The sequence below is a fragment of the Alosa pseudoharengus genome, unplaced genomic scaffold (genome assembly GCF_046254945.1).
Source record: "Alosa pseudoharengus isolate Yale_2024_CS ecotype anadromous, Long Island Sound unplaced genomic scaffold, YU_APseudo_1.1 YU_APseudo_1.1_scf_4, whole genome shotgun sequence".
Taxonomy (NCBI): domain Eukaryota; kingdom Metazoa; phylum Chordata; class Actinopteri; order Clupeiformes; family Clupeidae; genus Alosa; species Alosa pseudoharengus.
Window position 1 is genome coordinate 12,947,430 of NW_027468774.1, and position 288,358 is coordinate 13,235,787.

Genomic DNA, 288,358 nt, shown 5'->3' on the forward strand with positions numbered 1-288,358 from the left:
TAGCCCAGGCTACAAGCCTCATAAACCTGACACGTTGGTGTTCAGACTGTCAGGCCATTAGCCTCTTCGCATTACACCTCGACACGCCCTCGCTTCTGAAAACGCCACCAATACCACCCATTTTCAAACAGGATAAGCATAAAGTCGCATATCCCAAAACCATAGTTGCTAACTTAGTTAGCAACTTTGTTGGTTGCAATGCAAAAGCACCCCTGTATGCTATCGAAGTCAGTCACCTATTTCTGTCCTTTTACGTGTATGCCACTTAATAGCCTATTCATTTCTATACAAACCAAGACGGCGGATTCCTAAAGAAATGCAAGCACACACAACATACGTGTATCTAAATGAGCTATGTACAAGGGGGCAGGCGAATTCCCTGAAGTAGAAGCATCCATGGAGCAGTGGTTATCAACTCTGCTAACCCCATAGAACGCCCATTCATTTAGGATTTTTTTGAACTCCCATAACTTCATATAACATATATCCTGTGCCGACATTGTAGCTTTTGTATTATCTACATAAACAATAGAAGGCAAAACAGGCTCAACTACCTTGTATGTAACGTTGAGGTTCCCGTAAGAAGTATAGTTAGCAAGTGCGGTTGTAGGGAAGCTAACGTTTTTACGTAATATGACGCTATTATGCCTGAGTCATTCTGTCGCACAGTAGGGAGATAACCGTATTGTTTGTATAAGAAGCTAAGTCCTGCCAGCACGGAAACTCATGAACAAAGCTATGTAGCCTACAATACCATTGTATGTTAAGGTAAAGCATTACATAGAGGCAAGTAAACCTAATAAAAAACCGGCATTGACGTTAATCATTTTTCGATGGTTCGATTTTTCGAGGTTTTCGATGGATTGACTGTAGGTCGGAAAAGTGGAAAGACGAAGGCTAACTTTTTTGTTTTGTTTTACCTTAATTGTGTTTGATGATCATGTCTGGTAGTTTCAACATTAACACGACTTGATATCACTTGTTAGGATGATATTAATAATAATACATAAATAAATGTTTAAACTTTGATGACTTTGAAGGTGAAGGAAGTGTGAGAAGAATTTCTATGTGAACCATCTATCATACGAGTTACAAGATTCAGTTTGATGGCTAATGTCACGAAGTTAAGTGCGAGTCTGCGCAGTACAATGGCAAGCCAACTGAAAAAACGTTCAATTTGCGTCAGTGCCCTCCATTGAAAACGACGGAGTCTGTTGGTCCATTTCTTTTACTGTCTATGGCTATGTACCATAAATTACATTTTACCGTGAATCAAAGAGCTGTAAACAGTGTTGTAAGGCTGTGTGTAACGTTACAAATCCGCTTGGAGCTCCAGTGGAATTTTGATTTCACGAAGTTGTGCCACGTGAGTGGCCACCCACCAGCACCAAACGCCGAGCGCACAGTAAAGAAAATAGGATTTTGAAGGCAGTAGATGCTCCTGCTAAGAACCAAACCAGACTTTGTTCAAATATACACATCTATGGCTACTGGAAAATGTAGTAAAAAACATCTTTATTTTAAAATTTCTGAACGAAAGTTGCTGAAACTGAAATTGGAGCTTTTACGATAGTTCTTTAAGTAGCCTAGGCTGTTCCACATCGATAGCATAAAACACACTGGCAGGAATAATTTAGTGGGACGCTTGTCTATGTTAATTAACTGATAAGTTCATTTTAATTTTAGCCGACTGTGCTACTTGGCGACCTCTGGACAGAGTTAGCCTACTGACAGGCAAACATCGTTAATACGGACATAACCGCTATCTCTGAACTCGGTGTACTAGCAAATACTGCTGTGCTTTTCTGCTTTAGCCATTCCATTCTATTATGTTTCTCGACTTCACACACAACGGGTTGAGCATGCCTTAACCTTGACACCACCCCTAGCCCCGCTCTAGCACCAAGTGGCCCAACGTTTAGGGTGGGCCAGAAATCAGCGGCCAATATAGCCCCCAAGTGGCACCATTTAGCACTCGAACCTGAAGGTGTGAAAGCAATTAGCCCCGGCAAGGCTTGCATTGTTGGGCCAGTCAACACTCACGCAACCCTGAGCAAATTTTGCTATCTGGGTACGAAATCGCATTTTCCTTATACAGGCGTCAATGAGAGAACAACATTTAACATACTCTTTACTTACATTGTTTTTCTAATTGGATTAAAGTCATACAATTTGATAATGTTTGATCGCTGTTTTGGTATAAAGCATCTTACACATAATGAATGCGCACTCTAGAAAGTAGGGCTGTAACAATATGCGATTCGAAACCGCAACACTCATCCATGAACCTGTGTCGCGGTGTCAAAAGGCAGAGCCGCGACACACCCTTTCTAGTGTTTAACGCAGCTTACACGGCCGCATAAGCAGCACACATATCCCGCTTTACTTACCGGTAGCCTACCCTACGTTGTCCAAAAATAAATAAATAAATCATAATTTCATACCTCTTGTTGCTTTCATTGTAGATTATGCGTGCAACTTTACGAAGCAGAATAGATGTAAACCCCCTCTCCTTGCCCCGCTCTCTCGCTCAATGGACACGCGCTACTCTGCACAATCCAAATAAAACATTCACAATCGTGAAAGCAAGGACGCATAGAAGACGACTAGTTAAATTACTGTTAAATCCGGTTAGCATTATTAGCATGCTGCACATATTTTTTTTAAAACTCTAGCTTTCAAGTTGACTGATCATCTCAATACCAATGTTTCCCAAAAGGGCCTGTCCCAAGGAGAACAAGTATTACCTTGAAATTAAAACACACATGGGGAGTCCAACCAGTAGACTGATAAACTAGCCAACTATGCTACTTTGTTTAATATTTCCAGACAGACAGCTGAATTAAAGAGGTAGAGCTGTAATAGAAATAGTAGGCCTAGGCTATAGGCTAATCTGCATTTGTGTGCTGTCATAAATATCAGAAATTAAATATTCTCTCTTTTTATATCAGAATATAAAATAAAACATTATATTATCGCAAAGTAGGTGGTTCCCTGATTTTCTTTATTTACGTACACATACATAAAGACACACACATGCACACACACACACAAAGACACGTAAACACACACACGACACGCACAAACACATAAACACACATACACACACACATGCGCCCACACCTACATACACAAACACACACACACAAAAACTAACTTACATGCAGGCACACACACTAAATAAACACACAGAGAAGCATACATATACACAAAAACAACCACACACACTCAATTACAAACACACAAAAAAGGAACAAAGTAGGAAATGAACACAATTTGACAAGCGTGACTTATTTTTGTGGAAAAAATGTGGTGGACTGGGCGGCGGTCATATTTTGTACCGCTCTGCGGTACATCTAGTTTATTTAGTGAGTGGGTGTATTTGTTTTCTTGGGACACCTCCTAGGCCTACTGCCTGGTAGCCTACTTGCACACTGCCTGTGTGACACGCACGTCTCTAACCCTAATGGTCTCAGGCCTATTTAGCGATAGCCAACTAGCATAGGCCTAATGTATTAGTTAAAAGGATAATTCCGGTATTTAGCACTTTGAGTCCCTTTTCTGGTTTGTTTTGGATGAACTAGAGTGGTGGACACCGAAATTTTGACGATGGGTCCTGTCTCGACATTTCTGACTCGTTTTAAATCGCCTTTGACTACTTCAGAGTGGCTGCCTACAGGCATGCACAAACATGTCCATAAAACAACCCTTAACGTTCGTTTTCAAAACTATGCAACTCACCGAGTGGTTAGTGGTGTTCGTTGATGTTCCAACAAGTAGCATAGCGAAATACAGTTTCTGACGTGTTTTATTTGGCATTTTGTAAAATCCCATTGATTTCTGTTGGAAGACTCATTGCACGTTGATATTACTGCGCTTGCATTATTAACCTATGGTTAGCCTACTTAATGTTATTTTATTCATACGACGTGAAGTTTAAAATGTTGAGATTCGAGACAAATAAAAGCTACAAGGTAGGTACCGGTAATCAGCTCAGAACAGTGGAGAACTACAGTACTTTGGGGGAAAAACTGAAGAGGGAAGCAAATTAACCGAGAATTCGTTGCGAAATCAAAATTTCACTGGAGCTCCAAGCGTAGGCTTCACGCCACCTTACACCACTCAGCTCTCATAGTCAAGTTCAAGTTATTTATTGTCATGTAGGCCTACTCATAAAATAAATTATAAGTAACAAAATTATTGTGTTCAAGAGCCAGCTCAACTTTAAAGAGTAAATTAAAAGTAGGCTATTCATTAAAAAGGTGAATTCTGTATGAGAGGGGGGGGGGGGGGGGGGCGGTATACCATGGAATGAGTGCTTGTGTGTCCACCATGGTTTGTAAAGAAATTAATATTAAGTGACACATACACGTAAAAGGGCAGTTTTTTTACGAGCTCCTTGGGGAATGATTTGGAAAATTTAAGGAAGCTCGAACTATCAAATAGGATGGCGGCAGACAAATGGCCAGTGAATGAAAATCTGTCTGTGGCGGTAACTATGATTGTCACACTTCATAGGCAATTTGCGCAAAGTTAGAAGCGGCCCTGTGCTTATCCTGGACACCGGTATGCTTTGCACAAAGGCACGGGACATCACGTAGGCCTATCGTTCTCATGTTGGCCACAAACTTGTCTGTAACCCTGTGTGCCTCCACTGCATCAATTGCTCTTTTCTGCAGCTGTGCCTATGCACATCTACACGGGGCATGATCTTGTAGAACAGGTCTAAAAGGAATAAAAACTCGGGATCTAAGAGCATTTGAGAAAACCCTTTAGCCTATCTAACTGAGATTGTATCAAAATCTCCAAATGTTTCAATTATTTTGAAACACTCCATAATAAGCTTTTAAATCTTTTCGGAGATCTTGTGAAAAAAGCGGAGAAACCATAAAGATCCGAGAAGAAGACACGCACTGAGGATGCTGCTGACGCAGCGTTTTCCATCACCAGGTTCAATTGATGTGCATAGCAATTAGGGTACACGTCTTGCACTTTCTTACGCACTCCACCAGATGCTCCTCTCATGACACTATAGCCCCATCAAATGTCTGTGCAATCAGCCTTACTTTATCTGTGTCACTCTCAGGTGAACAAACTATACCAAGCTGCCCCAAAAGCACGGTTGAGATTGAATATGCATTCGTCTGCCCATCAATGGATATAAAACAGAAAAATCATTCTTGCACAGTGTTCGCAGATGTAGGCCTAAACACTACAACTAATTGGCAGTGGGTGGACACGTCTGTAGTCTCCTCTGCTTGCACAGATCAGTAGCCTGACGTAGTCATACTCAATTCTAGTCAGAATATGAGTCTGATACTGCTCCATTGGGACATAATTATAGGGCGTTTCAACCGATACAGGGGGGGAATGCCTCTGCACTCAATTGGATAGACCTAAACAATCAGAGCAACGAAATAGCTTACCGTGAGGTACAGGAAGAAAACACACGAACCATCCTTCTTCTACACAAATGCCTTAACATTGTTATCTGGTCTTTTGTAAAAGTGCCGTCAATAACTAGCCTACAGTACAACACTCATTAGCAAAATCTAAGAGATACGTAGTAGGGTAGGCTATTAGGAAAAAATGGATAGCCTATATCCCCTCCGTTTTTATAATATTTCTGTTGAACACTGATATGCTACAAACATGTTAAACAGCTGGGAAAGGCTGTCGTAAATCCCTCGAACAGGTGGTCAATCAGAGATTTCAAACGAACGAGGGAATATTTCGCAATGCAACAGCGCTGTTTTCCCTTGATGAATGTGAACCACAAGTTTCCCCACATCTCAACTTTGGCCAAAGTTTTCAGAAATAATCGTTTTTAGTGATAAAACCTCATTAAATAATATGCATTTTCCATATGGGGTCTTAAAAGCCATGTATCCTTCTAGCCACAGCGTTTTTGTTTCAAACATAAGCCTAATCTAAGCATGCTCAGATGACGTGATAGACCAGGCGCTGTTGCTCACCTGTCCATCATCATAAAGCCCGATTTGATTGGTCCGCCTGATCTAGGGCGAGCATACTTGCTCCACAATTAATAGACCTCTGAAGTTCGCCTACAAAAAAGATCCAAAACGGCCATCTTTGCCCATATAAGGAGATCCGGTTGTTAATTGAAGCTAACTACCTATGGCAAATTGCATTGCAAGTTAGCTCTGGGGTAGCAAAAATCTAAGTGTGCCGCCTTCACTTACCGGAGATCACAGTATCTACTCGAAGGCAGAGGACAAAAGCGTGTTCAGGAAAACATCTGCATTTCAGACTTTTTCATCCCCACGAGACTTTAACAGGTGCGATTATTCAAAATCCCCATGTTATTTTCCCATAGGAAAAATCGCCAGATACCGGATGTCAAAGATGGCAGCTTTTTTGTAGGCGAACTTCAGAGGTCTATGGAGCAATGCCAGACCAAACTTCCCGGCCTCAAATGTTGTGGGTGGGACTAAGTTCGGAATGGCACCCAGGCTAACAGATCAGATCAGTTCTGATCAAATCAGTTTGATATGATCCTGCATTACATCAAACATGCAATCCAGTAACTCATTTTGAATGGTCTTGGAAGTACATTTGAACAGGATTTCGCACTTACACTGTAGCCCTCATCGAGTTGTGCTGCAATATTAGCTTTCCCTAGCATGGCTAATTTTGCACAACTCAGATGCTAGCCTCATGTTTTTTGCCTTCTCTGAAAAATGTTTCATGTCACACACACCTACACTAGCCTACTCCAAACATCCCCTTGTCCCCCAAAAGATCGGAAAAGCAGGCATGGAAAACAGAACATTTTATTGCGTTCAGGACAACCAGAGCTTCTTATCAGACATAGGCCTACCACAAACGTGAAAATGTCCGATTAAATGACCGACTCTTGTCCTTTGTTTGTTGGTATACAATGTTAATGTTGGGCTGATCAGGTCCTAGGTCTTTGATAGCTAACTTAACTACAAACTCAAGTCTTTCGAATGAGTTCTTTAAAGGAGAATTCCGGTGTGATTTTGACCTAAAGTGTTTTGAAACATGATACCGAGTGTGAACGTATGTCTCATAGCCCATCTCGGCTTGTCCCCTGCACTCCGAAATCTGGCGCTAGTTAGCCGATGCTACCAACAAGGCGGTCAATGGTGGTGCCTCGGCATCGGCATAGCCATGCAAATAAATCACTGTTTTACACCATTTACGAGGCTCAATGTATCTCCACACTTCATTGGTAGACTTCCGAGGGCCCTGACATTTAAAACGAGACATTGAGAACTTTGAAAAAGCACTGGTAGTTTACTTACAAGACCATTTATACAGATAGTATCTTCACGAAGTTTAGCGTTTGCAGCCATCTTGAATTTAGTCACGATAAGTCGAGCAACGAGTAAGAATGAACAGTGTGATAAGGGATCAGATTCCAAAAATAATTCTGTGGAAATGCATAGATTACAGTTTCTTCCAGTAGCCGAGGCACCACCATTGACCGCCTTGTTGGTAGCATCGGCTAACTATTTCGGAGTGCAGGGGACAAGCCGAGATGGGCTATGAGACATATGTTCACACTCGGTATCATGTTTCAAAACACTTTAGGTCAAAATCACACCGCGCTCTAGCTGCAGTTCCATTATCGGTCGACAGATTTACATAGACAAACAGCAGGTGCTGTTCAATTTCTTCAGAGCAGTGACGTCACTGCCCTACCATAAATGAAATGTAATGTTACAGTAGGCCTACAACAACTACGGATATGATCAACGAGATCTTTGTGATCTTTTCGAAATTTCTTTGCAAATCATACAAAAATGTAACACGACTGAGTACTTTGCCACTGATTACAATAATAAACAAACAACATTTTATTTTAAAAAAAAAATATTTTGTGGATCTACTTTTCTAGTAGATGAATCTTTAGTAGGGCTCTGCCCCTCCTGCCCAAGTGAACGAGCCACGTCTGGAACACCACTAACCACTCAGTGAGTTGCACAGTTTTGAAAACGAACGTTAAGGGTTGTTTTAAGGACATGTTTGTGCATACCTGTAGGCAGCCACTCTGAAGCAGTAAAGGCGATTCAAAACAAGTCAGAAAAGTCGAGACAGGATCAGTCGTCAAAATGTCGGTGTCCACCACTCTAGTTCATCCAAAACAAACCAGAAAAGGGACTCAAAGTTCTAAATACCGGAATTATCCTTTAACGTGTGAATGGGGTAACTTCAGTAAGTTCGGCTTGCTGTTTAACTGTTCATGTAACACTGGATGTAGCCACACAGGGAGAGAGAAAAAAACATAAGCTATTTCTAAGTTAGGCTACCTACTTGTGGGCTTAATTTTAGCAGTTTATTTAACAAAAAGTGAATACTGTTTTTAACAGCATAATGTATTTAGCCAGCCTGCTTTCTCATATGTTTTCATAAGACTAAGTGAATAGAATGTCTAACGGAAAAAAAACAAGGATGTGTTCAAAGTATTATGGGATCTGTTACCTCATACGTCGTTTGGACTGCTGACAGTCAAATTGCCTTATCAAAATAAAACAAATGTCAACTTCTCATGGTCAGCCATGTTCTGAATGAAGTTGTTCACCTGGAATGCTTTGAGGTCGGACCTCGTGAGCTCCAAGTGGGATACATCGGACCTCTCAGTTGTCTGGAACATAGACTGTATAATATAGACAGTCTATGGTCTGGAATTAAGATCACTTTTATTTTGACAAATTATGGAACGGGATGGGCTTGGTCTGTTCCTCCAATAATGTCTGGATCAAAGATTGTTAAGGCGGAGCAAGATATTTCATCAGGAGCCACTTCCGGGAACCCGGATCGCACGAGGGGGGGTCATAATCCCCCTTTATGCAGAGCAGAGGGAGCGACTGCTCCATTGAAGTCTATGGGCATAGCTCAGAATTTTACCACATATGCTAAGGTCTTGGTTCTATAGAGTTAGGAATGTGAATTTCGGGCACGTTTTCATGATCCTCAAACATTTCAGGTACATTTTTAACATTTTTGAACATTCCAGTCTGGAGAAAATCAACTTTATATCAGGTGTGCGCCGGTTATTTATGCCGCTGCTCTTGGCCGGTTGCAACGTACGCTCATCAATACGTCATCGACACGCCTCTTTATGCAGACAGGATTCGATCCCCATTTCGTACCCATAGACATGAACTACGACGAAGTATCTTGCTCCGCCTTAACAATCGTTGACTGGATGCAGCCTGCGGGACAGGGCGGGGACATCCACAGTGCGACATCACATGCTACGTCATTACGTATCGACATTGAGCGCCAGTGTCACATTCCTCATTATTTAAAGTTTTCCGGTTTTCCGGAGGTTCCAGAGGAAAATTCTCTTTGTTAATGCCAGCGTTAATGCTTGCAGTAAAATGAAACCGCCATATCTCTTTCTCTCTAACCTCATACGTATTGAGAAAAATATTAGGCTACATCAAAATCGATCTACATGTAAGCCTATACACAGGTTTCCCGGGTTTATAACGCTGTGGATGCTGGTGTACTTGGTCCACAACGTTAAACTTAAAGGAACCGTATGTAAGAAATGTATTTCAATTAATCATAAAATGGCCCTGATATGTCACTAGACATTAAAAAATCATGTTCATTTCAAATACTTATATCACTGATAGCAGTAGTCCTGCCAGGATATTGTCATTTAAAAAGTGAAATTGCAGCCCTCAACTGATGTTGATGTTGTGTTTTGTCATGTAATGTTGTGTTTTGGCCTGATGCGCACCCTCCACCTATTAGTGTGGTACGAATTGTCATGAAATAATGGTCCCGTAGGATTTTTTTGCTAAAATTGATTTTTTTGTTTTATCTGCTTTATTTGGGGTGCTACTGTTGAAAAATGATGGGGTGCAAATTTTCTGACCCCGTTTTGCCCCTCCTCTGGGGGGCGCTTTCTCACCTTGGCTGCACACATATATCTACTAATAATGATCACATTTTCACAATCTTGGTGTCAATTTAGGGGTTATTGAGGATGCTGAGTCCATTTATGACAGTTTCATTGTGATCAAAAGTTGTTATGTCTCATTTTTTGGTAGTGGTCTAGGCTTTTCTAGGGTATTTTATCATATTTTTTGGTCAAATTGATTTTATACACTCTAAGTTATGTGCACTCAAGAAGTTAATACACAGTATAAACTTGAAGAGTAATTTAGATAATAATAATAATAATAATAGTAATAATAATAATAATAATAATAACTTTGTTAGATATAGCGCCTTTACAAAGAGTTAGAGTCTAAAGGCCTCAGTGAGCAGATATGTGTTTAGATACTTTTTTTTTTGTTTTGTTTTTTTTGTTGTTTTTTTGTGTTTTTTAACAATCTGATATTTTCCTTTACAATAGCTAATAAAGCAATCAATCATTTAACATCTTTGAAATAAAACTAATACAAAATGTACTGTAGCTCTACTGCAATGGCAGTGTACATTAACTAAGTACTGAACTAATTGATTAACTAATTGATAAATGAACTAATTATTAATGTAAAGTTGCATAAACATGAACAGGAAATAAAACACTTTAGAAATACTTCTACATAAATCGATCATTCATCAGCATCACCCTCATTTGTAGTATGCTTGGTCGCATTTTCACAGCCACCAGCATAGCATTTGCAAAGAGGAGTACAGGGAATTCCATGTCTGTGACAAGTGCACCTGAGTGTTTTGCACTGGGTTTTGCACACACATTTTGTCAACTCTATCACAGCTCTAGGGGCAGGGAGTGTAAGACATGCCACAGGAACATAAACTCCTTCTTGGAAAGTCCAACCATTTTCTTCAATCTGAGGAAGAACTGGACAGATTGAAATGTAGGATTTATCACGCATGGCAATGTAATTGGCACGAAGGATATGAGGCAACAAGGCAGCTCGTGTCGGAGGTAACATTTCTCCCTCCAAGTTCCTGGTCCGAAATAGCTCCCACCTCAGTTTTGGTAGAGTTGTGTGACCAGTTGACCTATAGACACTGCAGACAAACTGCTCTAGACCTCTGACTTGTTGGGGAAGTTCACCATTGATGAGATTAGATGGCTATGGACCTTCACCAAGCTTCTTAAAGCAACTGATGACAGGATCATCACCATCAAGTTTCATGTAGGCATCAACCCAGGTCTTTTTGCTGACGCCCACAAATTTACCACCCCAGTCAGCACCAGAGAAATTGTGGAGACCGATAAGGCCTTGACATTTTTGATGTCCTATAATCTGCACTCTTTCTACCACATCAATTTCTCTATATTTTGTGCCCTTACCAGTAAGAAACTTGAGATGAGTGTGAGGTCCAAGGTGCTTACCAGCAACAAGATCAAGCAGAAGGATTAGGACATCAGTATCTGGTGACCAAACTCTAACTTCACTCCAGCCAGTCTCAGCTGAACACACCATTGCTTGATGAGCAATAAGTGTATCTGCCTCTTCACGAGAGTGTGTTTCCTCAAAACCAAGGCCCTTAATCTTTGTGTCATACACAACAGTCAACTTGAAAGCACTCCGACTGGAGTAGCGTTGAAGTAAACTCTCAGCCAGCATAGTTGTCAGACTCTTCTTGGTCCTTGAGGCAGATAAAAGTTCCTTTAGAGACATTGTGAGTTTCATCTCCAGATGAATTTCAAACTCCCTTGATGTTGCTGCTCTCTTCTTGCGTGTTTTGTCCTTTAAAGACTGGTCCAAGTAACGGTCAAATATTACATGCCCTTCCTGATACCCGACTATCATTCCATCAATGCGCTTCAAGAAGGCTTCTTGAAGGTCAGCAAAAGTTTGCATGACCGGTGTTTTTTTCATGCTATGAAGGACAGCCATGGCATCAACAATTAGAACTCTGACTGGATCAGCCTGTGCATTGTCAGTTGTTTGAACAGATTCAAGCATTTCACCAGTCACTCTTTCAACGGCATGCATAAGGCTAGCTTTATCAGTTGGGATATACAGGGAGCCATCTATAGTGCACAGGGAACGTGGTACAACTGACATCTCATAATTGCCAATGGTCTCCTCTAGTTTAGGCACAAGCTCAGGTCTGCTTCCTTGTATAATAAGGAATCTGCCCAGAAGTTCACGCTCCTCACGCAATTTCACAACTTTGTCACCAACACGGAATTTGGATTTCTCCATCCAGTTGGTGAAGGTTTTCAGCTTGAGTTTCTTCATTGGATCCCAGACCGACAGTGTTGATTTGGGCAGCAGTCTGTCCTGAATGAAATTTTCAAATTGTTTCTGACCTTTCTCTGGAAAATGCAGAATATCATCCTTCGCATTTTCTGGCACAAGAACTGACGAAACTAGACTTTTCAAAGGAGACTGAAGTATGAATGGATTGCCGGTGCAGTAGAGCTCAATGGCATTACGCATCTTCACAGCATTTGCCCTTGATCTGATGGCAACATCTCCCGTAAGCTGGTAGTGTTCACTTTGCACAGACTTGGAGGATTGAGGGAAGCTATTTAGATATTGCATCACAATATGTGCAAGATGAGGCGTTGTGATGACAAGACGATCAAGGGCAGCTTCATCCTGACTCAGTCCCACTATCCCACCATGACTCTTAAGTTCCTTTATCTTCTGCTCTAGATTCTGGTCTGTGAACAAATGAGTGAAGGGAACCTCTGATTTTGCCACAACAAAGTCTCCTGACCTAAGGGCATCCCATGTAGCAGGATCATCTTGTTCCAGAGCATTCATTTGAGCAAGGTGGACTGGCATGAGGCGAGCATAATTCAGCAGATCATGTGCAAAGAAGTACTTGATAAGGTTCTCTAAGGCAGCGAGATAACCTTCCCAGTCAGCTAAACGACAGGCACTGATGATTTGCAGAAGACTTTCCACTTGTTCCAGGTATTGTACAAGAAATTGAGCAAACTCCACTTTTTTTTCCTGCTTCAAATGGTTGGATATTTTCCAAATAAAAGGACTGAATGCTACTGTACAATTGTAATGCTTCTGGACTGCGCTGATGTAGAGCCTCTTTCAAATCAACGCACTTGGCTTGAATCGATTCAAGTGGATGAGCAGAGGAAATTGCATCAAATCTCATCATCATGATGGCCAGGCTAGTTGTAATGTGATATTCAAGAGCCCGTTTGTATGCTTTCCCACCATAGATTCCACGGAGAGCTGCTGAAGAGTATGAACCACTTTCAATGGAGCATGTGTCAATGCCACTTCCATCAATTGTTTTGCCAAGAGCATGCAGTGCAGCAAACACTATGTGCAGAACACCTGCTCTTAGAATCCAGTTGCTGTTACCCACTGACTGCTGAATCTCAAGAGCACGTTTGTAAAGGTCAAGATCAAGGGTGATGAGGGTTCTCCTTTCAGGACCTACTACGAAAGCAGAGATGCCCTGTGTCAACATCAGAACAGTATAGAGGGTTGCATAATCTGTAGGGGAGGTCTTGAAGAGTGGAGCAATGACCTCTGAGTTTGTTAGGCCATGACTCTCAGATGACTTGGATAACAGCAGAGATTTAGTGGCAGCCCAAGTAGGCATCACTTTTTGTTTTGCTAACTTCTGATGCTTGGGAGTTTGCTCAGTTATGGAAAGAATGGAATCATCTAGATCAGTTTGCTCTTCCATGACTTGCTGCAGCTCCTCATTCTCTGTTTGTGTGTCTTTCTCATTTTCTGTGCTGTTGGTTGTATCTGTAGCTAAGTAATTAGCAAGTGCCCAAGTATGAGTAAAGGCTTTGGAAACATCATTGTCCAGCTGTCTGTGTTTGTAAGTCCTAAATCGAATTGGCTTGGTTCTGATTATTGGTTCCTGTAAGTATTTCACATCAAATCTGAGTGTTGGTGAAGGGAGCTTCTCTGGGATAACAAGGGGTTGGTTTACAGCCTCTCCATCTTCATCTCGTTGGTTCATTACAATCACTGTGCCATGGAAGGTGTTCTGTCCAGTGGGAGTGTCTTCAAGGAGGTCAATGTTATCAACCAGCAAACCAGACATTCACTCCTTTTTTAACAAAATCATGCGCTGCAGAACACCTTGCTCAATTCGCTTTTCCAGTCCAAGGATCCTTTTGTACTCGCTGCCAATATAAACATTTGACAAGTTTCTAACAAGGTTCTTGTCACGCACCCTTGAATGGATGGTAAGGGGTAGACCAATTGAAAGGGGTGTTTGGACAGTCTACTGAAATCTGCCTTCCTTTTTTGGCATGTATTTTACTTGACGATCACTTCGAGTATTTTGAATGAGAAACTGGCATGCAACATCAACAGCTTTGTCCATTTCTACATTGCGCTTCTCAGAAACCTTCTGGATGTGATGGCCAAAGAGAACATGGGAAATGAAGAACTGAAGTAAAGGAGGGTTCTCAAAACTTTCAAAGCTGCCACTGAATGTCCATTTTCTGTGTTCCATCATTTCCTCTCGTAATATGTTGGCCATATTCTTCAACTGGCCCACTGTCTCACTATTGTTCAACTACTGCATGAACTTCCACTGCCTTGCTGACAGTTGCTGAAAGAGCAAGGATCTCAGGTTCATTTTTTCGCAGTGGTTTGGTGAAATGAACATGCGGTAGGTGTTCATTAATTAGCTTTTTCAAATGCTTGCGGTAGTTTCCTGTCTCGTTGATCTCCACCTGATAACGCTTCAAAATGGATATGTATGCACTGTTCACCTCAGCCATATTAATAGTAACATCATCAGTAAGACTGTTTTGAACAGAAATGAGCAGTTCTTCATCACAGACAGAAAACATGAGCTGAACATTATCGTTAGAAACAGGTGTAAAGGTGCGCTGAGCAGTTCTCAGGCATTTTACATGGTAATATTTTTCATGGGCAGAAGCATCTCCTGGGTCCACTAAATCTGACACACAAGTTCTGATATAGTCATCCTGAGTCTTTTTCTTTATCTCAAGTAGATTTTGACCCATCTGGTCTGAACTCACACGGTGGAGAGGTTCTGAAGTGTCATTACAACAAAAGTCACAGGATGAGAACAGACACACTTGTGCTTTCAGGATGGTTCGTGTTCTTTTCATCCGGGCAGAGTCAACAGAACTGGAAGGGCGCCCAGGTCCCTTCACAAAACATGGAGAGTTAGATCGAGCACGCTTTACTCTGAGACGTTCAATCATGGCCTTGTTCATAACCGGTTTGCGACATTTGCTATGATAGCATGCCAATTGAAGCTCTGATTCATTTAATCCATTTAAACGATCATGAAGTTCTTTTATGTCAATTTGTCCAAGAGACATACGTTCTTTGCAGCTGGCAAGAAGCTCCTTAAGCAAATCAACATTGTTCACAAGCTTGTTGTTTGAGGTTTCACCCTCATTACAAATAATGCACACAGAGCTTTTGTCAGACATGGCTTAAGATCATTTTCTCTTCTTGTATCTTCTGTCTGAATCTTTGCAATGTGATTCTCAGAGTTTCTTCGTGTTCCCTTTTAAAGATTTTCTCCTATCCTTTGGATTTGAAGAACAACCTTATTTTGAGAGCTAGAATTTTACATGTGATTTTTTTTTTCCAGTCTCATCTCTCGGTTTAGATTTTCTTTCTCCAAATTTCAAATTGAAATCGAGACTTTCATATAACGCACACTCTTCAGTTTACTGTTTGATAGTGAAACATTTCTGGGGTATTTATGTGTCATACTGCTTGTCACACTGAAGTTGTTTACAAAAAAAGATCATATTTTCTCATTTCATCCAATATTGATTTTCATCGATTTTTATATACCGATTTTTAGCTGGCATCCATTACAAATGGCATCATTTGATAATTTTGTCTTCTTGTATCTTCTGTCTGTATGATTTAGTTTCTCTTTAAGGAAAATCCAAAATGGCCAATTGTTTATAATGAGTGGGGAAATTTTGCAATGATCATCAATATGAGTATGAAGAGTATGACTAGCCATTGGATTTTTTTTGCTAACTGATCATCATGATATACTGTAACCCCTAAACGCAGGTTCGCTAATTATAGCGCCCCCAGTGGCCGAATTACACCAAATTTGTTGTGTACCCTTGGGAGGGGGTCAGTTGTCATGTGACCAAGTTTCGTCAACATACATCAAAGTGTTCCCAAGTTATGAGCTCCCTTACTGTTTGGCGACTTTGCCCCATTGGATTTGCCTTTATTACTGCAAAAAATGAGTCATAACAACTTCTGATCACAATGAAACTGTCATAAATGGACTCAGCATCCTCAATAACCCCTAAATTGACACCAAGATTGTGAAAATGTGATCATTATTAGTAGATGTCGTGTGTGGTCCTGGCCAAGGTGAGAAAGCGCCCCCCAGAGGGGGGGCAAAACGGGGTCAGAAAATTTGCACCCCATCATTTTTCAACAGTAGGACCCCAAATAAAGCGAATAAAACAAAAAAATCAATTTTAGCAAAAAAATCCTACGGAAATACAATTCGTACCCCACTATATCTACTAATCACAAAGTCAGTAGTGTTTTAGCATTCCGGGTTGGCAACCTCGAGTCAGGGGGGAGGGGATACAACGCTCTACAGTAATTTGAAAGTGATTGCAGTACCAGTTTTGGCCACAATCTTACATATGGTTCCTTTAACCTAAATAGTCGGCTGCTGTAAGCAACAATCGGATTTTTTTTTGTAGCCTATACTCTGTTGTCTCAATGATAATAACATCTCATTTCAGACGATTTCAGAGTTTGCCGTTCATTTGCATTATTAATATTGATAATAGGGATATTGAACATTCTCTAACCGTCGTGATTTCAAATTGGTTTTCAGCACAAAAACTCATATTATACTTTTCATGTAGAGCACTGCCCTATGCTGTTCTATGGTGCTTTCTGCCTCTTAGTTGTGCACGCATGTTTTTGTGACGTTGCATAGAAATCCATGGACTTAGGGCTCATATGACGGACGTGTAGGCTACACCATCCTTTGGATTGGATTGTTTAGTATTTATATTATTTTTGTCGACAGGGTTGTTTGAAGAGTATGTACTCCTATGTAGGTGTAAGAAGTCACTCACTGGCAACAGCAGGACAAGAACAGATGGTACATTTATAGGAATACAGTACACTTAAACAGATGTAAACTATGTAAATGAACAAAAACAAAAGTTTCAGAATCAATTCAATTTGAAAAAATGTGTAGATGTCATGAGTTCTGCTGCAAGCTGTTAGTTTTCATTTCTATGTGGTGTTCGAACAAATGCTGTCAATGGCCCAAAGTCATATTTGTCCCGTACATGAACCAGGAATGTTTCAGTCTTGATGGCTGCTGAAGTGAAAGGAGAAGAGGGCCATATTTTCAGTGTCCATTTGGACGAACTGTCTGGCCATCACCTCATCCAGCTCTTCTGCCTCTATTAAGATCCGTGGCAGCCAATATTTGGAACGGTCTTCGTTTCATACATTCGCGAAAAGTAATGACTGGATAGTGCTCTGATAGCGCCAATAATATCAAAAGCGCTCGAGAGAAGTTCCGCACATGCGCAGAAGAAATGTGACTGTAAAAAATGTCCCCGCCCCGTAGGCTGCAGCCAGAGAATGTCTAATGGTTCCACATGAGGGCACTCACGAATAAGTGCAGAATGAATGGAGGTCTATAGAGTTGTACCCCTCAAATCCACTTTTCTCAGGATATAATTTTTTGCCCAGAAATTTGAATGTTGCATGCGAAAGAGGGGGCAGAGAAAATACACACCGCTGAGTATTATATTTTTTGAGTCACTTATTTGTTCTAAAAAGCCTTTCAAATGCGTCAATGACGATATTCATTAGCAGAAAGCTAGTGTGTTGTGGGCAACAATGACCCAACCTGTAAGAAATCAAAAGGACGTAAGTACTGTTCATTCAACTTTTGACCTATAATCCATATTGAGCTTGCAGAAACCACAATCAAATCTTCGATTTTTCAACGACAACCAGGTGAAAGAGACACATTTAGCCGTCTAGCTCCATAGACCCCCATTGTTTTTGCACTTAATCGTGATTCCCCTAGCGGAACTGTAACAGATTGCAGGTACAATGGAGTTAGGGAGTGATCCGGCTCTGCAGCCCTGTTCTTTGGAGAAGAGCTGTTATGGAAAAGAGGTTTCATGTTCCGTGATTGGTTGGCTGACAGACAGCCAATTGCCAAAGCTGTTCATTCATAGTGAGTAAGTGAGGCTGTAACTTATCACCTAACGGTTCTGGTATAAAATCATTGTACAAATATGGAAATTTCGGGGAGTTCGTTGAAGAAGCAAAAGTTGAATAACGTTCCTGAAAATTGGGTAGGTTTCCTAACATTAACGATGCCATGTCGATTATTTTATGTGGAACGTTAACGTTACCGGCCAGACAGACAGCCTGGTTTATTTGTGCTGGGTTGCTATAACATTCGCCTAATGTTATAACTTTAAAGTTAACGTTAACGTAAATCAGCCAATTTAGACCAGTAGGCTAGCTGCTAACCAAAGAGTGTAACGGTAGAGTTGTTGTGATATTAAGTTAGCATGGACGCTTTCCGAGTGACCGTCTTTGAGACCGATTAACTAGACGGCACTTGTTAGCTTGTTAGCCGACTAGTTCTACTTGCCAATGACATCGTTATAACGTTAGCTGACACCGTTAACATCACGCTATCAGAACTATAACGTTATGTTCAGTCAACATATCATTAGCTTTGTTCCTCTGTAGTATAAACGTTACATACATATTCATGTTCCAGGGGATGCAGAGAGCAACGAATGTTACATACCAAGCCCACCATGTAAGCAGAAATAAACGTGGGCAAGTGATAGGAACTCGTCGAGGATTTCGTGGATGCACTGTTTGGCTAACAGGTAAGGTTAATGTTAGAACGTAATAGCAAAGATTGTTAAGGCGGAGCAAGATATTTCTTTGGTAATAGTAATAATCTATAAGGCTCTGGTAATAACCAGCCCATAGAGCCCAAGCGGCAACATTTTTACAGTCTATGATAGAGCCCCATTGTGAACCCGGACATGTTGAGTACATCAAAGTTTTATTGCAGGAATATGGTTATGGTTATGGTTATGGATTTAGCAGACGCCTTTGTCCAAAGCGACATATAAATACAAAACAACATAATAATATTTAAAAATGAACAGGGAACAGATTAAAATCTAGGTCAAATATAGTAAGGAGAATAGTTGTAGTACACAATAATATCAATTCAATCAATAGCCTAATAAAAAAAGCAATGTAAAAAAGGGGAAAGGCAATAATAAAACAATAATGTCAATTCAATCAATAATATAAAAACAATAACATGCTAAGACTACATTAAGGAGAATATCAATAATAAACAATAATGTCAAATTAATTAACAGCCCAATTAAAATAAAACAACATTATATAAACCATAACACATAAGCGCTTAAACAACTAAGTATATGTTGAATAGGAATGTCTTTAGACCCCTCTTAAACGACCCAAAACTACCACAGGAACGGTGAGCACTGGGCAGTTCATTCCACCAACATGGAACCACTGAAGAAAAGAGTCTGGAATTAGACCCAGTTTTTATGACTGGTCGACACAACATACGCTCACCAGAAGACCGCAGTGGGCGGTTGGGGATGTAAGGCTTGATTATTGAATTAAAATAACTAGGAGCAGATCTAGTTAGTGTCCTATAGGCCAAAGTGAGAGATTTAAATTTAATTCTGGCTACTATAGGGAGCCAATGGAGAGTAACTAGGAGAGGAGTTACATGTGTCCTCTTTGGCTGATTGAAGACCAGGCGTGCTCCAGCATTTTGAATCAGCTGTAATGATCTTGTTACACAAGCGGGTAAGCCAGCTAACAGTGAATTACAATAGTCCAGCTTAGAGATGACCATGGTCTGAACAAGAAGTTGTGTGGAATCTTGTGTCAGATAAGGTCTGATCTTCCTAATGTTGTAAAGCATAAACCGGCATGATTTTGCAATAGAAGCTATATGCTCAGAGAAGTTAAGTCGGTCATCAATTACAACGCCCAAGTTTCGTGCCGATCTAGTTGGGGTCAGTGAAGTTGAGTCAAGCTGGATGTTAATCTGTTGGGGAATAGCTGTTTTAGCTGGAAACACCAAAAACTCTGTTTTTGAGAGATTAAGCTGAAGGTGCCGATCTTTCATCCAGGCTGAAATATCCTTAAGGCATGCAGAAATCCGGTGGGAAACACTAGAGTCATCAGGTGGGAAAGACAGGTAAAGTTGAGTGTCGTCTGCATAACAGTGATAGTCAAATCCATGGGAGCGAATGGTATCACCTAAGGAAGTGGTGTAAATAGAGAAAAGCAAGGGTCCTAATACTGATCCCTGAGGCACACCTGTGATGAGGGCATGAGACTTAGATACCTGTCCCTGCCAAGACACGTTGAAAGAACGCCCTTTAAGGTAAGATTCAAACCAGTCAAGAGCTTTTCCAGAAATTCCCAGTTCAGATAGTATAGATAGGAGAATGTCATGGTTAACAGTATCAAAGGCTGCAGATAAATCTAGTAGAATTAATACTGATGACTGAGCAGAGGACTTAGCTACTCTCAATGCTTCAGTCACAGACAGAAGAGCAGTTTCAGTAGAATGACCACTCTTGAAACCAGACTGCATAGGGTCTAGTAGATTATTCTGATGAAGAAAGTCACAAACTTGCTTGAAGACCACTTTCTCCAAAACCTTTGACAAGAAAGGAAGAAGGGAGACAGGTCTGTAGTTCTTCACCTCAGTTGGATTAAGTGTACTTTTCTTTAGCAGAGGTGTAACCCTAGCCTGTTTAAAAGAATAAGGAACTATTCCAGAACTGAGAGAAGCATTAAATACATGTGTGACTGCTGGTAGAACAGCGGGTGAGATAGACTGTAGAAGAGTGGACGGGACAGGATCTAATGGGCATGTTGTTGGACGACATCGCTGAAGCAATTGAGAGACTGCTTCCTCATCAAGAGGAGAGAAAGAGTCAAATGATGGGGTCATACTAACACAAGGCAAAGCCCTCCTTATAGGAGCATCAAACTGAGCACTTATTTTAGCAACTTTTTCAGTGAAAAATGTTGCAAAGTCATTTGCTGACAGTGAAGTAGTTGATGGTGGTGGTGGAGGATTGAGGAGAGATTTGAAAGTAGAAAAAAGTTGTCTACTGTCAGTGGCGCTCTCAATCTTGCTTTGATAGAATGCCTTTTTTGCAAGTGTAACAGTGGATGAAAAGGATGACAGCAAAGACTGGTAGTTACTAAGATCATTTCCATCTTTGGATTTACGCCATTTCCTCTCAGCAGCTCTAAGTTCCTTTCGTACTGAGACTATACTGTTCGTCAGCCATGGATGGCGAGGTTTAGAACGAGTAGGTCTTGAGGAAAGAGGACATGCTGCATTCAGACAAGATGCCAGTGTAGAGCAGAGAGTCTTTGTAGCGTCATTAACCTCAAGTGTCAAGAATGAGCTAGGAGTAGGTAAAGCAGATGTTACTAATGTTGCAAAATGGTCACTTGAGAGGCTTCTGAGATTACGCCGGAACGAAATTATCGGAGGAGGAGCTGCTGGGTTATCCAGGAGACGCACAGAGAATCTGATAAAGTGATGATCCGATACATGTAATGGATTAACCAAAACGTTGTCTGTATTACAGTTACGTACCAGAATTAAATCAAGATCTTTACCAGCCTTGTGAGTAGGAGGACTGTGGACACGTGTGATATTAAATGAGGAGAGTAAGGACAGGAAGTCAATTGCAGACGAGTTATCCAAATGAATATTAAAATCGCCAAGGATTAATAATGGGCATGCATCCATTGGAATAGCAGACAGTAGAATGTCCAACTCGTTCACAAAGTTCCCAAGTTGTCCTGGAGGGCGATAAATAACCACCAAGTATAATTTGTATGGTTCAGTTATCATGATGGCATGATATTCAAACGAGTTGTGGACCTGAGCAGGCAGCAACTGTGTAAACCTCCAATCATCAGAGACGAGAAAGCCTGTCCCGCCTCCTCTACCAGACGAACGACTGGTATGCGAAAAAGCATAACTGGTCGACAACGCTGCAGGCGTGGCAGTATTCTCCGGCCTAATCCACGTCTCTGTAAGCGCAAGCAATTGAAGAGATAACTGTGAGGCCAGAGCAGGAATGAAGTCCGCTTTATTCACTGCAGATTGGCAATTCCACAACCCTACAGAAAAAGTAGGACAAGCCTGCTGAACTGATTGTTGCCTTTCAACACCAGTACGCTTATTAACCTGACCGGATACAGGGATATGTTGAAGGCACATTATTAGAAGGATTGTCAGCTAACAAGACAAGGTGAGACAAGAGTGAAACTTATCTGAGAGGTGCCTTGCTTGTGTCCTTGCTCGGTGGACTCGTCGCAGGTAGACTCGATTCGTCTTCACACGAGTAAGTCTTCACACGAGGACGGCTGCACACGAGCGCTGACGCCTCCGCTGACGCTCCAGCACAATAACCACTTTAAATGCTAGTCCTAATTGATCACGCGGAAAACCACCCCCTCTAAAAACTCACGACACCAAGGCCAGTCTAAGCGCAATTAAACAGACAGCCGTAATGAAAACAATATCAACTACCACTACCCACTACGGCTAATAACTAGTTTACCAACTTGTAACTATGACAACTACATAAACAAATCCCTTAACAACACGAGACTCCCATACAATTAAAACTTACAGCAAGTGCGGACGCAGCTCCAGAAAAAAAACAGTTGAGTTCAGTAAAGCTAACGTTAACAATCTACTTAGTCCAGCTACACTTAAAAACACCACCCCCTCTAAAAACTCACGACACCAAGGCCAGTCTAAGCGCAATTAAACAGACAGCCGTAATGAAAACAATATCAACTACCACTACCCACTACGGCTAATAACTAGTTTACCAACTTGTAACTATGACAACTACATAAACAAATCCCTTAACAACACGAGACTCCCATACAATTAAAACTTACAGCAAGTGCGGACGCAGCTCCAGAAAAAAAACCAGTTGAGTTCAGTAAAGCTAACGTTAACAATCTACTTAGTCCAGCTACACTTAAAAACACCACCCCCTCTAAAAACTCACGACACCAAGGCCAGTCTAAGCGCAATTAAACAGACAGCCGTAATGAAAACAATATCAACTACCACTACCCACTACGGCTAATAACTAGTTTACCAACTTGTAACTATGACAACTACATAAACAAATCCCTTAACAACACGAGACTCCCATACAATTAAAACTTACAGCAAGTGCGGACGCAGCTCCAGAAAAAAAACCAGTTGAGTTCAGTAAAGCTAACGTTAACAATCTACTTAGTCCAGCTACACTTAAAAACACCACCCCCTCTAAAAACTCACGACACCAAGGCCAGTCTAAGCGCAATTAAACAGACAGCCGTAATGAAAACAATATCAACTACCACTATAATATGAAGTAGGCTATGGGCCCCCAGCATACAGAAACTGCCGGATGCTAATTTCCAGATGTTGAGCAATTTTGCATAAACAGCATAATTAGCAGAATCGTCCAGATTGACAATAGTGTAACGTTTGAAGGTTTCAGGACACCAAGCGTTGTTCAATGCAAACTTTAATGCAAGTACGAGGGCAGGGACACAGAACACAATACACAAGGGGCCGGTCAAGTACACACACACACTACACATACAGGGGAGGACACAGCCCCCCACACAAAAAGGATCACACACGAGGGAGAACTAAAAGGGAAACATGTTAAAATAAAGACGCTAACTTTAGACTTATAACTTAGGAGAAATACAGACATAAACCCCCAAATGTTCGCTCCCGTATTCCAGCATGCCCTGCGTGGGAGAACGCTAACAATGTCTTGTGCGCCGACGTTACATAGCTCCCCCAACAAGCCATTGCCGTCCTCGGCAATGACCACGAGGTAGCCACATGCTAACGTCGGCACGCGTCGCCCGCCAACTCACGTGGGGTGCACGCCGCAGGAGCTCACTCAACGGGGAGCCACGCTGCTAGCAATCCAGTGCGGGCGTGCTAGCAGCCACGTGGCCGTCCCCGCTCGTCACCAGCTCCCTCTCAGCAGCCGCCCTCAGGCTGCACTTTCCGCGGCTTGTCACCGCGGCACTCCTCCTCTCCTGGCAGGGCCCTAGGTGGCCTTTCCAACCGTTGATTCACCGACCAGCACAGACAGGCACCGACTCCGCAGCAGACAGGCACTGAGCTCTCCCGCTGCAGCTACCGTCTTCGGCGTCCCTCCTCGTGTTGCCTCCTCGCAGAGCCGTCCTGCTCTGCTCCCGGCCCATTCCACTCCCTCGCGGCCTCAGCGAAGGCACGACCCCCGAGATGGCCATGCTATCGAACTCCACACAACAAACTTCTTTTTTTTTTTTTAAAGGCGCCGGCCAACAGGCCAACTAGAACTGGCGCCTACACAGCACGGTGCCTCTCACACGCACCCAAAAGTCACCACTCACACAGCAAACACACTAGAGGGCCCCCACCCAAAAGTCCGCGCACTGCTCCCGGCTCCAGTAGGGCGCGAACCAGGCGCGGCCACCCAGGCTCCCGCTTCGCCTCGCCGCCTCCAATTCTCCGGCGACGAAAGGGCCCCGTCTCGGGCAGACCAATAGCCGGGCCGGAGGTAAGCCGCCAACTCACGCACGTGCTCCCCCGGCGGGGGCAGCCGCTCCGGGCCTTCCCCGACTGGCATAGTTGGTCGCACGGCTTCTGCACTTTCACCGCCTTCACTGCCGCTGAGTTCCTTCTCGAACTCCACCGTTGCCAGGCCCGACTCGAACTCGTCGTCCTCCTCCAGCAGCTCTAGCGGTCGGCACTCCTCCTCTTCTGTGCAGAGGTCCCCCGGCGATTCCTGCGCTGCGCGAAGCCAAGCTTTAATAATCGCGCCTCGTCTCCGGCGAGCTTAAGTGCGTGGCTTAGGGGCCCTTACAAGGGCTGGAGGGAGCTCGAATAGCCCCTGCCCCGGGGCTATTCGAACTCCCCCAGGTCGCCTGCCCCCAGGATAACTCCTGGGCAGGGGCAGCTCCGCCGCACGCTCCCACATCCGAGGCTTCCATTGCTTTCACTTCTGACACCACTGTAACGTTTGAAGGTTTCAGGACACCAAGCGTTGTTCAATGCAAGCTTTAATGCAAGTACGAGGGCAGGGACACAGACACAGAACACAATACACAAGGGGCAAGTCAAGTACACACACACACTACACATACAGGGGAGGACGCAGCCCCCCACACAAAAAGGATCACACACGAGGGAGAACTAAAAGGGAAACATGTTACAATAAAGACGCTAACTTTAGACTTATAACTTAGGAGAAATACAGACATAAACCCCCAAATGTTCGCTCCCGTATCCCAGCATGCCCTGCGTGGGAGAACGCTAACAATGTCTTGTGCGCCGACGTTACAATAGATTTTGCACTGTGTAACCAATTTCGACAACATTGGAGTGGTTTTAAAGGATGCTGAATTCAATTCAGGCACTTTCAGACTTCAAAAATGGTAATTCTATAACAGATTTGGTTGAATTTAGACACATTGTATCGTAATTTCGGACACAATTTTAGGTTATTTTCATGGTAAACACCAGAGTCCGACTGATATGGGATTTTGAAAGCCGATACCAATATCGATATAAAGCCGATAACCAATATAGTTAGTTTCCTAACTGCTGTACAACACTACGGTATCCCCTCATTGGCAACACTGCCAAATCCCTCTGTCCCATTCCCAGAGACAATACCTACTTACATTGAGACTGTATGTATTCTTCAAATCTTGTTGGAGCATTGATTTGGGAGTTAAAATGAATGATGAATGTAATGTAAATTATTTTAATTAATAAAATTACATTTTTTTCAAGTAATACTAGTTAACCTTTGTTCAAGTAACAGTTTTTTTTGTCAAAAGCTAACAGCAAAAACAACTAAACAAACATCATATGAGAGGCATGTTACAAGGAATTTCTAGAAAGTGTGAGAGAGTTTTACAATTTTATGCTATGCCAAATGTTGGAGCCCATAGAATTCCATTGCACATGTTTCTTTTGAATAATTTGAAATCTCTGAGAATGGGCAATTTTAAAATTATATTACAAGTGTTGGCCTCAGGGAAAATCTTGCCGGATTCTGAAGATAAAAACTATGGTTGGCTGGTGATGGAGAAGATGAGCCCGAACAGAACTCCAGGACTTTTTCCAATGATAAAGGGGCACTTTCTTCTTCTGAAATGAAAGTTGAGTTTGTTGTTGAAAACTGTTTTTTCCTGCATGAGATTTGGCTGGCACTTTTGTCCAAAGCTACTTAAAAATAAAACAATACAATAGTGAAATTAACAATTAACAGTTTTAAAAAGTTGTTAAGACTATATTAAGGAGAATAGCAATAATACACATTTTAAATGCAATCATTAGCCTAATGAAAATAAACATTGTAAATAAAAAATACTATAATATAATATACATTACTCACAAGAAACGCTTAATTTACTAAGTGACTGCTTAAAGGTTGTATCAGCGATAGCAGGGATACGTCACTTCTGTTGATGTTCAAACAAAACAGAGAGCTAGCTCGCTACTCCCTTCCCCTCCCTCACGTGCAATTAAAACTTTCCTAAACGCGCATCTCGTCGGTTATTGGTTGAAACACTTTATGTTGCCTTTGAGTGGTTGCCAACTCTTGTTGGTAGCAATTGTTTTTGTGTACAGATCTCGGAGCCTAGGCTGCCTACAAAGACACATATTTTGATGGCCTGCTTATGGGGCAGGCAGCTAGCAGATTGTTAGGGAAGATTAGATGAATGTGATCATTTATGTTTGGGCCTTTTTTTGGGCCTGAAATAGATGATACAACCTTAACAGATATGCCTTTACATCCCTCCTGAAAGACCCAAAACTATAACAGGAACGGAGAACACTGGGCAACTCATTCCAACAAGGAACCACTGAGGAAACAAGGAAGGCTTTAAAAAGGCAGATGGTTTATTACCTTCAACATCAATGAGCCAGTCTCTCCAGAAGCATATGATTTGATTTTCCAGTTCTCTAGAGTGGGTTCCTGTTGCTGAGAAGTTTACTTGAAAGAGTGATGACAAGTCAGTGGCCTTCAAGGGTACCGCATTCTCCACAAACAATCCATGGAAGAGATCCGGGTGAGCCCTTATCTCGTGGAGGAGTCCGAGGGTGTTGAAGCCCTCCACAAACACAAAGAGCACACAAATCAATGTTAACATTAGTTATTACAAGACTCTCTTAATAATGCTGTAGAATGCTCCATTCACTTGAATGAGCCCTCCCAACGTTCGGATGTCTGACAATTTTGTATAATAGACCGCTGCCAAGGAAATATGTTTTGTGCCTCTGAATTACGTCTTTCATAATACGTCCCTTCAGGACGAAGCAAGACCCATCCGCGTCAGAGTCCTGTTCGCCTGTGGGGACTTCATTTTTCGATAATGACTGGCGGACAATACAGTATCCCTTACTTATTTAATCATGGAGTGTCCTAAAATTTAAGGTGTAGAGAAATGCCAGAACAAATCTGTCTCACAAGTTTAAACTAATACTTACTGTTGCAATGCAGCATGTAATCTGGCCCCAACAAAGAATTCACCAGGGCATCCCTCTGTTTGAGAGTTGTGATGTTCCTACACGCTCCAACAAGAGCCAGGCTGTCCTCTGCCTTCTCAATTGCCGCTTTCGCGTCTTGGACTGTTTTCGCTTCTTTGATATAAAATAGGTATAAACAATTGTTGCACTGACAATCTGGAATAGACTATCAAAAATCCATGATATTCCAGAAATTCCATGACCTCTGGGAACCCTAATTAAAAAAAATAAGAAATAAAAAAACTCACCTTCAACAGTTTCTCCTTAAACGCATCATCACTTATGTTATCAATTGTTGCTTGGGGAGTAGGTTTGTCGCAAAGCTGGCATAATAGTCTCTCTGAGGAAAAAGCTTGGTTGCACACCTCCATGTACTATACACACAGAAGAGGCGACTCGAAGCTCAAACACGCGCGACAGCACTTTACCTCGGGAAAGCCACCTTGCCTCGCTGTGAAACAGTACAGCCTTTTGGTCAGCTACCATCTCTTCTCAAAGTGCGGAGAATAGACGCGCTTTTAAGGGCCGGGTTTTGATGAAATTCACCACTCTCACAACAACGTTCAAAATGTCATGTAGGTCGGGACTAACTAAGCTGCCTTGACACGAGCGCTTCCCTGTGAATAACACAGTGTGTCCATTGCGCATCGGGTGCTACCTGGGCCCAGGCTACAGATAAAAAAATAAATAAAAAAACTCCTGTTTTTCACGTCAGTTCGCGCCCCACCTGGCATGTCTCCGCGACCCACAGTTTGAGAAAAACTGTTGTAGCCTAATTGTGGAGGTTTCTTTATTTGGAATTTAAATCTGCATTTTCTGCATTTTTAAAATTGTGATTGTTTGTGCTAAGGCTGTATTGGTGTTGTGATAGGCTATGTTGTAAGACTGTGAAATAAATAAATATCAGAACAAGAGGCTTTTGCGCAATTGGTGAAGAATACAGAAAGATCAACGATAATGCGCCTTTAGGCTACTGTAGTGGAGTTCGTGAGATGGAAATTGTCAGGAAAGCGTTTAAAATGTCCATTTAAAAGGTACCCTAATCTAATGCACTGTTGTGCATTTTAAATCAGAACTAAGAAGGAATGTGAGGAGGCTGCTATTAACTGTAAAGATTGCATCTACAATCGAAACTATCAATAGCATAATGTCCGGTCTATGGATGTTTGCGTCGTTGTTGACAGTCTTTGAGATTTCAAATGACACATTTTAGTTTTTAATCGGCCAAGCTGAAGAGCTGGTATCTGGTATTGTTTGTGCAACTATACTACATGCAAAAATGCACAGATTGAGTTATGATAAAAAACATTACACCACTAGACTGTGGTAGTAAATGAACTAGATCCTAAAAGAAAGGTGCTAGCTTCCCTGGCTGAATGGTAGGCTATAAGCTATTAGCCTACACAACATAAATTGTGACTATGCTGGCGACCCAAATAAAATCTCCTGCGACCCACCTGTGGGTCGCGACCCAGTCTTTGGGAACCAATGCTCTAGTGCATGGATCTCAAACTCGCGGCCCGCAGAACGATATTTTGTGGCCCCCTGCCTGAAATCGAAGCTTGGTGTTAGTGCGACCCACACGTTTATTCTCACATGCATCCGGCGTTTTATATTTTTTTAACAGGAAAGCCATTCAAAGATGGCAAGTTCAACAAACAGTGCATGTTACAGGCTGCAGGTATAGTCTGCCCGGAAAAAAGGTCAGTTTAGCAACATCAGCATTTCAGCTAACACAGTGGCAGAGTGCATTTCTGACATGTCAAATAACATTTACGATCAACTGCGTGAGAAAGCTAAACATTTCCATTCATACTCGCTCTTGATGAGAGCACAGACCTCACTGACACTGCGCAGCTCGCAATATATGTCCGTGGTGTTGATAACAATTTCGAAGTGATGGAGGAGTTGCTCACAGTGATTCCAATGCATGGCCAGACCACTGGTCAAGAAATATTCCGCCAGCTATGTGATTCCATTGTGAATGCCGGCTTACTATGGAAGCGTTTAGCTGGAATAACAACCAATCAATGACAGGGAGGAAAAATGGACTGGTGGCACTTGTTCAAAGAAAACTGGAAGAGGAGGGTGTGGAAGAGGCCATTGCTCTGCACTGCATTATCCACCAGCAGTCCCTTTGCAGCAAATGCCTGAAGTTTGACAATGTGACCATATCAGATCCAGCTGTTTAAAGCACCGGCAGTTCCGTGCCTTTTTGGAGGAAATAGAGTTAGCATATGAGGATGTAGTATACTTCACCGAGGTACGTTGGCTTAGCATGGGGAAGGTCTTGAAGAGGTTTTTTGAGTTGAGAGCAGAAGTGAAAGCCTTCATGGAGAAGGATGGGATGACTGTTCCTGTACTAAGTGATCCCAAATGGCTAGTGGACTTAGGTTTTCTTGTTGACATCACACCAGAGCTGAATGTACTGAACAAGAAGTTACAAGGCCAAGGCCAGCTTGTCAGTGATGCATATGACAATGTCAGAGCATTCTCCACAAAACTTGTGTTATGGAAAGCCCAGCTTTCCCAGACAAACCTCTGCCATTTCCCAGCATGCAAGGCACTCATGGATTCAGGCACAACATTCAGTGGTGAGAAGTATGTCATTTATACACGATTTAAGACGATTTATACAGACAGTACCTTCAGGAAGTTTACCGTTCGCCACCATCTTGAATTTAGTCACGATAAGTCAAATCGTCTTGTAAATAAACTACCAGTGCTTTTTCAAAGTTCTCAATGTCTTGTTTTAAATGTCAGGGCCCTCGGAAGTCTACCAATGAAGTGTGGAGCTACTTTGAGCCTTGTAAATGGTGTAAAACAGTGATTTATTTGCATGGCTAGACCGATGCCCGAGGCACCCCCATTGAAAACCTGTTGGTAGCATCGGCTAACTAGCGCCAGATTTCGGAGTGCAGGGGACAAGTCGATGAGCTATGAGACAAAAGTTCACACTCGGTATCATGTTTTAACACACTTTAGGTCAATATCACACCGAACTTCTCCTTTAACAAAGTAATAACACCAAACAAACTATACAACAGTATACAAATATTTCAAAATATTTGTGTAATTTGTGCAATTTCAACAAAGACTATTACAAACTATAGAACAAGTGCAAAAGAAAGTGCAAAACAACAAAATGTGCAAATGTGATCAGTCACTACTTATGACAGAGCTGACAACTAGCATCGCTACAAGCCATCCTCCTTGGCTTTAAAAATAACATTTTAAGGGCCCTTTGGTAATTGCACTCTTTTACTATTGGACCATTAATGCTTATTTGCATGCAGGCTGTCAGACTGTTGCCGTGCAGCCTGTTCCGCAAGTCTGTCCTGATCTATACACCGAGAGTGAATGACGTTTAGATTATTTTATAGTTTTGTGTAATATGGATAGAATTTGAGCGTGGATCGCTTTTTAATTTAGAGACCGGAGCGGCCGCTCTGTTCCGCTCCGATACCGCTCACACCACGAGTCTGAGGCATGCCCAAACCCACCAGAATTCATGTCTTCCTAATAAAACCAAGATCGTTAAATTTCAATGATATTGGCCATAGTAGCTTAGCATAGAAGTTCATTGATGGGGATGGAGTTAGATAAATAATTTAGAAAGGGAACTGATAAGTCATACTAGTGTACTATTCTTTCAAAACAACTAGATACTAACAATGTAGAGCAAGAATAACCATGTGGTGACAGTTTCAGTGAGTAAAGATTCATTTTGGAATCTAAGAGGACACATTTCGCGGAAACATGAGTTCTACCAGAAAGACTCAGTAGACAGAATAGAATCAGTTAACAATTTAATTAGTAAAGGAACGGCTTGGATACAAGCATGATAAAGAGTTCTGAATAGGTAACAGTCTTTGGCATAGGCCCCGTCTCGGATCCGTCCAGTGATGAGCGGATCTCGTCTCCTGCCGATGGATGAAGGCAGGGGCGGGGAGCCTACCCCCCACGACGAGACGGGGACCAACTGGTGGCGGTGGCTGAAAGAAGATGATGTGGTAGGCAGACCATGCCCGATTGACATGGACTGCTGGCAGAGGTGGCTGGAGGGGAGGTGGAGGGGACGTCAAAGTCAGCGTACTGAGAAGCAGAAGCAGTGTTAGGTGGTACATATTTAAAGAGCCCACTGAATTCCTATAGGCTAGCGCTGATTGAATGAGTGAATGATCATATTGCAGGGCTTTCCCGAAAGTAGGCAGTAGCATATGGCAGTTTCTGTATACTGGGGACCCATACTTCACATTTCTGCAAGAAAACTTTGGTGTACTCAACATTTCCGGGTTAACCTAGTTGGCTACTAGACTATAAGGTAAGAATGGTTTTATGCTAACTTGTCAGTCTGTGTTTTTAGCATGATGTTCTTTCACATTCTGCCATTTAATGTTTAATGTCTAATTAACGTCCATCCCCAGGCCTTTCTGGCGCAGGAAAGACCACAGTCAGTATGGCTTTAGAAGAGCATCTGGTATGTCATGGCATCCCTTGCTATACACTGGACGGAGATAACATTAGACAAGGTCTGAATAAGAACTTGGGGTTCAGCCCTGAAGACCGAGAGGAGAACATAAGGCGCATAGCAGAAGTTGCGCGATTGTTCGCTGATGCTGGTCTGGTGTGTATCGCCAGCTTCATCTCACCCTACAGCAGAGTAAGTAATTGAGCATTTTGTCTAAATAGCTTAAATATAGGACATTACCGTGTTAGCAAAATTTTCTACAAACCAATGAAAATAAAATCTGTTTTAGAAAGCTAGCAGATCAAATGAAGAGTTTGGTTCCAAAACGCTATATCTCCATTTCTAAAAACGTGAATAAGTCGTGTTATTTACATGTAATTGTGTATTTCTGGTAATATCAATACAATTGCAGTTTTGCTGTTTTGATTGAGTAAATATAAATTAGATAGCAATGACCCAATTACAGTTGCACTGAAATTACCTGTTAAACAAAATGTAAAAAAAAAAAATATTTATGACAATTCATTGAAATGGAGGATATAGCGTTTTGGAACCAAACTCTTCAAATACGGTTATATACTTGATAGTAACAGATACACACATGTAGACATATACACACACAGAGCCCAGATTCAAAACCGAAATCGCGACACTCATATCCACAAACCTGTGTCGCGTTGTGAAAAGGCAGAACCGCAACACACCCTTTCTGAGCAACAGAATGAGTACCGGAATTTTCCTTTTATTTATTCCATTTATTTGCCAAAATACATTAATACAAATATTTCCACGCAGGACTGGTGTATATCTGGTTATTAGCTTTACTGCTTGCAAAGTAAAAGATTCTTGGAACACTACGTGGCTGCTCTGAAGTCATTGGTCGGTATATTGTACCATTCATTATATAGTAAGTCATGGAAAGTCAGGTTTTTTGTCCGGGAAAAGTCGTGAAATTTTCCATTTGACTTAGAGTGGGAACCCTGGTTAAAGTTAAATGTATATGAGATTTGATTTAAGAAAATCATATTTTGAAATGAAAAGTAGCCCACACAGCTGAACTTCCATGTATGATCAAAGGGACAGGGCAATTTTCAGGACCAGGCATTTAAAAAAATAAATAATAATAATAATTAATAGACTCAAGGACAGTCTATATTTATTGAATACATACAGTTATGTGATTATGGGCTCAAATGATTTAGGGGTCTGCAAAAGTAAGGGACAAGCATTTCCACCTTTTTTGTAGAATAACCCATATCAGGCTGAACGTTATGTATGAAAATAATGTAATGTGGGGGACTGATTGGACGACGCTGTTCAACTGATATGGAATGACCCTAATATAAGAAAGAAAAATGAAATAATCACATTATTAGGCTACACATAGTCATGACGGCACAAATTGATAGTTTATAGTGGGAAGTGTGGTAGAAACCCAATTAGATTGCCCTTTTCATGTTATCTTGAGGCCTGTTCCAAATAGTTGTTCTTGCATTACTTTCACAGGACCGGCTAAATGCCAGAAAGATCCATGAGGCAAATGGACTTCCTTTCTTCGAGGTCTTTGTCGATGCTCCACTGAATGTTTGTGAGCAAAGAGACGTAAAGGGCCTCTACAAAAAAGCCAGAGCTGGGGAAATCAAAGGTATCGGAAAAGCACCAACTACTGCCCCTTTCGTTTAGAAAATTCTAAAACAAAGATGTTTTTTTATACTTAACAATAACATTTGATAAATGAACCTTACATTTTTCAGTAGCCATAGGTGTGTAAATTTGAACGAAATCTGGTTTGGTTCTTAACAGGAGCATTTACTGCCTTCAAAATCCGATTTTGTTCACCGTGCTCAGAGTTTGGTGTTGGGCTGGTGGGTGCCCTATTTCCGCCCACTCACACGGCACATCAATGGTTAGACCAAGAATTTTCGTTTTTGAGATTGTGAGTGCCGCAACAAAATGTTCACTTGATCAATAGCCTAAATAATGGCTTATAGTAGCCTAATTACTTCTGCATTGTCAAGGCACAACACCTAAAGTCATCTTGAATTTGTATTGTTTTGAGTCAGCGACTAAGTTAAGTGCATCAAATCCTCGCAGACCCTCTCATTCCTCTGGACATCTACATTGCATTAGATAATCACTCGCAACACTTGTGATTCAGACAAGTCTGTTTAGCCCAAGGCAAATCGGTGCTAACAAGTGACGCATAACGCTAGTTGGCACATAACGCTAACATTATAGGGGATTTTAAAGTACACAAGCCGTATTAGTCACGTCACTTAGCATGAGGGCAGATGTTTAAAGGTACACTATGCAAGATTTTCACTTTAATATAACCTTTACAAAGCCAATTTGATGGTTAACTTGTAATAGGCGAATCGTTAACCTAGCATAGCTATACAGCATAGACATAGTGAATTGTGTGTTGGAAGTGTGATAATAGACCTCTGATGTTTGCCTACAAAAAGGCACAACACCGTTAACACAGTTAAAAGGCTACTGATATGTGTGGATGCAATTCATAATGTTTTCTATGTTGTTGGTTAAAATAAAAGTTTGTACTTGGGACAAGCACTTTTGAGTCTTGGAAAACACTTTACCATTTACATCGGGATTTTGCAAACATTCAGTGTCAGAGTCAATAAAATGAATAAAGCCCTGCACGAGTAGCCTAGTCAAATTTAACAAGCAGCTGTAACTAAGCTTGCTAAGCTCGATAACCAAACAGTATTCTAACGTTAGTTTAGAGATACGGCTTGATTGCATAAGACTAAACTATGTTGTAATAAGACCTTAGTAGAGTCAACTTGAATGCAGTAGTTTTTGACAAAAATTGCGCAGCATGGTCACGATGCTAAGCGGATTCATTAGCAATTTAGCCTGTCGTCCTCTATGCAATGCTTCTATGTGCAAACAACAATCCTTAAACAATTGTTAATGTTTTGTTAAATGCACATGCAGAGGAGGGCCAGCGGGTCCGTTACGAGAGAGAGCAGGGTGGGGCAAGGAAAGGCTGCATGCCAAAATTGCCAATAAAAGGATTTTATCTAATTTAAATAGTACAACATAGAACATTATTGTGTGGCGGGCAGTGTTGATCTTGTGGCGGTGCACCACAGATTAGTCAATGTATGGGAAACACTGATGTTGAATTTGAAAAGAACCGTTGGTATAACATATTTCTACACAAATTACCTTCATTTGATATTAAACATTGCTTTATCTTGTCTAAATTTGGAATGACGGTCATTGACAGCATCTGGCAACTACCTTGGAAAGTATAGTCTGTATATTGCTACTATGATAAGTTAATCATGTAACATTATTCAGCCTTTAAAAAAAACATTTTGGACACCATATTCATTTTATTGAATCTCTATATCACTCATATAGACCTTGAACAGGTATTACATTTCTGCAAACACTAACTTGACCTCTTATCTTCGTTATTACAAACACTAAACGGAACAAATGTTTTGTAGGAACCATACAGTCTATGGTAGGAACTGAAGTTCACATAGGTTCGTTTGCCGCTGAACCACGTCATAGCTCATTACCATAAAGTTGTTTCAACTTTCTGCTTGAAGCTCTGGTCACTCAAAACGCCCAATAATGGATCATGGAACCGTGGGCTGAAAAACAAAGCAAACTTTTCTACAGGAAATACTTGCTAATTTGGCATCATCAAACATAGAGGCATAAAATTATTGGTAGTGGTGTGAGCGTTCATTCAGTGTGTGTGCTCGAAATAAACTGAAACCACTCAAGTTGGACAGATCTCATTAGTTATAGAGAATTAAATATTGAAATATACAGTAAATCGATTATTAATAATAATAATGAATGAAATTCTAATGGGATAAAAGTAACCATTTGATGTTTTACCATAGCTTTCTCACTTTATCCACTTGCCTATATTCTTTCATTTTTAATAACTGCAGGTTTTACTGGGATCGACTCTGAGTATGAGAAGCCTGAAGCTCCAGAGCTGGTGCTGAAGACGGACTCCTGCAGTGTGAATGAATGCATCCAACAACTTTTGGACCTCTTGCAGGAAAAGGTAATATACCTTTTTTTGCTACTGGGCTCCTCCCGCAGTTGCAAGTATGTATTTTACACAACTCGCAACGTAAATACCACTCATTACTAGCACCCTTCCTCCTGCACACGGTGCATATGGATTTGTTAAACTGGCAAAGATCATTTCTGAAGAGCCATGTCGACTGACAAGATAATATCATACTATTTAATATGAATAGCTATTGCACAATTGCCGTTGGAATATACAGGTGATATATAAAAAAGCATAAGTGATTGAAGATGTGGATATATGTTTTGAACCAGTTTTTACCAGTCTGTTAATAGCAAATTTATTTGCAGCCATCTGTTGTGGAACAGTGTGAAAGCCAGTGAAAAAAGCTGGGTGCACAATGCACAGTTGGTGCATTTTTTATAGTGGTGATGGACTCATATGGTTTCACACGTTTCACACAAATGTCCCATATGGTGTCATTCTCTATAGGATATTGTGCCGATTGATGCTTCATACGAAGTGAAAGAGCTTTATGTACCTGAGAATAAACTGGATTTGGTCAAAGCAGATGCAAAGACTTTGCCAACACTGAGCATCGGAAAGGTAATGTTTTTGCACAAAAATAGCTTTCCACCATATTAAGGTGGTTGTAAGTATCCCCCCTCATGCAGACCTCATGCAAACACCAGAAATGGTTCTGATGAAACTAATGTGGAAACAGGAGACACATTTGACATATCAGTCGTTGTCACACTCATGTGTGTTAAGGTATCTATCTAAACATCTCCTTGGTAAAGACTTAATTATACTAATATTGAAATGAACCTTTACAATGCTTTTACTTTAATGTTTTCCTCCTCCAGGTTGACCTGCAATGGGTTCAGGTCCTGGCTGAGGGTTGGGCAACTCCACTCAATGGTTTCATGAGGGAGAGAGAGTATCTGCAGTGTCTTCATTTTGACTGCCTTCTGGATGGTAGAGTGAATAAAATGTGTATCTCTGAAAACGAACAAAACACACACTATATACGCAAAAGGCTCAAACAAAACAGACACTGTATCCGTACATGCCACAACGCACTGCAGTGTATTCAATCGAGAAAATAGCTTATGTGCTACCTGTGAAAATGAAAACATTTTATGTGGCATACTGTACGATGTTGGGAATAATCTGTTCTTTGTTCGGCTACTCCATAATAGTGAAAAATACAAGTTTGGAATAAAACCATTAGCCATGCCGGCTAGATATAAGAACAAGCAGCAATGGCTTAATTTTTTAGACATTCATCATGGCAGATCCAGCGAAAAGATCAGACAGACGGTTGTGAAATATGCACCCCAAAGCTGTAAGGGGGAACTCCATAGAGAAAAATGGCACAACAAAAGTGGTAAATCGGCGAAGAAATGTCTAGAGTCAAGTCAAGTCAGCTGGGTCATTCCACGTCAATTCAACCAGGGCCCACGCACTTAGGTCTCAAAAAATTCTGAAAAAATTACCAGGTGTACCTATTCGCCTTATTCACCCGGCGGCCACTTGCCATTATACCGAAGTCCAGCAGATGGTGGTGGTAATGCGCTCAGTTTGCAAACTGCTAAAAAAAACTCACTGAAGAAGAAGAACAGGCCAGTGAACCCTTCTTCTTTTTCGGTGAGCTTTTTTTTTTCCTCATTCTGGCCGCCGGGTAAATAAGGCGATTGTTACCCAGGAGACAGACTGTAAAATGACTTTTATGTAAGATCAATACTTTCCAAGATATAGCCAGTTTTACAGGGGGAGGGAGGTGTCGATTTTGTTTGGCCTCTTTTTTTTTGTCAAAGTTCACAAGCCCATAGCACAAGAACTAACCATGTAGGAGGCTCAAATTGTGCATGCTGGTACATAAATAGGAATAGTATGTAGCAAAATTGTCATGTTTAGTCCAGATGATCCGGCATGGTCATAGCTGTCTCTCAAAGTTGATCAAAATTTTATTGGAGTTTTTGGCTGGGCTCTGTTTAGGCCTTCAGAAGACATATTTGTACTCAACATAGGCTCTTAATTTATCTTCCTTATTGAGATAAGTAGAAACACTCACAAAACGCAATGAACAGAAAATAAATTCTTTCAGGGTCTGAACAGCAGACCTCACAAGTCTGAAAAATCATTTTGGATCTCATTTTAGACCACCCTAACACTTTGTGGGAATGTACTGTACAAAGATTTTTTAAATATTTTTTTCCTTTATTCTCCATGATCCCTTCTTTTTAAAAATATCAATTTGACTTGTCTGATGCAAATCTTTCTTTTTTATTTTCCACCCTGAACATGGGCAAAATGCATCATTGAAATCAATATGTTTTGTATAGAGTAACCACAGGTGCCACTGAAATCACTGAAATTGAAAATGATATCCCCACCCCTGCTCAGGTACTCTCAGGTGATCATGTCAGAGCAAAACAACACAAAATGCACCATTGAGATCAATATGTTTTGTATAGCATTGATGTAAAGAGTAAATAACCAAAGGCAACCTTTATTTATACCCCCAGTATACATAAGTTATTAGAATTGCTTACTATGGTTGAGTAAGAAAATGTCTCAGGCGAATGTTTCTATTAGTACTTTAGTAGTTTTAATTTAGTGATAAATTGCCTTGCCTATTTGTAATGAGAGTGAGGTTCGCCTCTTGTGTTGTTGTAAGGGAGGTTGTCATGGTTGGAGAGCATGATTGCGTCAAGTAGGGTAGCTCAGGGCACAAGAGTTCTGCACGAGTCTCCAAGCATAAAATCCGACCCGACCCGAAAATATCACCTAAATAACTGTAAATATTAAAATTAGAGGATATAAAGCTCATGGCTAAGAGTTTGTCGATGTAGTCTTATGATTTATTTTTGCAAAATGCTAAGCATGCATGTATTTAAGTTTCTTAAAGCTAAAGTGTGCTTATTGTTCAATGCATGATTTCATAACAGGCCAAATAGGAAATAAATGTTCAATGTTAAATATTGCCTGAATGTCTGTAAATATTAAATCAGATGATGTACAGTATAGTTAGATCAAGTTGGATAGTTGGATTATAGGATGTTGCAGAACTCACACAAGGAGTGTGTCTTAAAGGAGCCACACCACTTTTATGACAAGACACTACATGAATGTTGTTCTGTTGACCTTAAGTTTTGTTGCTGCTGTGCTTGAAGGACAGGCCAGTTATGAGTTCTGCCCAACATTGGTGGTATGTTTAGAGGTAAATTCAGCACATTTTAATTGTATCGCAATAATGGCGATAACCGTGATCATTTTGGTTACTATAATCATGATGTCAAATTTTCATACAGTATCTGTATGGGTTGGAATTAACATTACACCTGCCCATAGAACTGCTGTGTCTGCTAGCATTTGGATCATACGCACAGACAGACACTGCATCAAGATCAATCGTCTTATTAGAATCAGTTGCCAGAGACGGCAATGATAGGCTATGCACCCTCTAAGGTTAAAGTGACTCTGTAACAACTTTACTAATACAATTTATATGTTATATGTTACATTATAGTGTGACATTTGTATCAATAATAGTCAAGTACAGGTGACACCGCGGTGGTGGGAGGGGAGCCCCATCAAGGCTTGGGCCGGCACTGCACCAGCGGAGGTTGCGGCAGAGTTTGATGGTGGTGTGCGGGGTTGTATTGAGAATAATGGGGTCTAAGTAATCGAATGTCGAAAGTGGAGTGCACCGCAGCGCTTATTAGTTTCTGAAGCCAGACTTATCTGTGTTTGACAAGAAGTATGTGCACAATATTATTTCTCTGTGAACTCCTGTAACTAACACTAACATATTTATAATAATGTAATGTCTTTATAGGTGGGGTTATCAACTTGTCTGTGCCCGTGGTCCTGCCTGTCTGTACTGCAGACAAAGACCGTTTAAATGGCGTCACTGCCTTTGCACTGGTCTTTGAAGGCCACCGCGTGGCCATTCTTCGGAACCCTGAATTCTACGAACATCGCAAGGAGGAGCGCTGTGCCCGCCAGTGGGGCACCACTTGCAAAGACCACCCTTACATTAAGGTCAGAGTGAAGAGATACTAACATGTGCACCGGAAGAGAAGATGATAACTGTTGGCCAAAACTAAAGACATGTTGCATCCCACCTGCCTCCGCAATCTTCTATACACTGCAAAAACTGCTTATCTAATAAAATCTAACCAAGAGCTATTAATCTTACATCAAGATCAAAAATCTATTTTTCAGTGTAAAGAGACTTACCTAGCTCTTTCTCCTAAATTCATTTGACTTAATTTAATAAGAGTTTGACTTATTTTAAGGCGTCTCATCATGAAAACAAACAAATTTGTCTTTAAAACATTACATTGAGCATATTTGATTTGATATGATTCTTTAAAATAAGTCAAACTCTTATTAATTAAGTCAAAATAATATTACGAGAGAGCACTAGGTAAGTTTCTTTATATTAAGATTTTTTTGTTATCTTAATAGAAGATTAATAACACTTGGTTAGATTTATTTATTTGCAGTGTACTATATCTTTATGGTGACTTAACCCATTCGTGCTGGATGCTGCATGACGCAACATTGACCAAGGATTAAAGTTCTCCGTCGTAGGACGGATTTCCGTCAATTTGATTTTAGAAATGCCATATTTGAGATCGATGCAGATCTGATGAGAAAAAAATATGGGGGGGGGGGGGGGGTTATCACCTTTTCTTTTCCTTTTTTTAAGGCAACTACAAATATTAGGTCCGATGAATCAGTGACCGCTCAAGAAGATACGATATAAAAAATAAATAGAGATGGGCGGCTGTTGGAAACGGGGGAGAACTACAAACTACGTTTATCTATGGCTGACAGTTTTTGCGCTCAGAAAGTAGGCTACGCATGTTCTTTCATAGCGCAACACGACCTGTCCCTCACCATATCGCAACCTCTTGTCAACCTTATACAATCTGATGCTGAAGACAAAAGCGCCCTCTCCAGATTGTCATTATCAAATGCGCAGACCTCCTGCATGAGCACACACAGTATTGCTGCTCATTGGATATCTGAGTTGTCTGTAAAACTCAAAATTACCACGTTTTCATTAAATGCGGATGAGGCAACAAATGGAAATATGAACAATATCTCGAATGTTCTGAGTCATTACTTTGATGAGGAAATGGGAAGTCTTGCAAACTTGATTTTATAGATTTTACTTGGGGTTGAATTGCATATTAACAAGAAAAGAAAAAAATCTCCCCTTTAAACACTTTTGGCCTGAAGTAATTAAATAAGAGTGTAAGTTAAAGCCCTTCTACAATATTGCTGCAGTAGAAAAAAACGGCAATGGCTTGTCAGCAATGGTCAGGGATAGTACTGAAATATTGTTTTGTTCATCAGGAAAACTCAATCTCAATCAAAAACACTCTCAATTCGCCTTATTCACATGGCGGCCATTGGCTGCTAAAACGAGGCTACAGGGTACACAAACCATAGGATTGTTATGTTCTATGCATTCACCTGTAGGTGGCATTAATTATATAGGAAGTGTACCCTGTAGCCTCGTTTTGGTTTAAACAATGGCCGCCGTGTGAATAAGGTGAATACTCCCTTTACTTTGCTGTTTGCATCTTTTTGTACATTAAAAATCAATAGGTCGCGACCGCAAAAGGGATGCTATCTCTATAGATAGATATGAACAACGTATGACTTATGGCCTTAAAAAAATTCAGTCAAACGATTTTTTTTCACTTTAATCCCTGCATTGACCCTCCCGCTGGATGCTGCGTAGCGCAACATTGACCCTCCCGCTGGATGCTGCGTAGCGCAGCATGCTTTTTATTTCATGTTTCTAGGTGCTACAGAGGCTTAGATATTAAATTTTGGTAGACGTTGACAATTTTTAGTATGTTTTCAGAAAACCCTCAGGAAATAAGGTTATTTAGTCTAGAATGCCATAGGATTCTATAGGCGTTTTTAGCAGGCATTTTAGGAGTAAATGGGTTAAAAACAATGATTTTCTTTCAGATGGTTATGGAGAGTGGAGAATGGTTAGTTGGGGGTGATCTCCAAGTTCTGGATCGCATTTATTGGAACGATGGCTTGGATGCATATCGCCTCACTCCAAATGAGCTGAGACAGAAATTCAAGGAGATGAATGCAGGTATGAGGACTCTTTACAGTAGTGTCAATCATCTTCATAGGCCAGAATTAGGTTTCTGTACTATGTTCTAGTACTAATACATCACTAGTTCTTATTTAGGCCTACTTTCATGCCTTTATATTTTTTCTGTATTCTTATACATAAATGAAGACAAGGATCATTTATGCCAAGTCGTTTATTGCCCAACAAAACTCTAATGCTACTCACACACTGCAAAACATAAAATCTAATCAAGTGTTAATCTTATATTAAGATCAAACAATCTATTTGGGATTATTTTTAGTGAAAAGACTTACCTAGCACTCTCTCGAAAGAGAGAGTGCTAAAAGGAGTCAAACTCTTAAACTCTTAAATTAAGTCAAATGATTTTACAAGAGAGCTAGGTCTAAGTCTCTTTATACTGAAAACAATACCAACTAGATTTTTTGATCTTGATATAAGATTAATAACATTTGGTTTGATTTTATTATATAAGCAGTTTTACAGAGTATTTTACACCCTTCCTGTATCTGTCTGAAGGTAGATAGACAAAAGGTGATATCTTACCAAGAGCTATAATCTTATATTAAGATAAAAAATATCTAGTTGTTGTAGTTTGCACAACAACAGTGGATGTAAAACAACTCGTATTAAGTTGTTTTACATCCACTGGGTAAAACAGACATAGTTATATATCGATAGAGATCCTTTCCATGTTGGCCAACATTTGTGATTACATGTTGAACCTGTCAGTAGCGAAAAAAAGAGGTCTATTTGTCTTAAATCTTAAGATACATTTTCTTAATCCATTGACAGATACATTTACTTGTTTTTGTCTTAGTTTATTAAGAAGATTTTCACTTATTTTAAGTCAAGAAAGCTCAAAGTAAGTATCTATATAACAATACTAACTAGATTTTTTTTTTATCTTCAAATAAGATTATAACACTTGGTAAGATATCACTTTTTGCAGTGTGGGGACAAAAGTCCTCTTCAACCTGTTTGTTGAGCATGACCGTGACATGACCTGCCACTGAACATGCTCCTCAGTTTATTGAGCGTGCTGTGTAGTGGGTGGCAGTCATTGTCCATGATCGCCAGCATCCTGCTCATGGTTACAGTTACAAAGTTACAGTTACGTGAAATGAAATTAAATGAAATAAATTCTAGCATTCTAAGATGTCAAATTCTAGCATTCTAACATCTCTGTTGTATTCTTTTATTTTTCAGATGCTGTTTTTGCCTTTCAACTCCGTAATCCTGTTCACAATGGCCATGCATTGCTAATGCAGGACACCCAGCGGAGGCTAGTAGAACGTGGTTACCGGCAGCCAGTGTTACTGCTGCACCCACTTGGTGGTTGGACTAAAGAGGATGATGTGCCTCTGCTCTGGCGCATGCGCCAACATGCTGCTGTCCTTGAAGATGGTGTCCTAGACCCTTCATCAACAGTTGTTGCCATCTTCCCCTCACCAATGATGTATGCTGGACCAACAGAAGTAAACATTCTTTTTGGATTGAATTGTGATAAAAGCCCCATTTGTCATATCCGTTTGCCTCACAACAGGGTTCTCACGGGTCATTTCTGGCAGGGACTGAAAACAGAATAATTTTATTTTCGGTTCGTTCTGAGCAAAAACAGATTTTTTTCGTTCCTGTTCTAGTGGTCCTAGGTCCAAAATTCTGAACTACCACTTTAAAATATTTCATGTTTTAGCTAAAATAGTCCTAATCAATTATTGTTATTGTTACAACTAGAGGAATGAAGCACTGAAGCGCCAAATGCACTATTCTCCACCATGTTCAAAGAAACTATTTCTTTCATTAGATTTATAGGATCAGAATACCTCCTAGTTTTAACTATCAGTTAAATGCTTGTTTTATCCAATTACAATAGATCACTGTTACAACATACACACAACATTTCATAGCACTCCGCCAAATTTAACTGTTATTATTAGCAAAGTCCCTACCATAGATACTCATTTACACCGGCTCCATATTAGTTACATCTAGGTGCTAATGCAGGGCTATTTCTAAAAACTGTTTCTAATCTAAACTACCTGAGGCTACCTTTGTAGTAAAGTGCAATCATGTCATGCATTGTGTACTGATGTTGCAATTTATTTTGCCCATCGAGACAAATGCTATTGAATATGGTAGCTTAGGCAACCACTAGAGGGGTGCTGCAGAGCACCTGTAAGTGCAGAATGATGAGACAGAAGAAAGTATTTTATCAGTATTTTAACTAGCAACTCCAATCTATCCAGGTACAGTGGCACTGCAGAGCGCGAATGGTGGCAGGTGCAAACTTCTACATCGTTGGTCGTGATCCTGCAGGCATGCCTCACCCATCCACTGGAAAGGACTTGTACGATGCTACACATGGAGCTAAAGTTCTCACAATGGCACCAGGCCTCATCTCTTTGGAGATTGTCCCCTTCAAAGTGGCTGCTTACAACAAGGTGAAGAAAAGCATGGACTTTTATGACTCCCAAAGGTAAGGAGCTATTTTTCGTTTTTAGTTATGTTGCTACACAGTCATAGTCACACATTGCAATCTGGAATCAATAGTTATATAAATTGCTAAAATGCTATACATTTGAGTATCACCAGAGAATGTCTAATAAGGGGAGAACTGCCACTCTCGGAAAACTTCCGGTTTCTGAACTGGTTGCAGTTCCTTCTGTGGTTCCACATGAGGGCGCTCGTCCACGAGTGCAGAATGCATGGAGGTCTATGGAGCTGTACCCCTCAAAATCCACTTTTCTCGGGATATAATTTTTTTTCAAGTAAGTTGAATATTGTATTCGAAAGGGGAGGCAAAGAAAATACACTTGGTGGAGTATTATATATTTTAAAGTCACTTAATTGTTCTAAAAAGCCTTTCAAACGTGTCAATGACGTCACTCATTAGCACAATGCTAGCGTGTTATAGGCAACAACGACCCAAACTGTAAGAAATCAAAAGGACATAAATACTCGTTCATTCAACTTTTGACCTATAACCCATGTTGAAGTTATACAAACTACAATCAAATCTGAGATTTGTCAACGACAATCAGGTGAAAGAGACAAATTTAGCCGTCTAGCTCCATTGACTCCCATTCATTCTGCACTCATGGCGATCGCCCCCAGTGGAAATATGGTGGAACTGCAACCAAAATTCGGTACAATGGGACTTAATACGGAGTGGCAAGGCTCTCCGTAGACGGGCTCTGGTATCACTTTAAATGAAAAAAATGCAAACTGCAAATTGCTGGACAAGCCTATCACACACTTGGCTTATTGAAATTGTAATTTTTGTGCAGTGTTTCTGTTTTGGTTTTCTGCTGAAGGGAACCTGCTCAGCTTGCCTCAACTCACTCTCTTTAATATCATGCCCCCAGAGTGTAGCACTGTAGCTGCCTGGTTGCTCTAGCTGTTGGCTGCAGGTAGCACCCATTTCTTTTTGTTTTTTCGTTTTATTTCATATCGACAGTACTTGGTGACCTCGAGAAATGGAGATCTGTAAAAAAATCGCCAGTTTTCCTCTAAAAAACACTTTCTCACTGATTCGCTTGATTCCATTGTTGTTATTGTTACAAATGTTGTAACTGTGCGTCCCACGTTAATGATGACACAGAAGTTTCCTTCTGCAATGCTATAGCATTCAGCTACATGAAGGAGGCACTTTTGTGTGCTCGAAAAGAAAGAAAACCGAGCAGGTCCTGTTCAGTGGAAAATGGTCATTAGTGAAGTGAAGTACACCCATTTGCTACTGTTTAATCAACTTAATTACTTACTTACTTACTAAAAAAAGTACTTCCATTTGTTTGATTGGGAGTAGCCTTGGGAATAGCTAATGAGAGTGCTGACTAAATGTATCACATGGCGGTACCAAATATAACCGCCGCTCAGTCCTAAACATTCTCGCCGCAGAAATAAATCACACTTGTCAAGTTTCTCTCCATCCCCTACTCATGCAACTCATTCTATGTGTATGTAAGTGAGTGTGTGCATGTGTTTTTGCTTTTGTGTGTGTGTGACCTGCCTTTTTGCGGTATACTTCAGTGGCTACAGCTTCGAGAAATAAGGATACAGCTGTGCATCCATGTCTTCAAAGTATTTTGCTGTTGCAAATACCTCTCACACAGTACCCCATTCAGTGTTTGAAATATTATTTAGGAGTTATGTAACTTTGTATTGGTGTTAAAAATCAAACTCATCCAAGTGAATTCCCACAAGTAAATTAGGGCGTGATATTCATTTATCATAAATATTCTATATCGGTGGTATACACCCATATCTTTTTGACTTTGTAAAAAATAAATAAATAAATAAATAAAGTTTTAACGGTTTCACAGATCTGTACCCACTTAAATCTTAATTAATAAATCTGTCCGATTAATTAATTAAATTGTAATTTAATTATTGAGGGCAGCTGTCATACTGAAGGACCCTTTCACCTCTGCAGAATACATCAGACAGGCTCTGAAATGTTTTAAATCTTAATGTTAGTATCTCTTGTGTCATAACCATGTCAACTTTGACCATTGATATATACAGGCATGAAAACTCCTCACCTTTCGACAAAATTCGCCGGTTGGAATCCAAAATGGGGGACTTACATGGTTCGCGCTGATCCGATGAGAATTTTTTTTTTTTTGGGGGGGGGGGGTATGGGGTTACAACTGAGTTTACAAATCACGCACAGACGCAAACACATCTTGATGTGTTGTCAGATCCCCATTAAAAAACTTGTCTGATCCAGCATCGAATATGTGAATGCAGCCCCTATGCATTTATTAAACAGTGGGAGCTAATTGTTGCTGCAGACGCAATGCGAACAGAACGCTTGCGCCGGAATAGTCTCCCTGTCTGTGTGACTGCAGATAGATGCGTCTGAAATGTCAGCTGGAATGTGAGCCCGGCGAGGAGAGATGCTTATTGCAGGTGGGCTAGTTGAAACTTTTAACTTCTGTTAGAAAAAGACGTTGAGATTAGTGTAGCAACGTAGCATAGGCTCATTTCTTCTAATGTTGTTAAAGTTAGCAATATTGGACAGAAATATAGACATAACGAGTTCATTTGATGAAGAATACGTGCAGTTTGAGCCATCTAGATCAACAAAAGGTGAAGCAAATAGGCATACTTTATCAGTAGCAAAGGCTAATGTGACTAACTAAATAGTTTAATTAAATGCTCCTAAACTGTGCTGTTTTGTGGAGTTCAGAGACAAAAGCAGTGTTTGACATGGTAATGCTGTCTTTAAGAAACATTCAGTGGCCTGATCAGTAGTCTGTGTCTACAGGGTACAGTTTAACATGTAATGTGAACACTGTTCACACAACTTTATTGGTTGGTTAACCACACTAGCACAATGCCACAATCTGTAAGTAGCCTAGGCTGCAGGTTAAAACATAACCAATGGTTCCAGCATTGATAGAGTTTCTGAGTACAAATATCTTGGTATATGACAAACTCACATATAATTACCATATAGCCATTCTAGTAAAAAAACTGGTTTGAAAAATTGGTTTCTTCTACAGAAACAAAGCCAACCTCCCTACAGGAAACAAGTTGTTGAAGCAGTTTTTATGTCAGTTCTAGACTATGGTGATGTGATTTGTAGAAATGCTTGCTCACCCCTGGACTCAGTCTACCACTCTGCCCTGAGGATCATTACTGGTGATGGCTATAGCACTCACTCATTGTGTCCTCTATGGTAAAGTGGGTTGGTCATCTTTGTCTGAAAGGAGACATAATCATTGGTATCTCTTTATTTACAAAGGTATTGTTGGAAAATTACCAGGTTATATTTCAAACATGCTTGTTTGGAATTCTGGTCCCTATCAGACCAGATCAAATGACTGTTTGATGCTCAAGGTTCCTCGTATCCACACTGAGTTGGGAAAGTCGGCCTTTTGTTATGGTGCCCCTACTTCCTGGAATAATCTCCAATGTAACATAAAAATGAACTCTCTACTTTCCTATAATCAATTTAGATCTTTAATCACAAACCTTCCTATGTCAAATTGTACCTGTTTTATGTAAATGTTATTTTATTATTATTATTTTATTATTCATATTTTCTGTATTTTTATTTTCCCTTCCTCCTTTATAATGTTATTTAGGTTACCTTATTATTTGTTATATTTTGTTTTGTTTTCCACAACTATTATACTATAGACCCTTTCAACAATAAAAACAAAAACAATGCTTGAACGTTCTATTTGGTTCCCAATATACTTCCTCTGCATTAAGATAACATATGGAATGTTAAAACGGAAGCCTTGTGGGGCCAACTATGATGCTGATAATGGAACTCTCTTGAAAGGGTCTATAGATATATAAATCCTAGTCTACCCTATTATATAATAATGTTAATGTTAATGTTAGTCTGAAATAGTGTGTGTCTCAAGCAAGTTTATTTACTACCTGGTTTGGTCCAACAAATATTCAGACTTATCATCCTTTTCAGACTTATTCTAATAATCTACTATGAAGTGTCCATTAGGCCTATGAAATCTTCAGAAATGTCTGATAACTTCAGGCACATAGAAAGAAAGAAAACTCATGTAGATTACTGAGGAGGAGAGGAGGACCAGGCTGAAGCATGTTGCCAAACAGTGCAAGCGGGCCCTTTCCCTACTTTGGCCCAAGCCAAAAAGAAGAAATAAAGGGGTTTTTTTTGTAAAAATTAGTCATTTTGTAGTTTGTTTTCTTTATAAATCTCTGGTTTTAGGCAACTTCATAATCCATGGAAGCTATGCACTATTGGCAACAATGTCACTCGCGCTTGTTTTGCTATAAAATGGCCATTTCCCTCTTTGTGCACCCTTCTCACCGTTTTCATGCCTGTATATAAAGAAAATTGGGAGGTTGCATCAACAGATTGTTGTTCTTTTTTGTTGTTCTTTTTTTTCATCATGTGTCTCAAGATTAAATAAATGAATAGCCTAAATAAATAAACAAACACTGCCTTCTCTATACACCCTAAATCAGGGGTGTCAAACAGAAGGCCCGGGGGCCAGATCAGGCCTGCCAGCCGGTTTCATACCGTTCCTACCCAGATGTTTTGGGTAGGAAGAGAAAATTAGAAAAAAAAAGATATTCAATGTGTTATAAGCAATATCTCTATGATATGATGACTTGATTAAACCTAGCACTACAAACTATCCTTAGGAATTAAGAAGTGTAAAAACAAACATGGAAGTAGAGCATTTCAAGAGAGAAAGAGCAGTATATGACAGCAGTGCATTATTTGTACTTGTTTGCCCATAAGTGATATCATCAAATAACACTCTGACACCCATGCAGAAAAATGATACTGATCATGACAATGTTGGCCCCCCACGATGTCTCATTCCAACAAATCCGGCCCACTATCTAATATGAGTTTGACACCCCTGCCCTAAATGAATTAACCACACATTCTCTGCCACACTAAAAGTCACCTTATGTGTTGCAGGCATGAAGACTACGACTTCATCTCGGGAACACGAATGAGAAAAATGGCTCGCGAGGGTCAGAATCCTCCTGATGGCTTCATGGCCCCTAAAGCTTGGAATGTTCTTAAGGAGTACTACAAGTCTCTAGAGAAAGATGTGGATACTGCCTAAGGATAGACAACATCCATCCCATTTCTGAAAACTCATCAACTTATTGGACTACACAGTATACTGTATGTGCTGACAGCTTGTGGTACTTAGGCATATATCTCACATTGTACATACACACTCACCTCTCTTTTGTTCTACACTGGAAATCTTTCTGAAAGATGGTCTACTTAGAAAGACAAAGTAAGGATAGTGCTAGCCAGAAGCATATATTATAACTTAAAATATCATGATTAAGAAATAAGTATCATTATGAATATTTATTGAATTATTTTGAAAGGTCGATCATTGGATCAAATTAACAACAAAACACATTGCATTTATATAGTGCTTTTCAAGACATCCAAAGCACTTCACAGTGAACTTCACTAACCACCACCAATGTATAGCGGAGTAGAGTCAGGGAATGAGCCAATTACACTGGGGGATGATTCGAGGGCCAGATTGAATGCCAGGTTGGAAATTTAGCCAGGACGCCAGGGAAGCCTACTCTTTGCAATACTGTAAGTGCCATGGGATCTTTAATGACCACACTGGACCTTGGTTTGACGTCTCATCCAATGAACGACATCACCTGCCGTACAGTGTCCCCGTCACTGCACTGGGGTATTGGGATCAATTTTTGCCCAGAGTGAAGAGTGTCACCTGCTTTCCACCCATCAACACCACTTCCAGCAGCAACTTTACATTTTTCAGGGAGGTCTTCCATCCAAGTACTAACCAAGCCCACACCTGCTTAGCTTCAGTAATTCAGAAGACAGTCTGTTGGTCCGGCTGCTAGCAAATTAAATGTTATTCAGTTTTTAAATGGTTTGTGTAATTTCAGTGCATCACAAACTTAGAATGGTGAATCTGAGTTAATTTATTCTGAGTTGTGTTCTATGTATTATAGTCAACCATGACATTTATTAGAAAATGCTGTACATTCTTTGCAATCCTCACAATCTCACCCTGTTGTGCATCATGTTATATGTTCAAGTAGATCCTACTGAGGTAATGTCTAGTAGATATGGAAAAGACATTTGTGTACTTAAGTTAAAGGTGCCCTGCCACACAAAACCGTTTTTACTTGTATTTTTTTTACATGTTAGGTCCATATGTGTTTGTGCTATGTCGTGAATGTGACAATAAACAGCTACCTCCTCTGTCAGTCTAGCCACTGAAAAGAAATAAGCAGAGAAATTAGGTCAATTGCAAAAGCTCTTCAGATTGACGTGGAATTGATGAGCTCATTACTATTCATGAGCTCGCCCAGTTGAGACAGTTTTAGTATGCCTATGTAAGGATGGTAGCCTAGAAATCTAGACGCACCCTAGCGGCAGCAAATTACATTTGCTTCCAGGGCTAGTCTAGCAACTCTCCGTTGGCTTGTGAGCTCGAAAAATTAAACTTCTATCAGGCCAATCAAATCGTGTATAGAGTCGTTAGGCGGGCTTAACATAATGATTGATGGCAGAGTTGCAACGGTTTGGCTTGAATTCCCTGCTACTTGAAAACAAAGAAGATGGATGTTGCTGTTGGCCAACAGTGTGACACAAGTTAAGCTTGTTTTAAGTTGGCAAAAGTTTTAACTAGCCAACTAGCTCCACTGGTGGGAAAACGCATGGGACTCAGCGCTGTCCTATTGCGTGCAGAGGGAATTTGAAAGACAACCGATTATCCCGCCCCTCGGACTGAGCACTGCGAATGGTCAGGGATGGGCACAAATACATCAAAATGTATTTCTAAATAAAATACCAAATACCCACCTTAAAAATGTATCAAAATAAGCTACAAAATACAGCAGCCAAAAAATATCAAAATAAAATACTGTATTTTTGTATTTTCAAAATACTACAAAATACTTCTTTCTAAAAGCCTTTTTCTTCTATCCCTTCACTTGTACACTTCCTGGAAAAACATCTGACAGCAAGAGACTCCTTCCATAATCAGTCAACAGATTAGACCTGACCCCTAATGTTAGACATCCCAATATAAACCTCTGCCAGGGTCGGCACCAGCGAGCAACCGGTGGGGGGGGGGGGGGGGGTATGAGCACTGACAAAAAGGGGGCACCTCACCTCATTTTTATTAGTTATTTTTCCAAAATTGCAATAATAAAGAGCATCCTTCTAGCCTTTTGGATAACTGAAACAATATGATCATTGGGGAAAATAGTGCAAGAACATAGCGGTCATAGCAAACTAAAGTACATGGGGTCAGGACCCAATAAGGAAGAGGCTCAATACATTGATGAAAAAATTTTACAGGTCACAAAGTTTGTCCGACTTTTACGAAACTTGACGCAGATCATCGTCAGACCATGCCTCATAAACTCATTGCTTTTTGGAGCCATATTCAAAACCCATCGCCCGTCACGGTCAATCAAGTTTGCCGGCAAAGCCGCCAAACAGGAAGTGAAGTGATATCTCAGCAAGGCTTTCGCATATCAACACCAAACTCAGTACATGGTCTCAGGACCCAATGAGGAGGAGGCTCAAGAAATTTGGTACATTTTGACCACTGTGTGGCGCTATAATCACAGGAAGTATAGTCATATTTCAGCAACGCTTTGACATATAAAAACCAAAGTCAGGACATGGGGTCAGGACCCAATAAGGAGGAGGCTCAATAAATTGAATGACCTTTGATCACTAGGGGGGCGATATAATCACAGGAAGTGGGCTCATATTTCAGCAATGCTTTCATGTATCGAAACCAAACTTAGTATATGGACTTGGGACCTTATCCTGAGAATACAAAATACATTTGGTGACCTTCAACCACTAGGGCGGCGCTAGAGTAACAGAAGATTAGGTCATATCTCAGCAATGCTTTCATGTATCAAAATCTTTGTGACACTTACTGCCTCTGTCTATGTTCTCTGAGCTGTGAAATATTTCAGTGCTATGGTAACTTGACAAGATACCTCAAACAAGGACATTTCCAATTTTGCACATTTTAAATAAGAAATGATTTATGTCATAATTATTGGCTTCTAATTGGCTTAACTGATTGGATGGTATTAATGTGACAACCTTTTTATTTTACTTTATTTATGTATTTACATTGATTCAGTTTCAGGTGTATACAAAATTATTCAACTGTGATGAAACTCACCATAAGTGTGGTTGTGATGGTGTTAAATAACTTAAAAGGTTAAAATGCTACCAAGTATACATTTCTAAATAAGTCATCCATTTGGATTGTTTGTCTTTGAGTTATTGTCACTGATTCATAGTGGGCAATCTATTACACCAACTGGCTGGGAAGTGCAACAATTGTGGAGTCGGTACATCTCCAAACTCAAAAACAGTAGACTAACAGTCAATAAAAGTGGACTGTCAGAGCAGCACAAAATACCACTTAGCACTCATGACTTTTAGTTTACAAGATATCATAGTGAGCAGCACTTTGTGTACAGCGCAGGATGCTTCCCTCTCACAGCAGAGTGCATAAACTCTGCATAAAAGAGTTGAGACGCAGAGAGATGCCACGCAAGCGCATGAATCATCGCGCGTTCATTAGTATCGTGCTGGGGAGAGAGTCAAGGCTGGTCCTCTGGGGCTCCAAGCTGAGGAGAGGCAGCAGCAGAGGCCCCATCACTCAGGCTGGGCAGTGGGCTGGGAGCCAGAGAGGCTGATAGGAGACACCATTGTTCCAAAAAATAAACTGAAGCCATTTGATCCTCAAGTCTGGGTTCTTGGGCAAAATGCATTGTTGAAGTTCTATTCGTGCATAGCGCACAAGTCCCTTGACATTCAGCCATCCTTGTAGCCTGACGAGCCAGACCCACATTAAAATGTAGGGTCTGGGCACTCACCGTTCATACCATATTGCAACACTTGAGTTTGCTATTTTCCTTTCTTTTTTCTGTTTTACAGTTTTTTCTAGACTTTAAATTTGTCTATGTACTGCATGTCATAAAATGCTTTCACGTATCAAAACCAAACTTGGTTCATGGAATCAGGACCACATCCTGAGGACACACAATAATTTTAGCAACCTTTGACCACTAGGGGTGCTATAATCATCAACACTTTCTCGTATCGACACCAAAATTGGTATGTGGACTCATGACTACAACCTGAATTTGGTGATGTTTGAGGTATGCGTAAGTGTGGGGGTCTATTGGGGTGTGTGGGGGAGGAGGTTTATCTGTGCATGTGTGTGGGTGGGTGGGTTAATTGGCTGTGTGTATAATGTAACAACATTGCGTTGCCAGGACAACTCCTGCGCCCTCATTGCTGCTGGCCCCCTCATTGCTGCTTGCAGCTATATTTATTATTATTATTTTCCAAAACCGTGTCTGCAGCCATAACCATAATAGGTAGACACCACATTTTCACCATACTGTAGGTCCCAAATCAGTGCATGATCTCAGAAAACAGAAATTACCCACAGAGTGTATTATATATATATTATATAATACGTTTTTGCTCATATCTCATAATGGAATTTTCCCAAAATATTTTTTTCTTGTTCCTTCAGAGCACCTACATCCAATTCACCCAGCCACGCTTATTTCCATATTGCACATTTTCCCACCATGGGAAAATAGCAAAGAGGGAGGTGTAAAATTTAAGTCATTACTTAGTGTGACTTTGAAAATATTGTTTGTGGTGCAACCCACACAAAATGGTACTCCAATAGAGAGAGTAACTTCCTACAAATATCTAGGTATTTGGTTGGATGAGAAATTGTATTTTGCAGTCCATATTGAGAGCCTTTAAATTTTTTTTAAAAAAAACCTCAGACCCAAGTTAGGTTTTTATTTTAGATTAAAGAAGTGTTTTCCTTATTCAGCAAGGAAAAGGTTGGTGCAGAGCACATTGTTATCAGTGTTGGATTATGGTGACCTAATTTATATGCACTCTTCTTCATCTTCAAAAAAAACTAGATGTTTATACCACTCAGCCTTGCATTTCATTACAGGTGCAGCAGCCAGAACTCACCACTGCATTCTGGATGGAACTGTACAATGGTTCTCCCTCTCCCTCAGAAGGAAATTTCATTTATTGATTTTCATTGCTAAAGATCTAATGGGTAAATTTACCCCTCTACATTTCAAATTTGCTTTCTTACCATAATAGTGTTTACAGGACAAGGTCGTCAGATTAAATACTATTAGTTATTCCATCAACAAGAACAGAACTTGGTAAAATAACTTTCTCATCATATGCACCAAATGTCTGGAATGAACTTCAAAACACCCTAAATCTAGAATCACTTCCACCTTTCAATACTTTTAAAAACCTTTTAAAGTCAACTCTGACAGAACAGTGTAATTGTTTTTAACTAGGTGCCCTTTAAATTGTATGTTTGTATAGCTTAAGTTAAGTTTAATGTCTTGTTTGTGTTCTAGTACGTATAGTGTATGTACTGAGATTTGTGGTGTAGTATGTAACCTTTGTCCTGTCTTATTTTTTATTTTTTAGGTTAAATAATAATAAAAAAAAAATTTAGTAGCTCCTATACTCTGATGTAGTGCCAGTTTACGTTGGAACTAACCTAAGATGAAATGTTAAACTGGTGCAACCGGCTACTGATCCCGTTCAAACGTGGTACACACCACCAACACAACATTCTTTGGATGCACACCGAATTTGGTGAAATTCTGTCCATGGGGGCGCTGACTATCATAACTGAATAATGAATACTGAATATACTGTATGTGCATTGAGCAGAATTTAAACATGGCTGCATGTGACATTTCTTACAGATCAAAATTACAAAATGGCTTAGCCTAAAATAAGTTATTTAGCCTATTGAATAACTTCATGATAGAGAAGACAAACCATTTTGTGGAATGATGCATCATCATATGAAATTTGCAACAATGTGAAAACAATCTGGTAGCCTATAAGTGACATCACGCTCTGTCTGCCACTCATTGTCTGTAGCTGATCAAAATGACATAAGCCTAAAGCTTTGAGTCAAAGGGGAACTATGCAGGTTTTTAGCTTAATTTACCTTAACTGAACAGCTTCAAAGTCATTGGAATGGTTATATGACTTTTTTGGGGGTTGAATTGTGGCTGTCTCGCTTCCCCCTAGCGCCTGTGAGCGGAAAAACCACCCTTCCAACTTTGGCGGGCTGATGGCCTCAGAGACAGAAAGTCTCGCAGCCATATAGCTCACAGCCTCGCGATGTAACAAATTGCTTTACTGCACTAAACACATACACGCCAGGCACCGGCTAGAAAAAGGTAGCAATGGAGTTTCTCAGACATTAGTCATGGCAGAGCCATCGCAAAGAAGCCGAAAGCGAGTAAACCTTTGTCGGAGGAACAGGGAAAGAGGAAAACAGCAGACTGACCGATTGAGGAGTGTCGTAAATCATATACTCTGAAGCTGTAGGGGGAGCTCTGCAGAGAAACCTGCCAGAAAACAGTGAAAAAAAATGGCCAAAACTGCATAGTTTCTCTTTAAGACTATATGTTTAGTCTATTTAATACCTTGACGGTAGAAAAGAGTTTCATAGATGTGACGTAGCGTAGAAGCGACTGTGAGACTGTTCTCAGCGTCACGGGTTGGCTTTTATGTGAGTGGTTGAAGTAGCACGTCAATAGATGACGGACAAATGGCTTATCCAATGCATATGCAATCATTTTTGATAAGGCCCAGCCTTCTGAAACACCTGTCCAATGGATCGATCCCAGATGGATGAGTGGAGCTAGGCGGAACAAAATACATCTGGCGAGAGTCAGATTAGCCCATTATCACTCACTTTGGGACCTTGCAGTCGGAATTGTCGTTTGTTTATTCAAAGTCTAAAGACTGTCCAAAGTCACGGCCGGCGGAAGGCATGGGCAATTGCCCAGGGTGCCAAACTACCAGGGGCTATAGGTTCTATAGGCTACAACATTGAAAACACGTTGATTATCAAAGAATGGCATAGACAGTTTATGCGGGAGCAGCAAGTAATTAATTTTCAGTGATATCGGTTAAACAACAGTCATGAATGAGACGTTCAAAGCCTAGTGCTGCAGAATACAGAAAAGTGCACAGGTTGAGAAACTTTTCTCCCGCATATGATGAGGGTGCAGATCTTCAGCCTGAATCGCCAGGTTGCTAGCAGTGGAACGTAGCACAGACAATGTAATAAGGTAAAATCTGAATCCAACCATGTCACCGAATCAGGGGAGTAATGAGCTCGTTTCCCAGCAATAAGAAGGTCCTATCGCAGGATGATATGAGACAACGACACACGACGTGCAGTATGTTGCGTGGGAGGGCCTAGATGTGTGTTGTGATTTTGGAAGCACTAGGCTCAATGAGAGTGAAGCTATTGAATTTTCCCCCCAATAAAAATATATTATATATAGGGTGAGTCAGTTTTTCCATAATTAGCAGGTGTAGTATGTTGCTTGGGAGGCCCTAGATGTGTGTTGTGATTTTGGAAGCATCAGGCTCAGCTGAAAGCAGAATGCTCACCGGGATGCATTTTATTTATCCACATATGTACACGGTTCTTTCGTATAAAAAACAGGTTGTAGCTTATTGTCTACCTTACTACGGTTAGATAGAGCTGCCTATTGTGTAATAAAAACGCTTTTGCCTGATTTATTAAACCGCAAACTGCAAATCTGCCAATTTCTGTCTAACTTTACCAAAGTGGGAAACATTGGATAAGTCCAATGTTCCATGAACACTAACCTTGTGTCTCTTCTGATTGTGCTGAAACTGAGAATCTGTGTTTCTTAGTGCTATGTTTATGTCTATGTTTAACTTCACGTTTATGTCTGTTCTGTTTACTAGTTCGGGGTAGGAACGGTTTCAAAATTAAATAATCAAATAAAAGCCCCCCAAAACAGATTTTGAAATAAGGCAAAAACATAACAAATGCATAAATAGTAGGCCTAATATAATTAAATTGAATGAAATTGAACCGTGGCATTAAAATCGACCTGACACCCCTAACCAATATCAATATACTACTGGATATATTGGAGACATGTGTTGTGACATACAAAATGTATAAAAGACACTAGAAAATGTAATGATGTCTATTCACATTTTATTAAAGCATGTGTCAGTGTAGTGTAGATTGAAATCTAAATCTGGGCATGTCAATGTCTACACATAACTGTTAGGCACAATAAAACCTTATTTGATTCCACTATTGTTCATTGTCTGCGCTTTGCAAACCCCTTTGCCCGTCACCTCAAAGGCAGAACCCTTGTAGGTAGCAACACATTTGGCATCTGTTTGAAGGTCAGGCTGCACTTGCTCCCACACTTTCTTCTTGGGATTCAGTTCCTTATCTGGATCACCTGACAAGAGATGGGCAATAAAATGATGAACATGATGAACTTACACAATTTCTAAACCTGACAAACATTTTAAATTGTGGATATCTACATGTGTTAGTCACACGTGCCTGGCTCTATCAGACTATTATGTGTAAGCTGCAGGGCCGTAGTCACCATAGACATTGGGGACACGTCCCCCCCCCCCCCAATATTCAAATATGACCAAAATGTCCCCCCCAGTATAGGGACATAGAAAAATAAAGAAAAAAAATAACAATGCTATAGGCTACTATAAGAAACCAACAAACACCACAATCTGAAATGTAATCAAACATAAATAACGCACAAATTAGTAGCCTAGTAATGTTTCCAGAGAGAGTGCATCCCTGAGGGGTTTGTCCTATAATAATAATAATAATAATACGTTTATTTTATATAGCGCCTTTCTCAAACCCAAGGTCGCTTTACATAGTAGGAAGGCAGGGAAACACAATAACAAACACACAAGCAATACAACAGAGACAAAGGCAGGGAAATACAATAACAAACAAACAAACAAAACAATACAACAAAGACAAGTTATCTGTAGGAACTATGTGTTGGGTGTGGAGGAGAAGTGATCATTAAACAGAAAGGTCTTGAGATGTGCTTTGAAGAAAGGAAGAGAAGGACAGGCACGAAGGGGTTGGGGGAGGGAGTTCCAGAGTTTGGGGGCCAAGGCACTGAAGGACCTGCCACCCAGGGTGGAGAGTCTGGAGCGGGGAATAGCCAAGAGGTTTTGGTCAGAGGATCTGAGTGAGCAGGAAGGAGTGTAAGGGGTCAGGAGGTCGCATATGTAGGGGGGAGCAAGGTTGTGGAGGGCTTTGAAGGTGAGTAGTAGTACTTTGTATTTGATCCGCCGAGCGCCGATCTAGCAGAGAGGAAGGGTGCAATGTTACGGAGGTGAAAAAAAGCAATCTTAGTGAGTGATTTGATATGAGGATCAAAGCTAAGGGTGGAGTCAAGCTGAATGCCAAGGTTTTTAACAACAGGGGTGGAGTGGACAGATGAGCCATCAATGTTGAGAGTGAGATGGGGAGATTTGGTGAGGATGCTTTTAGGGCCAATCAGCAGAATTTCGGTTTTGTCTGTGTTGAGCTTGAGAAAATTGTTTTGCATCCATAATTTTAAGTCAGAGAGGCATTCAGTGAGGGAGCGTGGTGGGGGGTCAGAGGGAGTGGTAAGATAGAGTTGGATTCCATCTGCATAGCAGTGGAAGTTGAGACCGTGGCTGCGAATAATCTGGCCAAGAGGGAGGATGTATATGAGAAAGAGGAGGGGCCCAAGTACAGAACCCTGGGGGACACCACGAGTGACAGGGGAACTTGGGGGACTGATGTGGACCAAGTGTTACAAACTGCTTTCTGTTGGTGAGGTATGACTGAAACTAATTGAGGGCTGTGCCAGAAACACCAATAGCAGACAGACGGGAGATTAGAACATTGTGGTTGATGGTATCGAAAGCAGCACTAAGGTCAAGGAGAATGAGAATGTTAAGTGAACCAGAGTCAGCAGACAGGAGGAGGTCGTTAACTATGCGTAGATGGGCAGTCTCTGTACTGTGACATGAGCGGAAGCCAGATTGAAAGGGCTCATACAGGTCGTGGTGGTTAAGAAAGGTGTGTAGTTGTGAGGCCACCACTCTTTCCAGTACCTTGGCCAGGAAGGGGAGGTTGGAGATAGGGCGGTAGTTTATTAGTGATGTAGGGTCGGAGTCAGGTTTTTTGAGAATGGGTGTAGCTGCAGCAGTCTTTAGGGCAGCAGGCACCACACCAGAGTTGAGGCAGGTGTTAACAATCAATGTAATGGGTTCAGACAGGGATGTGGAGCAGGCTTTAAGTAGAGGGGTGGGGGCAGGGTCAAGCTGACACGATGAGGAGTTAGACTTAGTAATGATGTCAGTGATGGTGAGGGAGTCAGTAGCGGTGAAATGAGAGAGCTGAGGGCCCAGAGAAGGAGGAGAAGAGGAAAGAGAGATAGCATTGGGGTTGAAGGAGTGGTAGATTTGGCTAATTTTATCGTCAAAGAAGTGTAAGAAGGCCTGGCACTGCTCAGGGGTCTTAGGACAGGCAGTGACAGGGGGTTTTAGGAGTTTGTCCACAGTCCTGAATAGGGTTTTTGGCCTGGACACAGAAGAGGTTATGAGTGATGAGTAGTAGTTTGAGCGGGCAGCATTAAGTGCATCCCTATATGTCTGAATATGTTCGGTGTAGAGCATGGAGTGAATTGTAAGGCCAGTTTTCTTGTATAGCCGTTCAAGACGGCGGCCAGCGGCCTTTAGTTGCCTCAGCTCAGGGGTGAACCAGGGGCATGTACGGTTTGCTGGAACAAGCCTAGTCCTGACAGGGGCTAAGCTATCAAGCAGGCTGGTCAGGGTGTCATTGTACATAGCAACCAGGTTATCCGCGGACGAGAGCTCGTCCAGGTCAGACAGCGGCGAGGCCTGTATAGAGGCAGCAAGCATGCTGTGGTCAATTGACCTGATGTTACGACCTGTGATAGTTGTTTTCTCTAAAGAGGGAGGAGGAGAGATCATATGAAAACGGCATACAATGAGCTTATGGTCAGAGACACCAGAGATGGAACCATGCTGTGTCAAACTAAAACAGTCCAATACAGAGTTAAACTCTGAGGTGTAGGAACAATTAGTATCCACATGAATGTTAAAATCCCCTAACATAATCATAGCAGAACAAAGGGTTTTGCGTTTTTCGTAAGTGGCGTGCGATATCGTGCGCATATCCAAGCTTTCATTTACTGCACCATACTGCGGTGCGGTAGGCATGTCAACAATATTGCAAAAGCTACCGGTACAATTCTCATAAAACTTGTTGGAAAGGTGTAGCACAGGCTAAGGAATCCCCATTCATTTTTGGAGCCGATCAGACTCAAGGGATCTTTGAAGCATTTTCCATATTGTAGCCTATTTTCTTGCAATGATAGCAAAAGTGAAACTTAGCCCTTTTAGTTTAAATGATGAATTTGTTCATGCCTGTGTCATTAATTTCTTTCACATGTCTTACACCATAAATAATGCATTTATATGCTAGTAGTAATGTCAGAAATTAACCTGTTTATAGGCCTCTTAGAAATGGTTGTTACATTTAGATGCGCACTCAATCGCCCATCCATGCAGGCAAAACGTAGGACTCAAATGTGACTAGTCCGACGGCACACAACTTGGGAAAAACGGTTACAATGCACTGACGGTGATAGCCTACAGTTAATGTGAATCGCGGACAATAACCAAACTCCATTCACCAAAGTTTTGGAAGAACTAGGCTCAATGAGAGTGAAGCTATTGAATTTCCCCCCCAATAAAAATATATTATATATAGGGTGAGTCAGTTTTTTCATAATAAGCAGGTGTAGCATGTTGCTTGGGAGGCCCTGGAGTGTTTCTACATGTTGGCACAAAACGTAATTTCTGTTAGAAACCAGGCTATAATGCATGGGGTAACGTGGGGTGAGTCAGAGAGAAGAGGGGCCTGTCTTAGTAGCCTATTCCTGAATCCTGTCCCTTTCAAACTACATTAAAATTGAGTTTTAGCCGCCAGCATAATAAAATCAAAATACAAATACAAAATCTTGTTAGGCTATAGGTCCAAACCTATAAGCCTTAGTTTTTTAAAAAAAAAAACCTTCAAATGCCTCAAAGAGCCATTGCATTCTGTGTAATATAGAGGTTAACAGATACTCTAGTTTGTAATTTATTTTAAAATATACATTTTGGAGACAAATGGAGTCATACCACAGGTCTATGTCCAGGGATGGATTACTGAATGGGTCTGCTGGGCCCAAGAGCTCAGGAGGCCCTGAACCCCAAGCCTTTGCTCAGGCGGCCCAAGCCTCTGCATGAAGTTGCTTTTTCTCCACCCTTCTCTTCTCTTTCCACAAAACTCATCAGAAGTCATCATCATTTAAAGGATCATTTCTTTTAAAAATCTTACGGGGGAGCATGCCCCCGGACCCCCCTATCTTACCTCGGGGGGGCTTTTTGCATCTGTGCTCAGGGGTTCATAATCCATCAATGCCTATGTCTGTCAAAAGTTTGGAATACCCTAATTGACTGACTTAACTAATGACTTGTTTGTGATTTTTAGTAATATTTTTTTTTCATGGCAGGAAATGCATTGAAATTCTGTTTGGGGGTCCCCCAGACCCCACCACAGATTTGGTCCCCCCCAATGTTGACATCATGACTACGGCCTTGGTTAGCTGATGATGGACAGTGCAAGATGTAAGGTGTGGTTGCTTTCCACCTTTAGAATATTCAAGTCACAGTGTTTCCCCTACTATGTATTCAGCAGTGGCGCAGCGCCGCCACTGGATTTTCAGCGCCACTGCAAAATTTTCACATGATCAGTAATGTCACAACATTTAGGCCTACATTGTAAATAGTCATCTTTGAAATTGTTTTCTGAAAGTCATGACTAAGTTCAGTGCATCAAATCCTGGCTTAGCCTCTCATTATTCAGGACATGTAGGACATAAAGGTTACGTTTCAGGCGATTACAAAACTGAAGACAGGCCTGCAGCAGCCCATATGTTCTGAAGTAGCCTAGACATGGCTAACATTACGGCTACAGCCTAGCAACATCCCATCCATCGGATCGCCAAACTGTGCCCCAGTAAAATCTCAAGTCTAGGTTCAACTAGCCTACATTTCAAGCGGAGTACTCATCACACAGCATTCCAATGGAATTAGCGCCAAGTGGCTGTGATAAATGGTTCGCGAGAATATTAACATTAAACTTAGCCTACATGAAATTTAAAGCTGCAGTTGGCAAGTCTGATAGATTGAGGGGACTAAGCCAAAATTTGAATGTTTGCACTCTCATGCCCCTCCCCCACTACCACCGAGCACCCTCTCATTGAGTTTGTGCTCGTCAGTGCTCATCAGACTGCACTAGACTGTGATTGACAGTCAGATCTCACACAGCCCTGCTCTGATTGGACCAGAAGAACCGGGAGCTGTGGATTTTTGCAAAACAAATAACAGGCTCTAGGTGGAGGTAAAAATGTGGGTTTTTTTTCTAAAACCGGCTGATTTATGTTGTTCTGTCGGAACATAGTGTTGGTTTCAGTGAATATGATCAAAAAAATCTTGCCAACTGCAGCTTTAATCATATTTGCATTCTGCACACAGCTCTATGCACCCATTGCTCTCTGTGAAATATCTGAGAAACTCTTCACTCAACACATGGCAAACCATATATCACAATAAGCAGCAGACCTTCTCGAATATGAGGATGTAAAGCATGTCTCTGTACAATAAGCGGTTCCTGAGTAATCAACTTTTCTGCACATTTCTGCATGGTCTCCAATTAAGGGTCTAAATTATAACATATTCTAAAGTAAACTATCATGTCAGTACATTTTTGTAAATTGCTTAGCCGTAGAGTATCCCACCATCATGGTTCTTATATGGCCAGATTCCAGACACTCCCACTTACACGGATAGGAATATATAATTGTACTGGGATGTTTGACTTTAATGCAATACAAATATTATTTCTTGATAATAATCCTAACATAAGACATGCAAATATACACATCACATCATACTTTCCCAGATATGGGTAGCCCAGACTGTCCTGAAATAGGAAGACATAGCATCTATAGATGGCCATTACATTACAATTATATTTACTATAGCTGAACAACACAGGTGACCACTTCTGCACAATTTCATGGAGTGCTGAAATGCAGCCTACACTATTTTTGACTATTTCTGAACTGTGGAAAAAAAACGCTTCGTGGTTGTGAACTTATTGCAGTTTCATCAGAACTATTCCACCTGTGTGTGTATGGTTAAAATTCTGAATGGCAAAATAGTTTAGGCTACAGCAGAAATATTTTCATCCATAGATAAAAATAAGCAAGTCTAACCTCTGAATTTCTTTTCAAAGCGCACCAGATTGATGCATTTAAACGTTAAAATAATCAACATTTTCTTCCGGGGGCATGCTCCCGGACCCCCCTACTGTGGTTTGATTACACCTTACCACACGTAACAGCACCGCTGCTGAAAAAAATTCTAGGGGAAACACTGGGTCATATTATTTACATGTTATTTTTGGCTGATAATTAAAGCCTGCAACAAAGCCTTTTCTTTTATTTCAGCGGCTTTTCAGAGGCAGGGTAATGGATACCAAGTTCTGTAAAATCATTACCTGAGAACCCTTGGCAAAGAACTTTGTCCCCAGGTATAGCTCCTGCAGGAGGATCCAGTATCTCCACTTTGTCAGGTGAGCTTGCGCACATAACCATGGCCTGGGACAGCACTCCTCTCATCTTGGCAGGTTTCAAGTTGCATAAGAGGACAACCATTCGGTTTTGCATCTAAAACATATTTTGGAAAACATTAATGCAAGAAAAATGCAAGGGCCAAAACAAAGTAGTCATACAAAGTGACATGAATCTGACTGCTACACAGTAGAATATTCCACCTATTCACTGACAACATGTCAAAACTGCTAAATGACTTGCAGTTGCATCACATGACCATGGCCCTTCACAACCTACAAGTACTCACAGTTTTTATTTTATTACACATGTTGGGTACAATCAGTGCTTAATTTTCAGAAGCACTGAGAGGGTGGTGCTCCGGCAGATCCATACATTCTGCATCTAATCATAACCATTGTTATCAAAATTGGTGAATAAAACCCTGACTTGGGGGACAGAGTTTGATTTGCAAGTTAATTCCGAACTATAGAAAACTGTACTTTCAAATATTTAGACAAAAAAGCATAAAACAACTTGCCACTATAACGTATGTATGGCGCTTGAATTCCACAATTTGACCTGTTCATTGATCACAAAATACCTTTTGTTTATCTGAAATTGTTGTGGAGTGTTTACTTTTCACAGCCATTTCAGACATTACTGCACAGATTTGTGAGTAGTAGCCAGCCTCAAGGATATGTCGATGTTGCCTTCAAAAACTACCACTATGGGGGTAGTTCTAAGATATCTTAGAAGGCAGGAAAAGAGAGTTAGATTGGTTTCGAACAGCACTTGTTGCCCCTGTTAGATATCTTAAAAGGCAGCATTTTTTACTGTTTCGAACAGAGCCATTGTGTGCACTGTACTAAGGGAGCACAATTCACAAAATGTCACAATTCAATTTGATATAGATTTTTATGCTCAATCACACCTGTTGTTAATCCTTATTAGGGCCTTACCCCCGATTCCTTCCAAGGACTCTGATGAAGATGTGACTACATTGAAACGTTAGTCAAAGTTAATAATGTTCTGCACCTTTTAGTAAAGAATAAAGAAAATTAAGAAGACATCTGAGCTGCACTGGCGTCTCTCCTTCTCTCTAAAGTATCTGTCCTGGCCTGGTTGCACCGGATTGTCGCTAAACGACAGAAGCGTGGAGAACCCTCCTTTGTCTACTTTTTCTATTTTTCGTATTGGTGTGAATTAATGTGTAGATCCGAAGTTGAAACGGTAGGCCTAGCTGTGACATGCAGTCACCTGACATCACCATCAAATGAGAGGATATTTCAGAACTATTGACGTGGACAGTTAAGAGCGTCTTAAGAGCAGTGCACGCACGTTCACTATGTCGAGCATGTTCGGGAAACAGTTGAAAAAACCAAACGAACGATCGTAAGATGAATCGTAGAAACCCACGTTAGTGCGTGTATCCATCGTTATCGGGAAACGGGGCCCAGGGCTGGTTTTAGCCTAGGCTACTACATTTGGGTGGGCTGGTAGTTTTGGGTGGGCAAAATAGCAAAGCGGTCAAATTGGATCAAAATTGACATAACAAAACACAAAAAAAGCGTGCTTCCTAAGTCGAGTTGCTGCAGCCAGTATTTCTGATTCAAAATAATTATTTCAAATACAAAATAGTATTTTGTCATTTGTATTTTATTTTTTTTGAAGAAAATGGCTTTGTATTTTGTGTCAAAATACTGTAAAGGTGTATATTTTTGTAGTTTAAAAATACTGTCAAATATTTTTGGTAAAACCAATAGCAGAGGTGAACGAAGTAGCCCGCAATTCCTTTACTTAAGTGAAAGTACAGATACACCTTGTCAAATATTACTCCAATACAAGTAAAAGATGAAGGTGCTGCAAGTACACGGATGGTGCACTCATAATGGTAAAAAAGTTTGCCCTCAATGATCGCATGACCATGATGAAAGAACACTAACCGATTTTGTTAGTTATTATATTGGTATAACACATGACTGGACATTTTTATATATTGTAAAAAGGGGGGGGGGGCATTTACGTTCAGTTGTGAAGACCAATACCCTATTTTGAATGACAAAACAGCTTTGGGGTGTGTAACAGCTTAGAATGGCTTACAATGCAGTGCAGCCAGCAACATATTTGGGGACATTGAGCACTATGGCTCCAGGCATCCCAAAGTACTTGGAGGAGAATGCACTGAAGTTCTTGAATTGTCAAGGACCAGTTGGGGCAGTTTCATGTCTCTGTTGCTGAGATAGTTTCGATCGTCAAAAGGTCAGAATTGCCAAGAATCTTGTAGGGGCTGTTTTTAAAGAGTAGAGATTGTCTGTGCTGTGGGGGGTGAGACAAGGTTCTTATGTTTTACATGATATCTCAGCACCCAAAGTTGTTATAAATCCATAGTAGCACATATATTATCATCTAATGTTGTGATAGACCTTCGTATGAACGTGTGTTCTATAGATATAACCTATTGAACTTCCATTTGCTATTTATGGCCTGTAGGCCTCATTGACCTGAGCTCATGCAAGTCAGTAAGGGGAAGATTCTATTGGGGAAAGGTTCCAGTGGGGGCTGGCATAGAAGCAAAGAGGTTTTAATGTTAAATGCCAAACAGCTGAAAACACTTTTAAAGAAGTTTGTAGGCAGAGCGTCAAGACAGCAGGTACTGTAGATGAACTAAGTTGCAGCACAGTTTTTTCAAGGGTTTGGCCATCATAGCAGTAAATTCAGATAAGGAGGCTACATTTTGTCTAGGCCTGTGGTGAACTCTAATATTTTCAATTTTGTGATGAAAAAAAAGAACCAACGTCATTAAACATTTTTGTTGACTTGAAATCTTGAGGTAGCTCTGTTGGGGAATTTGTTAACTTATCAACAATGGCAAAAAGAGCATGGGAGTTATTAATGTGTTAATAATGTTACAATTAATGAAGAATGCCTGGCCCTATACATAGCTCAGAGTTATAAATGTCAAGTCTCTTTTTGAAGATGTCATATAGTTAATCTGAAGCTTAGAGTTTCTCCATTTACGTTCAGCTTTCCTACATTCTCCTACATAGTTTTAGGTTTACTGAAGTCTTTCTAACCTTGGCAGGTGCTATTATACTATATAGAGTCAAGGACCCTGAGAATATTAGAGCTAAATTGAGTAAGATGGTCTTCCTGCACACATGGTGTCATAGCTTCATAGCTAAGGCTTCCATAAAAAGAGTGCTGCTATTCTCATTAATTTATTTGTGGTAATTTGATGGTTTTACTGTAAAATTCACTATGATAGCTCATAGTAACACTGTCAACTTATGGATCTTTTACAGTTCAACCATGAAGTATTTATTAACAGTTCTACCATGACCGCTTTTGATGTGTTCATGATAAGTGATAATGGATGACACTGTGTTCTTTAATCAAAAGTTTGTTTTTCTGTCATGTTGTTAAACTTTAGTCGATACAAGTAGCCTAACATGTGAGTAAGTAAACATAGCCTATTTGATGACCACATCAAACATGACATAGGCTTAAAAATAGAGGTAGCACAGGAATGTGAAGGATATAAAAAGAGGGAATTCATGTTTTATTTCATACAGTCTGGTATTATCCCAGAAATGTGATTTACTTTTGAAGTTGAAAATGTTTAGTTGAACTGTAAACTTCATAGTAAACCTCATAATTATGAAGACCTCAGTCTGACTATAAACAAATTCCAGTCAATCATCATCTTTACTTATTAACTGTAAACTTTAAGGTCCGCATCAGACGTGCGACCATGAAGTTCATAGTAATGGGAGAGTTCATAGTGAAGTTATGATATATTCATGGTCGAACAGTAAAGGCAATGGTAGAACTATAACAAATTTAAGTTGAACTGTAAATTTCATTGTTTTACTGTGAAATTTTACAGTTCATTTTTTCCTGGGGCAGGCTACGATATAAGATCTAAATTTAATTTAATATTGTTGTAATGGTAGGATAACTACATAGTTTACACAATAATTACACTGTGTTATAAATATTGTATATCAATGCATTTATTGACTGTCAATTACCCAAAATCGTGGCTCTGTCTATCATTGAACAGTAGCCTATTTAATGCATTCTAATCCATTGTCAATCACTTCCGGGAACTTTTTGAAGTTTACATGAACCACGTGACCTTAACGAATTTTAAACACCCATTGTCACAACTCTACCTTTATATGGCTCTGGGTGAGGTATACAGTTTATTAATTCAACAATGATATCGGATCGGTATTGGATATCAACCGATACACGAAGCCCAGGCATCGGTATCGAGACTGAAAAAAAGTCGGATCGGCGCATCCCTACTATTGGGTTGATATTTTGTTTTATTTAAAAAGAGAGTTTTTTTGTCATCCCTACTGTCAAAATAATTTCAATGTGTGCTGCATGAAATGTTAATAAAAAAAAAATATATTGATACCTGATCTAGAGGAATATGCTTGACGAGCCCACTGACAACTGTACGGGGAACAGGCTCTCCAACATCCACCTTTTCCACATAAAGTGCATCAGCATCTGGGTGCTTCTCAGCAGTGATGATACGGCCAATCCTCAGATCAAGACGCGACACATCCACTTTTAACTCCTCAGGCACCTGAGATGACATTTTCTTGTCTTGTTTTTCTAATGTGTGAAGTGCAGACACATGAAAATGTATGAGATCCTAAATCTGTCATATTCAAGAGGTCAAGCATTTTTGTAACCGATACTGATGCACTGTTTCAAAACCATTGCTACAATTTACCCTTTTTCTCTGGTTTCTTCTTTTTGCCCTCTGAATCCTTCACAGGTAAGCTTCCGCCAGAACTAGTATGAGCAGGTGGAGCAGATGCAGGGTGGGAGGCTGGAGGTTTGGAGGCATTCAGGGTAGTAGAGTGCCCTGCAGGCATATCTACCTCTCTCCCTGTAAGCATGAGACACACCCACTCAACAGTGATGGGACCCTCAGGTTACCTTTTACACAGGATGTGACATTCATCACAGTACTTGGTAAATGTATAGTATGGAGGACCGCAGGTGTCATTGAAAAAGTAAGAAAATATGTAATTAAAGGTGCTCTAAGCGATGCTGAGTAACGTCACTTCTGTTGACTTTCAAACAAAACAGAGAGCTAGCTCGCTACTTCCTCCCCTTCCCTCCCGTGCTGCTCCTGTGCAATTGAAACTCTCCTAAAGGCGCATCTTGTCTGTGATTTGCTGGAACAGTTTGCTATGTTTTTATGGGCTAGGTTTGCCCAGGTTGTTTTTGTTGCTGTTTTTGGAGCCTGGGCTGTCCACAGAGATCATGTTTTTTACAGTGTATTCAGGACACAGACAGCTAGCGGTTGGTTAGGTGATGTTTGCAGTGACAAAATGTTTTAGGATAAAAAACGCATGACATCGCTTAAAGCACCTTTAATGTGCCATTGTAAACTGTAATGAAAAGAGAAATTATGAAAATAACTTGTTTAATCCATCAATAAATACTTCTGATTTAAAAAGGGATTCACAAAACCAACATAAAACACTCAATAAGAAATTAAATTGCAATGTAAATGAATGATGGAATTTCATAATATTTATAATTAATATAATTTATAATAATATAATTAATAATATAATATTCGGTTTAATAAGAGAAATAAATAATTAGGGATGTGACATGATCTCGTGCCACGAGATCTGGCGATACAAGAACATCCCAATATTTCTCGTCAAGGTAAAGATCTATGTTGTGCGGTCTTGTGTAGAAGTATCCAGCTTTAGCTAGCATGACTGACAAGTCTGACTAAATTAGCATAGAAGAAGCCCCAGGCACTATTACTTTTTTTGTGTAGCAGCATTTTGGATACCTGCTGGAAACAATAATACCAAAGACCTTGACTACTAACAAGAATAGTAATTTGTTATGATGGGGGCAAAACGGAGTCTGCATAAGTGGGAATGTCACCTTATGTCACTAAATAAACTTTCTCTCTTAAAGCTACATTGTGTACTTTTTTTAGTTAATTCTTAGCAAAAACCCATTTGTTCTTTCAAAAATATGTGCTCATTCATGTGTGATTAGTAGGTGGAAATAATTAAAGTATTCTCGTAAGTGTAGAATCTGCTATTCCAAATACATACGCGCGAGTCGCGCGAATGGCTGAATCCATGTTGCGCCTCCATCTTTGAAATACATTCGCCAACGAGGGACATTCCTGGAATTCAGCTCCGCCTTTCACGCTTGTAGGCAACACTCATTGCCTGATTAGTCTACTCGCGACTGCCCGGCAGATTTGAAAGTCTGTTGCAGATGGAGGATTACATATTCTCGAGGACATGAAAAGGAGTCGCCAAGGAAGCGAAAAGGAGAATTAAAACGACAGACCAAAGTCAATATTGGAGTGGCTTTTCTAAGATGGAAAGCTCGTGAGGAGCAAGGATTTTAAAAGGGACGCCGAAGTTGACTGCTTTCTCCTCGACAGGTAATTCGGCCTATTCGTGTAAACATACAGTCTATGGTGTAAATTCGAAGTTTTATAGTTGCTTGGCTAACTATAGCAATTTCATAAAGAAGAAATACTTTATATTTACACCACTTCCTTAGGTGATACTATTCGCTCCCATGGATTTGACCATCACTGTTATGCAGACGACACTCAACTTTACCTGTCTTTCCCACCTGATGACTCTAGTGTTTCCCACCGGATTTCTGCATGCCTTAAGGATATTTCAGCCTGGATGAAAGATCGGCACCTTCAGCTTAATCTCTCAAAAACAGAGTTTTTGGTGTTTCCAGCTAAAACAGCTATTCCCCAACAGATTAACATCCAGCTTGACTCAACTTCACTGACCCCAACTAGATCGGCACGAAACTTGGGCGTTGTAATTGATGACCGACTTAACTTCTCTGAGCATATAGCTTCTATTGCAAAATCATGCCGGTTTATGCTTTACAACATTAGGAAGATCAGACCTTATCTGACACAAGATTCCACACAACTTCTTGTTCAGACCATGGTCATCTCTAAGCTGGACTATTGTAATTCACTGTTAGCTGGCTTACCCGCTTGTGTAACAAGATCATTACAGCTGATTCAAAATGCTGGAGCACGCCTGGTCTTCAATCAGCCAAAGAGGACACATGTAACTCCTCTCCTAGTTACTCTCCATTGGCTCCCTATAGTAGCCAGAATTAAATTTAAATCTCTCACTTTGGCCTATAGGACACTAACTAGATCTGCTCCTAGTTATTTTAATTCAATAATCAAGCCTTACATCCCCAACCGCCCACTGCGGTCTTCTGGTGAGCGTATGTTGTGTCGACCAGTCATAAAAACTGGGTCTAATTCCAGACTCTTTTCTTCAGTGGTTCCATGTTGGTGGAATGAACTGCCCAGTGGTCTCCGTTCCTGTGGTAGTTTTGGGTCGTTTAAGAGGGGTCTAAAGACATTCCTATTCAACATATACTTAGTTGTTTAAGCGCTTATGTGTTATGGTTTATATAATGTTGTTTTATTTTAATTGGGCTGTTAATTAATTTGACATTATTGTTTATTATTGATATTCTCCTTAATGTAGTCTTAGCATGTTATTGTTTTATATTATTGATTGAATTGACATTATTGTTTTTATTATTGCCTTTCCCCTTTTTTACATTGCTTTTTTATTAGGCTATTGATTGAATTGATATTATTGTGTACTACAACTATTCTCCTTACTATATTTGACCTAGATTTTAATCTGTTCCCTGTTCATTTTTAAATATTATGTCGTTGTTTTGTATTTATATGTCGCTTTGGACAAAGGCGTCTGCTAAATCCATAACCATAACCATAACCATAACCATAGCATGGTTGTCCATAACGCTAGAATGACGTCTGGTTCCCAAAAAAACGTCCCCCTGCCACTTAAAGAACTCTACATCGAAACCGTCTGGGAACGTCCTAAGAACGTCACAATAATAGGTTATTTGCACCACAGGGGACGTTCTAAGAACGTCCTGGGAACCTAAAATTTCTAGCTGGGCTTTTCCTCGCGTCGATGAAAAAGGATTGTCTAGGCTACGTTGTAACAAAAATGTGCTATGACTGATCACAGGCAAAGGGCACTGCAAATTGTAGTTATTTTTCATTGCTTTTGCTTTGTAGCCTAAATGTATCCTAATCTGATAATGGGTAGCCAATTCCAAGGGTGACGTTCACATCCTGAGGCCTGTCCTGTAGTCTTATTAATTGTAGACGTAGCCTACTAATTACTAAATTGTCTGAAAGTTTTTCACCATATGAGTGTAGCCTACACCTCAGAATGGGGGAAGGGTAGACTAGTCCATTACACTTGTGAATGGAGCAAGGTAGACCAGCCAGCCCATTGAGACTGATCAATGAGGGTCTAAGTCATTATCATGCAGAACAATAAAATACGGACAGAACTGCTTTGATTGAACTTTAGTCAATGCATCTACCAAAATACATGTTTCTTCACGGTCATAAAATGAATGTACGTTGTTTGTGGTTTAAGTGAGACATTCTAATATGTACTGCTCTTTTTTGTCCAGCTATGAGAGAGAACTGGGAGCAGTCACATCAACACCAATGAAGGGAAAGCCCTCTAGTATTTACTACTCCAGAAGTGTCCAGCATTTCTAATGGGACAGACAGGTCAGTCACGGCATGAAAACAATTGTTGATTCTATGTGATTGTTGCTTGATAATAACTGAAAGTATATTTTTAATAACATGGTGTTTACCATTTTATGTACTGTCATATGTTGTGAAACGCTCTGCTTATTCATTTCAGATGAGCATGTTGGCGCAATTGCAGAAGCCCCTGAAATTGAGAACCTTGAACAGAGGTAACCCATCAATGCTCATAATGTCTATACCCTAACCCTACATGACATTCTCTATTGTATATTTTCATGATATAAGCATTTATATATATTTTTTACAAAGCCTACATGACATGAGCATCGTGGAGGATGTGGACGAAATTCAATGGTCTTGTTATGTGATGCACATGCATGCCTTCATTGTTCCTTATGTAACCTTGCCTGTAACTCAGTCTAGGCAAAATAGCACTATACAGATTAGTAACAATATGTTGAACTATATAAAATGGTGTGTATGTCTAACAACACTGCATGTCTTCCACAGGATCAGCTTTCCAGGAGACTGCAAATTTAGAATGATGGCCCATGTTTCTTCAAAGGCACCATACAAAAAGGAAGGGTTAATTTCTGTAAATAAATATATTGCAAATAACATTGTTGACCATGTTACTGTCATTTGGTGTTTCAAAATGGTATTTTGGTATTTACCACAGCTCCTTTTTTAATTATAAGTTTGTGGATGTAATGTATAAGAGGTACAGCATGAACAGTCTCTTATCAATTCTAAAAGTTTTTATTTTCATGAAAGCAAAATATAACGATGTACCGGTGTAAAATAAATTAAATACAGTTTTAAAAGGAACAGGCAGTACAACAACACTAATACAAAACTATTTACAATAACACAACATTACAACATTATAGGAAAATTCCAGAGATGTCCCTGAGGGTCAGGGAATTTATCCCTTATCCTACACACACAGCTTGGGATCACTCTTCTATTACCCTGTCCTAGAGACCCATGCTGCCAGAAAATGAAATGTCTGTAGGTAGCATATCTGAACTCTATTGTCATCACCTGGCTCTCTTATGGCGGCCTTACATTGTACGATTTTGGTCTGTTTTCACAGTCGGCGACAAAATTTCCAAAGTCGGACAGAAATCATGGGAGTTGTACTGGAATCGCGGCGCGCTCCCGTCAACTAGATCGTTAAGTGTAAGGTGCCAATCTTAGCGGTTTTAAGTCAGTCGGAGTCAGTCCTTTTCTAGTTTTGCCGTTACGACAATATCAAACATGTTTGATATTATCGCAAGTCTTTCTAGTCGTGGCTCATGCAAATAGTGACGTGAACTATAAAAACCAATAGTGACCTCTCTCCAACACCAAACAGGAAGGGGCAAAGTAGGCGACAGCTGTAGCCTATGATTATTTGTTATTCTTATAATATTTGTAATTTCTTATACATATTGAGTCGGCTCTTCCACGTGACAGAACGACTCTATATTGATGTCACGCATGAAACAATGCTGCAGAAACATGAAAATACGACTTTGAGTTTAGTATGCTATAATTTCGGTTCCTGTTTATCTATTGCACGATGGGTAATAATTTAAAGGAATCTAGTTGCAGTCTTGTAAATAGTGACCCTGCAAAATCCCTAGTCATTGCAAAATCATAGTCTGTGACTTAAAACTCTACTACTTGTCTTTAGATGTGAGAGGGTCTGAAACTGTAGTCTTTCAAAAATCTTTTCCAAATCCTTGCAAATCTTTCCAAAGTCTGTCAGTGTAAGGAGGGCTTTATATGGCCTAATGCTGTGATGTCTGATGTACTGCCTGTGAATCTGGAGAAAACCTTCATCTAGGCAGTAGGCTACTTTGTGAAGTGAGGCAGAAGGCTCACACAGGTGGCAGGGTTTTGTCCACAGCATTTTCTCTCCCGATCGGTTGGCATGTCTCTGCAGTGTGTACAAGTACACCAAGGCATCCCTGGCACAGGTGGGGGGGACGACATGTCTGCACTGATGCAACAAACACCAGACCTGGCTGCCTCACTAGCAACTGTGTGGTGAGGTTCCTGTGCTCTTGCAGGCTCATTCCATCCACAAGTCTCTGAAGAAATAAGACACAATAAATAAGATCAGATAGGCTTGTTTAGGTAGCAAAGTTAGATTGTTAGCAGAATAGTAGTAGTACTCTGTCATTTTTCAAGTGTTCACACAAAATGATGAAGAATACTATGTGTATGGACAATGAAAAGGTGGAAATGTTGTGTAACATTTTCTATAGACCATAATGTAATCATATGTGTCGTGATTTCACTGGCAGACACCTCATCATGCAGTTGACTGGCAACAGCTAGAAATTGCTACATATAAACAATGGAGATACAAACAGGCAGGGAAGCTACACCAAGCGCGTAACTGAAGCGTTCCGTTCACAACGTGTAAAATCAATTTTAGAAGAATGGTCTATTTTTCTGGTGTAGCCATAGTGGCAGCATACGCAACGCAAACGAACGTGCCTGGTGCAGCTTCCGAGCTAATTTCGGTGTCATTGACATTGATACTGTTAAGAGAAATATTAAAAAAACAAACCTCCGTTGCTTCTCTCCTTTGTCTTTGAAGTTCTTCCACTCTCTCCTCGTCATCTTTGGAGTCTTACTTTTTCTTTGCCTAGGAGGTCTCAGCGATCCTCTGCCACCGGCTCTTGGCTTTTCTTTACCTTTCCCTCTTCCTTTACCTTTCCCTCGCACCTCCGTTGCATCGACTGATCTCTGACTCTGCTCACTGAGAAAAATAGTAGGCTACGCTGTAAACATGGCCTTTACACTATTAATCTCGCACATACAGAATAACGATAGCACTGATACTGTACTAACATTAGCATGCATTCGTTTGGGAACCTGATAGCTGATGCTAGCAATGAAATAGTAGCCTACCAAAATAACGAAAACGTAAAACTATTATTCACTTTACATAGAGGTCATAACCAACATGTTTACTGGCTATATAACTAAATGCAATGTCTAATTGTTTTCTAAAGTAACCTCATCACTGGAAGGAACACTGGACGAAGTCGTAGGCCTAGTACTGGAAGCCATGTTAACCTTGGCATGAAACGGCCACCGTAGGAGTTAAAATGCGCTCGGAATGGGAGGGGCTAGAAAGTAATATTCAGTTGGTTGTCATATAGAATTTCACCGCTAGATGGGAGAAGTTCTTACACAAGGTAGCTTTAACAAGCAATAAAAGCAGATAAACATAATTGAGGTTACAGTATTATTGTCTATAATCATGTATGATACCAATTAATTATTCTTTAGGACATGGAATGAAATCATTTAATTAGTCTGTGAAACGAGCTAGCTAGCTAGATAATGCTAGCTTAAAAAGCTATACAAGTGGATGGCAATAGCTATGGCTATGCGCTAACAAGTGACTAGCAGTTGAGGGACTTAAACTTAATATACTGTTGCATGTTCACTAAAGTTGGATATAGCAACAGATGGATTAATGCGTCATTTACAAGCTGTTTTCATAATTTCACTTTTTAGTACTGTTTACGTTTATAATCGTGCACAATTGTCATGTTTTTTTTATATTCATGTCATTTCCCTTAACTGTGCTACTTCTGATGGGTGAGCTTCACAGTCAATCAGGAGTGTTGTGCTTCTGCTTATTAAACAAAATTGCAATAAGTGTACAGCCCTAGAGTACAGAAATGTTCATACAGTGTATGCAGCTTGAGAAAGAATCCAGCAAATGTTCTGCACTTCCAGACTCGAATGACACTAGTGCTTGGTAGAAATGTCTATGAGCAGCACTATACTTTACACAGCTTGCTAGGCACACAGAAGGTCTCAGACAGAGAGATATATTGACCTACAACCTACCTGCTTTCCTGTCCTTTTCCAGAAGTTGTCTCTTTATTTCCTCAATGCTCTCCTTCAGTTTGGCATTTTCAACTTTTAACTTCTTTTCCTCTTGAACAGTGACCTGAACAACTGGAAATGTAAAGAAGTTATCTTACACTACAAACAACTCAATATTGAATGTTTAACTGTACTGAGGCGCATCGACTTAAAGCAGCAATAAAGACTTTTAAAAACGATTTACCTTAAAATTTCCAAAATCATTTTGATGGCACATAAACTCTTAATAGGCCGAACGGCACTTCAGCCCCACTCTGAGCAGGACCGCGTCGCTTGTATTAGGATTAAGAAAGTTTCTTATAGCGAGTAGGAGACCTGAACACCTCCCACCACTAGAAGGCTCACAGGTGGAGTTAGCCAGCTAGCGATGTGCATAGAGTAAGCCTACAAACGAGGACAACAAATGTCTGATTGTGAAAAGTTGTTGATTCCTCAGTTTATGTTCGTAAGCCAAGTAATTCAAGTAGTCAGCGGTTTAGCCAGTGGGTTAGCTATTGTTATGCCTACTGGCTTCAACAGCTCTCATGCTATTAGCCTACTATTCTTATTCTGTTTCAAGTGCTTGCAAAAAGAATGACTGTCAAACCACAACACATGTCTGATTGTGAATGTGTAATTTACTTCCAGAGCAACAAGTTCTGAAGATATAAGCTTCACTATGTCACTGCATAAGTCACCGTTATGACTGAGTGGCAAAAACACGAATAGATTTGCAGTATTCCATTTCAATCTCCAGCAAAAATCAAAATGGGAAAGAGCTGCTTTGCTATAGTGTACAAATAAATACTTGCATGGATTCTGAGCTCTCTCTACAGATTGCTCTCCATTCATTCCCTCTATTATGATTATAGTTTGTTACAGAGACACACATTTATTGGGCTGTACAGTGGTAACAGTGCTTCTCAACTGTAGGGGGACCACAAGAGCAATTCTTCTTTAGTGCTGCTTTCAGTGAAGTGTACACCAGTCTCTTACTCACTAGCTTTCTCCTTCAGAAGGTGAACCTGCTGCTTCAAGTACTCTATGAGCTTGTCTGCTTCTGCCGCTCTTTGTTCCAGACGCAGTAATGTAGATGAATGACCTGCCATTTTGCTTAAGGATCGTGCAATGTACCTGTAAAAGAAAGCAAGAAAGAGATTACACATGAAAGGAATCAAAATGTTGCGGTATGTGCAATATCTTTTTTTTTTCATGTGAGCACAGCTTAAAAGTAAAATTTAGTGGCAGATTTGAATTCATCTTGATTTCCCCTTAGCAGCATTACAAAAAATGGAGAAAAGCAAGAGCTGTATCTTGGGAAGTGTCAAATTGTGTTTAAGTTGGGATATTCCAAAGCAGCCATGTGCATGTGATTGATAGGGTGTGTGTGTGTACTGGCATGCACTGCACATTATTCCTATATAATTGTAGCCTAGAAATCTAGACGCACCCTAGCGGCGGCAAATTAATTTGCTCAGCCTGTACGTCTAGTATCGAACCATAGGAATTTCTTTTGGCTTAACACCGTGGATGTTATCCAATCACAGCGTTCTATTTCGTTACAGTCTTAAGGCGGGCTTAACAGGATAACGACAGTCCTGTGACGGTGAACAACAAGGAAGGTGGCTATGGCGAACGAAGAGCGGTTGTTTGAATCGGCGTTGGCGTCAACTTTGGAGGAGTTGGACTTGTGCTTTTCTTTGAAAGTTGAGCAACACAATGCACTTAAGTCATTCCTTTCTAAGGATGTGTTTGCCGTTTTGCCTACCGGATACGGATATGGTCGTAGCGCTGGCCTATTGCATGCCTAGGCAGTTTGAAAGACAATTCTCTGCCCGCCCCTTGGATTAAGCGAGGTGAATGATTCGATGCCAGACTATACATCTCAATGATATAGGATGGCCCCGCCAGGCTAATATAATTGGACACAATGGCATGGATTTTTTCCCCATGTCTTTCCCAAGTTAACAAAGTCAATAGAAAATCTATTACTATTTCTTGGCAGGAATGAACAGTCATAAACACTACTTATTGATAGGGGTGCAACAGTCCATAGATTTTATTATTAGATTGTTATTTTTGCACCAACATTTTCTCCACATGACATTTCTCTTCTCTTCGAAGTTGTAGTTGCAGTCCACCTTGTGTATGAGTGTTTACACATCTGCTTTGATTGAAAGCCGTATTTGGAATCTCAAGAAGCAATTATCTTCAGCCTACTGCAGGATTCATTGTAAGCCTATTCAGCTTGGGATGGCAGTTGCCAGTATGAATCACCATTGCAACCATGCAGTACTGGTTCCACAAACACATCAAGGCCATTACTGAAGGTAGCAGACTCCTGCTAAGTAAATTCTACTTTCTTGTTGTATTGTTTTTTCCTGTTAACTGTGTATTGTGGCTAGACAAGATATGTGCAAAGCAGAAGAATTGATTAACAAAATAACAGATGCTTTTCAGAGCATGTTCAAAATTAGAATTAAGAAAGCCCATTCTCAAAATATAAAGGAGATCTTGGAATATGAAAAGTTTCTCTAATGGGTTCATTGTGAAGTGGAGTATTTTTTATATTAATATAACATTGACCATCTCATCTAAGTTTGCCATTCAATGCTATTTAGTGTATCTTCTATGCTATGGCAAAGATATTTGAACTCTTGACTAAACTAATATTGTAATCCACAGGGTTGGGTCAGATTACTTTGAAATGTAATCCATTACTGACTACAAATTACATGGCAATTTTTGTAATCAGTAACGTAATCAGGATTACCAAAAACATGTAACGTAATCTGATTACTTTAGGATTACTTTTAGATTACTTCAATAAATATGTCCCTTAAGTAAAAGACACCACCACTGAATTGATGAAAGAATTCTCATTCTATTTTTCTGTTTATTATTTCATTACATCTAAGAAATCTCTTTGCTCTGAGTAAAGCATTCCTGTGTGAATTAACTGATCTTTTCCTCCAAAAATCTTAATGTAGCCCTTGTTTTAGTGTGAAGGGAATATTTTGTATTCATATTTTATGTGAACAGTTTAATGATTCAAGTCTTTATGACTTGAAGACTGTATAGTTCTTATGGTCATTTGTGATTTTGTACCCATGTGTACCCTGTGTATGTGTCTTTGGTCTGTATGCAAGCATCATTTGTTTTATCCTTGAATTCAGTGAAAGCCTTGTAGGCCTGTAAGAGGCCTTTTGTTCTTCAGATAGGTGTGAAATGCTCCCCACTGGTTCCTACCATTTGTCCACCTCTGTTCTGTCTTTGGGTTAAACAAAGACCCTGGGTTAAACCTTAGCTGAATCATATGTTTGTGTTATTAACTGTAAATGTATTCATGTTTGGTATCATTTTTATAGTCTCAGTACAAGGAGTACAATGAATTAAGTGTAAGAATGTTCAAAACATCCTGTATAACATTTCTACCTGAGGAGCCTGTCTTGTATGTTAAATAGTAAGTGGGTGTGTGTAGGTGTGTGTAGGTGTGTCTGGGTGTGGCTGACGGAAACGGCGGGAAGAGATAGCCAATCAGAGGACGTTGTACCTATGATCACCACGTGAACCACACCCTTGCAAATTGAGCATAAAAGGCCAGCCTCTTCCGGTAGTCTTTAGAAGAGAATATTGAGAATCTGGTGAAACCCATGATGGGGTGACACAAACATGTACTTTTCTCCCTTGAGGGGCACTAGGCCCCTCATTGAAAAGAATAAAGCCTGGATACTGACTTGCATCGTCCTGATTGAGTCTCAACAGAAATATGGTAGTAAAAATATACTATCAAGTGTTACCATTTACTTTGAGTCACCAGGTCCCATTGTCTGAAAAACACCCAAAACTAATACATTTCTATAGCTATTCTCCACTTTGGGGGTGGTATTTTGGTGGTTGAAATTTTCCCCATCCCAAAATTGATCACTTGATCACTTAGTCATGGATGCAATGAGCAATGAGAATTGCTCTAAAACTTAAACTGTTTACCATGTTGTTAGTCGCTTTGGTTAAAAATGAGTCAGCCAAATGTAATGTAATGTAAATGTAATGGATGTGATCATGGATCACTATTCTCCAAACATGCACAACTCAGCTTAACCTTTATAAGGGCACACCTGGACAATGAATTTAGCTTTCGCTGGATTTTTTTGACCCAGGGACATGGCCTGAGATTGAATGACACCATGTCCATTTCAATTGTGGGGGTGAGAAAATTATTTCTTTGGGATGTTTTTCAACCAGGGGAACCTGGTGACTTTCTCAAAGTAAACGGTAACACTAAAACAAGAGGCTACATTAAGATTAGGAGGAAAAGATCAGGCAGTGTGCCGAGAGACCTGCCCCAATAGTAAATAAATTAGTAAGTATACTCTTTTGATCCCGTGAGGGAAATTTGGTCTCCCAATCCGCGAATTAGTGAAGCACAGTGAACACACAGTTAGGGTGAAACACACAATGAGCACACAGTGAGGTGAAGCACACACCAACCCAGAGCAGTGAGCTGTCTGCTACAATGGTGCTCGGGGATCAATGAGGGGTTAGGTGCCTTACTCAAGGGCACTTCAGCCGTGGATGTGGGCATGGGAGAGCAGTGCTCAACCACTTCCCCCGCCCACATTTTTTCTACTGGTCGGGGGATGGAACCGGCAAGCCCGAAGCTTGTCGAATTAAAAGATAACTAGGCTATCATTAAAAAGTTGCATTGCTTGCATGATAAAATGTAATCAGGTAATCCCCAACAATGTAACTGTAATCTGATTACACAATTTTTTTATTGTAATCTGGGCTGATTATAGTTACTTGATTTTTGTAATCTGATTACGTAATCCAGATTACATGTAATCCGTTACTACCCAACCAGTCGAATGTGTTGTTTTTGAATGTGAAAATTCACACTCAAAAATTCACATTTTCTGAACAGAAACCTGAGCAATGGGCAAAGTCTTAGGACATACCACTCTTTATAAAATGTCTCCAAATTGCTACAGCGGATTTATGGTATTCTTGCTGTATATATATCGTACAAAAATCTCGCTTATTATCAAAGTGACATGGTCGCTTTCAACATTCACCGGCGTCAGTTTGAGCACATTTTGGAAATATCACGTTCGGGATGAATGGAAGTCAATGGGAGCCGTAAATCGAGAAATAACGGTGACCAAAGAATATTTCTCCGGATAGCGTGACAGCGGTCTACTGACCCCTGCTTTGTGGAAAGTGACTAATGACAAAAGCAGGTTAAAACTTGAGTTTGTATAGCCAACATGGAGCTAATGTCTACACAGGGGACAGCTTATGTCAAGACATTGGAAATAATGGGCTTGAGAACGTAGCGGTGCCCTTGTTGCGTAGAAAGCCGCATTTCCTCTAACGTTAAAGAGTAATCAGCAAGCTATCTCGATTCAACCACAAACAAGTTATATTACCAGACATAGCCAATACCGAAAGATAATCTAAGTCTATGACAGTCTTAAATATCATAAATTACTCACATTTAGGTGTTAGACACAAATGCGCTGGATAGTTCAGAAGGCAGTTTACTCTGCCATGCGCATATTCACCCCAACGGAAGCAGTAAGTTACACATTTGGACAGGTCACCAAAATAAGGGTCTGACCAGAGAATTTCTAAACGGGCTTTTGGGGCTGACGAGACTTTTACTCCGACAACGGCTCTCCCTGGCCTCTTAGCAACCGGAAGTATTAGGGAAAGTTGAGACAGGCAGAGAATGTCTGAGACAGGTTAAATTTGGGTTTCTCTGGATAAACGTTATTACCAGTGCAACAAGAGAAGTTACGTTAACATTATGAATGTGTGAAAGCAGACGAACAGCTAACATTAACCACAAAGAGTGGCTAGTACTGTACATTAGGTATGTAACGTTAACGTTTCGGTGAATGTTTTCAAGTGATTTTTCTTACGCTAACGTTAATGTGAATCAATCAGCGATCAACTTCCTTAGCAAGTAGCTTCTAATCGAATACCCTTTTCGGTGTAACCAGAGAATGTAGCCTATAATAAGGGCTCTGGTGTAACGAAAATGCTGCCCGATGTAGCATGTTGTTGTGCTACTTTGGATAAAACCGACTGCTAATGAAACATGATATAGATTTGGACTTCAATCACAAATCGTCGAAAGTAATTTAATTTCCTATCATCTGTCCTATCATCAAATGACTGGTCGCCTGAATCTCTTTGTCAGTGTAGATGCTATTGACCAAATCAACAACTGGATGTCTCGAAATTGTCTTCAGTTGAACAAAGAAAAAAAAATAATTAACGGTATATTTGGTAAAAAGGAAGAAAGACTTAGGGTTGCCACTTTCCTTGACACAAAAGGGCTTAAAGTACATCTTTTGTGAATTTTCAGCAGCCACATCAAAGCAATAACTAAACCAGCTAACCACCTCAAACACTGGTCTGATGTCAAAACATGATTTGGAAACAAACTCATTCATCTATTTATCTCCAGCAGGGTTGATTACTGCAATAGGCTTTTCACAGTTCTATCTAAAAAGACTATCAAACAGTTTCAGATGATGGGGTTCTCATGAAAACTAAAAAAAAAAAACTGACGACATTACTCCAATACTTCAGTCCCTACACTGGCTTTTAGTAATTCACAGAATTGACTGTGTTTATAAATCAATATATGGAACAGGACTGATTAAGCTTACCTATCAGACATGTTTCAGCAGTACACACCTTCCAGACCTCTCAGGTCTTAGGAGAAAAAATGCTTTTAGAACTAAACATGTGGCTCTTTTCCATCAGGCGGGGATCACACTGGAAATAACATAGCAGTAAGCGCAACACTCCGCTTGATCAACGTTACACTACAAATAGTGATATTTTACCAAGTGTTATAATCTTATTTTAAGATAAAAAATGTAGTTAGTATTGTTTTTAGTATAAAGATACTTACTTTGAGCTTTCTTGTAAGATTATTGGACTTAAAGGTGCTCTAAGCGATGCTGGGTAACGTCACTTCTGTTGACTTTCAAACAAAACAGAGAGCTAGCTTGCTACTTCCTCCCCCTCCCTCCAGTCCTGCTCCTGTGCAATTGAATCTCTCCTAAACGCGCATCTCGTCTGTGATTTGCTGGAACAGTTTATGTTTTTATGGGCTATGTTTTTTCCCAGGATGTTTTTGTTGCCGTTTTTGGAGCCTGGGCTGTTCACAGAGATCGTGTTTTTTTTACAGTGTATTCAGGACACAGACAGCCAGCGGTTGGTTAGGTAATGTTTGCAGTAAGTGACATAAAATGTTTTAGCCTAAAAAATGCGTAGCATCACTTAGAGCACCTTTAAAGTAAGTCAAAATGTTTTTCAATTAAGACATAAAAAACAAGTAAAACACAGTGGGAGGGATAAATGATTAATAAATGTACATTTACCAAAGTAAACTTACATGTAAAATGATTTTTTTGCATTTTTGTCATTATAATGTAGCAAGAGTAAATGTAAAGTTGTTTCTGAAATATTTGAATATGTACGGTACTCTGAATGTATAAAAATGTATTCCATATAACACTAAAATAAATTGCATAGGCATATAAATCCTAAATTAATTGGGTCATTCCACGCCAACTCAGCCACCCATGTACATGACACCTCTCAGATTTTGCTGAAAAGCGGTGAAAATATGCCGTGTGTTACCAAACAAAGGAATCTGACGTTTTAGGTCAATATCTCAAACGGTTTGCCCGTGGCGTCCATTTGAAAAATCCGTGTGGACAAGGTCATTTCTGAAAACTATGCGGTGTGGAAGCAAAACTTTTTGAAAATGGTAATAAATAATATTGTTTTCTAAACCTTTTGTTCTCGTATGGACAGCAAGCCCCAAAAATATGCCCCACACATTTCTTTTCCATCAATTATGATGTGACATTTCTTGACTTTTCACATATTGCAAGTGCCTCAAAGACAAGTGAATATGCAATGGAAAAAAATAAGCTCGGGCCCTAATACACTTTAATGAACAAGTACTAGAACCTATTATTATCTTCCTCCACTGTCTAGGCATACAGGCAAGCAGAATTATATTGGAGAACAACATCCCTGTACTTATATCTACCCAACCAGCAAATCAGAAATCAGATAACTGGCAAATAAAACAAATGTGACTGGCTGATCCAGATGTCTCAGATTAAGGTTGAGAAATTGGCACAAGATAAATTTGAGAGAGCACAGCCCACCTCTGCCCACTTCTAGGTCTGGCCATGATACTCACTTGTGACAGTAAACTTGTTGTTGTAGTACATGTAAGCTTTAACAAAAAAAAAACAGGGCCTCATCTGACTAATGTAACACAGCCTATAACTTTAACACAACACATACTGTATAAGTTGCTGTTGTGTTGAAGTTATGCAGCCTATTTTCCTGCAGACTGTTTTGAGACATTACTCTATTGTTGATTGAGGATGCTCACAGTTGCTGATAATAAGCTTTTTGCTTTGTATCCACAGACACACTATACAGACAAAACCTCTGGAACATGAAACCATTAAGAGATGCTCTGTTGGGAGCCTTTACTTTTTTTGCTTCTCCGCTCCCTCACGATGTCTGTGGCAGTAATGGACTCCCTCTCACCCCCAACTCTATCAAGATACTAGGACGTTTTCAGGTTCTGAAAACTATCTGCCATCCCAGGTTATGCCAGTATGTTGACATCTCTAGGGGAAAGCATGGTATGTGAAGCACTTGGAGTTGTATATGGTACACTTTTCAAAGTAAATTAATTGCTACATTTAGTTTTATTGAAGTGATTATTATTATTGCCATCAGTAATTCAATTAGCTTTAAAGTTGGACTAGCGAAATGTTATGTTTGTTTTATTTCTGAAACACACTCCAGATTCACTGGTGTTTGTCTGAACAACCAGTATCTTAAATTTTCTTCTGTGAAAATAGGATGACGATTTATATGTGGTTTGATTAGACTGTGGATATTATAGTAGGTGTTTTAATGGCAAAAATTTGCAACCAAATTAATTTTATCAAAATATTTCTCTCCTTTAAAGAACGCTTGGTGGTGGTGACTGAACATTATGAGAATAACTTGATGAACCTTTACAAGCAGTGTAAACCAATCTGGTAAGACAGTGTTTTAGTCTTATTACATTACTCTATTGTAAAGTATTATAATGAATCGTGAACAATTCTAGTATGGGTGGTTTGGTTTAATGTTGTTCACTCTAGTCATTGAACTAGTCAACTGAAGCTAATACCGGGTTTCTCTCCAGCCCAGATGAGCTCCTGCAGATAGCCTATGAGATCTTGGAGGGATTGGAATTCATGAACAGACATGGAATTGTTCATCGAGCCCTCTGTCCCCAAAATGTCCTTTTGGATTGTAAGGTAGACAGTTGCATTTGTAGTTTGTGTACATAGTTGAATTGCTTTCACACAATTTGTTGGACATTATTAAATATAGTTCCTACTGCATTTGAGCTAGTTTACAGTTTTTACAGGTATTGAAAAGGTTGTTATTGTACCGCTCTTAAGAATGCTGCAGAAAGTTCCATTAACATGAACGGGCCTTCCCAGTGTTTAGAGATCTGATAATAACATATATTATTACACGGCTCTTCATAATGCTGAAGAATGCTCCATTCACTTGAATGGGCCTTCCCAACGTTCGGTGGTCTGCTAATTCTCAATAACAGACCATTGTTAAGTATAACAGACCGCTGTCAAGGAAAATGGGTTTTGTGCTTCTATTTCACGTCTTTCATATCACTACGCAAAGACTGGAACTTCATTCAAAAGTGAAAGCGGACGGTTGATCAGCTGTGTTCTAAAGAATGTTTGATTCAAGTTCAGCGTGTGCTATTTGTTTCTCTGCGAAAGCCACGATGAAACATTAACAAATAGGCTATAGCCTAGGCTATGTAGGCTAAAGAGTCAAAGGTTTATTTGTTAACCTATGTTTTATTGTTTTAGGTTTCGGTTTGTTGTTTATTGTTTCGGTTTGGCAAGTAACCGTGTAATAAGCGGGATAATGTATAGAACGCCGGTCATTATTGGGAAAATAAGTCCCTTCAGGGCGGAACAAAACCCCTCTGCTGCGCGTCGGGGTCCGGTTCGCCCTGTCGGGACTTATTTTCCCAATAATGACCGGTGTTCTATACATTATCCCTTACATAACCACTGTAAACAGTTAATGATTACTGTCAATGGCAATGGTTTTTGTGCTTCTGATTCACGTCTTTCATATCATTCCATAAGCAGTTCATTCATTCTAGTGTAACTTCATTGAGAGTGAGTCAGCAAGTAATATGTTGATATGCAACATTTGAAACTTTAAAGGATAATTCCAGCCATTTTTTACATAGATCTCTGTTTTTCGAGGTCACCGAGTACTGTCGGTATGTAAAAAAAAGAAAAAGAGTTGTTGCAACCAACAGCTAGAGGAACCAGACAGCTACAGTGCTACACTCTGGGGGAATGATTATGATTATCTTTTATTAGTGTGGCAAACTAAACGAAGTGTGGCAAACTACGAAACGGTAAGATCCAAGTAGTTTCAAAAAAGAAACATTTAAAAAAAGAATTCAATAAATTCATATGACTCTTGTTTTCCACAGGGTAATGTGAAATTATCCAAATTCGGTTTTTATCACATGACAGATCATGGTGCAGACGTGGACTTCCCCATAGGGTAATTGTGCTTATCTCTAGAACAATGTGAGAAAAAAAACAAAAAAATACACATGAAGAGTTTGGTTTCAAAATGCCATATCCACCATTTTGATTAATTTACATAAATCATTTTTTGTTGTTCATTCATTGTTTTGCAAGTGATTTCAGTTGAACTGTAATTGGGTATTGTTATTTGATTTATCTTTACTCAAACAAAACAGCAATTTGATTGATATTACCTTAAATACACAATTAAATAGAGTAACATGACTTTTTAATGTTTTTAAAAATGGAGATAGCATTTGGGAACCAAACTCTTCATATATTAATTGTATATATTAGTTACATTAATGCTAAACTTTTTCCCTGGCAAGTAAACGGGTAGATTAACTCCTGAGTTTTTTTCATGAATGAGAATGAAGAAAAACTTGACTTTTTTCAGACACCCATCATATCTGGCCCCAGAAGTCATTGCCCAAGGCCTGATCCATCCAAACAGCTCTTTTCATGGTAACACCCATTGCATGTCAGGACCAAAGACAGATGTGTGGTCCTTGGGAATATTGCTCTTCGAGCTGTGTGTGGTAAGCTTCATGAAACCATCAATTAACTGGCTAGTTAGTAGAATCTAAACAACACAATTATTACATAATTATTCAAAAAGTTGCCCAAATGTCTTAAGGATGGTTTCACAGTTAACGACCTCTGCTTTTCTTGTACCATTTTAATTGTTTAATTAGCATGTGTGTTCTTTTTAGCATGATTCTCTCATCATGCCCAAATGTGCCTGTGCCAACAAACCCTCTAGCTACTGCCCAGTTAATCTTGATAAATATTTTGTTTGGTTAATTTTCTTAATTGCTGGTGAAAGATGTTCATATTTTTGTGGTGTGTTCTGGAAGGAAATGCCCATTTCACCTCTCAGTTTTGAATTATGTGTTCCATAGTGCTGTCATGCACCACTTGGAATTCCTTTATCAAACATTGGATTGTGGATGGCTGGTAGCAGCATTTTAACTTGCAGAACAGCGGCAAATTTATCAAAAATGCTTTTGATTTGCACGATGGGAGCTCTTCTTGACTAAGTAGCACAGCTTGACAATCTCCTTGTCATTTGTGTAGTGCTCACCAAAATCATAGAAATTATCATTACAAGAGACTTCTCCTAGCATCCAATATATCTTTTTTTGAGTTTTTTGGTTTTTTAACCTTTATTTTAAATCTCCTAGGCAGGTATTGACTTGGAACTATATTGGGGCGAAGCACAGGCGAAGCACTGCTTCTTGGGGGCAGAGATATCATGCAACACATCAGTACTACCACAGCCACAAAAAGTAACTAGGGATTATTTTTTTTGTTTGCTCACTTTTCACGACGTACTATCTGGCTACAAAGGATTCCATTCACTATGCTAAGCTAACCTAGCGGGGGCGCTACCGGACTACAATGCATGCACGGAGACAAAAATGTTTTTGCTCACTTATCTAACTCTAGGGGAGACGGTGAATAACCCAATTTTATAAAACGGTGGTGTGTTCCTTTAAAGTGACAGGCACTCAATTAGACCTACACCCCACCAATACAATATATAGCCTAATAACATTAAAGATAAGTGTAATAGTTAAGCTCACGGATGATATGTGGTTTCAGTTTATTGTAAACAATAATTTTCTGTGTTGTACCATTTCATTGTTTCATATCAATTTCTACCAATAATGGTGAAAATTAACACCATAGAAAAACATGAATAATCCTGTCTTTAATGTTACCAGTTCAAGTGCTGCGATAACCATGCTTTGTAAATGACATGCAACACAGAAATTACTGGGGTTTGGTATTCGGTTCAGAATTCGGACAAATCTTAAAGAAGGGATTCGGTATGATTCAGTAGGATTCAGTGCATCCCTACTGGTAATACATTAAGTTAGGGGAATTCAATATAAAAGTATTACTTACAATCAACGGCGTAGCCGTTACGTCATGTTGTGTGTAGGTTAATATTCCAGCTGTAAAATACCAACATACATGTAGGCATCATACGTCATTATTAGTGACCTCTTGCATTAGGCCATATATGATGAATTTCAGTTATCAATAGCATTTTATTAAATATGTTCTCAATTCAATTTCTATCTAGCCTATTCCATGTTCTCATTATCTACCTCCAAAATAAATGTTGAAAGAATGCACAAACTGAAAATAATCAGGATTAATTTATCAGGAGAGAAACTACAGCCTTTGAATTATCAGGAGAGAGACTACAGCCTTTGACAAGGGAAATGGTGATATAGTTTACAGAGCAGAGCTTCTAAAACCTCTAAAGAATGTGTTAGTGTGATTTTATACATTATTACTGTTGTGAAAATTATTCCCGCAAAATAACCGTGATAATCGTGAAATTAAGATTATTCTTCAGATTATAATCGTACCACCAAAATCTCTAATCATGACAACCCTAGTGTCAATTGGCTACTCTGTTCAGCCATAAGCAATGAATGTGCAGGAGCTTTTGACGCCAGTGCACTTAATGTAAATGTGTCACGTTCTGGTAGATTTGATCAGTAATTGGAGCATTTGGGGGGAATTGTTGGGGAGAATAACTAAAGTGCAAGAATGGGAGAAGAGGGCTCTTCGGTATTATTGTTTGTTTGTTCTTATGGAGAAAATATACCAAACAAAACTTGTAAAATGATTACTCTTTGTTTTTTTTTACCTTAAAATAACTTTAATGGCACGTAAACTCTTAATAGGGAGAACGGCACTTCTGCCCCACTCTGAGCAGGTCTTATTGCTTTTAAAACAGCCATAGGAAGTTTTGTTGTTGGAGCAGTGTTCGAATAGGATACAACACTGCTCCCCCTCCGAAATTTAAGAGCTGCTATGCTACAGGATTTTGGAGAGCTCTTTCTGTCTGTGCTGCTGTCGGCGCATTCCCTCTATATTGTATCGGAGTTATGTTCATATTTTGTTGCAAAAGATGCATATTTACTTTGTTTATTATTGTGCATCTCAACTGTAGGGGGACCCCAAGAGCAGATCTTATTTAGTGCTGCTTTAAAGCCTTAAAATTACATTTCCAAAATAATTTTGATACACATAAACTCATAATAGGGTGAATGGCCACACTCTGAGGGTGTCACATGGCTTGCAATAGGACTAAGCAAATTGCTTGTTTGGGTAGGAACCCTGAACCCCTCCCACCACTAGTAGGCTTGTAGGTGGAGTCAGCCAGCAAGTGATGTGCAGAGAGTAAGCCTACTAACAATGACAATAGATGTCTGATGGTGAAAAGTTGCTGATTCCTCCATTTGTGTTCGTAAACCAGGTAATTCAAGTAGTCTGCTGTTTAGCCTATGGGTTAGCTAGTGTTATGTCTACTGGCTTTGACAGCTAGCATGCTAGTTTCTATTCTGATTTGAGTGCTTGCAACGATGACTGCCAAACTACAAGTGTCTGATCGTGAATGTGTAATTTACTTCCATGGCAACAAGTTCTGAAGATATAATGTTACCAAGGGAATGCACACAATGTCACAGCATAAATCACCATGGTTATTATCACTGAGTGGAAAAAAGACAAATTAAGTGGCAGCATTCCATTTGAATCTCCTGCAAAAATTGAAATGGGAAAAAACTGCTATGCTGTTTAATAAGCATGGGTATGTACAAATAAATTCAACAGGAATTCTGAGATCTCTCCCTCTATGTCATATCCAAGTTATGTTTATAGCTAGTATTGCACTGTACAAGTATTGACACTGGTAACAGACAATTGTGCTTCTCTTAAGTGTTGCTTTAAAGCAATTTGAGTTTATTTTGTTAATTCTCTCTTTAAAGGGAAGGCGACTCTGGCAGAATATTGAAAAAAGTGAAAGCTTTAAATTTATACTCAACTTAGGTAAGTGGTTCTCTGTTAAACTTTGTCTGGAACATTGTTACAACAACAGAAAACATATCTCAATATTATCATCATTTATTTATATGGCATAGTTTATAGCTGAAGGTATGTATTAAAATCATTCTGAGCAGAACTTTTGATAAAAAGTTGGTAAACCTAAATCTAATTTAGTGAAAAAAATACAGATTTAGGACAACACTATTAAAATGTTTTTTCACTTCCAGGTTGTATGGATGATATAGTCACAGTTCTTGCAGAGGAGCATGGATGCTTAGAGATTATTAAGGTGAGCTCATGTGAAGTATGTGATGCATTCAAGCTGTAAATTTCAGGTTTCTTATCTCCTAATTTCCAATTTTCTTCCCAATCTCTTCCAGACGGTATCTGTTGCCTTTTGTGATATGTTAGGTCAGCTATTATTGATATGATGATATCATTGTAGCCTGGAAAATCCAGACCCTGATAATATAGAAAGATTAAGGGTCTGGCCACGAACAATGTAATGGCCCAACAAGCGGCAACAAGCATGCATTTAAAAATCTCACTGCACACAATTGGATAACACTAGACCATGTTTACTCTGAATGATTTCGGACTTCGACGCAATCGGATAACACTACGACCAATGTGTACTGTCCTCCAACGTTGCAGCGCTGTCTTCATCAGTTTAGGTTGTTCCCCGGAATGTTGGGGTAAAAGTAACGTTCATCATTGGTCATTGCCATTGTGCCATTGTGCTCTCGCGAACTCTGGATTTCCAGGGTAATATCATTGTGACTTTCTGTTATATCCTGCAACATGTTGTACAGTATTATGTTGAATAGGCTTGGTTGTTGCCACTGTGGGATGTGTCCAAATGGCACAAGAAATGTGACATCTTTTCCTCTGTATATGGATGTCTGTCATCTAATAAGATACTGGTTTTACAGGAGTTGCCTGAGAATTTGCTCTTATTACTCAGGAAATGCCTGACGTTTCTTCCTACTAAGAGGTAGGTTCAGAGTGCATGCTTATTCTTATATCTCTTTAATATGATTTGATTTTGCTTATAGAAGCTTCACAATGCTTTTATTGTGCGTCAGGGCCTAAATTTCAGTGTGGGATTGTGGGTATTGGGCATAATTTATTTAAGTCCTGCAACTCTAGCCATCATAATGCGAGAAATTCCCGCACACATTTTACGGCGTGAATGCGGGACGGTTGACTGGACGGACCAACTTCTGACTTCAATTGAACGTAGCCCCATGCAGAGACACACGCGCGTGTGCAGGACCACTTTGCGGGTACCTATCTCTCTCTCTCTCTCTCTCTCTCTCTCTCTCTCAGCAGGATTTGTTACCGCTGAAGTCAAATTATGCTAGGTGCTAAACAAAAGTTTAGCGATCAGGAACTGTCAGGAATTTTGTAAACACAGAAGCATAACATAGCCCAGAGTGGCCATGAGACGCGAGGGAACATGGATGTGTTCTCCATTTGAGGAACGTTATAATCGATTGCGGACGTGAACAGAGCTACAGACACGGAGCGCATAGTAGGCCTACTTTCACTTTAGAGTGCGCATTCATTGCGTGAAAGATGCTTTATAGCAAAACGACGATCAAACATGACCAAATTTATCATGACATTTGATTAGAAAATCGAAACCGAAATCATGTAAGTGAGGACTATGTGAAGTGTTGTTCTCATTGACGCCTGTAATAAGGAAAATGCTTAACATCGAGGACTTTGTTCTTAATCGATTTTGGTTTGTAAAATGTATGCCCCCCCCCCCCTCCCCCAACTGTATTAATCCCCCCTAAACTGTATTAATCTCCACTATGTGAAGCACTGAAGGGGGGAATCCCCCCCCCCCCCCCCCCCCCATTTTGGTGCCTGGTGGATTAAAAAGGTTATTTGATTAATATCCTGGAAATATTTTTTTCTGTAGGCCCACACCTGCCCAGCTCTTGGATGACCCTGTGTTTGAGCATGTCTCTGGCCTGACTGAGCCTTTCTATAAGTCGATCAGCCTCTTCTCATCCTTTCCTCGCTCTGCCCTCCTGGAACTCCCTGATGACATCCTTAATATGTGCAAAGGTTTTTTCTTCTTTAAATATACAGACTGTACCATAGGTCTGTCAGTTCCCAGGTCATTTAGACTGAGATCTTAAGTAAAAATATACAGAGACAGAAGTGACTTCCTGTTAAGCATTAGCATCAGTGATAGACCTTCCAGACCCTATTACCACCTTTGTAGGTAATACAATTTAGCTGTTTGGAAATCATTGTAATTGAGTCTCTCCTTGCTTGAGTCTTGATTGGCTCTACTTTCCTATCCTGTAAAACCCAAAAGACAAAGACATATTGAATTTGTACAGGCAGTTCTCAATTTGTGGGAAACTTGTTCTTACAAAGGGATATACAAAGAGCCTATTTTGTTAAGAATTTGACTGGTCCTAATAACAAACACACAATATTTTTTGATATGGATGAAAACTTTGCGTTGTGTTACATTTTGTGATCAATGGAATTAAATGGAAAGGAAAAATATAAATACAAATCTTTGACAAATATTTTGTTAGGTGACATTAAAGAAGAATCATAGCCCTTGTTGCAACTTATGGACAAATTTGTCTTAAAGACGAGAGGTGGAATCACATCTCGTTCATGACCCGGGGACTGCCTGTAATGGCTTGCATCATGCTGCTCTAAAACATAATTTTGTCTGATTCTTGTAGTACAGATTACTCTCAGGACCTCACATATTTTACATTAGCCCTCATGTGACTCTGTTTTAATCTGAAGATGAAGGGAATGACTACCTCACAGAGAGAGCCATAGATGAAGTGTATCACCTCTGGTGTCTGGCTGGTGGAGACCTGGAGAGGGAGCTGACAAACAAGGACATTATCCGGTCTAAACCGTCCATTTGCACTCTATCAAAGTAACCTCTATTGCATTTCCTATCCTTTTGTGATTGGTCTGTCATCAAACATCATGTCGTTGTGGATATTTCTAACATTACATGCATATGTCTTTTTTCAGATTCATTTTGGATGATGGACAGTCGTTTGGCCAGGGCAGAGACAGAAGTTTCCTCTTGGATGATACCACTGTGACTCTGTCACTGTGTCAGTTGAAAAATGTGAGTCATGTTTTTCAATTTGTTAAAATTTTCATGTAGACATATATAACGGTCAGATGGTATGATATGGTGTGATGGTCACATGAATGGAAAGATGTTTGCAGTTTTTTTGATTAGTAATGCAGTCCACCAATATATAAACCATGTAATGTAATACATCATGTATGTAATGTTATGCAATGTAATGTTTCATAAATTCATAAGAGTCCAGATATCTGCATGGTTGTGGACATTCACAGCATTTTAGGGGTGCATGCCGCAAAGCTGCTGGAACAGCATTTTGTACAGATTATAGTTCTAGTTTCTGGTGTAAAACTCCAAAAAGCAAACATGGTCAAGTCAGGCGTTACATAGAGCCCTAAATATGTAATATGTGACTGTAATCCGATATACTTTCATCAAATTCAGTCTTCTGTCAATGATGTACAGTGTGCAATCAGTTGGTTTATTGGATATGTTGATATTCTAGAGACTGAAGGATGTGGCTGGTGAAGCATACTACCCATTGCTGGAGGATGAGTATGGAAACGCTATATACTTAATTAAATTGGTATTAGGGTACGTTCAGACTAAGCGTCTTTTTCGCAGCTGCCGGCGTCCGTTTTACATTATAATCCTATGGAGTAGACCGTGTTTTCAAAACAGTTGTCGGCTTATTTAAAACGTGACCGCAACCGTCTTTTTCTGCAGGTCAGAAGTTGAGAAATATTCAATTAAATGCGGGAAAACGCCATACGTTATGCTGTATTTTTATTTTTTTTAAATTATATTTTTGGGCTTTTTATCCCGGGTTCGGGAATCGAACCTGGGTCGCCGGCGTACGGTGCAGGTGCCCCAGCCAGTTGCGCCACAGCTGGGGCCATGCTGTCTTTTTTTTTTACAGCTGACCAATCACAAGCGGATTACCGAGACTTGTGGTTTCCCATGACAACAAGATCACTTTGCCAATCGCAAAAAAAATCGCTTCCGACTGCATAACTTATTTTGTCAGAAAAAGACGCAGTTTGAACGTACCCTTAGAGGGGAGAAATCTACCATATTTTCCAGACCTCACATAGAAAGTTATATTTGTCAACTAATTTATTTATTATTCATTGGTTTGTTTTTTTTATTTTTTATTAGTTATCAGTGTGTATCAGCTTAGAGACATGCAAGAGGAACAAGTTGGAATCATTACAGTTAGTATAATAGTATGCCTAAATTCAGCAGTGTTTTCCATAGTCTGAAAAATATGGCAAAATTGTTTTAAGATTATGAAGGCCTTTTTTGTGAAACATCATGAAACTTAACATGACATCTGTTACATCCCTTATTATGTGTTATACCTCCTGCAAACTGTGTGTGTACATTGAAGTGCAGTGAAGGTTTCGAAAATCAAACTAATATATGTCCATTTATTTTCTTCTTTGTAGGCAATCTAACCTACCTCAGTCCAACAGCAACAATGAACTTTCTGCTACAGTCTCCCTGCCTCTCATTATCCGTGAGAGAGACACAGAGTACCAAATGATGCGTATTGTACTCTTTGATAGGCTTCTCAAGGTTTGCCATTGTACTGATACACCTAAATTGACAGGAAATACTGATTATAAACATTCACAGATTTTGTCTCAATGTAAAATGTGTTTTATTTTTTATTTCAGTTCAATCAAATCAATTTTTACTTATTTTTTTCTGCAATTCTAAGCATGTTGACTAATTGCATTTGTGATATCAGGCTTATCCATACAAAAAGAATCACGTGTGGAAGGAAGCTCGTGTTGACATACCCCCTCTCTTTAGAGGCTTGGTGTGGGCAGCTTTACTTGGTGTGGAGGTGAGCAAAGCGGGATGTTTGGTCATATATAGTATCTCAACATTTTCTCATAATCATTGGGACAAAGCAGTGAAGCTATGCAGGCACCCATTGTGTTTTCTGTTTTTTATGTAATTATGCCACAACCACATAATCACACCAGAGGTCCAGACATTGGCAAAATGCGATGAATTATCTTAAAATAGGCCTCCCATGTTAAAGGCATCCCATGCAAGTTTTTTACCTTCATATAACAGGTTCAGTCATTTTGATGGTAAACAAACTTGTTACAGGGAGAATCATGCACCTAGAATAGTCCTTCAACTCCAAAACAAATGCATATATAACGTTGTCCAGGGGAAGGGCTAAAGCTGTGAGAAGTTTTTACAACACCAAGGGTAAAATATAAATACTCTGCGACTCTAGGGGAAGCCCAGAACCTGAAACTGCATTGGATTTCTTTAATCGTGTAGGTCTGAAAAAAAGATTTGTGAGGGTGGGCAGGGGATGGTGCACTTGTAATTACATATTGAGCCCCTTCAGCAACACAAAAAGCGGTCGACGAGGCCAAGCTCTCGACACATGATGGCTTTAGTTCATGTATGAGAACTTTGCTCTTTGATTGACTGCTCTTTGCCCAGCATTTAAATTAAGGCCCTATGTTTTGTTTTTTAAGGGAGATATTCAAGCAAAATACAACAGCATTGATAAAGACACCCCTATACCAACGGATAGACAGGTAAAGAAGAAGCGTTGCTTGTTTGTTGATACAATGTGTCATTACATATGTCAGGTTAAAACGCATTTGGTATTATATGCAGTTATTACACGGCTCTTCACAATGCAAGTAAAACGCTCCATTGACTTGAATGAGATTTCTCAAAGTTCTAGCGGTCATTATTTTCGAGGAAAGGACCTGAAAAAAATAATGACCGCTGTCAATGGCAACGTAGTTTGTGCTTCTAATTCATGTCTTTCATATCACTACGCAAGGACTGGAACTTCATTCAAAAGTAAAAGCAGACGGTTGATCAGCTGTGTTCTAAAGAATGTTTGATTCAAGTTCAGCGTGTGTTGTTCCGAACTACAGTAGCCTATTTGTTTCTCAGCAAATGCCACAATGAAAGGTAACAAATAGGCTAGGCTAAAGTCATATCGTGGGGAGTTTATTATTTCTTTTTGGCAAGTAGCCATGTAATAAGCGGGGTAATGTATAGAACGCGGGTCATTATTGGGAAAATAAGTCCCTTCAGGGTGGAACAAGACCCCTCCGCTGCACATCGGGGTCCGGTTCGCCCTGTCGGGACTTATTTTCCCAATAATGACCAGCGTTCTATACATTATCCCTTCCAAAAATTCCAAAAATGCTATCAATCCATTACATTAGTTAGTGAAATTGTGCAAAATACGACTTTAACCCAGATGGAAAGTTGATCTGAACCATCTCTTACTGTATATATTGGACCACATATTTTCCCAAATTAGTAATCTTTTACATGGACTACAAGCCTACAGTTGTATTCTATTTTACACACAAAGCTCTAAGGGGGTGTTAAAGAGCCCTGTCAGGTGTGTACGTGGAAAATATTATGGACAATAAATGTACAGTTAAATTCATAAGTAACCTGGCTTAATGTTTCCCTACTTCTTTCCTCGCTTCAGAACTGAGTGATGGCAATATTCACTTTTGTACACAGTCTTGAATCTGAGTTTACATTCTCGATTTCCAGCCTTCTTTTATCACTAAGCTTAAATTACTTCTCTGCCTTTACCAAAGTCTTTGTTGCTGTTGTGAAATTAGCCTTCCAGTCTTGGTTGTAAATGTAAGCATTTCCATGGTTCCATAGAATTTCATAAAATTCCTCTGGCATGAGATAGAGCAACAGATTTGCACAATCCTACCAAATCCACAATTTACTATTACAATCTTATACACATAGGAAACACATATTCAGCACTGTGTTGCTGAAATACTTTCTTTATTAAGGCATACGGCTTGGAGAGAACATATTCTGTTCTGTTCATGTTCTTGTTCTGTCTGAAGCAGGAGTCACTAAAAAGGTGCAGCCTCTGAGCACAGCAATTGACATCATTTGACTATCGATGGAAACAATGGTCCAGAGCAGAGTGATCATGTTACTATCCTTTTTTATTCTCTAGTTTCATCCAGAGACGTCATCCTTGGTTTGCATACTGTCCTGTCCTACAATCAAGATTCAAGATTCGCTTTATTTGTCATTTTTTATATACCCAGAAGAAACTAAATATAATTTCTCAGTTTCAGGCAGTGCGTTTAAAAAGACCGTAATAAATAGGTACTTAAAAACTAACGAATTCACGGACACAGGCGCAGCATGCAACGTGGGCTTGTTATGTGTTTGAAATCAGGTGCCACTGCTACATATATATTTCATAATGACTGCAAACACAAATAAACCAGCTTGATTTGTGGATCTGCAGTGCATTTTCACAGGCCTACGCTCACAGGAATGGTTCTCTGTTGAATCTACCAAATGTGTAGGATAAGTGGCATAACACTTTTGAGCATTTTAACTTTTTTATTACTCGTCTAATGCATATTGGACGTTAATTGTGATAAACACTCGTGGCATCTACTAGGCTACAACTAACGACAACTTGTGACGGCCATTCATTTACGATTTGTTGTAAAATATTGAAATTGTCTGAAGTTGACAGGCTAGTTTTTAACTGTATGTTTTTCTTGCTTCCAATATATATAATATTATGCATGTTCCTTTCTGTTGAGATCATTCCTGAACGGTTTTGTTCAGAGCTGAAAATGCAACTGTATTTGACGGAGGACAGATGTAGGCTGCTAGTGACAAAATATTAGCTTTCAGTGTGGCATGATCTCTTTGTAAATTATGAGATACAGCTTCAATCAGAGGAGTTGCAGCTTTATTTAGTGACCAACAATTCACTAACTCTACCTCAGTCGCCACCCCATCTAACTTCTATTAGTTTTCGTGATTTTGGTCACTATAATCGTCATGTTCAATTTTCATACCGTTAAATCTACCTACACCTCTAGTTCAGGCTACAGGTGAACAGATTGAAACAGATCAAAACGCTGCGGCTAGAACTTAAACAACAACTAAGAGAAGAGAGCATGTTATTCCAGTTCTCAGGTTGCACTTGTCGTTCCTGAAAGCTGAATATGGAACTTTGTATGGTATATTGGAACCACACTCTGCATATCAATTATGATGAAATGATTGGGGATTTCATTTGGTTAATGCACTTGTCTGTGTGTTTGTGCCTAAAAGATCGAGGTGGATATCCCCCGCTGTCATCAGTATGATGAACTCTTGTCCTCCCCACAAGGCCATATGAAGTTTCGAAGGGTTCTGAAGGCCTGGGTAGTATCACACCCTGATCTGGTCTACTGGCAGGGTGTGTGTTTTCAAATTTCGTTAAATATTGATTATGTATGAGCAGTAAAAGGCAGTCATTTACAAATTGTGTTGGTCGTATCTTGAGATCACTATGTAGCAGTAAACTCTATAGGTTTTTGCTATTCATTTGGTAACACATAGTATCCATAAAGCATTATACATTTATAAAGACTCATAATACTTAACATAAGGTTTCATTCACCTTCATGACTGCACTCATAAAGTGGTACAATGATGTGTAAGCCCTGACAACTTGAGTTATCACAATGCATTACATATGTCAATCATTACAAATGTATCCACGATGCCTAGTAAATACTGGACTCATAGAAAGTGTTACCATCACTTTACTGTACATATTTATTTTTTGGTATGCTGATTATGAAAACATTGCCATATCATTTTATGTTCATTCCTGCTTTAGGTCTAGATTCCCTGTGTGCCCCATTCCTCTATTTGAACTTCAATAATGAGGGTATGTCACTTTTACAGATGTTTCATTAGTGGAAATAAGCTAACAATTGGGACCTTCTTTGAACTTCATTTAAGACAAATGAAAAAAGAAAAGAAAAAAGGCTCAGGTTCATTTTTAAAATATCCTTGTTTATATCTTCTCCCTTCAAGCTTTGGCTTATGCCTGCATGTCTGCATTCATCCCGAAATACCTCTATAACTTCTTTCTGAAGGACAACTCACATGTGATACAAGGTGAGTTACCAGTAGTTTGTAGTTTAAATGTGAGTATATGGTACTATTAATAATCCCACTAAAAAAACATAGGTTGCCTGGCTGCTCTAGCTTTTGGCTGCAACAACACGAGTTAGGGAGCAAATTGGAAAAAAAATTGCTGAAATATTGACCTAAAGTGTGTTGAAACATGATACCGAGTGTGAACGTATGTCTCATAGCCGATCTCGGCTTGTCCCCTGCACTCCAAAATCTGGCGCTAGTTAGCCGATGCTACCAACAGCTTTTTCAATGGGGTTGCCTCGGCATCGGCCTAGCCATGCAAATAAATCACTGTTTTACACCATTTACGAGGCTCAATGTATCTCCACATTTCATTGGTAGACTTCCGAGGGCCCTGACATTTAAAACGAGACATTTAGGGCCAGATGTACGTACATTTGCGAACGTAGCGTTATCAGCGCCATGGACACACCGCAGATTGCGAACGCTGTCAGACCCAAGTTTCCGTCGTATTTATCAATCGTTCAATCCTTAGTGTAAACTGCGCCTTTCTCTGCCTTTCTCCGCCCATAAACGCAATTTACGAATGTCCACAACTGAATGGCAGCGCCTACATACAAACGCAGTTGAATGAAGTTAACTGATGACAACATTAAAAAGAATCAAACGTTTAGCGATCATGAAATAACACCATACATGATAAGATGTAAACAAGCAGGGAGATAATGAAGATCAGTAGTTCTACTCAAACTACTTGTGCACGTAGGCTATGGAAGATTGGTCCAATCTAGCAAGTAGGAAAATTTAAGTGAATGACGTGATAGTGAAAGTAAGACATTCGAAAGGCCAACGAAAGTTAAGGTTGCTTTTGGTAGTAGGCTACAAATACTTTCACCACAAAAACTGGTGCTCTAAATAGCGATTCTGTTGTCTTTGAAAGGTTCTCTTATTGACGCATTGAACTGCAATTTGGATTAACACCTGCTTTTACAAGGCGGAAGTATTTAGGCGCAGAATAGACGTGCGCTTTCAGGAGCAGTCTTTGTACATACCGCGGAATACATAACTAGGCGCTCTTTACTCTTCCCCTCCCATCTTTTTACGCTAAACTCCCACTTTCCCCTGGATCCTCCCATGAATGTATTATGCATGACATGACAATCGCAATCTGCCACTTTCAGCTCCCGCGACAGGCAGTTTGCGCTTTTACATCATTGCGGCCTGTTTGTACATACCTCGCAATGATTTTACACGCACATTGCGAAACAAATACGCCTGAAATGGGCGCAAAAGCGTTAGTACATCTGGCCCTGAGAACTTTAAAAAAGCACTGGTAGTTTACTTACAAGACGATATATACAGACAGTATCTTTACGAAGTTTAGCGTTTGCAGCCATCAGAGCCCGTTTACGGAGAGCCGGATCACTCCCTATTAACTCCATTGTACCTGCAATCTGTTGCAGTTCCGCTAGGGCCGATCACGAATAAGTGCAAAAACAATGGGGGTCTATGGAGCTAGACGGCTAAATGTGTCTCTTTCACCTAGTTGTAGTTGAGAAATCAAAGATTTGATTGTGGTTTCTGCAAGCTCAATATGGATTATAGGTCAAAAGTTGAATGAACGAGTAGTCACGTCCTTTCGATTTCTTACAGATTGGGTCGTTGTTGCCCACAACACACTAGCTTTCTGCTAATGAATGACGTCATTGACACATTTGAAAGGCTTTTTAGAACAAATAAGTAGTAGAACAAATACTCAGCGGTTTGTATTTTTTCTGCCCCCTCTTTCGACTGCAACATTCGAATTTCTGGGCAAAAAATTATATCCCGAAAAAAGTGGATTTGAGGGGTACAGCTCCATAGACCTCCATTCATTCTGCACTTATTTGTGAGCGCCCTCATGTGGAACCAGAAAAGGAACTGCAACCAGTTCAGAAACCGGAAGTTTCCCGAGAGTGGCGGTTCTCCCCTTATTAGACATTCTCTGCAGCCATCTTGAATTTAGTCACGATAAGTCAAGCGACAAGTAAGAATGAACAGGTATGATAAGGGATCAGATTCCAAACATAATTCCAAAAGTAATTCTGTGGAAATGCATGGATTCCAGTTTCTTCCAGTAGCAGCAACTGGATCTCGGAACACACCGAAGCGACACTGACGGCCAGCGTACATTCTGCGTGTGTGCAAGATATAATGTTTCCATAACAGCAGGCGGCACTAAAAGATTCAGAGCCGAAAAGATCTGGTCTAGTTATCAAGATTACTCATAAAATGATTTGTCAATGGAACGAAATGGCACTATAGTTTCGGATTTCTCTGATTAAGCAATAACAAAATATAAATATATATATTGTGTACTATTGTATTGTCATTGCTTGTTTGTGATGCCAATGAAACACTCTTTCGGACACGGAACAAATAATGTATTTTTGCCCGTTAACCGAGCTAACTAGCTAGCTAGCTAGCTAACGTTAGCACAGTAAACGAAAAAAGTGAATGGGAACTGATAGTGTTGTTTGCTAGCTAGGTAGCAACTAAAGACTTTGGTTAAACTTGTATATTGTTGCAAACTAACCTGAAATAACATACAGTTAAGAACAAAATGATTCATACCTCTGGCAAATATTAATGTAATGTTGATTTTCTCTTGACCAATATGTTTGTTCTTACTGAAAATGATATTGCCACATGCCAAAAGGTTGTTAGAAAATGTGGTAGAAACATGGAATCAAAAAAATAATCGTTTTTTATCTTTTTTAACATTTCTATGAAAAACGGCATGTCCAAAATTATTCATACCCTTTTTAAATAATCAATGGAAACATCTTTATTTGCCATCAAAGCTCTCAAAGTGGTTCTTATAATACTTACCAAGCCTCTCGATTATTTGCCATCACTTTGGCCATGTGCTAACTTTTTTAACTGATTGAGGTCTGGACTCTGGCTGGGCCACTCTAAAATGTTGACATTGTTCTCAGTTAACCATTTCTTGCCTTGTTTGGCTGTATGTTTTGGATCATTGTATTGTATGGTTAAAGGTCCAATGATGCCAATTGGGGCAGGTCTCTTGGCACACTGCCTGATCTTTTCCTCCAGAATCTCAGTGTAGCCTCTTGCTTTAGTGTTACCGTTTACTTTAGCCCGTTTGTAGCCCCACAAGGATGACATGGAACCATTGTTTTTCGTTTTGATCAGCCACCCACGCCGTACCGGCTCCTCGAAAGGAGGGTATAAACACGGACGCACACACAAACACACCCACATGCATACACATAAAAACACACACATGCAGGCGCACACACACACACACACAGATAAACACACACACCCCATATTTTTTTGGATTTTTAAGTGTGCAGGACTAAGCAGCGGTCATATTTTGTACCGCGGTACATCTAGTTTCTATAAAGGCCACATTTAATAACGTTTTTCTGATAGAAATACATAGCTTGTTTTTATTGTAATCCTAATATTACTTGCTATCAGCATCTGGCTGATAATTTCTGATCCTCTGAACGTCTAAAACTAGCCACGCTAAACAGGGCTAGCCATTAGAAAATATGGTTTTGTGGTTAGAGAGCTTTGCCAGCGTTGAAAACAAATATTTGCTGAATTAATGAGATCCTAAAGTCAGTTTGATAGTCTGTTGTAATACTGTTGTCTTTTTCTGCTCTACCTCTTTTACAGAGTATCTGACCGTCTTCTCTCAGATGATTGCCTTCCACGATCCTGAGCTCAATAATCATCTGAATGAAATTGGATTCATCCCAGATGTGAGTTTACACTTATACTGAAAAAAAGCATACAGTTGTTGTTATTAGGGGTGTAAGCGCTAGTTTTGGTCAGATTTCAGGGGGTTAGCTCCAAACTATCTTATCTGCTAATATTGATTATCATTTTGATTCTGTACCATAGTAGCTAGCCTAATGTAGCCAGACTCTGGTATTAGTCCATTTGGATTTGATTATGGGGTATGTTTAAACCAATACAGGGGAAAAAATGCCTCTTCACATTAGACATAACCAATCTGAGCAACGATATATGTGAATCCTGTAGGGCAGGGGTCTCAAACACCCGGCCCGCGGGCCAAATCCGGCCCGTGTCCGGCCCAATTCCGGCCCGCGACGTATGTCAAAATAATAATTCAATCCGGCCCTTGAGACTATTTTTAATTGCGACAAACAACGATACTGATTAAAATAGACGATAGTTCCAAGTACGGTGACAAATCTCATTTGTACTCTGCTCCACTATGTGCTAGACATCCAGAGCTTCATTCAAACCCAAAATCGCTGCGCAAAGTTTTCAGGAAATACTTGTATTAGGCTACACGCGAGAAACACAAAGACGTGCATTTGTAATGACGCGGAAGCGATGCAGGTCATAGTGTTGCATAAATTGAAGCAGAAATTAAGCAGAAATAGGCCTACACCAAATGTTGAAAAACGTTTACGTGTGATGAAGTCTTAGGTAAGCTATGTTATTCACCTATTCTAAATCTGAAGAAGAATATCCTTTTGGAGATTATGATCCATCGTCTATTGAATGGAGGTGCGTCTGCGTGTAGCCTACCATGCTTATTTCGACCCTCTGCCCAACATAGCTTGGAGGTTGCAGTGGTAATCGTGATGATAGTGTCCGTAATAGACGTGGTAGTAGCTAGTAGAAATAGGGCTCTAAACTACAAAGTCACCCGCAATATGATGCGAACTTCTGGGTACTCAGATTACCCGCGATAGGAACTGATTTGACCAGAATACTTTATTGTAGGCCTTGTGGTTTAGAAACCATATACATCTTAGGTGTTGGTATACATCTTAGATGTTTTCCTGTTAATTTGTTATGTGGGTAATATGAAAAAAGGAAAGTAAACCTGCTCAAATATGTTCATCCAGTATTTACTGAAAGGTGCATAATTTGAGGTGCTTGCCATCCAGTGGCAAATTAGATGGGTAAATTTACCCCCTTCATAAACTTTTGTTTTACTCAAAGATTTTTACATTTACAGTAGGACTTTATCTCTGACCACTTTCAAGCCATGGCCTTTTGAAATTTTGATATAAAAATCCAATGGTGTTGCTTTCTTTTAGTTTGCCAGGTTTAAAAATGTTAAAATATTTTTATTTATAAGCTAAGGTTGCTAGCACAGGTGTCTAAAACTAGATAAAAACACTTGCACTTTCTGTTTGCAGTTTTGTGTGGTATTTGAAAAAAAGAACATTGCATTTTCAGAAATAGCCGGCCCTCCAATCAGATGACGTTGGCAGAATTGGCCCCCAGCTCATTTGAGTTTGAGACCCCTGCTGTAGGGAGTATAGTAAAGTAGAGACCACACACAGGGGCTGAGAAATATTAAAAAACTATTCAAGCATGACGAAGCAACATTACAGGTCGTGAAAAACTAAAATCGACAAAAGTCGATCATCATCAGTGTCTCAATATAGAAACACGTCACCAGGCGCTGACGCCTCTTATAGGTTCCCGCACCAATCACCAAGAGCGTAGGTGAACTACTCAATCACAGTGTGTGGTCCCTACAGGTAGACAATAGACATAGACCTATACACATACGTACATACAATATCCCAAAAACATACCTAACATCAATACATACCTAACATTATACAGACAATCTTAAAAATATTGAAAAGAGGGCATGCAATCAGGGTAGGAATTTCACGGCGGCCATGACGGCCATGGCTGTCGTTGCCCCTTGCGTTGGCCGTGATGCCCCTTTGAAAATCAGAGGTTTACAGGCCACTGTGGCCTTGGTGCCCCCATCCGAATAATAGCGTATTTTATTAGCCTATGGCCTGTCAAAATAATCTTAGCATTAACAGCGCAAATTAATTTAGTCTTTTACGCAGTGGAGAAAGTGACAGTGCACGGCAAGAAAGAAAGTGCGTCGAAATTCATTCACCCATTCTTCTCAGTTGAACTACTCGTAAAGTAGCCTACTCATCATACAGACATCACAAGTATTACATCACATGAGAGCTTTTTCTCAGCTTGTAAACGATTTTAGCCACTAATTGCTGTGGTAAACGGTTCGCAAGACAAGTAAATATGATTAAATTGAATCACAAATTCTAGGATCTCCCTACCCATTCATCTCGGTGAAATACTTCACGAACCCTTCGTTCAACACATGACAAACCATATATCAAAATAAACAGCAGACCTTACCGAACACAAAGCTGTAAAGCAGTCCCCTTTACAGTTAGCCGTTCCAGAGTAATCCGGTTTTGAATTTGCAGCAAATTTCGACATGCATGTCTCCAAATTTGGGCTTTAAGTTTCAGTTTAAGTGTTTACATTTTTCTACATGATTTCACAAAAGGGCCAGATACAAAATAAATGTTACAAATATCGCCTAGATATCAGTAAATATTAAAATCAGAGGATATACAGCTGACTAAGAGTTTGTGAAAGTAGCCTTAATGATCACAAAATGCTAAGCATGCATCTATAGGCTATTTCAGTTTCTTAAAGCTGAGCTGTGCTTAAATTGTTCAATTCATGTCTTCATAACAGGCCAAATACAAAATAAATGTTAAATATAGCCTAGATATCTGTAAATATTAGATGATCAGATGATTTACAGTTCTATGTAATATGTCATGTTTCATGTTTTTTTAATGTTTCATACAGTGATGCAGGTCTACTGCTGTGAATAGGCTAAATACAACTTTGATCATTTTTATAGCCTTATAGATATAGCCTTATAGATAACTTTGGCCCTGACATGTGGTCTTTGTGCCCCCAACTGAAGGCCAAGTGGCCTTGCCCCTAAAATGGTGAAATTCCAAGCCTGCATACAATAATACAGGTCGCACTTGACTATTCTACATTCTCTCAAACTAGTTAACTGAACTGAACATAGTTAATGGAGATGGACTAGGCTATTTCTGTTTTGTTATGCACTTCATTGAAACGTGCTGTAAGCCTGGGCTACATTTTGCACATGCACTTGCATATTTCCTAATATGAAAAACTTACTTCAGTGTGTCCCACAGAACTGAATTCTCTTTGTGGGGGTAGGTTTGCAGAATTAACTTGAATTCAACAGTTTTTAACAAATTAGCATAGCGTGGTTATGATGAACCAGATTTAAACACAATTTAGTACAACCTGGAAAGTCATTGTGTGGTGGTCAATGTCTCTGCATTTATCCCAATCCGTGAATTAGTGAAACACACTCAGCACAAAGTGAACACACAGTGAGGTGAAGCACACACTAATCCCGACGCAGTGAGCTGCCTGCTATAGCGGCGCTCGGGGAGCGGTGAGGGGTTAGGTGCCTTGCTCAAGGGCACTTCAGCCGTTCCTACTGGTCGGGGTTTGAACCGGCAACCCTCCCGTTACAAGTCCGAAGCGATAACCAGTAGTCCACGGCTGCCCCCTAAATGTGGCAGGTATAGATAAATAGGATTTGGCTACTGCAGCCAGGGCGGGGAACCTTATGGTGTTATCCTTCCACCATGTAAGGGGGTTATTATCCCTTGGGATGGGGTTTTCCCCAAAATACAAAACTGTCCCCGACCCCATCACCATCCTCCTGGACCATGTTTTCTTCATTGCCGTTTTCTTTTCTGCCATTTTCTTTATGTGTTTTACGAGGCACCGTGTAGCTGAGAGTGCCTTGTTAATCACAGGGTTGTCCATTGCATGGTTGACTACCAATATGCCCAGCACACCGATGGGATACCACCCAATGTTATTGTCCATGCCACAATGTTACGTGCATTGTCATGGACAATAACAAGGACGTTCTCAAACGAAATGTCACATTTTTCTGCCACATTCTCCAGCCAGGAGGCAATGTTTTCTGCTGTGTGGCGTTCTTCAATTGGCAGTGTTGTCAAATTGAAGGAGACAAGATCCCAACAAGGTCCCAACTGTCATCAATAAAATGACAAGTTACCCCTAAGTAGACCACAGAAATCGGCCTCATGTCTTTAACAATCATTGATAAGACGCTCTCAGTAAGTATGGCAGCCTCCTGGGGTGTGCAGGGGGTTGTATTTTTCTTGCGAAAGTAATTTTCCACACTATTCTTCTTATGCCTTAAAACATAAAGTACACACACACACACACACACACACACACACACACACACACACACACACACACACACACACACACACACACACATTAAAATAACTATAATAATAAACCAACAACAAAGAAACACAATATACGATTTTTCTATGTATCCACCTCAGCCTACAGGCTATGCCCATTGATTAAATATCAACAAGTAGGCTAATCAAGTAGGGACTATTACGGGCGCCAATATTCCGTTTAAAACCGCAATAGTCCTGGCATGTAACTGTGCTCACTGACCCATCGACGACAATCAAACATAACAAAGACATAACGTTACAACCATTTGTTGACTTAGGTTGCTTAGGCGTGTCATTTCACACCTTGAATACACGACTATATTACATATAGTAATTAATTACACAGAAAACATACACTGTAGCCTAAAACTTTAGGTGTCGACAACGTATTATAGCCTACTCCAATCGAGTGCAAAATGGGGAGTTGAAAAAACGGTGCTCTGTCATCTGCAGCTGCTTCCGGGTGGCGCCTCTTCAGGTGCTGGTGCATTGCCGTGGTGCTAGAATGGAAGGCCATCTCCATTTTGCAAAGACGACATATCACGGAATTGTTTCCTTTTAAATTAAAGAATTCACATACTTCAGAGGAACGAGTGCGTGCCGCCTTGCACTTCTGAAAGTCTGAGGGGGCACTTGCGTTGCTACTACTCTCCGGCGCCGCCATCTTTGTTTTGGGTCTGACGAATCGACGCGCATATTTTGCGTCGACATATTTTTTGCGTCGACGTCATCCCAGCCCTAATCTATACTAATGACTTGATGGGCCCTATTTTCGTGGTCTAAAACACATGGTCACTACTCAAAAGCTTATTTAAATTTAGTAGGATGTCCAGTCCACATTGGAATATCTAGTTGCATCTCATATATTTGTTAATATATAGTTTATCGTTATCTTTGTCTCTCCGTCCTGTCTTCCGTATTTTATTATTGCTGGTAAAGCACGTTGTGACTTTTGTCTTTGAAAACACTATATCATTACAGCTTATTGAACGACTTGCTTATTTCATTGTTTACAGCTTTATGCCATTCCATGGTTCCTTACAATGTTCACACGTAAGTAAAGCATGTTTTAATTGTAAAAAGTTAATAGAGCCTTATCTATTAAATATAAAACTGATTGATGGGAACATTTGAAAATGTTTTGATATTTAAAAAAATGTAGAAGATTATTGACTGCTATTATCGAGATCTACCTTTTAAACCATTTTCTGCCTTTACCTTTTAATCCCATTGAGCGTTCAGGGTGATCATCTAGGCTGGTCAACACCAGACCACTTCTCAAATCTCAATTGAGATTGAGAGTGGGTCTGGAAAGGAAATACACATCCATATCTGTTTAACCTTGTTACCATCAGTGCAGCATTTGGTTGTGTTGACTGCACTGCTCTGTCATCGTATAAACCCCGCCCAATGTCAAATAAGCAGTTGTGATTGAATCTTTGTTGGTCATTCAGAAACGGGCATTAATGGTATCCTTTCCAGACTGATCGGCAGAGCAAATTCAAATTTGTTAACAGGTTCATCTGGGTTCACCCATGCTATGTTACCAGTCTAGTTTTATATTAATTTATGTGAATAACTAATGTCCTCTATCAGTATAGATTAAAAGGTCCCACTTTTTTGTCTATGTCTTGTCTATTCTTTTTGCCACCAGATGTCTTCCCTCTTCACAAGATTTTCCACCTGTGGGACACACTTTTGCTCGGCAACTCTTCCTTCCCCTTCTGTATTGGTGTGGCAATCTTACAACAGCTGAGAGATCGCTTATTGGCCAATGGCTTTAATGAATGCATCTTGCTTTTCTCCGATCTACCTGGTAATAATACTGACAAACATTATTACCTAACTGGTAATAACACTGAAAAATTAAGAAATAACAATTGCAAAGTCCACAATGGTTCTTCAGTCTTTCCCGCAGAAAATGTGTTAGTTAAGGTGGTGGCTGTTACTGTTTGATATGATATTGGTGATCAGGCTCTTTGACCTTGATCTATAATAAAAGTGGATGGTTCATGACATCACGCACTGTTAAACTGTCTTCACTTAGCTGATTCCTTCACTAAACCCATTCACTTCTGCGTTTATTCATTTATGATTTTTTAATACATAGCACCATTTTGCTGTATGTATGAACTTGGTTCAATTTGTAAAACGTAGGTCTTGAAAAGGACTCTGGAGCTGTACTTTCCATTTTTGTGCAAAATATTTTAAGGTGATGATTTGATGTAACTGGAACTACAGGGGTTGGAGCACAAATTCTGTTTTCCACTGATTTCTTTAAAGCCCCCAAATATAGACCCTAATACTTTCAGATGCAAACAATTGAAAGTGGAATATAAACTAATTAGAATCAATTTATCTGATGTCTCAAAATGTGGTGTGCTTAATCTTGGCTGTTGATTAAATTTTGTGAATTTTGATCTGTCAAAGTTATGGGCAGTTTGGGCAAATTCAATTTTAAGCTATGGCTTTTATTGACTCCATGGACAGTATCTTGTGATGTTAATATTCAAATTGGATGAATCTTTATAAACTCATTCCCTACAACATTCATGTGGTGCATGAAAAGTTCTGCAACATTTCATCCATAGGAAGCACTATAGCTAAAATGTTGCAGTATTTCAAGAACTATCAAAGCTTTGATGTATTGTGTGATTGACTATCTTAACAATAATTTGTAGTTGTCCATATTTGCTGATGTGACTGGATAGTGTCCATGAAATGTAATAGGCTAATTCTGTTATTTATTTGAATGTATTGTTTTACACATGCATGCAATTCCACTTCTTTCTTGTTGAAGCTGTTGAGCCACAATTGCTGCCTTGTAGTTGATTCTGCATTCATGATTTTTCCCCCTGACTCAAATGAAGTGTGTCTGTGTCTTCCAGAAATTGACATTGAGCGTTGTGTCCGAGAATCCATCAATCTTTTCTGTTGGACTCCCAAAAGTGCCACCTATCGACAACATGCACAGATTCCCAAAACCACCAGTGAGGGTAGCAGTAGTAGCAGCTTTGGGAAAACCAGTATCTACCTTCACTCAGACTATCAAGACTTCGCCAAGACTGATTTAGTAAGTTTGTTTTTGAACATTAAAATTTCAATAGCACTTGGTGTGATGTGTCATTAAACACAATCATCACAGCTTGTAACCCCAAAATGTTGTTGTTTCCAAGTAATGTATCGCATTTTGTGGTAACACATTAATAACAAAATGTATATATGGTACGTAATATGTAATTATTAACTGTATGGAATTAAAGATTAAAATGCACATAATATTTTTTATTCAGTCACTGGGTGATTGGGAATTAATAATATGGGGAAAATCTGTATTTTCCATCACCCAGAAACAAATGGCTGCTTACATAGAGCTTGTCAGACTGTTGTAGAAAAGTAGATGTAGGGTGTTAGCTCTGTTATTGAATCATATATTTTACAGCCCTGACACCATGTAAGGTAGTTTTAAAAATGCGATTTGGGGTTCTTTAGGACTCTAGTTGTCTTGGACACAGCCACTCGTCACTTTTCCATTGACTCCTGTTGTATTTAATACAACGCCACACTTCGTACAAAGAGAAGTATGAGTATTCCAAGAGAGCCAGCTCAGCACTAGCTGGTTTGCATGCTCATTTGAGTGAATATCTTGGTAGTACAGTACATTGCCATGATCGCAGATGTATTAATTGAATAAAGCTGCATCTCATTGGACTGAAACTTACCCCATTAGTGTTCGATTGACTGAATAAAAATCCTTAGGATATTCATCCTGAAAATGAGTCGTTGCCTGGGAATGCTAAGGGCTGCTTACGTCTCATGACCGTGCATAGATAGATAGATAGATAGATATTTTATTGATCCCCAAGGGGAAATTCAAGCATCTTCACCACTGTGCTAGACCAGGTTTCACTGAAGATAAGGACAAGACTTGTGTTGTGCTTGGCGCCAGGTTGCACCGAGTGTATGTATGATATAGCCCTTAGTGTTTTAGATGAAAATGCAAATGCAATTTAGTTACTTTTAGTCAACAAAATTTGAAAATGTTTTCATCTAATTTAAGTTCCTGAAAACTCATCTCTACTTTTAATCACAAACAAATTATTTTGATATATTCTCATTCTTTCTCACTTGATCTTTTCAGTCTCGGGAGCCACTAAAGTTGACGGAATTAAAAGCAGAGCTGTCTCCACGAATCTCTGCAGAAGACCTGATTGATTTGTGTGAACTCAGAGGCTCATCTCACTTCAAAACTCCCAACAAGAGAGCCAGAGTTGGCAAACCTAAGATACTGGCAGTTGACATCCGTAGCTCAGAGGAGTATCCTTCGGTGATTGCTTTGAACTAATCAGCTTTTACACTCTCAATGTTTGAACTCTCTTACAGTCGTGGTGAGGCTAAGCAAAAAGTATGCATATATTTTTCATTGTAATACAACTACTATTACTTCTATAGCACATCATCCAGGTGTCAACTAATTTGGATATTGTTAATGTGTTCAATACAAGTGTTTGAACTTTGTCTATACCTGAGATATATTACATATATAATAATAATAATAATAATAACAATACATTTTATTTGTTACATAGCGCCTTTCAAAACACCCAATGTCACTTTACAGAGTAAATACAGTAAAAAAAAAAATTATAATAATAATCAGCACACACAAGACATTTACACATAAGACAAAAGATGTTGGACGGAGCGGCGTAGTCGCCAGCGTTCCCGTGACACCAGCTACCTATGTGTGCTTTCAGTGCCCTCCAGGGCAAAATTGCACTATTCATTTTGTTTCCATGGAATTAAGAGTCAACTCTCCAACTCTCAGTTTATCCTTGACATGATGTCTTCAGCTTCAACCGAGGCCACATCTCTGGCAGCATCAACATCCCCTACAATGCGTCATTGGGGTTGGATGGAGAGTTAGTCACCTGCCCTGCTGTTACCACCCTAAGCAGCTACAAAGGACGAGTCATAGTAGTTCTCAGCAATATGGTGAAAAATGCAGTCACGGTAAGTGTTCTCATAAGCCACATTTTTTTTTTAATTCAAGCCCTGACTTACGGAGGTCAACACACAGTATGGAAGGCAAATGGATGTTTTTAGATCCAGTTGTGTTCCTGCAAATTACTTTTATATGCAAATAAGGGACATTCAACATTCATGCCCTTCTCCTGGCACCTACCCATGATGAACTGTCCTACTTGTGGTTGTTTTTAGAGACTTTTATACTGATGATTGAGGGAGGTAAGTAGGCCTATATTTCACTTCAAAGAAAATAGTAGATAATTTTTGTCTACAATGTTATTTTTTTCTCTCCCCAGTTTGCCACTCACCTAGTTAAACTGAATTATCCTCGGGTTTGTGTCTTGGATGGAGGCATCAATAAAATGAAGGTTACTGGACTCCTAACTGTACCTTCTCCTCAGATATGACTTATGAAGTTATTCAGTATGGCTTCTGCACATAGGAATTATTAGGCACTCACTGTCTGTCTAAGGAAATGCCAGACTTGTTTTGATCCTAATGCCGAAGTCAGTTTTTAAGTCTGATATATCAGAAACAAACCATATAAGCACTGAACAATAACTACATTTGAACATGATCACAAAATGTTGCTAACTAACACTTCCATCACCTTGTTGGAGAGATCATTTCTAAATTAGGTTGCTGTGTCTTTTTATGTTCAATATAGAGAGCACATATTAAGCACATTTATGTAAATATGATTCAGTGCCACTCAACTTTACTCTGTTGATTTAAGGAGTCTTGTAAAAAAATATATGTTTATAAAGCTCCTTTCATGTGGTAGATTCAGCTCAAAGTGAAATGTATTTAATCATGAACGTTTCTTGTATTTACTACTGTGTTCTTACTACTTCATGTTGATCATAAAACAAAATAAATCATTTGACTCTTTTCAATCCAATCATTTCAATTGTATATGTAATTGTTGACAACACATGTTGTAACCCTTGTAATTACTTTTGTACAATACTTTCAAACTACACTTTATATTTATTTTAGTAGTTCAGATTCATAACATAGTAATTCATCTCATTGGCAGAACTGCTTCTAGCTTGTTTTTCTTTTTGTTGCAAATCCCACACAGAGTTGTCAGCAGTCATTGTATTTGGCTTACATTGACTGTCAACAAGTAGCCAGTCTGTTAAGGCAAGTAGCAACAACACACACTGATTCAGTGTCAACCATATGGCAGTGATTATGAGAGCTTTTGGAGAATTTGTCTATGATTCATTACCATTGACTATATTAAGACTGAAAGTATTCTTTTGAAATGGGTGTATCGTCCTCCTGAAACCCCTTTTATCTGAAAATATGTCACCTATAAGTAACAGATTTTTTTCCTCTGTAAATGTACAACAATATGTGTGTCTAATCAAGATTGCAAACTATGTATATTGGTCTACAATCAGGAATCTGCTGATTGTATTGTGAGGTTTTGTGAAGGCATGTGAAGTGATTTCAATAGCTTTGAATCAAAAAAGAGTAGTTTTAGGTTTCCTGAAGAGACTTTGTAAACACTTGAGAAAATATGTTATCAGTTGCTTATTTTAAAAAGAATGTTTTCCCATTTTGACCCCTCAAAATTTCTGCATTGTGTAGACCTTTTAATTCTAAGCCAAAGTGTAACATTCATGTCATATTGAATACTGATGTAGGTTTTTTTTTTGGGGGGGGGGGTGTATGCCTTTTAATGTAACAGGACAGTGGAGAGAGTGACAGGAAGCGAGTGGGAGAGAGATGGGGTGGCATTGGAAAATGACCTGGGCTGGACTCAAGGGCACGTGGACCTGAACATAGTATGGGCGCCCCCACTCTTCTCTTTTTAAACTTTGTTTAAAACTATCAGATGTGTCCAAGCTCCAAAATATGATATACATGCCCCTGTTTGTTAAATACTAAACTACCACAGACCAGTGTGGAGGTGGATATTAATAGTTCCTGAAAGAATACATTCACCCGCTGGTAAAATGGATAATCCTTTATAGTATGTATAAGAGGCGAAGAAGTTAACTTGAAGAAAACCATTGTTATCATTATAATATTATTTTTAATAATAATATAATATTTGTGCACATTATCATCACAGCTGTACAATACGTAGGTCTCCTTGTACAGCTGTCCTTGATATATTGTTGTGTATGAAACAAATATACTTGATTTTATCTTTAACTTGATTTTTAAACTTATTATTTTTATTATTGAATATTGTTATTATTAAGGTACATTATTTGGTATAATGTAACTGTAAAGCTTATATAAAAAAAACTACAACTGGAGCATGTTTGTATCCTACATGTTTTAGTCTCTCTATTTCGGGTAGGGTGTGCAGGGTTCATCCTACTTCCTGCATTTGTCCATTTAAAAAGCTCCAACACATTACACCCACACCCTTCAGCACTTTGGCAGTATATATTATGGTCACTAGTTTTCGTCCTTATTTCCTGCAGTCTTGACTTCAGCTTCCCTTTTGCAAGTGAGCCCTTCCAAGAGAGCTTTATATATATATATATATATGTCAAGTGGTCTGTCTTGAGGTGAGTATATAACCTTGTTTTGTAAATTACCATAGGCTGTATACATTAGTGTTCAAAAGTTTGGGGTCACTTAGAAATTTTCTTTTTTTTTTAATTGAAATAACACCAAATAAAAAATACTGTGTAGAAGATACTGTTTGGATTTATTAATGTTTTAAATGACTCTTGTTAAAGGGAACGTATGGTTTTTAAAGCAATGTCTACATAAGTGTACAGAGGCCTATCATCAATGTTCCAATGATGCATCGTTTGTTAATCCTTTCACATTTTTAAAAGGCTAACTTATGATTAGGAAACCCTTTTGCAATAATGTGAGCACAACTGAAAACTGCTGCCATGATTAAAGAAATAATACAACTAGCCTTCAGATGACTATCAGGAGCATCAGCTATTGCAGATTAGATTAAAGGCAATAAATGGCCAGAATCAAATAACTGTCTTCTGAAATTTGTCAATCTATTCTTGTCCTGAGAAATTATGTCTGTGTGAAAAATGGCCAAGAAAACTTTTACAGAGATCTTGTACAATACTGTGTGCCACTCCTGTTACAGATATTGTGTGCTACTCCCGTCACAGAAGAACATAAACTGGCTTTACCCATAATAAAAATAGAGGCGAGAGTAGACAAATACATTAGCATTTAGTTTCAGAGACAGACACGTCGCATGTCCTCAACTGACCGCTCTATTAAATAGTGCAAGCAAAACACCAGTGTCAACATTAACAGAAGAGGTGACCTCATAATGTTGGGCTTCTAGACAGAGTTGTAGAGAAAAAGTCATCTCAGACTGGCCAATAAAAAGAAAAGATTAAGATGAACAAAAGAACAGACAGTTGACAGAAAAAGACAGGAAAGAAGTTAAATCGATAGACAAATCTGAGGTATTCAGATTACAAAGATTTGTGGGACGCAGGCCAAATGCTGGAGAGTGTAATATTTAAATGCTTGTGAGTCATTTGATATTTTTCATTCACACTGGAAATTTGACAGTCGATGAAATCAGCAGAGCCGAGATGTCAAAATCCGGCTTCACAAAGTAAAAGTCCTACCATGTATTGGTTCTAACATGTGCACTTAGCATGGGTGTTTTCACTAATTAGCTCATCTACCTGGCTGAGGAGTTTTGCCAATTAGATTCAGCTGGTTTAGTGAATGGTTGGAGTAAATATGTGGCAGGACTTTTACTTTCTGAATCCGGACTTTTACACCTCTGGAATTCAGTCAGTAATTGGTAATGTATACACTACAGTGATGGTGTGATGAGAAAGACTGTTATAGAAAGTGATAGACTGAAAGACCTTCAGTACAGTAAACAGTAAAGTATTTAATAATTCTACAAAACAAAACGGAAATATATGTAAGGGATAACAGCCACTAAGGTGTCCCAATATACAGAATTAATGGACGCGGTCCATACCCCCCACTCATGTATGTATGTTTATTGTTCTACTATGAGCCCTATCTTACACCCGACGCACCGCACTTGAGTTCTGTCCTATTCTGTCCTGTTTTTATCCTTTAAGGTTTTAACTCTATATTGCAGAATGAATACCCTCATTTACAACGTCCAGGTGACTACAGGAGACCGATTTTGTGCTGGCACTTTCAACTCTGTGTCTATTAGACTGATTGGAACAGATGGTGTGACTGAGCAAATGAAGATCAATTTAAATGAAGGATTATCAAGGGATTCGGTAATTGACAAAAACATTTTTTTGTTATTTTTGAGAAATTCCTGTATGCCCAGTAACCAATTTGTTATATCATAGGTGAGGGATTTGAAGTTGGCTGTGCATTCAAGACTGGGGAGTCTTGAGCTGGTGGAGTTTGAAGCAGAAAGATTTCTTGGCATTGTTGAAGATGAATGGTTTTGCTCCAGAGTTGTTGTAACAACGCCAGAGGCTGATGTGCTCCTGTTTCCATGTTACTGCTGGGTGAGCAGTCAAGAAACAAGAGTATTCAGAGAAGCCTCAGGTCAGTACAGAAAGGTGAAACTTTATTTTTTAGGCCTTAAAGGAACCATATGTAAGAAATGTATTTCAATTAATCATAAAATGGCCCTGATATGTCACTAGACTTTAAGAAATCATGTTAATTTCAAATACTTATATAACTGACAACAGTAGTCCGGCCAGGATATTGTCATTTAAAAGAGAAGTTGCAGCCCTCAACTGATGTTGATGTTGTCATGTTGTGTTTTGGCCTGATGCGCTACCCTCCACCTATCTACTAATCGGCATCCGGGTTGCCAGCTCTGCCAGTCGGGGGGGGGGGGGGGGGGGGGGATACACCGCTCTACAGTAATTTGAAAGTGATTGCAGTACCAGTTTTGGCCACAATCTTACATACGGTTCCTTTAAATATCACAATACCAAATAGGCCAAAAACATAGGTTTTGAGTTTGGCGGCGATGTCTCCATGTCATAAAGGCTTTTCTCCTGCTCAGGCGTATTTAATGTCTCCGGCGATATGGGAAGTTCAGGAAGTTAAGGAAAAGCTATGTCAAGGCCATTCATAATGTAAGAATGGGACGTTCTGCCGTCCTATGTGAAATCATAAGCAGAATAGTAGGAGTAGGCTATAGTCAAAATACCTACACAGTATTGGCTACAAACTGACAACAGTTTAAGTTCATGAATAGGCAACCTAGACCGGTTTTATAATTGTAGGCCTGTTGGTTCTATTATAGCCTATATTTCCACCCTCTGGGCTCTAAAACGCATGGTCAGTGGCGAATAGCTTAAATACATTTAGGGATGTGTCCAGTCCACATTCGGGGTGGTTTTGTTATCAAACGTTGGGCACTTGACGCAAAAAGGTTTCTTAATCAGTCATGGGTTTGTTTTGGGCGTAACATCCTTTAAACCAATGAGAATGACATCTGTCATTCCCTTTAACAGCAAGCAGCGCAACTTCAAACAGCGCATCTGTAATAGTCAGCGGCGCATTTGAAGGAATCTGCTTGCACGCGAGACTGTATAGAACAGGTATTCCAATTAACCACGCTTTACTAAAACCTAGCAGAGGTGTCAAGTAATGAAGTACAAATACTTTGTTACCTTACTTAAGTAAAAATTTTGGGTGTCTATACTTTACTGGAGTAATTCTTTTTCAGCCAACTTTTTACTTCTACTCCTTACATTTTTACTCAATTATCTGTATTTTCTACTCCTTACATTTAAAAAAGCCTTGTTACTCCTATTTCATTTCGGCTTGTTTTCATTCCGGCTTGTCATCGTTCAAAAAAAAAAAAAAACCTATCCAGATAAATCGCACATAAACATATACCATTCTGACACCCTATTGGTTTGTACGCGATGCATCACACCTACAAATAACGTCACACTCCAGCAAGGACATAGCAGACGTGTGTAGCAGTACGAAGATGTCCGTGGCAGAGACTCAAGAGCATGGCCGTTGGAGCCATTGTTAGTTTGGACCCCAGAAACAAATGAAGCAAATGAACTTCAGAAACAATCTTTAAGCTCACTATATATTAAGATTGGCCTTTAAGCTCACGATATTCAGATTGGCCTTTAAGCTCACGATATTCAGATTGGCCTTTAAGCTCACTATATATTAAGATTGGCCTTTAAGCTCACGATATTCAGATTGGCCTTTAAGCTCACGATATTCAGATTGGCCTTTAAGCTCACGATATTCAGATTGGCCCAAAACGTTAACGGCCCACCGGTAATCCTTCTGAAGCTCCCGATTAGCCACTCCGGGCTTGTGTAACATGCCGGCTCAAGCATGAAACATAGAGGGGAGGCCACACGCAGATAAGTAAATAACGTATATTTATTAAAGAATATTGTAGCGAAGAAAGTCAGTATAATGGAGTGTAAAATCAAATGTAGTGCCAATCAGTGTCTAGGGCAGGGGTGTCAAACTCATTTTGGTTCAGGGGCCACATACAGCCCATCTGATCTCAAGCGGGCCGGACCAGTGAAATAATTGCAAAACATCCTTTGACAACTCCAAATCTCCAACTTAGTTTTTTTTCAGTAGGCTATGCTTTACCCTTCAGCCTACATTTGTAGCCTACATAATCACAAGGGATATATTAGATTATTACACATTTATTCAGAGAGGCCAATGAAATTGAAATAAAATGCATTTCACTCTCATAAACAACTGGTTTATTTTTATAGTTGAGTGGATAGGCCACATCTGACCACCTGAACCAACTCACCACACTAAACTCAAGTGGGAGCTATGAAGAAAGTTAACATCCTGCCTTAAAAATGTAAATGTGCAAATGTATGAAAAATAAAATGAATTTAACAAACATAAGTTAGCAGTGCATGAGCAATACGATCAACTGATACGGTTAGGTTACATCAGATCAAATAATTTTGTAGGCTAGGTGGCGGTGCTGTGTAATAGGCTATCCACCATAAAGGCCAGATCCTGCACCCATTCCGGGCATTTAAATTGCTACTGGTCTGCCTTTTTTCTCCAAGAACTGTCCAATTTCCTCTCGTAGTTCAAAGAAACGCTTGAGTACGGCACCTCGGCTTAACCACCGTACTACAGCGTGGTATGGTAAGCCAGACAGAATACCATTATCACTAAGAAAACAGTCAAACTGACTGCAAAATACAATAAAATGCCCAAACATCTTGTCCTCCGTTTGCAGGCTGCACTTTGTCTCTGAATTTTGTCGCAACGCCTGCTTTTCTCCCGACAATGTAGCCAAACTGAAAGCACAGGACCAGTCAACTCGGTCGGTTATTTCTTTGAAAATTCATAACTCCTCACAGGAATGGGCTAGAGATTTTTTATTTTTTTTGACATAGTCAGAAATTTATTCTCTACAAGTCTGGGCCGGATTAAACCATCTAGCGGGCCGCATCCGACCCGCGGGCCGTATGTTTGACACCCCTGGTCTAGGGGTATGTACAGCGAAATGGAAAACAAAAGCCAACATCGGAAGAGAAAAGAGCTCCCAGCATGGGGAGAGCAGGCTTCTTATCCTCACGCCAATCAAGGGTGATCTCACACACCTGGGTACACCTGGGCCCTAGTCACCTGCCACAGAGAGAGGGAGAGACAGAGCACAGGCACAGAAGTGAGTGGGGCCAAAAGAGACCAAAAGTCACACCTGCATTCAAAACATTAAAGAAATTAATTTAACAGATATTGCAACTTCATGCAATTAACAGTTAACTAGGCCTATATCATGAGGTTATTACAGCTGGTTCCGAATTAGTCATTGAATCAAAGGCTTTACTTTGTTAGATAGAAGCTAACAACCTGTTAAAATGTACCAGAATTCAGGAAATTGCGTCTAGTTCCAACAGAAGTTGTTTGGGACTGCTTGCTAAAGGCTGCTTACATCTCCTGACAGTGCATCTTCAGTTGTGCTTTAGATGCGCCTTTCGCTATAGACCAGGTTTTTCTTGGTCAGTGGTGTAATGATTTTTAGAGGGTGTAAGATTTTTGGATCATGCGCTAGACCACACCTTCTGCCACACCCCTGGGCGTAAGGCTTAATAAAAGTGAAGCGCATGGCAAAAAATTTGAGTGTAAGATATACGCTTTGCGTCGCGATAAGAATAAGCTTTTTTGGTCGTCACAATAGAGCCCTCTGTTTCCAATATAAGATAGCTATACCATTTTGCTAAAGTCTAATTTGCAAACCATTTAATTTTTGCAAGTTCCAATATGTATGGAGCTATCACTTGCCAAAAAAGGGAACAACCTCTTGGCGTATAAGTATGGCACCCAAACTTAAATGAGGTATAGTTGTGTAATTTGTCTTCAAACTATTTGATCTTAGTCCACTCTCTTTCGTTCATACAGTAAGTGCTTTTTAATTTGGAAAATATTAGGGGCATGAGGAGTAGATGGAAACATGCAAGCGCACATGATTGCACACAAGAAATATTGTGACTTATTCTAAAACATACGCTACAAAAGGGATAGATAGACCATGTCAGTTAGGCAACATTATTTCCAACCATGGTTTATCCACAGAACGTATTGTAGTATTTCTATTGATGGCCAACACAACACATATGAAACAAGGCAGACAAGCCAATCTTCCTATGTTGTGGTGTCATTAATCTCTTTTTGCACGTCTTTCTAATTAATACTAAAGCCAGACGAGAATATAATATTACAATAGTTGGCCTGTCATAGTTATCAGATATTAACTATAAGATCATTTTTGACATTATCTCAGAGTAGACCCAACCTAGTTTGCGTTTGATCACACCTTCCCGCTGGCAATTCTCTCGTGCAGTACTGCGCATGCTCTACCTATTCGTTGATGATACATCGTTGCCAAACTCGGGGCCATAGCCTATCAAGAATTGAAGCCTATGTGTTATTGTTTAGCCCTGAAATATTGTATTTTCTTTCAATAAACTTCCAACAGCAAAGTTTATATTCCAGGAGACTAGGAGTAAGTCCTTGGAAGACCGAGAAATGCAGCTAAAAAAATGCCAGGAGGAATTCAGGTGAGAATGAAATATGAGTTGTATCTCAATATTTTAGATTCTATTTCATTATTATAAGATAGTAGCCTATCTTGTCCTTTTAGACCTTAGGTAATTATTTCAAGTTAGTGTCTTCTCATTTCTAGATAGTAAGCCTATCTCATTATTTTAACATATAGTCATCATATTGAATGTTGTAGTTACACATGAGTTACTACTAAGTTGTAGTTTCAAAAAGCATCACATTTCTTCTATTCCATAAAAGTATCATAGTGTATTTTTAATCAATGTTATTTTATTTTTGTTTATTTAAAAACTGGGATTTCCTTCAAGGACAGCAATGTTTAAAATATTTAGTAGTTAATACATTGGTGATTTTTATAGCAACTTTTATTTTTTAGATATTATCTCAATATATCAAGATATTAAGTTGCAATTTCTAGATTTTATTTAAACTTATTTTTTCTCTTACTTTGCAGATGGCGTGTATATGCGCCGGGGTTACCACAGATTGTGAGTGCAAATAATGCCTTGGCTCTACCCCCTGAGGTTCGGTTCTCTTTCACAAAGGAAACTGAGTTCCATCTCACACTTGCAGCAGCGTAGGTCAACCCTATCTTTACCCTTATGCTACCACATAGTGGGATTAGAACAATATTAAAGGAAGCAATTAAGAATAATGGACATACCACCTGCTGGTAGATTTGGTAGAAGAGTGTTGGAATTAATTAAGAGAGAGCTATGTCTGCATTCAGAGTTAAACAATGATGTGCATGTGTTCATTGTGAAATAGATGTGGAGTGTGGGTGAGAGTTAACTGATCACCTGCCATTAGAAAGATTTTCTGCAACTTTTGTTAGGGTTGACAGATGAAAATGAAACGTTGGTGGTTGTGTCTTATTTGACAGGATTGGCTGTGATGACCTAGCCTGGTCCCACCTGCCTAGTGTCACTGCTTATTTTCATTTCACTAGATAGGCCACTAGTCTGGCTCCTCTCAAAGTGCTTACGATCCCCCAGCCACCAATCAGGAACAAGAAGGGATGGGGGTAGTCGCAACGCCTGCAAACATTAAAAAATGAAGTCGTAAGAATGTGTATATACAACAAGGTACATGCTGATGCAGTTTAATATCAGTTTGTAAAGGTAGGAAGTAACATGAGGAATTCCTGATCAATGTGATTGGTTAGGCTGGACCAGTGATTTCAAAGACACAAAGACACTTTTCTAGTCAAGTCAATTCACATTTATTGGTAACACTCCATAATAAGGTGCCATAATAAATAGCAAACTAGTAATTACCTAACCCTTTGTTAATTGTTACTAACATATCTATTTGGTACAAGTTAATAGTTTTTTCATCATTAATTAAATATTAGTTGTTTGCATAAAAACTGTATGTTAATGCTTTAGCAAATCTATTAACTAATATTGCATTAATATGTGTTAATAGTTAACTAAATGTATTTTTGGCACTAATTAACAGTTATATTTTAATGTTTATTTGCAAACTATATGTTAATAGAAAAGTTAATGACATATTATTATTTAACTAATTGTTATTAAACTGTGCTTCTGCCTATCCCATAAGACCCTTACAATAGATAGATAGATAGATACTTTATTGATCCCCAAGGGGAAATTCAAGAAAAAAACATGGAGCTACCTTGACATGTTGCCACTGTTGTCAGCGCCGGAACCGCTTGCAATAAAGTTGGCTAAGCTTAATTAATATATTAGTGGTATATAGCTATAAGCGTGGGGTCCCTTATAATAAAGTTGGTTAAGCTTAATTAATATATTAGTAATATATTACTATCAGTATGGGGGACCCTTATAATAAAGTTGGTTAAGCTTTATTAATATATTAGTAGTATATAGCTATCAGTGTGGAGCCCCTTATAATAAAGTTGGTTAAGCTTAATTCATATATTAGTAATATATAACTATCAGTATGGGGGACCCTTATAATAAAGTTGGTTAAGCTTTATTAATATATTAGTAATATATAACTATAGTCAGATGGTGAAGGGACTGAGACCAAAACTGGCTTATCACATTTATTCTTTTAGGAAAAGTTAAAACAAAACAACAAGTAGTTGAATGGGCTATATTACATGCATCATTCCTATACCATCAGGGAGACATAGAATGTTCAGGTGCACAGAACGACAGTTTATTAATATTCTGAGACTCCCTAAACACTCACAGACGTAGACCATACGGAGGTAATGCATAAACATAATGCTAAACTAAATGTACATTCATTTCCTGCTAGACTGAATTGCACTTTCCATGCACACTAAGCTGAACTGCTTAACTACACTGAATGCATGGAAAGTTGCAAGCGGAGTTTACAGCTAGTCACGTTAGACTCAGTGTGTATGAACTCGTGGTCATAATGAAAACATTAATAAACGTTCTCTAAGTCGCTAGAATTGCACCCAAATCTTAAAAATACATGTAAAGTAACATAATACACGTGGTATATCAAAGTTTTCAACTTAAACAACATTTCACAGTTACAAAAGTGGGGAGTGCTTTATACAGTCAACCTACCCAATGCAAAGCATACCGCTTCTGATCGGCTATGGCAACAATACAACTACATTTCTAACTCTGTTACACCCCTCCCCTGAATTTCACCAAATCCAAGCAGCAACCAAATAGTACTTCCAAAGGCAAAGAGTACACTACTTTCAAAGACTAGACAGAGAGTCACCAATTACAGGACAGCCAACCACAGTGGTATCCAATAAGGATGAAGTGGAAGAAGAGGAGCGCAAACTCTCACACAACCAACCACTGGCAGTAGGGTGCCGTATGCACCCCACAAGACCATAAAGCCATAAACCATAAATTCCATAAATTCTCAACAAAGCTAATCATAAAAGCTAGATAAATAATGATATGTCATTAACTTTTATATTAGCATATAGTTTGTAAATAATAATAAATAAACATTTAACATTTAAATGATGTAAGAAATAACTGTTAATTAGTCGCAAAAATATATTTAGTTAACTATTAACATATATTAATACAATATTAGTTAATAGATTTGTTAAAACATTAACATACAGATTTTATGCAAACAACTAATATTTAATTAATGATGAAAAAACTATTAACTTGTGCCAAATAGATATTTTAGTAACAATTAACAAAGGGTTAGGTAATTACTAGTTTGCTATTTATTATGGCACCTTATTATGGAGTGTTACCCATTTATTTATATGGTGCATTTTTGTATGCACAGAGTGCAACCCAAAGTGCTCCACACACAGACATCTAAACATACAGTCAGCAGACAAATGAACAAATTGATAAATACAGTATAGAAACAAAATGTTGGACAGCCAATCCAACACTACAAGTACACAGACATTAAGACAGGAAACAAACAAATGAATAATAATAAAAAAAAAAGTAAATAAATAAATAAATAAAAATCCGTAAGTGAAATTCAGTAATTTCTTTGGTTAGGCCTAACGTTACATATAAGAGCAGCATGGTGTTCATTGAACAGTCCAAACCGCAAGCAACATTCCAACCAGGCAATGGCCGTCTGAAGGGCTCCGGAATCACAGGTCAGCTGTCAGCGACTTCTCTGGGATACAAGCAGAAGCAGACTCTGGAAAGTTAGCCCACAGACCAGCAGCTCGGTCAGTGAAGCTCAAACAGCATCAGGTCCCAATAGCCAATGTGAAACTCTGCATGACCTGCTCCATTCACGCCGAGGCAAATGTAGGCAGATAGCTCGGCGGACATCTCCGTTGGAAACAGCGAGACAGGTCCCACACAGAAGAGCCTGTGCCCTAGCCTGACGAGCCAGACCCACATCAAGATAGGGTCTGGGAACTCACCATTGGCAGTGCTCAATCCGAGGGGCGGAAAAAATGGTTGTCTTTCAAATTCCCTCTGCACGCAATAGGATAGCTCTACAACTCATGAGTCCCATGCGTTTTCCCACCAGCGGAGCTAGTTGGATAGTTGATCAAACTTTTGGCAACTTAAAAAAAGCTTAACTGGAGTTGCACTGTTCGCCAGCAGCAGCATCCATCTTTGTTTTCAAGTAGCAGGGAATTTACGCGGAACCGTCGCAATTCAGTCGTCATTATGTTAAGCCCGCCCACCGACTCTATACACGATGTGATTGGCCTGATCGAAGTTTGATTTTTCCAGCTCGCAAGCCAACAGAGAGTTGCTAGACTACCCTGTGTGGAAAAGATCGGGTGTTCTTTTCCTGTCTCACCTCCGTGTTCTCCGAGGTCTACTACGCACCTCCCTGAACTATGAAACATCGTTCATTCATTCATTCATTCACTGATATGCGCAAATAGCGCGCTGGTCGCGTCTCCCCTTCGCATAGCCTACATACACACTCGCATACATACACACCCGCACACACACAATGTTACTGATTAAAACTTCTGTGTTCCATCTCCCCGTTTGCTACAATGTAGGATCCCATTGCAGTGAAACCGTGTGCATAGTTGTGCTGTTCTGTAACATACATACTCACTTACTGATACCGACACTCTCTTTCACTGTTGCGTTTCTCCCGCCGTCTTCCGCATTCGTGATTGTCAAACAAGAGCGCACTATGCGCCAGTACTATTTAAAAGACTGTTTGGGTCATGGGAAATGGTGTGGGGGAGATCAAGTATTTTGTTTTTTGTGTGTATGTGTAAGTATGTGTTGTCATCCGTTATCCAATTCTGTGTTGCCTGCATTGCTATAGAAAACAAACTGCTGTAGATGCGGAAATGTTATGGGGAGCCATTGGTGCCAAAAGCACTTAATTGATTTGCCAGGAAATTAAGATGGGTTACCTGTAGTTGGTTTTCTCCCAAATGTTGCATTATGGGTGAGGGCACCTATATGAAGCAGTCAGTTTGTGATATGAGAGAGGGAAGTAACAGCTTGTTGTGAGGCTGTGGTGGTATGTTACTGTGTAGTGGAAAATACTGGATTAACTGCTGGCTTATGAAAGACAATTTTCTGTTAAGTATTGTCAAGGACAATTCTTTGTTGGATTTATATCCACTTTATTTTTGTTTATTTAGTTATTTTTGGTTTGTTAAATATTTTGCATTGTGGGAAATAAAACCCCTTTCAAACGTCAGTTGCTACTGTGACCTGTCCTTCCATCCTGCTCAAACACTTCCAACCCGTTTGCCCAATCCCAAAACAGTGGTCTGCCCCGGGCAGTATCACACCCTGGTTGCAAATTACATTTGCTGCCGCTAGGATGCGTCTAGATTTCTAGGCTACCTGTGCCCTGTGTCCAAGTCCGATCTCTCTAACCAGGCGCTGGAGCAGCAGCTCAGTAGGATAGTAGTCCAGGGGGACAGCGACGGATCTCACAGACCCACGCAGTCCAGTTAAGAGACACCTCAGCCAGCCAAAACAAAGTTAATTGAGTAATGTAAGTAATGTTAGCCTGATGCCGACGGGAAACACTAGTAGGCTAGTAGTAGGCTAGTAGACTAGTAGCCTAGGCCTAACAACAACACCATACGAACTGTAAATAACATCCATGCAAAGCAACTGAATCAAATTTAGAGAGTTCTTACAAAAAATTCTCATTCAGGCAGAGCACTGCTATTTGGGATTTGCAGAAGTAGGAGCTTTTCAGGTGCTGCGTGCAAATCACTCCACCCAAGTATCAGTGCTACGTCAAAGTTTAAGAGCTAAATTATGTTTAGGAGAAATAGGGTTGACCCAGAGTAATCTTATTTTGGATTTTCATTTCCTCGAGGTTGTCACATATAGTAGGCTAACACTTGAGGACTAGTAATGCTCAATATTTTGAAAAATATTTCAAACATTGAGCATTTCAGGAAATATATATATATATATATATATATAAAAAAAAAGTTTGAAAATAGAGTTCACTTTATGACTTTATAACACTTGGTTGTAGATTTGTTCCAGTGAAACTGAACGCTATGGCAGACAACAGAAGCTCATGGGAGAGCTTTCATGATCTGGATCAAATCTTTGTCACCAAAAAGACAAAAGCCTATGGTATGTTTATCATGAGCTCATAAACAAGCTTAGGTAAGAGGTTTTGTGGCTTTCATAATGTTCTGCCATTGTTTCTCATTGCAGAGTTTGTGCGACAGCACTGGCAGGAGGATGAATTCTTTGGCTATCAGTTTCTTAATGGCCTTAACCCCATGATGATTGGAAAATGTTTAGAACTTCCAAATAACTTTTTGGTTACTGAAGATATGGTAAAGTCCTACCTACCAGATGGCAGTTCTCTGCGAAAAGAGATGGAGGTATGATAAAATGAACATGTACAACTGTTTATTTGAATACAAGTAGCATTATTTCAGTTAAGCTTCCCAAGTCCACTACATTCCCTACTCCTGCAATTCTTGGTAAACCTCAAGTCTTACATCCTCTGCCCTTGGTTACTCAATGATTGCTTAACTATGGTGGCCGACGGGTGCAAACGACCTGCAACACATGACAACACATGCAAATTGATAAAACACTTGCAAATAGACAAAACGCAAGTAGCTTAAAACAATAGCGGCAGGTTCAAACACACCTGGCTCCACTGGGAAAAAAACAGCGCACAGAGTGCACATAGTCTATTGATGAGAAGACATAGTGGAACTACAGTATTCTTCAGGGCATGACGAGAGGGCAGTCAGGTAAACTTGTATTCCTCTTTAGGTTTGATGTCAACAAATGATATCAGTGTTAAGATGGCACTGTTTTGCATGTCTCAAGTCTCTGTCTCTAACCTTGGCAATGAAATTAACTAAATTTATCGTTGGTTTTAAATCTTAGTAAAGGCTACACAACCTAGGCCTATTCAAAGGAAAAACATTGTTTTCAAATCTTTTCATTCTCATGTGGATGAGGCCTCAATTAGTCTGTCAAAGAGCTTACATTTTTTGTGCGGTTTGTATGCTTATCTGTCTGTGAACAGGATTACCAGCCCAATGAAATAATGTAATGATGCATGTAACCTGTTATTAATCTATAGCCACTCCCTCTAGAATGGTAACATTTTCCTGTGTGACTACAAGGACTTGAACTGTGTGGTTGGAAAGGAGAATGTCATTCATGACCGTCTGCAGTACTTGGCTGCTCCACTTTGTTTGCTCTACAAGACCTCTGACAAAAAGCTCTTACCCATTGCCATCCAGGTATGCAGTATTATGTAGAATGCTGGTAGAAACATGGATGGTTCAATCCAAGTATTGTACTCCACAGCACAGGTTTACATATGCTGTATTGCTTTGACACTCTGCTTATTGTCTATAGCTAAAACAGGAGGCAGGGGAAGAAAATCCCATATTTCTCCCCTCGGATAATCAAGACTGGCTCTTGGCCAAAATATTTGTGAGAAATGCTGAGTTCAACATGCATGAGCTAAACTTTCATTTGCTTCGTACACATTTGTTGGCTGAAGTGTTTTTCATGGCAACTGTGAGGCAACTTCCCTCAGCACACCCCCTCTTCAAGGTAAGTTTTTTCAATATGGAGGAAAACTATCACTGAATTGCTACAGCTGCACAAGTTACAAGCTTGTGTTAATTTTATTAGTACATATCTTTTCCATAATAACTGTCAGTTTAAAAATAAAAATACATTGTAATGTTATGGTAATCACAAGACTGTTGTCGTTTTAGCTCCTGGTCCTCCATTTCCGCTACACTTTACAAATCAATATCATGGCCCGAGACCAGCTCATGTCAGAGGAAGCCTTCTTCTCTGAAGTATGTCGGATTTGTGTGTTATCTGCTAATACTGTAACATTACATTTTGTAAATAAATGTCCACACATATCTATAGTTTCTTATGTATAGTACTGTTAACTACTTCTGCTATTAACCTTTGCCTTTTAATTGTTTTCTCTCCCCTCTGAAGCATACAGGCATTGGGTTAATTGGTTCAAGGATGTTTTTGAGGAAAGCTTTAGCAACGCTGACATACAGTTCCTTATGTTTACCAGAGAATATCAAAGTGCGTGGTCTAGAGGAGATCCCAAACTTCTACTACAGAGATGATGGCCTCAAGCTGTGGAAGATCATCCATGAGTATGAACTTAATTTATCACCATTAAGGGCACTGCAGTGGCTCAGATCAAAATTTACAGTTACACACTGTCACATGTTTTTGTTACTAGAACAACATAATACAATCAGATCTCTGTGTGAACACGTCCCTCTAAATAGTAGGTGTTTGGTCAGGGAAAAAAATCATGATAGAGTTTTGACCTTGACAATGAAGAACACTGACTGGCCTTATAGCTCAACATTAGTGACATCTGCTATTTGATAGAACAGGATCAAATCCCTACAACCAAATATTATGGAAAGTCTTCCAAAAAGAGTGAGCTATTGTTACAGAAAAGTAGTGGGGAGAAGGGGTGTGTCGACAGAATATTAACAGTATTGTATATTAACAATTTCAAAGATCAAACCAATGTATTGATCACACTTGTGTATTAACCATATTTATTCCAATGTTACGTTGTTGTACTAAACATTGGGCCATAAATAAATCTGCTCCTCTTGCTGTTAATGTCATGCTCAGCCCAAACCAACACAACAGTTGACCAAAAATATCAATATTAATCTGCATTACTGCTTTACCAGTGATAGAGTGTAGTGTTACATCCAACAATAGCAACAGTTTCTTAGTTTCTTAACGCAGCCAAACTGCATATTCAAGATGGATGCCACAGTGATGTCTAGTTACTATCCCATTATTATGTGGTGCTAGAGAAAATATACTACAAGGAAGAAAAGTCCTCTGAAAGAAAGAAAAGTCCTCTGCCTGCAGTTGGCATCAGTACACGGATGCTGGCCTAGCTCACAAACCATTGGGCCCTAGCGCTGCTAGCTAGCTTTATGGTTCTTCAACCACCTCAGACTTGCACCGTGTTGCCTCATCTTTCATAATCATCCTGGCTGCATCACACTTGGGTAGGCACATGTTTTTTTTGCTTATTCCCACCCACCGCAGCAAACTTTTTTCTTTATTGTATGGTAACTTAAGGAAAGGATAGTTAGGGCACTATCTTGTGCTTCTGTGTGTCAGTGCCCATTTGCTCTGGTAAAACAAAATGACAATATCAGTACAATTCATGTGTGAATCAAATGAGAGGAACTGCATTATCAGAGGTGAAGAATCAAATACAAGTCTTCATAGATACATTATAATTATTTATTATTGTTTAAAACACACAAACTGAAGTTCATCCTCATAAACAGATCTCACATGAGTAGTCATCAGAGCTGCAGAAAGTTAATTTATAGGAACGTCACCTATTACCAACCATCCCGTATTTCCAACCTCTTACGTGTATGTGTCACTTAATATTAATTTCTATACAAACCAAGACAGCGGATTCCTAAAGAAACGCAAGCACCCACACCATAAGTGTATTTAAATTAGCTATGTACCAAAATTACATTTTACTGTGACTCGAAGAGCTGTAAACAGTGTTGTAAGGCTCTTCTGTAATCTGCTTGGAGCTCCAGTGGAATTTTGATTTGGTTATGGGATTTGGCAGACTTTGTCCAAAGCGACATACAAATACAAAAACAATATAATATTTAAAATTTAACAGGGAACAGATTAGAATGTTGGTCAAACTATAATAAGGAGAATAGCAATAATAAAAAGCAATGTCAATTTAATCAATAGCCTAATAAAATAAGCAATGAAAATGAGGGAAAAAAGCAATAATAAACAATAATGTACATTCAATCAATAATATAAAAACAATAACATGTTAAGACTACATTAAGGAGAATATCAATAATAAACAATAATGTCAAATTAGCAAATCAGCAGCCTAATGGAAAAAAAACACTATTATACAAACCATAACGCATAAGAAGCTCTTAAAGAACTAAGTGCATGTTGAACAGGGATGTCTTTAGACCCCTCTTAAACGACCCAAAACTATCACAGGAACGGAGAGCACTGGGCAACTCATTCCACCAACATGGAACCACTGAGGAAAAGAGTCTTGAATTAGACCTAGCGTTTATGACTGGTCGACACAACAGACGCTCATCAGAAGACCGCAGTGGGCGATGGGGATGTACGTCTTGATTATTGAATTAAAATAACTAGGAGCAGATCCAGTCAGTGTCCTATAGGCCAAAGTGAGAGATTTAAATTTAATTCTGGCTACTATAGGGAGCCAATGGAGAGTAACTAGGAGAGGAGTTACATGTGTCCTCTTTGGCTGATTGAAGACCAGGCGTGCTCCAGCATTCTGGATCAGCTGTAATGATCGTATTATACAAGCGGGTAAGCGAATTACAATAGTCCAGCTTGGAGATGACCATGGTCTAAACAAGAAGTTGGAAGTGTGGAATCTTGTGTCAGATAAGGTCTGATCTTCCTAATGTTGTAAAGCATAAAATGACATGATTTTGCAATAGAAGCTACATGCTCAGAGAAGTTAAGTCGGTCATCAATTACAATGCCCAAGTTACGTGCCGATCTAGTTGGGGTCAGTGAAGTTGAGTCAAGCTGGATGTTAATCTGTTGGGGAATCGCTGTTTTAGCTGGAAACACCAAAAACTCAGTTTTTGAGACAGCGAGGCTGAAATATCCTTACGGCATGCAGAAATCCGGTGGGAAACGCTAGAGTCATCAGGTGGGAAAGACAGGTAAAGTTGAGTGTCGTCTGCATAACAGTGATAGTCAAATCCATGGGAGTGAATGGTCTCACCTAAGGAAGTGGTGTAAATAGAAAAAAGCAGTTTCAGTAGAATGACTACTCTTGAAACCAGAGCATAGGGTCTAGTAGATTATTCTGATGAAGAAAGTCACATACTTGCTTGAAGACCACTTTCTCCAAAACCTTTGACAAGAAAGGAAGAAGGGAGGCAGGTCTGTAGTTCTTCACCTCAGTTGGATTACGTGTAGGCCTACTTTTCTTTAGCAAAGGTGTAACCCTAGCCTGTTTAAAAGAATAAGGAACTATTCCAGAACTGAGTGAAGCATTAAATACAGTACATGTGTGACTGCCGGTAGAACGGCGGGTGCGACAGACTGTAGAAGAGTGGACAGGACAGGATCCAATGGGCATGTTGTTGGACGACTTCGCTGAAGCAATTGAGAGACCGCTTCCTCATCAAGAGGAGAGAAAGAGTCCAATGATGCGGTCATACTAACACAAGGCAAAGCCCTCCTTATAGGTTCATCAAACTGAAAAATGTAAGGTTCATTTATCAAATGTTATTAGGTATTAAAATGAATTAAGAAGTATGAAAAAACGTTGTTTTAGAATTTTCGAATGAAAGGATTGGTAATTAGTGGTTTTACGATAGCCAAGTGGTGTATTTTCCACTATATTAGAATTATGGATTTTATTTCACACTTCCCCTCACTGAAGTACCTGTGTCTCACAGATATGTTGAAGGAGTGTTGGGACACTACTACACCTCTGATGATTACATCCAGAGAGACACTGAACTACAGCTCTGGATCAAAGACATTTACAAGAAGGCTTTCCTTGAAAGACAAAGCTCAGGTTGGAGAACTGATGGATATTATGTAAGGGATAATGTATAGAACGCCGGTCATTACTGGGAAAATAAGTCCTGACAGGGCGAACTGGACCCCGACGCGCAGCGGAGGGGTCTTGTTCTGCCCTGAAGGGACTTATTTTCCCAGTAATGACCGGCGTTCTATACATTATCCCGCTTATTACACGGCTACTTGCCAAAACGAAATAATAAACTCCCCACGATATGACTTTAGCCTACAAAGCCTAGCCTATTTGTTACCGTTCATCGTGGCATTTGCTGAAACAAATAGTTCGCAACAACACACGCTGAACTTGAATCAAACATTCTTTAGAACCCAGCTGATCAACCGTCTGCTTTCACTTTTAAATGAAGTTCCAGTCCTTGCGTAGTGATATGAAAGACGTATCAGAAGCACAAAACCCGTTGCCATTGACAGCGGTAATTATATGTTTGCAGCGGTAATTACATGAATATATTTTACCATAGAACTTTGGGAAATCCCATTGAAGCCAATGGAGCGTTCTACTTGTCTTGTGAAGAGCCGTGTAATAAACTGACATATTAAAGGGATGGGATGTTAAATAGTTAAAGGGAAGGGATGTTGAGATAGTTAATGGCATGGGATGTTGAGGATTGTGTCAACAATTCCCAGTGAGATGAAGGTGCTTCTGATTTTTGCTTAATTGTCTAGAAACAAGCGATGATTTAACTAACCTTTTCTTTCACAGTATAAAGAAAAACAAAACAACCCTTTTTTTCAGAAATACCACAGAGTTTCACCTCTTTAGAAGAGCTCGTCAAGTTTGCCACCATGATCATTTTCACTGTATCTGTCCAACATGCTGCTGTCAACAATGGACAGGTTTGGATGTTACGTTTAAATAATCCATTTTACCTGCTATATTTATACTTCTCTTATATATATTTTTTTCTCTATCAGTTTGATTTTGGTGCTTGGATGCCCAACTTCCCCAGTTCTTTGAAGTGTCCTCCTCCTACTTGTAAAGGTAAAGCCAAAGAGATTGATGTCCTGGAGACGCTGCCAGACATTGGCACCACGGTACACACCATGACTGCTCTGTACCTGCTCGGCCAGAAGTCCTCTGACCATGTGCGTGATGCATTGTTTGTACCCTACTAAGCTCAAAGGGTCATATTCTCCTATGTGTGCAAGTCAAAAAACCTTTCAGCCTATAGGCATATTATTCATATTCTTTGTTAAAGGACAACTCTGGTCTAAGAGCAACCTAGGGTCTATTTTTTGATGATAACGAGTGTCAACTTCTATTTGGGACCAAAATGATGTTATTTGGTGGAGTTTTGAGTAAAACTGTAATTTTACTTGTAAATAGCATGTAACATAGCCTTTGGGGGCAGCTTCGCTTTGTCAAAGTAAGTCACTATTTTAATGCCATTAACTAGTTTTAAAAATCATTACACATCTATGCAACTGCAGAGAGAGTCTCTATAGACAAACTGACATATTTTGTAGCTTTGTAAGTGTAAAGAAAATGTATAAAAAGGACTGTTTGTGCAGTCAGTGTATTAGCTTACTATTATCCTGGTCGCCGCCATCTTGTGAGAAGAGAGTCTGGTCAGCCACTGATGGCAATGTGTTTGATCACTTTGAGTATTTACATTTGTAAATTACTATTGAGAGATTAATAATCTGAAGTTAGACGTTTCTCAGTTGTGAGTTTTAAATCATGAATCAAAACCTCAGACGTCTATAAATAGACCTAAAAAGTGTGTGATTTGGTTAAATTACTTCTTTGTTTAGGTTATATAAACTAATTCATGCAGAATTAAAATATCTCAGGTGAATGTTTCTATTCATAGTTTTAATTTAGTGATAAATTACCTTGCCTATTTGTAATGAGAGTGAGGTTCTCATCTTGTTGTGTTGTTGTCAACGGAGGCCGCCTCGATTGGAGAGCATGATTGTGACGTCAAGTCGGGTATCTGGGGGTACAAGATTTCAGCACGAGTCTCCAAGCATTAAAGTCGACCAGAATTACAAATAAGTCATTTTTAGAGGTCAGGATTTCCAAATATCCGACGTGTCATGAACGCGGCCTCAGTCTGGCTCTAATATGAAATTAAGCCTTTTTTCATGAGGCTGCCTTCATTCTGAAAATAACTGCTGTGGGTGTGATTGAGCATGATGTAGAGGTGAATATGCACAACACAAATGGGAACACATATAACACAAGTAGGAGAGTATGACCCACAAAGTATATTTTCAGTTAACATCTGTGTATATATCTCATTCAGATGTCACAATGGAACATTCAGATGTCACAATTTTTTCAATCGCACACACTACACCTTTCAATCAGTTCTGATTGCTGTGATTACACTGCATGTTTGTATGGCTCACCCTACAAGAGAATTAACAAAAATGCTGACATGTTAGAAAATTGGATCAGACTGGAGCTGGAACGTTGATTGTTACATCTTTTAATTGGACGTATTGAACCTGCGCAAACTCAACGTTCAGCCCAATTCTAAAGTTAGTTGGGTCCAGGCTAAATTGTGCCAAAATCATAGTGTCTACCCTATTAAAACATTACTTGAGCACTTAATGAATGTATTCCTAAGTTCAAGTTTTTGTCTTCAATATTTTGCAGTACAGCCTAGGTAATTATCCTGAGCAGCTGTTTGTGGAGCAAAAGCCACTGGAATTGACTGATGATTTCAGAAGAAAGCTTGAGGTCCTCAGCTATGACATCAAAGCCAGGAATGTTGGTCTTCCATTGCCATACACCTATCTAGACCCAGAGAACATTGAAAACAGTGTTGCCATTTAAAATATAAATAATCACCAAATTATCTCAAAACAACATTTGCTGATGTTTGTTTGATGTTTTCATAGTTTTTAGTAGTAGTAGTTTTTATAAATGCTGTAAACAAAGAGATGATATAGGCTACGTATTACCCATCCACAATGTTATTTCTTTTCTTGTTATTGGGGGCCATTCAGTGAAGCTGAACTGATAACATTGTATTTCTCTATTTCTTTTTATAAATGTGGCTGCCACCGCTGCAGTTGAAATGCAGTTACAGAAGTATGCTTAGGTGTCATCACATTATACTTTGTCTGCTGTTGCATACTTCTTTTGCTTGGCAGTGCACACAAGTTTACACAACATTTTGTTGGTGTTTGACCGTGTATAGTGTGCAGACTGTTAAAGTTGTATTTGTATAGTTGTATAGTTTCTTGTTTATTGACAAATTAGCAAGAATTTAATGAACCATGGTTTGTGGTGTGACATAAAGAAGAAATTCACTGAGGAAGCAAACAGAAGAGCCACCTTTTTGAAAGAAAGTTTAGATTTTTGAACAAAAAATTAATCCAACCGAATACATAAGACATACATTTGTGAAGATGTAAATGACCAAAACAGTTTAAAAACATTTAAATGAAAGCAAATATTTAAAAAAAAAAGTATATATATAAAAGGATATCTTGTAATACTGGAATGCAATAAGTTATACAGTTACAGTAGTGTGGAGCAGCCATTAAGTGAAGTGCTAAGTATATGAGCTGTGCTAAATTCTGTGAGTAACATACTAGTTTTCCAACCCATGAGGACTTACAAAGATTTTGAAATAATAGGCCTAGAGATCAGGGGCCGTATTCACAAAGAATTTTAAGGATAAAAGTAGCTCCTAACTGGCGAATTTAAGAGCAACTCCTAAAAATAATGGGCGTGTCACTCCTAACTTTAGGACTCCTAATTTTTTTTCACTAAAAGTAATTCACGAAGCATTTTAGACCTAAAAGTAGCACCTAAGTCTGGGACAGCTTAAAAGAAGTCGAGAGGACTCCTAACTCACTAAGACCTATTCTCAAACAGCTTTTTGGGGCATTTCACGTTGCAATGTTTTGAAATGCGTAGCCTTTGCGGCAACATCGCGAGGGAACAATTTTGCATTCATAAAAGGGATGCAATAACGCCACCAACAACAACCAAAACTACTCATTGTTAACATGTAAATTAAATGTAACGTTTCATTGTGAATCAAATTAAAATGTTCTCCTTTTTGCAAACGTAGGCATATGGTGACAGATTAATTTAATAATGTTGCAAAAATACTGCATCAATCCGTATGTTTCATGAGGCTACTAGGGTATTTGTTTTGCCTTACTCTTTATTCATATAGGCTAGGCCTTTTTATTCAGTTATTCATCATCTTCCGTCCTTGTGTAGCGCATGCATTCTCAGAACTGTCACTCATCATCGTAAGGGAGGTGTTTGGGATCATTCCCGCGCTATAATCATCAGCCAATGAAAGTGGTCACTTCGATCAAGCTTGTGCATGAGTAATGACGTCCACCATAGCAACGAAGACTCACTCTTAGTTCAGGAGTTGTCATTTTTCCTTACTAAGAGTAGGTCTGAGAGGCTTTGTGAATAACTTTTAGCAGAAAACTCCTAGCTAAAATCTTTTAGTGCGATTTTGGAGTACTCCTAGTAGTAAGATAAAGGGCTTTGTGAATAAGGCCCCTTGGGCCGTATTCACAAATAATTTTAAGGCTAAAAGTAAAATAATGGGCGTGACACTCGCAATTTACGTAGCATTTTAGACCGAAAAGTAGCAAGTCGAGACTCCTAACTCACTAAGACCTATTCACAAACAATCCTAAGCCGTTTTTTGTGTCATTTCACGTCGCGATGTTTTGAAATGAACATGCAGTTACAGGAACTCTCAATCGTGAGGGAATAATTGTGCATTGTAGGCCTAACTAAGGAATGCAATAACGCCACCAACAACCAAAACCATTCATTGCATGTAAACTAAATGTAACGTTTCATTGTAAATCAAATTAAATTGTTTCTCCTCTTTGCGAATGTATTCACGTGTCTTCATACAGATTAATTTAAAACATGTTGCAAAGATAGGCCTACTGCTTCAATCCGTAGTGTATTTCATTATGCTACTAGGCTATTTGCTTTGTCTTACTCTTTATTCATTTAGGCTATGTATTCATAATATTCCATTCTTCACAGTAGGCCTACTTCTGTAGCGCACGCATTCTCACCAGCAAAGACCTGTCACCTGTCACTCATCATCGTAGGGGCGGTTTTTACCATCATTCCCACGTTATAATCATCAGCCAATCTTATTTTAGGAGTAATTTTTCCTTTTTAAGAGTAGGTCTGAGAGGCTTTGTGAATAACCTTTAAAGGTAAACTATGCAGTATTGGCATATTCCTTTTTCGCTGGCTCTGTCATGACGAATGTCTGAGAAACTCCATCGCTACCTTTTTCTAGCCGGTGCCTAGCGTGTATGTGTATTTGAATGCAGTAAAGCAATTTGTTACACTCGTTATACTTCCTGACACTGAGGCCGTCGGCCCGCCAGCCCACAGTTGCAAGGGTGGTTTTTCCGCTCACAGGCGCTAGGGGGAAGCGAGACGGCCACCATTCAAAAAGTCATATAACCATTCCAATGACTCTGAAGCTGTTAAATTAAGGTAAATTAAGCTAAAAACTTGCACATTAAGCTAAAAAAACTGCATAGTGTGCCTTTAAGAGAAAACTCAGGGGCCGTATTCACGAAACATATTATCTTACCGCTAGGAGTACTCCTAAATCGCTCTAAAACTTTTTAGCTAGGAGTTTTCTCTTACAACCAATTCACAAAGCCTCTCAGACCTACACTTAGTAAGGAAAAATTACAACTTTTAAGATAATCTCTCTAAGAGCTCTGTTGCTATGGAGTAAAGGCCCATTCACACCAAGACCGATAACGATAACGATAACGATAACTATAAATAAATATTGTTCTCGTTAATATGAATGACTATGTTCACACATAAACTATAACGATAGTGAAGAATGATATCGTTGGGGATCACTTTCAGAGCGATTTTCAGAACGATAAAAAGATAATAGCCAATCAGAACTCATTAAATTTTAACCGTCTAACCAAAGATCCTTAATATACAGTCTCTGGTCTAACCAAGGAGAGACTTTGTTTATCGTTGGTCAGTGGGAACGTTTTTATCGTTATGGTTATGGTTATCGTTTTTGGTGTGAATAGGCCCTTTGCTTAAAATAGTGGAGAGTTGGGAGGAAAGAATTTAATCTAATTTAACATAATTACAGAAAACCTAATCAAGATTGAAAAGCGTTATTCTGTGTATCGATATTGCCTTAATCCCACACATGTCATTTGGCCGTACTTTTCAACTCACATCACTATAAAATCCCATAAAAATCACAGCTCCCAATGCATTTCTATGGAGCCGTAAGGTGAAGTTGACGGAGTATGCTTCCCTTCGCGGAGCTACTGGACTGCCATTGGCTCATCTGTGTTCGATGGGCAGGGTTTTGCGATCGGTCAATTACTCTTACTTAAATTAGGAGTCCTAAAGTTACGAGTGACACGGCCATTATTTTAAGGGGTTTCTCCTAAATTAGCCAGTTAGGAGCTACTTTTAGCCTTAAAATTCTTTGTGAATACGGCCCCAGATGACTACTTGTGATGTGAAAAGTCATTACAACAATAATCAATGTTTTATCTGCTATACGAAGAGGGCTATCAGTTTCTTCTGATTATCTGTTTAATATCAACTTAACACCAAATTATATTGTCATAGTGTAAAGTCAGGCAGGCTAACAATAACATGTTGGTCTGGAATGGCCTGTTAACAATTATACATAAGACTCCTCATATATAAATACACAGCTCTAGAAATAAAGCATAAGGGGCAGGAGGATCATAGAAATATTTTATCTTTGCCCTTTGGAACATAACAAGACATCTCTGTATGTGTTTGTTGTGACTGTTTCAATGCCTCAGGTTATACTCTTCTGGGCAGTGCCCCCTTCTTAGAGTGATGTCATCAAGAGCAATCTCTCCTTGTCGATTTCTTCTACGCTCACCTTTAATAATTATCTGGGAAAAAGAGATAGATAAATAGATAGATAGATAGATAGATAGATAGATGGATAGGAAAGGAAAATACATTTTTGAAAAACAAAATCTCCAGTTGATGCATAATTCTAATTTTTCAGTGTCTATATCATATACATTACACTGATGTACATAATGATGAAATTAAATGGCAACAAACAATATTCTCCAAATGTTTCAGGATTATACTTACACTTTCAAGTTTGTTGCCCCACAGTGTGATCTGGGCTGACATCCACCCACTTCCCCTGGTTCTACCCCACATTGCTGGGCTATGATGCCGACCCTTCTCCACAAACACTTGCAACATGCCCACATGATGGCCAGCAAGCTTATGTCGGAAAGACAGACACATGGAGCCCTGGTTCCATGGTGCAATGAGAGGCAGGAGAAGCTGCGCTCCCCTTCCACTGTGCTTCACAGTGACTTCAGGGAGAGTCAGATATTTCTCACCTACCAAGTCAAGATAAGCAAGTTGAACAGTGTCGTTTCTCTCCTTTCTTCTCTGACAAAATTTGCCTTAAATATAACTATTAGGGATAGTAAGAACTTAATGTATGTAGATAAGAACTTAATGTAAGCCCTTATTAGCTGTAGCAATGACATCAAATTTGGCGCCATGTATTTCCCAGGAACTGAGATTTGCCCACTTTTGAGGTACTTCACTTTCAGACCATCTTGTTGTAGTGTTAGACCAGCTTGCTGATTAGCCAAATAAGTTGTGGAGAGTGTAGGCTACTCACAGCTCAGGCTGGTTTTATTAGGCACTACCCCCTGCAGAATATGTAATAGATGGATGGATGGACAGATAGATAGATAGATAGATAGATAGATAGATTATGTCAGGTCAGCCCCTGCATTTAACTGCTCCACGCCCCAAACCCCGGACGGTACCTCTCCCCCCAATAATCCAGGTGAAATGTATGTCAGTGTGTATGTCTGTATGTGAGTGTCACTAAAATACTATTATTTCATTAATGCAAGACATATATTAACAATGCATTATTGAGTTAAAGCGTAACTCTCGCCAAAATGCAACCTAGGGTCTTTTTGTGAATGTACCTGAGTCAAACTGTCATTTAAAGGTCGTTAAAAAATGGGAGTGCTAGAGGCACTGCTATTTTAATGTGATCATACTATGATCGCATCAAAATCTCTATTTTTAAAACACAGAGTTTACTAAAAAGAAAGGTTTTGAACAACTGACTTGGTTTTTCCGCTCGCCGCCATCTTGCCAGTCAAGACGTGAGTTGTTGAAAACCTTTCTTTTTAGTAAACTCTGTGTACACAAACAATGTTGTTCTCAATGCTCAAGTTCATGTGTAGAGACCCTGGTGATACTTCGAGAAGTTTCATGTTGTGTCGAGCCTTCTTAGTGTTTTAAAAATAGCGATTTTAAATCTAGTATTCCCATTCAAAAAGACATTTGACGTGAAAGCGACAATATGTAATATCTTAAAAGTGGCGCTTCCATCCTAATTATGCTTTTAAACTAAAGTTTGACTGGAGTACATTCACAAAAAGACCCTAGGTTGCATTTTGCCGAGAGTTACGCTTTAACCCAGAAAGACTCAATTTAATTTGAAATTGATTAATTTTACCTGAAGGATATTCTACTATTGTCCACTGTGAGTCTCCTTCCCTGTGCCTTATCCACCCACAAAGGCCATAGTCAAAAGTACAGCTCAGAACACCAGCCTCTGGAAAATATAATGTAACATTTGAAAATGCAGCCAATGATGACAATAATTAAGAACTACTACTACAGTTTATATAAGGGCTGATATAGATATCTACCTCTAAAGAAGACTGTATGGAAACCAGTTGGCCTTTGAACTTGGTTCACTGCAAAAACTGCTTATCTAATAAACACTCTAATAAGTGTTTCAAGTGTTATCTAACAAAATCTAACCAATCTTCAATATCAAGATGAAAAAAAACTAGCTGGTATTTTTTTCAAGAAACTTACCTAGCGCTTTCTCATGAAATCATTTGACTTAATTTAAGAAAAGTTTGACTTTTAAGACATCTCATCCTGAAAACAAGCAAATTTGTCTGCTAGTGCGTTAAGCAAATTTGTCCTAAAACAAGCAAATTTGTCTGCCAGTGCGTTGAGTAAATTTGTCTTGATAAGACTCCTTAAAATAAGTCTAAGGGCCCTATCTTGGTGATCAAAAACCAGGCGCAAAGCGTGTTCTTATCCCGACGCAAAGCTTTTTCCTATCTTAAACTCAGATTTTTCGCCATGCGCTTCACTTTTATTAAACAATGCGCCCAGGGCTGAAAACTGGCAATTACATTTTTTTCTGAATGCTTAAACACAACTGTGATTCTTATAGCACAATTTCTAAAACTATTAATACTTATAGCAAAACCACTCACTGAGTTCGCAAAACTAAAAGCACAAACACTGCTTTGCACTCAATTTGCAATTTTGTAACACACACTTTGCACAACTGTAGGCACAATTCACTGCACAGCACTCTTTTTGCGGAACTGTAAACACAACTCATGCTTTACACTCAATTTCCAAATGATCAACACAATCCTAGCAAATCTACACACATGTATGGCTATTATTTTCACTATTTTGCCAACTCTCTGGCACACTTTCTCATGTGAAAACTGTTTTAGATAATTAGTTCACTTTGCTACGGAGCCCGTGAGGTGACATGAAAAAAAAAAAACGAAGGTAAAAAAAAAAACTGAGAAAAGGTATGTACTTGGGACAAACACTGACTAGGTTTGCGAGATCTTGAGTTTGTTTTGCGAGATCTCGAGTTTCTTTTGCGAGATCTTGACTTTCTTTTGCGAGATATTGACTTTCTTTTTGTGAGATCTCGAGTTTATTTTGCGAGATATTGACTTTCTTTTGCGAGATCTCGAGTTTCTTTAGCGAGATCTTGACTTTCTTTTGCGAGTCTCGCAAATCCATCAATGCATTATGAGAACCACTAGAAATGTTCCGGAGAGCTTTAGCCACTGGAATTAGGTTGCAGTTCCTTATTTTGGCATCTGCGTTGGTCTGAGGTTGCGTTTCACACTGACTGACAAGCCAAACCAGTCAGGGTGCGATTTGTGAAAAAAGCCGAGGGGGGGCGGGGGCGTCATCGCTCCTACTCATCACTCCATCCTAAACCTCGATTTCAATAGTCAATTTGATTTTAGAGGCTTTAAAAATATGAAGTTTCGTTTCCCTTTCTTTAACTTGTTTAGCTGTATTCTCTAGTGCAGTGAACAAGCCGCTGCATTCTGCAGTGAGTCAAGACCAGAAGTTAACGTTACCACACACGCACAGTGATAGTCTTTTGATTTTAGACAGGGCCGGTTCTACGTTATTCTGTGCCGGGGAGCAACACGCCCACGACCGCAACAGCCATTATGCCTAGGTATACGCACGCAGCACAGGCGAGCACAGGCTACCAGGAGAAAAATCAACCAATTCAGATCAATTAGTTAAAATAATATAGATGAACCATGCAATTGCAAGCGACCATGCCACAGCGGGCTACTGTATTAATGTCATCATTGTCCTACCGTATCCTCGAACTCGTCTGTTGCCTGAATGTGAAGCCAAGAACCATAGGCCTACATTCTTTGCGTTCTCTCCCATCTTTTTTGTATTTTCTATCCTCTGTTTATGTTCTTTTTTCTGGCTACCAAATTTGTTTAGACATTTTCCCACTAGTTTTGCCTACCAAGCATATGCGTAGCCACGGCCAGGCCTGTCTACTTGTCAGTCTTGCCTGTCCAATTAGGCTTTCCTTCGTTTACATTCACCATCTAAAAAAGACGCGCAAGTCAACACTGCGCTGATAGTTCAAGAATCAGTAAAATCGCGTAGGCTACAGCTGGCAGCTCCGTAATTGTCAGGTGTGATGAAATGTGTTCAGATTCCACTTTTTATGTCATAAACGCTGCATGCCTATGAAATGGCTTTGCAGTAGGATTGTCCGATGGTCAAGCTGTTGCTTCAATTTGTTTAAATTAATGCAACGCACCGATGCTGGGTTCATGCAGTTTTGCGCAAGTTTAAAATGTTTAGCCGACAGCATAATGTGTCATTTTTGTACAATAAGTTCCACTTTTCATGTCATGAATTATGTAGCCTATGATAAGGCTTTGGAGTTGTCCAATATGTTTAATCTATTGTCTCAATTGTGTTTCATGTGACGCACCGAAGCTACATTCATGCTTGTTTTGTCAGCTGTGATCAAATGCCTTCAATAAATTCCACTTTATATGTCATAAATATAACATGCCTATGATTAATGTTTGTATGGCCACCCATTTGAACATTTCTGGCTACACTACCGAGAACAGAATCTCTCAATCTCACGTCTTGACAGGTCATGTCAAAGTAGCCTAGGCTACTACTCCCCATGGGGGAGGGCTAACTTTTGATACATTTTTATAAATAAATCGTTATCAGCCAATAGGGAAACTGCCAGAAACAACAAGCAACAACGCTTTAGCTGGTAAGTGAGACACATCGATGAATGCACACTTAAGGCAGAATCACCACAGAAAGCGTTTATTTGATTATTTATTTTTCTGCCAGTGACTTGTGATTTCGCCGACAATGACACTGCAGCCTGGCCTGCATTTATGCGTGAAGCCCGTTAGTTTTGCTCTTGTTTGCCGCATGCTGGCAAAACAAGGCACTTCAACGTAATTTCAGTGACTGAAGCTCTCCAGAACGTTTGTGGTTCTGCATTGATGGATTTGCGAGATCTAGCAAAACAAACTAAATATCTTGCAAAACAAACTCGAGATCTCGCAAAAGAAACATAAGATCTCGCAAAACAAACTCAATATCTCGCAAAAGAAAGTCAATATCTCGCAAAAGAAACTCGAGATCTCGCAAAAGAAACTCGAGATCTCGCAAAAACAAACTCAAGATCTCGCAAACCTAGTCAGTGTTTGTCCCAGGTACATACCTTTTCTCAGTATTTTTTTTTTTACCTTCGTTTTTTTTTTTTTCATGTCACCTCACGGGCTCTGTACTTTGCAATCAGCCTAAGCACTATAAATAAGCTACAGGTAATGTACAATGGGTACAATGGAGGGAGCAGGAAGAGTGAGAAGAGTAAGAATTAGAGGAGTCTGAAGAGTAAGATGTGGAGGTGAAGAAGTAGGAGGAAGAAGACGCGGAGGTGAAGAAGTGAGAGGGAGAGAATGACAAGGACGAGGTGAAGTTAGAGGAAGAGGACAAGGAGGAGCAAGAGGAGGACGAGGAGGGGGAAGAGGAAGGGTAAGAAGAGCAATAGCCCTTCTACAGGCAAAAAAATCAGTCTACATGTGGGGATATTGTCATGTCAGGCCTGGATACGGCATTCCAGAATATATTTTCCCCGGTGCCTTGGACTAGGACATTGCATGTGATGTAGACAAAATTTTGAGAGAGACGACCCGATGTAGACTGTTTTGTTTTGTCTCAGTGAAATTGCTATTTTGTGTTTTGACTTGGAAAAACACACTTGTGTTTGTTTTGATGTGTGTAAATAAACACCAATAATTGAAGTTTGGACCCATGTATGTTTACAGAACTATGACAAAAGTATGACCTCAAACTGACATAGTCTACCTTGAAGTTGCGCTGCTTGTTGTGGGAATGATGTCATTCTCATTGGTTTAAACTAAGGATGTTACGCCCAAAACACACCCATGACTGATTAAGAAACATAAGAGCCGCCTATTTACGCCAGGCACCTGACGTTTGACAACAAAGCCACCCCGAATGTGGACTGGACAAACCCCTAAATGTATTAAATGCTATTCGCTAGTGACCATGCGTTTTAGATTGCTAATATAGGGCTCTATGTCTTCTTAAATTAAGTCAAAATTATCTTTTGAGTGCTAGGTAAGTCTCTTCATACTAAAAAACAATAATAATATACATATTTTGATCTTAATATAAGATTAATAACACTTGGTTAGATTGTATATTTTGCAGTGAGGACACAGGCGGTACGGCTGGATAACAGAGGCGTCGTTAGCCGATTTTTCTGGGGGTTCAGCCCTGAATGTTTTGAGTGTAGCACTAAATGGATTTTGCAAAGTTGACTGACAAATATAAAACCATTATTCCGATCGTGCATTAAACCTTGAGATGAGATGGACCTATTTAACAAACATACAAGCAGGAGACAGGTGCTCTCACTCTCCTTCATGCAGCAGATTTAACTTGAACGTTGCATCTACATATTTTTTTATATATTTTTAGGGGGCTTTTATGCCTTTAAATGTGACAGGATAGTGGAGAATGACAGGAAGTGAGTGGGAGAGAGAGAGTCGGGGCGGCAATCGAACCCGGGTCGCCAGCGTACGGTGCAGGTTCCCCAGCCAGTTGCGCCACAGCCGGGGCCACGTTGCATCTACATATGATGCATCTTGCTATTTAAAACACCACTCTGCTAGGTGGCTAGGCTATATAGTTTGTTTTTTAATAGCTAACAGAAATGTCAAGATAACAACAGGTCATTACATCCTTTAATTGTCAAAATATTATTGTCCATATTATTCAATCAATGTGGCTCAAATGAGGCAAGAGTCGGTGGTAATCTATCAAAAGTGAGCAAGGGCAGGCGAAATTGGAATTATGAGAACCGTTAAGACTCTATGGGCTAAGCCCCAAATGTTTTCAACTGCTAGCGACGCCCCTGTTGGGTAACATCATCTCCTCCATTCAGCACTGGTGCTCCGCAGGGATGTGTGTTAAGCCCCGTTGTATTCGTTATACACTCATGACTATGGCAACTCCATAATGCAAAACCATGAATAAACAAACCATTACTTTGTAAGAGAATTTGTTTATTGAATGTAACAGATACAGTTGGTGGTACAGATAGGCGATTGAACGTTCGCAAGCCCCGCCTAGGTCGGTCAAACATTACAGAAGTTCTTCAATATATTACAGAAGTTGGCTAGAAGTGCATGCTTTCTGGAGTGCTTGCATGATGACAAAAAGATGAGGTTTCTCCCTGTTGTCTATTGAGATCTATGACCTCTCTCCCATCTCCAATCTAAGCTGTTATTATGACCCTCCACAGCACAACGAATGATTTTGCGGCAAAATCTGTCCCTTTGTCTACTAATAGTTGACCACCCAGTGCCATGTAATATCACTTGGACATTAGTAGTAATTTGCTAACTATGCTATATTTAAAAGGCTAGGGGCGGGTGCTTGAAAAAACATGGTGCGGTTGGTGCTAAATTGTTGCAGGCTTATTTGCGTCCGATGGGCGGGGCTAGGGATCGGTCAATTGGGTATATAGAGCTGGATCATGGAATTCAAATAGCAGGGAGCTGATCCAATAAGTGTCCTATAGGTCAGAGTGAGGAATTTGAATTTAATTCTGGCTGCTTGTTGGAAAGCCAATGAAGAGCAAGAGAAGAGCAGCATTCTGAATCAACTGCAATGGTCTCACTACACAAGCAGGCAGGCCAGCTAATGATGAATTGCAATAGTCCAGTTTGTTAAGAACCATAGCCTGTACAAGAAGTTGTATGGCATCTTGTGTCAAATAAGGTCCGATCTTTGTAGAGGATAAATCAACATGATTTTTCGATTGAGGCTACATGCTCAGATGTAAATGTAGTCGGTCACATAATTTGTGACACCCAAGTCACGTGCCGATTTAGTTGGGGTCAGTGAAGATGAGTCAAGCTGGATGTTAATCTGTTGGGGAATAGCTGTATGAGCTGGGAACACCAAAAGCTGTTTTGGAGAGAAATATGATCTGAAACTAGTCATCAGGTTTGAAAGACAAGTAAAGTTGACTGTTATCCACATAGCAGTGATAGGCAAATCCATGGGAGCAATGACACATTGCCACACACACCGCATATCAATTACTGTATTGTAAACATTAAAAAAAAAAATATATACCGGTATATATTTTTAACTTTACCTGGATCATCACCCATTTCCTCATCAGTGTTTCCCAGTTCAACATCAAAATTAATACCCGGTCCATTTTCCTGGCCTTGTTTACGTGGTACTGAGGAGTGCAGAGGAAAGGTACAATAGTAGTACAGTACATTATATAAGATCAGACTAATTTAAGACAAATTAAACAGTATTGTACTTTCTTGAAATGATGTATGCATTAACACTTCCAACACATTCAATTATCAATGCCTTCATTCATTACAATGAAAATGTGTGGTTCTATGTTATTACTCACTGTGGACATCTCCTCTCTGTTTTGGTGTGAAAACTTTGCTTATTCTGTTATCCAAGGAAGTGATTGTTGGAGCAGGGAGCCACTGTGTGGGATTGACCTTATTAGTGAGAGATGGGGCCTTTGTAATAGGAAATGGTGGCCTCCAGGGTCTAAAGTGTGGTTTTGGGGTGACCAATAATGGAGTTCTCACAGTGGGTCTTTGGGACTGACGTGTGGGGACAGGTGGCTTATGGGGAACTGTTTTCCTTCGAGGTGGAGGTACTGCAGTAGACACAGTGGAGTTGGTAGTTTTGACTATAGTTGGTATGGTCACTGGTGGTTGTAAGGTGGTGATCCTTGTCTGGTCAGCATCAGGGACTCTATTTTTTGGTGGTATTTTCCCAGGCCTTGGAGGCTCAATAATCACCTTTGGAATAGCTAAAATGATATGAGAATTCATATAAACCTTAATCACTGTTCCATATCAATGCTCCTTTTTTTAAATGGTAACTATAACAACCATAGTAAACAATGGCTTTACAACAGTGGAATCAACTGTAACCAATTGCTAACTACCCACTGGTATTGTGGGTACCTGATCTGCATGGGTTACCAGATCTGCATGATACGTCACAAAATAAATTCTGATTGGTCTATTTGCCGTTGCACTTCGAGAATTTAATTGGTCAGAATGTTGTTTGCTGTTCGATAATTCGCCTGAGTTTATTGTTTTCTGTTGAAGGACCCAACGTGCAGGAAGGAACGCACAAGTGTCTTTGAAATATTGAACTAGCCGGCAAGACGCCAAACATCGATAGGCCTTTAAATATTAAAACTTTTACCTCAGGCATCGCTTGAGCAGCTACGCATCTAACCCAGCTGAATTGTACTCTCGACTTTGGACGAATGAGGTGGCGACACATCATCTATTATGAAGTATCATGCAGACCTGGACTCTGTCTCAAATCGCGTCTTTCAACTATTTTTTTTTAATAATTACTTTTTAAACACTTTTAAATTATTGCCCTTTTATGCCTTTATGTACTATCACCTTGTGTGTTTTATGTTTTCTTATTATTATTATTATTTTATTATTATTCTTTACTTTTTAAACTATTCTTTGACTATTGCCCTTCTATGCTTTTATCAACTATTCCTGTTTGCTTTTGTTTATGTAAAGCACATTAAATGACCTCTGTGTATGAAATGCGCTATATAAATAAAGTTGACTTGACTTAACATAACAGTGAAATAATGCACCAGCTTTTTCCTTGGGTCAGGTTCCGGAAATAAGTTTCCTATTTATTTCTCCATTGATTTGACGTTTGGAAAAATCTATATATAAAGATATATATCTATATATCTATATATTTAGACCATGCCTTAGGCTGACCATCTATGGAGTGAATCGTGATAATTTAATGATGTGAATTGTGTGAATTGTGAACATTTAATTTTGAAAAAAAAAATAAATGAAAAGAGGTCAAGGTACAAGCTTGTGTACATATTTTAATTTCCGGGCAAAGGAACTACTCATTCCATTCCATTGCAAATTATACATTTTCCAGTGTTTTCCAACCTAACAGTTTAACACACTTCCTTTTGAATGTAAGATGACTGACTTCTTACCATTTATACTGAGCAAATTTAACTTTTATTGAATGCCCACACATTGCTCCTCACTGTTTCAGTAGACATCTTGTTCAAGTGAGCAAAACAATGTGCGGTGAGGCGGGAGTTAAAGGGACACCAGGCAACGTTTTCATGTTAATTACTCATCTTCGTATCTCGGTATATGGTTAAATGACTCATTACAGGGAGAATGAAGACTCTCTCGCCCGCCCCTACTGCCTGTAGGAAGAATATCCCGCTTGCAACTTCAGTGTATCGTACCCGCCGACCGAAGCAGGATCAGTTTACATCCTGCATCCACAGCACAGAGGCAACCTAACGAAACGCTAGCGATTGTTGCAAACGTGTGTAGAATGGCAGAGCTGGCAAAGAGGCAGCGAAAACCCTTGACAGAAGATGCAAAGAAAAGGAAAAGAGCTTCAGACGGAGCGAGGGGGAGTTTCGTAGAGAAAAAGCATCAGGCTTGCCTGGTGTCCCTTTAAGTCAGAAACATTACCATGCCAATGGTGATCTCTACTAATGAAAGATTTTGCTTTTACACTTTAGAATTTTGGGTAGTGTAGTGCTTTTCCACGGAATCGTGAATAAAACATGTTTTTCTTAAAACAAGGTTAATATCATATAAACTTGTGGCGTCTACATAGTATATACAATCGCTTCATCGTCACATAGCTGGTTTTCAGTCTCCCTTGGACGGTTACAATAGGCCTATTATACCTTATAATCAAATTTTCAGAGTGGGTGGTCACTGTTGAGCCCTATAGACCAACGATCTGCCTGACCATACCTATTTTTTTCACCAACACACCCATAGGTGCTCATGTGTGCAAGTTGATGCTAACTGTGTTGGTCACTTACTAGTAAAGACACATTTCATCCCACCTGGCGCTGCAATGAGCTGGGCATAAGATAGGGTCCATTTGAGTGCCAAAAACGTAATTTTTTTTTTTTTTTTTTAAGTATATTTTTTTGGGCTTTTTATGCCTTTAATGATAGGACAGTGGAGAGTGACAGGAAACGAATGGGAGAGAGAGCAGGGGTGGGATCCGGAAAGGACCACGGGGCGGGAATCGAACCCGGGTCGCCGGCGTACGGTGCAGGTGCCCCAGCCAGTTGCGCCACAGCTGGGGCCCCAAAAACGTAATTTTACGCTTTTCCTTCCCATGCGTTGAGTGCCAAAAACTTAATATTACGTTTTTAGCTTTTTTTTTTTAATTACAAAACTAGACACTCTAACACACCTTATATGTGATTTTGGGAACTCTGTGATGAATGGAAATGAAATATATGACGATCGAAAACTCATGAAAACGCACAATCTGGACATTTTATCATAACTCGGTTGCCGCTTTGGGTCGAATCAGTGACGCATGCACGTCAGCTCAAAACCAGGCAATTTTCGTGGGTCTATCACAGGTGGCTGTCTCGCCAGGTCACTTCCCGGAAACTTTACAGGCAACACTTCATATTTCATGAAAGACGTTATATCTCCATTTCTAGGAAAAAAACAGCGATTTTGGTGAAAACTAGCCACTGTTTAGCTTGCGATTTCTCAGGAACAGAAGCGTGTAGAAATACACGGTTTGCACCCACTGAGAGCTTAAAGTCTCACCTTTCAAACGAGCCATTGTATGTGTTCATAGCTATAACACAGAATATGCTGTGGCTGTACAAAAATCATCAACAATGGTCTAGATTGCTGGCACTCAAAGCTTCCGAAAACAGCTTGGCATTCAATGAGTTAAGGGATGGATTACTGAACGGGCCTACCAGGCCCAGTATGCCCCAAAGCCCAAGCCTCTGTGTGAAGTCACTACTATGTTGTTCACCCCTGATATCTGAATTGGGCGCCTAACCCAGATAGCAATTCCGTTTGCTTTTCATCCGTTGCCATTCATCCGTTACTGCACCATAGGCTACAGCGGTGCAGTGTCAACAATATCGCAAAAACTATGGGTACAATTTTCGCAAAACTTGGTGGAAAGGTGTAACACAGGCTAGGGAAAACTGTATTTTCCATATAGTAGGCTAGCCAACTTGATGTGATTGTAGGTTAATGAAATAGGTTATATTGTGAGGGAACACACACTTCATTGCGAGGGAACACAAAAACATTGCGAGGGAACGCGAAAGTATTGTGAGGGAACACAAAAGTATTGCTATAAATAAATTCCCACCCTGACCCTTTGCAGGCTCCGTAGCTGTCTATTAGTCTAAATTGGGATGTCTGGAGAAAAATGTAATAGACTTGTAGCCTGAGTGAACCAAGACAAACCTGTTACTTACTTGCTAACAGATTCCTCTGGTTTTACCCAGGCTAACAAGCTTAACAATGACATTTAAAATGGCAATGAAGCTGTTAAGAGATCTGATAAACGGATTTGTACCACACATAAAAAGCGGATCCGTATCGCGCATGATAAGTGCTTCCATACCGCGTTTGTAACACAGAAGGCCAGATGTACTTTAGCGCCCACCAGTTTCGCAACGTGCACGTAAAAACATGGCGAGGTATGTACAAACAGGCCACACTGGGGTAAAAGTGCAGACTGCCTGTTGCAGGAGCTGAGAATGTGTAATTGCGCTTTCCTGTGTCATGCATATGTATTCAGGGGAGGGTCAGGGGAAAGTGGGGGTTTCGTGTTAAAAGATGGGAGGAGAAGCGTAAAATGCGCTTAATTAGGTATTCCCCTTTATGTACGAAAACTGCCCATGAAAGTGCACGTCTGTTTTGCAGTGAAATATTACGGTCTGGTAAAGCAGGGGTTAATCCAAATTACAGTTAAATGCGTCAATAAGAGGAACTTTCAAAGACAACAGAATCGCTATTCAGAGCACCAGTTTTGCGTCTTTGCACTTTATCAAAAGCAACCTTAACTTTCGTTGGCCTTTCAAATGTCTTACTTTTACTTTCACATTATCCACTTAAACTTTCCTATTTGCTAGATTTGACCAATCTTCCATAGCCTATGTGCAAAAGTAGTTTAAGTAGAACTACTGATCTCCATTATCTCCCTGCTTGTTGACATCAGTTAACTTCATTCAACTGCACTTGTATGTATGGCGTTCAGTTGTGGACGTAGGTATGGTAGGTGTGGCCCAGTTCCTTCCCAGTGTACTTTTGCTATCTGGGAAGTCAAATAGCCCGGGTTATGTTATGTCTTAAAAGGGCCCCTCAATGGTATACCATGGGTTATATGTTATTCCCCTGTGAATGGGGCCCCTTAGTCTACTTAGTTACGCTATGTGTAATAAACATGTTTTGTAATTTTTTCAAAGCAAGATACCTTGAATCTGTTGATAGTTACACACATATGTAAATCTAAATCTGTCCATTTCTTTTCCACAAAACTCGCCATCAGTCATCATTTAAGGGTTTTTTGCGTCTTTCCCCAGCAGTGATGGGCAGTAACGCGTTAGAAGTAAGGCGTTACTGTAATCCAATTACTTTTTTCAAATAACGAGTAAAGTAAGGGATTACAATTGCAAAAACAGTAATTACATTCACAATCCAGCAGCGGCACTGCACATGTTAATAGAGACTTTGGTTTTAATTATTTTATTGCTGTATTTTATTTACATCTATTCGAATGAAGGAGTATACACACCAAAAATATTTTGAGAGACTGATGCATTTAATTTTATGTTAAATACATTTTTGTTTGATGCAATGTGCATAGTTAAGATTGAAACTAATAAATACAAGTTTTAAAAAAAGTGTATTCAGGTTGTGTATAGCTAGTGTGTTTTTGAAAAGTAACTAATTACTTTTGAAAATAAGTAATCAGTAAAGTAACTCGATTACTTTCTTGGATAAGTAATCAGTAATCAGTAACTAGTTACTTTTTCCAAGTAACTTGACCAACACTGTTCCCCAGTGGCTCAAAATCCGTTCATAGGTCCACTGTGTCCAAAACATGTTTTACTATAGGGCTTATTCTTAAACACCGCCGCGGCCATATTGTTGATATGACATTCCAGTTCTATAGGCTATTCTATGTGACAATCGCCTGTAGCGCGTAGATTTGAGCTGAGCAGAGCACAGTAGCCTAACAGCTTCATCTCGTCAATATAAGTAAATAAACGTATAGACCCATATCTAATAGCATTAAGTAAATATCCGTCATTATTGTCAACTGTAAATTACCCCGATATTTATTTATAGCCCAACTGTCTTGTTCATACATCGGCACACGTCGCAGCTGAAGGGGACAAGCGTTCAAGTCGCCTGAGTCAAGGTCGGCGAACTTATATTTGTTCCACCAACGACATCGTCTAACATTGCCATGATCGGAGAGAATAAAGTTGCATCTCATTGGACTGCAATTGTATCTTGCGTTTGCCTGTTGCTCACAACCTGCAGCCAAGGACTTTGCTAAAGTAGTTTAAAGTGGGTTAGCCAGTGATCGTTTTTGTCTGATAACTTCTACAGGAGGATCTATGATGCAACTACATGGTCTGGAGGCAGAAAGGGCTAACATATTTCTCTGTAACATTTCCAAAATCCAAGTGAACAAAACACTATACAAATCAGAAGTATCTACTGATATCTTTCTCCGCTGAGTTTGTGCCTACTATTTGCCACTTGCCGTGCCACTAAGACAAGCTGAAAAGGGCGTATCATGAATAAATATATTAGCCTAGGCTACTGTAAACGTTGGCTAACATTGCCTACCTAGCAATACTATCTATGCAAATGTCCAAAGGTAATCTACGGTAGGCGACTACATCAAGCTACTGCTGATGTCTCCGCATTGCATAGGGGCAGCTGTTAAAAACGTATTTAACTTAAGCCCACAGAGGACAATATAATATAGTATTAATACAAATATAATAATGGCGATGGATGTGAGGAGTTGGCTGTAAGTTTAGCCTAGGCTATTTATCCTATGTAGCTGTAACCCTTCCTGTGTAGATTTTACAGAGAGGGAGGAATTTACAGGGTCTTTCAATTTAATTGAATTATAAACAAATAAATTGGATAATATATCTGGTTTCAAGGTGTAAGAAAATATAGAATTTATTAAGAGAGAGAGAGAGATGTATATAGGTAATATTAAAATATAATTTATCCAGGTAGATAAGGTAAATAATGAATAGATTAATAAGAATAAATAAAATAACTTATAAATATGGCCATTAAAATAAATAAACAAATTATATAAAACAAAACATATACAGCTTATATAAACTACATGTGAATATAATTAAATTAAATCAGTGTATGTGAGAATGGAATTATTTCGTCCAGCTGACCAGCTGGAATTTCAACAGCGATCTGCCACTGAGTAGATCCGTCTTTCAACAAAGTTCTAGGCGTTCCTGTGTGTAATACAGTTCGATTTTGGAGCCTTCTAGGACAAGCGGTTGAGAGGTAGATGCTCGAGTCGCAGCCACAGACTCAAACCGTTGGCGATGTCCAGGACAAGCGGTTGAGAGGTAGAAGCTCGAGCCGCTGACACAAGCTGTTGGTGATATCTGACGTTCCAGTACAGGCGGTTGAGAGGTAGACGCTCGAGCCGCAGACACAAGCCGTTGGTTTCCCCACAGGCACAGTTGTAAAAACAGGACGGTCGTTGGGCACTAGGCACTTTAGCAATCTAGCTACCCAGACACAATTCCTGGCGAGAAGATTGGAGAATAATATCATATATCTTAAGAACAGCAGTACGAAGCACAGCAGAGCTATTGCCTACTCCCTGTGTTGACTCTTGTTGAACTCATTACGATGAAAACACTAAACATTGTCAAAATGTTCAGAGACGAACTGTAACATTACACTACCAAAAACAAAACAAAAGAAAAACTTGAAACAAATGATAAAACTACCCTTAAACTTATTTACAAAAGTATTGCAGACATTTCTCATAAATAAAATAACAACACTGTTGTGGTTAGCTAGACGGTAGGCTAGCATAATAACGATAACATTGAGCGGTTAGCTCCAACGTCCGTTTTTCCCAGTTATCTCAAATAACCTATTCCATTGTGATTTACCCAACTTAAGAAACACAGAAAGGAAAGGAAAATAGTTCAGATGCCTACCTGGCGAGAAGATTGGAGAATAATATCATATATCTTAAGAACAGCAGTACGAAGCACAGCAGAGCTATTGCCTACTCCCTGTGTTGACTCTTGTTGAACTAACTTCAACGGCTGCGCAGTAGCTTATATACCACAAGTGACGTGAGTATAGCGAACAGAATGTATCTCTCGTGCCAGGTAGAAAAGAGAGGAAAATAGGAGAAAAAGGAAACAGTAATAGTAATATAATACATTAACCTATGGACATATGCATATATAATTATAATAAATAGGCAAAGGACTCTGACTTAAATATTTGGGTGGGTTACATCCTCCCCCCACTTAAAATATGACGTCCTCGTCATTTCAATTCAAAAGGGATTGCAATAATCCTGAGATTTGGCTCTGTAGTGAAACAAGAAAGTCATATACTAAACCTATATCATGAGACTGAGTGCTCACAGAATGTTGTTTACATCCAGCGTGGGAGCCAACCTGGTAGTCGCTTAGATAAGATGGGGGCACTCGTCTTCGCTGCGGCCTACCCTGTGGTAAAACTGGACTAAACATAGGCTCACAGTCAGCCATTTGGAATTGCCCCGATGAAAATTCGGGTGCATCCGGGTTCAGAGAGGTTTGTGACGGGGTCTCGCACTCAGGGGACAGAGTTGAATTTGTTGATAATTCGGAAGATACACAACTCACATCATGAGCTTCATTGTCAGTATTCACCTCCAGCGAACACTCCAAAGAGACTTCATCCTCACCAACCATACCCACAGCAGCAGCAGGAGGATTTTGCTCCAGAATAGCCTCCTCAGGGCCATCTGTATTAAAAGGCAAAAACCCACAGGGCAGCAGCATATCGCGATGTAAAACCCTCTCTCTACCATCTCCACCCTCAGGTGTGACAACATAAACAGGAATACTCATGTCTGGCTGTTTAACCACAATATAAATGTCTGATTCCCACCTATCAGAAATTTTGTGCTTCCTTCTGAGATTGAGGTTACGCACAAGGACTCTATCCCCGACTTCTAAAGGCAAAGCAGTAATTTTAGCATCCCAATGTGTCTTGTTCAAGAGCTGGCGCTTCTCTGCATTTCTTGAAGCCAAATTGTATGCGTGTTTGAGCCTACCCTTCAATTCTCGTACATAATTGGAATGTGTTTTTGAGTCATGGCCCCGAGGGCTAATGCCAAAACAAAGATCAATTGGAAGCCTAGGCTGCCGACCAAACATAAGAAGAAAAGGAGCCTCCCCAGTGGCATCATTCTTAGTACAGTTATAAGCATGCACTAGTGGTCTAACATACTTTCTCCATTCTTCTTTCTTTTTCTCCTCCAATGTGCCTAGAAGATCAAGCAAAGTCCGATTAAACCTCTCTACCGGGTTGCCCCGGGGATGGTACGGGGTGGTGCGGGATTTATTTATGCCTGAGAACTTACACAACTCTGCCACGACTTCAGCCTCGAAACTAGCCCCTTGATCGCTGTGCAACCGACGAGGAAACCCGTAATGACTGATAAAATTTTCCCATAACACCATGGCCACTGTTTTTGCTGTCTGATCTCTGGTTGGATAGGCCTGAGCATACTTAGTAAAATGATCCGTTATGACCAGTATGTTCCTAGTATCCCTCGAGTCAGGCTCTAATGACAGAAAATCCATGCAAACGAGCTCCAAAGGCCCACTAACCTTTATGTTGACCAGTTCTGCTGCTTTCTGTGCCCTGCTCTTTCGCCTCAAGCACCTTTCACACACTCTACATTTAGACTCAATGTACCGCATCATTTTAGGCCAATAAAACCTAGCTCTAGCCAACTCTATAGTTCTCTCCATGCCCATATGACCCACTTCATCATGAACACCATGAAAAGCCCGTCCTCTCTGGCTCTGAGGTATGACAAGCTGGTAGAACACCTCACCTTGGATATTAAGAACTTTACGATACAGAACACCATCTAGTAAACATAACTTGGACCTCTCACGCAAGAGTAACAACACCTCACCCTGTTCTTTTGACCTATCCACATCTTGAACATCATTGGCCAGAATATCCATGATACGACACAGACTCTGATCCTCCCTTTGCAAACGCCACCAGTCCTCGACAGACAACCCAGGGAGGGCTGGCTGGCCTGGCCATGGCACAGGAAATTCCAACTCCTGAGGAATGGCACTGTCATTGCAGAGGAGGGTCTCTACCGCCGGGACAACATTGTCTACCAACGAATCATCTTCACCTTCTTCCCCCTCAGACACAGCAAGGACCTGAACACCGTAGCGCAAACACAAAGCACTCATGGCATGGCCACTAAGGAACTGAAATTCTTCTGGAGCTAAAGTAATGCGTTCCAGCAGCTGGGCTATTTTTCTATCCTGCTCCTGAGACTCATCATCATCTGGATAGGCAGAGTGGGGACGACGAGAGAGACCATCAGCATCAGTGTTGCGCAAACCAGACTTATAATGAATATCAAAATCATAAAGGGACAGAGAAGCGAGCCATCTATGACTTGTGGCATCCAATTTTGCACTAGTTAATACATACGTTAGGGGGTTATTATCAGTCAAAACTTTAAATTTTGCACCGTAAATGTAATCATGAAATTTATCCGTTATAGCCCATTTAAGTGCAAGAAATTCCAATTTATGAGCTGGGTAATTCTGCTCGCTCTTGGAAAGCCCACGGCTCGCATATGCAACTACTCGTGTCTGACCCTCTTGCACCTGATATAATACTGCACCCAAACCTGTTGTGCTGGCATCAGTGTGGAGCACATAAGGAAGCTGCCAGTTAGCAAAACCTAGTATTGGGGCTGACGTGAGTTTATCAATGATGACCTCAAAAGCATCCTGGCATTTATCAGTCCACCGATCACCCAACAGTGGTGACCTGGAACGGTTACTATGTTTAGAATGCTTATGCCTGGTGGAAAATTCCCCCTTCAACAAATCATTCAAGGGTTTAACCACACGTGAATAATTATAGACAAAACGCCTATAATAACCAGAAAAGCCTAAGAAAGACCTTAGTTCATGAACAGTTTGGGGACGTGGCCACTCTCTAATGGCAGAAATTTTATCGGGATCTGGCTGAATACCTTGGGCCGAGATGACATGACCTAAATATTTGACGGAGGGTTGAAAAAACTTACATTTAGAAGGGGAGAGCTTAAGACCAAACTCTGAGATGCGCTTAAGGACTTTCATAAGCCTCTCTTCGTGCTGCTCTAAAGTGGGCGAAAATATTATGAGGTCATCAAGAAAAGCTATCACCTCCTGAAGGTTTATCCCCTCCATCACTTTCTCCATGGTCCGCTGAAACGTTGCAGGTGCATTAGTTAAGCCCTGAGGAAGCTTCCTGAACTGCCAGTTACCAAACGGGGTGGTAAATGCCGTTTTAGGCCTATCAGAAGGCTCCACATCTAGCTGATAATAACCACTCTTCAAATCGAGGACACTAAACCACTTTGACCCAGACAGCAATGCAAATGTCTCTTCAATGCGCGGCAATGGATATGCATCTTTACTTGTCAGGCTGTTAAGTTTGCGATAATCAACCACCATCCTAAGGTCCCCATTCTTCTTTCTAACTAACACCACTGGAGAAGCATAAGGGCTAATTGACTCTTCTATTACACCAGCTGCCAATAAATCATGCAAGTGACTTCTTAGATCATTGAAATCTGCAGGTGAAACTCTCCTTGTTCTTTCCTTAAATGGAACATGAGGCTCTAACTCAATTCGATGTGCGACGCCTGGAATATTTCCAATATCAAGATCATGCTTGGAAAATGCATTAGGAACTTCCTCAAATATTCTTTTTGTAATACGATCTTTGAATTCTGTATCTACAGGACTATCACCAAAGTCAAGTTCAAACGACTCAGGCTGGCTGTTAGTGTCATTTGAGGAAACTAGAAACGAATGAGCCTTGTGAGGGGAACCAGTGTGTGTAGGAGAAGAAATAGGGACTGCCCAGTCAATCAAATAACATTCAGCAATAACACACTTTGGAGGCAGGGTGATGTCATGCTGAGACATATTCTTAACTGTAACCTTCAAAGCATTAGAAGACCTGTCTTTCATCTGCATCAACTCATTATACACCACCAATCCACCTGGAGCAGAGACCCCCTCCACACCACTCAAGAGGACTGGAGAACTATCACAACTCTGTTTCATACGACACATGCCTTTTAAAACCTGCAGCTCACCAGGTCTGAGACACACAGACACCTTGCCACTAAAAGTTACACGCATAGCTTTACCTTCGGTGTCTGGCTTAAATTTCTGACAATACTCTGAATAAACCACAGCCCAACTGGAGTGGATCGACATGGTATTTAAGAACTGTGGTCCTCCTTTCTTTTTGCAATCTTGTACTAATTGACGCAAAATATTAGTCCCGACCAGTAGGGGAACTTCGAGATTGTATGGCTGGTCGGGGCTCACTAACATCAAAGTGCTGAATCGACGGCCAGTCCCACAGGCATTCTGAGGAAACTGCACTTCCACCTCAATATAACCTAAGTATGGAACCTTTTGCCCTGCAGCCCCTTCAATATGAAGCAGATTATGAAGAGGAAGTAGTTCTCTGTGTGAAAGCTGTAAAGAATAAAAAGATTGAGATACAATGCTCACTTGTGATCCTGTGTCCATTAAACACTGACACTTAACTCCATCCAACCAAGCAACTCCATTACAAGACTCTCCTACTAAGCCATCTGGAATCTCAGAAAAGTATTCTCTCTTTGGATGTAACTGATTAACGCACTTATTAGACAAGCTGGAACTTAAGTGAGTTTTGGCTCCTACTCGTTCCATAGCAGGAGCACCTATAAGTTTAAAGCCTCACCCGACTGTGAGGTCAACTGCTGCAGGCCCTGGTTAGCATGGTACCGCTCACACAGTCTCGTTTGTACTAGAATAGCGTTTGTTGGGTTAGAACAAGCAGACAGGAGGTGTGATTCCTCACCACAGTTATAACAGAACCTCTTTAATTTAGTCTGTTTGGCAGCAGATGCACTAGGAGAGTTAACTACGGCCCTCTGGCCCACAAATCCATAACTCTGCCTAGGATTATCCCTCTTTGAAGGTTTGTTACCAGTAGAAGACACTTTCTGCAGCTCAACCTCCAACTGCCTTATTTTAGCTTCTAGTTGTTCCTGCATGGGTACATTGAAGACACCAAAACTATGACCTTCAGCCGGAACAGGCTCACTTGCTAACTGTGTTTTTGTATGCACTCTAACTACACTATTACCCAGGTGCCTCTTTCTCCGTAACTCTTTTTGCTGCGTCTCACCCTCATAAGTTCTAATTTTAAACAGGAGGTCAGAGAACGGTGGTGGCCCATAGGCAGACTCATCACTGTATTCTCTCAGTCGTAGAGCGGCTATCAACTGATCATCCCAACAACCCCGTAAGAACTGCTTTAACAACTGACAATCCGCATCCTGCTTCGCTACACCATTTCTTTCAGTGACTTCATGAAGCAAACTCTGGAGTCGGCGTAAATAGTCTGATGGTTTTTCCTCACTGTTTTGATGGGTCTCTATGAACTGTATATATAGCTCATCACCCTTGCTCACATCACCATAAGCATTGTCCAGCTCTCGAACATAAACAGAAGGAACTTCATTGTGACCGATCCTAAGTGCTACAGTTAATGCAGGTGGAAGTAAACTGTCTAATACAATCCTTCGCTGCTGCCCCTCAGTAATACTTGCATCATTAAGCAACTGAGTAACACGAAGACGCCATAACTGATAATCTACCTCATTAGGAGGTTTTGGATAATTCCCTGAAAAAGGACGCAACTCACGCGCTGTTGGAACCCGTGTGAGTGAATCACGTTTCACAATGTGTTCAACAATAACACGTTGAGCTTCAGCAGGCATGGGTATGGTTAGCAAGGAGTCAGCCCTAGCGGTGGCCTGAGCAGAGCTAGTTACATGTTCATCAGGACAATTAAAGTGTACAGCTAAATCAGGAGATCTAGGTTTAGCACCTGAAACAGGCGTAGACGTTGCGGGACCCATGTTACAAACCTCTTTAATTTGACCTATTGCACTTTGCCCTAACACTAAGGGATTGACACCATAGGTGTTGGCCAATTCGGTAATCTGTTCCCTAAAACTGACGGTCATATCACTGAGTGCATGAACAAGGGGCACTAGCTCCTCACCAGGTTGGCTCCCACTTACCGGTTCTGGTCTGTATTGGCCTATTTGAACCACCTTCCAGCAACAACCGCCTTCAGATGAATGCTCAGACTCCAGTAGCATTGGAGTGACGTCACAACTAAACTGACAAAGGATAGTATTAGAAACATTCTTAACCATGTCAATCTTTTCAACACTATCAAGAAATTTAAATGCTTTCCCCACTTCTCTAAGCGTAATGTCTGTTTTAACTCCTGTGAGTAGCACAGTACGCAGGGGGTCATAACCATACTCTAAACAGAGATCCATAGTATTAATGCTACTACGCTAATAAAGATTGTAAAAGAGATGAAAAGAGTAAAAAAATATATATAGCAATGAGAAGGGAAAAGAACAGTGAAACCAAATATATTACTATAAGTCCTATGTTCGGGCGCCAGTTTCTGTAACCCTTCCTGTGTAGATTTTACAGAGAGGGAGGAATTTACAGGGTCTTTCAATTTAATTGAATTATAAACAAATAAATTGGATAATATATCTGGTTTCAAGGTGTAAGAAAATATAGAATTTATTAAGAGAGAGAGAGAGATGTATATAGGTAATATTAAAATATAATTTATCCAGGTAGATAAGGTAAATAATGAATAGATTAATAAGAATAAATAAAATAACTTATAAATATGGCCATTAAAATAAATAAACAAATTATATAAAACAAAACATATACAGCTTATATAAACTACATGTGAATATAATTAAATTAAATCAGTGTATGTGAGAATGGAATTATTTCGTCCAGCTGACCAGCTGGAATTTCAACAGCGATCTGCCACTGAGTAGATCCGTCTTTCAACAAAGTTCTAGGCGTTCCTGTGTGTAATACAGTTCGATTTTGGAGCCTTCTAGGACAAGCGGTTGAGAGGTAGATGCTCGAGTCGCAGCCACAGACTCAAACCGTTGGCGATGTCCAGGACAAGCGGTTGAGAGGTAGAAGCTCGAGCCGCTGACACAAGCTGTTGGTGATATCTGACGTTCCAGTACAGGCGGTTGAGAGGTAGACGCTCGAGCCGCAGACACAAGCCGTTGGTTTCCCCACAGGCACAGTTGTAAAAACAGGACGGTCGTTGGGCACTAGGCACTTTAGCAATCTAGCTACCCAGACACAATTCCTGGCGAGAAGATTGGAGAATAATATCATATATCTTAAGAACAGCAGTACGAAGCACAGCAGAGCTATTGCCTACTCCCTGTGTTGACTCTTGTTGAACTCATTACGATGAAAACACTAAACATTGTCAAAATGTTCAGAGACGAACTGTAACATTACACTACCAAAAACAAAACAAAAGAAAAACTTGAAACAAATGATAAAACTACCCTTAAACTTATTTACAAAAGTATTGCAGACATTTCTCATAAATAAAATAACAACACTGTTGTGGTTAGCTAGACGGTAGGCTAGCATAATAACGATAACATTGAGCGGTTAGCTCCAACGTCCGTTTTTCCCAGTTATCTCAAATAACCTATTCCATTGTGATTTACCCAACTTAAGAAACACAGAAAGGAAAGGAAAATAGTTCAGATGCCTACCTGGCGAGAAGATTGGAGAATAATATCATATATCTTAAGAACAGCAGTACGAAGCACAGCAGAGCTATTGCCTACTCCCTGTGTTGACTCTTGTTGAACTAACTTCAACGGCTGCGCAGTAGCTTATATACCACAAGTGACGTGAGTATAGCGAACAGAATGTATCTCTCGTGCCAGGTAGAAAAGAGAGGAAAATAGGAGAAAAAGGAAACAGTAATAGTAATATAATACATTAACCTATGGACATATGCATATATAATTATAATAAATAGGCAAAGGACTCTGACTTAAATATTTGGGTGGGTTACATCGCCACCAGTCTCTCCTGCGCTGACTACTTCTCAGTCTCATTCTCTTCTCGTGTCCTGACCATGTCAACATTGAGCAACGAAAATAAGGGAGATTTTCCAGGTTACTCACCCAAAATACAGGGACATTTCAACATTCGTCTTTCTGTTGCTATCCCTCTGCTGAGAGCAAGAATTCGTAGGCCTACTGAAACTGCTGCACTAATTAAACGAGGTGAAGCTAAGCTAGGTCTAATGAGATTGGCGTCAAATCGTGCTCTCTCCCACACTGTTCTGATCACTCTGGTCGCCTTCAGGCAAGCAAAACGATGCTTTAAAAACATATTTTCGCTGGAAGGGCAGGGGGTACAGGACAACAGTACAGAGACGGCCAAGTCCGATGGGGCTAATGTTATGAAAGTGATAAAATATGGGATATTTTACGGGAAAATATTAAAACAGGAAGACAGCTGGAAAAAGTTGACAGGTATGTTTCTGACAGTGGGTGACTCTAGGGCTATTTGCTGTTGTTAGAACGGCCTGTATTGCTGTTGTTAGAACGGCCTGCCCTGTAGCCTAGGCCTATTGCACAACATAGGCCTACCATCACGTTACCTTTTGTACAAATAAATAAATAGCCTACAGCGATCATACCGGCGCTGTCGCGCTTGTCATTGACAGCTGCATTAAATAGACCCACCTATGCATTTTCTATATCAACAAAATGGCCGCTGCGAACGTTATTACTTGATTATTACGTAGATCGAATAAGCCTAATACAATAGATTGTATCAATACAATTTTTTTCTGCAAATAAACTGTGTGACTAATCAATTAGCTTCTGTTCATTGTATGAAACTGGTGAGGCATTAGCCAAGTGACTTGACTTGTTTTTTTGCATGTAGCAGAGGCATAGCAACAGTCATATTTTAGATATAATGGATCTAAAGTCCGTATGGTGACAAAATACACATGCATTTTATTGAAAGGTATCAAATATCTCAAGCAGATGGTGCTTTTAACACCATCCAACCCCTCAGACTGGGAGACAAGCTCTTGCAGATGGGTGTGGATGCTCACCTGGTAACCTGGATTACAGATTACCTGACCGAGCGACCACAGTTCATCAGACTGAAGAACTGTCTCTCTGACACTGTGATCAGCAGCACCGGAGCACCACAGGGAACTGTGCTCTCTTCAGTCCTGTTCACTCTGTACACATCTGACTTCTGCTACAACACCGAGTCATGCCACATGCAGAAGTTTTCTGATGATACTGCAATTGTGGGGTGTATCAGGAACGGGCAGGAGGAGGAGTACAAGTGCCTGGTGGAGGACTTTGTGCAATGGTGCAAACTCAATCATCTTCAACTCAACACTTCAAAGACCAAGGAGATGGTGGTGGATTTCCGCAGGTCTAAGCCCACTCTGCTACCAGTCCCCATTGATGGGGTCAATGTGGAGGTGGTTAGCACCTACAAGTATCTGGGTCTCCACCTGGACAATAAACTGGACTGGTCAGCCAACACTGATGCACTCTACAAGAAAGGACAGAGCAGGCTGTACTTCCTGAGGAGGCTGCGGTCCTTCAATGTGTGCAGCAAGCTGATGCACTCTACAAGAAAGGACAGAGCAGGCTGTACTTCCTGAGGAGGCTGCGGTCCTTCAATGTGTGCAGCAAGCTCCTCAGGATGTTCTACCAGTCTGTTGTTGCCAGCGTCCTCTTCTATGCAGTGGTATGCTGGGGAGGAAGCACAAAGAAGAAGGATGCGGGGCGAATTGACAGGCTGCGGGGCGAATTGAAAGCTGGCTCTGTAGTGGGAGCTGAACTGGAGTGCATCACTTCAATATCTGACAAAAGGACCCTGAACAAACTGATCAACATCTTGGACAATGAGTGTCACCCACTCCACAGCAATATTGTTAAGCAGAAGAGCCTGATCAGCTGGAGACTTCGCTCACTGCCTTGCACAACAGACAGACTGAGGAAGTAATTTGTCCCCAGGGCCATTGAACTGTTCAATGCTAAGGGAAGAGGAGAGATAGACTTCTCTGCATAGTCTGTCTGCCTCTTCAGCCCCTCCATGTTTGGATACTGTCTGTCCACTAGCCACTTTTTACCACTGTCTTTCTGCCTCACTGTTTGCGTGCTATATTAGCACATTAGCACATATGCATAACCCCTCCCTCCATGCCACAGCCGAACTGTGGCCACACTTATACCTTTTCTTAAAATAGTTATATATATAGATATATAGATATATAGACTTTATTCTTGCACTGTTGCACTGTTGGACTTATTCATTTGCACTATCACCATGACCACTATCACCATTGCACTATTACCGTGACATTCACACAGAGCACCTTACCTTACCGTACTATGCACAGAGAATCACAGGCTCAGTCCCTGCCTCAGTCATTGCAAGCGCCTCTTGATTGATTAATCCCCACTATGTGGATACTGTTTTTAGAATTGATTTAGATTAAGTGTTAGTTAGTATAATTTGTATTTTAGTATATTTAGTATATTCTTATCTTCTACTCTCCTTATTGCTTAGTTGTGTTTTTATATTATATACTTTTTATTACTTTTTCTGCTGTTAGTGAATGTGTGTGTTGTCTGTATGCTACTGAGACCTTGAATTTCCCCTGGGGATCAATAAAGTATCTATCTATCTATCTATCTTAATTAAAGGGTGTTATTTTGATGATTTCCTGAAATCCCATTTAAGGAATTATTTTTCTTTGGAACCCGAACATCCTGGCAACCTAGTTGTAAAAGTAGCTAGGCTACTTAAACTAGCACATTTTGACATTGACATGTTCAAAGCCTCTTACCAATACATTGATATTTTCCATTGATGAACTGCAGGACCAAGCCCTCATAGCATCTGCAGATGTAGCTCCCAAAGCTGTTGATGCATTTGCGAAACTTGGGGCACACAGCAAGACCAGCTGCACACTCATCTACATCTAAAAAATAAGGCCATTTTACTCATCAATCAAAGTTTCATAGTTCATTCAGTTACCTGCTGTAGAGGGAAGATCACTTATTCTTAGGCGTCAGAATCAGAGAGTTCCATGGATATTTCAATGTCTCATCAACTCTGTTGTCTTTACAGTATACTGTATACAAATTAATTGACAAATAATAAAGACACTTTTACTTGCCTCCTTGACACTTTGCTTGGTGAGAAAATGTGCACCTTGTTTTCATTGAGCCAAGGGCTACAAATTAATCACTATACTGTTTACACTTAAAAATTGAGGCTGAGGGTACTATTTTAATTGAATCCTCTGCGACAAGACTAACAAAAGAAAGGTAAGATGGCAGCACGGACGCATCGCGACGCCCCATGTCTCTCCAGATTTTGCAAATTAGTGGTAATATGCTTGTTTATATTTCAAGTATTTTCGCTAAAAACAATTTAGCATACGTATCGTACACCCGACAGGAACCTTTGGACATCGGTTCCTGCAATCCAATCCCGACGTCTTTCTCAGCGTAATCCCAGAGATTGCTAAATCAGCGAGACCTACGAACTCTGCCACACCGACCAGAAGGAACTTCAGACGGACCAGAAAACGTAAACAAAGGGGCTCTCGCAGAGGAGTTCGAGCCAGGCTAAAGCTAACTCCACATTGACTCGCTCTTCCAAGCCTTTTTTCCTCGCCAATGTTCGCTCCCTGGCAAACAAAATGGATGAACAGCAGCTGCGGATCATCACACACAGACTGGTTATGGACTGCAACATCATGATTTTCCCAGAAAGACAGTTGGGGGTTTGTGCATTTATGTAAGCAAAACTTGGTGTATGAACACTACCATCACCAAGAGTCACTGCTCAGCTAACCTAGAGTATCTCATGGTTAAGTGTAGACCTTCCTATCTGCCCAGAGAGTTTACATCTACTGTTGTGACAGCTACCTATATACCACCGGATGCTAACGCTAAGCTTGCAATGAAAGAACTGAATTCTGCTATCAGTAAACAACAAACTCTGCATCCGAAGGCAGCCTACATTGTCACAGGTGATTTCAACCACTCAAACTTAAAGACTGTACTGCCTAAATTCCATCAAAATCATGCCCCACTAGGAGACAAGACTTTGGACCATGTCTACATGAACATTGCTGAGGCATACAAAGCCGTTCCCCTCCCCCACCCTAGGACACTCTGATCACCTCTCTTTGTTTCTACTGCCCAAGTACTCAGCACTCATCAAATGTGTGAAACCCACAGTGAGATAAGTCAAAGTATGGCCAGAGGGAGCTGACTCGGCACTTCAGCAGTGTTTTGAAAACACTGACTGGAGAGTGTTTGCCACTCAGGCCACCCCTGACTCCCACACAGATATTGACTCATACGCCTCCTCTGTTCTGGACTGTATCAACTCCAACATCAACTGTGTCACCACCCTCAAACGGATCACCACTTTCCCTAATCAGAGCCATGGATGAACAGTAAAGTCAGACTCCTCCTGAAGGCACGAGACATTGCATTCAGATCAGGTGATAATCAGGCCTATAGCTCATCCAGGGCTAACATGAAAAGGGGTATCAAAAAGGCCAAGCACAACCACAAGCTAAGGATCAAGGATCATTTCAAGAACAACTCTGACCCCCGCCGCATGTGGCAAGGCATCCAGGTCATCACAGACTACAAAACTACTAACTTCACCCTACCACCGGATGCGTCCTCAGGGCCTGTGCTGTGCAGCTGGCTGAGGTTTGGACTGACATATTTAACCTGTCACTAGCCCAGGCAGCTGTCCCTGCATGCAAAACCACCTCCCTCGTGCCATTGACAAAATACTCCACTGAAACGAGCCTTAATGACTTCCGTCCAGTTGCACTCACCCCCACCATCATGAAGTGCTTTGAGAGGCTGGTCCTGGCCCACCTCAAGACCTGCTTACCACCCTCAATGGACCCCTTCCAATTCGCCTACTGTCAGAACAGGAGGATGCCACCTCGACGGCACTTCACTCCGCCCTGTCCCACCTTGACAATAGCAACACCTATGTGTGAATGCTGTTCATTTACTTTAGTTCAGCATTCAACACCATCATCCCCTCCAAAATGATCACCAAACTCAGTGAACTGGGCATCAATACCTCCCTCTGTAACTGGATTCTTGATTTCCTAACCAACAGACCGCAGTCTGTTAGGTTAGACAACCTAACCGCCCCACCCTGAACACCGGCGTACCACAGGACTGTGTGCTGAGCCCTCTCCTTCACTCCCTCTTCACCTACGACTGCACACCTGTACATGGCTCTAGCGTCATTGTCAAGTTTGCAGACGACTCTATGGTGGTTGGTCTCATCAGCAACAACGATGAGAAAGCCTACAGGGAGGAGGTCCAGCACCTAACATTGTGGTGCACCGACAACAACCTGGCTCTCAACACCAAGAAGACCAAAGAGCTCACTGTGGGCTTCAGGAAGTTAAAAGCTAGCACTCACACCCCCATCCTCATCAACGGGACTGAGGCGGAGCGTGTCACCAGCTTCAAATTTCTGGGTGTCCATATCTCTGAGGACCTCTTTTGGACCCTCAACACCTCTACCCTGATCAAGAAGGCTCACCAGCGTCTCTTCTTCCTGAGGAGACTAAAGACTCTGTAGTCACCAGGATCTGAACCTGCGGTTCCTCTCGTACTGAGCAGGATTACCATTGCAACAACACATCATCAGTGTCCACCTGTGTCCTCTGATCCTGGTGAACTTCTACCACTGCACCATCGAGAGCATCCTCACCAACTGTGTCACAGTATGGTATGGCAACTGCTCTGCCTCCGACCGGAAAGCACTGCAGAGGGTGGTGAAAACTGCCCAACGCATCACCGGTTCCTCACTTCCAGGTCCGAGGCCATCCAGGGCAAACAATGCTTGTGTAAGGTGCACAGCATCATCAAAGTCTGTTCTCATTCCAACCACAGACTGTTAACCCCACTCCCCTCCGGGAGGCGATACAGGTCTCTCCGCACCCGAACCAGCAGGTTCAGAGGAAGTTTCTTCCCTATGGCTGTTTACCCTACTGAAGTTTACAATTACAATCAATTATTACATCATCAACATAATCAATAATAATGATAATTTAGGCTAATAATAATAATAATAATAATAATGATGATAACACCAAAACTATGCGTATATTTATGAAGTTTGCTTCAAATACATTATACTATTGTTAACATAACTGTTAACCAACAGTTGTTAGTGGTATATGGAATGTGTCATGGGATTTATATGACAAAAAATTGTGATTTTTTAGTGATTACATTAAAATGAATACAAACCCACACATGTCCTCCCGTCTGGGGCAAGATGTAATCCAGGAGATGGACATTGACAGTGCACCTCCCCTCTCACCACGTCACATCCATACTGACAGTTTGCCATTGCACAAATGTGGACATCTGAATGAATTATAACATGGAAAAAAATAGGTGAGACAAGTATCAATCTGTCTATCTATTTTATCTAACTCTCTCTCTCTCTCTTTCCCTCTGTAAATGCTACACAGCTACTGTAGCTATACAGTGTTATATGCTGTACAGATACCACCCCTGGTAAAGATGAGTAAAAAGGGCTGTAAGAAATGCAGAAAGAAATGTGGACCAAAATGAAACCATGAGAAAAATCCAACTTTTAGTTAGAGTACATTTATCCTGTGGGGAAAAAAATCTTATCAAGGAATTGTTATTTAAAAGAAAAGTAGTTAGTTGGTGCGCACATCCAAGGCAGGCGCTGGACAAAAAGTGCTAGGCTATCAAAAGGAAAAAAGGGTGGAATGTCCGCACACTTGCTCCCATCAGGGATTTTTTATTGACTTTCACCAGTATGTAACGTTTCGAGCTTATACGATCTTCATCAGACTGGAATATCAGACTGTCGCCATATTTAAACAAGTACAAAAGGTCACATGATCCATCAGAGTGATAGGCTTAAGCCATAATTACATAGATTTACAAAACACTTATATACATATATACACAACGTCATAATATCTATAAAATGCATGTACTTATAGAAAAACATTTATATAATATACTTTGTACATTTTTTTTTATAAATAAGTACAAGCTTCCACCCTATCAGAATACTTGGCTGTGTATCAGGCCGCATTAGGCCGTCATAATAAGTAAACATGATATTGGCGTCTATTCAGTCTACAGGTTACTCATCATACACTTATATAAAGAAGACTACATTCACATTTATAAAAATATAACCATATCCAAATAGCAGTTCACATAGTCGAGTCAAGACACAACATTGTATCCAGTGTGTAATTCCTGTACAGTTCACTAGGATTACAGTTCTCTCCCATCGCCAAAGATATCGAACGGACTATTAAAAAACATTGGCACATTGTGGATACAGACCCGACACTGAGACAGTTTCAAGGACCACCACGTGTTGTCTATAAGAGACAGCCCAACCTCCGCAACATGCTTGTTAGGGCGGACGTACCTCCTTCTCCCCCCACACATTTTCTCAGCAATGTCCAATCGGGAAACTATAAATGTGGAAATTGTCAACAATGCAACTTCACATACAAGACACACACATTCAATCCATGGTTCGAATTACGGGGGGTATTGGGGGGGTCCGTACCCCCTAGATGAGACTTGGACCCTCCCAAAAGGGATGAAAATAATAGTTTAATGTAATGTTATCCAATAATGCATGTAATTAAATGCAGTATTCCCATCACATACCAACAATTCAGGATATATTCTAATGAAATACGATCTATACCATTTCTCTGGTACGTTCAGACTGTGTTATTTGCTGATATAATAACCTGACTCTTGCCAGATGAATTTCGTTCCGCCTAGCTCCACTCATCCATCTGGAACCGATCCATTGGAATGGTGTTTCAGAAGGCTGGGCCTAATAAAAAAATGCTTGCATATGATTGAATAAGCCACTTGTCCGTCATCTATTGACGTGCTATTTCAACCACTCACATCGAAGCCAACCCGTGACGCTGATAACAGTCTCACAGTCGCTTCTACGCTATGTCACATCTATGAAACTCCCGCCCTGCGTCCTGATTGGCTGTACCGTAAAATCGGGTGCAGAAATCACTCTCAATGGAAGAGGTCCCAGATGGATGTGAGTGAAGCTAGGCGGAGCTAAGCGGAACGAAATTCATCTGGCGAGAGTCAGGTTAATGATATAATACTGACGAATTAAAACAAATGTACAGTGTAGGCTGCAAACGCCTGATATGGGTTAACAAGCGGTGGCCAACTGACCATATATTTGTCTAATATTTCACTGCCTTTGTAACATAGTGATAGCCAACCTTAAAAAAACATTGACTAGCAAGATCGCTATGGTTTAACCGGAGGTCTCCTTTCACTCAGCGGCCACGACCATTGCTGCTGCTTAGCTTAAAAATCAGGCCTACAATCACACGCCATATGAGTTCCATAGATATACTGACACGGGGAGAGGTTTAATGAGGCGATTTATCATTTTGTGCAATTTCATTCTTAATGTCTTAACAAGAGGGAATCTGCACTATTATTCAAGGAATTTCGCATGTAAGTGGTTCTCAACCACTTACATGCAAAACCAATTTAACGCACGGGGCGCACCTTGAAACAGTGTTTACCCAAATTCAACCCTTCCCATAACGTGTATGGTATATTGTGCTTGCTAGTATGATTACAGTAGTTTCTTTTAACTTGTCGGCCAGCCAGCCACGGTCATATGACCTATATTTCGAAGGAAATTTGACCGTGAACCACAAGTGTGAAATCATGTGTGTAAGCCTATATAAAATAGAGAGTGACGTCACCCGTCGAAATAGCTGTACCCCCGAAGCTCACGGGATAATTAGCACTGATTCAATCACCCAAAATTACAAAGTATATTATATAAATGTTTTTCTATAAGTACATGCATTTTGTAGATATTATGACGTTGTGTGTATATATGTATATAAGTGTTTTGTAAATCTATGTAATTATGGCTTAAGCCTATCACTCTGATGGGTCATGTGACCTTTTGTACAATATGGCGACAGTCTGTCTGATATTGAAAAGAAAATCACATCTGCCACAATTATTGAAACATGGCACAGGTTAAATAGCTTAGTCATTCTTCAACATGGGAAAGACAATAGCATACACAACTCAAATAAAGGAAAAGTGAATTGACCTCTGTAAGTCAGGAAATTACTATGAAAAAAGACACTCACATGAAAAATGCACATAAAAAGTTGAAATTGAAATCAACTGTGACAAAATTGTCTGGACAAAGATATTTGTAAATGTTGCCCCCACAGTGAGGAGGATGGTAAGAGACGCAACATTTTTTCCAAAAGATCACTTTTGGAGAGTAACATCTCCACGAACTCCATGAAATACTGGGTTGCATTCTATCATGGAGACTCTTGAGGTATACCTTACTAAAGTTGCCCATGTTTCTCCTATATACAGTGCCTATAAAAAGTATTCACCCCCTTGGATATTTTGTTGTGTGTTGTGTATATGTGTGACTGTTCAAGAAGAATACTGGTGGGGGTGGCCACCACGGCACCTATGACAACTCTAAAGGAGTCAAAAGCCTCAGCAGCTGAGATGGGAGAAACTCTGCAACAACTATTGCCCAAGTTCTTCAGTCATCAGAAAAGTTCTATACGTGAGTGGCAAAGCTCTTATTAAATCTTGACTAAAGTCCGCCCAAAGACATGTGGAAGACTCCAAGGTGAAATGGAAGAAGGTTCTTTGGTCTGATGAGACCTAAATTGAGCTTTTTGACCATCAGACTAGTTATAGATGCAGACACCAAACACTGCATATAACCACTATAGCACCATCTCTAATTTGAAGCATGGTGGTAGCATCAAACTTTAGGAATGCTTCTCGACAACAGACCCCAGAAAGCTTGTAAAAGTAAAGGGTAAAATGATTCAGCAAAAATATATGGAAATCCTAGCCTTAAACCCAGACGAACTTCCGGCAAATTTGAGATTTGCTCTGAAAGTCTGTCTGGCCAAGAGCCCATTCTAGCCCATTTCCAATTTTTCCTTAAATCTAGGCACCAATCAGAACCGTTGAGGCGGGCTTTACACGATGCCGATAGAGCACCCTGTTGAAGCCTGGTTTAAAAAAAATAATATATATATCGATATATCGATGGCTGCTGCCGCTTGTTTGAAGCTGCTATCACGTTGGTTTTAGACAGGGAGTTAGAAGAACGTTTCTCGTAACTGCTTCCTTATGTTGGAATGTGCAACAATGTACAAAAATGTAAGGGATACCTATGTGATATCTGCAACAGTGGTAGTCTACTGAAAGCTGTTAAAAAACGTGTTAAACTCTAAAAAGTGGCTAAGCTAGCGACCCCATGCTGTTTCAGAAAGAGCTCCCAGATAGAACTACTTATTTTGGTTCAAATCTTAGGCCTACGTGGTGATTGACAATGCTGCGGATTTCAATTCAATTTCATTTTACTTATAGAGCGCCAACACATTACACATGTCTCATGGCGCTTTACAGAGTGTTAAACAATCAGAGAAAAGAAAAGAAGGCCCATGGGTAACAGAGGCGAGGAAAAACTCCCTAGAATTGGAGATACATATAGGAAGAAACCTCAAGCAGATCCACGACTCAAGAGCCTGACCCATCTGCCTAGGGTCAGTTACAGAACAGTAAGGTCTGTATACATGATAAATGCAGAGAATAGAACATGATGTATGTTCTATAAGAACTGTTTTCATGAAATATAGGTTTGTTCATGTTACAAGACATAATGAGCATGCACAACAGTTCTTTGATCTGATTTAGTGTTAACATGGCTGTTCAATCAGATTCCAAAAGGAATACATCACCCCTTGCGATCCAATTTAAATTTCAATCCAATTGGGCAATTGTTTTTTCCAATCAAGGTGAGCATTTTTTTTATTGAGATTGAGGCATGAGTCTGATTCTAATCGGATTAAATGTGGCTTGTGTAAACCCACCTATGGAGAGAGAAAGAGAGGGAGAGGTTGATGGAATGGTGAAAGTAATTAAAAACTAGTTTCTTCAAAACCACGAAAAAACATATACTCTAGAACTCTAAAAATACTCAAGAACACTTGGCTGATATCACACACACACACAGACACAGACACAGACAGACACACACACACACACACACACACACACACACACACACACACACACACACACACACACACACACACACAGCACACATATGCACACATGAAGAGGGTTTAACATACTGAAGGAACAGGCTGGAAACTTCTCTGGAAAAATCTCTCAAACATTTTTCACATAATCAGAGATACACTGTCATTTTCTCTACACTCTTTTCTACACTCAGTTCGGCACTTCAGAGCTTTCCCCCCAGAGTTCGGGCTCTTTCCCAAATAACACAAACATGAAATCACTCCTCCAAGCTGGCAATGCCAAAGCTCTTTATAAGGAAATGTGGGACACTCCAGGTGTTACAGATATAGTGTGCCTTAATGTAGAAAGCCTCAATCAGCTGTAAACATAAATGGTTACAATACCGCTTAAAATCCTGACATGACATTTTATAGCATGACCTCTAACCAACAGTCATGTTTTCATCTTGAATATGTAGGCCATTAATCCAGATAGTAGGGGTCTATTTTCAAGACATTACATCAGACAAAATGAATGAATGTTGGGATACATGCCAAAGCAGGCAGTTAAGATGAATGTCAAACACTTAAAAAAAACATTAAGGTTGATATTTATAAACCATCTGAAAAAACAGGGTTCTCAAATCCATGTTCACAACTTTGTGACAATTCTAAATATATGTAAAAGACAGAGGAATGTGTCTGAGAGAAATTAAGAGGTCTTTTGAATAGCAAAAGCGGAAAGGCATGTACAGACAGCGCCTCATCCAAGAATCTGAATAGCTCACGGCCAGTAATAAGTCAGGCATTGCAGATGGGGTTACAGATCACATATCTTTCATATTTTTGTTTTTAGTCATCTTACTGGTCCAGCAAAGTTTTCATCTAGGGCTTGGGGATAATGGGTTAGCTATTATTAGATGCACTGTATTATTACAGTCCATTGAATAGGCATCTATGAGCACCAGTAGTGGGTTTTCACTTCTGAAACTGAGGAAGCCACAATAGGATTTAAGATGGTGACTAGTGCATGGGAGTGGTGAGCAGGATTAGGGCTAAGTGGGGGTTAGGAGGTGAATGTATTTTAATCTACAGTTAGATACTTATTTACCCTGTATTTTAATGAATAACATTTATTTATTTATTTACGATACATTATTCATTCACAAAGAAAGCTGGTGTCCTTAAAGGTTGGATTTTTCCCTAATTTTTTTAATTATGGCATTAAGATCCATTTCCAAAAGATGATTTTTTGTATTCCTCTTTTTAGTCAACTTTAGCATGGGGCTGAAGACTTTTTATAGGCACTATAGGTGAATATCAACCCAATCCTATGCTACTGCTCTTTCAGGGTCTTTCTGTAAGTGATTTCAAGCTGGTGTTAGTCATACAATTTCTTCCAATGACAGGGGCTCTAGTGGCTGCTATACAATGAACTGTCTCTAAGTAGAGCAGAACATGCAAGTCTCTTCTCATCCTCACAGCAACAAATAATACCATAGGAAGACTGCAGACAGTGGCTCAACTACTAGCAAAACCTGTTTCCTATGTTCAGTGAGAAAAAACAGGACAATCAGCAAGTGTTAGCGTTACTAGCATAGAGAAATAAGAGAAAAAGTGAGGTAAATTATGTGGGGAGTATTCTTAGGATTTCACTATCAATGAGGTGTTTGGAAATAATTAAATTCAATATTAATTGACATGTGTAGGGGAAAAGAGAATTTAAATGGCTGTCCCTAGTATAGCCATTATTCTAAGATCAATAGCTATAGGAACATGTGAAGTTTCTACTCAGCTGATCCACAACAAAAGTTAGAGTTTTCTCTGATGTACAGAAACAGAGTAAGAAGGAAAAAGGGTGTATATTATAGACCATGCAGTGACAACGGAATTAGCTACATATCTAATTCACTGGGCAGCCATGGCCTACTGGTTAGCACTTCGGACTTGTAAATGGAGGGTTGCCGGTTCGAACCCCGACCAGAAGGAATGGCTGAAGTGCCATTGACAAAGGCACCTAACCCCTCACTGCTCTCCAAGCGCCGCTGTTGTAGCAGGCAGCTCACTGCGTCGGGATTAGTGTGTGCTTCACCTCACTGTGTGTTCACTGTGTGCTGAGTGTGTTTCACTAATTCACAGATTGGGATAAATGCAGAGACCAAATTTCCCTCACAGGATCAAAAGAGCATATATACTTATACATTGAAACAGACACATATTATTTACTGTATAAGTATACATCAGGGTGACTTAAGGAATCTGATTGGACAGCAACAAGCTAAGCCACAGAGAATATGACAAAAGAATATTCAGCAACATCTGGTGCTTGGGCTTGATACCCCTGGCTTTTCAATAACTCATTGCTAGCCTGGGTGCCATTCCGAACTTAGTCCCACCCCACGGGAAGTTCGGTCTGGCATTGCTCCATTGTGGTGGAAGTATGCTCGCCCTAAATCGGGCGGACCAATCAAATCAGGCTTTACGATGATGGACAGGTGAGCAACAGCGCCTGGTCTATCACGTCATCTGAGCACGCTTAGATTAGGCTTATGTTTGAAACAAAAACGCTGTGGCTAGAAGGATACATGGCTTTTAAGACCCCATATGGAAAATTCATATTATTTAATGAGGTTGTATCACTGAAAATGATTATTTCTGAAAACTTTGGCCAAAGTTGAGATGTGAGAAAACTGGTGGTTTCACTTTCATCAAGGGAAAACAGCGCTGTTGCATTGCGACATGTTCCCTCGTTTGTTTGAAATCTCTGATTGACCACCTGTTCGAGGGATTTGCGACAGCCTTTCCCAGCTGTTTAACATATTTGTAGCATATCACTGTTCAACAGAATTATTTTTAAAAACAGAGGGGATATAGGAGAAGAAGGATGGTTCGTGTGTTTTCTTCCTACACCTCACGGTAAGCTATTTTGTTGCTCTGATTGGTTAGGTCTATCCAATTGAGTGCAGAGGCATTCCCCCCCTGTATCGGTTGAAACGCCCCATAATTATGTCCCAATGGAGCAGTATCAGACTCATATTCTGACTAGAATTTGAGTATGACAACGTCAGGCTAACTCATTGCCATATTAGAGTGTATTGCACTGTTCCTATGTAAATGAGTAAAGCTTTATGTATTACCTTGGTTGCAGGTCTTTCCCGTGAAGCCAGGGTGGCACGTGCACTTGTTAGGTCCAGCACACTGTCCGTGCTTGCATCCATGGTGGCATACAGCTGTGGTGGGCATTTCCATAAAAGGCCAGAGAAGATAAAGTGCCCACTTTTATAATAATAATAATAATAATAATAATAATAATAATAATAATAATAATAGCAATGTCAAGTACACACATAACAGACTACAGATACTGAAAAACAATCCATACCAATGGTTGGTACTCAATTTTAAATGCAAAGTTAATGTCTTAAAAAAAAAAAAATTCTGGTTAGTGCTCTGTTTCAATTGCAACTATTCGCAAGGTCAAAAAGCAAGGGACAAATGTGTAAGAATATGTTCCTAAGGTTAGCTACAGTATCTTTCACATGAATTTTGACATGCTAATGATATGGTTCAATCAGAATGAATTCAATATAGTTGGGGACAAGGAGTAATGGCCCATCTAACTATGCTCATCTACATCCACTTTTTTTGCTCTGGTACAGATGGGCCAATATAAACAGCACATGTAATCTGAGGTTCTCAAATGGTAACTGTGCCATATCTTTGTGTAGTAAAAATCTGATATGATTAGGATATAAATGCATGCTTCTGTCTAACTGTGCATATTGCAACATGCCAATGAAATTTCTGCAACTAAGTTTTATTCATGTATTATATGAATGAATAACATTTCAAAGATGTCCTTTCATATATGAAAGTCTGTCAAACATTGTTCCTTATCAGAGGTTTCAACACCACTAGTCTTGAGTGCTCAACTATCTTAGATTAAACAAGATCCTTGTGCAACAGTCATTATTGCACATAATTAGGGGCCTTAAGTTGGCAAAAGTTTGAACTAGCCAACTAGCTCCGCTGGTGGGAAAACGCATGGGACTCATGAGTTGTAGCGCTATCCTATTGCGTGCAAAGGGGATTTGAAAGACAACCGATTATCCCACCCCTTGGACTGAGCACTGCGCATGGTGAGTCCCCAGACCCTACATCTTAAGTCTAAATAGGTAATTTCGCGCAAATTCATCTAAATGCGCCAAATTTGGCACAGATGTAGCTCAGGTCATACTGACATGATTTAGCTAGGGCGCTGGAGCCAGCGACCCTTGGGGCTAAGATGGCGGCCAAATCCAATATGGCCGCTCCCCGAAAAAGATTCCGACTATAACTTTTGAACCACATGAGCTACAAATACAAACTTGATGTCTTTTTCAGCTTAATTGATGATGGGAAACACAGATGTGCTTAAGGCCCCCAACTAACAGGCCCAGGCTAAGTTCAGGATTCATTCTCATTATCCTGCACTGCCTAAATTGATAGTTCACAGTGGGATTTACTCTCATATTTATCTCAAAAGGGCATATGATGAATTGTCAAATCAGCTTTTGGTAAGATGTCTGACCCAAGGGTGAAGAGTGTAGTAGAAATCGTTTTAGTTGTTGCATGATTAACCTATAAAACAATAAAACAACCATCATTTAAGTTGTCCTCTGTTAAATGCACTGTATAAATAGTGGTACATGATATGGTGTTGCAAAAAGCATCAAGTTTTCTCCATCCCCTACTCCTATAAATCCTTATGGCCCTCAAGTCAGTCTACTGAAGTCCTCTCCACCCTTTGTAAACCTCAAGTCTTACATCCTCTCCCCTTGGTTAAAGGTAACACTATGCAAGATATACCTTGATGGTATAAAGGAACGAGCCATAGCGAGTTGCTAAAGATAGAACCAGTCATCCAACTTCAAGAATAGTCGAACCGAAGACATCTCGCAAGAATCGTGAAACATTACCTTGTCAGTAGATACAGCTCTTTGGAGATTGTTTGCCTTCGCCTCCACAACGAAAGTATTTTCATTGTGTACAGGGGGAACAAGCCACGAGAAATAGGCTATTTACAACGGCAGAGTAAAATATAAATATATAGCGACTCTAGGGGGAACTCTACAGTCACCACAGATACCTGAAACTGCATAGTATACCTTTAAAAGACAATGCTATATATATTTAAGTGAGAATATATGTTCATATTGAATTTAATACCAGCAACACATCTCACTGCATTGCAGACAACAACAGACAAAGTATATTAGCGAAATTTGTTTTTTTCTTAAACCCCTGATTTTTTTAAAACTTAAACATGCCTGGCTCCTCCACTGATCCAGACATCTCTTTTGCCCTACGTCATCTTAGTGCCCCAGATATTTTTGGCTCCATGCCCATACAACAATATTTTGTTCACTTGTGCAGAACCTTCTGACCAAATGAGGAATTGCTCACTGCTCACCCTGTGTTTCTTTCAACATCACTGTGACCATTACAACATAAACTTGATTCTTTTTTTGCCATTAACTGATGAGGCTGACAGGGCTATTGAAGACTGCTCATACATTACACAGACAGACATCTAAATTCGATAGAGAAAATCCATCCTCTGCACTCCCTGTCAGTTATATCTGCAGTCTTTCATGATTTGAATTGCTCCTAGGAGAGGATTTGGGGCATTAAAACAGAAGGAGTGAACATTAGGAACTCTAAGCAGAAGATGGTTGTTGGAGCAAGTATGATGTGGCCTACAATATCAGTTCAGCAGTTATGAGATGTACGGTGGAAGATCACCAATAATGGCCTTATAGACAGGTTTGTTTGTGTGTACTGTCTGTGGGTATGCATGTGTGCATATGTGTATTTACTCCAGCTAATTGTGTTACTGTGCTATAAGGTCAACTAAATACAATACATCTAATTCTGTTGTTTGTTAATATGTTTTATATTGGTTGCTTTTATGGGTCCTTCTAGTAATTAAAAGTTAGCAGAGTAGTTCATTAGTGTCATTTCTTTTAACGCAACCTAAAGAAGGGGAGAAACACTCCTCCAACTGGACCACATCTCATCTACAACTACTCACGGATTAAAATACCTAATAAATGTGTGGGCCTTCCCAACATTAAGGTCTGTTAAAACTATTTATCAGAGAACTATTTATCTTTTTCCCAGAGAGAAGAAATACTCTTTTCTGATTGGCTGCAGGGTGGTTATAAATTCTGAATAATGGGACACTTATGACGTAGATCTGGTAAAAAAAAAGTTAATCACCGTTCCATTTCAATGCTCATTAAATAGTAAACGGCGATTGAGCCTGTAAGTAGGCTAATGTACTTGGCGGAGGAAAATCCATTCCGCTGCGCATCGTGGACTTCTTTGCCTCTGCCTTGTCCATTAATTCCGTATAACAGGAACATAATGACCGCTGCAAAGTATATAATGACCGCTTTCAATGGCAACGGGTTTGTGCTTTTGATTCACATCTCATTCTGCAAGTACGTTCGCTTATTGTATTGGAATTTCATTGAAAGTGGAAGTCAGCAAGTAAGACCACGCAACATCTAAAACTGTCAAGTTCTATTTATGTGGCGATTTATATTTTCTCAGCAGAGGCCACGAAACGGTAACACCATTATTTTGACAAGTAGCCGAATAATAAGAGGGATAATGTATTGCCTGCCGGTCATTATTGGAAAATAAGTCCCAACAGGGCAAACAGGACCCCGACGCGCAGCAGACAGGTCTTGCTTCGTCCTTTTTTTTCCGATAATGAGCGACGGACAATACATTATCCCTTACTTAAAGGAGAATTCCGGTGTGATATTGACCTAAAGTGTGTTGAAACATGATACCGAGTGTGAACGTATGTCTCATAGCCCATCTCGGCTTGTCCCCTGCACTCCAAAATCTGGCGCAAAAATAATTCCGTGGAAATGCATGGATTTCAGTTGCTGCTACTGGAAGAAACTGGAATCCATGCATTTCCACTGAATTATTTTTGGAATCTGATCCCTTATCATACCTGTTCATTCTTACTCGTCACTCGACTTATCGTGACTAAATTTAAGATGGCTGCAAACGCTAAACTTTGTGAAGATACTGTCTGTATAAATCGTCTTGTAAGTAAACTACCAGTGCTTTTTAAAAGTTCTCAATGTCTCGTTTTAAATGTCAGGGCCTTCGGTAGTCTACCAATGAAGTGTGGAAATACATTGAGCCTCGTAAATGGTGTAAAACAGTGATTTATTTGCATGGCTAGCCCGATGCCGAAGCACCACAATTGAAAAAGCTGTTGGTAGCATCGGCTAACTAGCGCCAGATTTTGGAGTGCAGGGGACAAGCCGAGATGGGCTATGAGACATACGTTCACACTCGATATCATGTTTCAACACACTTTAGGTCAATATCACACCGGAATTCTCCTTTAATGTAGATCTTATTGAGCACTTTTACATATTACATATACCTTGGTCTCTGCACCTTATCCCGACTACTTTGAGGGTTAAGACGTAGGATGCTGCAAAACAAACAGCCACAAAAAAGCATAAAACATTACATGCTCTGCTCTAGTAAAGACAATAAAAATGATAACATGTGTTTGCTTGGAAATGTATTAAAAGAAGCAAAATCAGAGTCTCATACATTACATGAATTGGTAATTTCCCTTCCATGCTGTCTTAATTACCAACTGTTACCATGCAATAACCAACTGGGTCAAAGGAAAAGGCATTTCATATCACTCACATTAAGCAATTCTTGCAATTGTAAAACACTAAAAACTATTCACTCTAATCACATAAAGAATGTCATGCTTTTGTCATGCAAAATTACTTGTTTAATCCATCCAAGAGTTTCATAAATATCAGGAGTGCTTAACATAAAAAAGTCTGTAATAAATGATTAGTTAGTTCAAGCAAATTTAGTCTTTCAAATCTATTTCAACCTGGGCAGGGTTTCCCACCACTGTGAGTGAGAAAGGTCAGAGAAAGTTTTTATGTGCGCTTCCTGAGCATGCTCATAGTTTATCACACATGCACTGTTCTTAAGCTGTACAGGGTGCTGCTGTCCATAAACAGAGCTGAAATATCCCCTAATTGATATATCCCCTTGAATTTCCCCTTGGGGATCAATAAAGTATCTATCTATCTATCTATCTATCTATCTATCTATCTAATTTGGTGATATTGGGTGATGTCACAGCTGCCTTTTGAACTTCATAGGACCTACATGTTAATTGACTTAAAGACAAAAAACATAGACATCTGCATGTCATGCCTTTGTAAACAATTGTGAGTGTGTGTACCAAGATTGTACTTTGTAGCAGCCAAAAATGTAATAACGGAATAACGTAATAACGGCCAATAACTTAAAGGAATTATCCGGAGTAAAATGCACTTTAATCAATTTACGGATGATTTGGGAGTACATACGTTGAGTTGACATCAAAATCATGTCATTCGGATGTGTTTTCAGAAAGTTTGATTTTATTGTTTTTAGTCAAAACTCGTTAGCCTGGAAGTGACCCGGGCATGTCATTTCGCCGCTACAAAACGCTATTTCTATAACTTTCTCAAAACACATCTGAATGACATGATTTTGATGTCAACTCAACGTATGTACTCCCAATCATCCGTAAATTGATCTAAAGTGCATTTTACTCCGGCTAATTCCTTTAATCATTTTAATGTGATAACATTTCTGAACCAAAATATAATAACTTTTTGCAAATAATATACATTATTGACAGGTTATTATGTTAGTTGCTGGGTTAAAACAAAAACTTTGAAAATGTAATAACTGCAGCCTATTATGTAATACTGATATCACATTATTTAAGGTTTATTTATTGGATTTAAATTGTCACCATGGCACTGTACTTTCAAATAGCATCTTAAAAAATGACCATACAAACACCTCTCTCTCTCTCTGAGATAGGAGTATTTATTATGACCACCGCTAGCATAGCTAGCATTGCGGTCATATACAAGTTATTACGAAATGTTTGTGGTATGTTGGTCTCAAGGGCCCGCATCAACCTAGCCCATTACCAGTCATTTGTGATTTGCATTCATTTGAATAAATTTATATGTACATTTAGAAACTGTACTGCCATCGGCCTGTAGATAGTGTTTAGCGAAGGGTTGCCGTAAGGGATGTTGAGAAATTGACATATGGATGTAGGCTGGCGGCTAGCATTATTTATTATCATCAAGGGGTGTGATAACTCGTAGCCTACCTCCAGGTTGCTTTGCATTGAGATGATACTTCAGACTTGACAAACTCCTATGGTATTGAAAAAATTCCCTACTGCAGAAATCACAGAGAACATGCTCCTGTCAACAGTTCCAACTGGGCGTTTTTTTAAACGTAGGCTAAATGTTCCATTCACTGGACCAAGCAGCGCTTTCTCGTCTGCCTCCTCAGTCACTGTGGCCAGACCTGCACTGGGTCAAAGAGCACCACGAAATGTGATTAATCAGCATAAATTAGTTTAACATGTTATTTTTTCTGTAATTAATTAATTGAAATTAACGCGTTATTTTGACAGCCCTATTATAAACGTTTGAGGTGTAAAATATTTAATACAGGAAGCGGAAATGGACACTGGTACTATCATGGCATCACAATATAATGGAACTCTTGTTTGCATCTAGTGGTACAATACAAACTATTAAACAGCTGTAGATTAATTTACACATCTCATTTGTTGTTAAAACTGTTGTCTAAAACTGCTCCCAATGGATATGGAGAACCAGGTATGATGGAACAGTGGCGTCGCTGCCTGACAATAGACCATTACTGGTTTGATCCCCAAACCAGCCACTGCGAATCCATGTCGTTTTGGATAAAAAACGTCTGCTAAGTACCAGTCACTTGATAATGATCTCAAATCAGCCTATAAGTGCAGTGGCAATTTTCAAACATCTGATTATAGATTTGCCAGGATCTGGTTGTTGTAGTTTGTATCCCAAAAAGGTTCCAGTTATAAACAGCACTTAACACAGTCTCATGATACCAGATGTACAGTTTATTTGGGGACTGTGATGATAAAATGTGAAAGGTAGGATTAATATATTTATTTAAAAGTCTATGCAAATGTCTTTTGCAGGGATCGAATGGCTATCAGTATAGGGACATGGAAGGGATGTATGATGTAGCCTTAGTAACCAAATTACATAGCCTGTTAGTGTTTCTATTCAACACACTTCTACTCCAGAGTTTCAGAAAGTTGTCTCCAGATTGTCACATTGTACCAAAGCCACCTCTGGCCCATGTGACTACTACACAGTAGAAGATTGTATTGTTATGAATACAGTTCCAGCAAGTCACATGATTGAATTTTATTTCATTATTGTGTTTTCTTCACACATTGTCACAAATATAACTTTTGATCAATAAATGGTGACTTGTTGCATAGGATTGGAATTGAGCAGGGCTAAAGCAGCTATTGAAGCCCCTCTAATCAAACTCCAGTTGGCTGTAGAAGCATTCACTCACGTTGGCAGTGACCCCAGGAATTTCTTTTCCAACCCCAGCAGCAGTCGACTCGCCCACCATACCGACACAGTCCATTAGATGATCCGATCTGCGTAGTAGACCATCTGTCAGGTGACAAAGCCATTGGATCAGGACTATACAACAGTTCCTCCAACCCCAGCACGAATAATAGATTAACCAAATGTGACAGTACAACGAATCCTTGCGATACTGGGTTGAAGGATCTGGTAGGGGGACAGTTGGTAAGTGTTCTTAATAGTATCCTGTAATAAACTCTGGGTTTGCTAACTACGTTGTTGGTGCTTGGTTTTATGTGAAGGGACCCTGAGCAAGCTACTGACAAAGTTTGGTGCTGTTTTGACCAATATTACTGGTTAAAAAAATGCTATTTGGGAAGCGTTTTCTCATAGCCCTTAGCTAATCCACTGTTTGTGATTTAGGGCTATAGCATATACCCGGGCAAGCTCTGGTGGTTGATCACTGAAAAAGTGGTTGATCACTGAAAAATACTGTATCCACGGCTTATTTGATGTGTTTTAATGCAGAAAAAGACCCTGGGGTCAATTTTAGCCAGAGTTACACTTCAAGTATTCAAATTATTACATTTAGCTACTAGTAATTATGCAGATTATAAAATACTATACATTATTAACAAAATATACACACTTTATATTAATTCCAAAATATATGAAATAGAAATATATGACGTAAGCCATCATTTTCTGTGTGTTTGTGTGTGTGTTGAGAGTCAAGCAGAATCTAGGATGGCCACTGGTGTGAATGATCTATATTCAATATTAATGATGACCTCAAGGTGGTGGGGGCCCCCAAATCAAATACATTTTTATCGAAGAAGTATCGAAATTGCAATTCTTGAGTTGGTATCGGTATCAAAACAATAATTTTGGTATCATGACAACACTATACCAATCTAATATAGGCCTACATAACATGTAACATTTTCAATAACAATTTTGACACAGTGGATATTGACACGCCAAATGTGTATGCCAGATACTGTATGTTCAGTCCAAGTCTCAGTCTCATTATGATAGCCACTGGCTTCCAAAGACACTTTCTTATGTTCCTCACGAAGATCTAGGCACCGATTTCTTAAATTTTGCCATTCCAAGTGGAGGTGCTGAATATCCTCACCCGTGAGGTCAGTTTGTACCCCTACATTTACGGTAGACGTAGGCCTAATGGTTTCCATAGGCCTATCTTTGTCATGCGATTCATCTCTTTCATGTGCAAGGTTTTCTTTATCAACGTTAACGATATTAAGTAGGCCTAGGCCTATCGCGGACATATCGAGGAGAGCACTGGCTGCTGAGAGTCTCTGTTCTTGTTCCCTCTCTTTTTTTTCAACGCTGCCTCACTTCAAATTTTTTCAAAGCTGCCACCCGTCTCGCTTTCTCTGGTGTCCTGACGAAAGAGAAAATGCTGGGAATGTAGTCCGGCGAAAGGGAATGGTCACTCTTTCTCCCTACAAATGAATTGCATATCCTATTATGATAGACTAGTCTAGGCCTATAGGCTAAATGTAAAATTAGATTTATACTGACCCAGATAGCAAGAGGCAGGCGGACCACTGTCGGTCCATTGTGGGCATAGCTGGCGGTCCGCCGGCATTTTGCTCACCGGTTCTCTGGCGGTCCGCTGGCAGGTTGCAGACAAATTGCGCAATATTTTGCCACTATTGGTCTAAAATCTTTTTAATTTGTTCAATTATACTCCATATATCATTTTATTAACTTTTCTTAATTTTCATGACAAGTTAAATTAAAAGAGATGGTGGTCCATCGGCAGACTAGTGGCACACCACCAGCGGCATACCACCAGCGGTCCGCTATCTGCCAATCTGATTTTGCTATCTGGGGATTTACACTCAGATTAAAGATAATAAAGTATTTTTAAGGATGAATCACGTCTAACCGCTGCAGTCCACTTATTTCTTATTTCTGTTTCCAATGGAAATCTATGAAACGGCACATTTGGTTTGTCACAGCTCCGATTGTGACACTCGACGGCACAGCAAGTATGTGCCATATTTTGTTAGCTTTGTTTGGTAGGCAATGATGTTGTAAGCGATTTTATACAGTCTATGGTTGTAATGGCGAGTTTCGCTGACTCCCAAAATGGCAGCATAAACAGAAATGATGTCCATCGCGTTATCATAAACGTCACCTAGGAAACCTCAATATGGGCCTAATAAGACACACCCCATTTTATCGGACTCTTATGCACACTCTATTTTATATATATATTTTTAAGTTATCCATGATTTCCAATATGGAACCGTCTACTTTTTTCAATACCATCTAGGCCTTGTAACCTAGTGACTCAAAACCAATGGAGAATAGCTCTCTTATATGGGGCAAATCAGACACACCTCATTTTATGGTGCTTTTATGCACACTCTCCTTTCTATGAATATTCTAAAGAAAATCTGTAATTTCCTATATGGAACGGTCTACTTTTTTCAATACCTCTAAAGCCATGTGACCTAATGACTCCAAACCAATGCAGAATAGTTCTACTAGGCTATATATGTGAACTGATCTGACCAAATAAGTCGCACATTCTAATTTTGAGATACAGGCCGATTACTTCAAAAAACATTTGAAAATATCGATTTTTTTGGTGATATATGAAAGAAGGGGTATTCAAAATTAATTTCCCTAAGTTTCATAGTCAAGACAAGAATGTAAAGTTACATAAGTTATTACTTAAGTGGGCAAATCCTACCTGTACCTGCCTGTAACCTGTAACTTCAAACACCATTTTCTCATTTTTTCAATTGGAGAATGATGGCGGGAGGCCATAATTCAAAATGCATAATTCAAAATTCAAAATCTTGACAAAAATTCAAGATATGGGCCAGGGTATCATTGTAAAGCTCATGGTGTCCTCTGTCCATTGATACATCAACTCCCTATTTACATAGGCCTTAATGTACATACACAAACCAGAAGCAAGAAACCGCAATTATAGCATATGGGTATTAGCATATCATATGAAAGGGTTATGCAAATTGAAGATTGGCTTGCTAATTTCATGTGTGAACGCTTTGAAGTTTATGGTGGTGTGGCTCCTGCTTGTCTCTGGAAAGGGCTCTTCACAGTTGGTGCCCTTGATAACTTTGACAACAAGTTCAACAAATTCTGTAACCTTTCATGGTATTGGAATCAGCATGTTTCACAACTGGGTCAAACATGCACTGAGACCACAGAACTTACATGTGAAGATGCAATTGCATGGTCTACTTATTATGCTTCTATGCAATCTTTGATGGAGGACCCCCCAGTAATGCACTCCTTCCTCTGTCATGGTTAATCATGACATGGATGTTCTAAGACAAACTATTGCATATCTAAATCCAAAAAAAAGCAGCACACCTAACTCACACCAGGCATGCCAACCAAGTCACTCTCATGACACTTCACAATCTACAGTTGGAAACCTTTAGGGTTAGTGCTGGCCCCAAAGATGAAGACACTTTCATCAATTGGACAAATGACATACCGAAAAGAGTCCAACTTTCATGTACTGGGATCTGATAATGAGATATGAAACCCTCATTCTCATTTTCATCAGGGCCCATACAGAGTGAATGTGTGGATATGTATATGTAGAAGTATTAGAATAATTATATTTGCAAATTATGTTTTCATCCCTGTAGAGGCAGCTACAGCAGTAACGAAGCATGAGGTTTAAAACTTGGGAATCCCAAACGTGAATAAGCCTAAGTAGTTTAAGCAACATTTAGCATCATAATCAAAATACAGGTTAAATAAACCTGTGTACTTCATCTTCTCATTGGTGACTGACCTGGGAAAATGGGTTAATTCTCCTGTAGCCTGACATGATGTTTGGACATCTTCAACTGTGTTTGTGACCATCCTTGAGCCAACATCTTGAGCTAGGAATGAATATCCTGGTCTGCTCACTCTCTTTTATACAACTGCTGCTGTCTTGTTTGTATCCCTCCCTTTCATTTATCCCATATATGTAAAGCCTCATGACCATAAAAATTAGCATGAAATAGGTCACCGATGTATAATTTATGTACATTTATGTACATTGGTAGTCCGCTGACAAAACTTGGCTACTCAAATTCAAAGGCACTTTTTTTGTCTCATCATGCAGTCCTGTCAGAGTGGTACAAAGCCTAACGGTAATTGGCTCATTTTTATAAGGTGTGAACTGTGGCTGTAACTTCTGGGCGTAAAGTTAGTTTGGACTCCTCTCGGAAGTGCATGCAAGTACTTGTAGAGCGAGAGACTTTTGACAATTTCCCATTGAGAATTTTTTTGCATTATAGCCATGGTTGAACATATTATGTAGCCTGTATTGACAAAGGTATATAATTGAGTCAAATGTTTATTTTTGTCTATTTTGTTATAGAAATGTCCATAATGGGGTTTTTTTTCATTCTGAGGAATTTAGCTTCCCCTGACTTCCATTAGGAGTCGCCACTGAGCTACAGGATCATGAAGAAGCAGACACCAGGATTGGTTTACAGCATGACCTGGAGCAAGGATCACAAACTGTCCATACGCGTACTGTGGACACTAATGTCATTACGATCCTTGCAGGTTTATTCCACAATTTAGTTATGGTTCAACCTTTGATTGACTTCTGAGTGGCTTTTGGTATAAGTAAAAAGTACAGATTTGACCTATAAATAGCATATGTATTAAAAGTCTAGGAGAGGAAAAATCTCGAGCATCCACGTTTTATGTTTCATGCATACAGGTTGTGATACAACATCTGCATTCAGGTGAGAGGTCAACTTGGCGGGTCTAGCAAAATGATGACGGTATTGTCACTCTTGCCAAAAATCCCTTCCAGGGACTGGATGTTGAATCTCAGCAGTTGCAGAAGCTTGAGAGACTAACTTGTTGGCCTTCTGACCTAATAACACACATCAGGTCATTTCAGCTCCTACCCCAATGTATCTTGAGGAATACCGGTGAAACGCTAGTTTACAGCAAAAATAATTCCCTACTCTGACAGTAGTGTCCCACTTTATACGGCCTACACTATCCCCAAGTATAGGCTATTTTAAAATTGGTAACACAACCTAGCTTTGAATTTGGTTGTTACAGCATTAGGCTACTGACAGAAATTACAGATGGTAAACATTGACAGAGAACATTAGGCTATATATTTTCAAACTGTCAACTTAAGTTTATTCTTCATTGCCTTCTGCTGAAATTAGCTATCTGTGGGCTACTGCATCTAGTCTTAATTCCATTACTTCGACGTTTCTTTAAAGTTAAGGAAGAATGCCACGAGCTACTGATCTGCAGTTCGCCAGCATTGCAGTTGTAACATTGCCAGTGTTCCGAGTAATTTGAGAAAACGTGTATAGTGCAAGCTGGTAGGCTGTTGTCAGTAACAGCAACAAATGCGTTCAAATGAAGCAATGTCAGAAAGAACTGAGTGGCCGTCAGAGGCCGTGTTTAGAAAAAGCCTATTGCCTGATTCATTTGTGTCCGCCTCTGTCCAAACTAGAGCGCAACCCCAAACTGTCGCTGAACACGCAGTTGAGCTAAACCTGAACAACTAACTTAAAGTAAAATTAAGAATGTTAACAAACGATGTTAAGAACATGTTCATAATGTAATTTTTAGTAATCTGCATTTCTTACCTGCCATCGAACTCCGCATTTGCCAAGACCAAGCAAACGTATAGAAACATACATTTATACCAATGCGCCCGCAATAGTAAATCGCGCTCCATTGCCTGAACGTCCATTAAAGAACCTGTGCGTGTTTTATGATCCACCCAAATTAGCTAGTCTAAATAGCTACACGCCAAGGTATGCTGCTACAGCAAGGTTTACCTGGAAAGTAGCCTAGAGGATGGAGCTAAACTTAAGGCTGTCTGAAATGGTCTGGTTGTGTGGCCTGTTGAGAGCGGCGTGGACAGTAGTGCTATTATAGCGGGGTCCTGTCCTGTAGCTTGCTGAAGAGTGTACCCTACTGGCGTTAATGTCTCTCCCGTTGCAAAGTCTATGTTGCAGTTTACAAAACCAACCACCTGTTTACTTTGTTGTTCATTTCTAATACACAAAAACAGGTAGGCCTACTACTTGAAGCAGAACTAGATGTACCGCAGAGCGGTACAAAATATGACCGCCGCCCAGTCCAGCACATTTTTTCCACAAAAATAAGTCACGTTTGTCAAATTGTGTTCATTTTTCTTTGTTCCTTTTTTGTGTTTGTAATTGAGTGGGTGCACAGTGTGTGGTTGTTTTTGTGTATGTGTGCTTCTGTGTGTGTTTGTTGAGTGTGTGTGCCTGCATGTAAGTTAGTTTTTTTTGTGTGTTTGTGTGTGTGTGTGTGTATGTAGTTTGTATGTATGGGTGCATGTGTGTGTGTTTATGTGTTTGTGAGTGTTTGTGTGTGTGTGCGCATGTATGTGTGTGCAAGTGTAGTGTGCTATTCAACTACTTCCAATAACCTAGCCCATCTGTTACAATAATGCATACAGAACTGGTTCCTTCCTTCAAAATACTGTAGGGGACTAGTAAATCACCATAATTTAACAATGTTAACAAACATCAAATGTAAAGTATATATACTATCTCTCACAAATGACCTACTGAATTGTCGTCTTCAAAGTCGTGCCAAGAGAATGGCTGCTTTATTCACCATATTCACCATCTACTGGCTCTGTGTATTGCCATGCCTGCAAACTCCTGTCCCCCCAAAGCCGACAACATGCCTTCATCAGTGGATTTAGAGATTGGAAACATTCTGAAAGAATCGGGGATCATGAAACAAGTTTGGAACATAGACAGAATATGTTGTCTATGTTGCAGAGATCCCAAGCCGTTTGCAGAGCGGATGCTGCACTTGTCCGACAATGTGAGGCAGAACAACGGTACTGGGCAGAGGTACTCAAGCGTGTGGTTACAGTCATCAAGTTTTTGGGATCTAGGGGGTCAGCTATCAGAGGGGATGTTGGGCTCAGTGCATAATGGGAATTATCTGGGATCATTGGAGCTTATTCACATTTCAACCAATTTCTAAAGGACCACCTTGTGAAGCATGGCAACAAGGGGAAAGGTAGGCTAAGCCCTCATACCTCTCCTCCACTGTGTGATGAGTTTATTGCATTGATGGGTGACAAAACAAAGCAAGACCTTGCAGATAAAATTAAGCAGGCAAAATATTTCTCTGTTATCATCGATTCCACCCCAGATCTTGCGCATGTGGATCAGCTGACATTTGTATTCAGATTTATTAATGCAAGTGGGAAAAGTGGTTGAAAGGATCATATGAACTCATCCACAGCCAAACAGGCCTAGTTTTTAGCTGAATCTGTGATTAGCATGGTGCAAAACCTTGGACTGGACTTGGCGAACTGTCGTGGGCAAAGTTATGATAATGCTAGCAACATATCTGGCAAGTAGGCTACAACGGACTCCAAGCTCATGAGAAGGAAAACGAATCCAGGCACTCCAGGAAAGGTGACTGAGGAAGGTATATTTAAAAAGCCTTTATTTGTTACTGGCTAATCCATAGTTTAAAACGCCAACATGTTTCAACCACACTTGGTCTTCATCAGGGCATGTACAAGTGAATGAGGACTTAGGCCTCACCTATATAGGGTCAAGAGGTCATATGACCAGAAAAGACGTAGACACTCTGCAACAGGTGATCCTTTCCAAAGCCAGTAACAAATAAAGGTTTTTAAATATACCTTCCTCAGTCACCTTTTCTGGAGTGCCTGGATTCGTTTTCCTTCTCATGAACTGATCCCATTTTCCAAGAGCACCCGATACAAGGATAAAGTCTACGCTTTACAACCAAGAGCTACCAGCCTCTTTTGCTGAAGGACTCCAAGCTCAGTTGTGATTAGCATGGTGCAAAACCTTGGACTGGACTTGGCGAACTGTCGTGGGCAAAGTTATGATAATGCTAGCAACATATCTGGCAAGTACAACGGACTCCAAGCTCAGTTAAAAAAAGAAAGCCCACTGATCCACTATACAGTACACCATGTGCCGCCCACTCCTTAAATCTTGTGGGTATTACTATGGAAGACTGCTGTGCTGTGCAGATGTCATCTCTTTTTTTGAACTTCTACAGTACAGTCTCTGTATACATTTTGCAGTGCTTCAACCCATCGCTGGAATATAATGTTCAAAAACAGTTACTATGACATTAGCCATAGCCTACTTTAAAATCCTTCTGCGGTAGGCAACCAGGTGGAACCGTAGAGCAGACTCAACGAAAGCTCTATGCAGAAATTACAGCGCAATTAGAGATTCATTGGCCAAAACAGCCTCGGACTGTGAAAAGAACCAAATGCAAGGCCTCTACGCTGGGCAGATTTAAAGCAACCAGTGACAAACGTCAAATAAGTGACATAGATTTAGCAACTGCTGTGCAGCTTTTACAGTGCTATCCTATGTTGGCACGTTACAAGACCAGTTTGCAGATCTGGAAGAATCAGCACGATCTGTCAGTGCTACACAGGACTAGCACTACTGACTAAGTTTTGAAAACGAACGTTAAGGGTTGTTTTAAGGACGTTTGTGCATGCCCATAGCCAGCCACTCTGAAACAGTCAGAGGCGATTCAAAACGAGTCAGAGTCGAGACAGGACCCATCGTCAAAATTTCGGTGTCCACCACTTGTTCATCCAAAACAAACCAAAAAAGGGACTCAAAGTGCTAAATACCGGAATTATCCTTTAAACAAAAGGAAATTATATGAGTTAATAGACAGCCTAATATGAAATGTTGTGTAGACGTGTATGAGTTATTCACATATAGTCTGGAATGCCAGTGTTTTGTTAGGCTCACCTTTTAAAGCAAAGATAGGCCATTAGGCCTAATAATGAAAAAGTTTGTGTTTTTATGAGCTCAGTCTTGAAAGGAGGCCAGTTGTAAGGCTCATTTGTTAAAATAAAATATATATATATATACCGATAGTAGTGCGTCCACATAAAATGTTGATATAGTTTATTGTGAAACAATAAACATGATCTTGACTTTGAACTACATGCAACATAGCCAGTGGTTTACTTTTACTCCATACACACTAATTGGCTTCCTGGCTGGTGATAATTTCACATTTTAGCATTTTAAAAAGAATCTCTGGTTTTAAATAAAGGCTTCCTTAGCTGTCTGTTGTATTTCACTGTTGCATTCAAAAAATAATTGATTGGCTACATATAGAAACATTTAATAGGCTAATTACTCTGTAGCCACCAAGTTCTTTGAAAGATTCATTGTAAAACAGTTATGTGAAACATTTATGCATCTGTTCTGTCTCTTGAATGCACTTTATGCTGAGGCTATTGTACATACCGGTACATACATCTCCACCAAGCCATGCAGAAGCCTGATTTGTTAGCCTGAGTGTCATTACTGTACTCGAAAAACTTGCTCTCCCCTATATGTTAATCGGCCAGTAGGTAAAAATGGGGAATAATGAGTAGTGAGCAAAATACCTGTCTCAACAAATTGTGTGTACTAGTACCTGAAAGATCATGGAAATTTCATTGAAGGTCATTGAAAAATCATATAAAGGTTTTTGAAATGTTGGCAGTGAAAATGGATGGGAACTCAGCTAACAGTATCTGCACTGGTATCATTCATTTAAATATTATCTCTCCACTGGTACATCCAGGGGGATTTAGTTGGCACCTGTGTGATATGGTGTGTGGCAGAGGTCCAACTCTGTCATCCATGTTACAGCAGTTCTATACCGGAAACTTTCTTATTCCTATTATGAACGATACCCTCCAGATTTTTTTGGGACATTTGAGGTTATCAGGTGAGGCAATTGACAACATGGAATGCCTCATAACAGCTGTAATGCCACATACTGTACAGTGCCCTCCCCAGTTATTGGCTCCCTTGTAAAAAAAAACACTTTTTGATGACTGCATAACACCACACACAGAAATAATTGCTGTTATTGTGAGAAAAATTGTGACTGCCCCCACTGTGTTGCAATAGGGTTCCTTTGATGCAAAGTGACAAAACTAACACTACACATACAATATCAGGGGTTTCAAATAAAATTTCATAGCAAAATTCAGAAAGTAATCTTTATTACAATGGGTTTTTAGAGACTAAAACATTAACAATGAACAATTATCTTGAAGCAAACATTTTCTAAACATAATTAAAAACAGAATAATTACATTTTAGTCCAACTTTTATAAGCACTTTAAACTAAGTTATGCAACTGCTAACTTTCAAAGTCAATTAATAAATTAGCTGTTACTTATTATGCAACTAAAAGCATAGGCTTGTTTATTGACCTCTAATAAGGCCTACTTTTCTTTCAGTCAGGTAAGTCTCTGTGCTTTGGACCTGGCTGGCCAACCAACATGTTATTTTTAGGTGAGCAGCTGTCTGGCTCCATGGTCATCAGTTTGACTGTATAGCCCTGAGACTCTGCAGCCCAACTTCGGTCTAGATCCACCAAACCCATGCAGCTCTTCCCTTAAACATAAAACCGTAGTGGAATGTTAGTTCTAAATGAATACAGTATTATCATGTTACACAACATCCCAATCTTCTTTGCATGCCTCCAATGACACAAGCATAAGTTCTGTCTATTCTCCCCTAGACACTCAAATCATGTCCACAACGTTTAACCTCAAAGTGAAGACGGTTTCCTGAATGAGGTGTGATTTATTCAATTTTCTTTTTTTTTCAGACATACACAGGAGAGGTGTTAAATTCCTTGTGCTATACAGTGCTGCTTGAAAGTATGTGAACGCCTTGAACAGTGTTACGGCTCCCTGTGCATAGCCAATGCACTGATAGTGTTGTCTTTGGCTCAACTAATTGGTTAATGGTATACACCTGGGTTAATGGGTTGGGCTATATACAGGTTTTTTTCTCTCTCTGTCTCTCTCTCTCTTGCTGGATCACTTCTGGGTTAGGCACATTTCTAATTTGAAGACACATTGATAGATTTCTTTCCTACACACTTCTTATCTCTTTCTTTATCTTTCATTCCTCTTTTGCAACACCATATACTGACGCTTACACCCACGCACTTACATATATTCTAATTTTCTCCCCTAGACATCTTGTGAACTGAAGTAATTTAATATTTAATGATTACTTTTAAATAAATATATATTTGGTTGACCAAACCACCTTGTCCGCCTTCCTCTTGTGTAAGGTCTCGAGCCGGCCGTAACATAAATTGGGGATTCTCGTCTGGAACAACAAACAAGTTGTAAAATTTGGATCCTATGGAGCCGCATCGAAGTGGGGAGCGAAAAAGGCTTATACTTACTAAATCTTTGAATAAACGTGAATAAAAGGCACAAAATAAGGTTGGTGTGAGAGTCATCTGTTTGTTCATGGGATTAAGGTGACCATTACATTCCTATTTTTTGCTATTTCCAGTTTACTATAACAGGAGTGTGATGAACGAGTAGTCACAGTCAAGCTGCCTGTGGCTGACTGTATAACTAAGTTCGGCAAGCTTAACTTTATATGTCATAGCGTCAACTATAAGTCACACCTTAATTCTATCACTTGAAATGCGAACGTATTTCCTACAACTAGTGAGATACATATGTTATACTGAAGTTCCACAGTTAGCTAGCTTGCAAGCTAACCATTTTACATTGTATATTATGGTAAGTGTTATCTACGGGCTAAATTTGTCCTCAACACTGGGGTATTGGAAACAAATTAGGTTGGTAATGTACATAGGTTCGACATGAGTCAGTTACATATACATATTTCTTCATAACTGTTGTGTTCGTAAAAAGATTGAATGTCCTGTGAATTAATAACAAGATGTAATGTGTGACCACTAGATGTCTTTCCCATTGGAATCAATGATATAATGCTAACTTGTTTTCCCCTAAAATGGGGCGTGATGCAGAGAAATTCCTCTTTATGACGATGCGCTGTTAGTACATATTGACCTGTCGCTAAGCCCCGCCCCCCATTGTTACCGTGTTTAAAGTTTTTCTGAAGGTAACCTATGGCAGGATTTATGGTTGGCAATTACAGCCTATTACCAGTTGAGTTTGCCAAATATAGGCTAAGCCAAAAAAAAATGGGGAAGAAACATTTGTCTTTATTACACATCACTTAATATTGAGGTACCGGCCTATTTCAAAGTAAGTTGTGACACACCCTTTGGCGCATAATACCGGAAAATTCCTGACATTTGTTAAACGATGCAAAAACGTAACAAAAATTAAGAAACAACCAATGTCCTCCAGAGCTCAATGTTCCATTAGTCAGCATCAACGAAGTTAATCAAGCAGTTCAAACGTAATTTTAGTAGGCTACCAAATGAAAACGAGAACTTCCTAAAAAAATTCAGGCTACAAGAGTGGAGAAAGGGATAGAGAGTGTGACCAGTGGAGGACAGAATAATTTTAAATAACGTTCACTGTGCTGTAAACACATTTGTTCTTCAATAGCACCATGGCTTTATTTTGTCATTCAGATCTAATGACAGTCAGTTAGCCTTTGTGTAAGTGGCCACGTAAAAAGGTAGTCCAAAACAGGTCAGACTGAACACCTAGGCTATTGGGCCTAGCCTATAGGCTTATGGAAGCTTGTTTTAACGGAGCTTTTATCAGCAATCTTGATAAGGAACCAACCAATCCTATAATAATAGCCAATAAAAAAAACCGACTGGCTATGACATTCCTCCACTAGCCAAACTTGGACCTCAGTCATAAAGAATCTGTCCGGGCACTCCAATATAGGCCTTCAACAATTTTACCAGGAGCAACAGTCCCTTATATATATATATATATATATATATAAAAAAACAAGGCTAAAGTCATACTAGGCCTATAAGATTGCTATAGTATAGCAGGCCTATAATATAATAATATAATACAAACTAAACTATTTGTATAGTTATTTTTCATAATGGGTTACAGCTGACACACCATCATCGCTGTGTGGTTTAAAAATACATGTGACGTGTGCACAAAATTAATCTGTGCAACCCTCTGTGCAACCCCCTTGCAAAAAGTTTTGGTTCATTTGGGAATGACCAGCAACACCTGACTGCAATACAGCAACAGCTTAGCTACAGCAATGAAAAACCCTGACACCACCACTGTAAACAACAGAACACAATTTCATGCCTTTAAACTTGATCAGTGTTGTTTGGGTAGTAGAACTGGTAAAACTAAATCTGCTAATTTGCAGAATTGTATGGGTTTGTCAACTGGAAATTTACCTATTATACGGCGCTCTTCTGGCAGCTGAAGGGCTGTCTGGTCTGCGAATCGACATAAGATCATATGCTCCTTAAGGGGAACAAAAAGCCTGATTAGCCACACATCAAAAGTTTAAGGCAAGACACTACAGGTGAATAGGGTACATTTTTTAACTAGCAGATATCGCTATGAAACTTCCCCAGTTGAGTACTTCCCCAGTTGAATGTTTACATATGCAAATTAGGCATTATCTAATTGAATATGCGCTAATTTGCATACATTTCAAAGACGAGCATTGGATACAGCCAGGTTCAAAATTATGTTTTCTTTGTGTTCACATATTAGATGGGAAAAAATTACAGAGGGATTTATGGATATCTACTTTTGTTATCCTGTAAATCAGAATATGCTAACAATAGCCATAAAAACATACAGTGATGCATAAGACTAGAAAGTTTGGTGTATGAAAGTGCTTCTGAAGTGGATATTTTGTGCTCAGAGTGGGAAAGGAAACTCATTTTGAGAAAACAACCTTGAAACACAGCCAATGAGATTCCGTTCTCAGCCTAGACTCGCCTTTGAACTTTCACGATTGGTTGCTGATACAAAGGAAGTGTCCATATATGGATCACATAGCGTGAGAAACTTTCCAGAGAGCTTTCCAACGGTACTACACATGATATGTTTTGGATCAGTAATTCTGAGGTCTCAAACATTTAAAAAAAACTATGCAAAAGAATGAAACATGATTTGCAGTATAGGGCATATATGGCACTCTACCTTGTAATCCAGAATCTTCGAAAATGACAGGCTATATTTACATAGAAAAAATATTTAGATCAATCAAAACCATACAGCATTCACATCTATGGCCCTAATTTGAGGGCTACAGTATCATACATACATCACTCCCATATCATGTATCTTGTGTATATCATGTGCCCACATATTTATGTTAAAGTAGATTACAAAATAGCAAATGGAAAAATTCACAATGAAAAGTTGTACAATAAGTTTTCAAATAGCCCCTGAATCACTGTGTGAGATTTTATTCATATAGCATTATTTCATCTTTAGCGGTGAAATAAACGTTAATGTGACCAGTCAGAAGTCACATGGCACAATTTTGAGATACACTGGGAAATACATTGTGTGTTCTGAAGTTGCTGATGTTATGTGGTATCATTTCAAAGTGGTGTCCATTGCTAACTCTAATAGATTTTTTACTATCTGTCCTATATTTTTTTAGTTCTAAAAAGATGTTGTTATCAGCGAATACTCACCAAGCAGAAGGCACTTGCTAGACACATGTGCAGTTTGGTTTGACAAGTGCTGGGGACATAGATTTGACATGATCCTGCCTACCGTCACTGGGCTTTCTACAACTAACGCAACATGCTTACTCCATGCAACTAACGTAACATGCTTACTCCATGCAACTAACGTAACATGCTTACTCCAGAGCCGAACAACCAAATACACCTGATCTTAATTCTAAATCCTAAAACCTTTATCCAGGTCTAGTGAAAGTTATCCATATGCCACACATTAATGCTAGCGTTGATTAACTAATGCTAGAGATTACCCTGGTCAGAGTTGATTAACTAACATACACCAAACCAAATCTGACCTTTTTTAATTTAAGTAATTTTTGTGGGATTTATGTGTGAATTTATGTCCATGTCCCCACCATTTTCCAAATCAAACATGTGCCATATCAGGTGTAAACACATTAGTGTGAGTGAGTGTAATAAAGTGTAAGTGTATTTTAATGGACAAGTACAACAAATCCAGAGAGGAAACCAACAAACCTGCGTGGAAAGGTGAACTTCTGGGTATTCTGGATGAAGCCATAGCAGCATGGACTTATTACAAATGCTGCCCCAGCCTGAAGACAACGCTCTAGAACCATGTCTGTTGCAACACCACATGCATGTAGCGCTACCTGCAAGTAACATAACCCACAACCACATTTCAAGGTTACCTCACACAAAACACACATTCAATTAACCCTTCGCTATGTCCTGCCCAACGAACGCAGATGAGCCAATGGCTGTCCAGCAGCTCCGCACAGGCCGACACACTCAGCTCAGTTCCATAGAAATGCATTGAGAGCCGTGATATTCGTCCGGTTTTATGGGATTTTATAGAGATGCGAGATGAAAAGGACGGCCAAACGACATGTATGGGATTAATGCAACACCGATGCACAGAATAAAGGCTTTCCATCTTGATTATGCTCTCTGTAATTATGTTAAATTAGATTAAATTATCTCGGCTCTCCCCTATGTTAAGGGGGAGCCCTGTTTAAGGGAAACAGGGCTCCACCATATCTGTTGATTAAGCCATACAGTCAACTCAATGTAAATAAGATAGACAATGATGTTTATTGTTCTAATGTAAGCCAGCATTGTGTATAACATGCTGTTCACTTGGAGAAGACTGACACAGAAGACACAGCAGTTGTAGGCAGTTGTTAAAGCGGTATACCGTAAAATCGCGGTGGTTTGTTGCTTTCCAACCGCGGTAAGAAAACATCCATACCATCCCAGCCCTATTCACAGTATGGCCATTTCATTGCTCTGATTAGTTAGGTCTATCCAATTGTGTGCAGAGGCATTTTTTCTCTGTATTGGCTGCTTCAGTTCCAGAATTTTGAGTATGGCTACATCAGGCTAAAATTATATAAATTGTCCTAAGCTTTGGATTGGTACTTACCCCAATGTGGAAGGTTCCAATGTAGTAGTCCAAATTGGTCTGAATGAAGCTAATGTTTTTCATGTTTAACTTGGTGCACCTTTCCTTGGCTCTAACTAGAGACTCCTCTTTATTTTCCACCAGAATAACCTAAAAGTAAGAAAGGAAAGAAAGAGTATGAGACTAAACAATTTACTACATCAAAGCAAGACAAAAGGTTTAATTAAATTTGCTAGGCTTATGTTAAGGGTATGTGTATGAACCAGATGTATTTGTTTTGACATTAAGTTTTTATTTGTTTTTTAGTTAATTTGTTTTCTCATTTGTCCAAAGCTGCGGGAACCCTATTGTTTTTGTTCTGATTATTCTTCCATATTATTATTATTATTTTTTTTCCGCAGTAAAACTGTGTCTGCAGCCATAATAGTAATAGGTACAGACACCACATTTTCCTCATAGGCCCGAAATTAGCACATGATCCCAAAAAGCTGTCCATAGTGAGCGCTATTTACGTTTGTGCTAATTTTTCCGGAACCGTATGGTCTCACCCATTTCAGTCTAGCAAATTTCTCCGCCAAACCTAAAAGTGAAACTTATCTATCTCCTCCTAGATTGTTGACTGTTGAAAAAAGGAACAATACTTTATGAGTTGAATTTGCCAAGTCTTGAAATTGTAAGTGCATCACAGTCAAAAAACTTGAGAACAAAAATAGATATCTAGCTGACATTTTTGTATATTTTTAAATCACGGTACACACTTTGGACAAAAATGAAGAATCACCCAGGTGCCAAATCCAAAATATTTGTGTTGATTTGCTATGGGATTACCCCCTTTTTTAACAAGCAAATACTAGATAGATAGATACTTTATTGATCCCCAAGGGGAAATTCAAGAAATACTAATCTTTGGCAGGTAACCAGATGATCTAAACCAAAGAGATGATCTAAAGGGACTGAGCAACAGCATAGCCATAACAAGAGACATTTCAATAATATAGTATATGTACAAGTTCACATAATTGACTACAAAATAAAGTTATGGTCAAACCTGACACTGAGGTAACATGTATGCCAGCACAATCCCAACATGACCCTGAAAAAAAATGCAAAGAATTGTAGCAAAATAATAGTAAACACTAAGGCAGTTTTCAAACAATGTAGGTCTACAGAGGAAGGATGCATTCACAAATACACAAACATTCAAAGCACACAGCAATTGAAATCTAAGTTGAGATTCTCACAAAATCGACAACTTATCAATCCCTCCAGGATTTCGCAGGGATTTTTTGAGATTGTCACGGCCTAAAATGCCTGATTTTGCATTTTTCTACTTTTCTAAAAAAATGCAATGGAAGTTGCGGTGTAATTAGGTGCTTTTTGCGAAGAAATTGCAGGAGGAAGTGAAATTTGCAAAAATAGTTGTGATTTCTTTTTCCTTTCTTTTAATTGAGGGCAACTAAGGTTAGTAAGACCAAAATCTGATCATCTTGATATGCTTATTAAAAAGGATAGGTAAAGGTAAAGGTAAATAGTAAGGATTACAGAAAATCAAAGTAGGCCTACTTTATTAGTACCTAAATGAAGAAATGCTTTGGCTGCGGTAATTCACAAAGCAGTATTCTACTTTTGTAGAACTGTCCAAAAAACAGCCATCCCCTAAAATGATGGCATCATGTAATATGTTTCAATCCGTTCATATATTTTGTAATTCACATTAAGTTCATGTCATTTTAATAATTCATATTCTGTGACCTGTATAATTACTAATAGCCGACTAAGTATTAGTCATTTCAATATTTCATATTGATCATTAAACTATTAGGCTACACTTCTCTTTAATGTCATTACATTGGTGGTGTGTAAGTCTAATTGACTGCCTGCCACTTTAAGGAAGTGAGAGTAGCCTAATTACATTTCTGAGTGGATTGGAAGACTTGCATCTCACTGTGTTCGGCTACGAGTGGAAATAACTTTTTGCATAGTGCATTACGATATGTGGATGCAATTCTGGATGTTTTCTATGTTGTTAGTTACAACAAGGACATCTCAAGACGTAAAGGTTTACCAATGGGTTGCATAGCCTACTCAAATGTCAGTAAACCAAGTTGGCCTAAATTTAATTATTTTCATAGCCTAAGTAGGTTGAGTGTGGCATCTGGCTCAATATTCTGCGCGAGGGACTGTTGTGGTAGGTGAAATTTCATGGGGAAACTACGATGAATGCAGCGAATTCCTGGAGGGACTGAATTTTTCATAGAGCAGAGATTAGAAATACAATATAGTTTTGGTTATGTTTGCTTAGCAGAGGCTTTTTATCTAAACTGACTAACAATATAAAATAAAAATAAACATTCCAGTAACATTAACATTAATAGCAATAATAATGGCAAGATGGTGCAGATCCAGTAAGTGTCCTACACACCAGAGTGAGGGATTTGAATTAATTCCAGATTATTGAGCCGGATGAGAGTATTATGTCAAATCAGCCTAGAAAATCGCCACGTTTCATTTTCCGTTAGTCTTATTACACTTTCTAACTTGAGAAGTTTTAAATAGGACAATTACCTGAAATCTTAGTCACTTTTAAGCATGATGCTAGCAGGTGAGATGCTAATGGTCTAATCCGATTCAATGATCTACGCTAGGCTGGAGCTAAAAGTGGTATCGGCAAATTCAGAGAATGGCTGGATGAACTGAAGAAAAAGGTAAAAATCAATTGTTTAACTCGAGGGGAGGTGGAAAATGAGTGTAATTCCCCAAAGGATGGAATATCCCTTGAAAAATAGAGTAGAAATCTGGTAGCCTATATAAGTGACAACATGCTCTGTCTGCCACCTGTTGTCTGTAGCTGATTAAAATGACATAAGCCTAAAGCTTTGAGTTAAGACTATATGTTTAGCCTATTGAATAACTTGATGATAGAGAAGACTAGCCTAGAAATCTAGACGCACCCTAGTGGCAGCAAATGTAATTTGCTGCCCGGGCTAGTCTAGCAACTCTCTGTTGGCTTGCGAGCTGGAAAATTAAACTTCGATAGGGCTAATCACATCGTGTATAGGTACGTTAGGCGGACTTAACATAATGATTGATGGCAGAGTTGCAACGGTTTGGCTTGAATTCTTGAATACTTGAAAACAAAGAAGATGGATGTTGCTGTTGGCGTGACACGAGTTAAGCTTTTTTTAAGTTGGCAAAAGCTTGAACTAGCCAACTAGCTCCGCTGGTGGGAAACCGCATGGGACTCATAGCGCGGTCCTATTGCGTGTAGAGGGAATTTGAAAGACAACCGATTATCCCGCCCCTCGTACTGAGCACTGCCAACGATGAGTGCCCAGACCCTACATTTTAATGGCTAAGAGAAGACAAACCATTTTGTGGAATGATGCATCATAATATTAAATTTGCAACAATGTGTCTCTGGTAGCCTACAGTTGCCCCCAGAATTATTGGGACCTCTGCTAAAGTTGACTCAAAAGGGAAATATAAAAACTTCTTTTGGAAATTGATCTTAATGCCTTAAGTAAAGAAAGGAGGAAATATCTAATATCTTTAAGGACACCAATTTTCATTGTGAATGAATAATGTATCATTAATAAATAAATGTTCTTCCTTAAAATACAGGGGTCATAAGTATTGGCACCCCTATGTTAAATTCCCATAAAGGGCAGGCAGATTTTTATTTTTAAAGATCAGTTATTTCATGGATCCAGGATACTATGCATCCTGATAAAGTTCCCTTGACCTTTGGAATTGAAATAGCCCCACATCATCACATACCCTTCACCATACCTAGAGATTGGGATGGTGTTATTTCAGTTAGCCTATTAGCTGGTTTGATAGACAGCCCAAAGCTAAGTAAATTACATTTCTAACTGAATTTTATCATGAAATGTACCACCCAGTCACATAAATCCATCACATTTCAATCCATTATGTCAATCTGAATTAATTAATTAATTAGATTAATTTTCACTTTACAACTTCCAACCACAGAACTCCATAAAAACATGATAACATTCTTACCCCACCACTACAGAAGTCCACCACAATGTTTCCAGGGTGTGCCAGTTCAGTTACCATGGCAACAAGGTTGTTCAGCTGCTGGCATTTCCGTATAGCACGAGTATCTGACATTTTCCCTAAAAAAAAGGCATAATGTATTAAATATGTAATACGTAAATATTAGGCACTAAAATTTTATTTTTTCACCTCAAGTTAGGACTTTTGAAAAACATTCCCCTCCTACAGTCTCATTTCACCTCCACAATAAAGTGAACACAATAATTTACCATTTCCCCCTAGGAATGAAACTTTAATTTCCTATTTCCAAAAGTATCCTTATGTAGCAATTACGTCGTGAAATGACAATTTGGTTTTGTAGGTTTTTGGTCATTCTTAAAAAGGACCAGTGAACAGCTTTTGGAGACCTACCATTATACCGTTATATACCATTACCTACACCTACCTATATAAACATGAATATAAGTATGTAGCTACAGTACATAAGATATGCAAGGAGACTGAATCTGGAGTTTTGCAGGGACATTTCATAATGTTTACCCCCTTATTTTATCACTACTCCTGAGTGTTTTTAATACTAGAATTTCCCGAATATAGGACGCATCATCAATAAATCGCATGGCTGTGTTTTATGCAAATGATAAAGAAATTGTGCATTGACCGCAAACATATTAACTGCAGTCTACAATACTTTACTGTGTCACAAAATTCATATAAGGTGAAACATTCTATAAGGTATCTGATCATCTTTTTTGTGGAGCCTGCTATCCAAAATGTATGGTGACTAAACCAATCTCAATTGTAGGCAGCAGCAAAATCAAATTCTAATTCAGCTAGCAAGAGTTAATTCTTTGGACGGAGGACAGTCATCCCCACCAGAAAACATCAGGGTAGTCACTAACACACATGCACTACTCACTATGGGTAAAAACATCAACAAAAGGATCAGTATCACAGGAGGCAGTTACACTGACGAAATCTAAACAAAAAAACTAACAGAAAAGCATGTGCTTCGTTGACTTCACAACATGGGAAACAATGATACAACTTAATTACAAGACAAGTACACATTATTCCATCATTTTGTTGTTTTCAATAGGCACTGCATATCCGTGGGGGCTGGCGTGTTGAATCCGTTGAATAAATGCATCAAAGCAAAACTGCCAAAGTCCCAAATTTAAAAGGTATCCAATGCTGTTTCAGGTTTATTTTGCTACTGGGCTCCCCCTGGAGTTGCATATTTGTAATTTACACAACTGTCGTTAATCCCACCCATGGCTAGCACTCTTACCCCTGGACACAGGACATGTGGGTTTGTTTACAAACCAGCAAAGATGTGGTGTTTCAAACAATGGAAGAGGGCCTCTGTGAAAATGATACAAATGAGACAACTGAAATTCCACTTAAAAACTCACTTTTCCTAGTGGGGTTTCAAGCTATTTCAGGGCAGATTTATTTACAGAGTGCTCTGTAAAAAGCTTCAAAAATAAAGACTTTGCACTTGGGGGGCAGCCGTGGCCTACTGGTTAGCGCTTCGGACTTGTAACCAGAGGGTTGCCGGTTCGAACCCCGACCAGTACAGCTGAAGTGCCCTTGAGCAAGGCACCTGTTGTTGCAGGCAGCTCACTGCGCCGGGATTAGTGTGGGCTTCACCTCACTGTGTGTTCACTGTGTGCTGAGTGTGTTTCACTAATTCACGGATTGGGATAAATGCAGAGACCAAATTTCCCTCACGGGATCAAGAGTATACTTATACTTATATGCTTTGCATTTCAATGTCACGAGAACCTGTATACAGCAGCATAATGGTTGAGTTCAGCTGCGTAAACACCCCAAATGTACAGATCAAATTACTTTTCATGATGCTTTATGTAGGAACTAAATTTAAGTGTTAATGACACTCTTCCATATTCCCTTCTACGGACTTCATCCTGATCAGTTAAGGTGAGGTTCTGCCTGTGATGAATATTATCTATATTGCAAGTTCTGGCTAGTTCACCTGTTGTGGGGTTGACAGAGGTAGGGAGATCTTCCCAAGGTAGGGTCCAGGTTGGGCAGGGATGCGGAGAGAATACTGCTTCAATGCCACTTTCCTTTGATTAAAAAGTGAGCGCAGACACACACAGACACACACACAGTCAGCACTTAACTGCCCACAGTTTTGGCCTCCCTATTTGCAATTACATTTGATCTGTATCCAGCCATTTTAGCTGGGTATGGGGTAAATGTTTGGATGTTTACAATTATAAAATATTTTGCCTAAGGGCCCTTAGAGCTGCCCAACCAACAGCACATAATGTGTTGTACAAATTTCAGTATATGATATGATACCAACGATTAGAGCTTGAAAGATTTAGGACCTGTTTCCTAGGCATTGATTAAGTTTCCTAGTCTTTGACAATCAGGTAGCTTAGCAACTTTATGGGGACACACTGGATACAGTAAAAGCGCAAAGCATTACTTTGTATTCAGGTAGCATCAGTGGATGTGTTTGACTTCACTTTAAATTGCATTCAATATAAACGGGCTGACAGTTTAAAACGAGAGAAGCATTAAACAAAGATGATGGAGCAAACGCTTACTTACACTTACTTTAGGGAATCATACACTAATAGTAATTGCAAAGGGAGGAGGAAAAGATAAGTAAGAGGTGATTGATTACTTTAAGTTTAGTGAGCGTGGGCCTGGGTCCTCCAACAAAGGGCAACTTCTCTGGCTGGGTGCTCTCCAGTTCTAGTTCACTGAGAGTTGAAATCTCTGGTGAGAGCATACTAGATTTGGATGGCTGTGGCATAAACAAAGTCATTCCACAATTCTCTGCAGCTTTGCGAACCCCAGGGATGTCCTGAACATGACAGTACCAGCGCAAAATGAGAGGGAGATGAGAGAGAGCATGAGGAGCATGCTTCCATAGAGAACTCTGTGGAGAGAGAGGATTTTGATACTAGTGATTAGTCTCTTATGTCTCAGCCCCATTCACTTCAATCCCTTTCATTCCAGTATTCAACACAAGTTGATTCCAGCTTCTTAAATTTGAACATTTTCTTGTTTTCTTTTCAGTGACAGTAACCTTGACAGTAATATCTTTGGGGTGTGGACAAAACAAGGCATATACTTGGGCTTAGAGAAACAGTCATCTGTTACCATCTTTTAACATTTCATACACCAAAAAACTCATCGCATAATTAAGACAATAATCAACAGATAAATCTACAAATAAAGCCTAAAGAGATTGAACTTCAGTGTTTCTATAAGGGTCATTTCACGTCAATTCAACCAGGGGCCAAGCACTTAGGTCTCAAAAAATTCTGAAAATACCAGGTGTACCTATGTTACCCAGGAGACACACTTTTATGTATGATCAATACTTTCCAAGATACAGCCAGCTATGACCATGCAGGATCATCCAGACAAAACGATTTTGCTACATACTATTCCTATTTATGTACCAGCATGCAAAATTTGAGCCTCCTACATGGTTTAGTTCTTGACCATGAACTTTGACCAAAAAAAAGTCGAAAAAAATCGACACCCCCCTCCCCCCCGTAAAACTGGCTGTATCTTGGGAAGTATTGATCTTACATAAAAGTAATTTTACAGTGTCTCCTGAGTAACATAGGTACAACTGGTATTTTTTTCAGAATTTTTTGTGCGTTTTTAAGTGCGTTGGCCCTGGTTGAATTGACATGGAATGACCCATAAAGGAGGAGGCACAGTAGCCTAAAATCTAAACCTACAATTATAGCATTATTTCAATAATGTCCAAGTTCCTCATCAAGGCTTGAAAAAAATACTATTTAGAGGTTGTTGAATCGCAACATCGCAAAATGTTTGGAATGCTACGGGCAAAACATCATGTGTGTGCAATGGGATTGCCTGCTTTTAATACAGGATGGAACTTTCTGAATCATCCAATCACAGATGTGCCATGTTTTGCATTAGTCCCCAAATCATGTTTGGTTTGTCTCTTCCTACAATGTCTTAGAACAAAATAATTCAAACATCAATCAGGTACAAAATGCTCTTACCAAGTATTGATGGATGCAGGGGAGTAGGACAATATCTGTGAGAGTGAAGTAGAGTCCCTCAGCAAAATTATGTTCTAGCTTTGGCAGATGTGTTGTTTTAACTCTTCTAATATCAGGGGGCCTCTTGGTGGCCTCATCAGGATCTTCATCCATGGTGAGTTTGGCCAACGCAGCACTGAGTTCAACTCCACAAGCTGGCTTACAGTGTTTTAAGGTGGCATTGAAACCTTCTTCCTGTAAAGTGGAGTCATTGGAACTGATGACCTGCTGCTGAAGCTTCTGTCGCCGCAGCTTGTCATCATTGTGGACTTTGACAGGCTCCCCAAGTCGCTTCTCCAAGAGCAACACCGCAGGAGGAATACAGAGGGCCTCCTCTGTAGGGCTGCACAGATGTTTTTCCACTGCAGAGGGAATGTCAATCTCACATAGTCGTGTCCACTTACTCACCTAGCAGCACACAGATTAAAGGCTATATAATCATACTAAACATACGATACTAAACAATCGGCAAACAACATGATAATGGCTGGCAGAATAAAAAACGAAATGTTCATCTATTCTTACAGGGTGAAAGCCACACACACAAAGTAATTTGGAATGTGCATGAATTTGGAATAGACATGATGAGACATGACAAGGAGGGATAAAAGTCAGAATAAATTAGCCCATAAGCCTACAAAATTGTAAAGGTTGACTCCTCACCTCTGCACAGGCCTTCAGACAAGTATTCTTAAACCCCAGCAAAGAAGTCACATTCAGGCAACCAGGCCTCTCTTTGCTTGTGCGCTGTATAACATGTCTCAGCACCACTGCCAACCCTGCTCTGCAAAACATCCCATCTGCTTCCACCACTGCTGGCAACCTACAAGTTCCAACTAGACCTGGTGGTTCTGGCAGCTGTACCTTTGCTGCAAGGGTTGAGGGCAAGTCACCTAGCCATGTCCACTGATCACCTGATTTTGCAGACAGAAGAATCACACGGAAGGCTGTGTTCTCACAGTAAGAAAGAAGAAATAAAGTGATGGAGGAGTGTAGAGGTAAAGCATATTGTTTGTTTTCGGTGGACAATTCTAAATAGAGACTGTCAGGCCTCTGTCTACTTTCTGAATGATCCATTTGCAAATCTAATGTAAAATAGCGGTTAAGTTTTACAAGATAGACAACCTTTTGCTCTATATTGCCAGAGAATTGAAGCTTGATAACGTCTGCTTACAGCATTCCCCTCAGGCTAGTCAGCAAAAAAAAGTTAGGCAACGTAACATTACCAACGAACAAAGCGCTTATAATGCTTTTGCTCTCATAATCGCCGGGCCCATGCCACAGTTATAAGCAGACATTTATAAAACGGCAAACTAATTATTAGTAGCATTCAGATGGGTCTTTTACGGGTTTCTAAATCTATCTGTCGTTACTGTTTCTAACGTTTCAACAGCATGCTGCCCAGAGCAGAAATCAGCCAACGCTACAGTAAGGAACTACATCAACCACGTGCAACTACGACGTCATACACTCACGGACGTAAATCCTGGGACAAATTCATGGTCGTCAAAATAAAAGTAGCCTACAAGGCGTCTTGTCAGATTTTCTGTGTGTGTGTGTGTGTGTGTGTGTGGAACACATGAAAAACTCTCGTGGTCTCCAGGGTGGAAAGGTGTCCTAGTATAGGGGGGTATCATTGTTTAAATTGTAAGTAATGATGACAGTGGCCAGATTAGATAACAATCAAGCAACTGAGCAGAGTATAGGCTAGAGGAGAACATTCAGTGACATGGTTTTATTTTATACACGGCATAATATTTATTCATTCATTATAATAATTTATTTTACACAATTTGTCCAAACGAAATCCATGGCCTAATCATATAATTAAAAAAATAAGATATGACAAGGCTACTTAAATGCCCCATATGCAACATTTTCAACAGTTTAGAAATCATTGTGATGGTTAAAAGACCTGTTGTGGGAAAATGGCAGCTTTCCCTGCTCTCCTACTTTCTCCTAGCAGAAAACCAGCCTTGCAAGATCTGCATCTGTGTACCGGTGTTAGACAGTAACTGGCTACCATGTTAACTGGCTGGACAGCTGACATTGCCTCTGGAGTTAACCGTAACCGCCCCCTTCTGTTGCCCATGGTTCAGCCTCTGATTGTGAATCCTCTGGCGATGGTGGTTCGATGGAAGATGGAAACTCTTTGTTGTCTTGGCTCATAGAATTACTGTTATAGACCTATGTCATCAACATTCACCATCATTACCATACATAACTTTACCATCATTGTCCGTGTACTGTATAATTGTCTCGCCAGTGAAGATGGAAGCGAGTCATCTACAGAAAGTACAAGATTAGAATTTAGGTTATGTGTTTTTGTTTGTCGAACCTTAGTCTTCTTGACTTTTTTAAGTATATTTTTGGGCTTTTTTGCCTTTATTTGGACAGGACAGTGGAGAATGAGACAGGAAGCAAATGGGAGAAAGAGATGGGGTGGGATCGGGAAATGACCGCAGGTCGGATTCGAACCTGGGTCCCCGTGGGCACTCGGACCCGTATATGGTACGGACGCTGTAGCCTGCTGCGCCACAGCGCCCCCAGTCTTCTTGACTTCTATACAATTATTGGTATTTGTTTTTCACAGGGCGTGATGTGTGTTGTTGAGGGGAGTGCTGCAGGCTAGGCCGTGGACTTGGATTTGAACTAGTAGGCCGTGGAGTGGGGAGTCCTGTCTGGGGTGGAGGAGGAAGGGAAGTCTTCAAATGTCGAACTGTATTTTGTTTCTTCTCTTTTTTTTCTGTGTATTTTTTTCACCTGAACAGAATCATATTAGAACGTAAACAACAGTGTTATGTTTACAAATTGTTTAGAATTGCTGCTTGCGCTTTTAACACTAAGGCCACACAAAGACTGGGTCACTAATTAATAGACTTGTCATATTGTCACAAGGTCAAGACTAGGAAAAGAAAATCTTAAAACTGGTCAGATAGCCACAACTGCTACCTTACACTATACAACTGCAAAAAGGCTGAAACATGCAGTGACTTCAGTAAGACTCCCAGGATTTCAGTATGGACTATATATGGAAATTAGTGTCAGACTGCAAAAGTCCTATAGACTAAGGAGGGCCCTAAGTTATTGCAGGTCACAAGGATGTGCAGATATACCGTTGTGAGTAAATTTTTTTGGGTTTAACAATGATGCGCTTTCTTTTGTCCTCCTTTCCTGTCTCTACACAGGACTTTGTCTCCGCCCTCTTGTTCCTCCTGACGGCCTGATCCCAGTCATCTGAACAAAGTAAGGTTGACCAAAACAATTTGTGAAAATTTTCAGCTAGAAATTGCACTCTAAAATTTGTTGCTTTTGTGTACATCACCACTTGTTATTGCCGCCCATTAACACACAGGGAAGGAAAATATTCTGACTGGCCTTTTTAGCCATGTCTTGGGGTCATGTAAAACTCTTTCCTTTGCTGCATGTCTTCTGAAATGGGAAAAACAAAACAAAATCTCACAACAGCATTGGTGTTTTGCAGAACTTGCATAGAATTTGTGACATGATTGACATAAAGGTTTTTAGCATGTACTTACATCTCCCTCTTTTTTAATCCAATTACTGGCCACAATGCCAACAGTCTAAATAATTATTGTGTCTGTATAAAAAATTGCAATGAATACACTGATGACAGACACAATGTATGTATCATGAACTGTACTGTTTAGCAGCTTTATCAACACAATTACATCCATTGCCTATACATTTCTTTTTACATCATAGATCATTCCCTTCAGTCCCTGTTGACCTCATTCTTGTCAGGTATGTATTCAGTGTCAGCCTTAAAAAGCCAATACAGAACAAAGATTGTTGTTATGGAAACGGTGGTGCTGTTGATAGAGGTTGCATGGGTGTGAACCCTTCTGAATTTTGGAATCTGTGTTCCATTTTAATAGTGAATCTTTGGTCTGAAGCTCCTTCCGCCAACAGACACAGGGCATCATCATGGTAGCACCCCGCTTTTGGATTTGCCCATAAACATGATCAGAGCATTTCCAATCGATTACATGCACCAGGCATGCTTGGGTGTAATGAAGAGGCTTCTCTTCATGTGGTGCAGAGGAGTGAAGGGCCTCAAGATGTCAGCAACCAAATAGAGGAGGTCAGCAGCAGGCTCACCAACCTCCATCCACACATCCCTTGCAGCTTCTCTCGCAGACCGGAGAGCTGGAGAGATGGAAGGCAACTGAATATAGGCAGTTTATGTTGTATACAGGAAAGATTGTGCTGAAAGGGGTCCTTAAAGATGATTTCGGCCACTTAATGACATTCAGTGTGGCGTTGAACATTCTTGTAAGTCCAGCATTGGTCGAGCAACACTGGAGATATGCTGCTGATCTCCTCAGATTTTTTGAGAGAGGCCGAGAACTTTATGGTAACCAATTTTACAACAAGTCTACAACATGCACTCAATGTTGCACATTGCGGAGGATGCTGTGACCTTCGCAGGATTGGACAATTGTAGCGCTTTTAAATTTGAGAATTGTCTGAAGAACATAAAGAGGATGGTAAGGAGGGGAAGATGCCCCCTGTCACAAGTGGTGAAAAGGCTTGAGGAATGTGCTGGACAGCCAGTGGAGTATGGTAGGCAGAGGTCCAATTCTTCTTTTATTTTGAATCGCCACGAATGCTGTGAGGTCATAGAGGAGAGGTATGGAAGCCAGCTGTGCCATGTTTTCCAGTACCCAGAACCACTTTTCAGTGTCTCTTGCGACTCATCATTAATTGGAGTACTAAAATTCAAGAGCAATGACACTGTTTTGAGGTGGATCCCAAAAGACAACCTTAAACAAAGTGCAATCAAGATTCCTTTAAAGGAATCTTCATGGCCATTCTGCATGACATTGCAGTATGTTGTCATTCGTGCTCTCATCAGTGTATTATCATTGCAATTTTTTATACAGACACAATCATTATTTACTGTATCAAATTAACTTTTCTGTTCTTGATTACAGAATGTATAGTGTGGAGTTTTTGGGAGAAAAGACTTGGTATTGTGGCCAGTAATTGGATAACAAGAGGGAGATCTGAGTCAAAATTGCACAAGACAGTATTAACATTAGCTTGGATTGAATTCTGATTAGCAGTCACTGTTTTAGCTACTCTCCACCTCAGCCTCTCCAAGGCCTTCATGCTCTGTACTGGTTGATCAATGCTTAACCCTACAATGTGGTTTGTTAGTACACATCACTTGAATCTGTGAAACGCATGAATTTTACTTCAAATGTTGTTTTTAATAGAAATAATTGTCAATGTGATTTATTTATGTGGTCCCTGTATATGCATTTAAAATAAATGCTTCATCAATTCAGTATCTGAATATATGTCATTGCTATATTTTCAACTGGGTCAGTTTGTGGAACTGAGAATTGTTATGTAGTTATGGATTAGTTGAGCACAAATATTTTCTGTGGGAATTGAGGTCATCCCTAGGTAGTGAATAAACAATACAAACCAGTGGGCTTTTTTTCTGGCTGGAAGATAGTTTGACTTAGAAAAAAATCAGTTTTTTATAGCATGTATAAGTAAGTAAGTAGTAAGTAAGTACTTACTTAGTAAGTACTTACTTATACTATACTTAAGATAGTTTGACTTAGAAAAAAATCTGTTTTTTATAACATGTTCGCCTATGGGTTTTGCTGTGCTGTCTGAAGGTGAGCCCTTTATTGTCACTAAAATGGAAATACAAATTCTACACTAGAAATTGTCATACATATCTAGCATAGCATTCAGACCTAATCTTTGTGCTGGACACGGAAAGCCTTTAATACTCTTATGGTGTAATTCAGTAGTTTGACGTATCACGGTAAGTAAATGACCACAACACTACGTCGCCACAACATTACCTGCGTTACCAAGTGGCAACGTAAGCAAAATTACCAACCCACTACGTTGCGGCAACGTAATTTGTTTACTTAATGGCAATTTCCTGTAGGCAACGTCATGGCAACGTCACTCACACTACCAAGAGGCAACGTTAGCAAAATTACCAAGCCACTATGTCAGCAGCAACGTAATTTGTTTACTTAATGGCAACTTTCTGTTGCCACAATGTTGCCAGAAAGTAATGTCGCAACGTTGCCAGCTGGGAGAGTGGAAATAACTTTAATGCATTCTAGTTATATTTCATGTACTTTATTTCATGTTGAGGTTTGCTTCCCAGCATGCATTGCAATTCATTTACCACATTTTAGGCTATAGTTTGTTTTGAATTTTGAAACAATATGGTTGGAACAATTTAGCTTAGGCTAGCCTAGGCCAACTCTGCTGATGTTTTGAACAATAGGCTACAATTATGGGATATGCCCATTAAAAAAAATCTTATTAGTTTATTAAGAAAAAAACACAGTAGATGTGAAAGTATGGCATCTAACCTGGTATAAAGGTCCATGACTACATAACTTCCTATGAATTCTAAAGGAGGACGTGATATACATGACTGGTCGAAGTGTGAACATTGTTCTGACAGTAAGTTTGAAAGATTGTGTAATTGCTGGGTAAATAATCATAGATGCTATCTCATGTTACGACAATCTCTCCTAGCAGCCTACATCCATCCATATCGAAGCATACACAAAGCCTACAGGATATAAAAACGGGTAGTCACATCTCATGTTTTTTTCTTTTTTTACCATCGCCGGAATATAAACGTCCTGCGCATTACGTTGCGGTGACAACTAGAAGTATACGTTCCATCAAAGTCTCGGGGACGTGCTTTAGACGTCCCAAAAAAATGTTTGCGAGACATAACGGGAACCCTTTGTCGAGGAGGGGACGTTCGGCGGGGACCTGTAGGGAACGTCGCCGGGACGTTATTTTGTTTGCTGGGAGGTGGTTCAGTTAGTAGGCCTATTGTGTAGGCTAATATAGGCTACTGTTGAAGTAGGTCTAATCTTTTTTTTTTTTAGCTAGGTGGTCCGTGAGTTTTTTTTTTATTGGTTAAGTGGTCTTTCGTCTGAAAAAGTTGGAGAAACACTGATCTAAATTGTTCAAACATAATGTATTTTTCATCACAGAAACTCGTATAGCTTATAGGCCTACAATTGAACACAGGAGCCTAGCCCTAGTTTTTTCACAAGCAAAAACGGCAACATAGGCTTACGGCTTACGGTTGATGACGTTCACAAAACATGCTGCTACATTGCTATGCTGATTTACTCGTTAATTTACTAATTTTTTATATTTAATTCTCACTATCCAACCTGTGACATCCCTTGACATCTTTCCAGGTCGGCTCACATCACTATTCCAGCTGACATTTCAGACGCACTATCTGCGTTTACACACGAATGGCTACTTACTTTCACTTTAGAATGGCGTGAATGACAGGAATGAGAACCGTGAACACAAGTCTCAAAACAGAAGCGATCGTTTTGTTTATTTTCTGAAGAGACACATATTTTCCCCTTGGGATCTACATTGTTGTTACTGTATCCAAAGGAAAAAAATAAGACCTTGTGAATGAAATGCAATACTTTTAAGGCCTTAATTTGACAATATTAAATATAAGACTTTTTCAATAGGCCTGTTTTTAAGACCCCACGGGTAGGACCTACCCTGAACTCTAATTCTACACCTAGTCAATAGGCTATTGATTGCCTACTTCTGTGCAATAAAGAAGTCTGCGCAAACATATGGTCTTGACATCTCCATATGAAAATTACCAAAATCTAACCTTATTTCTGACCACATAATCAGTTGCTCCACTAAATTGCTCCACTAAATCTAAATTCATGTTAATTTGGGAGAGTGCAACCTGATAAGCAGCTCATGCTAACTTGGGGAGGTGGCGAAAGCCTCAAGTTTTAAGGTCCTAGCTGGAGATACTGTAATAACTGCCAAGGAATCAATCAGTTACCTTGGATGTATGTTAGATTGCCACATATCTGGAGTAGGTCAGACCCAAAAAAATCACCAAGGTAAATTAAAGAGTCCGCTTTATGGCCAGAATATCAACGTTTTTGGATGAAAAAATAAAGCTAATTCTGGCAGGAGATTTAATACAGACTTATTTTGATTATGTGTGTGGCTCATGGTACAATGGTGTCACAGGAAACCTGAAACATAGGCTTCAGACTTCTCAAAATAAATAATAAGGCTTGTTTTAGACCTCCCTATAAGAACACATCTGGAATCTTCCCACTTTGAAAGGGTGGGATGGTTGAAAGTTGAGGATCGAGTGTCTCGGTTGCAGTTGGGTATGGTAGACCTACATAAAATTGTTTATGGGGATGTTCCCAAATATTTTAGAAATTATTTTAATAGAGTAAATGAAGTTCACAGGTATTCCACTAGGGGTAGTGCAACAGATTTTGTACCACCCAGAGACAAAACTAATCTGGGCGAACAGTCTTTTCTTTATGCTGGACCTTCCCTTTGAAACAAGTTACCTGGTACACTCAAGACACTCAGAAGCATATACAGTTTTGAACAGGGTTTGAAGGTTTGGCTTAGGTGCCAAACATAGTAACATAGTAAACATATTAATTATTTTATTGCTTTTGTTGTATAATACAGATGGATTTGTTTAATGTATGATGAATGATTGATGTGTGTTATGCTTGCCACTTGTCCCCCTGCCCTTAGGGATCACAATGGAAATAAGTCTTTGGGCTATTTTGTCATCCCTGACTACTTATGTATTTTAATGTATGACACAGAGTACTGTTTCATATTTTACATCTAAGTAATCAAAATAAAATCAATTAATCAATCAATCAGTTGGGTTTTTTGTTGTCACATTTGTCTCTACAGAGCTCCCATATTGTGCATATTTCACAACCGTCTCTTTGGTCTTTTCGCTGGCTCTGCCATGATAAACATCTAAAAAATTAAGCCATCACTCTGTTCTCATTGGTAGCCGACATGGCTAACGGTGCTTGACGGGGACGTGTGTATAGACCGCAACAGTCCCGCCCACAGCTGATTCCGGAAGTAAGAATACAATACAATTTCTCCATTGACAACTGGAGTATAAGCCATAAAATCGTAACCGTCCATGGTAGACTTAAAACCAGCTACGACATGACTTAACGATTGTACAGTACACGCTCTTATTAAGGCCAAAAGTTAATGGGGCATAAACCTTGTTTTGATAAAAAAAAAAAAGAAATTGTATTCACGATGTAACAGAAAATTACTACACTACCCAACATTCTAACGTGTAAAAGCTGGTAAAAGCAGAGCCTTTGATAGGTAGAGATCGCCGTTGCCATGGAAGTGTTTATGGCACTGTTCCTGTCGTCTCGTTACTCGCTGGAATCAAGATGGACACCGAGACTGTCCAATGTGTGGCCGTCCGATAAAAACTGTTTTCTCATCTGTTTTCTCATCAAGTTGAATTTACTCAATGGAAATGGTAGCAAGTTAGTAGTTATCTTCTTGTTAACATTAAAACAGAAGCATGTTAAACTATTGTTAGGCTGCAAATGTTCGAAATGTGTACATTTGAAAAGGCTCATGGGATAGTAGTTATTTCACTCAGAACTTAAAATATGTACGCAGTCTTGTACCTTTGCCTTTTTTTGGATTTTCTGTTTGGTTTTTTTACTCGAAATGATGATGTATGATTATGAGTCACGTTGTACCGATAGCTGGTTAGCCTAAGGCATGGTCTAAAACTCCATATACCGATTTTTCCAGACGTGGATTGGAGAAATTAATGGGAAACTTACTTCCGGAAAACTAAGCTCTCGGAGGAGGGGTGGGACTGTTGAGGTCTGTCCATAGAGAGCCGAAGTCACGCCCTTCTACTTCCGGTCCATGGGACCTATCTTTCGAAAAAATATGAACGGGAGTTAATGGAGAGATAATAATTATTTTTTGGTCCCGTTCAAATTGATTATTTCACATATGATGTGTGTGAATTTAAAAGATATTTTTTCACGTCAAGAAAGTATTGTTGTTCGATAGACTTTAAAAGTTATGTTGGTTTTGTGCGAATCCGCTCACTGGACTACATCTCTTGTCTTGAACGATGTACGTCACCAATGTACTGAAACGATACAACTAGCTGTTATGCTAGTTTACGGTTACATCTTGCTGCCTGCTATGTCACTTAACAGCAGTTTATGTACAGTCTATCGACGAACACAACTTACCTGATGTGTTTAACCCTATGACTCATGGTATTTTCATCGGCAAGGGTGGTCGACAATCTGGTGTGGCTGTGAATGGGCTAACGTCACTAGCGCGACTGATGGGTTTGTAGTCGTTGGAATTACGATCTTTCACAGTGTTGTAATTCAATAATTACGAAACAAACTGCAAATGTCTTTACATGAAAAATTTTCTTTAAAAATGACAAACATCATATGGAAAATTCAAGGCATAAGTCGATCGGGACCAGAAAATAATTTATCTTTCGCCATTGACTACCGTTCATAATTTTTCAAAAGATAGGTCCCATGGTGGCTAACGGAAGGGGCGTGACTTCGGCTCTCTATGGCCTGGATGCCAGCCGAACTTAGCCCCGCCCACAACATTTGAGGTCGGAAAGTTCGGTCTGGACTTGCTCCGTTGTGGAGCAACTATGCTCGAACTAGAGCTGTTTGGACCAATCAAATTGGGCTTTACGATGATGGACAGGTGAGCAACAGTGCCTCGTCTATCACGTCATCTGAGCATGCTTAAGTTGATTTTCACCCCGTTTACACGAGCATGTGTATTTTTATAAACGAAGACATTTCCCTACGTTTGAGCCTTTCATTTAGACGCAAACGGAGAATTCGCCCCCTTAAAACGGTTATCCAAAAAACTCCGGCCAAAGTGTTTTTTTGGGAAAACTCCGTTTATGCGTTTGGTTCTAAACTGTGGTAAACGGAGTTTTGGGCAGCCAACGTCACAGTATGCGACAGAAGTACACCAAATGTGCGACCAATGTTTACATTTACATGTTCTCACGTGTGACTTTTCAGGGTTCTGATTGGTTAATGTGAGCTTGAGTTTATCGTTAGACTGCCACTGTGGTTTGGCGTGCTCATGACAGCATGTATGTACACGGGTTCGTGTAAACACATTTTAAAAATAAACGGTCTCGTGTAAATGCAGTTTTATTTGCAAACGTAGATGGCCAGATATTCGTTTAGGAAAATACCCTGCTTCATGTAAACATAGTCTTTGTTTCCAACAAAAACACTGTGGATAGAAGCTATACAGATAGCTTTTACGACCCCTTATGGAAAAATGCATATTATTTCCATGAGGTTTTATCACTGAACACGATTATTTCTGAAAACTTTGGCCAAAGTTGATGGGAAAACTCTGGTTTCAGTTTCATCAAGGGAAAACAGCGTGTTTGCATTGTGACATTTTGTTCCCTCGTTTGTTTGAAATCTCTGATTGGCCACCTGTTTGCTCGAGGGGTTTGCGACACCCTTCTCCAGCTGTTTATAACATGTTTGTAGCATCGGTGTGAACAGAATTATTTTTAAAAATGAAGGAGGGGAAATCCATTTTTCCGAATAGCCTACCCTGCTGTGTATTTTGTTGTCTTAGATTTCGCTATCGGGTGTTGTAGAAAATATTGGGCCTCATTCACCAATATCTTCCTAGGAATTGTCTTAACTGTGTTCTTAAGAAGGTCCTACGAAAACTCTTAAGCAGATTCACAAAGGTGTTTTTAAATCTCAGAATCGCTCGCAGTTTCGTTCTTATCATGCTGAATCCCATTCCTTCTTAAGTTGACAGGGCGTGCCAATTTTTCTTCATTAGCATAAAAGGGCATGATACTGTAGGGCTGTGTGTACCCAAATTGAGACATCAGCTTTCATTTCTACCGTATATTATACACTACATAAGCAAGACAATTTGATTACCGTACATGACACATGCTATGAAGTAAAAGCACTGCAGGAAAATAGTGGAATTTATTTTATTAAAAGAATTATAATATTTTCGTTCAAAAATATCATAAATGATAAAATAGTTGTCATTTAAATTCTATTATATTTTACACCTGCAGATATGATGAAAATGCAATAAACATTTATTTTGCACAAACAAGTCAGTTCTCAAATGTGTGTAAGGGTTTTAAGGGTTTTAAGAACAAATTTCTTCATACGAACGATTGGTGAATGAGGCCCATTGACAGCACTAACTTTTACAAAAGACCAGAAAACCATGTTAAAGCATTTGTGGAGGAGAAGGATGGTTTATGTGTTCTTCCTACAGCTCACGGTAAGCTATTTCGTTGCTCTGATTGGTTAGGTCTATCCAAATGAATACAGAGGCATTCTCCCCCTGTATCGGTTGAAACACACCCCATAATTAGGTCCCAATGGAGCAATATCAGACTCATATTCTGAATAAAATCTAAAGTATGACAACTTTAGGCTAGTATGTCCAGAGAATTTTAAGCATTCCGTGTTTCTTGCTCGCTTCTCACGAGACTTCCTGATTCAGACTCTGGCTTCAGATCATTTGTCTTTTTGTCCATCCTCCCTCCCTTCCTTCCTCCTGTCCTAACCCCTCCTTCTAATTATTGTTGTGAAGGAAACAAGGAAGGAACGATAGGAGGATGGAGGAATGACGGAGAGACCATACACAGTAAAAGATGGACGAACAAACTGTCGTTTTCAGTGGGAGGGCACTGACACAAATAGAGTGTGGTAGTCACCCGGAAGCTTGTAGTTTTTAGCGTTAACGTTAGCATTTTAACGCTTTCTGGTTCGTAAGAAAAATTCTCTATGAGAAAATGAATAGATAATATGGTTCAAATAAGGTCTGAGCGAAGCAACGGCCGTCGAAAACCTTGCATTCAATTTGATGAGTTAAAATGTATTTACTATTTTGTCCCAAACTGTAGTTTTGTTTCGTAACAATGAAGATGTTGCTACCAAAATGCTACAGCAAAAATGTAGTGGACTACAGCGCGCTGCTTGCCTGGTGCAACCAGCAGGACGGTTGAGAGGTATCCATGGTTACCGATGACTCTTCACTCACTGCCCTTGACTTCTCATGTAACTTTGATTTATACTGTACAACCGATTGTGGCTGCCAAACCATTCTATAATCGACATGTTAACTTTATTTAACAGCGTGGTTGTTGTGGAAAAAGTTATCCTTGCTTGCTAAAGCTAACTGTAGTTAGCTACTGCTTGCCTTTTGACGCACATTAAGGAGACAGCGCAGGAGACAGTTTGTAGCCTAGTTAATGTTTTTCGCTGGTAGCAGAGGCATAGCAATAGTCATTTTTTAGCGATTTAGCATATAATAGATTAACCAAACGTGACAGTACAACGAATCCTTGCGATACTGAGTTGGAGGAGCTGGTTGCAATTTGGGGCTATGGCGTATACCGGAGCAAACTCTGTAGTGGTTGATCAATGAAAAAATACTGTCTCCACGGCTTATATGATGTGTTTTAATGCAGAAAAAGACCCTGGGGTCAATTTTAGCTGGAGTTACACTTTAATTAACTATTGGAGGGCCTCTTTTTTTATGATTCCCAAAACCCCATTAATTCACGCATAGGGATTTTTTCTTACGAACCGGAACATGCAAAAATGCTAATCGAATGCATACAAAATGACGGTAGTGTCTACCATACTCTATTGAACGTTTTTCAGTTGTCCTCCCATTGCACTGCGCAGACTCAAATTTAACTTTGTGACGTTAGGCATCGAACTGAATCTTCACACAATGGTTCACACAGAAATTCTTCTCGCACTTCTTTCACCTTTAAAGTCATCAAAGTTAAACATTAATTCATTTATTATTATTAACATCATCATTACAAGTGATATCAAGTCGTGTTCATGTTAAAACTACCAGACATGATCATCTTCAAACAGTCAATGGTAAAAAAAAAAAGTTATAATCTTCTTTTCACTTTCCAAACCTACTGTCAATCCATCGAAAACCTCTGAAATGTTTAAAGTTAGTGCTGTTTTTTTTTTATTAGGTTTACTTTTTTTTATTAGGTTTAGTTGCCTCTATGTAATGCTTTACCTTAAAATACAATGGACTTGTAGGCTACCGTAGGCTACATAGCTTTTCCATTGATTTTGCTCCTGAGTTTTCGTGCTGGCTGGACTGAGCTTCTTATCCAAACAATACGCTTATGTCCCTATGGTGCGACAGAAAGACGCAGGCATAATTATGTCAAAGTTAGCTTCCCTACAACCGGAATACAAAATATTCTTCTTACAGAAACCCAACATTACGTATGAGGTAGTTGAGCTGTTTTGCTGGGGGGGCAAGGTTGATGCAGGCTCTTTTCCGTAAAAGTCTAGTGGGGCTACATGCCCAGGTGTTTCGGTGTCCTGGGAATCTTTGACCAAAAATTCAGTTGATGACGGCAAAAAAAAAAAAACTTTGGACAATCCCTATATGACCGCTAGTGGCGGTCATAACTAATGTTCAGTGGAAATTGTCAGGGATGAATTTTCTGAAGTTGAGATTCCAGTTCAGTTCATTCTCACCATGTCTTCGTCAGTTTAATGAAGAATATCTGCCAAAGGTTTCTCCAGAAAATTATAATATTGTTCAACCAGTAAGACTGGAGGTCTGGGGAAGGTTTTACTATACAATTAGTAATTTCCACCTAAAAAAAACACAAAAAAAACAGATTGTCTTTCATGCTCATCAAGATCAATCATGTCCTACATTTTAATTAACTTCAACCACAAGTATGAAAAGAAGTGCTTTGTCTTAGATTGCCTAACACACTGGCAAATATTACAATAAACAAATCAAAATAACCACTATAAAATATAGACACAAGTCAGTGACACTGTCACAATTCACAGAGTTATTGGCATACTGCAACATATAGTGCATAAAGACTTAAATGGAGCAGATCACTGAGATCAGTTCAAGCAGTTCAAGTAATTCTAATATGCTCTACATCAGTGGTTCTCAAATGGGGGTATGCGTACCCCTGGGGGTACGTGAAGGCACTCCATGGGGTACGTGAGATTTTAAAATATACATACATTTAAAAAGGTAAAATCCATGCAAAAATACTTTTTTATACTTTTAACAATTATTTAATAAATATTCCAGGAAAATATAAGGTTATAAAATTAATTTTATATTTCAGTAGGCTATTCAATTTCATTATCCTAAAAACCCAGGATGATTCGACCCAACCTGTCACATGCCACCCGCCATCACTTTTCAATCACTGTCAAAACTCAAACGATGGAGTCGTGGTTGAAGCGTAGCGGTTAGGGGGTACTTGGCTGAAAAAATATTTCACAGGGGGTACATCACTGAAAAAAGGTTGAGAACCACTGCTCTACATGACCACAACTCACCCATCCACCTTGCTGGATCAACCACGGGGAAAGGCCCTTGTAAGCAAACACTCCCATGCTATCCACTATAGTGTAAATCATATCTGTGTGGCCTTGCCGCACACAGTCCACAGCCAAAGCACCTGCCAATGCATAAACAGCCACTACTTTCCCCCATGTCATTCCTGCAGAAAGAACACAGTCATGATGGGTTTTGCAGAATTTGAATAAAACAAAAAACCTTGCAATGTGGCTTAGTTATGGTTTAGCAAACATTTTAATGCAAAACAACCTCTAAAACATGTTTGAAATGGAAACAATTAAAAAACTTTAACAATAACTTTAACAATGTCAATTAATGTGCACACATACAACAAGAAAGCAGCACTACAAATGATAATGTAAACATTTAGTTATTTAAGGTTTAGCTTGTTGGGGCACCTAATACATTAACTTTAAACATTAAAGCTGAATTTTGACGAGATTTTTACAATGCCTATAAAAAGTATTCCCCCCCATTTGGATGTTTTCCCTTTTATTGCTTTTATAAATTCAATATTTGTCCATTTAATTTGAACGTTTTTACTATAGTTTACAAAATAAACTCTCTTAATGTCAAAGTGAAAGTAGATTTACACAAAGTAATGTTAATTAAAAATATATAATGTAAAATAAGTGGGTGCATAAATACACCCCCCCCCCCCTTAAAGAGAGTAAATCAACGCCGGTCCGGTGAAATGGAGATTGCCTGAGTGCAGTGAATTAAAGGATAATTCCGGTATTTAGCACTTTGAGTCCCTTTTCTGGTTTGTTTTGGATGAAATAGAGTGGTGGACACCGAAACTTTGACGATGGGTCCTGTCTCGACTTTCTGACTCGTTTTGAATCGCCTTTGACTGTTTCAGAGTGGCTGGCTATATGGGCATGCACAAACATGTCCTTAACACTACCCTTAACGTTTTCAAAACTGTGCAAAACTTTAGGGAATTTAAAATAGAAACCACCTGTGAATAACCAAGAATGTTTTAATGCAGATATAATTTGCAGGGATTGGACTGGTATGATTTATCCTAGCCGACTGCATCATACTGGCATTATTTAAAACATCACAGGGTGAAAGTGATAATTCATGAAGTCCTTTTCAGAAAATGTAAAAAAATATCGAGATATATATCGTATATCGTGAAATAGACTAAAAATATCGCAATATTATTTTTTAGCCATATCGCCCAGCCCTACCACAAACTGTCCCTTCAAGAAGAATACTGGTGGGGGAGGCTACTAAGGCACCTGTAACAACTCTGAAGGAGTTAAATCCTTCAGCAGCAGCTCTGACTATTGTACGAGTTCTTCACCAGTCAAAGCTCTACAGGTGACTGGCAAAACTCATATTAAATCTCTACTAAAGTTTGCCCTATAACATTTGGAAGACTCCAAGGCCAAATGGAAGAAGGTGCTTTGGTCTGATGAGACCAAAATTGAGCTTTTTGGACATCAGACTAGATGCTATGTTTGGTGGATGTCAAACACTGCACATCACCACAAACTCATCATCCCTAATTTGAAGCATGGTGGTGGTAGCATCATGCTGTGGGGATGCTTCTCGACAGCAGACCCTGGAAAGCTTGTAAAGGTAAAGGTAAAATAAATTCAGCAACATATATGGAAATCCTGGAGGATGATCTGATTCATTCTGTGAAAGAACTCCGACTTGGGAGAAGATTTACTTTCTTTGTTAGACAATGACACAAGCATACAGTGTAAACTGCACAGAAACTGTTTGAAGACAATATGAATGTTCTTGGAAAATATCCAAGGGGGGTGAATACTTTTTATAGGCACTGTATATTGTACGATTCTTGAAAATAAAATGACTTGGGAACTGGGCGGGAAAACAGGATGGTTTTCACTAAAATTAAATTGCAGGTCATTCAACACTGAGGTAAAAGAGACAAAAGTATTTCTGATCTTTTTCTGCAGAGAGAAAGCAAAACCAACCAATATCCATCACAGAAACACAGTTGTTGAGAGGAAGAGTAGTTGAAAATGACTGAATTAAAATAGGTCGGTCAAACTCAAAAAGACATATGGAAACAGTCTGAAAAAAGACATATACAGTAGAAACTGAAAATGTGTGCCACCTGTGCATTAAACAAAGTGACAGCTTTTGGTCCCCGGGGCAACCCCTACTCTACCCTAGTACACGCAGTACTGTGTAGCAAGCAAATTATGTACCGCTATGCGGCACATCTAGTTATTGTGTTTGATGTATTATTATATTACTGTATATGTATCCAGCGTGTTGGGGGTCCTGACCTGAAGAGTGTATTTCCATTCGTAATACAAAGATAATACAAACATTTAACACACACGCACACACACTTGATGCATTACCAGAGGACGATATCTCCATTGCAACAGTAAAAAATGCATCTGACACCATGCTTTCCACATCAACCAAAATGTTCAGCTGCTTTGCCACATCACGATAAATAAATGGACCCATGCTTTCCAATTCATCACCTAAGAAAAGAAATGAAAAACAGAAAAAGCAAACAAACAAATGCACAATAATCTTAGAACTTACTCACTTATCCAAGTGCTTTGCCTTTGTTGTATAGGTCTTGTTGCTGTTTTAACCCTTAAAGGTGTAGGTTTTTGAACATTCTAAGTTCCGCAACAATTGAAGGTTCTAAAATTCTATGTTGAATTCAATGAACCCAGATATTCTTTAGAACGTTCATTTCTCAACATTCCCATCACACCGGTGTGACGGTACTCCTTTAAGGGTTAAACACCTGACAGGACATTATTAGTGCATAATATTTCTTATGTTACATAATGTTTCTTACATTATGTTTCTTCTGTTTTCGTCCTTAACATTTAAAACAAAGTACACCAGTAGAGTCTATTGTCTAACCTAGACATACCTAATTTCAGGAGCACTGCGAAAACATCTTCAGGTGTTCCACTTGACTTTAGATGTTCATATTCCACAACTGGAAAGATCAACCCCTCTCGAGCGAGTCGTGAATAGATGTACTCTATACAAAGTTCCTTGGTTTGGAATACAAATGTTCGGGTTTGCTCAAAGGCTTCCAACTGCGTTGCAGACATATCCTAGTTGACGTCTGAAGGAAGAGGGTTATCACCAAATTCTTGACAGGTGCAGTCTTTAAAATTTAATTTCATTCCATTTTAACAAGTTAATTTCCAATACTTATTTAGAATAGATAGCAGGCTGTCCACAGATTCACATAAATCTTCGTAATGTAGAGAATTTCAGAGGCTATCAAGGTCTACTGCATCCAAGTCAGCTATTTTCTGTTTTAAGCTCGCTTGACGATGGAGTCACCACAATTTGTGGCCACCAGTTAAAAACAAAAGCTTCTTCATTAACTTTCTGGATATAGAGTATCCCTACTACATTCATCTTTCAGGATACCTAGTTTAGTGTAAATAGAGAGTATGTTAAGATATTTTGAAGATGAGTTGTCACGGAAGTTGCCTGATCTTCTGAATGAGGAGCTGACGGTCTGATGACCAATAGATGACATCAGAGAGATTGAGGTTGATCCTCGTTAAACTAATTAGTGCTTCTCTGTGTGAATGGTTATAGGCAGTGCTCGACAGAGGACAGCCTATAATCTGTTCTAAAAATAAATGGCTCAGCCAAAGTGACTAATGGGGCCATCAAATGCTGGAAAGAAAATCCGTCACAGATCTCAGTAGTTACATTTTGATAATTTTACCGGATTTGAATAAGTCACCACCACCAGCAATAATAATAATAATATTAATTATAACAATAATAACATTATTATTGTTATTATTTTTATTATCATCATCATACAAGATTTATTTACCTTTACATCTCATTGTATTAGAGAGTAAAATTCTTGGGTTTTGGCTTATCAATATTGCAGAAATAAATTATATTATTACAAGTGCCAATAGTTGTTTGTTTGCACAGAGCTCTACATTTGAGTGTATGCTTCAGTCAGATAAGCAACAGGCAGCCTGTTTGTTTTTACAATCAGTGTCCATATTGTCTATCAAAAGGTTAAAAATTAAGAGGCAGTGAATCTTTCATGAATAAGATGAAAGTTCCCAGTCTCCAGACTTGAATTGAATAGAAAACCTATGCAGAAATTTGAAGAAGCCCGCACATGGCATACAGCAAAGCAGATTTGCCAGGAAGAATCGGCTCAAAGTACACCTGAGAGGATAAAAAAGTTTCTCAGATATTGGAGGAGGGTTTAAAAGGAAAGGTAAGACATATTATATTATTATGAACATAGCTAGCATAGCGTATAGTCATATACAGTATAGTTGTCAGTTTTTTTTTTCTGTCAACGTTCTGAATTGTTCGATTCCCTGGACACCAAAAACACCAGGACACATGAAACTTGGTGGGCATGTAGCTACAGTACACTACACTTTTACAGAAAAGAAAGGTACCCGGGGGCAATGTTGAGAAATTGAGATGTGGACGAGCAAGGCAAACTCACACACACATACACACAGTGGCAACCCCCCCACCCCCCATACACACACACACTCACCATACCCCGCCACAGATGCATAACCCCCCCCCCACACACAAACTCACCATACCCCGCCACAGATGCATAAACACCCCCCCCCCATACACACACACACACTAACCATACCCTGCCACAGATGCATAAACACCCCCCCCCACACACACACACAGAAGAAGAGGCATACATACACACAGCAAACACACACACAAATAGCATGAGTTGCAAGAGTAGAGGGACAAACTCTGACTAGCGTGATTTATTTTTGTGGAGAGAATGTGCAGGACAGAGCAGCAGTCATATTTTGTACCGCTATGCGGTACATCTAGCTATATAGAGGATGCAAACTGAGAGTTCTTAGAACCCTTTGTTCTTATATAGGAACATTTGTAAGAAAAGAAAAAAGACTGCAAATCTTGTGTTGACAATGCATTTATTTGTTTTATACTTTTTGTCATTTTAGAATAGGGAGACGCAAATATTTGTGTTCAGCTGAATAATGTAAGAAAACACAAATATATTAATTAATCCATTTGTTTAATTTAGCATAGTACTCTAATTTTTATATGTTAACACATACCCACATGGCAGATTTCCCTATACGCACACTACGCAAGTTGCATAGGGTCCCACAAGTTAATGAAGGCCCCGCTCCCCCGTCTCCCCCAGAGTCGAGCCAGCGACAGGTATACAGTTATAGCGGCAGAAAATGAAGCCGAATTATCCTTCAGGGAATGATAAACGGAAGAAGAAACTTCACGAGAACGGATTTGATGGCTTTGATGTCAACAAATAATCTGAGTATTGTAATGTTAACTTGATCTGTTTATTTGCACCTCTCCAGCATGCTGTCCTAGCCTACTGTACCTAACAGGGTAGTGAATCCTCTGATCTGTCTGCAGCTTGCTTGCCAGCTTTTCCCAGTCAGAGTACATCGCACAGTTGTGAAATCTAACCGTATAGTTCATTTTTTGGAATGCCGGCGACTGGTTACATTTCTAAAAAAATAACCGCATCTTTCAATGCGTTCATAATAACATGTGTGCTTGAGATGAAACTAGCAGTTTTTTAGCAGAAATATGCGAGGACCCGTCTAAACTAATCGGTGACTTCACTCTTCCCATACATTTTTACATCAACAAGTTAATGGTTGTCAATATTTCAGTCAAGCTTTATTGGTTTAGATGCAACTAAACGTATGCAAAATGTAGCCTAATCAGATTAACTTTCATTTGCGGTGCTGCATAGTGGACAATAGATGCACATAGGAATCTAAATTAAGCCTATATGAAGTATTAAAATAATAGTTTAAATATTCTGTTTGAAAAAATATTGCAAGGAATCAGGGTGAGTGGCAAGTAGCCTACTACAGACACAGGCGAAGAAGTCAGCCTCAGTCAGTAGATTACTAGCACAACCAGATATGTAAGCTACAGCAAGCATCAAAAGCAAGCAGCCCAGACCCTAAAACTTGCCATTTATAGCTGTGAAGGTAATTCACACACAATTATTTTTCTTTATAGGGCAAAATAACTATATTTGGTATCTTCCATAGCCATCTAAAATGGGGTGGGATGATCGTATTGGAAGAACTGGGGTGTGAAGTCCAACTGCAAGCTACAGTTTGGCCCTCAGAGTTCAGGTTTGAGCGTCCCTTAGCAGGATTTTGCTTAGGGCCCCATGGGGGTCTCAACCGGCGCTGCATACGGTTTGTGCTGAAATTCCTAGTTCATCCATATGCACATCTACCCTGGAAATCCAGAGTTCTCGCGAGAGCACAATGGAATGGTCTCTGCGAGACACTCTGGCAATGAGCAATGATGCACGTTACTTTTACCCCTTGCATCCCGGGGAACCAGCTAAACTGATGAAGACAGCGCTGCAACGTTGGAGGACAGTAAATATTGGGCGTAGTGTTATCTGATTGCGTCGAAGTCCGGAATCATTCAGAGTAAATTGGTCTAGTGTTATCCAATTGCGTGCAGTGAGATTTACAAATGCATCCTTGTTACCGCCCCTCGAGTTGGGCCATTACATTGTTCGTGGCCAGACCCTAAATCTTTTTAGATTACCAGGGTCTGGATTTTCCAGGCTAATGCTCATCCGTACATAGATTGTAATGTTGTAAAATGTAACTTGCAGATGATCCCTTACACAGGCTGTAAAGTTGCCAAACTGCTGGATCAGAATTGATAGTAACAAATATTGTTGGATTCTCATAGGGTACATTATTACTTAAAAAAGAAAAAGCAGCAGTTAAACTGTATTTGACACTATAATAGTTAAACCTTGCAATCAATCTCGGGGTACGTAGTCCATATGGATTATGGATCAATTATGGTGCTAGTAGCATACACATGGTGTCTCAGCAATTTGTACACAAAGATTGCTTGACTGTACAAAGTGATTTCTTGTTTTTTATTTGTTTATTATAAAGTTCATGAATAAAAGGGGAAGACTGGAATGTTACATTGATTAACAGTGGAGGTTCAAGCACAGCATTGGAAATTCACATACACAGACGCAGGAAAGAGCATCCACATTTATATATCTGTTACTTACCATTTAAAACTACACAAATACATAACCTTTTGTAACAGACCAACCCAATGAAAAAATGGTTAATTAAGGGAGGACTCAATACTGGATAGTTGTTGCATGTACCCAATTCTTCAAATGCAATTTGATACTTCACATTCCTAAACAACAACATAGCACTATCAGGCAGAGACAGACACAAGACAGAGGCACATATTCAAGGTTAACAGCAATGACAGAATCCATCATCTCCACTATAATCCAATTATTATTCCAAACTGCCCCATTTTCAATATACCAATCTTTACAAACAGCCCTCTCTAAATAGCTGTCCAAAACACATTTGGCCACATACTAAAACAGGTTAGTGATACATTTAGGCAAGGTATAACAGGGAATAACAATCAAATTATTTAAATTGTGGTGAAAACGTAAATGCTGCAACAGATGTGCACACTGAAAAAAAAGTATGTGTGTATGTGTGTGTGTGTGTGTGTGTGTATGTGTGTATGGCTCTTAACAGCAATATAAAAAAAAAGAAACAGAAAACAAATGGAGAAAATACAAGCATAATTCTTCATTTGGATTATATTCAGTCAAATATTAAATGTAATGTAACAGTATATGCATAATACAAAATGTAATACTGCTTACAAAAAAATACAATTGAAAATACAAAAATTCCACACAGGAGTTATACTTAAAATAAAACCATGGCAAGCCATACTTTTCCGCACTTTAGCAAGTTTTCCTTCCATCCCAGCTTAAGTGGCAGCTATGCACCTACGAATAAGATTTACAAATTATACCTTAGTATAAATTCTGATTCTACAGATAACAAACACTGACAGAAATGGAGATTCAGGATTGATGTGAGTGATACTGATTTTATTCAGTAGAGGCTAAGCACTGCAAGGAGCGGTGTGAGAAGTTAGAATCCTGACACACCCCTTCTAGTGTTTCCCGCAGCGCTTTGCAGCTTACGCAGCCGCATAAACAACACACACATCCCGCCTTACTTATCGGTAGGTTGTCCAAAAATAAACAGACAAATAAATAAATCATAATTTCATAGCTCTCGTAGATTTCATTGTAGACTATGCGTGCAACTTTACCAAACAGTATAGAAGTAAACCCCCTCTCCTTGCCATCTAGGCATGCACATTTAATCCAAATAAAACATTTACAATCGTGAAAACAGGACGCATAGAAGACGACTAGCTAAATTACTATTAAATCCGGTTAGCATCATTAGCATGCTGCACACATTTGTTGAAAACTCTTGCATTCAAGTTGACTGATCATCTCAATACTAGGGGTGGGCGATATGGACAAAAAATAATATCTAGAATTTTTTTGTGATTTTGACGATAACGATAATTAGTCGATATCCTTTAAAAAAAATGTTTTGTTAAAGTCTGAGTTACTTTACCGCTAATTATTTATGAATAGCATCATTACAATAATAACCAATAACCTAACCTGTGACTTTTTAACCAAATCAACCAATGCATTGTCACTCTATGACACATTTCCAATTCTACATGGTCTAGCCAGCTACATTAGAGAAGATGAATAGGCCTAACAGTTTCCCAAGAGAAAGTCTGAGGCTGAAGTTCCTTTCAAACCTTTACATAGGGTTCACTGTAAAACTAAGCAGACCAACAGAGTACATATCAGTTATTTCCTTCTATGTTTTGTTTAAGAGCACTAGCCTTCCAAGAGGCTACCATTCCAAGTTACAGAATAGAAACTAATGCGTTAGCTTATGGCTAATGTATATGAGAAATCCCATAGAGATGCTAAAGTTAGCATAATCGGTAAACGTAGATATTTACAGCGAACTTCAGTCCATTTACAAAAGAGTTACTTGAGAATAGTTCTTTGCTTACAACTGACTATTAAAATACTCAAAGGCTTATGTTTTCTCTCCAAATAATACCGTGTAGGAAAAAACGTGACTGTCTCATCAATGCTACTTGAACAGATACTTGACAAAAGTAGCCGCATAAAATCCCAAGTAGGCTACTCTCGCTGCACAAAATAAACATTAGGCGTGCGTGGGACAACGTTGTGACCCACTAGTGATCACGTGACACTTGCTCTGCTGCAGCCAGGGGCTTCTCCCGCATACACCTCCTGGGAATGTATGAGTCTTCAATGCGTGATTTCGAGTGTTTTTCCCCATAAGTAATTTAAATACTCGATAATGTCAAATTGCACATCGTTAAAACAACAATCACGATATTATCGCAGACGATATATATCTAGGGTGACCAGACGTCCCGAAAACTTCGGGACAGTCCCGATATCCAAGCAGTTGTCCCGAATCCTGCCCTAATTGTCCCGAAAATTATACTCAATCAGAATACTGAGTAGTTATTTTCTGATAAACATTAAAAACGGTAGAGAGGTTGAGTCGACTGCATGCAGCCCCCGACGGCAGCTAAGTGTCTGGATGCAGCCCGGCTACTTTGTTTCTTTTTGACGTTCTATAATTAGGCGCGAATATGCACTGACTTCGCGAAGCCGAGGACATTGAATGTGCAGGCAGCGCAGCAGACAGAGCCAGCGTGTGTGCAAAAAAAAATACGTCGGAAGTTCGGCCTAATGTCCATGTCGTTTTAACATAATCTACTTAATCTAACAAGTATTTTGTATTCTTACTTAATGACCCATAATTTTGGCAAGGCTTGTTATTAGCGTTAGGCTATTATTCTTATTCATAAAGGTCTGATTTGCACTGTTACGCAGTCATTGTTTTTTTTTCCCCCCACAATGACATTTTGAGTTGATGATTTCTCTGTTGTATTTTGAGGCAGACTTGCTGTTTGAATAAAAATGTGTTTTGGTACAGGTTTGAAAATGTTCTGTAGGCCTACGTTATGTCTCGTCAAAATTCATTGATGAAGGAAGGTTCGCTTTATCCCAGAGAACCATACTCGTTTTACTTAGGCTAGACTAAAGCAGAAGAGAAGAACTTGGCACTAACCATGTAGTCGTGTTTTCTATAGCATATTCGTTAACCTGTCGTTCTTTGAACTCTTTAAAAATGCTGGGATATGTCTGCGAGGTGTTTAGCCATGCGTAGCCTAGGCTACTGCTTATAAATGACTTTGAAACATATTTTACAAACGGGCCTCTGTACCTGATGGCTTGCCTTCACTATTCCCCCTGATGGCTTACTTCACTATTCCCGATGTATCCCATATAGTTCCAGATTTCACTTCACCTTTTGTTTTATCCACAAGGCAGAGTACTGTCGGCAAAGAACTATGTTGACGTTAGCTGCGCACTCACTCACTCAGAGATGCCTGCTTGACACGCCCACTTGCCTAGATGCGTGCAAGGAGCAGTGAGAGCAGCAGTTCACACAGACGCAGAACGTTATTATTTTAATAAAGTATCGATTCTAAAAACGTCGGAAATCGTATCGTTTTTTGCGTGAAGGCATCGTGATACCTTTTTAGTATCGATACACCGTGCAACACTAGCCTGCACAATATTGTTACATTTGCGGTTCGTTGCCATGTCAATATCAAACAAAATCACCGATTTCCCTCCATTTCAGGGAAACACTTAATTTAATTGTTATTGTTGATGTGTGCGCTTTGCTGTAGGCTAGATAAGGAAAATGTCAAAAAGGAAACGTCAGCGACCACAGCTTGCGAGCTCGAACACAAGCGTGCTGAAATGGGAAAGTTTCCATCTGAAGACTGATTCTGAAAATGCGAAATGAACTGCCCGTTATATATTGCACACTGCAACGAGTTAGTATTGCTGTGTTAACCCTATTCCACTTGCATGTGAGAAATCTTTCTCACATATGAAAAATATAACGACAAACCTGCGCTCACGTTTAAGGGCAATTCCGCGCAAAACTGTCACATCCATAACAAGTTATCACAGGTAAGATAACACATTCAAAAAAACCTTTTAATTAACTTTCAAATATGGCAAATGAGCAGTTAGATGAAAGTTAGTAAAACCAGCCCCTGCAGATGACCATCTGAATATTCATGTTGGACCACCATTGTTGGCTCTTACCCTTCAGGCGTTATGCCCTTCAAGCATGCAGGCCATCTCCATCTCCATCACCTTGCTTCTGCATCTGTGCCTGCATTTTAGCAATCATTTCCTGCATGCGTCTGAGCTACAGGGGGGTAGAAAGAGAAACTATTGACATATTTTTTTCTTTTATGTTATCTTTAGTCAGTCAATATTGATGTGTAAATTATGTTTTTTTCCCCCCTATTACATAATAGTTACAAATGAGTATACATTAAACTAGAGGCTAGAGCGGGATGAACTCAGTCCTGCTCCTGCAGGATCCAGTCCAGCTCCCAAATCATTTGTCTGACTCCCACACATCTTTCACATTTTGTCCCACTCCTACAAACACATATGGTGGACCGGGACTGTACGCATCAGTGCCTCCAAAGTATACTCATTTTGAAGTGGTGGATACATCTCTCAGCAGCACAAGTTCAATCATCCAATCACAGTGAAATGGCATCTTTAGTTAACTTGGGAGAATTGATATCTTTACCCCTTGGTGTCAATATTCAACGCCATTTAATGCAAAGAAGGCACCTAGTTAGTCATGATCCTACCCATTTAACAATGTTACATAGTGCAACATTAAGTGTTCCAGGCGCATATTGCCAATGACACTTCCTTCTTGGTATTATGAGTTAGTAACATCAGAATGAGTTCTCAGCTGCCGTTTTAACTGCACTGAATTGTTTTAAAAAGGTACAATAACTTGTTGCTATTCAAGGTCAACAGATGCTTATAGATGTGTTACAATTTGGATATCAAAATATCTCGTCAATGCACTATTGTTTTTGACACAACACATATCTGACCTTTGTCAGGTTAATCTTTTCTACAACTGGGCACCTTACCTCAGCTTCCTTCTCCTGCAGGATAATATCCTTGTCCATCTCCTCTGATGGTTCTGGGCCCTTCCTGGATCAAAATGACACAGTAAAGATGGCAGGGCTCAGATGGTCAAGAAAAACAAAGCCGAGTACTTTATTGTTTTAATATAAAACACAAAAACATCCGTCTATCACTGAGCTATATTCAAAAATCCGTTTATACCGGTAATGATTATGATCCAGCTGCAACGGGAGACTTTAACATTACAATACAGTGCACTCTGTAAGACTGGGTGATATTATCATTCATCTTGATGATCAACGGCAATCAAGTATTTTAAGGCCAAGCTTGACAGATCAATTGTGTGGCCGAAGTAACATATTCCATCATATATTGCTATGCATCCATGTAAAAGGGTTAGGAGCAGCAGACTATGACAAAGGAGTACAGGATTATGAAATAATGCCCTCATTTCCCCCAAACTATACAGATATAGACTTATTACAGTGTACTTTGAGACTGATATAGCCATTACAAATGGTTTCTTCAACATTCAGAGAGAAGTGCAATAGTGTGGAATGGTATTTCTAGAAAGACAAGATTGTGTCTCTCAGTCTCATTCTTTTCTTTAACAGCAAATCACTTTTAAGTCTAACAAAGTTAATAACATCCATAGCAATGTCTTAGGTTGTAAAGTGTTATGAACACAGCAACATTTAGCAAGAGCGTAAAAGGAGGTAAAGGGAAGTAAAGAGGTAAAAGGAAGTAAAAAGGCAAAGGAAGCTGGGCACTACAGTGCAGCAAGAACAAGCCAAGGGGAAAAGATAGGAATGTTATTAAGACCTCAACAGTACCTTCCCCATTGATAACTGGCTTAGAATCAGACATCTTTTAAGGCATGTTAAAGGGAAGTTCCGAGGTTAAAACAACCTTTGAGCTAGACCATTGTTTGCATTAGCAACGGCAGCGGGCATACACACACGTCAAAATAAATTGCTATTTTTAAAACCTCTGACAAAGTTCAAAATAGCCTTACACTTCGGTGGTAGTATCCATAGGGTTCCTATAGATAAACCGAAGTATTGCAAACTTTCTGAAGGCAACACACTGCCTTACTTCTGTTCCGGTAGCGCCAAATCAGGTGCGCGTTCGAATCCGTGATGCATTATTGATCAGCTCCAACATTCAAAGCATTTTCTCTCTTCTTTGTGTATTAATGGTTTCACTCTTGAATTTTAACCTGTCCGATTTGTCTATATAGGAGCAAGGCGCTCAGATCCTGGCTCACATTAATCCAGTGTTACTATCTCTTTATATATGTACCATACCAGTTATTGAATACATAGTACAAAACATATGTGAGTGATAAGATTGATGGTTTGAGACCGTATTTCCAAATGTATCCATTTATAAAATCACTGGTCTGCCAGGCAATTAAGCGATTTGTCAGGCATTATGTTATTGTTTGTTTTTATGTAATGTTCGTCATTTTATGTAATGTTCTGTTCATTTTTTGTATTTATTTGTCTAGTTAAATGTATTCACTCTTTATTTACGTTATTTTCGATAGTTTTTGTGTTATTCTTAGTCCTTTTTTTCTGATTACAAGTCGGCTGATGCCTAAGGTTAACGTTAACTAACATTAACGTTAGCTGCTACTCCATTGGGCTGATGAGCTTGCCTTGACCGGCAGTCCCTCATCCATCCATGAACGACGCTGTAGCCTACATCCAATGTCTGGACAGAAAGACTGCGAGAGATCTGCAGCTGCCACGACCACCGAGCTGCGGCTGACCTGCGAGCTGCCATACTAGCATCTGACGTTGGGTGCCTGGAGTCTGGATTGAGCGCTGAAGTGGGGAGCTCTGATGGCGACGTCGGGAGCCATGAAGCAACAAACTGTCGCTGTCTAAAGCCACCTCGCTGCTGATCAGCAAGAAGATCGATTAAATAGGCCTACAACCAGAAACTAAAAAACAGACCAGGCCTGCTCAAGTTTAAAATAATGTTTAAATTTATTTTTTCTCTCCTGGGCCTTATATAAAATAGGTAAAAAAAAAAACAATAATTATCTATATCGACTGATATTTTTCAATTTCAATTTAATTTAACTTATAGAGTGCCAAAACATTACACGTCTCATGGCGCTTTACAGAGTACAATTTCTGATATGAAACACTTCTATCGTGATACGGTTTTCAGCCATATCACAAAGCCCTAATCCTGACTACATTCTCATATTTTTAGAACAGACAACAAAACTTCTCTCCTTGGACCTGTAACATCAGTATAGTAGAGCATTAACCAACGAGTTGGGTCAGGTAGTCTATTACTCAGCAAGGTGGGATCAGGGCTATTACAATCATGATCATTTTCCAGTTATTATTCAACTTGTAATACAATGCCACACAAAGCTGCATAAAACGGTGTATTTGAAATGATTTATGCTCAGTATAGCTGGCATCTGCAATATTTTTGGAGATAATTTTTAAGTACATGGTTTAATCTTGTTTTTAGTTGATCTGTGTTTGGTAGTTGGGGAAGGCACAGAAAGGCATGCAGACAGAGCAGAGCAGTACGTACACAGGCGAGAGAGGCAAAACATAACCATGGGAAGACAACCTGCCACCGCGTTTCAGGCGTTCAGATCGGAAGTTCTCATAGTGCAAATCCTGAGTCACCTCCTGTAGATCCTGCATGTGTGTACTAAGGGAAAAAAATAGATGTGCATTTTCATCAATAGAGAACATATAGAAATGCACTAGTACACAAGATGGAGGTGCAAGAAAGACGACTTGTCATTGTTCAATTTCAGTAATCATGCACTGTCGATCATATCAGTGCCATATCAAGTAAATCAAAATAATAATGCCCTCTTACATGAGCATGGTGCGCAACTTGAGGAAGTCGTTATGTTCCGGGTTCTCTACTTCTACCACACCCCATGGGTACAACCGCCCACGCACTTTCTTTCCTTTGGCTTCAATCTGCTGGTTTGATCCCACCACTGCAAACGGAATGCTGGCCTAGACACAGAATGATGTACTTAAAATGGTTATCTAGTTTGTTAAGGACCCATGTTTGGCAACAAAACTGACAGCAAAAATCTAGGGTGTACATTTTGCCCAAACCGAAGTCCCTAACCTGTGTGTGACAAGCGTGTCATTCAGTATGTACAAAGCTACATGGATGAATGACCAAAGGGACACCAGCTTACCAACGGGCCTTTAGGCCAGCATAGTCAGTGAGTATAGCAGTAGCTAGGCCTATATTAAAAGGACTTCATCTGATATTATTGGGATTAATGAGGGATCATTGCAGTAGGCTACATGGGCATAGCTCTTCAGACTGTTTGAATACAGCTATAATGTTAGCTGATCTCTAATCGTAGCCATAAGTCTGCTTTTCACAGAAAAACATGAGTTTGCATGAAACCCTATTGACTGATCATGATTTTGACTTCACTTTTTTGACATGACTTTACTGCAGGCTTTCTAGCTTATTTAAAATGTCACCTCTGAATTTGCTGCAGTTTCACATATAATGTGTGAAAAAACACTTTCAGTGTAACAGGTTCACTTGCTAATGACGTGATGTAACTAAATGGCATTAGAATTTGAGTCTGATACTGCTCCATTGGAATGTGATTTTTCTCCAGCATTTTTCTTACAAACAAATCATCCGAAGCGTGCTCAGATGACATGATGGACGTGGCACTATTGCTCATCTGTCCATCATCATACAAAGCCCGCCCAGACAATGATTGGTCCGAACAGCTCTAGTTCGGGTATAGTTGCTTCTCAAAGGAACAAGTCCAGACCGAAATATCCAACATCAAATTTTGTGGGCGGAGCTAAGTTCAGGCTGGCTTTCTAGGCTAGTAATCACCATGACTGACACTGAAATAGGCTTACACAGAAATTGTTGCTGGGGATTTTAGTGGACAAAAAAGGTTGCTTTGTTGGCAATTTTTTTTTGTTGCTTTGGTTAGGCATTCATGCTACTAGCAGCTAATGTGGTACTGTGATGGAGGGGCGTTACAGATCTTGGGTACAACAGGCGGCGCTTTTGCGACTGTAGCCAGCCTACTGTGCATTGTCGTATCCTAAGCCATGTTGCGTAATATTAAATAGGCTTGGTTGTTGATTGGCCATTGTGGGAAATCCCCTACCTAGAGTACAAGGAATTTAACGTCTCCTGTATACATACTGTATCTGAAAATTGAGACCATCTAATAATCAGTGTTATCCCTTCATGTTTGCCACTGCTTCATTCTTTGCCTTGACAATGCAGAATTAAACATAAACCGACATAACTTTACACCTTTAAAGACTTCTGTGACTACATGAGGCAAACCATATAAACCCATATGAAGCCAACCATCCATGTATCCATGACTAAACTGTAACTAGCTATGACAAAGGCAGATGTACCTTCAGAATTCTGGTCTGTTCTTTAAAGTCCTCATCTTCATCAGACTCTGCATCAGGCAGATGGTAGATTTTGATGCCATGTTCATCAATCTCATCAAGAATCTGTCAGGAAGAGAAATGATTATGACATGGACCAGTTTGTTTACTGTTGATCTCTAAAGGTGCTCGAAGCGATGGTACGTGTTTTTTAGGCTAAAACATTTTATGTCACTTACTGCAAACATCACCTAACCAACCGCTAGCTGTCTGTGGCCTGAATACACTGTAAAAAAACGTGATCTCTGTGGACAGCCCAGGCCCCAAAAACGGCAACAAAAACAACCTGGGAAAACCTAGCCGATAAAAACATAACAAACTGTTTCAGCAAATCACAGACGAGATGCGCGTTTAGGAGAGTTTCAATTGCACGGGAGCAGCACGGGAGGGAGGGGGAGGAAGTAGTGACGTTACCCAGCATCGCTTAGAGCACCTTTAACTTGCAAAGTGCATTTAATGCACTTGGCCCTCTACTGCTACATATGACTGTGCAATGTGTTCTTAAATAGATTCGGCACATATGAGTGTAGTCCAGGGAGATATACATGTAATATAGCACAATTTGTCAAACTCATGAATCAGGACTTTCCTGATTCATGAGATGCTATAACGTACGAAATACATGTCTCATGTCTCATCAAGTAAGTACACGGATCAGTCGTAGTCATATTGAAGTTGGTTAGGTTGAGGGAAAGTCATATCTAACACTAAAAGAAATGTCAATGGCAAAATGGGTGAAATGTGTGTCAAATCCTTTACCCTCCGTTTCAGTCTCTCTCTTTCACGCAGAGTGAGGGTGTCAGCCTTGGCAATCACAGGCACAACATTCACTTTATTGTGAATAGCCTTCATGAACTGAACATCAAGCGGTTTCAGCCTGTAAAAATAACACAGGTTCATCGATGTGTTTCAGCCTGCAAAAGGGGTTGTCAACTCTGGTTTTGCTTGTGTGTTTATATAACATACCCATGTCCCAGAGGGGAGATGAAGTAGAAACAGCAGTGGACACGGTTGTCAACAATGTGTCTGCGATTTAGGCCACTTTCATCATGCAGGTAACGCTCAAACTGGTCATCAATGTAGGAAATAATGGTACTGAAACTACACAAGAAAAGAACGGTTTAGGAAACCTAATCTCTTTGTATAATGAATGAAAAATTAAGTTAAATGTACAAAAAGTCATCCCTTCTATATATCCATATTACCCTTAATACTGTAGCATTCACTGGTGCTATAAAAAACTGCTGGCAGAGGGCTATGCACAGAGTAGGCTAGCAGGATCCTAGCGCGTTCTGGTGTTCTTTCTCATATTTGTTTAAGCACCCAACGCCGTGGTCTGATTGGTGAATAGGCTATTTGTAAATCAATATTGTAAAAGAAGACAAAAAAATTTTAAAAATCAGACTGCCAGACTGCTGGGCCAAATTATTTCGGTGGCGGGCCAGCTTTGGCCACCTGTTGCCGACCCATGTCATAGATTATAACTTAAACTAAAACGCTCATTCAGCCTACCGGGAGTTCAGAACTGAATTGGTGTTTATTATCTTCATAACTACAGGAGGGGGGCAGGCAGAAGCCTAATAGGAAGTGTCTGTGGCAGTTTGAGGACAAGAAACAGTGCATCAAAGGGTCAAAATAGTAGCAGCCAGAATCGTTGATAACAGAACAAGTGACGGTGTAAAATAAAAAATCTTTGGCACCACGGGATTAATGTGATTTAAAAAAATGAATCGCATCACGATTAACGCATTAACACTGACAACCCTAGTTTATATCAATTATAAGGGTCAGTTGACAATGTTTCGCAGCAAAGTTACTGCGTGGCCTTCCAGGCACACGTTACAAACGTTATATCCGAAAGGTGTGCCGGTATGTGAAAATTCCACACCAGCGCGAAATTCAGCCTGGTGCAACGGAAAGACTGGTATACTGCCCACCACCATGTGACAATTTCATTCAGTCAGAACAAACATACTGGTCAAGGGAAAATCAAAATTGAATAGATAGTTGCCAGGGATATGAATATTTTTGGGCTTAACTGATATATAAACAAAAGTTTCACAAAATTGTACTGTACCAGTCTTGGCTGTTTATGGCATCTCCGTAGCCAGGTGTATCGACCACAGTTAGACGGAGCTTCACACCACGCTCCTCTATCTCAACTGTGGAAGCTTCGATCTGCACAGTGCGCTCAATCTTTTCTACAAATATAAGAAAATGCAAAAGAATAGAAAAATATAATACTTGTCTAAGTAACTGGGAATTTGGATCATCCTGGTATGGGTGCATGTGTTGGCACTGCAACTGGGCTGTGGGTGGTTAATAAATGAATGAGAATTTCACACAAAATACCTATTTGGAAATAAAAAAAAATCTAATGAAACAAAGTCATTACCCCTATTCACATACATTAAAAACATTTTGATTATAATTTTTATTAAAAGTAATTGGGTTGCTTTGAATCAAGTGAGAAACATTCACTATGATATTGGGGGTACAATAGTGCCTAAGGGCTGCTGCAGACAACCAAATGACCTCACCTGCTGCTCCAGGAATTATTCTCTCAGGGTAGAGATCAGTGAGGAACAGACTGTTGATCAAGGTAGATTTCCCCAGGCCAGACTCTCCTGTGGACAGCAAAATGTATGCAGTCACAATAACCAGATACACCAACAAATCTTAACACGCTTCAGTCGAGGACCCTCAACCCATTCAAGGTTTGCATATCGTGCGTGTTTCCCTGTGTTTGCATGTCGAGAGAGCATGCCTCTTCTCTGCAGCCTATCAGTGTGGAGAATAGCCTAGAAGCCTAACCCGTATCAGCCTGTTTGTATTTGTAGTAGAGATGCACTGATTGATCGGCTGGTGACTGGATTCGACCGATACACAAAGCCCAGGCATCAGTATCGAGACTGAAAAAGTCGGATCGGTGCATCCCTTCATATGATCTCATGAAACATCATGACTTAACAATACATTCTACATGATGATGTAATGTGAGTAGAAATGTACTTACCAACAACCATGAGCGTAAACTCAAAGCCTTTTTTCACAGATTTTCGATGGACTTGGTTGGGCAGATTTGCAAATCCAACATATCCAGGTGTCTCTGGGTTGGTGAACTGACCTTGCTGTGAATATATAGTATAAGTATATAAGTATATACTCTTTTGATCCCGTGAGGGAAATTTGGTCTCTGCATTTATCCCAATCCGTGAATTAGTGAAACACACACAGCACACAGTGTACACACAGTGAGGTGAAGCACACACTAATCCCGGCGCAGTGAGCTGCCTGCATCAACAGCGGCGCTCGGGGAGCAGTGAGGGGTTAGGTGCCTTGCTCAAGGGCACTTCAGCCGTGCCTACTGGTCGGGGTTCGAACCGGCAACCCTCCGGTTACAGGTCCGAAGAGCTAACCAGTAGGCCACGGCTGCCCCCAAATGACGCAATTTAATAGAAGTTTGACTTCCTACATGTCACTTGCTAGCATTTTATCAACCATGAAATTTAATATTGAAATTACATTATTTTGGTACTGTCAAAACTATACAATTGCAGACATAGTCTTTGAAAATGCACAAAGAACTTTACCTTAAGTTTATCCACCTGAGACATTGTCAGCACCAACCTGTGGAAGAACCATCAACACAATTGTATACAATTATTTAAGGCAAAACTTGTCATAGGTTCATCTCAAATACGCATGTTTTACATGGCTCCCGAGTGCTGCAGAAAGCTTCTGCTAACCGGGGCCCCCAAGAGGACACAATTATCAATATCATAAGTTAATGTAATCAAATGAATATGTTTTTAAGCTAAACAAACTTAATTGTCATAATAGCCTTTAGGCCTGGGTCATTCTATGAAACTGCTGCCCTGAGTAAAAAAAACAATGCAAATGATCTCAGCTGGTGGTCTATAATGGAGTGGGATGGAAAAAAAGTGACTCCAAACTTTTGACAGGTAGTGTAATTATAAAGTAATTAATTAATATTATACAGCCACCACCTTAACTAACAAATTTCATGCGGGGAAACACTGTAATATGAAGAGCTTAATTGTTCAATGTTCATTGTGATTTTAATTTTCATTTAGACTATGTGTAGGCCTACACTATTTCGTTATGGTTTGCTATGGGGGAAAGCTGGGAGGATAGAATTTAATTCTAATTTAACATAATTACAGAAAGCATAATCAAGATTGAAAGCCATTATTCTGTGTATCGGTGTTGCTTTAATCCCATACATGTCGTTTGGCCGTCCTTTTCAACTCACATCAATAAATATAAATATAAAATCCCATAAAACCGGACAAAAATCAGCTGCTCCCAATGCATTTCTATGGAGCCGTAAGTTGAGGCTGTCGGAGTGTGTCTGTCTGTGCGGAGCTACTGAACCGCCATTGGTAAATCAAATAGGTAAAAAAAAAAAAAAATTGTACAGTTTTCAACCATATCGCCCAGCCCTACTCTATAGATATTAAAACGATTCATGCACTGTCGTTGGCCACTAACTCGAAACTCACTGACCTCAGATTCACTTAAAGGAGCCACACATAGGCCTAGGCTACTGCTATTTTGTTGACTGCTGTAGCATTGAGGACTATTATTTGTTCTGTCTATCATTGGCAGTAGACAAAATTACTGAAATTAAATAATGATTATTAAATGCTGTCCCGAATTAATTTTTCAAAATTTATTTTTAAGAGTAATATTATGGTGTCATCGCAAGATATTTTTGTGTATCGAGAGAATGTGTGCTCATTTTACTAAATTGTGCACTCATTTTACTAAATTGTGCTCTCAATTTAGTAAATCGTGCAGACAAATTTACTAAATTTTTAACAATGTCTCCCTATAGAGCACCTAAGAAACTAAGCAGAACAATTCTGACATTTTTTTACATTGTTTATTTGTTGTTTTTTTATTAGTATGAGGGGTAAGGCTAAATCCAACAACCCAGTCACACAAATTAGACAGGAATAACTGTTTTTCATTACAGTTTGAACACTATTATTTGCTAAGCAAATTACATTTCTAATTGTACAGCATGTACAGTATGTCGAGTCAAAAACTTGACCATTATTGGATAACTAGAGCCATTTTATCATGAAATGTACAACCTAGTCACATACCACCCAGACACATTTATTAGCCTATATTTCAATCCATTATATTTCAATGTGAAAAAAATGTATGCCTGAGGTGGGCAAATATGGATTTTTTAGAGGGTGATCATGTCTAATGCTGTGGATAAATTAGAAAGAAGTTTACTTTTGATGAAAATTTAGATAATGTTATAGTGGAAAAGGCTGTTTCATTGACATCATTTTTTTTGTCGAAATTTTGTTAAGCTCTGTCTGAAGGATGTGGTCTTGACAGTAGAGAGGCTTTTTTTTCTCGTGTGTTCTTGTGGGAAAGGAAGTCTGACTCAACCCTAAGGCGGGCTTTAACTACAAAGGGTTACCAGGGTCCAACATAAGATTTTCCTCTCGCCGACCTCTTAGGCCAGTATATCAGTTCAACACACACACATATACTACCCCCGAAAAGTCACTTTTACATAAAACTGTTAGCCTACATTGTAATGAATCCTTCTTTCTGTAAGAAGGCAGAAAAAAATTACCAATCAACTTGCCCAACATGCTCTTTTACTTGCTGCACGATCTCAGATTTTGTTCAAACCTTGTCTATATCATGAATGGGTCCCAAAACCAAGGCCATGTTCTAACCCCTTGATATTAATGCCCAAACATTCTAATATCATGACAAGTATTATTCATACTGTAATTTCCCAACTATTAGCCGCAGCATATACATTGATTTTGCAAAGTTTCTTCAGCTATGAGGTTAATACACGGGGGCAGTTAATATGGTATTAATATGGTTTTGTTTATTTTTGAAACTGCATTTTTATTTTGAAACAATGCCTACCGCGAACAGAACATACATTAAACATGACATGAACATGAAATATAACAACACAGAAGGATAATTTGATTGTTTCAGCAAACTCAAAAGAGACACAAGGTGTTCATTGAATATTACACTTATCAATGTGCATGTTATGCCTTAAAGTAGGGATGCACGATATATCGGTGGCCGATATATTATTAGCCGATAAGTGAAAAAATGAAAATATTATTATCGGTCCGATAACAGAATTCTGGCCGATAATTTGTGCCGATATTTCCTAATTTAGCCCTACGTAAGGTCCGTCCTGCTACACTGAGCTACTTGAGCTTGGTTGGCTATACTTTTTCCTCAATATAATGTTAGCGGTGTGAATGTATTTCACCACTCTAACAAAATCTGTGGATATGCGTTCATTTGGAAATCTGTGCATCTCAAAATCCTCTCGTGAATGATCCGCCATTTAACCTTAAAGATGAACTGAACTGAAAGAATCAACATTGATAATGTGTTGATTATGACAATTAAAAATAAATGACACTAAAAAAATAATTTAAAAAAATCAATACGTAGCCTTTTTTAAGCAACACCAAAATTGCGTTTGTTAGTATTAGAACGCTGCCAGGTTCAATGACGTCACTGGCATGGTAGGACCTGAGAAGTTCTATAGGCAACAGCTGCAGCATATTATGTATACACGAAAATTTGTAATTTTAATGGCATGGGTTACAAATTTGAGCCTGTGAGGGACAGGCCTGTAGTGTCTTGACTACCACTAGATGGGTTTCAGGCTCCAGCTCAACCTTCAGTAGGATCATTTGGGTGAAAATGACTGTGGGCGCTGCCGGAGCATGGACACTGGAATCTATCTGTTGCAAAGCAGTGGCGAAACGTAGGGAAAATGTTCAAGGAAGCCAAAGTGACGGGAAAAATGTGTTTATTTATGTATGTGTTTATTTCGGGGGGTATACATTTTGTGCAATGTACAACATAGATACATTTTGTGCGGCACAACATAGGCTACTGTAGACCTAGCCTAGGTCATGTAGAAAACTGGACGAGGGGCGCTTGAGACAGCAACACGCACGCTGTCTCTCTGTCTCCCTCCATCCCTCACACACATACATTGCCTACTGTACATCCTCCACACAACTGCATACTCACTCACCACCACTACATTAGGCCTATGCGAAGGCTACGTGCATATACAAATAAGCTATATAACACGCATTGTCACGTCAATGTAGGCTAACGCAGTATGGACTACTGGCACTAGTAACAGCAACTCACACGGGCTCTCTCTCTCCCTCCCTTGAAACTGTTAAAAACTTCGTTACCCCAAGTTGACCCCAGATACACGGAGGATACACGAGTTTGCCGTTTATTTTAGGCTAACGTTAGTGGAGAGTTTGCAGATTTTTACCTTGTGGATGTTGATATTGCACGAGTCTCTTGGATAGCAGTACTGCGAGTTAAACTCCCTCGCATCAACAATCTGTCCTGAGACGGTGAACAACTGGCTTCAGGGTGAGTAGAAAGGGACATTGGATTCTGTTTACAGACCCGCTGTGGTTTAGTTACCAGCTAGTAAAAGCATTATTATCGATCTGTGATATCGTCGGAGTCATGGTTTACTCTCTATGGTCGGAGTGCTAGCTTGTGGAGTTTGACATAAGAGTGTTTCCAAGGTGTTAGCTGCTAGCCCTTTCCTAGGTTGGATCGTATGGTAGCCTATCTAACACTGGACCTCACCTGAGGCTACTTTGAGATATTATTCCAAAGGAGACAGATAGGCTACTGCACTTAAAACTTTAAACGATTGAACGAACCTTCCCAGACTTTGTAATTGCGACCAGTGACTGCATTGAATGAACGAAGCCGAAGTTGAAACTTAGGCTCCATGGCACATAGACTGTGGACTCGCCTTTCTATGAATTGAAAAAGACTACAAGCTGTTCCACCGAGTTTGCGATAAAGTAAGCAAGAAAAGGGTTTTTTAAGTCAGGATATGGCAAGTCAATGGCATTTATTCGTCCAAAGTTACAGACCAGTTTCCATAGTGCACATCTTATCAATAGTTTGAATGTCGTGTGTGTTTCTGCTCATTGACAAAATAGCGTTCAGTATGATTCATGCCAAATTAATTTCCCCTGTTAAAGTGTTCGCCTTTGTTTCACTAGTTTGGTTTCATTTTGTATGAGATTTTGTGATGTAGGCTAGCCTATGATAAATGGCTTATGGCCAATATGTAACTCAGCTAGGCCTAATGTTAGTTTCCTCAGCCATGTCAGCTAGCCTCAGACTCATTATCTGCTATGGCTGCTAGTGCTAGTGCAGAGTAGCTTACCATGCCAGTGACGTAGCCGATTGTTGAAATCCAACATGGCGGCGCCCGTGTAACAACAACACCACTTTCAACGTACAATTTTATCCCTTTTAATAAATTCAGCCATTTTAATCATTGTACCAATGAGAAGAAATAAAATACATCTGTTATATCACCTTTACTTCAAATTCCAGTTCAGTTCATCTTTAACAGAACGGAGCTCAGCCCTATCTAGAGCCGTCTTGTGCTGGTGTGTTTGCACTTTACCGCGCTGGTCGGGGAAACAAATAAACAAACTCGTTAGTGGGACGAGTACATAAGTAGGCCTAGTTCTAAGTTGTGTTTTAGTATTATATTTGCATTACTTTAGCTTGGGTTTTGTATTATTACCTAGAAATATGCTAACCATTCGTGCTTTAGTTCCAGACAGGTCATCATAATAAGTTATTAAAACCTTCGGGGCTAACGCCTTTCATTTCTGCTGCAGCAGGTTGTGCGCAACAGAGTAGACATAAGATACAGTCTGAGGAGTTGCAGCTTTATTCAGTTACCCGCAGTTGAAACTAAACCTAAGTTTCCCTCACAAACTCTGATTTGGTCGCTATACTGTAGCTTATTCCAAGCTGAGCCGTTATTCACTTAAAGGAGCCACACATACTGTAGGGATAGGCTACTGTTATGTTGTTGACTGCCGTACTATTGAGGACTATTATGAGTTCTGTCCATCATTTGGTGGTAGGTAAAATTACTGCAATAAAATTATGCTTATCAAATGCTTTCCCCAAATCACTGTTCACATTTTTTTCAAGAGTATTATTATCGGTTATCGTATCGGTATCAGCCACAACAAACCAATAAATATCGGTTATCGTTATCGGCCCTAAAATTCCATATCGGTGCATCTCTAAGTTAAGGTAAGCCTAATATTGGACTGTAACTAGAACTTCTTTTCACTTGCTAAGTTGAGTAAGTTAGCATTAACTGACGTGCATGAAGGACAAAATAGCCTACTTCCATACCGGAGATTTCAGACTAGCAGGAAAGGCTTCGAGTTTGGTTGATGTGTTTTTTTTTTTTAACTGGCTGCAGCTTGAGCTTAGAGGAGATAACACGCCGCAGTTCATAGCAGGCGGGCAGTTTCCTACCCGAAACTAGAAAGTTGCTAGGTTGGTAATCGCCTACAGAAGGCCGCTCAGACAATGGTAGAAGTGCCGTTTGTCATATGTTATGAGGTTATCTTCTTATCTATCACTCATTGACATATCTTACTGTAAAACGACCTAGAAATATGATTTTGAAGGCCAATGTGTAGGCTGCGCATTAAAGTTTTGATAAAGTTGACGTTTTTCTTCCTAGTTCAGACGCTTGCTGTACGTGAGAGCAGGAAAGTTTCTGTTTTCTTTGGTCTGATAACTTCGTGTTTTGGCTTTTGGCCTCTTCAAGAAGTCATCATAAATAGGCTATCCACTCGTAATTATTCTGAAGAAATTTTCCATTTTAGCCAAGAGATTTAGGAGAAGAAACAGCCACCTAAACAGTTGTTGCTGACAAGATTCCTCACAGAGATTGCACCCGATTGGTCCGATTCAATTTGTTTTGGAGTTTAAAAAACAAAAACATTAGGCTATACATTAAGCATTAGGCTATTTTTCTCCTTGTCGTCTTCAGAAGTAGATCGAACATTATAGGCTACCTCACAAGTTATACGAATGCCTCAAGTTTTACCGCCTGCGTGAATGGAGCATTTAGAAGCTGCGCTCATTTACACGTTTCACAAACTTTAAAGTTGATTTTCTCAAAACTTTTTTTTACTGAGATGAGGATAGCCTTCGGCCAGAACGAAGCTAAAGGGTAAGCTTACACTTGCCATTACATATCTCTGGGTTGGATAAACGGAATTGAACAAATGACCCCTTGTTTTAAACCCTAAGGTCTGTGGATTATGAATATCCTATAAACCCATTTTATTATTTTGTCAAACTGGACTCATTTCGTGGTAGCACAGCCCATTTACAGCAATCGATGTTGTACAGACATTGTTTACATATAACGTTAGCATACTGGTCTTTGTTTGAGGTAAATAGTAGTGAACTCTGCAGTAGCCTAAGTTAGGATACACAGCATCAAGCAGACGCGCAGACCCACCTCCTGACAAAATACCGAATAAAAAATACATTTTAATTTACCAAACCTAACGCCTAAGTTTTCGAAGGCTGTTGATTCTCTTAAACATTATCTGAGCCGTATTTGCAAAAACTTCATTCATTTTCCCATAGAGATTCTTTGGATTGTGTACTGTATAGCCTACTTTTAAAATGCCATGTCAATGAAAAACCTGGTCCCTAAAATGACCAGGACATTTCTAAAAGTTTGTGCTTTTGACCGTTCGTGCTCTGAAAGGCAAGTCTTTCACATTCATATTCGGTTACATCTGCCAAGAACGAAAGAGAGCTGACATTGAGTAATTTTTAGCTCTACCGTAAAACCTTATAGGGGCGTGGACAAAGGAAATGACTGCTAATGTGTTAAATCTTCACCTAAATAAAGTCAGGGTTTAACAGTCAAAACGTATGTTTTTCCATGAAATTTGTTCACAATCTGAAAGTGTAGACTGTATACTGTGGAATTATGCGAAAATGTGAAATTCGACATTATAACCCGTATGTTTGTTTATCGTGGATTTTCTCAAACTAGCACCGTGCGCAAAGCGACTGGTTTCGCCTTGCAGGGTCACATTTAAAAAAAAGTTTGTAGGGATTCAGCGACAATAGCGACAATAAATTATTAGATAGACCCAAGAAAAGATTTTTATATGCTGGAATTATCATGAACTACCATGTAAATTTTTTTTTATTTTTTAAAGTTCATGCCTGTTTTGGTCACGCATTGTAGCCTATAGGCTAATAAGGGGTTTGCACGGTGTGTCATCAGATCGGACGTTGCCATATTGGCGGTACTCGCACCGACAATCAAAAAATCTAGTGTAAACTAGATGCCAGAAGTATGTAGGCCAATCGGCCCACCAGCTTTTTCTACCTTGCCACCTACAGTTTGACAGGTACGATATTTCGAAACGCCATGTTATTTCCCATAGACATTTGACAACCGTAAGTTGGGTGGACACGGATGTTTCGGAGGCGGGACTTATTCCGGACAGGTCTATTCTAGCCATGATGTGCTGCATCATCAGTAATTGACGTCTCTTAAACGTGATGCGTCAGTGAGCAGGACATAATATCTTTTCTCATATCGGTCTCTCCTTCATTCCTCCATCCTCTTATCGTTCCATGAAAATAATTAGGAGGGGTTAGGACAGGAAGGAAGGAAGGATGGACAAAAAGACAAATGATCTGCACCCATCATCTCTATGGAGAAAATTAACTGGATCAGAAAATGAACCGGAACTGAAGGGGGGCGGGGCTGTTATCAAGTCAACGCCTAGATCTTTAACATATTTGTTAACTGTTAAATACCTTCTTTGGCTAACGTTATGACTTGTTAGCCGGTCAAGCTCATCCGCACGAACATCAACTTCGGTGACGCCCAAATCATCATGTTAATCTCTACAAGCACTACATTAACGTTCCACTCAAATAAACACCTAACGTTACATTACACATTTGCTACAACATAGGTAGTTATTGACGACGTATACTCAGGATTCTGCGTTCGCAACTAACCTAGCTAACGTTAAATAGCGATATGAGGTAGCGTTAACGTTACATTTAGCTTTCGGGTCATCTCTCCAACATTTCCTGTCTGCACACCAGAAGTAGTCTACTTCCTCAGCTAAATGTAGCTGTTAGCTTTACATCTGATCATTTTCACCTCCATTCAAATGATTTTGCTCAGCACGGCAAACATGTCTTTGCTTAAGTTAAGCTTTATGTTAGTTATCATTATAACGGTGTCCCCGTTAACGTTAGCACTCAACGGCCAGCTTGCCATAGTAAAAAAAATTACAACGCTAGCTGCTACTTGATGATTAACCGCCATGTATTAACGTTAACCATACCCGCTTTGATACTATACAGATCATCTTGGACAAGCTTGACAACGTTCAATACATACATTATGGCGTTAACACTGTGTAACTGTTAGTAGTTAACTAACGTTAGGTCAAACACCAAGGAACTTCACTATGGATGTAAACGTTACATCAACACAGTTGCCTTGCTATGCTAACTTACCTTCAATGTCGACATCTCAATTGTCGTTTTAAAATGACCCCCCCTGTCAACTTGCATGTTAGAACTAGCACTAGAGCATTTAAAGGTTTCGAACAACTGAATTCAATGGTCGATTTACATACTTAAATCACTTACCGTCTAGATATCTGTGGCGTGAAAGCGTGATCTGAACTTCTCAGAGAGGCTGTGAACAACTCACATTCTTTGAATTCCAGTAGCCTACTTCCTGGATTTGTTAAGGTCCCAGAGGGCGCTCGCGAGTTAGTCGACCGGAAACTTGACGGCGGGACCAAAGATATTAGGCGGAGCAAGATAGTTCGTCGTAGATACAGTGCATGAAAATGCAGTTCTGTTATCCTAAGTCTTCTTCTTATTATTATTATTACAGTGCATGAAATGTATCCGAAGTCTGCTATCCTAAGTCTTCTTCTTATTTGTCTTTTTTTTACAGTGCATGAAAATGCACTGTTCTGCTACCCGAAGTCTTCTTCTTTTTACAGTGCATGAAAATGCACTGTTCTGTTATCCGAAGTCTTCTTCTTCTTGTTCTTCTTTTTATTACAGTGCATGAAAATGCACTGTTTTGTTATCCGAAGTCTTCTGAGTCTTCTCAGACTTTAAAGGCGCTCTAAGCGATGCTGGGTAACGTCACTGGTGCTGGGTAACGTCAATTCTGTTGACTTTCAAACAAAACAGAGAGCTAGCTCGCTACTTCCTCACCCTCTCTCCCGTGCTGCTCCCATGCAATTGAAACTCTCCTGAACGCGCATCTCGTCAGTGATTTGCTGTAAAGCCTATGGTACGCTCCCGCGTCTGCGTCCCACGCACGCGGCACTGGTGAGCGCGTGACGAGAATTGCGTCATTTTTAAGGCATGTGTCGCGTCTTTGAGTCGACTGAAATTTAAGACCGCGCATCAAAGTGACTCGTAGACTGCGCATGTGTGAAACGGAACTGCTGTAAACACTCCCCTCCAGTAGGTGGACCACATAGAAGAACAACACTTAAACCTAGAAACAAACCTAGACAGAAGAAGACTTGTTTGGTTACCATAACGATGATGGAGCAGAGCGCCTGTCCTCAGCTTGCCTGGCTTTGAGTTATGTGAGACACCACGACATGGAGTCAACTTCGACCGATGTAAAGCCACAATCGACAGATACATTCTTTAACATTATATTTAACGGTTACTTTACCATCTATGGTGTAGAACCCAAAGTATTTCAAGACACCACATTTTATCACCACAGTTGGGGACGTAATTATCTGTCTGCTGGCCGTTCTGTGCGTTATCTTTCATTGTCGAAACAGGGTGGCTGCATTGGCTCATTGTGGCTACTGGCTATTATATTGGCTTGATTCGGTCATGAGCCCTGGATCATAGAGCACTGAATGAGATGGCAAACAATAAAATAAAACTAATCATAGACTGTAAATGCGCTACACAGTACTAAAAACCGAATAGTTTATAGTTCGACTACGGATATTTCACGTCATGTTCGAATAAAAAGTGACAGCCCTACTCCCTGCATAGAGAGCTGACATGACTTTGGATTAAATGCATCTTTTAAAAATGAGCGTAGCCTAGCACCTATTACTGAACAATGCTGAAATCAAATCGCGAAACCCAGAGCCAAAGGTATCTCTCTACAACGCTCAGGCGAAACCCAGTAACACTTGCTGATCGAGATGCATTCTCGCCTGTTCCGTATATAATGCGTTATCAATAGTGATTATAATAATAAAGGGAATGTAGCCTACCTCTCCCAGGTGCAATCATTATCACCTACTCCTGAACAATGCTGAGCTCAAATCTCGAAACTCACCTGTCAACACCGGATAATGCATTATCATTATAATAATTGAAGGAATAACGCTACCTCTCGCTCTAAATAAACCCATTATCACAGTGAGACATTATACACCATGAACACAAATAGTTACTTCAAAACTTTTATTGACATGTCATAATTACAGGTTTTTGGTTAATACTTTTTGGTATGAGGCAGGTGTGAAGACTCAATACAAATTTAATTGAGGACATCTTTACGCACAACTCTTTCTTACCATGACACTGCTGTGTTTAGAAAAATGTCTTTAATTTGTATCGCACCAATATTGCTGCCCTCGCGGCACCGAGTCACTTAGCTATAGGCTATAGGCCCCCCCATACTCAAATAGCGGCCCGCGGGCCTTTTGTGACCCTTGGGGTATCTATTAATGGCCCTCGAGCTGTTTTGAAAAGTTTTTTTTAATAATAATAACAATCTCGCTGCCCGCTCTTATTTTGAAACCGCACGCCGCAATCTCAATACGAGGATGGGGGTTGCCTCCATGGCAACGATAAACAGACTCCAGTCCAGCCATCCCAAACTAGTGGCTCTTTCTCAATGCCCAGTGTTCTAGCCTTGCTAGGACGTGAAACTTCCAGTGATTGGATACTCTTTGGTGAACTCCGTGGAGTATCCAATCACCAGGCGTTTCACGTCCTAGCAAGGCTAGAACACTTGGCAGTGAGATGGCCCCAGTCACTCTCAGCAGCAGTCACACGTTTACCGACCGGAGCCGTAATGGCATGCTCGAAATTTTCCCCAAAAAGAAAACTGGACAGCGAAAACCACCAGTTCCAACCAGACTGGACAGAAAGGTTTGCGTTCTTTCTACCACCGTCCAGCACTCGCCCTCTGTGCTTAATATGTCAAGAATCTGTCGCGGCAATAAAACTAAGCAATGTGAAGCGACACTACGAATCAAAACACAAGCATTTTGAAGAGACATTTCCGCAAAACTCCGAGATCAGAACAACAAAATGAAATGCTCTTAAAGCATTATATCATACATCCAACTGAAATCCTCCACACTTCTTTGACAATGCAGCAAAAGGCAACACAATGCTCCCTTAGAGTAGCGTGGGTTTTGGCGAAGCCATTCACTGATTCAGAGATAATGAAAGAATGCATGATTGATGTGATGGACACGTTGCTTGAAGGCAAAGAAAAAGAGGAAATGAAAGGCAAAATTCAACAAATCTCACTGTCTTTAATATATGCCCAAATTAAAATTATATTTTTATTTTAGGTAATATTTTTTGTTTTTAATAAAAAGGAAATGTTATGTTATTATACAAAATTATAACATAACAAAATATGTTATAAATGTTATACATAAGTTATATTGTTATGATACGTTATCGTACACGGTCCCAATAAATGGCCCCTTGAGTCACTGAAAAAAAAAATTGTGGCCCCTTCCCAGCAGACAGGCGAACGTAGCCTACTCGTGGTGCTTTTTCCTTCATCAGCTCTTCCCTCGTTCAGTGCTCGCACATCCCACGTTCTTCTTTTCTTCAGGTGTTTCAGGCTTCTTTGGTGGTTGTGCCCTACTTTCAGGCGACGTACCGCCCCCAGTTGGTGGGGCAGAGTATCACAGTTAATCCGTAGTGCGCAGGCGCTAGCCTTTACGATTTAACGCGCATTTAGGACAGCAGAAGTTGGAGTATGCTTCACGTCCACGGCAAAAATGACGCACGTCTTGGACACGCGCAAATGTGACACAGGACCATACCAGAGGCTTAACAGTTTGTTAAGTTTTTATAAGCTAGGTTTGCCCAGGTTGTTTTTGTTGCCGTTTTAGGAGCCTGGGCTCGCTGTCCACAGAGATCGCGTTTTACAGTGTATTCAGGACACAGACAGCCAGCGGTTGGTTAGGTGATGTTTGCAGTAAGTGACATAAAATGTTTTAGCCTAACAAATTAGACAATTACAACAATTCACTGTTAAACAATTTAACATTTTAAACTACTCAACTATTTAACTGTTCAGCCATTCCAACTGTCAGTTATCATCAACTATGCCTACAATCAACTATACCACCTACCTAGCAACCAACATAGCAACCATTGAAATAAAGCATCTATGTCAGTTTCCATAGCAACCAACATGATTATACTAGAAAACCACTATAGTAACTCCTTTATTTCTGAGAGTAGCAACCATGGATACCCTAACAACAACATAGCAATGACCTCAAGTACCCTAGCAACAGCCTAGCAACCACTTTTACTGTTAAAGGAACACGCCACCCAAAATCAGTAGTAATATATGTTCTTACCTTAACTTTCACGAGTTGAGTCATACCTCTCCCGCTCCGGTAGGTGCACTCAAACGCTCTGTCGCGCGGCGCGAATGTGTTAGCATGTTGCTATGCTAGCGGGCTCTGCCGTGGCCGTAGAGAGAGGAACATAGCAGTAATCAAACACCTCCATTTTTTCCCTACTTAAATACAGTTGCACGAGTAGTTGATAAAAATGTGTACGTCACACAACATGAAACGTGGCGATTTTCCAAGCGAATAAACAGGAGAACTACAATGTGTGGCGCAATAGCACTTGGGAGTACTTCGACCTAGCGTGGTAATATTATTAACACCTAATTGTAGATCCTATCCACCACAGAGTTTAGAATCCATGCTGGATCGACCCTCAGCCTCTCCCTCTCCTCTGAGCACTAGAGATGCGCTGATGGGCTATTATTTCAACCATAACTGCATAGCAAAACGTATCATCCATCAGCCATCCATCAGCACCAAAGTTTGTTGACCAATTTTCAAAACTGCACCCGCCCACCATCCGTTGGTTGTTTTAATGTAGGCTATATGGGTGATGCAGCGCTGCTGACGTGAGGCTAGAAAGCCCTTGCCTGTTCTAGAAAGACTGATCTAATGCAGCAAATATAGCCTATTGATAGGCTGAAGTCGTACATTGGCTAGGCCTATCCCCAGAATATCAGCAGCAAACTCAGTCTCTGTTGCGCAAAACAGTCTCCAAATAAAACGCACATCGGCCTGTTGCCTATTCTGCCAGCTTGTGACAATATATCGTCCAAAATGCTTGATTGCATTGCATTCTCCACATTTTTAGCTAAATTTTCATGTACCACATCAGCATTTTTGTTCAGTGAATCTTTTGTAAATTACTTTACAATGGGTGGGCGGGTGCAGTTTTGAAAATTGGTCAACAAACTTTGGTGCTGATGGATGGCTGATGGATGATAAGTTTTGCTATGCAGTTATGGTTGAAATAATAGCCCATCTCTAGTGTGTGTGCCTCTCTCTCGCTCAGAGGGGAGGGAGAGGCTGAGGGTCGATCCAGCATGGATTCTAAACTCTGTGGTGGATAGGATCTACAATTAGGTGTTAATAATATTACCACGCTAGGTCGAAGTACTCCCAAGTGCTATTGCGCCACACATTGTAGTTCTCCTGTTTATTCGCTTGGAAAATCGCCACGTTTCATGTTGTGTGACGTACACATTTTTATCAACTACTCGTGCAACTGTATTTAAGTAGGGAAAAAATGGAGGTGTTTATATTACTGCTGTTCCTCTCTCTACGGCCACGGCAGAGCCCGCTAGCATAGCAACATGCTAACACATTCGCGCCGCGCGACAGAGCGTTTGAGTGCACCTACCGGAGAGGGAGAGGTATGACTCAACTCGTGAAAGTTAAGGTAAGAACATATATTACTACTGATTTTGGGTGGCGTGTTCCTTTAAAACCTAGCAACCAAAATAGCAACCAACATGATTAACCTAGCAACCAGCATAGCAACCACCATAACTACCCTAGCAACAGCCTAGTAATCACCTCAAGTACCCTAGCAACAGCCTAGCAACCATGTCAAATACCCTAGCAACAACCGAGCAACCACTTCCACAGTAGCAACATAACAACCAATATAGCAACCAATTACATTAACCTAGCAACCAGCATAGCAACCACCACAACGAACCTAGCAACAGCCTAGCAACCACCTTAAGTACCCTAGCATCAACCACTTCCATGATGACAACCTATCAACCAATAAATCAACCAACCTGATTACCCTAGCAACAGCCTAGCAACCATGTAACATACCCTAGCAACAGTCTAGCACCTTTCATACACAGAATGCAGCTCAAAGTGCTTTACATTTGAAGCATGTAACACAATAATAGTCAGTCAGTCATTATCAATCACTTTTCTTCATTGCTGGGGCCGTTTATGATCCACTCAGCAACATATCAAAATTATAGAAAAATAACATGTCATAAGACTGGCAGCCTTATATATATATAATATAGCATCCAATGAGATTAACCTAGCAACCAGCATAGCAACCACCACAACTAACCTAGCAACAGCATACAGTAGCTACCACCTCAATTACCAGCAACAACCTATCCAATTAGCAACAACCTATCAACCACTTCCACAATGACAACCTAGCAACCAACATGATTACCCCTAGCAACCAGCCTAGCAACCACTTGAGGTACTATAGCAACCACCACAACTAGCCTAGCAACACCCTAGCAACCCTCTTAATTACCCTAGCACAACCTAACAACCACCACTATAATGTAAACCTAGCAACCACCATAGCAACCAACATGATTTCCCTAGCAACCAGCATAGCAATTGCTTTATTTCACATAGCAACCACCATAGGTACCATAGCAACAGCCTAGCAACCATCCTATTTACCCTAGCAACCACCACTATAATGTCAACCTAGCAACCACCATAGCAACCAACATGATTACCCTAGCAACCATCATAGCAACCACTTTATTTTGCATAGCAACCACCATATGTACCCTAGCAACACCATTGTAACTATCTCTGCATTATCTGGTTTTACTCTGTATGATATTTTACATCATGGGTCATTGCACGTCAATTCAACCAGGGCCCACGCACTTAGGTCTCAAAAAATTCTGAAAAAATTACCGGGTGTACCTATGTTACCCAGGAGACACACTGTAAAATGACTTTTATGTAAGATCAATACTTTCCAAGATACGGCCAGTTTTACGGGGGAGGGGGTGCCTCTTTTTTTTGTCAAAGTTCACAAGCCCCTATTAACAATTTGGAATGCAATTAACTGCACCTGTGCTCTCTCACTGACTGCAGCAACTTCAATGGAACCTCTTCTATGTGTCTCTCTCCATTGGACTGGATAGCTCACTGTTCTCTTCCCCACTTTCTTTCACTTCTTTTTCTTCACTTCATCCATTAAACTATCTGTCTTATCAACATCCTATGCACATCTATTAATTCACTATTAAATAATTTAAGTATTTAAACTGCTCAACTATTGAACTGTTCAGCCATTCCAACTGTCAGTTGTCATCAACTATGACTTCCGCCAACTGTTTCCTCTGCCCACAACTGTTTCAAAATAAAAAGTCCTCACTACAATAATTAACTATTAAGTAATTTAACTATTTAAACTATCCAGCTATTTAACTGTTCAGCCATTCCAACTGTCAGTTGTGATCAACTATGACTTACATTTTCTAGTTTCGAACTGTTACTGAACTGTTATTCAGGAGATACTGAACTGTTTCACAACTCGAAACTTCCACAACTGTTTCAAAATAAATGTCCTCACTACAATAATTCACTATTAAATAATTTAACTATTCAAACTACTCAACTGTTTAACTGTTTAGCCATTTCAACTGTCAGTTGGCATCAACTATGACTCCCGCCAACTGTTTCCAAATAAAAGTTTGTTTTGCATTTCATGTTAATATATGTTTTGCATTTTCATGCACTGGTAATTTCCTCAAAGTTACATTTTCTAGTTACAGTGCATGAAAATGTTATCCGAAGTCTTCTTCTTCTTCTTCTTATACTGTTCTTCCTAGGCTTCTTCTTATTATTCCGCTTACCACTTTTTCCGTACGCAATTTCTCTTGAACCGTTTAACTTAGAAACTTTGTTCAAACTTTGTAACGTAGGTTTTCAAATGGACCAGGTTGCTATGACTTTTCATCTTTGTAACTTTTATACTTTTTAATTAAACTAGTAATTAAAAACGATTACAAATTTCCCCATAGACTTAACATGGCGATTATGATATCACAATACGGCCAATAAGCAATTAGAATTTTGTGACAGGTGTTCAGGCCACCTGCAGCAACTGCCAGTCTCAGGCTTTAAGCATACAATCTGGCTCTCTTAAGACCAGGTGTCAAAAGTATTCACATTCATTACTCAAGTGGAAGTATAGATACTAGGGTTTTAAAAGACTTCTCTAGAAGTTGAAGTATCAACCCAAGCTTTTTACTTAAGTAAAAGTGTAAAAGTACTGGTTTTAAAACTACTTAAAGTATAAAAGTAAAAGTAATGTAAGGGGGAAAAGTGCCATTAAGGACAAAAACTTAAGCCGTGCCACAGGGGCCTATAGTGCACTAGCTTACCCCACCTCCCCAAGAAAATGTTTCTTAAAGGCCATAATGACTATAATATTATATTAAAATTTGGGATGCACTAGCGACCTGTTTCAGCCACATATATGTTCATTGAAAATTAGCGAATTTTAGTACAATGCAAATACATTAAAGAACCATATATGTGTACTATTGAGCTTTAACATTCATGGAGCCAAAGATACGATGACTAGTTGCCGATAAGTATTAATGGTGCAAAAAGTCAAACTTCAGAGGCATGTTATCAATAACCTTTATTGGAATGCAATGTACATTCAGGCTTAGCTGCAGGAATCTGTGAGGATAAAGTAATGAATAAATAAATGAATAAAGGAGCAGTTTCACTGGTCTATGCAGTTATGTTGAGCAGACCAGAATATTGCCACTTAAAGTTATTTTAGGACCACAAGCAGCTGCTGGCATGACTGAAAAGTAGCATTATTGATGAGATAGTCCGACTAAATTCATTTTTAAAAGCATTTGGCTGATAGTTGGTAGTTACCTGGACCCATAGGGCCTGCCCCACTCAGGCGCACGCTCTCTTATACACAGACAGGATCATGTATACCCTTAGTACATGCTTTATCAACTAGCTGTAGAATATAGCTTTGCACAATTAACTTACAAATATTGCATATAGCAATAATATAAGCTCAGATAACATTTGGCTAAAGTTGAATTTCAAATCTCACACAGAGCCCACGAACTTGCAACATTGAATCATAGCCTACTGCTAGCAAGCAAACCATGGCATGTCTTGGCATGTACCTAGCATACATTGCAAATTTTCCATTAGTATGTTACTAGGTTACTACAATGTTTTGTCAATAATCGACTGATAATAACAAACTCTCAGCTTACCTCAATATGCTTTTTCAAATTAGACGGCGAGTTTTTGAAAGCCATTAGCTTGTGGTACTTGGGTGTGCAGAGCTTGCAGCAATGCAATCTGAAAGGAGTTGTTTTTGCATCCAACCATTTCGAAAAGTTCTTCCAGGAATGTACAAGGGTTGGCTGGTCTTCCTGGCTATGAACCTCCTTGCTAGTGCTTAGTTGGGACATTTCGTTCAAGTACTCTTCTCTGCCATGGACATCTTTTTAGGCTACTTCGCTACATACGTTTGCTATTTCCTTGTTGGAGTGTGTTGTGATTTGTGTCATTTTCAGGTGGTGTGATGGATCGTCAGTGTTGGGAGTAATGCGTTACAAAAGTAATGTAATTACTGTAATATATTGCTGTTTGCGGTAACGCGGTAATGTAAGGCATTACAAAAAAAAAATTGGGTAATATTTACTCGGTACAAACTTCAGTAACGCGCGTTACAATGCAGTTTAACCCAAAATTAAGCGCTTGTTTTGTTTTGATACATATTCGCAAACACCACGCGAGAACAACAGAGGAGAAAAAATCCGCGCAAAATAGTAGAACGTTATCTCCTGATACTGGTTGAATATGACTGTGGCTGCAGCAGACTCGCAGGCGGACTCTATTTGCGGGATGGACATAAGCCTACGCTCATTATTTTCAGCTTGTCAGAGACAAGGCTATGAAGAACATAATAGTTAGTGCACTTTGTGTGCGAAACCGAAAGATCTCTCAGCTCGCGAAATAGCACAAGTAAATTAATGAAACATCTAAAGTAGTGCCACGCTAATCTTTTTGATTCTTGATAAAACACAAACTATGCTGTTGTGCATTTCAGCTTTGTGCTGTGAACTTAAATTGAAGAGAATAAAGGGATATAAATGCAGAAAAAGATTGTGTAGCCTGGCAGTGCCACCGCTCCCACCGTGCACGCGCATCACGCACTTTGGGCACCAAAGGACAGAGGGGGCACCCAAATGTAACCAATGAATAGTAGCTTTACTGCAAACTGCGTTTCACTCTTCATCAATAACGTTTACAATGTCAAAATGCACTAACACGATGTTACATGCAAGTTTGATACCTTTTGGCTTCTCAATCACCACGTAGTACTAGAATTGGTGGGTCTTCAATCATTCGTTTTCCAAGCATTTAGGCTACATGAAGCACATTATATGCTGAGTCGACTGAAACGCATTCCATTCAGATAGCTAGGTGGATACCTAGGCCTTAAAGTTACAGTATTTCTATCACAATTTACCAGACTGACTTTTTGTCGGTTTTTAACAAAATTCTGACTATGATTGTTCCTTGTATTGCATTATGAGCACTGCGCCTATTGCATTCTACTGTTGCCTTAAGCCTAGCTCAGTCATTATGCTATACCACATCTCCCTCCATTGGAAGAGCAAGCTGCATTGAGCGTAATAAACTGCATTTAGAATGGCAAATCCATATTTCTAGATATTTTGGTGAAAGTAACTTAAAAGTAATGCAATAGTAGTGTAATGCCTTACAATTCAGAGACAGTAATATTATAATGTAACAAATTACTTTTAAATGACAGTAATAAGTAATGCATAGTACATTACGATTTTGAAGTAACTTGCCCAACACTGTTTAAGACATCTGTTTTTAAGCCATCCCCTAAAAAACCTAGCCTTGACCCTAACAACCTGGCCAACTATAGGCCTATATCTAATCTCCCTTTCATGTCAAAGATACTAGAAAAAATAGTCCAAACAAATTGGTGCCTTCTTACATATGAACAAAATCCAGGAATTATATCAGTCTGGCTTCAGAGCTCACCACAGTACTAAATCAGCCTAAGTTAAAGTTTTTAGTGACCTTCTCATTGTTGCTGATAATGGATATGTATCAATACTGGTCCTCCTGGACCTCAACGCTGCCTTTGACACCATAGACCATGACATACTACTTCATAGGCTTGAAAATTTGATAGGCATCAAAGACTCATCACTCGCTTGGTTTAGATCATACCTTTCTAACCGTCAACAATTTGTACAGGTCCATAATAAACCATCTACCCAGACTATGGTAAGATATGGAGTGCCTCAAGGCTCAGTACTGGGGCCCCTGTTATTTTCTCTTTATATGCTTCCCCTAGGCTCTGTAATTAGGAAACATGGCATTCATTTCCATTCTGCGGACGATACCAGAGAATGTCTAATAGGAAGAGAATTGGCACTCTCTGGTTACTTCCGGTTTCTGGACTGGCTGCAGTAACACGTCTCTGTCCATGCGGGGGCGCTCACAGGCGAGTGCAGAATGCATGGGAGTCTATGGGGTTTCACCCCCAGAATCCACTTTTCTCAGGATGTAATGTTTTGTCAAGTAATTTGAAAGTTGCATTCAAAAGGGGGGGCTAGAATAATACACTCAGCTGAAAATTGCATTTTTAAGTTCACTTATCTGTTCTAAAAATCCGTTAAAAAAATGTGATGACGTCACATATTTTCATACCGCCAGAGGTGCTGCTTTACAGCAATTTCTGAGTCACTTCGGCACTTCTGCATCATGGCTTCCTTTCTCCTGGCATCAGCAACATGATCGGCAACGATAACACCAGCTGCTATTTAAGGTAAGGATCTTTCGGTTAATACACGAGTTACAAAGAGTTCTAGTTAGCTAATGTAAAAACGAAAATGCGCGAATATTTTATTATGTATATTACTTACAGAGAGTTTTTTTTTTATTCTCACTGGTGTTATTGATAAAGGTTTTTTTTATCCATAAACAATGGTAATGGCAGCGACATTGATTTCTATCTATCGGCTGACTGTCGGCTGGTTATCTGCTATGTAGCCTAGCCAATTTATGGTGGCAATAGTGAAAAGTAAAAGGACCTTATATATTAACATCATTCATTTACGAAGGTTGCAGTTATTGATTTTTCTCTAGACAAAGGGTATACCTACTGAGCTCAGTTAAAATACACGGATGAATTAATTGAAGTTTGATTTTCTGTAAACAATGTAGAACAATGGTAAAGGACAAATTAATAAGTAACAATCGTTCCATGTGGTAAAAAAAAAAAAACCCTCAAATTATCATTTATATTTGTAGCTTTTTCCAAAATGTATTTAGGCTACTTGTTTTAAACTTTGTTCATGTTAAGAAAAAAACGTATCCACAGGAACAGCCATAGCAATATGGTCCTCCAGTTCCATTCAGGCCGTGAAGGAGGACAGCTTTCTCTGAGCTGCTATGGCGCTTTGCTGTTTTTATCGCTATTGTCTCCAATAGGCTGGCTTGCTCAGGGTGCGAGGTAAACAGGGTGTTGAACACCCCCAGACTGCCCAGAGTCCTTTCCATGTTTTGTGTGATGTTGTTGTGAGGCCAGAACATGTCTATCTGCCTCGCAAATTCCCCCTCCAAAAGCTGGATTGCAGCGAAAAAATGTTCCGATGGCTTCATGAGGTTTGCCGATGCCGTGTATTTTTTGGCCTCCAGGAAGGGGTGGTCCACACTTGCTGCATAGGTGTGGTCCTGATGTCGGTCACCCAACAGCAGCACCTCGCAGTGGGCCTGGATTACTTCCTCCTGCTGGAGGACCTGGACAAGCCAGATAGTGACATAGAGCTGGCCCTCCTCCTCGATGCAATTGCCAACAGTCTACAAGTAAGAGAAAATACAGTGTTATATTGAATATGAACATTAATATGAGGATGATTGATCATATGTGAATGTCTGTTCCATGTGATTTATGACTGTAGCAGTGTGTCAATGCAGTGTTTTGTGTTGTAGAGATGACCTTATCCTCCACAATGTCCGACATCAGCACCAGTTCTTCGTCCTCTATCTCTGTCAGTGAGGTAGGGAGTGCTAGTGAGGTCACTGGAGCTGTTGTGGAAAAGGTGGTGGAAGAGGTGGAGGGGATTGCGTCCTCTGACACTGTGGTAAGAGGGTTGTTCCATCATCCACCTCACAGTTGGATGCAGCCGATGTTGAAAGGGCAGTACGGTGTTAATTTTAGGACATCCTCAGACTCAGGTGTCAGACTCAGAAAAACATCTGTCATATTCAGACAAAACTGCCTCAGCGTCAGAAAAACCTGTCATCTTCAGACAAAACTGCCTCAGCGTCAAAAAAACCTCTGTCATCTTCAGACCAAACTGCTTCAGCGTCAGAAAAAACAGACTCAGGTGTCAGACTCCGAAAAACATCTGTTGACGCTGAGGCAGTTTTGTCTGAAGATGACAGATGTTTTTCTGAGTCTGACAACAATTTTGCCTTTTATTGACATTACTTGGGTTTTTTAGGCCTGGCAACTGGCTTCCTTTTCTTCTGTTTTAGCCTTTCCAGCCATGCAAGGCGTGCCTCTAGTTGTTTAATTCTCTGTAATAACAAAAAGGCATCCTGTATGTGTGCCTGTGATAATGCTACAGTCACAATCTTGAAATTGAAGATCAGAACATCACCTGGTCCTTTTGTTGGAGACTGCTGAGTGGAATGGTCACCTGAGTATGAGCCTGTTCTTTTGTGCCTCTAGTGTTAATTTTGTCACCTATTTTTAATTTAGTGTTAGTCTCGTGACGAAATGTCCTTTTTAGTCTTTGTCATATTTAGTCATTCAAATATCATTTTTGTTAGTCAAGTTTTAGTCAAAACATTTTAGTCTTTTTTTTATAACAAATTATTTCTGATTACCATTTGAGTCAAATAGTGTTTCACACATCTCAATTTTCCAACAATATTGTGTGTCCACAGGGCTACTACTCGTCTGTTATAATTACTTATTCTGATTTTTTGTCAGTCAGTATGTTTACATGCACAGGTAAGTCGAGCTACAGTTATAGCTCGGCTGGGATTTGACCATAGACAGTAAAAGATTTGACTGGACCACTGTCATGATACTCGTAGACCAGTGTTTCTCAAGCTATCCCAAGTGGTCCGCGAGCAGATGTGGTAAAATATAATATAGATGAGTTGTTTGCAATATTGAACCAACTTGTATGTAAATCCAAACAGTTCTGCAACACTGTCTATGCAAGATATGCCAGTTTAAATCATACAGTATGAATCCTCTGACACAATCAGCAAAGTGCAAAGACAATAAGCAAGGTAGTTCATTGAGTAGGCCTATTGTGTAGACTAATATACTGTCTAATCTTTTTTTTTTTTAGCTAGTTAAGTGGTCCTTCGTCTGAAAAAGTTTGAGAAACACCAGAGAATGTCTAATAGATTTCCGTAATTTCCGTAGACGGGCTCTGGAAACACTGTCGTAGACCCAAGTATTAATGTTTTACTCCGCCACGCTAGATGGCGATATGCGCCCAAACGCAACACATTCCCCAAACAAACTCTCCATCTTAGCCATAGCTAACTTGCTAGCGAACTTTCCATAAAACATAACCTAAATAGTCGGCTGCTGTAAGCTACAATCGGATTTTTTTGTATACCCCTGTTGTCTCAATGATAATAACATCTCATTTTAGACTTAATTTCAAAGTTTGCCGTCCATTTGCATTATTAATATAACATTGTATTTTGTCGTTTTTTGGCGAAGACATGCATTCCGTTATATTGAACATATTTAACATTCACTAACCATCGTGATTTAAAAGTGCAGTTTTCAGCACAAAAACTCATTTTATTCTGTTGCTCTTTTGCATTGCTCTATGCTGTTCTATGGTGCTTTCTGCCTCTTGGTTGCGCACGCATGTTTTCGTGACGTTGCATAGAAATCCATGTATTAGCTTACTTGCTAGCAAACTTTGCATCACCAGTCTAACTAGTTAAATAGTTGACATTACATGATGAACATTTTCGTATGGACATTCTGGGGGATGTTAATTTGTTTGAGAGAAGCTTCAACTTCTGGGTATGTAGCATTGTGGCTTAGGTAGTTAGCTTGCTAACTCTGGCAGAAATCTCCAGTGTTCTTGTTCCATGTAGTTTCGTGTTGCAGCCACAGGGTTGCAGCAACAGCACGTAGACTAGCCTATAGGAAAGCTGTTGTGTATGATCTCATTCGAAATAGTTTTACGTAACAGCTAGATATTCTGTCTTCTCATTTTGTAGACGAGATTTTATCTTAGTTTTTATTTCATGCAAAACATTTTAGTCTCGTCTTTTTTCGTCAACAATAATACATCTTAAGATAGTCTTAGTTAGTGTTTCAGGACATTACTGCCGTCTTGTCATCGTCTCGTCTTAGTCATGAAAAAAAAGGTCGTAGACGAACATATTTCTCTCGTCTCGTCTGACGAAATTAACACTAATTGAGTACACACTCACTTTCACACACCGAATCACTGATTAACATCAATAGTGTAACGTTGTGAAAATTCACATGTAAAGAGACAGTCAGGAGAAGAGACAGAGGAACAATGTTTTGCAGCAGCTGTGGTATTGAGGGCAGGCCGAGTGACAACTATTGTTGTTAATGCGGCAGACCACTGATTGCAGGACAGAGTGCCGGACCATCTTTAAGGAAGTTGGTATTGCCAGTGGTTGAGTATTCCTTTCAGTCTTTTCAAGTGGGTTAGGCCTATACATAGCATGTTAGAGCTCATTACGTTATGTGTCGCTCCCTTGAAGTATCATAGAAACCTATCGGTACTCCTCATCTCAACACTTTTATGGAGTACCGACTGAAGAAGAGTGAGGAGAGGCAAAAGTTCTCCTCTGAGAAGATGGCAGGACAGAAGAGGAAGGCCCCCAGAAATGTGCAGGTAAGTATCATGGGGTCCTATCTTTTCTTTACTCTACGCAACAGTCCAGTTTTTTTTTACTGCAGAGATACATAGCTTTCAGACAAATGTCTGACAAATGTTTCTTACATAGATTTGCATTGGCCTGATGGCCATACAAAAAGGAACTTTACATCTTTTTATAGGGACTCAGATATATCTGCTGTTGAGCTGATTAGGGAGTTGGCAGTTGGCATTGACCATACCGTAGTTAACAGATTCAACATCACCAGGTCGAATGTCTGGGATGGTGCCATGAGGGGGTTGAAACGTTCAACATTTCAAGACAAAGCTGACTTTTATGTCAAATTCAGTGATGATGCTGGGCTTTTCGAAGACAGCATAGATACGGGGCTCCAAAAAGAGAATTTTTGTCTCATTATGGATCACCTCCCATCTAGGCTGATTTTTGACGGGCCACCCCAACATCGGTACCTTATTTACAATGCTCAAGGTATGTTTGACCAAAATGCAATGTTTCTGAACCTGGTCTCTGAATGAGATCTGATCTTCATCTAACTCACTAGTATGACCAATTTCAATGCGCTGAAGCTAGTAAAAGAAATTCTTGTCTGTTTTGTCTTCATTGAAAACATTCATCAAAAAATCCAAAGTAAATATTGGGTTTCAGATGCAATGCAACAAAGTAGATATTCTGTGATACTATAAAACTTGTTTTCCACCATGTGCACCCCCCAGCGATCAAAGACAATGAGTACTTCTTGGCAGGGAAGTTGATCTCTCTATCTGTCATTCACGAAGGCCCGAATTTTTTATCTAAAACATTGGTCGGGTACATTGTCGGGGAACAGTTCTCTGCGAGTGTCCAGGACGTAACAGAGAGAGATAGGGGGAGCTCTTTCAGAGGTATGACAAGAGTTCTTAGTAGTTTTATTTAGTTCATTTAATTGTCCAAATGTAAATTGTTTTTATGCTGTCAGCACTCAAATTGAGTGTATTCTCGAATGTGTTTTGTTTTCCAATCAGATTGAGTCTGCTGGCTCTCTAGAGCATTTACAAGATCTCCTGGTGGTCCACAGCTCCATGCTGCAGATGGCGGGATGCTTTAGATGTGTACAACACATGGAGGAGAGGCACGTCATTGTGTCTGAGTACCTGAAATGGTATATTATTCAACGAAATTGCAGCGTCATTGATAGGTAAGGGAGTCAAGGCTCAGTGAAATACTAAAAAAATAATTTATAGAAATGAATTACCACTTAGATGAGGTTGTCATACAGTACATGTCCCTCACATATGGAAGATTGCAACAAAGCATTACTAGACTTTTGCAAACTCGGGTGTTACTGAAAACTTGTTTTTTTAACCCTTTATAATAGATTTAAAGAGGGACTGGCAAGTTTAAATTTCCTGGAGGCACTGTGCCAGCACCCCACAGCAATGGCCCCCATCCTGCAACACACAACCACCGCTTTATCTCCAACCATCATTGAACAGCTTTTCACCCCAAACCTCAGCACATACGGCAGCAACAGGAGAACGGAGGAAAATTTAGTTCTGACTTTCTGGGCTGACTACCTGCTGGACTGTGAAGGTATGCATCATTACAGGACAATGCTGACTGATGAGGATGAAATTCAGGTTATGGTCACCACTGTTTCTAATTTCTATGTTTTTATTTTCTCCAACAGAAAAAGGATCAGTGTCTCTAATGGAACTGATGATGTTTGGCACGGGCCTGATCGCTATACCACCAGGGGGAATGTTTCCACGGCCCTCGATCACCTTCACATCCTGTTCCAGATATTCTTTGGCCAACACGTGTGGGAACGCAATAACAATACCCCTTCTAGCTAACTATACTCTGTTTAAGGAAAACATGGACTTTGGGGTGCAAAATTCACCAGGCTTTGGTTGCCCGTGAAAAACTGACAAGCTTATAGAGGTTCTTAGGCACCCAGAGTGGAACAAAACCGTTTGTTGAAAATTCAGCTCTGTTAAAACACTTTTATGATTGTTTTCTAGGGGTGGGCGATATATATCGTCTGCGATAATATCGTGATTGTTGTTTTAACGATGTGCAAATTGACATTATCGAGTATTTAAATTACTTATGGGGAAAAAAACACTCTAAATCACGCACTGAAGACTCATACATTCCCAGGAGGTAGGCTATGCAGGAGAAGTGCAGCAGGGCAAGTGTCACGTGATCACTAGTGGGTCACAACGGTCACAACGTTGTCCCACGCAGCCTAATGTTTATTTTGTGCAGCGAGAGTAGCCTACTTGGGATTTTATGCGGCTACTTCTGTTCAAGTAGCATTGATGAGACAGTCACGTTTTTTCCTACACGGTATTATATGGAGAGATAACATTAGCCTTTGAGTATTTTAATAGTCAGTTGTAAACAAATAACTATTCTCATGTAACTCTTTTGTAAATGGACTGAAGTTCGCTCTAAATATCTACGTTTACCGATTATGCTAACCGTTAGCATCTCTATGCGATTTCTCATATACATTAGCCATAAGCTTACAGTGAATCCTATGTAAAGGTTTGAAAGGAACTTCAGCTTCAGACTTTCTCTTGGGAAACTGTTAGGCCTATTCAACTTCTCTAATGTAGCTGGCTAGACCAGTGGTTTTCAAAGTGGGGGCCGGGGCCCCCTGGGGGGCCGCGAGGGGGTGCCAGGGGGGCCTCAGCAAGTTGGAAGGAAAAATAAAAGCAACAAATAAATACATTTTAAAAATGTAAAATATACCTATTACTATGAGGGTTGTTATACAATGCCATTATAATAATCTGACGCATATCTGAACATTATATTTCCCATGATAATGACTGGGAATAATAGTAGAGCCCCAAATACAATTTTTACACACTGTATGCTCCATTGCGAAGTGCTTGTGGCTAAAATAATTATTAGGATTAGCTTAATGTATTTTTACATTTGCCGTTGTATTGTCGATGGGTTTAATAACACATCAAGAGGGTTCTTAGCCAGAACCTAGTGGTATTTGGGGGGCCTTGTCGTGGAAAAGTTTGGGAACCCCTGGGCTAGACCATGTCATTGCCACACACACAAGTGGGGGCAGAATTGGAAATGTGTCAGAGTGACAATGCATTGGTTGATTTGGTTAAAAAGTCACAGGTTAGGTTATGGGTTATTATTGTAATGATGCTATTCATAAATAATGAGCTGTAAAGTAACTCAGACTTTAACAAAAAAATGTTTTTAAAGGATATCGACTATCGTTATCGTCAAAATCACAAAAAATATCGAGATATTATTTTTTGTCTATATCGCCCACCCCTATTGTTTTCCGCTAAAAAACATGTTTTACTGTGTGTGTGTGTGTGTGTGTGTAAGATATTGTTGGTGTAATTGATTAAATGTAAAATAATTAGTTGAAGGTCATTGCCAGTTTGTCTGAAATCTAATATAACAAAACAAATACTACAAGTTTTGATTCACCATTTCCAGTGGCAATAGGGTTTATTAGGGGTCACATTTGGTAATTTATAGACCTGCAATGTTCTTCAATTCTTCAGAGTCCCCACATTCGTTTCCTTTCAATAAAATCAGCGTGTTGTCTCTGTGAGGACTAAGTCTGCCATATCTCTAAATAATTACTTTTGCTATGCCTCTGCTACCAGCGAAAAACATTAAAGTACAAACTGTCTCCCGCGCTGTCACAAGGCGAGCAGAAGCTAACCATAGTTAATTTACCGAGCGAGGATAACAAGTTTTCTCACAATGATCATGCAGTTAAATAAAGTTAACATGTCGATTAAAGAAGGGTTTGGCAGTCACAATCGGTTGGATAGTATAAATCAGATGTCTCAAGTACTAGACTGTAAAGTAAGTTACATGAGAAGTCGAGGGGAGGGAGTAGAGAGTTACTGATGCTGAATCACTCTGCTCTGCCACGAAAAATTTACATTTTTAGTTCATCTCAAAAACACCACAGAACACATTCTACTCCAATACAGAGAACTCAAACTAGCGCAACACCTGTCGGAATCAAGACACATTTCGTAACTCAAATGTCGTGTGGTGAAAAGGATCAAATCCAGGCCTATTTTTGATTTTATTCATGGGCCCTATCATGACAGTCTTAAGCGCATCGTCACTAGTCAAAAGCTTATTCAAATTTAGTAGGATGTCCAGTCCACATTGGGAGTGTTTTATCAAACGTCGAGCGCATGGCGCAACAAGGTGTTCCTAGGTTTCTTAATCAGTCATGGGTGTGTTTGAGGCATAACATCATTTAAAGAAGCCCTATGCAGGTCTGGTTATTCCTTCGCTGTTTCTGGGTTTTCGCCTGATTTGGGCTCGCATTATTCACGACATAGCTCCCCCTGCAGCTTCGGTAGCAAGTGACTGCTACGCTAAACCCCCAATAGCTAGCGAGCTAGCATCAATAAACCAAGCTAAACACATAGGGCTCACAATAAAACGGTCGAGCAAAAATCACATTACAAAAACGAAGTTCACCCAAAGGTAGGCTACTTACAATTTCAACAGCAACAAAGCCAAGTCGGAGTCCGTTTTGCAGTCTTCTTAGAAACTACAATCTGACTAAATCTGACTACATTTTCGAGTATTTCCGCCGAGTTACATCCGGATGTGTTCCGACCGTGACCAGAAAGTTGCATATTCGGTTTTTCCGCGGAGAAGCACTAGGGGGAGACGAAGCACCCACCAAACGACCCAAAAAGTGTTGTAGAACCATCAGAACGACTCTCAACCTGCATAATTAAGGTCATTTTTGCTAAAATTGTTGCATAGGGCCTCTTTAAACCAATGAGAATGACATCTGTAATTCCCTTTAACGGCGCAAAGCGTGACGTCAAAGAATGCATCGGTATTTTGACAGTCAACGGCGCATTTGAAGGAGGCTGCTTGCGAGACCGTATTTAAAAATACGTCAATATGACAATGCGCTCTTAAAATAACATATAAACAACTCGCCATAGACTTCTGACCAGGTTTCTCTTGGTCAGTGGCGTAATGCGTCTTAGGTGGTGTACACACTCCCTAGGTTGTTTACTGCCACACCCCTGGTACGTGCAAAATAAGAAAATAAACTTTGCGCCAGGTGGAAAACGAGTTTTACGCCATGCGCCAGGGTGCAAAATATCGCCCTATGTGTTTTGAAAAGGATCAAATATGCAGATCTGGCTGAACGTGATACAACGTCACACTTTTTTTCAAAATAATGCACCCGGCTTGTATTTTATGTTCCTTTGCAAACTTTGGACACAGAATTCTACGGAGCCCCCCCTGTGGACAGGGTGGGCAATATTTTTAGACCGCACTTTTGCGTTCCCTCGCAATACTTTTTGCGTTCCCCCACGCAATACTATTGCGTTCCCTCGCAATAGTTTTGGTGTTAAGAAAACCTTTTTCTTCCTCTAGTATGTTGGGGGCTCTGTACATTGCAGACCCCATTCACGTAAGAGACGCGCTGTCAGTTCCTGAATACATAGGCTTGGCTAGGCTACTGGTCCAGGCTGGCTGTCACAAACAGGTAAGTTTGGATGTTTCAGTTAAATGGTTTTGACTAAGTTTAGTGTACGTTGCAGATTTGGTTATGTTAAACAACTGCATGAACTGCTTCAACGTTCCTCCCTGAGCCGCGAGCACCACCAAGCCACTAACCATGTAAAGTAGGTGCTTCAGTACCTGCACTATCTACAAATTAAAAGTTAAAGTTTTGCAGCCGCACGGCTGCTTAAAGGAACACGCCACCCAAAATCAGTAGTAATATATGTTCTTACCTTAACTTTCACGAGTTGAGTCATACCTCTCCCGCGCCGGTAGGTGCACTGAAACGCTCAAACGCCCGCACACCGCACTAAAATGACGTATTTAGCAGTCAAAAATCCTAAACATGTCCCGAAATCGTCAGACATCCATTATTTTTGTTATTTAGCACCCCTGGTCAAAAATAGGTTGCCGCGCGCCTGGCCTACGTAAGATACTAGCTTTGTGAGGTTAGGGTTAGCAATTAGCTATTATGCTTGCGGAGCTGTTACAGTACCTGAGCTTAAGTAGCCAGTCGACGGTATAAACACGAAAAAGGAAAAGAAAACATGAACGTACATAAGGCACACTAAAGTTGCTACTTACCATCACTGTTGTATAAATAACTTAGCTATATTTCATACAATTCTTATAGCTGTGCAAGCTGTGGCAACTTACTCCCTCACCTCACAGGATCCCATTATCTTGAATCCTGTTGCCGTCGTCTGCTGTGTGTGTGTAGGCTACATTCGGTCTCCCCCCACCAGATTCCACTCACTATGATATTAGGTTAGTCTAAACTCATGATAGGTCTGCAGCTGATACAAACCACTAGTGCACAGCAGTACCAACTCTAACCTAAAGGAACAGGCCACCCAAAATCAGTAGTAATATATGTTCTTACCTTAACTTTCACGAGTTGAGTCATACCTTTCCCGCGCCGGTAGGTGCACTCAAACACTCTGTCGCGCGGCGCGAATGTGTTAGCATGTTGCTATGCTAGCGGGCTCTGCCGTGGCCGTAGAGAGAGGAACATAGCAGTAATCAAACACCTCCACGTTTTCCCTACTTAAATACAGTTGCACGAGTAGTTGATAAAAATGTGTACGTCACACAACATGAAATGTGGCGATTTTCCAAGCGAATAAACAGGAGAACTACAATGTGTGGCGCAATAGCACTTGGGAGTACTTCGACCTAGCGTGGTAATATTATTAACACCTAATTGTAGATCCTATCCACCACAGAGTTTAGAATCCATGCTGGATCGACCCTCAGCGTCTCCCTCCCCTCTGAGCGAGAGAGAGGCACACACACTAGAGATGCGCTGATGGGCTATTATTTCAACCATAACTGCATAGCAAAACTTATCATCCATCAGCCATCCATCAGCACCAAAGTTTGTTGACCAATTTTCAAAACTGCACCCGCCCACCATCCGTTGGTTGTTTTAATGTATATGGGTGATGCAGCGCTGCTGACGTGAGGCTAGAAAGCCCTTGCCTGTTCTAGAAAGACTGATCTAATGCAGCAAATATATTAAAAGGCTAAAGTCGTACATTGGCTAGGCCTATCCCCAGAATACCCTAGTGGAAATTCCAGTAGAAAATCCAATAGGAAGCCTATTGGTCTGAACTGGTCTGAAATGGTCTGTACTGGTTGCAACTGGTTCCAACTGGGTTTTTGATTTTCTACTGGTTTACCCAGTTAGTAACACCAGTTGAAACCATTTAAATACCAATAGAACCAATCGAACTTTTGGACTGGGCATGCTCACCAGTTCAATCCAGTTGAATGTAACTGGTGTCTGCAATTTCAATGGTTATGGGTCGCAATTGGTTCAGTAACTGGTCTCAACTGGTCTGGCAAACCAGAAGTAAACCAATTTACAATTTTACAATGAATGGACAATGGATACATACAAGGACATTTCAATTTACCTTGGCCTATTATGTGAAAAAAATAACAATACTGTTTACATTTCTGCATTGAATAATAGCCTATGCAAAACCGTGCTATTTTGAGCCCACTACGTATTTTACATATTTTAACAACACAATTCAGAAAACTTAACACAAAAACGGGTAATGTAAATGACAGAAACACCAGATTTGAGTTTGATATGTAATTTATTTTTCTTTTCTTACTTCACCTTAGTCTCGCTCATAAAAATTGGGAAATGTACATACATACAGTTTATCAGTGTGGTTAATAATTAAGCATTTACTTACAATTTCACTTGGTGACACAATCATGTTTTTATCTTATGCAATGTGAGTTATATGCATTGTGTTTAGATATAGATAGATAGATAGATAGATAGATAGATAGATAGATACTTTATTGATCCCCAAGGGGAAATTCAAGATTTACAACTTTGTAACCAAGATTGAAAGATTTAGGCTACTTAAGTTACAAGTAAGAATTTGATTGATTTCTCCAAAAGTTTGTTAATTGCATTCTGGAATTGTTTGTTTTTTTTGCATCTACAGTAGCCTACCCTCCAGAATTATTGGCATCTCTGCTAATCTATCTGTTGGTGATTTATTGTAATCTCACATTGAAAACAAATAGGAAAAATCCAACCTTGAAGGTAAACAAATTTATTTTGAGAAAAAGGAAAATCTCATCAAGAAATACATATTTTTAACAAAAACACGTTGCTCACAATTATTGGCATCCCTAAAAAAATTTGCATTTTCCTATCTAATTTTAATTTATTTAAGTTAATCAGAGTGTCTGTGAACTTTCTGAAGTAGTTCATGACTTTCTTTTTCACTATGGTATGAAAAAAAAGTCACACTGAGGCTAAATCCTCTAGTCATTTCTCAACATCGGAAAGACAAGATAATACACTAAACTTAAATAAAATGAAAGTGTGTTGACATTTGTAAGTCAGAGAATGTCTATGAAAACTAGGTACTTTGTTTAAAATGGACAAAGACCCATGGTTATCTTGTCCACACGTACAGTATGGAGGATGGTAAGATAGGCAAAAAATTCCATAAGAACCACTGTTGGAGAGTTACAGACAAAGGTACCATCTTGGGGGTCAAAAAAAGTCCCCCCAAAAATCTTCAAAAGTTACCTCATTGCTAATAGCTTATTTAGAGGGCATGCCAAGTAAAAGCCTGTCCAGTCATTTAATTACCAAATATAAACGGCAGGAGTTACTGAATGGTACAGTGACTCTGTCTGGAAGTGTGGTCTATTGTCAGATGAAATGAAAATTGTGCTCTTTGGCTAGAAACACTTTAGGTGTGTTTGGCATACATAGAAGAATGACTATACTGAAAAGAACCCCATGCCTAATGAGAATTATGGTGGAGGGGCTGTGCTATTGTGGGGCTGTTTTTATTCCCAAAGGCCTTGGGAACCTAATTAAGGTGCATGGTATCATGAACACCAAGAAAAAACTGAACATTTTCAAATAAAAGGAAATCTGTCAATCTCTGCCAAGACACTAAAAGTTGGTCATGATTGGATCATTCATCAGGTCAATGAACCAAAGCAAACATCCAGATCAAAACAAATATGGTTTGCTGAACACAAAATCAAGCTTCGGACATTGCCATCTCAGTCCCCTGATCTAAACAGATTATGGGCTGTATTTTGCACCCTGGTGCATGGCGTAAAACTTGTTTTCCAGCCGGCGCAAAGTTTAATTCCTTATTTTGCACGTTGATTTTTTAAACAATGCGCCCAGGGGTGTGGCAATTAACAACCGAGGGAATGGCCTAGCGCATTGTCTAAAAATCGCTATTGTACACCTGGTCAGAAGTCTATGGCGAGTTGTTTATATGTTATTTTAAGAGCGCATTGTCAATAGTCATATTGGCGGGTGCACCATCCTATATCATCCATGAACGCACACCAGCGCACGTCCATGCAGAACATTACAAATTGCACGATTACAATGGGAAATATAATTAGAATAAAGATGTTACGAAATATTGTACATCTCATGATGAGTAGTTATTCACCATCGTTTGCAAATTGGTAATGACGGTTAAAAGTGATTAGGGGGAGAGGCGAGAGACACGTATGGAGCACAGCTGAAGACGCACTGTCACGAGATATATAAGCAACTCCTCTGCAGGATAAGTGTTTTTTTATTCAGTCATTTGAGCAATATTAGGGTACAGTAAGTTTTGCTTTTTCCAGCCTATGTTTTCGATGGTAACCCATTGTCAGTCAATAGTGAAAGTAACTGCATATAACTGTCTTGTCGTTGACTGACACCATGGTGGAGTTAGTTTCACTTTGCCAATGAGTTCAAATAATAGATGAGTGCAAATGCGTTAAGGCTATGCTAGGTTTTAGTAGAGCATGGTTTAGTGGAATTACTATTCCATACCAAGCAGCCTCCTTCAAATGCGCTGTTGAATGTCAAAATACTGATGCATTCTTTGATTGCGCTTTGCGCCGTTAAAGGGAATGACAGATGTCATTCTCATTGGTTTAAATGATGTTACGCCCCAAACACACCCACACATGATTAAGAAACCATGGAACACCTTGTTGCGCCATGCGCTCGACGTTTGATAACGAAAACACTCCCAATGTGGACTGGACATCCTACTAAATTTGAATAAGCTTTTAACGAGTGACGATGCGCTTTCGACTGTCATGATAGGGCCCTATTTTTTATACCGGTTTTTAGTCAACTTTAGCAGAGGTGCCAATAATTCTGGAGGGTAATATACTCCAGGGTATCTATTCTCTGACCGTGGTAAATAGCTCTTAAGTAGACAGTTTCTGATGTTACTCTGATGCCAAATCTCTAGAAGAGGTCCCTCTCCTCATAATTTAATTCATAGGGGCGACCCTGTCCTAAAACAGTTGTGCCATCAAAATCCTCTGCGACTTTCAGTCTTGGGCATGATGTTAAATTAAGACAGAATGCTAAAATGGTATCATTTGAAATGCATTTTTTGAAAATACTAGCAAGGTGTTCCTTAATATGAATTTGTGAATTATTTGTGTGGCTGCACCTCTTGTTCCTTATACAATATCCACCTTCTTCTTCATCTTCTTCATGTCTCTGTTGAAAAAACATAGAAATCCTTGAGTTTCATTAGACTGAAATGAACAGCATCAGATCATTCTGTCACATTCCTGTCAAAGATATACATTTTATTAGATTGCAGTAGGCTAATTTATTCTTCTTATAGAGTCCTAAATTGCCATCAACAGACTGTCGGCTACCTTGGTCTGGTCTGTACAGGTGTTGGTCTTGGTCTTTCTCCATCTTGAATTCCTGGGAATTCAGGACACTCTCTGTGGGTCCAAAAACTGTTTGTAAGTCCTTGAGGTCATTTCTTGGATATGCATAGGCCTATAAATACAAATATGAGTAAATGAACACAGGCCTGCTTATATTAGATGTTTATAATATGTTTATAATTACAAAACTTTTTAGAAATGGAAAACGATCACGTGCTTAGTGACAATGTGGCCTAATCTGTCCAGTCATGAATTCAAGTAGGCCTACGAGCCACGAAAAGATAACACTGGCTGCATTAATGTAGCCTACTGCACGAGCCTGAAACTACCAAATTCTCACGCGAAAATAAGGTCACGCGCACATAGGCTACTATTTAAATTACAGCACTCTAGAATTACTAACGTTAATAACGTATTGTGTCCATAGCCATAGCGAGTACAGCTTAACGTACAATAGTGGAAGCTATACATTTTAACTTTAAAATGTTTGCCCTAGTACGATATTTAGCAGACAATTAGAAGTGCTATAGAAGAATTGTTTCCTGCGAGGACATTAAGGACTTCAACGTTAACGCAGCAAAACAAATCCCTTGTTTGACGTGGTGGATGATGTGGTCTGATGGAGCATACTACCAAGCCCAAATGCTACTGCTCTTGTCTGGTAAGTATGAATAACACACTACAGTCCATGTGTATAAAAGGCTTACATAGACTTTATAATGTCATTATTAATTTAGCTCTCTGATACGGTGTAGTAACAAATACTAGACTCTGTTAACGTTAGCGCTAACGTTAGCTAGCGTTACGTTAGCATAGCTGTCAGACAGGCTCATGCATAAATCTGGTTCCAAAGGTAACTTAACTTAGCGGTTAGGTATGACACATTTGCTGAGTGTAGGCTTATGAAACGTCCACTAGCCTGATCGCTTACCTTCAGTTACATGAAGTCATCATGAGCAGTAGGGGTGACAGCTTGCTTGGGTTACCTTATGTCCTGTTGATACAGACGGTCGCCGCACTAACGTTAATGTTGTGTCAGGCGGTCGCCTCTCTGGACTGTAGCCTATCATCAAATAACTAGGCTCACACATTGTAACCATTGTAGACATATGAGTGTAGGCTAGGCCATGGTAGGCCTTTGCTGTAGTAGGCCTAATGATTTTAACTAGTTCAAAATAATATAGGCCTATTATATATAAGATAATGCACAATGTAGGCCTGACTGTCATTCTGACTTCCTGTTGTGCTAGTGTTCTCCTAGTATATCTTTTTGTGTCAAGTAATTACATTAATTGTGTCAATTAATCATACTCTTATTTTTCCACATTCTTATAACAAAAACAGTGCTTGCACTGATGATGCCCCTGCACTGTTTACTTTTGCACTACCACCATTGCACATACTCCACCTAGCACCAATCAGGGTCAATGTATCATAGGTGCAGTCCCTACTGGCACTATCAGGCCTAGTAATCCTCACTCTTTACTTTTATATAACTGGGTGATTACATCTATTGTATGTGTGTGAGATATGTGTGTATGTACTGTATAAGTTGCTGCATATCTAAAATTGCCCTCTGGTATCTATCTATCTATCTATCTATCTTTCTATCTATCTTTTTGTATTACAGAGGATGAGGACAATCTGAGGAAGCAAATGGAGCTCAAAAGACCTCCTGTGCCCAAGATCAGGCAAGAGCCTTTGTTGGCCAATGAGAAAAGAAAAGAAAACAGCCTTCCATGGCACCAAAAAAGTAAGCCTGCCATTCACTAACACAGCACTAAGCCTGCAAATACCTTAGCATTTGTGAAAAAGCAATAAGAAGATTTGCATCCCCACAGCGTTTACAGTTATTCCTCAGTCACTTTGATGCTTTTCTCACATCACTATTAACATTTGCACAGCAGTGAATATGTACGCTTCACATTTGCAATTTGTTCAGAGGAAGGAGAAATTGCTACTATGATGTGCACAAATGAATAAATGTTGTGAAGGTTGAACTAATAGTTGTGAATAGTTAGAATTTTCATTCCTGATCTGAGAAACGCACCAAAGCAACTGAGGAAAACTGTAACACTGTCTTAAGTTGCAATTTGCCACTTTGACACTAACAAGCCCAAAACGGCACATTGTATTTCAATCACCTCTCAGATAATTAAGACACATGAAAGAGAAGGGGACACACAATTGATGCAGAAAATAATAGGAAAAAAATTAGCTGCCAAGAAAAGGAAACCCCTTTGTCAAAAGTCAGATTTGGTAAGTTTGCTTTCTTTAATGTAAAGTTAAGGCTAAACAAGGCTAAGATAAATAGTATTAAACGTGATACATAACAACATACCAAATAGAACTGCAGTCTTTACGAAAACGAACCCTTTACAAAGGTATTTATTTACAGGACGCAACCTTTGTGAGATCACCCATCCCCCAAAAAAAGAAACTTCTCAAAAAAAATGAAACAGCCTCAGAGTTTCAGGTAAGACTTCTACAGTCATTGACCATATATTTGATGAATGATGATGAATACATATTAGTTTACTGAGGTTTTTGTCATATAGCATGGTGTGGAGGGATCTCCCAACCAAGTGGCTCTGGTCCCCTCTGAGTTTGAGGTAAGACTTCCTCACACAATGCCCATATCTTCAAATCTTCATGACACACAACACAGGCAGGGGCAGCTGTGGCTTACTGGTTAGGGGTTCGGGCTTGAAACCAAAGGGTTGCCAGTTCGATCCCCAACCACTGCACTGCTCTCCCATGTCCACATCCACGGCTGAAGTGTCCTTGAATATGGCACCTAACCTCACTGCCTCCTGAGCGCCACTGTAGCAAGGCAGCTCACTGCTCCGGGTTAGTGTGTGCTTTTGTGTGCTTCACCTCACTGAGTGTGTTCACTGTGTGCTCTGTGTGTTCCCTAATTCACGGATGGGATAAATGCAGAGACCAAATTCCTTGTATATGAGGTAAGACCTCAGCACTTAAGGCCCATGTCATTTAAAGGAACATCAGTTACAGCATCACTTATTGACATGAATGAAATTGGACATACAAGTAAACGATAAGAACAGAAAAGAAGCAATCAGCAAAAAATCTTATTGGTTGTTTTTAGGATGCTTTGGAGGGAGTCGGACCATCCAGTCGGAATCCCACATTATTTGATGCTGAGGTAATGAAATGCTTATCATGTCCATTTGCAATTGTGGGGATATATCCCATCTTTACTATTGCTTTAGATGGATCCAACTATTATAAACTGCATTTGAATATACTAAGGTTTTTGTGTTTATAGGACTTTTTGGATGTCTCTGATGACAAGGTAAAGTGCTTTGCACATGATGACTGCATGTTAAGTTTTTTACAAGAAAATGTGTATGGTTTTACAGAAAAACAGATTCTGATGACCCTTTGTGCTGACATAAATTACATACTTTATTTTTACTTCGCATTTAGGATTCTGATGTATCAGATGATGGTGTTGTTCCCCAAAGGATGTTTGGAAACATCAAAAAAGCTTACCAGCAATTAAAGACCAAAAACAAAAAAATATCCTCCGAAAATGAAGACCTCAAACAAAGGTAAATAGGGCTTATTCGCAAACACTGCCGCGGCCATATTGTTGATATGACATTCCGTGACAATCGCCTGTAGCGCGTAGATTTGAGCTGAGCAGAGCACAGTAGCCTAACGGCTTCATCTCGTCAATATAAGTAAATAAACGTATGGACCCATATCTAATAGCATTAAGTAAAGATCCGTCATTATGGTCAACTGTAAATTACCCCGATATTTATTTATAGCCTAACTGTCTTGTTCATACATCGGCACACGTCGCAGCTGAAGGGGACAAGCGTTCAAGTCGCCTGAGTCAAGGTCGGCGAACTTATATTTGTTCCACCAACGACATCGTCTAACATTGCCATGATCGCAGAGAATAAAGTTGCATCTCATTGGACTGCAATTGTATCTTGCGTTTGCCTGTTGCTCACAACCTGCAGCCAAGGACTTTGCTAAAGTAGTTTAAAGTGGGTTAGTCAGTGATCGTTTTTGTCTGATAACTTCTACAGGAGATGCAACTACATGTCTGGAGGCAGAAAGGGCTAACATATTTCTCTGTAACATTTCCAAAATCCAAGTGAACAAAACACTATACAAATCAGAAGTATCTACTGATATCTTTCTCCGCTGAGTTTGTTCCTACTATTTGCCACTTGCCCTGCCACTAAGACAAGCTGAAAAGGGCGCATCATGAATAAATATATTAGCCTATAGGCTACTGTAAACGTTGGCTAACATTGCCTACCTAGCAATGCTATCTATGCAAATGCAATTATGTCCAAAGGTAATCTACGGTAGGCGACTACATCAGGCTATACTGCTGATGTCTCCGCATTGCATAGGGGCAGCTGTCTGCGCTGTCTAAAACGTATTTAACTTAAGCCCACAGAGGACAATAATATAGTATTAATAATACAAATATAATAATGGCGAATGGCGATGTGAGGAGTTGGCTGTAAGTTTAGCCTAGGCTATTTATCCTATGTATCCACAAGTCTCTCCTGCGCTGACTACTTCTCAGTCTCATTCTCTTCTCGTTTTCTGACCATGTCAACATTGAGCAACGAAAATAAGGGAGATTTTCCGGGTTACTCACCCAAAATACAGGGAAATTTCAACATTCGTCTTTCTGTTGCTATCCCTCTGCTGAGAGCAAGAATTCGTAGGCCTACTACAAAACTGCTGCACTAATTAAACGAGGTGTGAAGCTAAGCTACTAGTTCTAATGAGATTGGCGTCAAATCGTGCTCTCTCCCACACTGTTCTGATCACTCAAGCAAAACGATGCTTTAAAAACATATTTTCGCTGGAAAGGCAGGGGGTACAGGACAACAGTAAAGAGACGGCCAAGTCCGATGGGGCTAATGTTATGAAAGTAATAAAATATGGGATATTTTACGGGAAAATATTAAAACAGGAAGACAGCTGGAAAAAAGTTGACAGGTAGGCAGTGGGTGACTCTAGGGCTATTTGCTGTTGTTAGAACGGCCTGCCCTGTAGCCTAGGCCTATTGCACAACATAGGCCTACCATCACGTTACATTTTGTACAAATAAATAAATAGCCTACAGCGATCATACCGGCGCTGTCGCGCTTGTCAATTGACAGCTGCATTAAATAGACCCACCTATGCATTTTCTATATCAACAAAATGGCCGCTGCGAACGTTATTACCTGGTTATTACGTAGATCGAATAAGCCTAATTCAAGATCTTATTTTACACGCACACGCTCAGCTTGTGTAAGAAAGGATAACTATTTGAGTTTTGTTTTGTTTTTTGTGTTTTTCTCTCAAACGTGTTAAATGACAGATACAAAGATTTGGAAACACAAAAATAAAAAAAGAGAGGGATGGTCTTCGGGCAACCATAGAGGCAATTCATACAAACACTGCCCGCGTGTTGGGAGGTCAGCCTATGGGTGAGTGAATAATAATGCAATAAAAAAATGCAAGTTCAAATGCAATCTCTTTAAAAGAAGTGTATTGAATCAAACTGATTAACAATATGTTTTGTCAATATCCTGTGCAGCCCAATCGGAGTCGCAGATCACTGTATGTCAAGGCTATGCTTGGTTTGGTAAGCTATGGTTTGAATGTACCTTGCCATTGCTTCCCTGCTCAGATGGCAAGATACATTCAAACCATAGCTTACCAAAACAGTTACAGCAAAACCTCCCCTCACTCCTGAGAAATATCAGGCAGTAAAGGGTATCAATTCATTCACGTTTAACAGAGAACCGATTCTATTTCTATTAAAAAATATAACAAAACAAAAACATGAACATGAATTGTTTCTGATATTTTTGTTGTTTTTGTTTTTGTTTTTCAGACACATTCAAGCGATGGGTTGTGGACAATGGCGTAGGAGAAGCTGAGGTGGCTGTACGCCACAAGAAAATAGGAGTATTCATTTCAGAAAAAAATCATAGATCTTAACAGAAAAAAATAAAAACCGCCTTAATCATACCTTTTGAAATATGTTGTTCTTTGTTAATTGTTCTGGGAGTAGGTATAATAGTAGGAAAATAGAATTGCACATTTTAAAAAAGGAGAAGTTGATAATTGAAAACATTTGTAGGCCTATGTAAAACAACTAGAGTTTTAAGCTGAGTCATATCTATTTTTGTTTTTCTAAAGTACAAACCTGTTGTCACCAGTTAAAACCATTACAGACCAATTCACACCAGTTAAAAAATATAATTTAATCTTAAACCAGTTCATACCATTTAACACCAATTCATTCAACCAGTAGGTTTCTTTAACTGGACCTTACCAATACAATCCAGTAGAGACCAGTTACACACCAGTAAAAAAATATAATATAATCTTAAACCAGTTCATACCATTTAACACCAGTTCATCAACCAGTAGGTTTCTTTAACTGGACCTTACCAATACAATCCAGTAGAGACCAGTTACCCACCAGTAGAAGTGTTCCAATTTCCATATAAAAACCAATAAAACCAGTTGAACTTTTTACTGGTTTCAAAATGGTTTCCAACTGGTTTCCTACTGATTTTCTACTGGATCTCAACTGGATTTTCAACTGGATTTCTACTGGAATTTCCGCTAGGGTATCAGCAGCAAACTCAGTCTCTGTCGCGCAAAACAGTCTCCAAATAAAACGCACATCGGCCTGTTGCCTATTCTGCCATGCAGCTTGTGACAATATATCGTCCAAAATGCTTGATTGCATTGCATTCTCCACATTTTTAGCTAAATTTTCATGTACCACATCAGCATTTTTGTTCAGTGAATCTTTTGTAAATTGCTTTACAATTACCGTCGGGCCTATAGGCCTATTGCCTGGCTTGCCTCAGCTTCGGTCACGTCCTTTTACAATTTTATCATTGTAATAAAAAACGCAATTTGCCACATAATTTCAGCATGCTCCTGGCCTACTAATTAATGCCTATTGTACTTTATTTTTTGCAAAAAGAAAGAAATCCTTGATAAAATAACAAGTCATTCACATTATAGGCTACTTTACACACTGTTATGTCAGGTTGACTGACAAGCCTATTCTGAAGACTCCCATTCATTTTGACTGCACGAGACATCGCAATTCATTTTATAGCAGGCCATCGGACAAATATGACGCCTCGATATTAAAGAAACTCCGACTCCATTCATTCTGAAATTCCACCGCACAACAGTGCAACGTGAATGTTCACATTTTTAGTAACAACCGCCAAACTTGCTTGCTTGCCTTACACATCTAAGTTTTCCGACTATTTTTCTTACCTTC

The 288,358-nt window shown here is 39.7% G+C and overlaps 8 protein-coding genes and 1 long non-coding RNA gene across 13 annotated transcripts; 4 read left to right on the plus strand and 5 right to left on the minus strand.

The window, feature by feature from the left end:
• The first annotated feature begins 18,013 nt into the window (after positions 1-18,013).
• Positions 18,014-50,916, plus strand: papss1 (3'-phosphoadenosine 5'-phosphosulfate synthase 1). 2 transcript variants are annotated; one of them, XM_076264877.1, is made up of 12 exons: positions 18,014-18,118; positions 18,673-18,787; positions 31,977-32,212; positions 33,527-33,665; positions 35,959-36,077; positions 36,540-36,653; positions 36,914-37,025; positions 39,892-40,097; positions 42,051-42,186; positions 43,396-43,664; positions 44,436-44,665; positions 49,619-50,916. In XM_076264877.1, exons 2-12 carry the CDS (start codon positions 18,676-18,678, stop codon positions 49,767-49,769), a joined length of 1,824 nt encoding a protein of 607 aa, XP_076120992.1. In that variant the 5' UTR covers positions 18,014-18,118; positions 18,673-18,675; the 3' UTR covers positions 49,770-50,916. The 2 variants fall into 2 exon arrangements, with proteins under 2 accessions (XP_076120992.1, XP_076120991.1); XM_076264876.1 differs by lacking the exon at positions 18,014-18,118 and adding an exon at positions 18,125-18,235.
• Positions 50,917-57,747: 6,831 nt separating this feature from the next.
• On the minus strand, positions 57,748-82,341 carry aimp1a (aminoacyl tRNA synthetase complex interacting multifunctional protein 1a). The gene is made up of 7 exons (XM_076264878.1): positions 82,255-82,341; positions 77,760-77,893; positions 76,742-76,852; positions 69,020-69,178; positions 68,696-68,898; positions 64,215-64,383; positions 57,748-58,020 (listed from the first exon to the last, which is right to left on the minus strand). Coding segments are annotated over exons 1-7 (945 nt in total). The 5' UTR covers positions 82,257-82,341; the 3' UTR covers positions 57,748-57,853.
• LOC143101719 (uncharacterized) lies at positions 71,938-73,495 on the plus strand. The gene is made up of 3 exons (XR_012982517.1): positions 71,938-72,895; positions 73,035-73,089; positions 73,391-73,495. It is a non-coding gene; the product is annotated as an uncharacterized LOC143101719 (long non-coding RNA).
• Positions 82,342-82,474: 133 nt separating the features above from the next.
• On the plus strand, positions 82,475-114,372 carry tbck (TBC1 domain containing kinase). Its single transcript, XM_076264879.1, has 26 exons — positions 82,475-82,634; positions 85,231-85,452; positions 85,785-85,857; positions 86,007-86,121; positions 87,351-87,424; positions 87,848-87,989; positions 91,242-91,302; positions 91,527-91,588; positions 92,232-92,293; positions 93,230-93,378; positions 94,087-94,225; positions 94,327-94,426; positions 94,896-94,945; positions 95,839-95,968; positions 96,144-96,242; positions 96,898-96,960; positions 99,509-99,635; positions 100,062-100,112; positions 100,262-100,345; positions 104,015-104,100; positions 109,470-109,506; positions 110,108-110,269; positions 111,342-111,526; positions 112,595-112,770; positions 113,307-113,466; positions 113,778-114,372. The coding sequence occupies exons 2-26, from the start codon at positions 85,260-85,262 to the stop codon at positions 113,886-113,888; spliced, it is 2,691 nt and encodes an 896-aa protein (XP_076120994.1). The 5' UTR covers positions 82,475-82,634; positions 85,231-85,259; the 3' UTR covers positions 113,889-114,372.
• A 3,188-nt stretch (positions 114,373-117,560) lies between these two features.
• On the plus strand, positions 117,561-136,797 carry LOC143102348 (polyunsaturated fatty acid lipoxygenase ALOX15B-like). The gene is made up of 14 exons (XM_076265878.1): positions 117,561-117,710; positions 117,786-117,990; positions 122,402-122,483; positions 122,942-123,064; positions 128,392-128,495; positions 128,580-128,752; positions 129,485-129,634; positions 129,753-129,953; positions 130,121-130,207; positions 130,359-130,528; positions 133,868-133,989; positions 134,749-134,849; positions 134,928-135,098; positions 136,618-136,797. The coding sequence occupies exons 1-14, from the start codon at positions 117,561-117,563 to the stop codon at positions 136,795-136,797; spliced, it is 2,019 nt and encodes a 672-aa protein (XP_076121993.1).
• npnta (nephronectin a) lies at positions 136,570-192,363 on the minus strand. Of its 4 annotated transcripts, XM_076264880.1 has the most exons (11): positions 192,079-192,358; positions 186,423-186,526; positions 183,391-183,441; positions 179,072-179,164; positions 171,100-171,219; positions 167,634-167,768; positions 149,105-149,521; positions 148,829-148,918; positions 142,517-142,615; positions 141,109-141,368; positions 136,612-140,897 (listed from the first exon to the last, which is right to left on the minus strand). In XM_076264880.1, exons 1-11 carry the CDS (start codon positions 192,183-192,185, stop codon positions 140,790-140,792), a joined length of 1,584 nt encoding a protein of 527 aa, XP_076120995.1. In that variant the 5' UTR covers positions 192,186-192,358; the 3' UTR covers positions 136,612-140,789. The 4 variants fall into 4 exon arrangements, with proteins under 4 accessions (XP_076120997.1, XP_076120998.1, XP_076120995.1 ...); XM_076264882.1 differs by lacking the exon at positions 167,634-167,768 and having other exon boundaries at positions 136,570-140,897; positions 192,079-192,363; XM_076264883.1 differs by lacking the exon at positions 141,109-141,368 and having other exon boundaries at positions 136,574-140,897; positions 192,079-192,359.
• Positions 192,364-196,328: 3,965 nt separating this feature from the next.
• gstcd (glutathione S-transferase, C-terminal domain containing) lies at positions 196,329-211,795 on the minus strand. Its single transcript, XM_076264884.1, has 11 exons — positions 211,061-211,795; positions 210,359-210,805; positions 208,993-209,250; positions 208,330-208,423; positions 206,334-206,449; positions 203,359-203,403; positions 202,332-202,460; positions 201,425-201,558; positions 200,394-200,424; positions 199,634-199,703; positions 196,329-196,899 (listed from the first exon to the last, which is right to left on the minus strand). Exons 1-11 carry the CDS (start codon positions 211,472-211,474, stop codon positions 196,739-196,741), a joined length of 1,899 nt encoding a protein of 632 aa, XP_076120999.1. The 5' UTR covers positions 211,475-211,795; the 3' UTR covers positions 196,329-196,738.
• Positions 211,796-224,819: 13,024 nt separating this feature from the next.
• Positions 224,820-228,756, minus strand: LOC143102349 (bcl-2-related ovarian killer protein homolog B-like). Its single transcript, XM_076265879.1, has 4 exons — positions 228,570-228,756; positions 228,034-228,162; positions 225,661-225,824; positions 224,820-224,945 (listed from the first exon to the last, which is right to left on the minus strand). The coding sequence occupies exons 1-4, from the start codon at positions 228,754-228,756 to the stop codon at positions 224,820-224,822; spliced, it is 606 nt and encodes a 201-aa protein (XP_076121994.1).
• Positions 228,757-232,587: 3,831 nt separating this feature from the next.
• septin2 (septin 2) lies at positions 232,588-254,746 on the minus strand. The gene is made up of 13 exons (XM_076264885.1): positions 254,639-254,746; positions 245,668-245,704; positions 245,091-245,205; positions 244,615-244,701; positions 244,152-244,275; positions 243,041-243,175; positions 242,834-242,951; positions 242,039-242,140; positions 240,486-240,631; positions 240,228-240,311; positions 237,629-237,692; positions 236,769-236,874; positions 232,588-233,504 (listed from the first exon to the last, which is right to left on the minus strand). The coding sequence occupies exons 2-12, from the start codon at positions 245,689-245,691 to the stop codon at positions 236,788-236,790; spliced, it is 1,086 nt and encodes a 361-aa protein (XP_076121000.1). The 5' UTR covers positions 245,692-245,704; positions 254,639-254,746; the 3' UTR covers positions 232,588-233,504; positions 236,769-236,787.
• Between the last annotated feature and the right edge of the window lie 33,612 nt (positions 254,747-288,358).

Coding starts and splice junctions, on each gene's coding strand:
- papss1 (XM_076264876.1), top strand. CDS start 18,176: ATGGAAATTTCGGGGAGTTCGTTGAAGAAGCAAAAGTTGAATAACGTT. Junction 18,788..31,976: donor ATGCACTGTTTGGCTAACAG/GTAAGGTTAATG, acceptor GTCCATCCCCAG/GCCTTTCTGGCGCAGGAAAG. Junction 33,666..35,958: donor CAGAGCTGGGGAAATCAAAG/GTATCGGAAAAG, acceptor TAATAACTGCAG/GTTTTACTGGGATCGACTCT.
- aimp1a (XM_076264878.1), bottom strand. Junction 68,899..69,019: donor GAAGAAACCAGAGAAAAAGG/GTAAATTGTAGC, acceptor TTCACACATTAG/AAAAACAAGACAAGAAAATG. Junction 64,384..68,695: donor AGCATATTCCTCTAGATCAG/GTATCAATATAT, acceptor AATATGTTTTAG/ATGCAAAACCGAATGGTTGT.
- tbck (XM_076264879.1), top strand. CDS start 85,260: ATGAAACCATTAAGAGATGCTCTGTTGGGAGCCTTTACTTTTTTTGCT. Junction 87,990..91,241: donor TGCTCTTCGAGCTGTGTGTG/GTAAGCTTCATG, acceptor CTCTCTTTAAAG/GGAAGGCGACTCTGGCAGAA. Junction 109,507..110,107: donor GTTCCTTACAATGTTCACAC/GTAAGTAAAGCA, acceptor TTTTGCCACCAG/ATGTCTTCCCTCTTCACAAG.
- LOC143102348 (XM_076265878.1), top strand. CDS start 117,561: ATGAATACCCTCATTTACAACGTCCAGGTGACTACAGGAGACCGATTT. Junction 133,990..134,748: donor CCTTGAAAGACAAAGCTCAG/GTTGGAGAACTG, acceptor CCTTTTTTTCAG/AAATACCACAGAGTTTCACC. Junction 135,099..136,617: donor GCCAGAAGTCCTCTGACCAT/GTGCGTGATGCA, acceptor AATATTTTGCAG/TACAGCCTAGGTAATTATCC.
- npnta (XM_076264880.1), bottom strand. CDS start 192,185: ATGGACGTTCAGGCAATGGAGCGCGATTTACTATTGCGGGCGCATTGG. Junction 186,527..192,078: donor AATGCGGAGTTCGATGGCAG/GTAAGAAATGCA, acceptor GTCACCTGACAG/ATGGTCTACTACGCAGATCG. Junction 179,165..183,390: donor GATAAGGTGCAGAGACCAAG/GTATATGTAATA, acceptor TGCCCACCACAG/CTGTATGCCACCATGGATGC.
- gstcd (XM_076264884.1), bottom strand. CDS start 211,474: ATGGATCATTCAGAAAGTAGACAGAGGCCTGACAGTCTCTATTTAGAA. Junction 202,461..203,358: donor ACATGTTACCTCAGTGTCAG/GTTTGACCATAA, acceptor TCTTACTTTTAG/GTTATTCTGGTGGAAAATAA. Junction 200,425..201,424: donor AAGTTCACCTTTCCACGCAG/GTTTGTTGGTTT, acceptor ATGTAAATATAG/CCTGTCATTTTCGAAGATTC.
- LOC143102349 (XM_076265879.1), bottom strand. CDS start 228,756: ATGTCTGCAACGCAGTTGGAAGCCTTTGAGCAAACCCGAACATTTGTA. Junction 225,825..228,033: donor AATGGAGATATCGTCCTCTG/GTAATGCATCAA, acceptor TTCTTTCTGCAG/GAATGACATGGGGGAAAGTA. Junction 224,946..225,660: donor TGATCCAGCAAGGTGGATGG/GTGAGTTGTGGT, acceptor TGTTTTTTTTAG/GTGGAAATTACTAATTGTAT.
- septin2 (XM_076264885.1), bottom strand. CDS start 245,691: ATGTCTCAGGTGGATAAACTTAAG. Junction 244,702..245,090: donor GTTTACGCTCATGGTTGTTG/GTAAGTACATTT, acceptor TGCTGTCCACAG/GAGAGTCTGGCCTGGGGAAA. Junction 242,952..243,040: donor ATCTCCCCTCTGGGACATGG/GTATGTTATATA, acceptor TTATTTTTACAG/GCTGAAACCGCTTGATGTTC.